This window comes from Furipterus horrens, unplaced genomic scaffold, assembly GCF_987537825.1.
Source record: "Furipterus horrens unplaced genomic scaffold, mFurHor1.1.pri manual_scaffold_13, whole genome shotgun sequence".
NCBI classification, from domain to species: domain Eukaryota; kingdom Metazoa; phylum Chordata; class Mammalia; order Chiroptera; family Furipteridae; genus Furipterus; species Furipterus horrens.
This window is the reverse complement of record NW_028327183.1, coordinates 12,648,153-12,936,510: the sequence shown is the minus strand read 5'-3', so window position 1 is coordinate 12,936,510 and position 288,358 is coordinate 12,648,153.

Here is a 288,358-nt window from a genome sequence, read left to right as displayed (position 1 = left end):
CATAATTATGGACCCTGAAGGCTGCTTTCCAAATGCTGGCAGTGAATGTCATGTGCTCCAGGGAGCTTCCAGGGGAGGGCTTCCTACAGGGAATTTAAAATGCAGCTCTCTCTGGACTTACGGGTTAAATTTGAACACCTTCCTTCTGGGAGTCTGCATGTAGATGGAAAGTCAGTCTGAATCCATCTCACGCTCTCAGAGAACCCTTGGAGCTGCCCTTCCGTGTTTAGGGCCAGAACAGGATCTGTCTGTCCTGGGATGCTGCTAGGCTGCGTTTCATCCGCTTGGCTACCAACAAACTCTGAGCTAACTTTTTCTTTTTTTTATTGTCCCAATTTTCCCCTGTTGCTCCCCACTGCCCCACCCCCAGCTCCCACAGTCAACCCCCACCCTGTTGTTCATGTCTGTGGGTCATTTGTACTAGTTCCCCGACTAGACCCTTCCCCTTTTCTCCCCCTTATACCCTCTCCTCCTCCCCTCTGGTCACTGTCAGTCTGTTCCTTGTTTCCATGCCTCTGGTTCTATTTTGCTGGTTTATTTGTTTTGTTCATTAGGTTCTTCTTATAGGTGAGATCATATGATATTTATCTTTCACCACCTGGCTTATTTCACTAAGCATAATAGTCTCCAGTCCCATCCATGCTGTCGCAAAAGGTAGGAGCTCCTTCTTTCTTTCTGCTACATAGTATTCCATTGTGTAAATGCACCACAGCTTTTTGATCCACTCATCCATTGATGGGCACTTAGGTTGTTTCCAGCACTTGGCTATTGTGAATAGTGCTGCTATGAACACAGGGGTGCATAGGTTCTTTTGAATTGGTGTTTCAGGATTCTTCGGATATAATGCTAGCTATGGAATTGCTGTTTCAAAAGGCAGTTCCATTTTTAGCTTTTTGAGGGAATTCCATACTGTTTCCCACAGTGGCTGCACCAGTCTGCATTCCCACCAACAGTGCACTAGGGTTCCCTTTTCTCCACATCCTCGCCAGCACTTGTTTGTTGATTTGTTAATAATGGCCGTTCTGACAGGTGTGAGGTGGTATCTCATTGTGGTTTTAATTTGCATCTCTCTGATGGCTAGTGATGTTGAGCATCCCTTCATATTTCTATGGGCCATCTGTACGTCTTCCTTGGAGAAGTGTCTGTTCAGGGCCTTTGCCCACTTTTTAATTGGATTGTCTGTCTTCCTGGTGTTGAGTTGTATAAGTTCTTTACATATTTTAAAGATCAAACCCGTGTCTGAGGTTTCATTGGCAAACATGTTTTCCCATATGGTTGGTTCCCTTTTCATTCTGATGATGTTTTCTTTAGCCACGCAGAAGCTTTTTAATTTGTAGTCCCATTTGTTTATTCTCTCCTTTATTTCGCTTGCCCTAGGAGATATATCGGCGTGCGCTGACTTTTTCTAGGGCACCAATTGATTCCTGCTGAGCTCTGATAGTATCTACTTCATTCCTTCGTAGACTGTTTCACTTTAATGCTGCGTTAGAGACGTTTTCTAAATATCAGTTAATTCAACTTATTTTTCAGTGTGTGAAATAGGAGTACTATAAACAAAGAATGGGGGATAAATAGATGATAAAAAATGAATACATAACAGAACCGTGTGCCGTAAAGAATGAACCGTAATGCATGCACATTAAAAAATTATTTAGGAAATCAGGGGAATCTCAGGAAGGAATGTAGACCGTGATGAGAGAACCTCATCGGAGGGGGTGGGAAGAAGGGTGCTGACCTAGGTAACTTGGGAAATGAGCAGAGTCTGTAAGATTAAAGGCAAAAAGAGCTACGCATAAGCACTGTTCTTAGGCTGATACGGTTGTTTTCCACAGGTTAACAATTCCGTTCCTGCTATGTGTGCATGCTGGAACTGAACAATTAAGTAAATGGATGGCAGGTGATGGGAGTCAGGTTTCTCTCTGTTGGAGTGGAAATTTATAGATAAGCAAAGTGAGGAGGATTGAATGATTCATGCCGTGATGGATTACAGTTGGAGATATCAGTATGAACTCATGTTTAGCTTAATGGAGATACAGGAGGTTACCCACAGAGATATTCATATGTGGGTATACATGAGTATATATATATATATATATATATATATATGCATTGAGTTAGGATAAGCCTACGTATATAATACAGACTTTTTTTCTCAATTAGCTGAGAAGACCTAAAAATACAACAACAGCCCAGAAGCAATGAGCGCAACGGGTACCCAGAGCTTGCTTTCTAACACTGCTCTCAAATGAAAGAAACCAGGGCTTCTTAGAAAAACGAGTGACTCAGGACGAAAGCAGGAGACATACAAGGTGAGCCAGAAGGAAAAAGTATGAGCATGCTCAAACATTTAAAAAAAAAAACCCTCGCCTGTACGGTGGTATTTCAAAGGAGCACAACTGAAAGGGCCCCCAGGGGCCAGAGCTGGAACAATTTTAGCAACAGAATTAAGTAGTGTTGGATTAAAACCCAAAGTAGAAAGTGAATATTCATGAGTCCATACGTATGTAAATAAATCACTGAATAAGTGAATAAATGGGGGAGGAGAGACAAACTTCCTGTGTGGAAGAATCCCAAGCATTATGCAGATAGTCTGCCTTTAAGGGGAGAGACCAATAACTCCAGACTCCTTCAGCTGGGTCTGCGCAGCGACTTCCCTCCGAAGAGGAAGTGAAAAGGGGGAAAATGAGTAATTTTACAGTGGACCTGACAAACACAACCTCAACCAAGTGATCAAGTCAACATCAGGTCATAAATCACATTGATATGTGCACCCCGGCCATGATATAATGGAAATGGCACTTTACCGCTGCTGTCTTCCTCTTAAGAACCAAAGGGGGAAAATGACTCATAGACACAGGCGACAGTATGGTGTTTACCAGAGAGAAAGGGTAGGGGGAGGTAGAAGAGGGTCGTCGGCAGCCATCCGTCTCGAGAGACGATGGTGTAGCTTCTTAAGAGTCTATCTGCACCGCCGAGAGTGTCTGTGCAGTCCAACTCGGGAGTGACACGGTATCTGTCTCCTCCCGTGTTGAATCGACATCTTGTGATGACGCTGGAGTGTCCTCTCCAGTGAAGCTGAAGCTACAGAGCCTGGGCAGGGTGATATGGAGGGTCTGCTGTTGCCCATGCAGCAGACCCCCCCTCTCTTCGCAGCTGAAGGATCCAAGGGAAAGACGGAGTCAATACAGCTTGGCTTCAGGTGCGCCGCAGGAGTTGCCGGTGTTGACTACAACGTCAAACCGCCTTAGGGACTCCGGCTCCGGATTTTCTGTCGGGGTTTACTCCCTTAGCCTTTCCCCTGAAGAGGTATGCTGCAAGGCAGCGGAGGTTTTTTGGAGTCAGAGTTTTCCTTCTCTGATGTGCCCTGACTGGAAGATCGAACCAGCGACACTTAGCTCGCAGGCCGACGCTCAATCCACTGAGCCAAACCAGCCAGGGCCAGATAGAAGAGGGTACAGGGGAGATAAATGATGACAAAAGGAGACTTGACTTTGGGTGGCGAGCACACAGTGCAATACACAGATGAAGTATCACAGAATTGTACATCTGATACCTACATAAGTTTATTAACCAATGTCACTCCAATAAAGTCCATAATAAAAGAACAACTAACTCTAGACTAGTCATGAGAAAAACACCACATTCCAACAGATGGTCATCCTGCAAAATATGTGACTGGCACTCCTCAGAATGGCCAAGGTCATCAAAAAGAAGTCTGATAAACTGTCACAGCCAAAAGGAGCCTAAGGAGACATGATGACTAAATGTCATGTGTTGTCCTAGATGGAATCCTGGAGCAGGAAAAAGACAATAGGGAAAAACTAAGGAAATCTGAATAAGCTATGCTCTTTAGTTAATAATAATATATAAGTATTGGTTCACTAACTGTAATAAGTATATAATACTAATGCACAATGTTAATAATAGGGAAAATAATGGGCATGGGATATATGGGAACTTTGTGTTATATTTTCAGAAATCTAAAACTGCTCTAAAAATAAAGCCTGTTTTTACAGTGAATGAATAAACAAGCATCAATGTAGCTTTAAAAATTATTGAGCAGTTGCTATGCTTACTATGTTCCAGGCACTGTTACATTTGGGGAGATTGAGGTTTTATTGTGTGTCAATTTATTTAATTTCACATCTCATGGAGCTGTTATGAATATTAAAAATGAAAATACATGTAAAAAATAAGAATACATGTCAAGGGATTAGGGCAGCGGCTGGAACCTAGTATGACCTCAATGATTGTTTGAGGGGGTGGTGGAGATGACAGTAATGATGATGATGATGATGATAATGTTGATAGTGGTGATAAAACTTGGATTTGCTTTTAAAAGCTCAGACATGGCATACTCTGATAGAAGTAGGCATAAGGTGATCTGTCTTCTCTAGCATGAGGCTGGTCTGGGAAGTGTTTTTGGATAAGTTCAGTCCTTAAGGATGAATAAAGTTTGCTAGTTGCAGGCTGAGGCAGCTTTCCTGCAGTGAAACCAGCATAATCAAAGACCTAGCAGCATCACACCTACAGGTCTAGAAGGACTGCAACTCTATGTGACTTGCCTTTTGCAGAAGCACTTTATAGAAGGCTGAAAGGAGGGAAGGAAAATAAGGCTGGAGTGGTTCGCAATGACATGTCACAAGAGGCTCTGTGTGCTGGGATAAGGAGCCCAAGCTTTCTTCCGCAGAGGACCGGGAGCTATCGAGAACTCCCAGCCCCACAGAGAGGCAACCATGTCTGCGCTGTGGATAGACTCACTCTGGCTCTGGCACAGTGTGGAGTGGAACTGCAGTGCGACCAGATGAGAGGCTAGAAGGCCCGTGAGCTTGAAGCCATTTGAAAAGCATGGCATCTTCTTGGGGGGCAGTTTCAACCCTCTGACTTCCTCAGCTAACCGCACTTCTGGGACGTGCCTGGCTAAATATTCTCTTTTCATGTGTATTAGCTATAAAGGTAGAAGCTAATTTCGGTGCAGAAGTGCATCTGGGAAGCTGAGTGAACCATTTCCTTTATGACCAATTCTTGTTCCCACCCTCCTTGCCAGGAGAAAAGAACGCACACTAGAAATGAGCACTCCAAGAAACTTCAGGAATTGCCCCTTTGAAGCTCCCCCTCTCTTACACATGAAGCCATAGTATTGTGTAGACCCTGAATTTTGAGCTCATTTTTTCCACAAGTATTTAGGATGGTCAACTCCAAACTAAACTTTAGCAACTAGTCAATATTCTTGTTACTTACTCAGGATGGTTGAATGAAAAGAAGCAAGCCAAGATTGGAATTGGGGCATCTGAGTCCTTGCCCCAGCTTTGTTGCTTGCTAGTTGTGCGACTGTCTACGGTCCTTCAACACTTTGGAGCAGTTTTAAAAATATTCTTAAATAGAAAATATATCCCAACACTACCACAGTCACCATCATCACCACCGCTACCATCACCACCACCATCAACAGCACCACGACCCTGACTCCTCCATCCCAGGTTTTGGTGAGGATTAAATGTAACTATGTATAGAAAAGCAGCTTGCCCTTGTCATAGCATATGAATAATCTCCAGAGGTGCAGTGATGAAACTGATCAAATTCAGTGTCTGGCACATAGTTGGCATTCAGGGAATATTTCCTGAATGAAAATTGGGTCATTTATTATGGCCTCTCCCCGCCTCTGTGATTTAGACACATACTCTGTGATGCGGCATCAAAGCATCATGATTTGTGCATGCTTTCCTGGCTTTCAGGCATAGAATAGCTCAATGCAATGTGAGCAGACTGATGCCATAAGCACTGGAACAACTTTGGTTCTGTTATTATTGGGGACTCCAAATACATCCTAAAACATGTTCATGATCTCGTAGGGTGGGCTGATTAATCTTGAATCCACCAAAAACCAAGGAGGTCCTTTCATGGACCATCGACCTTCCTCCCTATCTACCTATCTATCAATCATCCTATAGATCATTTTCTTATCCCCGGGTATAGTTTGAATCTTGTCCTTTGTGCTTAGGGCCAAATTGCTCTCTCCATCACAGATATCATGTTTTGCATGTGTTACTCTAAACTGCCAGATGTCAAAGTCACTTCTTTCCATGTCAAATGGCCTTAGCTCAGAACTTGAGCTAACTTTTCTCCTGTCAGGGAAGCCAACTGCCTTTTCTACAGGGATATTTTTGTAAAAACAAAAACAAACCCCCCCGCCCCCAAAATAGATCTTCCAACACCACTAAGAAGCAGTATACACAGGGTATTTTCTCTAACCTCCCTCCAGCTCTGTGGACCACATGAGACACCCTCCATGGGAGAAACATAATAGATTTCTGTGCCTTAGCTTTTAGCACAGGTCTTGTTCAGAGCGGAAAATAAATACTTATGGAGCAAATATTCTCTTTCTTAAAAATTTTGAGACTCTATGAGGATTCAGAGATAATTTAGTGCTTTGCTACTCAAATATAATTCATGGGCCAGCAGCATTAACAATACCTGGGAACTTGTTAGCACTACAGGCTCCCATGGCTCACCTTGAACCTAAATGAATAGTCTTCATCTTTACCAGATTCTCATTTGAGAATCACTGATCTTGTCCAATGATTATGTACCTTAGCTGAAAACTGGAATTATCTGAAGTACGTTTAAAATTTTGATACCAGAATCCAATAGATAAGAGATTCTGATTTATTTGGTCTGGAAACGGTGCCTGGATAGCAAGGTTTTTAAAAGCTCCCATGCCATTCAAATGATAAGCCAAGGCTGAGAACCACTGATTGGTCCAGTGTTCTCCTCTGGAAATAGACACCTCTCCGAAGCTGGATGTACACATCTGGGTGTTCAACAGCACATTATAGAGAGCGAGGACTGAGTAATAGTTAATCTACTACTTTCTCCTACACCTCTTTTCCTTTCTCTAAAATTATCCATCTGTCCCTATGTCATAAGCTCCTTCCATCTTATATCCATGACACAAAAGAGCCCCCCCAAATCATTAGTTATTCTATGACTACTCACCACCCAGAGCTGATGAGAGCAGATATAAACTCATGCTGGATGAATCAGATTCTATCTTCTAGGACCTCAAAACTGGGGCCAGGAGCAGGATTGGTGGTCTCAGCTTCTGGCTGGTTCTCCAACAGACAGAATCTACGAGGCTATATATTCCACCATGGAACTGGGAGCAGGGAAAGGCTGTAAGAATCGGAGAAGACACAATGACTCAAGCACAAGAAAGGAAGTAGGGACAATAAGTGGAGAGAGCCAATGATCAGATTTACTTATGACTTCTAGTCCCGGTTGCCAGGCCCTTCCCTAGCTAGGCTCAGTTGGATTCTCCATCCCATCATTTCATGAAACACCACTATTCCTAATACCTGCATTTTTCCTTAAGCCAGATCAAGGTGGGTTTAGACTTGGCAAGCACACAAAAAGTCCTAATTAATTCAGCTACATTATTTCCCCTAATTCTTATCAGCACATTAGTACACATGTGAGATCATCGATGAAGCTCATACTTAAGGGGTGAACTTATAGGCCACCCAACCTAAAAGGAGGATGAGGAAGATGCAAATGTGATGGAAGTTCTCTTTCTTAGTGGCATCAAGGGCCATTTGCCGGGGAATGGAATCTTTGTAGAGGGAAGTGACTGAGATCATTCTGCATTCAGCATCCTGAGACTTCTTCCCCAGGGTGTAGGTAGGTATTATAGGCAAAGTCAACATCCATCTGAAGGTTATTTCAATACTTGTATTCTAACCTGTTGATCAGAGAATAAGAAGGCAAATCTTGTCTTGGTTGTGTGAGTTCATCAGGAATTCATTAAGGTGTTTGTGAACCTAAAATCTCAAGTCTAGGATATAGCAGGCCAACCTGAAGGAATGTTTGGTCTTAAGTTATATCAGAGAGAGCCTGTGGCACTAAGGTTTTGTAGGTTGAACATGCTGTGAGGACTGAGGCTGTGTTCACCTAACACTCCTTGAGCACCTGTATCAGGTGCTGTTAGTTGCTACCAAGCCTCTGGGCTCTGGCACATACTTTGAATCTCTAAGAGCCTTTCCCTCCTGTCCTCTCTCACTCGCGTTGCAAAACACAGCCACCCGTCCTTCTGAAGCCTTTCCTGACCCTTATCCCACCTGGCTCACTTTTTGTGCAATCTTTGATCTGCATGCTCTCCTCCCATGCCAGACTGCAATGCATCTGTCATCTTGGGGGTTCGACCGCCTCGTGTGTGGCTTCCTGTGCACAGGGGGCATGCATGCTTTAGCCAATTCTGGGTCCCCAGCTCCTCACTCCATACTAAACAAGCAGTTCCAACTGATGCCCCTCGGAATGTCAACATTGTTGTTTTCCCATCCCCATTTAGAAGATGAAGACGTGAAAGTCCATGGAGAAAACACCATTTGCCCTGAGGTTATAACAGGGTTTTGGGCAGATCAGACTTAGAAACAAATGCAGCCTTCCAAGAATGCATACTTAGATTTTAAGGTTCCAAACACCAAAACTTAAAATGCACATATATTTTGGTCTAACAGCCTCCCTTCTAGGAATTTATGAATACATTCACAAAACGCACATCAGGACAGGTGCAGGGATGCTTCCTGAGGCACAACTCACGTTAGCTAGTGTCTAGAAACCACCACTGTGGTCACCTACAGAGGACAAGCATGCACACCCTTCAGGGTGCATACCTAGTCTATCATTTTATGTAAAGCAGAATTCAAAAGGACCAATTATACCTGTACGTAGGTGGATGAAATCACTACTGCAAACAAAGCAGAGTTCTGAAGTGTACATAGAACTATCTCTTTTGTTTACATTAAAATTACTGATGTAGTTGAATATGTCCTTACAGCCTGGTATATGCATAATAGTACCCAAACTGCATCCTCCTTAATATATAGAACCTTTTAAATATTTTAATTCATTTAACACTTACAAGAACTCCATTATTAGCCCCATTTTATAGAAGAGGAATATAGGGCAAAGAGAGGCTAAGTAATTTGTTCAAAAACACACAGCTAAACAGTGTTGGAGCAGGGATCAGCATCACCCGAGAAACTGTTAACTATGCACATATGCCCCCCCCCCCCAGACCTGCTGAGACAGAATCTCTGAGGATGGGACCCAGCAACCTGTGATTTAATAAGCTCTCCCGGTGATTCCAATGTGCACACAAGTCTGAGAGGCACTGCTCTAAACCACTATGCCCTGCCAGTTACACTATTTCTTTTATTTATTTTTTCTTTTTATTGATTCTAGAGAGAGGGGAAGGGAGGGAGGAAGAGGTGGTGAGAGAAACATTGACATGAAAGAGAAACATCGATAGGTTGCCTCTTGCATGTGCCCCAACTGAGGACTGAACCCACAACCCAGGCATGTGTCCTGACCAGGAATCGAACCAGCAACCTTTTGGTTTGCAGGACCACACCCAACCAACGGAACCACACTATCCAGGGCTGGTTACACTATTTCTAAATGAAGCACAACTCGATTAGCTGTTGAAAGACTGAGCTTGGACATGGGCATGGCGGGGGTGAGGTGGGGGGGTTGTCACTTTAACTTCGTTACTTATTGAACTCTGAATTGTCTAGACCTACCTACATTGCATTACGTTCATTTTGATTGGTTTTAAAGGTCAACAGAAATAACTTGGTAGGGAGATTATGGACCATTTTTGTTTGTTTCTATTTCTCTATACTTCTGTATATTAAGGTAAGAAGAAAACAAGATTAACCAATACATGCCATTTAAAAAAATATCCCCCAGAGAAATGTGCCATTTACACAAAAATTGCCAGGAGGTCTCCCCCTGCAGAAAGCTGTGCTCTGTGTCTGCCAGGGGAGGGCTTCTCCTCCAAAAACAAACGACTCTCTTAGCACCCGTGGAATGCTCCCCCCTCCTTAAATTGGTAGCATCCATCACCGTTGGCGCAGAAGAGGTAGCTTTTCAATCCTGAGCTCTGGTGTGGTAATTGGCATAATTTCCCAGAGATAATGCAGAGGTTAATGAGGTACAGGGAGCTGTAGGCCATCCGCTTTCATTTTCAGCGCAGGGAACATGGGCTCCGAGGAGAGTGGGGAAAATCAACTGTAAACGAGAATGGAGGCGTCGCAGGAGAATGTGAGGGAGGACGAGAGGCAGAGGGGAGAACCGCACCTCCAGCTAACAGGAGACGCCCCTCCAGTGCCAGAGGGATGCCCCTCCTCTGAACTTGCAGGGAGAATCTGTCCAGGAGAGGTCATGGTGCACATCCCAATTTGGATTGTAGTATATGGTTAGTATTCCTTGGACTTTTCAAAAAATAAAAACCAGTTTTACTGATAAAAAAAGAAAAAAAGATTCCTTAGTACCCGGAAGTCTACTATCTTCATAAAAATTGCAAAAGCACATGAGAATATTGAAGACTCTGGAAGTCCAGCAGTAGGAAGTGAATGGCTTTCCTAGAGGTATGCAGGCTAATCTGACTGTGGAAGACCCCCTCCCCCCCCCCCCCCACTTTTCTGTTTTAATTTGATTCGTCATTTGGTTGTTTCTGAGAAAGCCGGAGGGCTGTCTCGGTCACTGTAGAGTCACTGGGGAATCCCAGCACAGACACGGGGCGGGTCTCCAGGCCAGACTGTGGAGGTTATGAGCACATTCATTGATTCAGCCAACACTGACTGGCTGTGTGTGCCCTGCCCTGGGACGGGTATTAGGGTTGCGGACACAGAGATGAAATAAACATTGTGTCCACTCTGGAAGCCCTCACCGTCTAGAAGGGAGAGAGGAAGACTATAAACAAACCAGAAGGATGCCGGGAGAGGCAAGGGGTGGAGAAGCCCCGACCCCCACCCATTTAGCAGCTGCACAATCCTGGGCATTTTATCCCTCTGAACCCTGGTTTCCTTATTTGTGATTGGGCGCAATACGAATATGTAGCTTATAGGATTGGTGCAAGGAGTAAATGCACATCACCCACTTAATATGATGCTTGCAGTGTAGAGGAGATAGAGGAGATTTTTAATGCAAAGGCAGATTCCCCAGGTAGAGCACTGACAAGGTGCAGGTGACTGACAGTGTGGATGGTGGGGTGGGGACAAGGAACACTGAGGGGCCAACCAGACACCTGGCTGGGTAACTGGACAATGTGAGGAAAGAGGAAGAGCAGGTTTCTTGGATCCTCCCTTTTTCACTGGGGTGTGAAGTATGAATCTGATTAACTTACCATTAAACCAGAATGTGGTGGGTTGAATTGTCTCCTAAAAAGATACGTTCAAGCTCTAAGTCCAGTACCAGTGAATGTCACCTTATTTGGAAACAGAGTCTTTGCAGATGCAGTTAGTTAAGATGAGGTCCCTAGGGTCGGCCCTAAATCCAGGGACTGGTGTTCTTGTAAAAGGAGAAGACACACAGAGACACAGAGGGAAGAAGGTCTTGTGAAGGCAGAGGCCGCGATCGGGGCGATGCCGCTATGACAAGGACTGCCTGCGACCAGCAGAAGCCAGCAGAGGGGCCTGGCCTAGATTTTTCCTCAGAGCCTCCCGAAGGAACCCGCCCAACCCTCCCAACACCTTGATGTTGAACTTCTGGATTCTAGAGCCATGGAACAAAAATTCCTGTTGGTTTAGGCCACCCAGTTTGTGATGCTTGGTGACGTAGGCCTAGGAAATGAATTCACAGAGTTTCTCACCCTGAGCACTGCTGACATTTTTGAGGACAGTTCTTAGCTGGGAGGTAAGGAGGCTGTTCTGTGCATTTAGCAGCTCCACTGACTCAATCCGCTGGGTGCCAATCCTACCACCACGACCAGCCTCAGTCATGACTCATGAAAATGTCTCAAAGCACTGCTCAACTCCCCCAGGGGGGCAAAATCTGCCCCGGTGGAGAACCACTGAACTATGCCGCTGTTCGCTTGCTCACTCATTTACATATTCATGTATTCATGTAGTCATGCACCGGCACATTTGTTTATATTTGGTAACTGTTTCCTTAGAGCTCAGTGTGTACCAGGTATCTTTGTAGGCTCTGGAGATGCAGCGGAAGCACAGTCCTGTGGTTCATGAAGCTTACCGTAGAGTGGGGAACACAGAGCCTGGGCAAATAATCACACAAACCCTTACAAACTGAGATAGAGACCCCGAGTAAAATGCCTGCAGCTGTAGGAACACACAAGACAAAGGAACCTGACTTAGACGGCAGGCTCAGGGAGGTCCGCCTGGAGGTAAGAGCACCTGCAAAGGCCCTGTGGCAGACGGAGCTGAGAGAGCAGAGGGACCACAGGAAGATAGCAGCTGGGGGAGGATGAGTCAGGGTTTGGTCCGCATCCCAGGATAAGACCTGGTTACAGGGACAAGGAAAGAGATGTCACAGCAGGGAAGACAGGCAGGGTCCCCTGGTGACTTCTTCATTTATCTCCAAGGTTGCACCAAGACAAATGGCCATTGCTCCCCACCCCCTCAACGCAGGAGCCCTTTCTGCTATGTGGCTGCAAAAGTCCAGCTTTGCCGGGGACGCAGGTGGATGCACAGCTTCTGGAAGGGGCTGTCTGGCTTTCTACGGTTTAGTGAAACAGTGTCCAGAGGTCAGGATGCCGCCTCATAAAAAATGTTCAGAACTTCATATTAATGCCTTGGGGTTCTCTGGCAAAAACAGCACATTGTACTCCAAGGTGGCTGCAGCCAGCCACTCACATGGGGCCGATTTCCCCGGGAAGGCCCTGTGGAGATGGACGTGCTTCCCCGCGGCCCGCCAATTTTGGCTCTGGGAAGGAGCCCTGCTCTGGGCAACGGGCCTGGAGCAAATGGTGCCCCAGTTCCTGCTGCCCTGTCTGCTCAGTCCCGATCTTGCATTTCTGTATTTACATCACTCCGATTGCAGCATGAAACGCTAGTGCCCTTCACTGCAACTTGGAGTCCCAGCTTCCGCTTCTGAAAAATGGGTCAAAAATCCATGTGCCTGGTCAAAGGCGGGTCCTGTGTGTGGACCAGTCTAGAAAGCATGGCACTCTGCCATAAGGGAGGCTCTGGGGCCACAAAGAGTGCACAGGCCTGTCACCGGGAACCAGGAGATTCAGGGGTACGTCTCGATTTCCCCAATTACAGGCTCCGAGCCTCGATTTTCTCATCTGTGGAAGGGGAATAATCATGCCCACCACACAAATGTGTGGAGAGGGTTGAAAATTCACACATAGAAGGTGCATTAGCACAGGCTTGACCCAATGCACAGCCGCACTTCCTAATAATGTAACTGTGAGCTTCGGGAAGTCAGGAAGGAGGGGACGGACTGCGGACTGACCCAGAGGTTGAGGAGCTGGTGTCCAGGGACATGTGCACCTCGGCCTTGGACACTCACCCGGGTAGGCGCTGGGCTTGCAGCCTCTGAGTCCCCTTCCATCCCCGGCACACAGAGCGTCATCACCGGCCTGGTCCCACCAGGCCTTCTCTGTGGTGCCTGTCCCTTCCTCTCCATCCTCCCCCCCCCCCCCCACTGCCTCTCACTAAGGCCAGGGCGTGGAGCACGCTCTGTCTTCTATTCGGGGATCTGTCACACCTGTGAGGCTCAGCAGATGCCCCCCAGGGCAGAGCTGCCCCAGCTCCATTGGCCGAGGTCATCCCGGCATCTCTCGGCTTCCTTAAGACCCTATCCATCACTTTCCTACTTCTTACCTCTTCCTTCTTCACTCTCCTGTGCCAGCTTCTCCAGCACCTGCTTATCCACCTGACTGGACTGTGAGCTCCGTGGGGGCGGGGTCTGAGCGGGGTCTCTCCGTCTGCCTCTCAGAACACCCCTCCCTGCTCCTCTCTCCCCTCCTCAAAGACCATGTCAGCTCAGCATCCTGAGGTGCCCAGAACTTTTCCAGGGCTGGACTCCAAGCCAAGCCAGACGGCCGGCCTGGCTCTCAGGGCACTCACGTCCCCTGGGGAAGACACAACTCTGCAAAACCAAATGAAACCACTAGATAAGATAAAAGCAGGTCATGATAGGCTCCACACAGGAAAATAGACAGAATATTCCCGTGGAGAGTGTCTGGGGAAGCCGTGTCAGAGAAGGGAGCATCACGGCCCCGGCGAGTATGTGTGGAGACTTGGCATGGTGCCCTGGGTGGGAAGGTCTGGCCGTTCTTATCCCGAACCCCAGCGTCTGCCTCTCCTGCTGGGAAATCCATCCACGGCTTCCAACCCCTGTCTCTTCAGCAAGTGTATGAGCGTCCTAGTGCTGCTGTAATAAAGTGCCACATTCTTGGTGGCTTAGAGCAAGAGAAATTTATTCTCTCACAGGTCTAGCAGCCAGAAGCCTGAAACCAAGGTGTTGGCAGGGCCATGCCCCCTCTGAAGGTTCTGGAATAGAATCCTTAAAAGCTTCTTCTGCTTCTGATGGCTCTGGGTGTGGCTGAATCATTCCAATCTGCCTCTGTCTTCATAAGCCCTTTTCCTCTGTGTCTTCTCTACCGTCTCTTCCAAGTGTCTTACAGGAACACTTGCCCTTGGATTTAGGGCCCATCTGATAAACCAAGACAATCTCCTCTGGAAATCCTTAATTCCATGTGCAAAGACCTCTCCCCCAATAAGGCTGAGTTCCCAGGTTCTGGTGGTGAGGGTATGAACGTATTTCTGGGGAGGGACCTACCCCAAAGGCAGATTCTGCTCACCCGCAGGATTTCAGCTTCTCTGCATGGATTTTTATCAGCATTTTACTTTGCATGATATTTGTTTCTGGTTTTAGTTTAAAGCATTTAAACGTTGCTGCCCTACCCCACGGGTTTTGTTATTAGGCACCTTCAGTTTCTCCTCTTCCTCTGAAGACTTGTTCACTGACCACTCCCCGAACACGCCCACCCTGGGCTCAGACACAGAAACAACAAAACCTGTTCCCAGGGTGGGGGGCTGGGCTCACCCAGGGTTTAGGGCGAGAGGACCAAATGATTCCCAGCTGGAAAAACAGCCCCGTCTGCTGGGCCGGCCCAGAACACGGGGGAAGGAGCACAAGGCTCAGGGTCCATCCAGTTTTTGTTTTCTTTTGTGCTTTAACTAAAATTCCTTTTGTTTCTGTCACTGAAACACACAGACACACACATTGTAAACATGCACACAGTTCAGATGAGTACGAAATAAGGCGGAAAGTATAAAACAAAATGAAAAATCTTTTTTCCTCTTTCTTCTTGTTCAATCCCTCTCTTAAAGATACTCTCTTCAGAAATGTGTTTTCCCCTGAAAATCTACATATCCACCAAAGGATACTCACATTTTTATACACAGCTAGAGTCTGTTTTTTGTTTTTTCCACATTCTATACATGTTCATATTTAGATGTAAATGCTTTTCCTTGTGGGAAAGGGCTGTCCTTTCCCATGGCCCCGCACATGGCTTTTCTCCCTGTGATCTGCCCTGAACAGCTTATGTACATGTATGGATAGATCTCATTTTTAATGGCTATAAAGAACTCCATTCAACACATGTACTGTAATTTGGAAGCCGCTCCAACTGGCTTCTGAGGAGTGAGTTACGTACAAGGTTTCACCTTTTGGCTCAGCCCAGTGTTCTTTCCACTGCAGCTATGCATATAGCAAATATAAATAACATATTAAGTACATATGATACTAGTTATACATGCAATATGTTATATAACATACATGATACATTATAATATTATATATGTGTGTATAAAGTCATGTTTAATTATCATAATTATGGGCAATTGTAATCCTTCCTTTATAAATAAGAACCAGAGTCTTTAGTCTCTGATATGAAGATAGGGAAACGGAGGTTCACGGAGGTGGGGAGTTTTATGCAAAGTCAAGGGGAGTGACCTGCCCCCCTCACCCTAGTTTTACTTTCCTTTGACAATTGGTGCAAACTGCATCCTTTTGGCTGCAGCCCAATAGCATCCTTTCCGGTTTCTCTCCCAGTCAGTTCTCTGCTCCTAAAGACCAGTGGGAATGCAGATGCCCTCATGTCTGAGTCAGTGCAGAGTGTGTGCATGTGTGTGTGTGGTGATGTGTCAAGTCTGACTGGCTTCTCAATGGACTGTGAACCCCACACCCTCTGGGGCCCACGTGTGTCTGCATGACTTCCGGAGCCGTCTTCTCTTCTGGCTCTCACACTCGGAGGGAAAAGAAAAATAAACGAGGCCCAGGGTTCGTCCTCTTGATTCCTGCGTTGCCCTAATAGCTGTGGCGCGGCTCCATCGCTGGTTACTCAGACCCTGGTTACAACTTCCTGTGCTTTGTAACGGGCAGAGGAGAGGCGAACGGTAATGAGTTCGTGGCTGCAGCAGATGCCAGCTCCTCTGAGCCTCTTACTGGCCTACGATGGCTTCGTGGTCGTATCCGGTAGGATTTCGCCGTGTCTATGGAGACGATCGGATGCAAAACCACCTGTGTAACCTGTGTTCTAGACTCTCTGGCTATGGTCTTGGGAGCGCCCCTGACCCTGTGAGCCTCAGTTTCTTCCAGGGCCCAGCGGAGCGGACACTGACGTCTCATTGTGGGGTCCTTGGCAAGTAAATGAGGGGCAGGGTTTGTCACAAACCCTGACGCCCAGGCCATATCCCAGGTCACTTACATCAGAATCTTGGGGTGGGGCCCAGAAATCAGTTTTCACAAAACAAACAAACAACAACCCAGAGACCCCAAGTCTGAGAACCTGAGATCTAATGCGGGACCTGCCCCCACACCAGCCATCACTCAACCAAGGCTAATCATGGCCCACTCCTCCTGCAGACCTGGAGAAGGGGTAGATCTCCAGACTCCTTCTGAGAAGCCTCTGGCATGTGAAATGAGTAGTCAGTCAAGAGGGGCCAAGGCTGCAATCGCAGTGAAGCTTCCTAAGAGCTTCACTCCCTGTGAGGCCAGGGCCTGATTTGTTTAGAAGCCTCTGGAAAGCGAGGCCATGGCGTTCCTGAAATTCCTGTCCTCCCCCCTCATCTCAGTCCCTGACTCAGCTCAGCACAGAGCACCCTCTGAGTGCTGAGGGGGCACTGAGTGAGAGCCCCCCAACCGGCGGCCTGTCTGGGGGTGGGGAGGCAGGGGGCCTCTGTGTGCTGTCCTCACGCAGGACTCAGAACCCTGGCTAACTCCACACCCCTAATTAGTATCACTTCCAAAAGTCGATTTTAGTGGGCTGCTTAAAGTTAAACATTAGCCTGTGCATTAAGAAACTAAAAATAATCACACATATAGGGAAGCTTAGAAAGATTCATGACCAACTTTCGCCTTAGGGTAGCTTATCTAAATCACCAAATTCTGACCAGCACTGTCCTGGTCAGGCCCTCGTCAGTAGCCATCGTCCACTCAGCACATGCCATCGTGACCATAGCTGCATGCAATGCCAGCTTCCCTACAGCCCATACAAGGGCTCTGAACACGGTGACCCTTTGGGCGACACTCACTTCAGCTTGACCTAGGAATCTACACTCGAACCTGCTCCCAAGGCAACACCCACATCCATGAAACCCCCTTTGTAAGCCTTTCTGAGTTCGTTGCCTGTAGTTTATCTAAGCGTAGAAAGCAAAGACCGGGGCGGGAAGCTGAGCTGTGGCCTCTGCATTACTAGGATTTGGTCTCCGTCTTGTTCAGGATGCCCGGGATGTCTCTCTGTAGAGCCTGCAATGCCCACCTGAAGGCACAGCAGAGCCGCACCTGCACGGAGCGCTGGAGGACCTGAGCTTGGCCTGCAAGCAGAGCCGCTGTTCAAACAGAGCCCAGCCTCCAGTGGAGGCCTGGTCCCTTTTCTAGGAAAGTTCTTCTTTCCAGAGTGTGTTTCCTGGGGGTGTCTGTAAGAAAGGAGAACATTCTGTTGTCAGAAGAGCATGTTAATTATAAGATACCATATTTATCTTCTGTGCCGTCAGAATGCATATTTGCCTCTTAAAGACACTGAGAAATTTTGCAATAGAAAAATGTCTAACTCTGTTTATGCCAAGATCTCCCAAAATTGTTTGACTAAGGAATGCTCTCTTCTCCCCCATTTCTCTTCCCAATCTAACTTATTAGCCGACAGCAGAAACAATGCTCTTCAGGGGAATCATTGGGAAACACTTTCTTGGGAGAGACAGCTCTTCATTCAATTGACGAGTGAGCCAACAAGCTCATAGCAATGACCCTTTCACCACACACACCCTGCCGTGTGCCAGCGTCTCTGCGTCTGGACAGTCTCAACTCCCTCAGACAGCATGATCTGACCAGGAAAGGGTTTCCCCAGGGTTGCTGTCAAATGCTTTCACTTGACTGCCATTAGTCAGGGCAGGAGCCCTAACGTAGGCACATAGAGCTAGCCCCGCGTTTCTTCTGACACCGTAGAGTGAAGGTTAATGGGATTAACGTGGCGAATGTGAGCTATGGTGAGAAAGGCTGGTGCTTCAGCAGCCCTGGAAAACTGAGCATATTTGATGGAGGGCACCAGCGACTGACTAGATGCCAGTTTTCGTTGATGTCAGTAGTAATTTATTGGCTCATGTTCAAAGATGGAGCCCAGCTCCAGGACGCTCGGTGGTCTCTGTGGCACACGGCAAACCAGGCAGGATTGGAATGTGTCCGTGGCACCAGGTCCCGCAGCCCTGTGCTCTTTGAGATCTTCCCCAACTTGCTAATGAGGAACCCGGGGTCAAGAGAGGAGGATGAAGCGCCCCAGGTCACGCTGCTTGTAAGTGACGGACTGGGTGCACCCTGGCTTCTGGACTGGATCCTGTTGTGATTGGCAGCTGCCAAAACCACACGTGCCTCCCACTGCTCCGACCCATGGCCACTGAAGCCTGGGTGGGGAGTCATATATGTCGTATAAAAATAATACCACAATAACTCGGCATGGGTTGTCTGTGCATCTGTTTTTGCAGGCATTCAAAAATATTTTCAAATGTTGTTCCAGAGACTGGGGACACGAGAGGAAATCAGGTGGGCGTCCCTCTTGTCCTAAAGGAGAAGCATCTTGGTATAATGATAAAATAAAATAAAATAAAATAAAACAAACCATCAAACAAAAATCACTGCTTTTGAATCCAGAGAGGAATGTCTTTCATCATAAGCCCCATTACATAAATTGTCATTGAGTGTTAGCAAGCATTGGGAATTTTGAAGGGCCTCCCATAGAGCAAGCAGAGGGATTTCTTTTCAAAATGAGAAAGAACTAGATATGAGGACTTGCCATCCAGAATGGGGTGTGTATGTATGCATGTACGTATGAGTACACGTGCCTGTATTAAGTTTTACTTAAGAAGGAGAAGAGCTGCAAGTGGTGCCCACAAATAACTCTGGATCCAAATGCGCTAAATGGTGTGTGGAATTCAAGTGGAAAATCCTTCCCATTGCTGTTTGCCACATTTTTACAGGTTACAGTCCCCTGAACTGTCTCAAGTGAAAGATCCCATTGGGAGAGAAGGAGAAAAAGGAAAAAAAAAAAAAAACTTCTAATAAAAAAACGGAGAATAATTTGCAGCTTTTGCCAAACACCATAAGCAGAGTTGGAACAAAACTGGACAACCTCCAGCTGACAGTGATGGTGTGGTTCTCACGGCGCACACAACACACACTCCCTCCCTCAGCACGAACCCTGTCCCAGGCCGTTCCCAGAGCCCTCCGTGAGGCCCATCTCCTTCAACCCTCTCATCAGCTCGGCAGTGCACTGTTAACGTCCCCATTTCACAGATCAGGGAAACTGAGGTTGGGGGAGGGTCAGTTACCTGCTCAGTCAGGGTTCTAACCCACCAGCAGTACAGTTGTCAAGCTGGGGCTCACAATTCCTGGCCCCAGAGCCTTAGGGGACACTAGCAAACTTCATAACCCTCAAGAGAGGAGGAGGTGGCACTGGAAAGAAGGTGGCTCTAGGGTCCATTCTGGCCATGCTCCGCCGGCTGTGTGACTCCCAGGGCCGCAAGTGTCCCCTCGCTAGGGACCAAAAGTGGGGCTCTGTGTGAAAAACGCCTGCCCGGCGCACAGCCGGATCCAGACTGTGGAATGTTTTCTTGTTGTCCTTTCTTTCTCTCCAGCCAAAGCACTCCATCCTGGAGCATGGTTTTACTTTCTTTGGCTGGGAAGCGGCATTTGCGAGAAGTCAACAATCCGGAGACAAGGGAGACAGCCAGGCAGAGGAAGACAAACAAAACTGATACCAGGCAGAAATGCAAAGGTATTCAGAATGAGAGCTCTGATTTTCACTCCCCTGCCTGAAGCCTGCCAGACACAGGCTTTGCAAATGAAAAGAAAAAAAAATCTGATTTGTATTGAAAGGGGCCAAAAATAACCTTGCTTTCTCCTGCAAAAGCAAACAGAAAACTCTGCGGTTTCCTCCCATTTGGCCGTCCTTCTCCCTGGGCTGCTGCCGGCAGGGCAAACCTGAGAGCTCAGGACTGGAAGGAAACAATAGGCCAGAACACTCAGGCAGGGCAGGGGACAGCAGGAGACGTGGCTGCGAGGGGCCCAGTCTGGTTTAAAGCGCTGGGTTTCCCCAGGGACAGTGTGGCTTGAGCAGGACTCAGTCACTGGGAAAGAGGCGTTATTTGCATAGGCCAATTTCTAATCAGGAATCAGCCTGTTTTTTTTTTTTTTTTTTTGTCTTACAAAGATAACCTCACATGTCCCTACTTTCTACCCCCTGCCTCTGCACAAAGTTTCTTTTCCTGTTTCTTCTTCTTTTAAAACAAAACCTCCTCCCTGCACTCTGGGTTTCCAGGTTGTTCCTATTGTCCCAGCGTTTTCTAAAATATGATGCTGATAGCCCACCTCGTTTAAAAGGTTCTGGTAACACCCTCCAGCGCAGCAAACTCTATATCAGATCCCACGTTGCATTTTATCCGTCTCCCTCTGACTTCTGCCAGCGCTCTGAGTAGGTCCCTTTCCCCCAGCCCCTTGCTCCGTTGTCAGCAAACCTCACTCACCCCTCCCTTGGGCGTCCCTGCCTCTTGTCCCTCCTTCACAGCTGAGCTCCCAGCTCTCCTCCTCCAGGATGTCCTCCTTAGCCCCATGTGGTTCTTTGTCTCTGAAGCAAGGACTCTTTTCCCAAATGCTTTCAGTGAGTTGTCCATTGACCCTGAAAGCCAAGGGCAGTTTCCCCCAACTTGCTGATGAGGACCTGGGGGCCCCCGGAGAGGAGCAACAACATGCCCAAGGTCACGGTGCTCATAAGTGATGGGCTTTGTGCAGCCCCAGCTTCTGGACCGGATCCCGTTGTGATTGGCAGCTGCCACAATCACACCTGAAGCTCCCTCCCGTTGTTCCTGAGCCTCCAAATGGCTCACCATGGCTTCCGAAATCATCCAGCAGCAGTTCCAGGCATTGCTGCTGCTGCTGCTGCTGCTGCTGCTGGAGAGGGAGTTGATGTTTTTGCCCTGAACTTTTTTGGCCTCTAAGTTTCTCCACAATTTGGAGAATCTATTTTTAGATCAGAAATCAAGCAGAGTGTAATTATTTCTGTCATTTTTCCCCCCCTAAATGCATACCCCATTGCCATGTACAGAGGAACACCCTGATCAGGCCAAAGAAAACCCTAATCAACCCATGACAGAGAAAGAGGCCCCATCAGGGGCCACAGGAGGGGAGCCGAGCCTTTCTTGAAATGCTTTGACCGACAGGCTCTATGTTCAGTGACTGTGGGAACAGAGACCCAAGGTGAAAGTCCCATAGCCAGAAGTGAACGTGTCCAGGGCTGAGTCTCCTGTGGGTGCCCATCTGGCCTGAACCCACAGAGGGGGAGCCCTGCTATACAGACTGTTTCCCCAGCCTCGTCAGCCATCCCTGACAGCTGTCGGTCCCCAGACCTGATGTCCACCCAGAGACCTGGCCGAAGGTGTCAGCCTCCTTTCAGAGAGAGACGTGGTCCTTCCCAGCAACCCCGAGGAGGGTCTGTGAATTCCTGAGATGAAGAACTAACCCCTCCAGGAGATGTTTTGGAGCGGTGGTTCTCACAGGGCCTGGTCAGCAGCGTCAGGACCACCCAGGAACTGGTTAGAAATGCACATTCTCGGAGGGGTAGGGGATCATAACTCCCCTCTTAGCAAACCTTCCAGGTGATGCTGATGCGTGTCTGAGAACCAGGGTGGGCGGGGACGTGAGCACGCTGCTGCAGCCCCTCCCCAGTAGAAGTCTGCTTTACACAGCTTGCCAGAGAGGCAGTGCCAAGGAGGCAGAGCCCGCTGCACCCTAATCACTGAAGTCTGCGGGTTTCAGCTTCCTCGGCCCAGGCCGGCTGCCTCTCCCATCAAGGCTGTAACACAGAAGACCCAGCAGTCCGTTGTTAACTGGATACTAAGTGCCTTGCACGGGCCCAGGCATTGCGGTAACCTCAAGAGAAGTTGAGGAAAATGAGAAAGGCAATAGTGCTCGCCTTTGTGGAACCAGGAGCCTGGCCAGAATTAGAGATGTTATTTAAAAATAATAGATATCAAACATGTGGTATGTGAGTTGTCACCCAATGGAGAAGGTGCAATGTGAGTGCATAGCAGGAGGACTCAATCCAACTCCACTCACCTCGATCAAGTTCACTGTTATACAGAGAAGAGGGAGGATAAAGGAGAGACGGTGAGAGGGGAGGGAGGGAGGAGGGAGGGAAGGAAGAAGGGAGGGAGGGAGGAAGGAGGGAGGGAGGAGGAGGAGGGAGGGAGGGAAGAAAGAAGAAAACAAGAGAAAACACTGGTCAAATGTTGCTCTTGGAAGAACCTGCATATATAGCTTTTAACTTGCCTTGTATGAACGTCTCAGAGAGTTCAAAAGCAGGACCAGCTGCCGGTTCAGCCTTCTTCCTGCCCCTCTTTGATGGAAAAGCTGTCCTTCTCCTATGGCCCAGCCAATTTTCCTACAATACAACAGGATTTCCTGTGATTTGTTAAAGCATTTGTAATCACCCCTTTGCTAGCCCAGAGCCCAGAACCCTGGAGGGCCGTGATAGAAATGGCACCGTCCCAAAGAGCAGGGTGGCTGTCTGGAGTCCCGATTTCAGCCTGACTGGCATGAGGTCCCAGGCCCTCCCCAAGCTGAATGTGGGGACTGGGTCTTGCTAACTTATACCCACCCCCTCTTCCTTCCCAACATGACCCAGGCTGGTCAGGGTCCGGCACCTGTGTCTCAGGGAAGCCTGTATCTCTCTGAGATCGAGCAAGTGAATCCAAATTAATCTTTACCAGTGGGTGTCCATTCAGACTGCATATGGGAATCATCCAGGAATTTTTAAAATATATCCCCACTGGGATAATCTGCTTAAGATCCGCTTCTGGTAAGTGGACTAACTATGAGGCAGATGCCCGAAGCCTTTCTTATTCTTAATAGGAGACCCATAGAGGGTGGGGAAAGCCCTTTTTCTGCCTCAAGACATTGCTGTCTGCTTGGAATGCAGCCATTGAGGGACAAGCTGACCCTCTGGGGACGGGGGCACTGACAGGGACCAAAACTTGCATCACCGAGAAGGTCAGTAAGCCTCTGACGCTGAACTCCCCCTCCTGTGTTCAACAGTCCTGTGATTTTGGGCACACCAACCGAGCCTCATTTTCTTTGTTTATAAAATGAGGATAAAGTCACTCATCTCAAAGTGTTGCTGTAAAGATTCGTAAATTCTAAATTAATCCATCCGACTTGCTTAGCCAAGTGCTTGACACTACAAAAGTGGCAGATGATTATAACAATTACATTATCGCTAATATTAACAGCGTCGCTGACGACAGGTGTTTATCCTGGAAGAGTAGCGTACAGTTGCCGCCTGGCCTATCCATACTTTGGATAATCTTTTTAATGCTCTTTGAGATGATGTTAAAATGTTGCTTGTTTGTGGGTTTGTCCTTTCAAGTGTTAATAATGATCAATATAATTATATTTCTTTCTTTCTTTTTCTAATGGATTTAACTGATTTGCTTCTGGGGTCATTTGGTCTTAATCACATAAACTGTTGTGGGGCCTGCTTTTCTCTGCCTTCTTCTTTCTCATTGAACTTGTGAACAGCACCAGGACTGACGCCACCGGCCAGCGGTCCAGACTGAGCCGGGCAGCACTGGTGCCTTGGCTGATGGTGGCCCAGGACGCTGGCAGCCTCATCCCATTCTTGGGTCACTTTAGTCAGATACACCAGCGCTCACTTCTAATGAGCCTGACAATGAGGTGTGAACCCCAGAAGGTGGTCTCAGGACAAGGTCACATCAGAGGTGGGTTCAGCTCCCTCTGGCTCCCTCTCTGGGCAGGGCAGGTGGGGTGGTCAGCTAGTGAGGGTTCTGATGGTCCCTCTTTCCTATGGGCTCAGGAGCATCTCAGGATAAATGGAAGACTTCCCAACACAGCCTGGAAGTTGAGAGCTCACAGAATGCTGTGGTCTTGGCAGGAGACTGTGAAGCCAGATCTCTGAGCCTGAATTTGCCCGTTTATGTTTGGTGAACTTAAGCAAGGCATGTCCTCTCCTGGATAATCCATTTCTGTGCTTTGTAAGTGAAGCAGTTGGACTCTGTAGCTTCAAGATTTGAAACTGCCAGAGACATCTATTTCTCATGAAGGCATCTATTAATTTATTTATTTTCACACCAAGAGGTTTCTCTCAGGGTGAATGCTCTTTGTGTTTGGGGAAAAAAAAAAAGTTTTCCTCAAGTGTGTTGTGAGTCTTTATAATATTCAATTGTCTTTATGTCTGGATGAAAAGGCCCTAATTCTGCACAGGAAAGTTTGCATCAATCTTTTATCTCTACTGGAGAGCTCAAGGTTACCATGTTCTCTGGCCTTCGAAGGAAAGCAAGGCCAGATGAAGCGGCACATGTGAATCCAGCTCAGTTTGGCTCTCGAGGAGCCGGAGGGGCAGGGCAGCCCTTTCTCGCTGTTCATAATTCATTATATAAAAGGGCCTTTTCATAAGCGCTTCACAAAGCACCTCGGTATGAAGACATCTTATAACTTAGTTAAACCTATAGAAGTGTTGATTTAGGGAAAAGTTGGGTTGGACTTGAAGAAACAAATGTGATCAATAATATTATCCACAGATACTGTGAATGTCCCCTGGGGGAGGCCTTATTGGTTCCATTCTGAACCCCAGGGGCCGCGACTGCGGAGTAGCTGAGTTTCTCTGAACCCGAGAGCCTTTTCCATGGCTGCCTCTTTGAGGCTTTTTTACAAGTTGAAAGCCCTCCTCTTGCCTAGGTTCCCCTTTGCTCACTTTCTCAGCGGGCTCCCCGGCTCTCATTCTAGACCCTTTCGATGTCGTTCTCTCCCCGTTGCGCTGCTTCCAGAAACCCCTTGGATCAGCCCCTCCTCTGTGTCCCCACGGTAGGCCGAACTTGACCTGCTGAACGCTGTTGGAATCACCCACCGACTTGTCTGAGTCCCTCATTAGCTTGGGTGCTCTGAGCGGAGGAGGCCCCATTGCCTTTGCTCATCACTGCATGCCCAGCCCCTGGTGCGAGGCCCAGTGCACTCTGAAGGTGCTCAATCAATATCTAGCTAATGAACACATGCATTTCTACACTCACCCCTCCACTGTCACTGGAGTTCCTCTGTAAAATGTCTGGCCTTTCTCCTCTTCGTGTGGACTTCATTCAAGTACAAACTTTTTATGAGACACCCTCAGACACCTCCCCCGACCGCCCCCCTCCACCCACTTCTCTTACACGAATCCACCCCTCCTTTGAAATCATCACCATGCACACTATAGTGGCAAGTGTAAGGGGATAGATTTGGGAGTGAATGTTTCTGCATTCAGATTCAGGAATCCTCAAATACTGTCTGTGAGATCTTGATCTTGGGGAAAAGGCTAAACCTCTGAATTCTTGCTTCCTCATCTAGACAATGAAAATGTTAGTACAGCAGTCCCTCTCTATATCGCGGTTCTCTTATCGCGGCCTCACTGTATCACGGGAGTTTTAAAAATATTATATTTAATTATTTATCGCGGATTTTTCGCTGTATTGCGGGATTTTGCGGTACTGTGCAGTAAGTACTAAAATAAATGTAAGGTTCCTACTTGGCGGATTTTCACCTATCGTGGTGGGGTCTAGAACGTAATACCCGTGATAAGTGAGGGATCACTGTACCTTTTTTTTCAGTGTTGTTGTGAGAGCTAACTAAATTAATATTAAAGCCCTTTGCATACATAGTGCCTAACCCAATCTAAGTGCTTACTGAAATGACTTTAAATGTCATTTGGAGTTTCTAGAACATCCAAGCCCTCCTTCTGTGACAAATCTGGGTTCCCTAAACTCTTTCTCGAAGAACTGACGTCCAGACTACTCCTGGAGGCGGTCGTGTGGAGACTCTGCACACACAACCCTAAAGCCTGCGCTGGCCCATCACGTAACGGCGCATAAATGCCTTCTCTCAGCTAGGACAGACGTCCTTCCAAGCCAGGCATCATGGCCTCTTATCTCTGCGTCCCGGCCCTTCACCTGATGTTTGGATGGAAGCCAGTGCCCAGTAAATGCTTGTTGAATGAATAAGTGAGAACAACAGGCACACACCCGCCTAAGATTGATACCTTCCGCCCCTTACGTGAACTCTGAGCATCACATACCTTCCCCTACTTAGGATGCTGTCTTTTACTCTAGGCCTAGTCCGCCACTGGCTCCTTCCTTCCAGGTCTGCCCCAGTTCTCCAACCATGTATGAAGCCCAACTCCAAAAATCGGATACTCTCTCTGTGCCCCTACATGGCCTGCATCCCCTCTCCACCCATAATTTCACAATTATTTCTAGAAAACTAGTGTGCTGAGCTCTGGGCTGGTGTTCCAGATATAACCCCAAATAAAAAAGGTGTGGGCCTTGTCCTCACAGAGCTTATGGTTGATTATGAATCATTCCTGCCGTCTATTCTGGGGTGACTGCATGCTCTCCCTCCCGTCTCCTCCCTGGGGCATACTTCATGCCACTCTGGCACGAACCACATCTCAGGGGTAGCTGCTTTCTGAGGACCTCATGTGTGGCTTTGGATATTAGCATTGGGTTGAGACCAAATTTGAGTCCATTTCTGCCTTCTTAGACACTGACACTCTCCATAAGTTGGTTTCCCTGACCTTGACCCAGCCCAGGGTCATCTCCTCACCCTCTTCTCAGCAGCTGGCAGTCAACACCATGTTCTGGACCCTAAGTCTCTTGCCATCTCTCAGAAAATAAATCAATGTAGCACTCAAGTGAGCCCTCCCAAACCCTCAACTTACATGGAACTTGGTCGCAGATTAGGCTAAAGGAACTTTCTGGATTTAAACATCCATCACTCCTCGTACTACTCTAAAATAATTTCCTTCTAAATTCAAACACAGCAGTGTGATGATTATATCCCTCAACTAAAAAAAAATTAATATGGTCCAACTGGTTATAAATTTTGTAATCATTTCCTCCATATTTACAGACATTCTTAAAATATTGAGATATCTCATGAGCTATATGGACGGGTCACTGTATAATTGCCTGCAAAGAGAGAGAAAAAAGTATTAAGGATATAGAAGTGAAAGAATAATATATAATTCATAATATGGAGATGAAAGGTGGATGAATATAAAGTGGATCTTCCTTTAAAAAATGGTTAATCATTTTTTAATATCAACACACCTTATTATAAAGACAACATGGCTTATTCAAATACAATCAGTAAAGTACCATGGCCTTTAATCAAATGATTATGAAATTCTCAAATAGTCCCTAGGATAGAGGATTTTATGAATATTGTTTGAATATCCGTAAAATACAGATTTCTTAATAGTTGAGCCATTATGTAATTAAATAATATTTATATAATGACAATTGCATGCTGCCTAAGTGAAAGTTAGATTTAATGAGACATTTATTGGCACAGATGATTAATAATAAAACTCTCCCTGCTGAAGGTAATTTATACATATGCTATATGGCCAAAAAGAAAAGCTCCTTTCAATGCTTACTTCGTGTGCTGTGTTGCCTACTTTTACCCAATTCAAATCAATTCCTTGTTAAAAAATATCAGCCCAAGACTTGAGAGTGAGAATTGTTAGCAACGAGACAAAGGACAAAGGCGCCTTTTTAAACACGTTGTGGTTACAGCAGATTTGTGCCAAGGTTCAAAATTTTATTTTGCTAGTAAATTGCTACTTTTCCCTCAATAACTTATGTAAATGTCTCAGGGACCAAAATAAACACAGTCTTGATTTTTTGGGGGGGGAGGGGAGCACATTTGAAAACTAGGTAATTTGGGATCGTGTGATCATCATGTCAACTGTGACAAGTGTGAGAATATGTGGTATATGCTGGGCGCCTGTCCAGTGCAAGCGCTGTGTCGACACTTTAAAGTCCAATTTCCACCCCAGCGGTGCGGCTCAGTTGGTTGGGTGTTGTCCCACAGACTAAAAGGTTGCCGGTTCAATTCCCAGTCAGGGCACGTGCCTGGGTTGTGGGTTTGGCCCCCCGTCAGAGCACATACAGAAAGCAACCGATCAATGTTTCTCTCCCTCTCTTTCTCTCTCCCTACCTCTCTAAAAAATAAAATAAATAAAGCACAATTTCTGAAAACATGGGCTTTTGGGGTACTTATAACTAGAAGAACATCCTGACCGGTGACTGTGATCATGATCCTCCAGGCAAATGGTCAGAAAAGCACTACTGGGCAGGATGGGTCTTCCGGTATTTTAGGGGGCGTGTCTAAATGACGACTGTAACTCCTACTCCCCTCTAGCACTGCAACTCTCAATTTGAGTTTCAGACAAAACTCTATGCCCTTTTGGCTCCACCTAAGTCCCCAACTTTTGTGAACACTAGTGGAGGAGGGTGGCATCATTAAGGCTCCTCGTGGCTCGAAAACTCTACGAGCATATAAATCAGAAAGCGCAATGGACGCATGTTCTTCTTTTTCTTAAAATGATGTGCCTTATCCAAGTCACAAAAAAAATAAAAAATAAAAAAAAATCATGCAATTTTTGACTTTTTGTGGCAAACATTCCATTCTTGTGTCTGATCCTCTCATTGGTTGTGAAAATCTGCATCATCTTGGGTTTCCTATTTGGGTAAATTCTGTGACTATGTTATTTTCAATACCAATTCTATTTCATTGTATGGCTTCATATTAAACATTTTAATAATATTACATAAAGTCTACGTATGGAAAACACTAAAAACAACTGCATTGTCTATTTGAAATACACAATGGAAATGTTGGTGCTTTGTCCAGACTTTTAAACATTACTTCAAATTTAAAAATGACAAAAGATTAGCAAGAGGACATTAAAAATACGAATAAATGTTTCTCTAATAAAATAAAATGGAGATGATTATAGTAACAATCTAATATGTTTGCTGACATTAGAGACTCAACTCTGTTATTAATAAGGAGGAAATAATTTTAGCTCCCATGATTCTACTCTAGAGCTTTTCTAGGACACAAATATTGGGTATACATTCTAATTCTCACAAAGTCTTTTGAACGCACACACATGCAGTTTCTCTAAACTTCTCCTAACTAATGCCATTTCTTTGCCCAGGAAAAACTCAATTCCTTAACCATCACTAATTTTGGAACTTATACCTCCTAAAATAAAAAAAGGTGGTTTGTACACATATTCTCTAGTAAGTCCTACCGGCAACAGACCCAGCTTCTCATTGTCAGTTGAAAACAAGAAAAGATGAGCTCATCAAGAAAGATACGGGCAGACTGTACCCTGTTAACCAGATAGGGAACACCATCTTGGCTATCTTCTCACGGTTCTATCCTTTCAGAGTATGTCCTGAAAAATTATGGACGAGAACTCTAGGTTTTCACAACATCCTGTTACTTTTGCTGCCTGGGAACATAATGGGACCATGTTTCTCAGGCTCCTTACACTTTAGTGGAATTCGGAACTGAGTTATGGCCAAGGGCACATGAGCAGACAGGGCAAACCTCCCCAGTAGGATCTCCGGGCAACCTGAGAGGCTCTTGCCCAGCCTGCTGGAAGGGTGCAGAGCATGCAGGGAGGACTCTGAGACCCCAGGACGGTTGGCAGAACCACCAGCCTGACGAGGTCTGTGTCTCAGAATCACAGGACTGGAAGACCACCCCTCAAATGCCCTATTCCACTTTTTGTGAACAAAGAATGCCCTTTTAGTATATTAGACCACTGAGGGCCTGGAGTCGTTGGTTACTGCATCCGGCCTCACCATAATACGAAAGACAAACATGGATCCCACTCCAGGATGACACCTGACAGACACTTGCAAATGAAAGCAGTTTGCTGACAATTGCAGGTACAGATCATGGAAGACAGAAGCAGAGTTCAGAACCCAGAAGCTCTGCTGGGGAGGCACCTGCTCCCTGAACAAGACTCCCAACCCCTGGAAACTGATGGAACCTGGACAGACAGAAACCTGCCCTAATCACTGCTCCCAGAAATGGGGCGCCTCCCCAAGAGTAGTTTTAGATCGGCCTAATTTCTAAAACAAACCACATCCGAGCGCTCACATTTGATGTGCGCGCTGTTATAGAGGTCTTTGCTGTTCGATTTCCATTGTAATATTTACGATAACATAATCAGTCTGGTTCTGAGCCTCAGAGTTAGAGGGTATAAGAACTTCCCCAGCTATTGCATTGTATTCTGATTCTCTCAATGACCCCACAGACTCTTGGTATGTGTGCCCTTCTCCCCTTGGGTTTGGTACCCTGTGTGATCAGTCTTCCGGGTCACTTCTCTGGGAAGACTTCACTGATCACCCTTTAACCAAGTTCAGTCCCCTTTCCTAAGACCTCATGATGTTCAATGCTAATGAAGGACATATTTCAGTAAGAGTATATTATAAATATTTCAATTTGCTTTTCTCAGATTCTGAGCCCCTCAGGGCAGGGATTAAGTCATAATAGTTTTATTTCCAACACTGGGGACACAGTAGGGTGTATCCTTTTATTTAGTTAAAAAAAGATTCATTGAGCACCTACTCTGCCAGGATGGAGCACGTAAGGGCCCAGGTCCCAGTTCTCACAGAGGGAGACGGACAGGCAAGACCGGCTCTGGTAGATGCCTGATCATAGGTGGTTGGGGTGATCTGAAAGACGTGAGCTGGCTTCTGTGATGATGCCTTGCTTTGTTTTCCCCCAAAGAGACCCTGAGACAAGAGTTTGGGTGCAAGTTGGTTAACTGGGAAGTGATTTCATAGAGTGCAGTAGAGAGTGGGGAAGTAAGGGGTTGAGGAAAGTCAGTAAAGATTATACTAAAGAGCAGATTCAAATGCTGCGGGACCTGCAGCTCAGCCTTCCTGGGGGCTTCCAGAGACTGTGTGGGATATGCCTGAGAATCGCCCCACCGTGGGGCTAGGCAGCAGTCCTCAGCAAAGATCAGATGCTTAGAAATGCAAATGATTGGATGGGTGGATGGATGGATGGATGGGTGGGTCCTGCATGCTAGTGTCTCACTGAAAAACTGAGGGAGCTAATGAAACAGAAAATAAGGACAGAATGAGAAATGGATGAAATCCACTGGTCTCTGCAAGGCTGACTGTCACCCACACTGGATTTCTGCACTGGGAGCAGCATGAGACTACGGATGTACTAATTACACGTGGAGGGAGATGCAGACCCTGCCTGAGCTTTCTCATGCATGAAGGTGCACCTTGAAGAAATCTCAAATTTATTGAGAACCAATTACCTTCGGTGTAATGATGCTGCATCCTGTAGGCTCCTCGCGGTCTGTAAATGGAACTGTGGTTCTAACTCAACCTTCCCTAGAAGTCCCTTAGCCATCCTGGCAATGCTCAATGGCCCGGCCAGGCCTGTGGATGGAGGCATCCTCGCAGGTGAAGGAGGGAATGCAGAGAACCGCCCAGGGTTGTCTGAGCAGGGCCAAAGACAGACATGTTAACACAGATGCGAATGCTTCAATATTTATTTGTTTTACATCTTGGAATTGTTCATAGGCACACATTAAACATGCATTCATATTTATTCATTCACTCAGTAAATATTTATTGAGCATCTACTAATACCAGGTGCTGGCAATCTCATGGTGAGCAAGAGACACCCTTTCTCCTTCTGAGAGAGTCCCCTAGGGGAGGCTGAAGATTTCAGTACTTATATAAAATTATGATATTGCACAGCAGGAAATAGTACACAAACGAGCCCTTACTCTAACTGGAAAGAAGCAGAAAGCCTCCTTGAAAGAAGGGTGGAGGAACAGGAGGTAGCAAGTAAAAGCGGAATGAAAGAGAGAAGTGCCTCACCAGGGGAAGGAGCTCATGGCACACCCACCACAAGGCGACAATTATGACCCAGTCAAGGATGAGGCACAATGTGGGGAGACAGGAGCACAGACGGGCAGCTGGAGAGGTGGGTGGGGAGATACACACAGTGTTCCCCATCCGCGCTGTTCCCCATATTTCCCAACTTACCCATGGGCAGTGGTTTAGGTAGATTTTATAGATGAACAAACTGAGGTCCAGAAAAGAAAGAAAGAAAGCATCTCAATCAATTTCCTGCCCTCTGCGTTCCTTTATTTCGGTAGCACGTATCTACCGTGCGCTCATAATGCGGGAGGTCCTGGATGGGCACTGGGGACAGAAGAGGGCAGATGGCCAGATGAAGGCTGCAGTGCAGAGGCCACAGGGCACAGAGCCTCCCATGTCCCAGCCGGAGCTTTCAGGGGACCCTGGGGAGCAGAGATGCCACCTGTCTTCCTCCCATGCCCTTCAGTCTGCGTATGAGCCAGCATGGGATACCAGATTAGAATCGGTTTGAATCTCATTTCTGTTACACACCAGCAGGAGACTTAGTTGTCCCAATCCACTGAGGCTTGCTGCTCTCTACAGAATGCAAATACTGATAATCCCTACCTGACATAATCTGCGTGTGTGAGAGGAGCGGGAGAGTGGAAGAGACTGGCTGGCCCCATAGCTGGTGCTTACTAAATGCTAATTACTGAGAATGTTGACAATGGGTTTTTCCACGAGACCACAGAGCACATAGACAGGGCTACAAGCTGTAAGCTACAGCAGCGTCTCATCGTGTGGTACAAGAAATGTAGTTCTCAAGGTCATACCTGTTTGAGAATGGAAAAGGCGGCTCCAGAGGCCAGGAGACTTCTAGCCTCGCCCCACATGTATTCAAACAGAAGGTGTGAGAACACTTGATGGGGTAGGTATGGCCAGGGAGTTGGGCCCCGTCAGCATCTTCCAAGTGTTACTTTATCCTTAAGCCAGTACAACTACCGTCCTAAGAACTTTTCTTGCCACGGCCTAACATATAAAAAGGAAAATAGCTATTCTGGTCAGACTCTTTATTAGCCCCACCTTTCCTGCCACCGCAGTCTCCCCATCAGTTCATGGTAGCCCTTACGGAGATGCTAGAAAACCTTGGGCCCCCAGCCCCCACATCCTGGGGTCCTTACATGCTCCAGTTCTGTTCAAGCCTGCATCTGGTCCAGAAGTGGCCTGGCAGACACTACCAGCTGCTGCAGGTTGAGCACTGACTTCCCTACAGTGCTTGTCACTGCAGCCTGGACAGGGGTCCACTCCCAGTCAGGCCGACTTGCTTCCTGCTGTGCCAAGGACACAAGTCCCTCTTCCTTTCTCCTGAAACCACGAACCCCAGACCTGGTTGCCTCTAATTGTCTGAGGTGGCCCAGCCCCGGAGCACACCTGAGTGGAGGTCTGGGAACACCCACTGTTGTGCTGGGCATCTCAGGTCAGACTGGTTCCCTGGGTGCTTTCCTGCCTTAAAATCCACCAGATTCATCCCCTAGTGACCAAGATGATGAAAATGGTCACCTTGTCTCTCTGTCCTCCCTCATACGAGGAGCGCAATATCCCCTGGCAGTGCCGGAACCCCAATGACCCTAAGGAGCCTGCTTCTGCCCTCAGGTCACCTTGCTAAACTCCAGCTCAGGTTTCCCAGAGGGAGGTGCCTGAGCAGCGTTTAGCAGAAAGACCACTGAATAGATAACATCCCAGGGAAGACAGAACTATGGCAACAAAAGCCAGTGAACTGGGGACGTGTTCCTTGGAAGGAGTTAGCGGTGGGGAATCTGAGAAGATGAAGGCTGCTATCATTATATATTTTTTCCAGGTCAGTCTAGAAAGCACCTTGAAAAAATTTTTAAATGTTTGGGTATCTCTGTTCTTCCACTTGAGCTAAAATTTCAGTTCAGATTATTGACTTCCTGTGCTAGTTAACCACTTTGTTATCCTGTTTCTTCACCTGTCAGATAGAAATAATATTTAAGCCTCTCACATGAAGGATAAGTAGGAGAAATACATTAAAAAAATTCACCCAAAACATTTGATACATAGAAGATGTTCCATAAATGTAAGTTTCCTTCATACTATTGGACCTTTTGCTTGAATTTAGAATGTGTGAAGATCTGTTTTGACTTTCATTCATTCATCAGTTCATTTGTTCATTTATTTGTACAGTCATCAAACATTACCTCCCTTTCCAATGTGCTAAGGCCCAAGCAGTGAACAAAGAAGTAGAAAGACATAGTCCCCGCCCAGGGCCTCCAGCCTACCATTTGAGGGAGCCTCTGGTTATGTTGAAAAGTCTCAGGTGTCGGGCGAAGTTCAGAGATTTAATTTCCTCTTGTAGCTTTATGACTTTCAGGCTGTTTCCCCAAAATTGTGCTTAATTTTAACTTCATTAACTTCCTGTTCTGTCACAACAGTTGAACAAGAATTTCTCCATGAGCAGTATTCAAAACAGCTTTTAATGAGCTATTTAATTAAAGGCTAATTGAGGTGAATTCATTAAAGATTTCTAAATTATGCTTATCAGGATAGCTATCTTTTAAGATAAGTTTTAAATATTTGTTTTATATTACATTGTTTGATCATAAAAGTATGTATAAAATTACTTTTTAAAATTACTAATTAGAATCTGGGTGCATTTTTCTTCTTTAGTAGTTGAGTGGGACAGTTAGAAAATCAATTTAATGTATGTTCGGGGTTGGGCTGAGGCAGTAAGAGGTTATTAGTGATTATAGTTGAGGCTGTATTTGGTCCATGGCAAATTCCCAAATCTCTTGAGATGGATATTTTTGGGGTGCCTTTGATCTGTTCTCCAACTGCAGTTTAAATTATACCTACTTGGATGCAGAGTTTTTACCAAGTCCTGGAGATTCTTGGGTTTCAGGTTGACTCTGGGGAATGGGAATGCATCTTCCCCATGTCCAATGCCACTCAGGAAATAAATACGTGAAAAGTGATAAGGCCTCGCCAAATATAGCCGGGCAGCCCCAACCTTCAGGGCCCTATTTGCAGGGGATAACATTTTAGCTCAACAAACATGCACTGAGTATCTCTTGCATTCTAGGTATAGTTCTAGACTACAAGGATGCAGACGAACTGGGGTCCATGGTTTCACAGGAGAGAGAGATATGGTAGTCATCAGATGTGTACACGTCACTGTGATCCATTTGTCCTTCAAGGACAGGAAGAAGCCTCACAAGAGATGAGAGATGGGTGGTGTGCTAGCATGACTTGGGCAGTCGGGACTAGCCCCATGAGGGGTGGGGGGCTCTACGCCCTGACAGACATGTAGGTGCTGGCACAACGAACAAGTGGGGGAGGTCATTCTCGGCAGAGCAAGTCCAATGAAGTGGACGAATATGATGAGGCTGAGGATTAATGGGGGATTCAAAAAGCGCAGTGTAGAGATGGGGACGGGAGACAGGGCTAACTAGAGAATCAGGAGATGGATGACAGATTGTCAAGGGCAGGATAAGAATTTTAAGTTTCAAGTGTTGGACAGCCATTGAAAACCTGTCCCCTCACCACACACACACAGAGTCATTTTAGGAGAGGCAATGACCAACTTGGGCCATCAAGAAGATAAACGTCCAGGCTGGTGAAGACATTGTACTAGTCAACTAAAGGAACTGGAGTTATTGAACAAGGAGCCACAAACCCGTGAATGACTGCCACAGGAAAGGAGGGGTAGAGCCATGTGAAGATAGGGAGACCAATCTAATCTTTCTTCTTTGTATCCAAACGAATAGAAGGGGTTAGGCAGTGGGATGGAAGAGTGTTATAGAGTGATGAGCTCCTTGTTCCGAGGAAGGTACAGGAGGCTGGGGTACCTCTCACGACTTTTCTAAAGGACGTTCTTGTCGGGATGGTGTGGGGAGTGGTTGGTGAACTTTGATGCCATGAGGGCCCCATCCAAAGTTGCAATTGAAAGGTTCCATGAACTCCTGATGGCACTAATTAATCAATCATTTGGACCTCTTTTGCAAGGAATGACTCCTTTGTCCTGTGTGTGCACATGTGAGGTGAATGAAGAAAACCCATATTATAAATACTGTGGAAAATGGTGCTTGGCTAATGTCACAAACCCAACTGAGTAAAACCACTTCCTTAAAAAAAAACAAAAAAACTACTTCGTAATTACAGTGCAAAGACATGCTCAAAGGCAGGGGTTTGTCTAAAAAGTAGAAATGATAGTGGATTAGAAATACCAATAGTGTCCCCAGTAAGTGTCAGCGAGGTGAACACAGGCTCTTTTCTTGAATTCTTCTTACGAAAACAGGGCACGTGGGATGCCTACTGTGTGACAGGTAAGAAGGGAGAACAGAGTGTTTATCCCCCTGCCCCAGCCCCACAAAAACACCCATCCGTTATGTAGGAAAGTTTCTTTCCTACAGGGGACTGACGTAGAAAGATGAGAGGCCTCATTTTGTTGACTTTAGGGCAAAGCCAGGGTTTTCACAATGAGTGTGAAGCTGGATTCATTCATTCGGTGGATTTCATTAACTTAGGCATTCATTCATTCATTCATTCAGCCTTTCATTCATTCAGAAAAAGGCTTTCTATTTCCCAGCTCTGTCCTGATGCTCTAGCCTCCTCTCTAACCTCATTTCCAACAGCCTCTCTTGCCATCTGTTTCTGCCACATTGTAATCTCTTTGCAGTGGCTTTAAAAGAAGTTTATTACCCTTCAACGGCTCCTTGACAATTAGACAGAAACATCCATCTCATGGGATTGTTCATCAGGTTTTACGGTCTGAGTTGTGTTTCCCAAATTCATATGTCGAAGTCCTCACCCCCATAACTCAGAATGCGACTATTTGGAGATGGGCCTTTAAAGAGATGATTAAGCTAAAATGAGGTCATTTATTTCAGTGCATCCTAATCCAGTTTGACTGGTATCCTTATAACAAGAGGAAATTTGGACACAGCTGGATGCAGAGGAAAGACCATGCGAGGACACAGGGAGAAAACAGCCATGAAGAGAGGCTTCAGGAGAAATCAGCTCATGCCGACACCTTGATCTCAGGCTCCTGGCCTCCAGGACCACGAGCATCTTCTGCTGTTGAAGCCACCCAGTCTGCGGCGCTTAGCATCTAATTCGCCACGTTTACCAAACACGTCAAGTCCTGACACGGCAGGGCCTCCTTGGTGCTGCAGTGCCTTCCTCTCGCTGTTTCCACATGGATCCTTCTCACTCCTCCAGTATCTAAGGGAACGCCCCTTTTCAGAAGTGCTTTTCCTGACCCCAAACTGGATGCAGCTCCCTCCTCCTGAGAGTCTCTCCTATAGCGCCTTCTTGTTCCCTTTCTGGTGCTCTCTACATCTATCTGCTGATTCGAGTCTCCGCCTGGTCCAGAAGCTCTGTGAGTCCCAAAGCCATGCCTGTTGGTTTGCTGTCATACTCCAAGGATTTAGCCTGGACCCCTGGCTCATAACAGGCCCTCCAACAGACTTGCTGAATGGATGAATGAGTGAAAGAAACACCGACTGAGCAGCCCTCACATGCCAGTCCTGAACCTGGCGAGGGGAAAACGGAGATGAGTAAGCCAGGCTGACCTCAGACAGGTAAATATGATAGAATATAATAATGTCAACTTGGGAGAAGTGCCCTGGGCTTCACAGACTATAACATCCTTGTTTATCCTCATCTACCAAGACGTCCTGCTGCTCATCTGTGAAGAGAACACTTTTAATTGAATAATTTCCGATGAGCTGAAATTGAATGACATATCATGACTCTTACTGAGCTGCTTTTCACTAAGAAGCAATTCAACCTAAGACCGGCGGGCTTCCATTGGGGTGCCCCACACTCTTGTGGCCAATTTGCAGATTCTGATTCCCAGATGTGTCACAAAGAGAGGCAGCAAAAGGCAGAGGACGCGTCACACTCTCGCTGGAGCAGTGCTCGGTTCAGAGAAGGCCAGGGAGAATTTATTACCTCTATGGGCAGACTGATTAGAAAGAACTGCCAGGCAATGTCCATTTGCATTTTGCCAGGGTAGGATTGGGGGAAGGAGGATGGTTCTAAATGAGAACAGCCCAATCAGTGTCGCCGAAAGCTTGCTCCAATTTATCTCCCTGCTCCCAGAGGTTACTACCTTGCATAAGCGGGGGAGCAAGGTAATAAGCACGCTGAGTTACATCAGTTTTGCCTGTTCCCTTGATAGAATGGCAATATTCACCTGTGCAGTCTTGGGGTTCATTATGATGTCATTTTCTCTCCCCTTAAATCAAGGCCATTTTATCTTCTTCAGCTGAACCAGGCTCCAGAAACGGCATCGTTGCTTTCCGCTGCTTTCAATTATTCATATTCCTTTGCTGACAAACACCCAGGCAGTGCGATCCTTGGGTGTTTTAGTTCAGACTCTGCCAACTGCTCACGGGAGCTGGACTTGAATTACCATCACTTACCATGACACGGAAACCAGCCACCCACCCGAGGGAGAGCCAGGGCACCATGAAAACGCAATAGTGCTGGGGACACGTACGGACACAGACTCTTGCACATGCAGGCCTTAATTGAAAAATAAAACAATTAGCTTTTAATACTTTTGAGATAACAGAGGGAAACACATCTATAGGATGACTGGGAAGAAACAGTCTGCGGTTTCTTTTTTAATAACATCGAGTTGTGTTCGCTGTGAAGCTCATTAAACCACGAAGGCAGAACACAGCAGGACACTGGGATTGCCATTCCACTGATCATTTCTGAATGGTCATGGCTCCTTATGCTATTCTTAAGAACAAAACAAAAATCACTATTGGAGAAAACTTCCTGACCGTGGGGCTCGTGTGCCTTTTATCTGTCCCAAGCGTGTTGGATGTTGCATGTTGGTGGATCTGTACGTGCGTGGACGTGACAAGCACGCTGCGCTTCATGTCGGGAGGAGGTGCTCCCCAGGGGCTCCAAGCTGGACACCTGTGCCTCCAGCCCCCCAGCCTCCTTCCACAATGGCTCGTCCTTTTGTTTTCTTTCACATACATGAATAGCAACTTGAAGAATGGGACCCTTACAACTCTATGAACAGAAAGGTCTAGGCTTTGTCCTGGTGCTTATCTACTCAATACATCTAGGTACCCTCCAGCTCCTCAGTGCGGCTCATGAAGCCCTCTCAGAAATGACCCCAGTGCCTATCTATCCGCCTTCATTTCTAGCCACCCTTTCCTGCAGCACCCAACCACACCCAGCTGCTGGAATGGATTTTGCAACTCCGTGTCTGTGCACAAACAGTTCCCCCTACACGCAATTGTTTGCTTCCTTGTCTAGCATATTCTTTATCATCCTTACAGGTGCTGCTTAGACACACCCTCCTTTGTAAAGCCCTAACTTAGATAATAATGTATCCTCTCCTCCAGGGCCTGCAGTCCTCTATTAGTTTCTCTCTACGTCTGTGCATGGGGGTCTTTTCTCTTCACTAGACTATGGTAAGAGCAGAACACATCTCTACTCAGACATCTGGCATGTAGTAGGTGCCCAGCAATACCTGCTGAATGAAATATAAACCAACAAGACAGACAGGTACTCCCTGTTGCTGGGAGGAGAAACAGGGGATTTTGTGGGGAGCTTCATCATTATTTTCATCCAATGTGTAAAGTCCCGTTGAGGATATGACCAAAGGTCAGCATGAAAAAGTCCATTTTATGACCATTGATTTAAAAAATAATAATATTGATAAAATAGTAATCAACTGAAGGGCATTTGTCAAAATAAGTAAATTCTAAGCCTTACTATCCAAAAACAAATTATTTTATTTTTCCAACAGTTGTCCATATAGACATATGCTCTTGCATAACTGTGGTCACAAGTCACATACAATCAGACATTTTGCTGTCCTCAAATTTTAAATCACTTACTGATTTTTCACTTCACCTAGTTCTTCCAAATATTTAAGGCAGATATCTTTATCCTCTTTTCCATAGTCTGAATAATGTCCCATTGCTACATATCATATTCTTCAAACTTGCCTTCCTAAAGAATGAGGCCATGTGTACAAATGTACATTTTGATGTCCACCTCTCTGTGTTAAAATCCCAGCTCCATCACTATTCAGATCTATGATATTAGTAAGGTTACATAACTTTTTGAAACCTCGGGTTTCTTTTTGGTAAATAGGTCTAGTATTAGTATTTAATAAATATTGTTATTCAAATTTTTAAATATAATTGAGAAAGAATCTAAGCATAATCCCCAGAACATACTAGTAGATCAGTAAGTGCTAACTATCCTATTGTTACTATTATTATTAGCAGAAGAAAATGGTAATTTAAAATAAAACCTCACATCTATTATCTATAAACCCCTACAGAATGTGTTTTTATTGGTCATTTTTGTTTGCAGGAGGATAAAAAGAGATGGGATAGCTAAGGTGCCTATGTTTCTGCAAATAACTGAACAAATGTCTGATCTTTAAGTTAGAGGCCAGTGTGTGTGTGGAATCAGAGAGAAACTCACACTAATTTTTATCCACTGCATGATGCTACCTAAATATGTGTTTGATGATGAGGGCAATGGAGTAGGAAGTCAGACTATTGGTGGGTTAGTAGACTAGAAATGGCTCTAAACAGTTTTCTCTCCGATGGTGTGCAAGTCATGGCCTTTGGGTTTCTCATGTGTACATCAGGATGGCAGCCCAGATGATCTGCAAAGCCAGTTACAGTTCTGAGAGTTCCCTCTTTCCTGCTAAATCCGCCCCTGGCACATGGATGGATTTCCAATGAAGAATCTTTGTTCTTTAGATGCCCTCCTATTTTCTATACCCCAGTGCATATACTTATTACAGGGACCTCTATTATAAAAGTATCTGATGTTCTACAGAGTCACCGTATTGAAGAAATATGTAGTTACACATGGAAGAGTGAGCCACTTTGGAAAATAATGACTTGGCATCCCCCAAGATAACCCACTAGGCATTAGGGTGCCTTTGAGTTCTTGTAAAGATGCCTAAAGTACCCCATTAGGGACGGACTTGATAACCCCAGAGGGCCCTTCTGTAACCTCAGAGTTCACGAAAATGCTCCTTCCTCCAGAAAGATGTTCACATGAGGAATTGCAACAATTAACTTTTAATTGCCCTTAGTCATCTCCATTTGTAAGCAAAAGGGAGGTAGGTCCTCACTGCTTCTCTCATGAAGCTGAGCAGAGACCTGGGGACGCACACACTGCTGGCTTGTTTCTCTTGCCGAGATGCAGGGTATGCAAAGTTCATTGATCAGCCCCTACATTGGCCCCTCGGTCTGCCACTCTCCGGGATTTATGCGCCAGCCACCTGCCATGTAGACAATAGTGGGCCATTATGGAGGCTAAAGTTCAGCCCCTCTCAAAGCCAAAGTAAAGAAAGGCAACTGTGTTTATTTTAAATACACAATCAATCATAACCCCTTGAATAGCCATGTTTCTATTAATGCCTTCGTATATCATCTAAAGCCCTCTTCATTCTACATAATTCCCTTTTGTCTGGTCTCTTGTCTTACACTTTATCAGTTTATTCAGGGGTAAACACATCTTTACTCCAAACACATCTTTCCTCTATAGTCTCTCTTTAGGTCCAGGGTTAGCAAGAGAAACATTTTCTGTAAATAATGCAGAGGGGGAAGACTTGTAAATACTCCAGCTACAAGGGATTTGTGGAGCAGGGGAAAAATCAAATGACTTTTGGGAAACAAGCCCCCAGGGTTGAAGTGTTAACTTGGCCATTTAGCATCTGTGTGACCACAGGGCAATCATTACCTTTCTGAATCAGTTTCCTCAACTACAAGAACCTTGTAGTTGTGAGGGCCCAGGAGTTGAATATATAGTGGTTTGTGAGCCCGATGCCCATAGCAAATTCCATGGATGTTATTTCTCATTCTATCTGAGCTAAATCTATATCACTATTTAACTTTAAGAGGCTCAATGGCTGACTTTCAGAGGTAAGTGAACAACAGGGAGAAGAAGCAGCTAAAAGTTACATCAATAACTTCAAACAGTTAAGGTGGGGGATTAGCTTTGAGAGAAAACTTAGGAGTAGAAAGAATGGTCTTCAAATACATAAAATTGAGGTGGCTTGCTTTTTCTGCTTCTCAGGGAAACCAGAGAATGGGTGAACCATTATTTGAGGCATATTTTAAGATCTAATCGCTCAAACTATCTACTGATGGAAAGGTCTGCCTTGTAGGTTCTGAGTCGTTTTTTTTTTTTTTTTTTTTTCTGATGGAATATAAACATGAGCCATGCGGTGGGGTACCCCAACATGAATTAGGGAGACAGCTTGAGGATATTAAAGAGCATGTCTAACTTTCAAAATCTAAGTCTTTCCCATGAGAGAGGGCAATTTGTTGGCCAAAATTTGACCATAATGAAAATCTCTCATTATTATCCATAATATCCAGACTCTTGTAGAAAGAAGAGAAGGTTCTGCCACTTTTTGAATTCATACTATGCACCGGCCATTGGATATTTGTGTTATTTCAGCCTCATAACGCCTAGTATAAGATCAGGTAAATAGCAGTCAATCAGGAATTATCTTTTAAAAGAACGAATAAATGAGTAAATGACCCTCTAAAATGCATCATTGTTGTGCACATTTTCCAAATGAGACAAGATAGTTTATAAATAAGAAGTAGCCATTTCGAGTGGTCTTAAATGGCATGCCTGTAATTTTAGAACATCTTTGAAGAGGAGTTCTTATCAGTGAGATTCAAAAGTCAAATTTTGTTTCTATTTAATGGAAAGGCCTAAAGTGCGAAAGCAGCAGTTCAGAGGATCCTGATGATTACCAAACCTTAGAATGTCAGCCATCAGCAGACAGGACCACTGCACTGATGAAAATGTATGGCTTTTCATTATTAGGCCAATTTGCACAATGCAATTGGAATTGAGTAAGGCGTAACAGCTCCAAGACTTATATAAAACACTAGGATTATTTTAATGTTACTATCACTATAAATCTTCAAATTTTTCTGTTTACAAATAGACCTCAAAAAAACAAAAAAGGAAGCTTCTATCAGGTGTAATGTTAATATTCTTGTATATGTAATTTTTTAAGGCACCTAGACTAGATGATAACCCAAATAAAATCTGTAAGTTCATTTTCTTTTTTTTTTAATTTTATTTATTTGTTTGTTTATTTATTTATTTTTAGAGAGAGGGGAAAGGAGAGAGGGAGAGAAACATCACTGTGTGGTTGCCTCTCACTTGCGCCCCCAACTGGGGACCTGACGTGCAACCTAGTCATGTGCCCTGACTGGGAATCGAACCAGCGACACTTGGCTCGCAGGCCAACGCTCAATCCACTGAGCCACAGCAGCCAGGGCCTGTAACTTCATTTTCTATTTCCCATAACCAGGAGAATGTTTACGGACCTCCTGCTGGTTTTCACCATCTTACAGAAGGACAGGGTTGCCCAGATTGAGCCTTTAGGCTGTGGCCTTCAGAAAGGCCTCTATCCTTAGGAGTCAACTCCTCTGAGGATTTCTGGAATTATCATTGGACAAAGTTCAGGTGAGGACTCCCTAGACCTGTTTCCAGATAAGAAACAGATGCAGAGTCTGTGGAAAACATCATCCCTCCACCTGCCCCAAGTTTGGCAAGCCCGGGAGTGCACATGGGCCCGGGTGTCAGGGGCTGCTGACGCAGAAGCCTGCTGACTCGCCCGGAACCATTTCCTTTTCTTGGAGGCAAGTAATTTCGCATATGCCATGGGGTTAAAAAAATAAAGAAAGCAGAAGGCAGTTGATGATGAAAAATAGACTATCATTTTTTTCCAGGGAAAGTGTGTACAGCAAATCGGACACTAGATTAGAAAGCTGACAGTGAATTGGAGAAAAGGGGTATTTTTTGGTCATCTATCAATTTACTGAGTTGAGCAAATGTGCAGTTTCTAATTGGTACATTGAGTGCCTTTGAAAGGTCAGTGGTAAAGTCAAGAAGAAAACCCCAGTGACTCTGTCTTATTGAATTCCACTAGGCTGAATAATTCACCACAAAAAACATTTCAGTTTTTCTTGGACATCCCAAAAAGGCACTCTGGATGTTCAGCTGCTGTCTTTAGTCATTGACCCAGGAATTCTTAGCAGGGAATTAAAAAGGATTAGATTTTTCTTTGTGATTTAGGTGGTGGGGTAGGGAGTCCAGTGTTTGCTTATATTGGTTTTCTCATTTCTGTTTTCAACAAATATTCATGGGTGCCCTTAATATGTCTCATGCTCTTGAATTAAACACTAGGAATATTGGAATAAACAAGAAAAAACATTTTTTTTTTTTGAAAGAGTAGTCTGTTTGGGAATGGAGACCACACAAACAAGTCAACATGAATATACATAAAATTGTAATTATGACTAGTTCTATGCAGTGTATCAAACGACCACTCAACTAATTGTCTTTTCTTGATATCAAAAATGTACCTTGGACTGATCTCAGTCCTGTGTGAAGAAACTGAGAGTTTGTGATACAGTATTATAACAAATGATCCAGAGAAGAAGGATGATAGTATGTGGAAGAGCTGAAGAGGCAGGGGCTAGTTCTTGCTGAGGAAATAAAGGTGGAGCTCGCACTGAGTTGGATCTTAAAATATTGGGCTGGCACGCGCTATTGGAAAGTGGGCGCAAGCAGACAACCCTAGAAAGAGAGGGTTCTACAGGCAAAGGCATGGTGTTAGAGAAAGAGCAGTAAGTGTTAGGAAATGAGAAGATTTGGAATGATGGCCTCAAGAGGTATGGGGGAGTGAAGACGGACAGACAGGAGATGGAATGAGTGAGTTACAGCCATTTAAGGAAGAACTTAGGAATGTGAACGTTACAGTCCGGGCAATGAGGGACCCCAAGGTTCCATAAAGAGCTGAGCACCCTACTGTCTAGGAAGAGAGGAGACTGGGTGACTCCAGCTTCTAGCTTCAGGGCTGGAGTGGGCCAGGAAGGAGATTAAAGGCTGTTATCAATAATCTTCGTGACTTGGGCCTTGTCATCGCTACAGCTTCATTCCTCACGGTCTCCCTGGAGTCCAAGCATCCATGACACCAGCTTCCTTTCATTGCACTATTTTTGGCATCTGGGCTTTTGCACATCATGGAGCATGTGGTTGTAATACTCTCTTCCCCCTGTATCTGGCTCTTCATGTGCCCTTCCAATTGCAGCTTAGATACTCCTTTCTTTCTCCCAAAGGTATTATTTTATTCAACACATTTGAGTTAGGACTCCTGCGCAGGCCTCCTCCAGCTACTTGGCTCTTCTTCAATGAGGAAATGTGTCACACTGTCATTGCTCGATTATTTATCTGCCGTCTCTCTCTCCTTTTCCCTCATCACATCCACATATAAATGGGCTGTGAGCTCATGAGGACAGAGATTCTGTGAATAAATAAATGTAGCATTCAAGTTGGCTTATGTTCCAAGAGTCATGAAGTATGATTTAAAAAGACTTCAGCTAATTTTTAAATTTTATTTATGTATTTATTAAGGTACAGACATGTTAGGACACACAGTGAAAACACGTGTAAGGCAGACGTGTTTAGATCTATGGTCGTGTGGCTGCCTTTAAAAAAACCTCACCAGCTTTCTGGTCCCAAAATGGTAACAGCTGTAGGATGAGGTGCTGCCCAGTCCCCATCCACCCTCGCAGTTTCTCGCATTCCTGCCATTATGTTGGGAGTTAGAAGGGTCCTTTTCAAAGAAGGGGGATCAGGAAGAGATTTGACAGAGGTGCAAAAATAGCATTGGAACTGAGTGAATAGAAGCCTCAGAAATGAGCTGCTGTTGGAATAGAAGATGGAGACGAGAATGGAGCTGCCAAGGGCACAGGAGCTGGAGGAAGGCGGCTGGCACCTCTGTACCTGGGGCCACCTAGATAGTCATTAGCGAAGCACAGCCTCGGCTTGGTTCTAGCTGCTGAGGGTTTAAAATCCAAGAGAGATTAATTGGATACTTTAGGGACAGAAGTGAAGTTTTTAGTTGAAAAAAATCTGTCCAAAAAACTGTCCAGGAGGGGAGGGCACGGAGGTGTCTAAATGTGAAGGGAACAAGGCAGAAACTGAAGCTGATGTATGGAGCTAAGACTCTGGAGCCAGGTAGCAGGTGAGTGGTGTCATCTGGACACATTTCATGGAAAAACCCATAGAAAACCCATTGCTTCTGGCCCCGTCCTTCCTGGGTAGTGTGAGCTCGCTAAAACTAAACAGCTCCAGTTGTTTTGTTTTCTGCCCTGCCTCACATCACTACCATCACCACTGATACACACACACACACACACAGACACACACACGCATAGACACAGACACACACACACAGAGACACACACACAGACACACACACAGATACACACACGCATAGACACAGACACACACACACAGACACACACACACACACAGGTGCACACATGCACACACACACACACACACACACACACACACTTTTTCTTTTATCCCTGCACTGCCTGGGTCACTGTGAGGTCAAGGCTGATCACCATCAAGACTGATCACCATCAAGGCTGGTCATGATGAAACAGTAAGCTCTTCCAAGTCACATTCTCCTGCAAGCATTAGCCAGGTCCCCAGGAAAAGCAATCAATAGTCCCAGAGTAATCACAAAAAGGCTGCAGGGGGCCCAGAGCAGCTAGGAGCACACAAGTCCAGCCTGGGTTTGACTCAAGAGATCTGCTGCTCTTGTCTCATGCACTTTCCATACTAAATGGAAGTAGACAGAGTCGCTGGATAGTACACAGCTCCCACACAAGCAAAGCAAAGGTTCTTCATGGACAAGGCCCTGGGAATATCCTAAAAAGAACCCTGCTATTCTAAAAGAGACCCTTAGCACCCAATGAGCCTCGATATAATAATTGGAAACTCTCACCTGCTCTACTTATCTTTACTTAGAATTCAATTCTATCATACTTTGTGGAAAACATTGATTACATACGAAGAACTCCCAAGTCATAGCTCAGTATTAAATGAGGCATTAGTACTTCTCCATTCCTCAGATATGCTGCTGTGTGTTCCTGGGATGATTCTGTTATCTCTTTTTTCTGAGGCCACTAAAGAAGGGACCTAGAAAGGAGAATGTGAATCCTCCCACTAGGTTTCGGAGCTTTATGCCTTTATGAAAATAAAGTCATTTTGGTTCTGAAAATAGCTTATTAACACTAATGCCTAGTGTAAGTGCATACATCATATGATTTTGCCAAGCGGAGACTTATCCCGAATGCCTAGCATATATATTCTCTTGCCCGACTGGCATCAACTTCTTCTAGTCTTCATGACCTCCCATTTATTTCCTCTCGTGGGTTTGGACATGAAGCTCTTGATCAAGGATCTGTCAAGAGTCAGAGTTACTGATACACAAGTGGAGGTGGGGCTCTAAAATACAATTCCTAAATGCTCCCCCGAGAAATGGGAGACTGGAGGCAGAGAGCAAACAAAGCCAACATCATATGGTAGAGCCAAGACAAGTTCCAGGAGAAAAAAAAAAATGAAGAGTGTCTGATTTGGCATCAGGTGCACCTAGAGGCAAGGAGATGAGGGGGTGAAGAGCACCCCTCCTCAGCTGTGTATTGAGCCCATGTTTGAACCAGGTCCTGTGCTGGATGGAGGGAGAGTGTTCCAACCATGGCACCTGGAGAGGCAGGATGAAGTTGGGGTTTGGCTGGGTTCATGCCTTGCTTTTGCCACTCCCTGGGCACGTGCCATTAGGGAAGTCACTCACTCTCTCTGAATCTGTTTTCTCATCTGTGAAGTGGGAGGGAAATGTTGCGAGGTGTGGACTACACGAGCTGTGTGCACAGTGCCGACAGATGCTGTGCTTGGAGCACGGGGTGGCTCACAGACATGTCTTTCAGCCCCCGGGGTGTGATAGTCAGGGTAGCATTGCCTTGGTTCTGGGCCAAACACTAATGGTTGGGCTGATCGTCTGAACTTGACCATACTTTAGTGGTACATTGGCATCCAGTGCCATCAGTTAAGACTTTCCTATTTCCCCCTTGCCATAAAAAGAGGGAAGCTGAAGACTTCCAGCCAAGATGGAGGCATAGACAGGCACTCTGCGTCTCCCTCCACAACTAAGAAGGTATACAACTACCTCAAAACTAGAAACAACCAGAAGTTCCAGAAAATTAAACTGCATGGAAGTCCAGCAAACAAAGATATAAAGAAGAAATACTCATCCAGATAGGTAGGAGGGGGGTGGAGCCGGGTGTAGAGGATGTGGTGTATTGGTGGCAGCAGTGGCAGGCCGGCAGAAAGCTTAGTCACATTTTTTAAATTCAGGAGGGACACCTGGGGAGAGTTCCCAGATCCTCACCGGACATCACAGCCCACGGTCCCAGCACCGGGGAAAATCAAGCCTCATTGCTTCTGACTGTGCAGAACAGTGGGGGTTAGGGTGGAAGCAGAAACTGCCAGTCTCATCAGAGTCCACTTGTTTAAAGGGCCCCCATGGTCCTAGAACATCTGCAGACCCACCCACTCTGGGAACAATGGCCAGGGCAGCAGCTAGAGGAGCACCAGTCCAGTGCGGAAGTGGGAGAGGTGCCTGGAAAAGGGACTAGTGCTGGGCAGGTGGCGTTGTTCCTTCTCAGACCCCTCCCCCACATACAGCGCCACAATATGGTAAAACAGGTTGCCCTGTACTGACAATCCCTAAGGCTCTGCCCCTTACAATGTAACAGGAGCAACAGCTCTACCTGGAATGTGGAGGCAAACAAACATAGGAGCCTGTCAGAATGAGGAGACAGAGAAGTATGACCCCAAAGTGGAAATGGATCAAGGTTCCAGTGTAAGAACTAAGCGACGAGGAGATAGACAACCTAACAGATGCAGAATTCAAAACACTGGTGATAAAGATGCTCACAGGCTTGACAGATATGCTTGAGTACGGCAAACACATAAGAGAAGAAGTAAAGGCTATGCTAAGTAAAACGAAGGAAAATCCACATAAAATCAATGGTGAAGGGAAGGAAACGGGATTCAAATCAATGATTTCAAACATAAGGAAGAATAAAACAGTCTACCAGTGCAGAATGAGGAAGCAAGAATTGAAAAAATGAGGAAAACTTCCCAAATTTTGTGAAGGAGATGGACATACAGGTCCAGGAAGAAAGGAGAGTCCCGGGTGAGCTGGACCAGAGGGGACCACACCAGGATGCATCATGACTGAGATGCCAAAGGTAAAAGATAAAGACAGAGACCTGGGGGCAGCATGAGAGAGGAGGCGAGTTGCCTACAGGGGGTTGCCTATAGGACTATCAGCTGATTTCTCAGAGGACACTTTGCAGGCAGGAAGGGACTGGCAAGCAGTATTCAATGTGATGAAAAGCAACCCACAGCCAGGGTTACTCTATCCAGCACAGCTATCATTAAGAATGGAAGGGCAGATGAAGTGCTTCCAAGACAAGGTAAAGCTAAAGGAGTTCGTCATCAGCAAGCCATTATTATATGAAATGTCAAAGGGACTTACTTAAGAAAAAGATCAAAACTATGAACACTAAAATGACAACAAACTCACAAGTATCAACAACTGAATCTAAAAAATAAAAACAAAATCCAACTAAGCAAACCAGAATAGGAACAGAATCATAGGTATGAGGATCATTTGTAGGGTTATCAGCTGGGATGGGGGAGGTGGAGAAAAGGGGCAAAGGTGCAGGGACTAAGAAACATAATTGGTTGGTACAAAATAGACAGGGGGAAGTTAACAATAGTATAGGAAAGGGTGAAGCCAAAGAACTTATATGCACGACCCATGGACATGAACTAAGGGGGGTGGGATTGCTGGAGGGAAGTGGGGTACTGGGAAGAGGGGAGCAAAGGGGAAAAAATTGGAACTACTGTAGCAATATAATCAATAAAATACACTTTATAAAAAAAAAAAGAGGAAAGTCCACTCCAGGTCACCAAGGTATATTTGGGATCCCAAGGCATCTGGAAATCTCTGCTTCCATTTCAAAACTGGAAAAATTCATGGGACAAGCATATAACTGAGCCACTTTTTGTAGCTGCTATTAATCTACTAGTAACAGCCAAGTAGCTCTCCCTCCTTATGGTAAGTGGGTTCCCACCCTTTGGACCTCAAGGAGAGATGGCATCTACAGGGGATGTGGGCTGGAACCATATAAAGCAAACCTTCTGGGTCTATAAATAGCAGATCAGAAAAATGAACTCTCTTTGAGGAATTTCTTAAGAAAACATAAAGATACCCATCTTTACTTGGCTGCTTGTTTTTCCAGGGCCAATTATTTCATTCCCCTTGATGAAAACATTAAGGGAGTCATAAGCACGGAGATGCTTATGGGGTTATAGTTGTTTACTGACCAAAGATTATTTATTTTTGTCACTTTTGGCTGTTTTTACATGGAGAAGAATGTGTGACAAACTAATACTATTCAGCTTATTAGCATTAGGGTAGGATGCTGTGAGGCCCTGCTGTTGGCTGCCTACACTGTTCTTTCTCTGCAGCTTCCTATCCCTTCGGCATTTTGTTGCCTCAATGATCTGAAAACAGGAAGTGGGGAAGTGACACCTGCTTCTGACCCAGGCACACCTGTTTTGATCTGTCTGCCTTGGTGTTGAAGTTTCACCTGTATTATTTTGTGTACCTCATGGTCCTTCATCTGTAGGTGGTCTTTATCATAAATCGTTGTCTTGAAGCCCAACGTTGAAAGAATTAATGATTCAAGTCAAGGCCATAGCTATCCATTAAAAAATATTTCTGTCAATTAAACTAGCTGCTGCTGTTTGATACCTACTATGTGTTTAGAAGGCACTGAAACAGGTACTATTAAAACTTCACAGAAACCCTATAGAAGCAGATAATACTATGGCTACTTTTTTTTTTTTTTTTTGATGTTTATAGAAAATTAGACATTAGGCTTAGACATCTGTAAAGTGTTTTAATCCAGTGCAGGTGCTTCTTATCTTTATGCTTTTCAGTTTCTACATGCAAATTATACTCAAAGATTACAAAGGGGTTTCCTCAGTCTCTTCTTGGGGGTTGGCTTCCAACCACTCTAAGTCAACACTGTGATCCTGTTGATCCTATGAGAAGCCTGAGCAAGCTGGAGTCCCCATCTCAGTGAATGATGGGACCAACCTTCAAACTTGCCATTAATAAACTGAGCTGTTCACGTTTCTCTGTGGCATAGCTTGACATTTAGGCTGAGGGTTTGTAATTCCAATAAACAGCTCAGGATGTGATGTGTGTGTGTGTGTGTGTGTGTGTGTGTGTGTGTGTGTGTGTGTGTATGTGTGTGTGTGTGTTTGGCTGTCACACAATTAAAAGCTAAACCAAGGAGGAGAAGGTCTTCATTAAAAGTCATCCGTTTTTGTTTATTTAGTGTTTGGGGACCTGGAGAGAGTACAAACCAGAAAGAGACCTCCAGGGGATAGCATTTTGCACACTAGCTGATGATACCAGGCTAACCATTGGACTGCAGACAGCCTGATTGTTAGGTTAAAAAAAAAATGAACCGAAGAATGTGGTTGTTTGAAGAAATCAGACCCATGATTATTTTTTCCCTCGCTGCAAAGGTACCCAAGAGATCTACCAGTCCTTCTCTGATTAATATTTCTCATGGTGGTTGCACACTCCACAACGTGGCATTGCATTTGTCAAAATTTGCCAGAGCAGACAGGCATTGCTATGCAACAAGAAGAACTATAATAGGCCCCCGTGCTTTGCAGTGACTGTCTGGGCCCCAGGAAGGCAAGAACTGGGCAAGCCAGAATAGAGTCATGACCTAGGCTCTTGTTCTTTGTTTCCCAAACCATAATGGTTCAGTAAACAGTTCTTGAGATGAAGGCTTTACTCTTAGTCTTCTTCATGAGGTGACCTGCATGGTAGACTGTCTTTACGGACCCTAATCTCCTCTCCTTTGCCACCTGGCTTTTGCCAAAGGCCAGAAAGGCTTCAGAATAGCCATCTCTACCATCTGTTTCCTAATGCTGATGCAAATTGTCTGCTGTTGATTCATTCAGACAGGGGATTAAAAACAAAAATGCACATTCCCAAGTGCTATCCCAAGATTCAGTGTGTAAAAGTTTTTTAAACACATACATATATAAAATAAAAATCCACAAGTGCTTCTTCTAAATGTCATGCTGACCTTGCCTCTTGACACTCAACCTTTGTCCAGATAAGACCCTGAGCTAAATAGTAATCCCCTGGAAACCAGAAGGTAACAGAGGCCTTTGCAGTACTCTTACTACCAACCTGAAACATATCATTCTAGTCCTCACAGAATTGCCATTGCTGAGCTGGATCACAGCCAACCCCTCTGACTTTAATTGAAAGTTGTGCTAAAAGCTCAGAAAATGAATTCAGCTTCTGCATTTGCAGTAGAAATTTGGCAGAGAACATTGGCCTTCACATTACCCTGTGCCCCTTGCATAGTGGTCCAGGAAAGAAGCTTCACTCAGAAATCAAGTTTCTCTTTGACTCAGGTGCAGAATTGGAAGGATTTCTCAAGTCACATGAAATGAACCCAGTTTCCTTCTTTATCTTGGATGCCAGGAAGCTCAGAGCCCCACTTGATACTTCATCACAGATGTATTTTAACCCTTATCATTGTTATATCTATTTTTACCTTTTACTGTATGATTTTCCTTTGAATACTCCTAATGTAGCAATGTCATTTCCATAAACTCTTTGAAAACCTTTAGAGGGGGAAAACATTAGAATCTGAGGATTTAGGGAGGGAGTACAGTATGACGTGTGGGAAGAGAGGTGCAGGCTTTGGAAGCGCCCTAGCTGAGGCAAACAAGGAAAATTAGATGGTTCCATCCTCTTTTCCTCTGTTTGCTGCAACACGTCCCCTGCCTTAAACTCCTTGTGCCCTTCAAAAAAATAGTCTTGCTACTGGCCACGTCCTTTGCCAGCACCCAGGCCACGTCATAGATCTTCTTAGATTGGGAATATTATTCATCAGCATGAGCTATGTTTCTACTATTTCCAGGTTCACACACATAAAACTTTAAAATTATAGAGGTCTACAGATTTCACTCATTACTTTTTACATTCAAATTCATTAATATGAAAATTTTCCAAGCCATTTTAGATTAGAAGTAATTCAGCCAGATATGATTTGAATATGAAGTCTGATTTCAGTTGGTTTAGAAATGCTGAGGGGGTGCTGCAGGTGGCTGTGCCTATTTCAAGAGCCTGGCTAAGCACAAAACCATCTAGCTTGCCTCGCGGGAAATTAAAGTGCTCGCTGAGGCTGGAGCTGGACATCATGGCGGAGCTTTCCTGACCTTGTCCCGCATAACCTTGCAACACAAATGTAAATAAATGAATGAAATAAAACAAAAGAACAACAAATGAAAACTAAACTCTGGAAGTGAAATTTATAATTTTTACAAGGAAGCCCTTAGGAAACATTTGTCACAGGCCTTCAATAGGCCCAAATATGTGTACCCACTAATTCTACTTACAGGAATTAATTCCATTAACTTACCCAAGATATTTTTAAAAAGAGAAAAAAAAATATGCCTCAACATTTCATTGCTGGTGATATTTTTAACATCAACTTTTAGAAAACTCTCCATATTCAAGTGAAGTAGGAGTCATTACAAAATTTAACTTATGTTCACTGATTGATACTCAAAGACAACAGTTTTATTTATTGGCATAGTGGTGTCGTGAGTGAATAATTTGCATTCAGTTTGATAGCCATTAATCCTATACTAATATTGTTTGAGCAGGAAAGGACATTTTAAAGAATTTTAATCCAGAAGCAAAAGTAGAGAGATGTCTACATCTCAGAAATTTATATTTTATATTTTGTTATATTAAATTTGAGGCAATTATTTTATTGTCTCTCAATGACTTCAATTTGGCATGATGTAGAAAGGGGAATAAACATGCCTTGTGTACTTATTACATGACAGTTTCTTGCATCCACTTTGGGATGAAGTCTTCACAAAACACTTGAAAGAATGGTTCTTAGTTGTGACTAGCCTGAGGGTGAAAGCAGGGTCACAGCAACTTTCTAAAAATGATCTATTCTTTTTTGTATGTGCACTAACCCTTTGTGTTCCAAGCCCTCCCTGAATATTTCCCGGGAATCTTAGATGAGGTGCCTCCCTATGTGGACTTGGCCTAGCGACTCATCCCGCCCCTGCAGTGGCCCGCAGTGATCTGGCTTCTGTGACCTGGGATGTTGCACAGCCCCCCTGAAACACCCCTCATGAGTGGTGCTGACGGTGTTGGTACTGGGGCGCCATTGTCCACATCTGCTGAAGCCACATGTTCTGAATCTGCTCAAATGTTTCACGGAAACTTGGGGAAGCCAGTGCTTTAGACTTAAGTAAACCTTACTTTTTTTGAAGAATAATATATATACAGAAAAGAGCATGAATCATAGATTTAGAGCCAAAGGAAGTTTCACAAAATAAAAACACCTGTGTAACCACCTCTTGGATCAAGAAATCGGACATTCCAGCACCCTTTCAGACCTCCTCTCAGTTCTCCCCTCACAAAGTACCAACGATTCTCATATTTAGCCCTGTCAGCTAGCTTGGCTTATTTCTGAACGGTGTATAAATGAAATTACCTAGCTCATTTGTAGCACATTAATCATTCTATTCTTGATGGACATTTAGATATTTCCAATTCAGGTCCATTATGAATCAAGTTGCTATAAACATTCTTCCACTTGTCCCAGTCCTTAGATTTTGCTTGCAGTAAAAGCTTTCTTTAACAGACGCTCACCTTAGTGAAGTGGTTTGCAACCTTCTTCTAGCCCTGCCCCTACCGCCCACCGGGAACCTGCAAGTCACCACTCGAATGGCAGCAATCGGAGCTTTCTAGAGCAATGAGTCTCAAATGGAGGGGGACATCTCACTAAACATGTCCTTTGAAAGCATCTCCATGGAAAGCACACTCGTGCTCAGGTTGGGACATATGCAATGGATCAAAAACTCAAAGGAGACGTGCTGGAAGGCACTCTGAATGAAAGGCATGGAGCACATGATATCGTAATACTTGTCTTCTTCACAACTTGGGACCTGGGGTGTTTGAGGACTTGGGGTTAGCTCAGATACTAGTTAGGGTTCTGCTGATCCCTTGCTGAGAGGCCTCACAGAAGTCCCCACGCTTTGTCCCAGTTCCCCCATGTGGGAAATGAGTGGCAGCCCCAGCAGTTAGGACCCTTGAGCTCTGGTTCCCTCCCCTCTCCACTGGGGTTACCTTGCAGATGAAGATGCATTTACCTTGGAAGGTAGCACGTCCTTGGCACGGGACTCAAACAGGTGTTCCAGCCGGGCTGTGTCCACTGAGACAGGCTCCAGGGAGGCCCACAGGGTGGAGCAGGGCCCAAAGCGGCTCCCAGAGCCTCCATGGCCCCCAGCCAGCTTTAGCTCCCGCCAGAAGAGTTTCACTGTCTTTCTCTTGGTGGGGAGGGCTAGGCTTGTAGGCGCTGAGGGGGGCAGAGGGGCAGCTGGGGGTGGAGGTGGTGGAAGGGGGCCTTTGATGGATGAGGGTGATGGGATGGAGGGGATGGAGGGCCTCCAGAAAGCCCTGGCCCATGGGGCTCTGGAGGCGGGGCCTGTGGGGCTGGAGGCGGAGTCTGTCAGGAGACAGGTCTACTCCTGGCCCATCCATCCCTCTTCCCCAGCTGCTGAGGCACACAGGGTAGCCCCTGCCTTCTAGAGATCAGCGGCTTCTCTTGCCTTCCTCTGAAGACGGCTTTCTCTGCTCCCACCGCCCACCTATGGCAGCTTCCTTGATGTCTCCATCCTCCAACCAGCATTGAAAATGGGTTCTCGTGAGGAAAAGGTTGAACACAAAGTAAGTTATTTATAACTGTTGACATGTGCTCCCCTCATCTTGGGCAAGATCTTTACAGCAATGGGACTCCCTGTTTCTGCATAAAAGAATGATTCCAATCATAATATCAGTTAAAAGTGGTTAAACATTTGCTGTATACAGGCCCTGTGTTACTGGGCAAATCCTTCCCCAGCACCCAGGCCACTGCATACATCTTAACACACATATATCGTGTATGTACTCCCAGTAGCTTTACGAAGCCGATACTGTTGTGCCCGTTGTCCAGATAAGGAACCAGAGGCTTAAAAAGGCTCAGTAACCTTCCCAAGGTCACTCAACAAGGAAGTAGTGGACCCTATAGCTGAACTTGATTTGTGTGACTTCTGAGACCATAGTTTTATCTTCCTTGCTACTTTCTTTTCTCCTGAGGGATGCCTCTGAAGTGAGTTTTCAGTAATGAAAGGCCATGGTGCCCAGCCCCAGGATCGTATTCTATGAGAAGAGAGTGCAGCGAATGATGCTCGCATGAGTCTGTTGGGTTCATTTTCTCTGTTTCCGAGCTTTCCTCCTTGTCCCTGATCTTTGTGCGCCGTGGACGGCAGCATGCTTATTCGTGTCAGGGTCGAAGGAGGCAGAGTCCATATTAATGGGATCAGAGCACCTTCTCTGCAAAGTCACAGCAACAGGCCTGGCCCGAGCTGACCCCACAGCATATAAAGTCAGACTGCTCACAGGAAACGGTGATTTCCAACTTGCTCTCAAGTCGACTGTCATCCAGTGTCTGAAGGAGCCTCATTACCATCTCAGAAACAGAGCTACCAGTTGCAACTCTTTCTCCCTCCTGCTGATCCCCAAGGTAGGACGCAAGCCTTTCTTCTCTGGGATTGATGACTGCAATTTGTCTTTCTGGGGCTTCCACCACTGCTCAGGCAGGCCCTCCCGATGCTTCCGAGTCAGCAGATTGCTTCTGGGCTGGCCACGCTTCAGCGCCTTCCTGTTAAATACCGTATTGATTTCAAAGCCCTTTCCCTTCCATGCGGCCCGCACCCTAAGTTGGCTGGGGCAGGAAAATGGGGAGGAAGGGTGTAATGAGAGGCACTCAGCAGGTCTGCACACACAGCCTCAAGCTAGCTGGTGCTACTGACTTATTTTATTTGTTTAAGAAATGTAAGAAGACATGGATCCCTCTGGTATGACAGAGGCCTCGGTAGAGACCTATGGATGAATTTGTGGGTACAAGGAGTAAAGTGATGGGAAACAGAAAAGGAGGCTGCATTAAGGAGGATCAAGGCACCCACTCAGTGGAACTGCATCCCTCCTCACACAGTCCCGCTGCCCCCCTCCGACTCTGAGTTCTGTTCTCTCTCTCACGGACCAATGAAGTCGTCTCCATAACTTCTTCCTCACACCCCCCTCCCCCCGCCCCAATTAATTCTCCATGCAATAGTTAGGCGTCATTTTTTTTTCTCAATTGCAGTAAAATACATATAATATAAAATCTACCATTTAAAAGTTTACTCTATAATGGTATTCTGAATATTTGTAATTCTGGGCAACCATCGCCACTATCTAAATCTAGGATTCAGTGTGGACTGTGGGTTCTAGTGAAGCATCGGAAACGTGAACTCAGAAGAACACCCACGTGGGCACTGGCCCTGTGTGGCCCACTTGGGGCGGGAAAGGGGACCACGTGGGGGCAGAGAGGGGGCGAGGCTTTACCCACGCAGGGCCTGAGCGCAGACTTTCACATCGCATTTCCTGACAGTGAACATTTATTGTGTTGTTGTTCTAAACCTCTTACTATAATTTTGAGCTAAGTGAGTTTATCCTTCATTTCGGCTGTTCCAGAGGTCCCAGGAAAACGAACTCTTTCACCCTGCAGCACTCCATGCAATGACTATATCAGGGTGAGTATGAAATACTGTCATGAGAAGCCCCTAATATAAATGGGTGTTTATTTCTATGGCATATATGTGTGCATGTTTGTATGCATTTATTAGCAAGGATGAACTGATGGCCTGCTGCAGCTCAGATCGCCTGAGATAAAATCATCTGGAGAACTTAACAACTTAGGTGGCTGACACCATACTGACCACCGTATGAGAATGTCTGGTCTGTGAGGTTAGGGGGCCCATGCTCTGTTTTCTCATGCGTCCCTGGTGATTGTCACACATGGCGGAGTCTGAGCATCACAGGCCTCCATGCACACTATCTCAGGCAAGGGTCAGTGGCCTCTCATCTCCAGCATCACTTCTAGGGAACCTACTGTCCTCCCCTTGGGGCGGGGGATGCCAGGGGCCTTTAGGGCTTCTCTGTGTGCTCTCTCAACCCCATGCGTGGCTCAGCTGCAACCCCTTCCCTGCGGGCTGAGGCTGCACCTGCCCCCACACCCCCTTTGCTGTGCTGTGTGCTCCCTGGGGGAGTTTCCTGTGACACCACCCACACCCCTGCCCTCCATCCCTCTGTGAGCTCAGCACCCCAGACAGAGCTTGGCATTGCAAAATACACCCTAGAAATGTTTTAAGACTAATGAGTGACTCCATCAATCAGCATGTGATCAGTAATCAAATAAAGAATTTGGAATGTAGGGGAAGAAACCACTGTCACATAAAGTGGAGAGAGAACAGCTCAGCGGAGGTGGTTTGGAAAGGCAGTGCTGAGCGTGGGGCTGAGGAGGGAACCAGGGACGGCCGAGGTGGCAGATTTGGCTCCTGGAGTTGAACGCTTTGCTCTGTCCCTGGAGTGAACACGGTGTCCCCTGGTCAGGAATAAAAGGCTGCTCTTCGACTCTGCTCCAAGCAAACACTCTATCATCGTGGTGAGAGCAACGGCTCAGGACAAGCACAGCCCGACTCCGAATCGTGGTGGCATCGCTAACTAGCTCTAACGGTCTGGACACATGTTTAGCATCTGAGTCCATCATCTGTAAAACAGGGGTAGTGACGGAACCTATCTCATGGGGCTGTATGAGAACTGAATGAGACGAGGCCCTGTACCAGCCCCGATGACTCTACTGCTATCACGAGGCGTCTATTCTGAGCCCTGTAAGCAATCCCAAACCCTGGATGCCTCCCATATTTTATCTTTTTTCAACTTTTACTTTAGGAGCAAGAGTATCTGGCTCACTTTTTTTTTTTTTTACTTGCTGTCACAAGAGATTTGCTGATAGTCACCCATTTGTATTTATGCCTAAGGCTTACTGCTTTAATTTGGTCTTTAGCTTATTTTCAAGTTCGTGTAATTATGTTCTCAGCTCCAGGTTCCAACTCCAACCCCCACCCCCAACCCCCTTGTGAACACTGCACAGGGTGAGATGAGTCGCTTGCTCCTCTTCCTGAAGCGACAGTAAAATGACAGGGAGTATCTCCAGCTCATCTCCCAACAGCAGCTCCTGCTCCTCTGTCTTCCTGAGACTTGTGTCCGTGAGGGTTTGCGTTTGCTCTTAATCTGGAAGAACCCAATTGGGATGCTTACCAGACGGGGGCTGTGTGTTTTGTGCGGGTTTGTGTGCAGTGGGAATGAATACCAGGGCAGGAATCAAGAGACAGGCCAGCCGCACAGCCCGATGGTCACACGATGACTCTGAGTAGCCAGATCAGGGTCTCTGGGTTCACTACTCTTGCTGCTGTGAGGAGCCTGGGGATTTCTAGTCTAGTTCACATGCAGGACTGTGGAAGAGCAAAAAGAGGCTGAAAGAGGTGTACTCAAATTAAAGCTCTGCCACTTGACTGTTATGTAGGCAGGCCATTAAATTGTCTGACCCCTGGTATTTGTATCTGTAAAGAGAAAGCAATAGTTCCTACTTGGTAAAGTTGTGGTGATAATTAAATGACTTACCAGATTTAAATAAAATTACATGTGTCATGCATTTGTCATAGTGCTAATATTAATAATAAATATTACTATTAATATTACTATTATTAGCACCCATAGAGGCTCCCAAGTCTGTAATGTGTTATGAGTTTCACTGTGCCTGGATTTGAATCCCAGCTCTTCTCAGGCTGGTTGTATGGCCTTTTTTAAAGATTTCCCTTCTCTCAAATGAAAACAAGAACTCTCGCTTTGTCCATGGAATTACAACAAGGCTCAAAAAATGACAGTTATTGAAAGCAAGTTGTTGAAAGCTCTTTACGTCCTGCCTCTCATTCATTCTTTAAGAACGAACGCTAGTTAGGTAAACTTTGATATCCAGCCCGCAGCCATAACTGCCCAGACTTAGCCTTCTCTGATACTGATATCGGGCAACGCTGTTTTATTGTGGCAGCTAAAGAGGAAAAGTTGAGTCTATTGTGCATGTTCAGCCAACAAAGTACTATTAGCAGGTGCATTTCTATTATCAGAAGCAATGGAGAGGGAGAAAAACATTAACATTACCCTCCCCACACACATACACACACACACACACACACACACACAAGAGCTATCCCCCAACTCCTGAAGAGAGTTGACAAAGGCGACTAATGATTAATGTTGATGTTATGGCTTCTGCTGGCAGAAGGCTGGCCTAGCCCTCTGCGTCCCCTACAGGGTGCACTCTGGCTGGACTTCATCCCGGCTCATGGCTCTCCATTACTGCTAACAGCAAGAACGGACTGGAGCAGGTGAACTGCCCCCCGACTATTCCATTTTTTAGGAAGCATCTCCCACAATCACATAAGGTGCCATTTTCTCCCCCAGGGCCCCTTCCATTTAGTTTTTAATGAAATAACTGGGCACAGAAATTACTTCTGTGAGCACTCCTTTCTCTTTCTTCAGCATGGCACAATGAATGGTTTAGGGTCTGAAGGCATAATTTACTGACTTCATTTAAATTGTACTGGAGGTGATGCTATTTACACAGCTGGTTTTGTGCTATGCCCACTCGCCTGCTCCTTGCCACATCACAGAAGGTGAACTCCAAGTCACCGAGTCCCAGGTTCCTTATTAGGAACAGTATGTCTCTTCTAACCTTGTTGGCTGAAGCATGTGTGAATAGAGTGAAAGCAGAAGTGGTCAGTTAGACTGCATTGGAAAAAATCAGTGAACCTGGACTCAGAACATTGGAGTTCAAATATTGAATACAGCTACAGGGCTGAGGATTAATCACTTAGACCCTCTGAGGTCATTCCTTCTCCTTCATTCACTTAATCAAGCAATATTTATTAAACCAGATGCCCTTCTAGATACTGGGGCTATGGTTGTGAAGAATAGCATGGTTTCTGCTCTCTGGATCCTCCATTAAAGTGGGTTAAGACCAACAACACACAAGTCAACAAATATATATAATCACGGCTGCAACACATGCTTCCGAAGAGACAAACCAGATGGTGGGAATGACACCGAGCATGACTTTAGATGAAGTGGTCAAAATCGTGCTCTCAGAAGAGGACGCATTTCGGCTGAGATCTGAAGGATGCTAAGGAGAGGACCAAAGGAAGAGCTGCTAAAACCAGCATCCTGGCAGGGGGAACAGCAGCTGCAAAGGCCTGGGAGTGATGCAGCCACTGAAACAGACAGAAGCCAGGATGCTAAGCTCTGGGGAGAAGAAATAGGATGTATTTTTCACAGGTATGCAGGAGCTAGAGCATTTAGGTATTCGTGGGTAGACCACATTAAAGAGACGAAAGTTTCTAGATCAGTGATTCTCAAACTGGGCTGCACACTGGAAACATCTGGGGGAATTTTAAGAACACCACATTCTTCTCCCAGGGATTCTGATATAACTGGTCTGGGGTAGGGGTTTGGTGTCAGGATTTTAAATTCCCCAGGTGTTCTAATGTGCAACCACAGTTGAGAACCTCGCCTGTAGATTGATGGAAATTAAACTGAAGAGTTTGAAGCAAGAGAATGATCACAATTGTGATTACATTAGAAACTGAATTTTTTTCCCTTTAGTAAAAAGAGGAAAAGAGATAAATTCTGCACCTGTGTTATGAGGACTGAATGAAATGACATGTGGAAAGTAATGTTATATAGTAGGCGCTTATCTAAAGGGCAGTGATTCTTAAATTTTTTATAGCTCTAAAAACACTTGATATTTCATCTGTTTGCAGATTTTTTTAAAAAATTGGGAGCAACATATATAGCTAACAAATCAAAAATCTACTTGAACACTCAAATTATTTTCCTACATGACGTTAAGTGGATTGGTCTGAATATGTCTTCCCACATCCGTGAGGGTCACACGAGGCACCCACATCCAATATTTATCCATTGCTTTGTCATGAAGCATGTGAATGCTCAGACTGAAGGTGGAAAAGCTGTCTTTTTAATCTCTAGTGGATTGTTGGGGGGGGTGTTGTCTCACAGGGACACCATGAGTGCATGGTGGGGGACACACCCTTGTCAAAGAAGGTGGGCTGTTCCCCAAAGCCAACCAACCTGGATTTACATTCAGAAAATTGTATTTGTGGTCATCCTTAGGGTCCCCAAATGTACAGTGGGGATAAGAAAGATGTATTCAACATTTCTGAAAAGAACCACTGAGATAATCAACCCGAGCAGGCTTTGTGCGCTTGAAGACTTAGACATACGTATGATTACAGAGAGGGCTGGTTACAACAGACTCCTGGGCCCCGCCCCCAGAGTGTCTGGGTAGGTACTTGTCACGGAGCCTGAGATGTATTTTTAGCAAGTTCTTAGGTTATGCTGCTGGTCCTGAGACCACACTTTGAGAACCACAGCTTTAAAAATGTAAGTAATTATAAAGAACATTTGTTAAATCAAAGGAGGCCACGGGTCATGAGAGAGCTGATGGCTTTTTAATTTTCTATCTCTTTCTCTGTTCTCAGGCGTTTGATTATTATTTTTCTCAAATGAAGTTGTTCGGGCAAGTTCTGGCCCCGGTGATCACGGTTCCCAAACAACCTAGATTTTATGTGCTAATTGGGCAGAAGAGCATCTGATGGGGCGCCCCCGGCCGTCTGCTGCCTGCTGCTGGCCCTCTTCTGGCCTCAGGAGGCCACACAGAAACCTTTCGGAGAGACCTCCACTTGATCTCTCTTTCCCAGCAGCTGTAGAATACAGAGCAAGATCTGCATGTCCGAATACTGGGTTGACTCCTTGGCCGACATTGGACAGGCTCTGTGTCCTCAGAGAGCTACTGCCTTTCTGAACCTCAGTTTCCGATGAAATAGGAACAACGCAAGTTGTGGACGTAAGGCTGTGACTTGGAGGAGCAGGAGCACAGGGGTAGGTCTGGCACGTAGAGAATGTTCAAATATTCTTAATCTCCCCTTCTCCTTTTTCTCCCTTCCCCCCTTTCTATCTCTGACTCTTATCTCTCTCTCCCCCCAAACAAACATAAATATATATAAAATTCTGTTGTAATATAGAATTTAGGGTGTTTTCCTATTCTCTGGCATTCATCCATAAACTTCGCATTAGAAATGGCTGCCTGCCCCAGGGAACCTAGCCTTTTTACCTTCCGCCCTTTCCCTCTTTCTTCCTAACTTCCTCCAGCACGAATCTTCACTCAGTTCCTCTAATTAAATGAGGAGCAAAGCGATGCTCTGCTCCATCCACCCCTGCCCAGCCCACCATTAGGTCTTTGCTCATGCTGTTCCTCTGCCTAAACGCACTTGCCCTCTCTCTCTCCTTTTAATAAATTAACCCCAGATGTCCTTCATATTTCACTCTGGTATGGCATGTCACATCACAGACATGGGTAAAAGGTGTTGGGGGAGCTGAAGGAGGGCTGGAGAAATGGAATTCCCAGAGGAAGGGACATTTGATGAGGGCCTTGATAAGTAGGATTTAGCTAGGTGGACCCAGAATGGGAGAGAATCTTGACTGAGATCAAGAATCACTTGTAAAGGCATAAAGTTGAGCAAGTGCCCGCATGGATGGGGGATGACAAGACATTAAGTGGTGGCAGGAAATGAGCATAGGCCTGAGACAGGTTGGTGGGAGATGAAGCCAGACAAGCATAATGGGGTGAGCTTGTCAAGGGCCCTAAATCACCCTACCCTCGTCTAAAGCCTGCAGGTCAAGGGTTAAAAACTCAAATGTCTTCATGGGTAGGACAGAAAAGGTCAGTAAACATAACAGGACTAAATTAAAACAGAAGGAAGTGGTAAGAACCAAACCAGGCTAGTAAACGCAGTTTAAAAATTAAGTATGACACACAATGTTTTAAATCTACATGTAGCCCATGGGGAATGGAATACCTTAGGTCAGGCCCCAGGAAGTAGATTTTGAGATGAGGATTCATATGCAAGTGCCTTATTAAGAAGGTGTTTTCAGGAGAAGCCAGTATGGGAATGGAGGAAACAGGACAGGCAGGAGAGGAATCCAAGCAGGGTATGATTGCAGGGAAAGGCCCATGGAGGGATGGGGAGCTTCACGCTGCCCTGGCAGGGGAGCTCTGGACTGGACATGGTGCCTCCAAGTTGTTCTGATCCGAGGTGAGGGGCTTGCTTGAAAGCTTTCATATGCCCACACTCAGAGTCATTGGTTTAGGGCTGTACCACATGGCGGAAACCTGCAGGCCCTTTGAGCTCTCTGTGCTAGGAATAGGTGAAGAGGCTCCAGTCATCATCTCTAGGGGCAAAAGCACATGGCAGCTAAAAGAAGGTCAAGCAGAAATTGCAAAAAGATATGCAAAAATGTAAGGGCAGTCTCATCAGAATCCCCTATAGTAACTCTGGTTGGAAGCTGAAGACTTTTAATAGGCATGTCAAGCCAAGCTCAACTCTGTTGCAGAGCTTTGTTTCTAGAAATGTAGAGAATGGCCCGGAAACACAAGAACGGAGGCAAAGAGACCCGGAGGAAAGCTGTTCAGCATGTTCAGGATAGAAATGACCAGGGGTGTAACTAAGGCAGGCCAGAATCAGCAGTTCTTAGTCAGTAAAAGCTGAGGGGATTTGGAAGAAAGGCAGACCATAGGCCCTCCCCTCTGCTCAAAGATTTGTTTTTGAGAAGTAGAAAGAGAAGGCACAAAAAGTGAATCAATCAGTAGAAGACAAACAAGTCAAAGTGCCAAGGTAGAAGGCCTTACTACAGTTGGGGGGGTGGGGAGGAAGACACCTCTTGGGTGGATGAAACATTTCTTAACTGCTGGCCCCACCCAGGGTCCCTGCCTAACTTACGGGCCTGAGTTCTAGCTTTCAATCTTGACTGTGAAAAAAAAATACGACTCTAACTCTGCCAGGAAATGAAGAAATTTCCCTCTAGGTTTCTGGTCGCCCTTGGAAATAGGCAGGAAATCTATCAGTGAAGTGCCCATTGGCATAACAGAGCCTCTGTTTTCCTGAAATGAACAGTGCCTGAGTATCTTGAGACCCAGACGAGGAGGCCAGGGCTGTATCAAAGCTGCCATATTTTTGGTTGTGTGTAATTCTTTAACAACATAATTTCTTCTAAGAACTTAATCCTCTCAGGTCCAGGGCTCTTTTCTTACATTTAAACTTACTATTTATTAAGCATGGCCTCAATGCTAAGCACTCCCTGAGACCATTCCATGCATCTCTGTTATTCCTTTTCTTCTTGATAATGATTATTAGCTCAGGCAGCTCTGCTCTTTTAAGATGTAGAAAAATTGGGTCCTAACCCCAATCCATGGCTCTAGGACAGTCCAACAGCTTCTTCACAATGTTCATAAATTCTCTGAGAGCTTTGATCTCATCACCGACTTTGACTCAGACCACTGATATTATACCCATTATGAGCATAAGTTCCTTATTGCACACTTGCCTTGATTTTCACAAAACAAAACTTAAACAAAAAAAAACCATGTTTCTGTAGAAGATTTTGTTGGGAAGAGTATATAAAATCAATCAGAGCCAAGAGGCTGTCATTGAATAGCAGAGATTATTGTTACAAAAGTCCCTTGGACAGACACTAAAAGAGATTTTCACTGGGTACAGCATCCTGGTAGTGGCTTTTCCCTGTATTACCAACTTCTCTTCTCCAGCCCTGACTGCACATCTTGCTATGGTAGTCCTTCATGCAGTTGGACATATATTTCTAACTCTCGGCCATCTGAACACAAGGAAAGACTATGTTTCCCTCACCACAGCCAGTTATGTTGGGCGGGCCTTGAGCAAATTCTTAAAAGCCGATATCATGTGACACTTCCAGACTTGAACATTTAATTTCCAGTGTAAGTCCCTCCTAACTTTCCTTCTGGATAGTGGTGGTTCCTTCAGCCTGACTATAAACAAAGCCCTCTTGTTAATTCACAGTGGACGTACAGAATGAACAAGAAATAAACTCTTGTTTCAAGCCACTGAGAACTGGGGTGACATTAGTTAATAAAATTATATAGGTTGCAGGAGTACAATTCTATAACACAGCATCTGTATATTGTATTGTGTGTTCACCACCCCAAGTCAAGTCTCTGTCACCATTTATCCCCCCTTTACCCTCTTCTACCTCCCCCCACCCTTTTCCTCTGGTGATGGCCATACTGTTGTCTATGCCTATGAGTTGTTGTTTTTTTTCAACACAGGCAAAATGATTGTGAACACCTATTCTCTTTCATTTTCCTCCCTGCCTCCCTCCCTCCCTCCCTTCCTTCTTCCTTCTCTGGCTAAGGTCTGCACAACAGGGTTAAATAGAACATGTGATAATGGTAATTCACACCTTGATCCTGAGTGTAATGAAAACATTTCCGAATCTTCACCATTTACCTTCTGTCAGGTTAAGGGAGCTCCCTTCCACTGTTAGTTTCCTAAAAGGTATATTTAAAAAAAATTATGAATAGGAACTAAATTTTATTTACTTTTTTCTGTATCTCCTGGAAGAATTATATAATTTTCTCCTTCAGTAATTTAATATAGAGAATTACATTAGATTTTCTGATATTTAACCACTGTTTCATTCTTCAAGTTCAATTTGGTCATCACAATCTTGGATTCCTTTCGCTAACACATTATGTAAGATTTTTACATCTATGTAATTGAGGAAGATTGAGTTATAATTTCCCATTTAATTGAATTGTTGGAAACAAAAATGTTTTCATTTTCAATGTTATTAAAATACGAAATAAAAGGTATTTTATATGACTAGGTGCCCTGTGACTTAACTGCTCCTATATTCCTAAGATTTTGATAGCAACAAATGGAGAAGTTTGAATTTAAAAAACAGGACTGTTATTTTTGTTGTTTCCTCTCTTGCTCTTGAGAGGTCAGTCTGACAGGAGATTACTCGAAGGGCCTCTGGAAAAAGTGGATATGGATCCCCAAGCACTTTCGCCCACCGGGAGTGTAATGTGGCTCCTGCAACACGGTGCCTTGATTATATTGTCTGCTTTAAGCCCCGAGGTCACAGGCTCATTTTCAAACAGCCTGGTTTCATCTGTGCTTTAGAGGATAAAGAGAGTCTACTGTCCACCCTTGGGCTCAGTGGACTGGGGAGAGCAGTGAGCAACAGGTGATCTGTGAGGGCAGGAACAGCTGTCTGGTGAGTGGGAAGGCCAAGAGCAAGACCGGAGACTGAAATGTGACAGCTGACGGAGCAGAAAATGCTGGTGTGTCCCTTAGGCCTCTGATAGAAAATCTACTTCAAAGAATCTTAAGTAAAAAAGGGACTTTATTTTCTTACATAGTTGAAAATTCCATGGAAAACATGCAGGGCCAACGACATAATTTGCAAGATCCAGTGAAAAATAAAAGGTGGGGCCCCATTGAAGGAGGAGAAGGGAGTCTTCCTTTCCCAAGAGCACACTGCTCCAATCCACGGTGAAAGGGTGAGCCTCCCCATCCCCCCACTCAGGGTATTGCAGCGTCCACTTCAGGACACACTCAGGTCCCTGCCTCTAATGATCGTTTTGAGGATTAAACAGGATTTTATATACGAAATTCTTAGCACACTGCCTATTACATAAGAGCTGAATTCATATATGTTACTGTGTATAAACTCACTCCCACTCTCTATTTCTAAAATTGTGGCGACCATTACCTTTCTGTGTAAACATTGTCTTTTTCTCCCAGCTGTGACTGACTGTCTCACTTGATGGCTAAGGGAGGCGTCTACGTGAGGTCAGAGTGAGACCTTGTCAAGTGGGACGCAGTGGAGTTAATGAGGCCATCCTTATTGCTGAGAGGGAGTAAAGTCCAAAGGGTCCCAGGGGTAATTCTGTTTGGTGTGGGAGAAGGGAACTCGGGCAACTCTGGCTCATCTGTTTGTGATGCCATCTTCTTCTCCTTGCCACTCTTCAGAAGTTATTCAACTGGCTTTGTGACCATGAATATGGATGTGGGGCCCATCATGTGCTAGGAGACTACCACATGCTAGAAAATATGCAGGGCACTTCTTTTTTCTTTTATTACATTTTTATTCATAATACATTTACCTCCCCCCATTGCTATGAATGTGTATAATTCCGTGGGTTATGTATAATTAGCTTCCTCTTCTAGGTAAGAAATAGCTGCTTATGTATGATAGAACTGTATACCTGAAACTTATATAATTTCATTAACCAATGCCATCCTAATAAAGTCAATTAAAAAAAAAAAAGAAACTAAAAAAAAAAAGAAATAGCTGTTTACAGGGATTCTTACCCAAGATTATTAAGTCAGAAAGATCTCAGCAATCTGAGTCCTGGGCTAGCTGACAGCAGAGTCTCTGCTTTCTCTACTTCAATAGTACTTGGTATTGTTGTTATTACTATTATTATCATTATTATAATATTTTGTCATTGTGGTTGTTGGAGGTGGTAATGATTCACACAAGTACAATGTACCAGCAGCATTCTTTCACCATGATGTTGACAGGCATTTCTTCAAGAAATTAAATGTTGCCATACCAACTGGCTCAACTGACAGGAAAAATATGCAGTCATGTCAAAGTAAATAGTATTAAAAACCCACAAAGCAAACAGGGGTGGGAAATGTAGTTTTCAATTTATCAAGTTATTATATAAAACACTTACAATAACGTCTCTTCTTAAATATAAAAGTACTAAAAAACAAAGCATATTAGTGTTACATTAATTCTCATAGGTAGAGAAATGGCCCTAACAGCCTTTCAGTGATATTTCAGTCTTTCATTAATTATTTTCTGAGAAACATGCTTATGGTATTGCCCTGCTTGCTCTTACCTGTGCTGCCGCCATTGCGCTTTGAAACCAGACCACCCCCCCCCCATAGCCCATTTAGCAGCCAGTACAAAGGAAGCTTGGGCTCTCTAGGACACATGCATTTTCTACATTCCTCGACTTCATGTCTCCTAGCCATGACTCATTTCCATAGCCCAGTGGCCCCTGAGTCCTTGCTCCATTTCCTTGACGCATTACTCACTGGCTGCCCTTAGAACCAACGTCTACCTGTGGGTTCTCTGATCTGACACTTACTGGTGCTTTGGACAATAAAAACACCAATTATTAGACCTTTCTGGCCATTCCTGGCTTAAAAAAATTAACTCAGCTCTAGATCCTCGAACAACATCCTTATATAATCATGGGTAGCTCTGTGGCAGATGCCTAGGTCAAGCTTAGGGTTGACTCTCTGTTCTACCCTTAGTCCCCAAAGTCCTAAAGGAAAATCTGATACCTGTCTCAATTTAGAAACTGTTTATGAACAGCCCAAGGGTTAGTGCGGATATTTCTAACAGTGTTTTCATATCAGTTCAACCAAAATCACAGCAGGTGGTTTGGTCGTGGCGAAACACCACGAACATTAATGCATGTGTCTGTGCATTTAGCCCCAGACAATCCATGAAAACCCAAATAGTTCTCTGACTTCTCTAGAATGTAATTTTTGTTCCTTTACTCTTTTGTGAAATTGTTTATCATTTGTAGATATTTCTGTAGTTGTAAATCGCTACCCTTCTCTATTGTCTAATAGTTTGAAAGAATGCTGACTTTTTATGCGTTAAAGAGGACTCCCATTTTCTATTCTCCACTTACCGTCTGTCATATTTCTCAGTCTCCAAAGTCTGCATGTGTTCAAATGTAGTTTGTCACACTCAGCAGGTAGAAACCAGATAAATCACAGGTGCAAGAGTCTGATGATTAGAAATGAAGTTCTCCTGCATCTACCTTGAAGAACTTGGTGAATGTTCCTGTTCTATGTAGAGCTATTTCAACATAAGTTTTTGACATTGACTCTGTAGTTGATACTCTTAAAATAGGGGTTCTCAAATGGTCAACATCTATAGGATAATGGCAAAACTTGTTATTTTCCCATTAAATCACAGGGAGAGGGTTTGAATCATTATTTGAGATATCAATAAAAAAAGCTGACCCTGAAGACTAGATAATGTGGGGATCTTGCCAGCTATATATCGAAATTGTAAATAAATGATAAAATTAAAAAGGTGCCCTGTAACCAAAGACACAGGAGCTCAGGCATTAAAGAGCTTCATGGAGAGAGTGATAAGTAAGTGATAATACCACATGGTCAGCAAGGTCCAGGAAAATGATGGCTGAGAAGTGGCCATTAGTTTTGGTGATCAAAGGGTCATTTGTGATCTTTGAAAAAGGCATTTCAAGGCTATGGTAGGAACAGATAAACAATTACAAGTGCCTGTAGAATGATTGCATCTGTACTCACAGCTTTGCTGAACTCTTGGTAGGATATTCCAGGACAAGAAATAATCACGTTAGCAGGGCTACTTTAAATGCCAAGGCCAGTGATAGATATGGATACATTCATAAACCTAAACAGAAAACATCCTGTAGAGATAAAAGAGACATCATGGTCATCCATACCACCATAGCTCTGCAATTAAGAATATTGTTTTAAATCTAAAAGCTCAAACATTCAATTCTTATATATTACATATAATTTGTCACCAAGCAGGAGTTCAGCCCTTTTATCAGGGGTATGTTATCCAAGTGCTTAACAAGTCATGGCACTTTGAATATATATTATCAAAAGCAATGAGCCTTGGAGAAAAGTAGGGATGGAGAGGCCCAAGCATTTATACTGTGCAGGAAACGGCATCCCTGTCCTGCTTTCTCTGTCTGCCTTTTTTTCCTTCCCATTTATTGCCTCACATATCTCTGTGCTGTTAGGTCCCTGGAGAAAGCCTGCAGGGCTTGGAACGCCTTGCTAGGTGTCCTTGCACTAACTTCCCAACATCCCTGAGCCTCAGTTCTTCTGATCCTGTAAAATGAAATAATAAATGTCCTTACCTCACAGGGAATTCTAAGTTCTTAAATAAAACAATCTATGCAGTGTGCATATCAGGGTGCCTGACACATGTTCAGTACCCAGTGACACTCCCTTGAGTGGCACCTAAATCTATAGTAAATCTACACCTCAATGACAAATGTTGGTGCTCAAATAGGAATCACTTGAACCCACTGCTATTTTGTGATTCTCAGAATTTGGTCCAGTCATTTAGGAAGGTGAGACCACCTAGAATTTGAGTTACATTTATCCTTTTATTCCGAGATTCATCCAATCAGTTTTTAAGTAACTATTTGTGCCTTGGGGATAGGTATTAACTAAATGTGTAGCACAGAGTCTTCCTTCATACTTCTCAAGCTGTAATGGCCCATGAATGACTTCTCCATGGCTCAGTTTCTTTCCTGACATAAGGATAATAATAGTAGCTTCTTCCTAGTATTATTATGAGGACTAAATGTTTAATACATGTGAAGTTATTGGCTAAGTGCCTAGTCATAGTGACTACTTATTGTACCAAATACAATCTATTTATTATTGATATAATTGCTATTCTTATTTTAAGTGACTAAGAGAAAATGTGACAAGAGCTAGTGACTATATATGCATAAAGTAGCAATTGAATAAATGGGCACAAACAATTGATTCAGGCTCAGACCTTTGAGAAACATTTCTCAGGTGATGGTACCTTTGATGTGGAATTTTAACAAGAAGACTCGGTCCCAGTATGAAAGGATATTCCAAGGTTAGTAATAGTAAGGGAAAAAGTAGGAAGGCAGATAGAAGAGCATGACAGATTCAGACACAGGAGAGACATTAGATGATCTAATTCTTTCATTTTATTAATCGATGGTGCCTAGAACAGTGTCCAACACATAACTGTTGGATGGATGCATGGCATGCATGGATGGATGAATGAATGGGTAGGTAAATTTTACTGTGGCTTCAGCCTCCTTTCCAATGATGATTATTGAACATTAATGGCAATTTTGAGATGACTACTTTGTACATCAGACTGGGTTAAAAAATCCCTCTCAAGATTTCCTGAAATCTGCTCAAAAAGACAAAATCTACCGACAAACAAACTTGATCTTACAACCCTCGAATAGCAACTGTGTAAAGAGTGTCTTTGAATTTGTGGTAACACTATAAACCTCAAGATTCCCATCATGAATCTGGCTGTCAAATTTTAGAGGTTTCCAGAAGTAACAGCAGAAGAGAATTGTTACTTGCACAAAGTCTCACCTAAGTGTGTTTTCTGCCTTCCAGGAGTCAGCCAAGCAGAGACAATATACAACAACCAGCTCGCATCCCTGTCCTCTGGTGTTGCAATCGGTCTTAAACTTCCACCTCCATTTACAATGGCCACTCCAGAAAGAGCCCTCATTTTGACACATTTTGGAGCGTAAGCCCTTTTAAATGCCTTGCACAGTGGACAGTGCTAAATGCTGCAATGGGGCACATTTTTTCTCCCTCTTGTTTCTTTCCCCTTTTGATTTTTTTAAAATGGCCTTTTGGGTGTTTGGTGCCAAGTTTAAAAAAAGAAATCAATAAGCCAAAACATTACAGCAGCAAGTTTAATATAGCTCACCTTCCTGGAAGCGTCCTCAGAGAAAGCGAGAAGCATCACGTTCAAATGGTGCTGGGCTCAGATCTCGAAAGATGTTTGGGATGGAAGGGACTTGCTCAGCAAGATTTAGTACCTTCAGATGCAAATGAGACAGCCCCTGCAGGACCGGCTGGGCATGAGAGCTCACTGAGGTATTTGTGTGGAAATGATACTCTGATAAGCTCTGATGGCCATTCTGGGAGTACAGAGGCAGCACAGAGTGCCAGATGACACCTTCACACTCAGTAGAGGCCTGCTGGAATGTTAAAGGCAGACTCCCCGGATAGAGTCTTGTGAAGTTCTGTCTTTCCATAGAGACAGTTTTTACCATGCATCAATTCACCATGGGCAACACGCCATAATTTGAGGCGTAGTCTCTTTGTTTTTTCTTCTTTTGAAGAAATAGACTTGGAGGGCCAACTACATTGGGCATTTTGAATAACAATAATGACTCCATTCATCCATTCACTGGCTAAATAAATATTCGCTTCTTCTATGTGCTGAAGACACAGTGCTGAGCAAACCCATTTCCGGTCCTAAGGCTTCTGATCTGTTGGAGAAGAAGGACAATAATCAGATCATCGCTCAACCCAGTGTGAAATTACACTCGTGATAAATGCCACAAAGGGGAAGGTTCTGGCCAACATGTGTTGAGTTTTTACCCCATCAGGCCCTTCATATGCAATATCCTAGTTAAGTCTCACAACAGCGCTTCCATTTGATGTGTTCATCCAAAGGCTAAGTCCATGAACGTGGGTGTTCGTTGCTGCCCACATCAGAGGAGAGGGAATTTTGAACATACACCGAGATGGCTTAGACATTACATGGACCCTGTCACCTTCTCATCCCTGTGCTCCTCTCCGTGGCCCTGCCTCTACATTTGTGGTAATGATTTGCTCATTGCTATGTGCAAGGAGCACGGATGCAACTGCCCTCTTCCTCCCTGGTCCCGGCCCTCTTGCCTGTCAGTCTGCTGTAGGTGGTGCTTAGAGTCCAAAGAAAGAAGCAGACAAAAGTCAAGCAAAGAAACTACTGTTCTTTGTTATTCCATCTGAATGTTTGGGTCTCTATTGGATAAGAATGAAATACGTGTGAATACAATACTGCCCCCACAATGGTTTTATGAAAATTCAATCACTTGAGCCCATCACTGATTATTCATTTTTCCTAAAAGGGTATGTAGGTATCTTATTTACTTTGCAAAAAAGATATTCACACAGTTTGAAAGAGGAGATACTGTAAATAGGAGGCTCCATTACTACACTGATTAGTTGGTCCAGAACTCTACAATCGACGTTTAATAAGTCATAAATCATCTTCTGAAATACTAATTAAGTGGTAAAACATTTGCTGAAAGTTAAAAGTTTCCAAGAATTTAATTATAACCTTGCAGATGCCATTTGTATTTAATTATATACCCTTCTTAAATTCTTGATAAACCACAAAATGCACCCCGTTAATGATCAATTGGTATTAAATTAGCTGGAATTAGTTTTATTAAATCTAAATTAGATTTTTATTTGTGATACAATAAAATAGCGCACCCAGCCCTTGCCATTATGATTTGGGATATCTCTGTAGAGCGTGATTACCAGATGTCTAATTGGGCAATTAATAAATACAGTTTCTGAATTAACATAATTGGGGGACCCAAAGACAAAACAAAATGATTATTCAGCCAGCAGACCGTCTTTTTTGCATGCTGCCATTCAGTCGGGAATGTCAACCCACCCTTCTTTCTTTTGGAAAACGGCGCTTCGTGGGGCAGGCTTTCCACCAAAATGGTCATTGTGACCCTGAAGTGAACAGCTTTGAAGTTCTCCAATGTGAAGACAGCCACTGCTGAGGCCACCGAGAAAGGCATCTGCAACAGGAGGGTTGTCCAGGGCGCGCTGTGCCCGGGGCAGGTACAGGGAGCCTACACGGGGTTTACAGAACCGCGAGATAACTGGCTAGATAACGGGGTGTTTACACAGCTGACAGGAGTCCAAGCGCACAAGCCCATCTCTTTCCAAAAACAATTTGCCAGATGAGTTTAGTTTGATGTTCCAAAGCCTTTTCATTTTACCAGTTAATACACTACAGCAGGGATTGAGACTTAACCTCTCCATTGCTGCCACCTACTTAAATCCCTTTATAATTGCTTTCCCAGCACGTTCAGCACATAGTCTCAAAGTGTGCCTGCTGCCGCCTATGTTCTCTTAAGAGATAGTCTCCCCCACCCATAGAAATAGGTTCTGTTCAGATACAATCTGTAAAGGGGTGGGGGGTCTTGGCTGATCTATTCGCTCTGGGTACCCGGGCCTCAGTCTCTGATCTCTCTTTGTGCAATAACCATCTTAAAAATCCAGATACTATGCCAATAGACAAACAAACAAATATTGGTGAGAATTACCGAACACAAAAAGTGTAAGCTCTTTACAGATGTTACCAAAAGGAAGAGAATTCACAATAATGAATGACATAAAGTTTATAAAAGATGTGAGGGGCATGTCATCACTTGTTAAGACTTGCAGTCCTCATAGTGATGCCCCGACATTCACTTCTTCCAAGGCCACTGGTGAACTCTGGTCAGGATGCCCTATTGCTATCATTTTCTTGCTCGCTTCCAAACTATATGTTGGTCCACCCATCCCTCCCTCATTCAATGGACCTGTGTTCTCAATCACTTCTCTCTTCAGGAACTCATTTATGTGTTTAGCAAAGAGATATGAACTGCCTCTTCTGCACAGCCCTGCCCCAAGACATTGGGATTCAATGGTAGACAAGACTGATAATGGATTGTGGCGTGATAAATAAGGGGAAAGGTGATATGAGTCAAAAATTGGGATGAAATAGGAAATGCCAATTAACACAGGTGAGTGAGGAACATGGTAAAAGTTGGAAAAGTTAGAAAACTTTGAATTTAAGCAACAGAATGGCCTGATCTGATTGGGATTTAAGATCATCAATCTGGCTGATTGGTGGACGGTGCATAGGAAGAAGGTGAGAGATGGGAGAGCTAACAGGTGGCTGTTGAAGTTTTCCCGACAGGGGAGACGGTGGCCTGGCATGAGGGATGGGCAAGGAAGAGGAGAGAAGGGAGTGATTGAAGATGTATTTTAAGAAAGAACTAAAGGCTGGATTGGATATGGAGCTTAGGCTAGAGAAAACTCAAAAAGGCTTCTGGGTTTCTGGATTGAGTATATGTATTCATTCAATGTATATTTATTGAGCATTTATGCCAAACACAGGACATTACAAAGGTGGACCAGACAGCAAAGGTTTGTGTTCTCATGGAGTTAACAGCCCTTCAGAGGAAAGCTGATAGGCTAATTGCAGAAAATTCCTTTTCTGGCCAATCACTCAAAATCTGACTTTTGGAGTATAAAACTTTCATCGGCTACAATTCTGATGCAATTTGCTTTGGCAGTGATTGTGACTTGCTCTCATCCAATATGAATCTAGTTTCTTCCAAAATGACTTTGCTTGTCTTCTGCTGGTACAGTAAGGATTTCAGAGACCTCCTTGGTCCTACCAGGTCTGGGTCACCTCTGTGGGTATAACTGGGGTGTCTTTCACTTTCACCCTAAGCTGCTGAAAACACAAGTAAGACTCGGTATTTGGGGCCTCATCAGTAAATTATCATATAAGTCCACATTTTTGTTTTAAATTAAATTTCCGCCTCATTATTATGGTAATATGGATTGCCTATAAAAATCTGGAAAAAATTAAAAAAAAAAAAAACAATTATAATCACTCAAGACTCCAAGTTTTATACAGCAGTTTTATAGTTCTTGTACTCTCCTTACATGCATATTTCAATGAAGTTTTGCTTATAAAAAAGCTTACTTTAAACTTACCAATAAAAAAAGGTTGTGGTAAAATAGTCTTCATAGATACAACTTTAATTCTTTGGACATGTAAGTTATTTTCAGTGTATCACTATCATAAGTATGATTTCATTAAAGTGATTTGTGCATGAATTTCTTGTGTTATTCAGAATTATTTGATTTCTATTTGATTTTTAGTTGAAGCCTGGAAGTAGAATTAATGGGTCAAAAGGTAGGAATGTTTTAAAGACCCATGACACATATAGTTAAATATTCCTAAAAGGATTGTGTTAATTAACCCTCCTTAGAGAAATGCAGAAAAGTAAGTTAAGCCAAACTCTTTCAATCATCATTTTCTCTTCCCTTCTGTCTTTTAAATTTTTAATGTGTTAATTGGATGGATAAAAAATTGCCTCTCATTTCACAATTGCCTTTTATATTTTTATTAGAGAGGTTAACACCGCCCCCCCCCCCCCCCCGCCCCCGGCAGGTGAGCCATTTCTAACTCTTCTCACGTGCATTGTTTTGTTCCCACCCTTCACTTGTCTATTGGGGTCTTAGTTTTAGTTTTTCTTCCCTTATTTATTTATACGAAATTTTTATATATGTGCTGCCATGAGGCTTTCTTTCTTTTTATTGGCTTTTTCCTGCCTCACCTCACCCCTTGTGAAGAGGGATGTCTTTAAATGTCTTGACACACAGGCTATCATAAAAATAATCAATACAAGCAAGAGAAAGATTTTTAAAAATTAATAGTGTCACTCTTTTTAAAAATCCCTAACAGTCAGAAGTCTATACCACAGAGAACTGCAGGGAAACACAGGCAGCAAGCTCCACCATTTTTATTGGTGAAATCGAGATCCATATGCCTTCCCGGAATGGGACCCAGGAGGCCACCGTGCCGCTCTGGAGCGCAATCTCTCCAGCATGGACCACGAGAAGGCACTGTGGAGTTGAGGCCACAGCTGAGAATGGAACCGGAGAAACAGAAAGAGAAGGAGGGAGCGTGGTCTCTGGAAGTGCACCTCCCCAAAACCAATGAAAGCCAACAGAAAAGCGAGCAAGCAAACACCATGAACCAAATGCGTGGACGCATGGCTAAGAGCTATTTGCACTGTCTTCTAAACACTGAGTTATTTCATGATTGAGATAGTATTTCACATACTATTGAAATATTCTTGACAATCAGTATATTTTCCAGGAATGGAGGACGCTAGAGTATCTTTACAACCTGGTGCCCACAATAGTTCCTTTCTGTCCAAAATCAAGCAAAGAGCAGCAACTGTTGATCGCTATTTTCTTCTGGGTGACAGACTGCTGGCTTCTCCTTGCATTCTCACATGAGAAAGAGCAGGAAGGGGAAGCAAGCTCTCTCATGACACTTATAACCCCATTCATGAGGGCTTCACCCTCCTGAACTCATCTAATCCTCATTAACTCCCAGAAGCCCAGCTCCTAATACCATCACACTGGGGGCGAGGGGTGGAGGTTTCAACATAGGAATTTTCGAGGAACACAAACGTTCATCCCATCACACTACCACAGGAGGGAAACCCCATTACAAAAAAAAAGTGCATTCTGTGTTTAGGGTGGAACTTCATGTAAGTTCATCAACTTCTGGTCCTGAGCAAGACTTCTTTCTGATCTCCTAAGATCTAATGCACTAGAGTATTAAATCAGATGTATAAGAAAAAGTACAGATTTGATTTAAGTGCTCACAATGGCACTCCTCTTTGTGTGGCCTTGGAAGAATGCTCCCATTCCAGCCTTCCTTAGAACGGGGGAATAAACCTGCTTATGGAAGGTTTCTAGTGCAGCAGGAGTCTTGAAAATATGAAGCAGCACCCCCACCCCCACTCACCCACAGGCTCCTCTTCTCCTTTGGACTCCTCCGGACCACAGGCCAGTCAACTCCTACATTACCGCATACACTCTATGCTCTCCCCACTTTCCTAGAGAAGAGAGAGCATTGAGGACTTGCATTACTTTAACTCAATGGCTAAAATTTACACATACCTTGAAATCCAGATTTACTTAGGCTTCAACCTATCCAATATTTTAAATCCACCTCAAAATTGCCATGTCCGAAGCCAAATTCATTTTCTTCCCCATACCACCAGCAAAAACCTGATCCACTTTGGGAACCCATTGGGAGCCCCTATGACAGTTAACGGCACTAGGCATCACCTGTAACTCCCATGGGCCACCTGCCCCCTAAGTCACTGTGGAGTTCTTCTGTTTCTGCAGCAACCTCCTGGTTTGGGCAGCGACCGCCACCTGTTGCCTTTAGTGGCCACCTCACTGATGTCTCTTTTCAACCCACTTTCCAGAAAAAAAGCCAGGATGATCTGCTCTCATGAAACCATGCAATAGCTCTTCACCATGGTTGGCCATGCTTGACCTGGCCAGGCCTGATCTTCAGCAAGCACCCTCCCCCCAATGCCTTCAGCCGGCCAGGACTCTGTATAGCTCCCAGAATGGCCAGAAAAGCCACTAAGAGAAGGCTTTTGCACAGCCCTCCCTTCTGCCTAATGTCTTCCTCTACTGCTCACCCTCTGTCAACCTTCTTTATCTAAAGAGCACATTCATCCTTCTGGTGTTGAGCCAGATACCCAGTTCCTACTGAAGTCTTTCTTTAGCCCCTAAGCTGGGTCAGATTCCATTGCCCTTACTGCAGCTTGCAATTGTTCTCATGCAGACAAAAAAAAAAAAAAATCTGTCTGTCTGCTTAGAATTATATCTTCAACACATAGCATAGGCACAGCATAAGGTAGGCCTTTGATCATGAGTTATTGTGGATTATTTGCCCAATGAATGCATGAAACCTATAGTTCCAAGTAAGGCTGCCCTATTTCAGCTTCACATATATTACTGCACATATATTTATGCAACAGCTTGTGATTGGCTTCTCTTTCCCCAGGTTTCTTTTGCTCACCTTCGCCATACCATCATCCGAATGATCTTTCACATGGGTAAATCCTAGGATGCCAGCTCCCTGTTATGTACATATGTACGTATGTATGTATGTATGTATGAATTTCATGGGTATGTTGTCCTTTTACATATATATATATAATGAGCATGTTTTCCATTACATACTGAGAGTATTCTCACATCCCTTAGCTTTATGGATAGCTCTTCCAAACTTACTTCCGCCCTGATTCCTCTCCCTTCTCCTCCAGTCTGAGGTGGTCACCATTGCTGGGATTCAGTGCTGTAACTTCTGATCCTGCCTTTCTCTGTTGCCTTAATTGCTCATCTTCCCAGCTCTGCGTGCCCTCGCTCAGCCAGAGCCCAAGCGTCTCTCACAGTCTGTTTTCCTCCCCAGTTGGTCATCCTCTCTCCGTCCCCCAAAGGCCCGCACAGAACTGTAAGATGCACGTGTGCTCTTCGTGCATGTCTCCTTTCAACCAGTTTACATGTATTCATTGAGCTTCTGGAGCTCCTGTTATATATCAGGCACGGTGGGCACCCGGCTGAATAAACATGCTTCTGCCCTTAAGGAGCTGACACTCTAGTGAGCAATAGGCCAGTGAGTAATAACTGAATGTCGTCTTTGAAGTATTAATGTCACCCCCAAATAGACTATAAACTCCAGAAGAAAAGAAATCACATCCGTGACATCCATTTCATTCCCATGTATTTAATGAGGAATTGCTGTCCAAACAATAATCATGCCCTCAGGGCCTTGTGGTGGAAATAGGACTCTCTCTATGTCTAAATGCAGAAAGATGCAGAAAAGACCATTGCATTTCATAAAGTCCTGCATATTAAAAGTACTTCTCCATCAGGAATGGAGCCAGACCCAGTCCCTGTAGACCCATCCCATGTCTTTCATTAAGAGCCAAATGACTGCACTCTTTACTGAGAATAATGAGCAGCGAAGCTGATTGCCATTACAGCACATGACAGCCAAAATCAGTCTGAGAGGCACGCCGAGAATACAGTTTGAATGCAGTGTTGTCTTAATCAAATACTTCTTTATCGATTGCTTATGGTGAAAAACAAATGGTATGTTTGTATAACTGCCCCTCAGGAGAGTGTTAGCTGCAGCAGCTTTATTATGCCTTTGTCTAAGTCAACTCTGATGACCCAGATCCTGCTGGAATCATTTTGGGAGAAACAGTACCATCCCAAAAATATAATCAACAGATCTGATTACATATATGCATTTTTTAATATTAAATAATTTTAAAAGCAAAAAGGAGAAAAGCTGCTTGCAGCAAATGTGGGTGATAACACAGTGTCTCTGTTTCTTGTATTTTTCAAGAATAGGTGCCTCCTTGTCTTTTATTCTCCTGTTCCACCTACTCAGAATGCCCTCTCCACTCTGTTCCCAAGGCAGGCACTTAGGGTCCCCAGCCTGTGCTCCCCACCATGACAACACTGCTCTCCTTGAGCTCATTATAGCCTGTACCCACTAGCTTGTGAACTCAAGGAAGGCAAAAGTCAGGTCCCATCCTCCTCTGTGTCCTTGTGACATGCTATCGGTGTCTGTCCAATGAAGGAAGAGTTAATTCCAATTGGTTAGAAAACTAATAACTAAGTGGTAAAAAGAGAGAAGATATCAGAACTCCCAACAAGATATAACACAATTTTATAGTAAACCTTGGAAAGAACATATTTAAAGCTATTAATAAAATACAAATGATATATGAAAAGTCGTCGTCGTCGTCGTCGTCGTCGTCGTCGGCAGCCGTTCGTCTCGAGAGACGATGGCGTAGCTTCTTGAGAGTCTATCTGCACCGCCGAGAATGGCTGTGCAGTCCGATTCGGGAGTGACAATCCCTGCCGCACTTGGTACAGGTGAAGGCAGATGGCCGTTGTTGCTGCTGTTGACGCTGCTTCTGCTTCGATCTTTTCTGGACCGCCTCCTCGTTGCGCGCAGCCTCTGCACGTGACGTACCTTGCCTGACCACGAGCCTCCAGGCTAGGCGGTCGTCTGCTTGAACTTCCCATGTGTTGAGATTGATGGAGCATTGTGTCATGTCCTTTTTGCAGATGTCTTTGAACCGCAGTTTTGGGCGCCCTGTCATCCTCTTGCCTTCTGCTAGCTCGCCGTAGAGGAGGTCTTTGGGGATACGGCCTGCATCCATTCTTTTGACATGGCCGAGCCACCTGAGGCGTCTCTCGCTAAGAACTGCATGCAAACTGCTCATATTGGCTCGCTTCAGCACCTCGGTGTTGGGGACCTTATCCTGCCAGGCGACATGCAGGACGCGTCGCAGGCACCTCATGTGGAAGCTGTTGAGTTTCCTTTCGTGCCTTGCGTAGGTGGTGTACGTCTCGCTGCCATAGAGGAGAGTGCTGAGTACGCAGGCTTGGTAGATGCGCAGTCTGGTTTTCTCAGTGAGGCTGGAATTGTTCCACGCTCGCCGGTTCAGTCTGGCCATAACTGTGGCTGCCCTGGCGATTCTCCGGTTGACCTCCAAGTCGACTGACAGAGAGCTCGAGATGGTGGACCCGAGGTAAGTGAAGTCGTTGACAACCTCCAGGGTGTACCCGTCGATGGTGATGCATGGGGGTGTCCCCATGCCTTGAGCCATAACGTTCGTCTTCGTCAGGCTGATGGCTAGTCCGAACTCCTTGCATGCGTGGGAAAGGCAAGTGACTAGCTGCTGGAGTCCCTCTTCGGAGTGTGATGTCAAAGCTGCGTCGTCGGCGAAGAGCATCTCATGGATGAGCACCTCTTTGACTTTGTTCTTGGCTCGTAGACGGGCCAGGTTGTAGAGCTTGCCATCAGATCTGGTGTGAATGAAGACACCCTCGCTGCAGTCCTTAAAGGCGTATTGGAGGAGCATGGAGAAGAAGATTCCGAACAGCGTAGGCGCGAGGACGCAGCCCTGCTTTACTCCGCTGCTGACTGGGAAGGCCTCAGAGGTTGCGCCGTTGTAGGACACCGTGCTGTGCATGTTGTCATGAAAGGACATGACCACAGCAAGCAGATGTGGTGGACAGCCAATCTTCCGTAGCAAGCTGAAGAGTCCGCTTCGACTGACCAGATCAAACGCCTTCGTGAGGTCAATAAAGGCGAGGTAGAGTGGTTTATGCTGCTCGTGACACTTCTCCTGCAGCTGGCGTAGGGAGAAGATCATGTCCACTGTTGATCGGCCAGCTCTGAAGCCACACTGGGACTCTGGGTAGACGCGGGAAGCAAGGGTCTGCAGGCGGGCAAGAGCGACCCGGGCGAATACTTTGCCGACGACGCTGAGGAGAGAGATGCCCCGGTAGTTGTTGCAGTTGCTGCGGTCTCCTTTGTTCTTGTACATGGTGATAATGTTGGCGTCTCTCATATCCTGGGGGATGTAACCCTCCTTCCAGCAGCGACAGAGTAGATGGTGGAGCGGCTGTAGCAGGACTGGTTTCCCACTCTTTAGGATTTCTGGAGGGATTCCGTCGCTTCCTGGCGCTTTCCCGCAAGCAAGGCGGTCGATGGCTTTGCTGAGCTCTGCCGCAGTAGGTGGGGTGTATAGCTCCTCCATGACTGGTAGGTCTGGGATGGCGTTAAGAGCAGTGTCTGTTACGGTGTTCTTCGTTGCGTACAGCTCGAGGTAGTGCTCGGTCCACCGCCGCATTTGCTGTTCCTGGTCAGTGATGACCTCACCTGTCTTGGACTTAAGGGGGGCGATCTTGGAGGGGATTGGGCCTGTTGCCTTCTTGATACCCTCATACATTCCTCGTGCGTTGCCTATATCGGCGGCTTCCTGAATGCTTCTGCACAGGTTTAGCCAATAGGTGTTGGCACAGTGGCGGGCGGTCTTCTGGACTTTGTTCCTGGCAGCCCGTAGAGCTTGAAGTGTACTGGGAGTGGGCGTGGCCTTGTAAGCCAGTAGGGCCTTCCTCTTAGCCTCGATCACGGGTTCCATTTCTTCCCAGTGAGCCTCGTACCAGTCAGCGTTCTTCCGCTCTTTCTTCCCGTAAGCAATAATGGCGGAGTTGTATATGGCGTCGCGGAGACGTGGCCAATTGGATTCGATAATGTCATCTGCCGCCACTCTCTCGCCGAGTGCATCTTCCATCTTGTTGATGAATTGCTGGGTCTTAACTGGGTTGCTGGCACAACTGGTGTTGATGCGTGGGCGACCCTTCATCTTGGAGTGGTGCAACCTCTTCGGCATTATGCGCACCTTGCTTACCACGAGGGCATGGTCCGTGTCGCAGTCTGCACTGTGGTAGCTGCGGGTGAGGAGGGTGCTGCCAATATCCGTTCTTCTGGTGATGACGAGGTCAAGCTGGTGCCAGTGGCGGGAGTGGGGGTGCCTCCATGACACCTGGTGGATCTCAAGTGAAAAGTGATAACTACTAAACAAACATATCCCCGCTAAATAAACATGGTCTTACAATGATCGTACCAAATGCTGTAGGGGACATGGTAACTGGAGATAGACCTCCAACAGTAGTAATGCAATGCTGTGCATCAAGTTTGGTTTCTGCTAGAAACACAACTGCAAATGAATGAGGAAATCATGGCATATCAATACAATAGAACATTCTGCCACAATTAAAGATTATAGTTATGAAGATTATTCTGACATAAAACAAGAGCTGCAGAGAAAATGGGAACAGCCTGATGTTCCATGTCACACTACAGGTGAATCTTTAATGTCTTATTTTAATTTTTGTTGGTGTGCTCTGTTGCTTTGCCCCTGGCTGGTTTGGCTCAGTGGATTGAGCGTCGGCCTGAGAGCTAAGTGTCGCTGGTTCGATCTTCCAGTCAGGGCACATCAGAGAAGGAAAACTCTGACTCCAAAAAACCTCTGCTGCCTTGCGGCATACCTCTTCAGGGGAAAGGCTAAGGGAGCAAACCCCGACAGAAAATCCGGAGCCGGAGTCCCTAAGGCGGTTTGACGTTGTAGTCAACACCGGCAACTCCTGCGGCGCACCTGAAGCCAAGCTGTATTGACTCCGTCTTTCCCTTGGACCCTTCAGCTGCGAAGAAGGGGGGGGTCTGCTGCATGGGCAACAGCAGACCCTCCATATCACCCTGCCCAGGCTCTGTAGCTTCAGCTTCACTGGAGAGGACACCCCAGCGTCATCGCAAGATGTCGATTCAACACGGGAGGAGACAGATACCGTGTCACTCCCGAGTCGGACTGCACAGCCATTCTCGGCGGTGCAGATAGACTCTTGAGAAGCTACACCATCGTCTCTCGAGACGGACGGCTGCCGACGACGACGACGCTCTGTTGCTTCAGCAGCATAAAAACTGATCATTGTTTTTAGGGTGCTGTTCTAAAGTTTCATCTGAAAATACAACATGATCTCTAGCAATTTCAGTTTTTCGTGGTACTGTGACTCAACACATTTAAAAATTTTTTGATACACACACACAGACATACATACACATATATAGTGTGTAACTGTGACTAGATTACATTAACATTAAAAAGAAAAAGTTACAGCTAGATTCCAGGTAAACATGGCAGATTCAAGCTATATATATTTTTTCTCTCCCTCCTAAAACCCCACTGAAACAACAGTACAAGGTTTCTTTAAAAGGCATAAATAGCAAAAACAGGGAATGAAAGATGGCGAAACAGTTACAAAATTTGGAAGCTGGAAACAGATGGATAAACAGTATTTCACTTACTAGAACTGAGAAAAATGAAGGGATCAAACTGATAATAAGGAAAACTGAGAAGCAACCCAGTTAGGACCCTAGAAGCCCAACTGGTTCAGGACCAGATCACATCTCTGAAAGTTAAGGTGGAGATGATGCTTTTAAGGAGTGGGACCAATGTTAAATGTGTGCCTAAGAAACTGTGATTTCTAAATTGCTTCCGGACAGCTCTCCCTCCCCCATCCCAGCATAAGACTAGAGTTTTATTCTCCATTGAGATAAAGCACATGTTCTACTTTGCAAAATAAGAAAACTTATAAAGACAGATTTTTGTATTTGCCTTTTGGAACCATCACCCCAGTGCCTGGAATGAAGAAGTGGTTGAAAGGTGAGTTGGGGCCAGAAGGTAGTGAAAGCAGTTAGCCAAACCTGTGAAAACTAGGGGAGAGAGCTCTTGGAGAGGGAAGTAATGGAGAGAGATCTTTCAGGAAATAGAGTAGAAACGACAGGTCTCACGCAGTGAGTGATGGGATGTTGAGGAGGGTCAGACAGGAATAAGTCAAGGATGACTCCCTGAGTATTGGTTGGCTTCTATGTGATCTCTCTCACTCCCTCATTATTGTAATTGTGCCAGTATTTTGTGATAGATCCTGGAAGTGAAAATCTTTTTGGAAAGAAAGGGAAGAACTCCTGCCTCAGCAATCATTTCTCCATTCTTCCTCTTCTCCAAGCTCCATGGCTGAAGTTTCAAGGAGGCATGGGAGAGAGAGAGAAAACTACCATTTGGGTGAGGTGCTTATAAACCAGGTGATAGGGACTTGGGATGTCATGTATTGAATAAGTAAATGCTGAATAATGTCCTTCTTGGTGTAATTTAATCAGTCCTGCTATGTGTCCTCTGTAGAAATGATTCCATTTGCCTTTGATCTTCACGTCATTTGGGGATTAACAACTCACCCTAACATCGGTCCTGCCCCAGTGCACTTCTCCATCCAAATTGTTGGCGTGTGTTACTGGATAACCTAGCCGAAAACCAGGGAATGGGCAGAGGGGAAGATGGGGGGCATTCTTGCCTTGCCTTTTCTGGGCACCACTTCCGCTGAGCGGCATTTATTATTGGTTTTTGGCAGTAGGATGAAGCACAATTGAATGCCCTATAATTTTAAAAGAAACACCATTTTCTACTTCTTAAAAATATGTCTTTCTGTAATTTAAGAAGGAATCAAGAAAGAGAGACATTGACTTTGACAATGGCTGAGGACAGCCCCTAGATTCAGTTTCTCCATTTCAAAGTTAATATGTCTCATTCTTGTGGCCAATTCCTGCTGGAAGCCACATGGAACTAAGTCTTTAAAAAAAATGGGACAACTGTAATAGAACAACAATAGAAAGAAAAAAAAAAGATAAAATCCCTTCTCATTATGACAGGGAACAACTGCAGGATATCTGCATGGTGAATGCTGCCACATCGCTTTTAGAAGAGCAGCTGGTAGTTCAACGGCTTTCTTTCTTTAAAAAAAAAAAAAAGGGCCCCTTGCTCTGAAGTTTCAGCAGGAAGCTGCTGCTTCATCACCGAGTCATGTCACATATTTTACGGTGCTCAACTTTGCCGCAGGAGTTGGGAAACAAAAACGAACGCAAATTGATGCACTGGGTGAATCGGTGCCAGTGAAGAGAAAGCAATGGGTGGGCACAGATGGAGCATCTACTGAGAGTGAAGGGTGCACGGTCTGCACTGGCGTTGGGAACTTGACCATCAGAACTTTCTCCAGGTGCCTGGATGAACAGTCATGCTCAGCAGAAGCCTTGTCAACCATGGGATGGTCTGATCATGGGTTCTTAGTGCCATTTCAGGGGGATGGTTTGTGTAAGAGAACGAACTGAGATGAAAAGGCCAAGACTCTGGAAGAAGATCAGAAATGATGCGATGGATACTCTAGAGAAGAGAAATAAGAGTCAGCTCTGATACTTTCCCCGTGGCCACAGGCAGGAATGCAAGGAAATGCGCCTGCCCTTCTCATGTAAAAGTAGAACCTCTGTTTCGTGATTTAAAAGGGAGGTAGTACACCAGAGTAATCAATCAAAACATACAAATGCAATATATATAAATAGTGCTTATAAATAATTAAAAAAGAACATCCTAAGGACTCATGAAGAAATCGCATAAACACTGAACATCACACAAGAAGAAATCCACCCAGTGAATAAACATTGAAAAGGGGTGGCCTGAGTAGTAACCACAGAGTGCTGAGTAGAACAGCCATGAGAGATCATTTTGCACTCTTTATTTCAATACAAAATGATAAAACAAAAGGTGCATTAGAAAGGCCATAATTTTATATTGTTGATGGAAATAAAATCTAGTAAATCTTCCTTTTTTGGAAGCAATTTGTAAAGAGGTGTAAATACATTCCTATCTGTTAATCAACATCTGGGAGTCTTTCCTGGGTTTCAGATCAATAATCCAAAAATGCAAAAGGTGCATGAAAGGAGATGTTAATTTGCGTGTGTGTGTGTGTGTGTGTGTGTGTATCTAAGTTTAAAGTTGGAGACAACCTTAATATCCAACACAGATTAAATAAACAGTGATGCATCCATTACTTAGATGAATGAATAAACATTCTAATTATGACAACTTTGTAGCAATGTGAAAAACACTTATAATATTCAATTAGGTGGAAAATAAGTAAGAAGACTATTTAATAGGGAATATACTGTGATTATAGACATAAAAAATTATAACTAACATTTACATATATTCTTTATTGCCAGCCACTTTATTAAGCGGTTTACATTGATTAGCCTATTGAATTTTCATAACAGCAGCCCCATGAGGTTAGCATCTCATTTATAGATGATCAAACTTTGACTTGTAGAGATTAAGTCACTTCCTTCCTTAAGGGAACAGAGCTAGGAAGCCAATTTAGGTATTCTGGCCTCAGCTCCAGAGTTCTTAATCAATACTCCATATCACCCTTTTTGTAAGAACAGAAGAACTGGACAAGAACAAGAAAAAATTAAAATGAGCATATCACCCAAATTTCTTGGATATTAGATGTTGATTCTAATAACATGAATTATTCTCTAAAACCCCTACTTCTGATGAAAAGAAGATGGATATAAATAACCGCACGAAATGGATGTCATGAAGGGAAATGACAGCTTGGTCTCATTCAATCTTTCCAAATGTTGGGGGAAAAGAAAACCTATAGTTAGCCTCAGTCATATTGGAGAAGGGGTGGTTAGCTTATTACCCTACTGCAGAGACTTCGATCTCAGGACTATGCCATTCTGAATAGTGTGTGTTTGTGTATATATATATTTCCCTGGCTGGTTTGGCTCAGTGGATTGAGCGTCGGCCTGCGAGCTAAGTGTCGCTGGTTCGATCTTCCAGTCAGGGCACATCAGAGAAGGAAAACTCTGACTCCAAAAAACCTCCGCTGCCTTGCGGCATACCTCTTCAGGGGAAAGGCTAAGGGAGTAAACCCCGACAGAAAATCCGGAGCCGGAGTCCCTAAGGCGGTTTGACGTTGTAGTCAACACCGGCAACTCCTGCGGCGCACCTGAAGCCAAGCTGTATTGACTCCGTCTTTCCCTTGGATCCTTCAGCTGCGAAGAGAGGGGGGGGTCTGCTGCATGGGCAACAGCAGACCCTCCATATCACCCTGCCCAGGCTCTGTAGCTTCAGCTTCACTGGAGAGGACACTCCAGCGTCATCACAAGATGTCGATTCAACACGGGAGGAGACAGATACCGTGTCACTCCCGAGTCGGACTGCACAACCATTCTCGGCGGTGCAGATAGACTCTTAAGAAGCTACACCATCGTCTCTCGAGACGGACGGCTGCCGACGATATATATATATATAATTTTTGTGTGTGGAGACTTTCCTGGGAGTTGTAGGATGCTTAGCAGCACCCACAGACTCTAGCCATGAAATGACAGTAGCACATTCCCTCCAGTTGTGACAACCCAAGACGGCTCCAGGCACTGCTAAATGCCCCCTGGGGCAGGGGCAAAATTGTCCCTGCTTGAGAACCATTGCCCTAGGCATTCCTTTCCTCTCGTTTGGCTTTTATAGTTTCCACATGTCCTCCTGATATTATGGTTACGTAGAGTGATTTTCCTACTAGAAAGAAGAAATCTAACCAGCCAACACAAGGATAACCTTGGGGACAAGGATGCTTCTATTTCTCAGTGGAAGTTGACTACTTGACATTTTCATGGGTCAGTCAATCTATTGGGAACTTCTTGCCTTGAAGTCCCTTCTCCAGGGATGGCATGTGGCTACTACACAGTGACTAGAACCTGGCATCAAGTAGACCGTGTGTTCCCACTTACTAGTTGGGAGTGATTGTACCTCTCTGAACCTTGGTTTTATCGTCTCTAAATGGGGAAAATAATAAGTATTCTGAAAAACTGGAGTGAGGATGAGAAAAGAATGCAAAGTCATTAAAAAATGTTAAGATAAACTTAAGACATTTACAAGGTAGAGTGGGGGGGAGATATAGAGACACACAGACATAATGCAGTGTTGGGTGAAGGTTTTATGAGTGTATTTCCCTGCTCCAGGTTAGACTGGCTTTTCCCAGCTGCCCATACCTCTCCAAGCATTACTCATCATGGTTTAATGGCTTTTCCAGCAAGGCTGTAGGTTGTGAGAGTATGAACTGGGTCATTGCACTGACCTTAGTATCTGGCATAATGTCTGTCTTACATCAGGCACTCAAAAATTATTTTTAAAGAAATCAAGCAAAGAAATGTTGAATGTACAGAATGTGATGAAAAGAGAGAAGAGGAAGTCATTAATTATGCTTGAATCAGGGGCACACATGCAGTCAAGGAAGTGGCTACATTTGTGTTGCGTCTTGAAAGATGAACAGAAGTTCTCTGGGCAGATCTAAAAACAAAAGACGTTTCAGGCAGTGGAGAGTACGTGCCATGGCCTGATTGTGATATGCCTGGAATGTCACGTTAAAACGACTTAGAATTCAAGTTGAAAACCACAGAGAGGTTTAAAAGTGTAACTGCTCCTCTCAAGTTCATAAATGTTGCCATGTGGTCTCTGACTACATTTTTATAAAAATGGTTTTAAATATAGAAAAGATCAAGAATAGATAAAAGTAGAAGGAATCGTATAATGAACCCCCACGTACCCATCACTAGTTTCAAAATATATTAGCTCATAGTGATCTTTGCCTCATTTATATTCGTACCCACTTCCCCTGCCCTGGGAAGTCAAAGAAAGTTCCAGACACCACTTTATTTCATCTGTAAATATCTTTTTGTATCTCTAAAAGGAAAGGACTATGATTTCAGCATAACCATAATCTCATTACCAAGCTCTTCCCTCTCTCTTTGTCTCTCTCCCATTTTCTTTCTTCTCCCTCTACCTCTTTTCTTCATATCTTTCTCCAATTGATTTGTGGAAGAAGTCACATCCTTTGTCCTACAGAATTTTCCATATTCTAGATTTTGTTGATATCACCATGGTGTCACTGAACATGTCTCCACTATTTTCTCTAAATTGGAGATTAGATCTAGAGGCTTGATCAGACTCAGGTTTGATTTTTTTTTTTTTTTTTTTTTTGGCAGGACAACTTCATAATTAGTGTGTACATCCATTGGGAGGTTCTAAATGTCTCTGTCTCTCTTTGCAATATTAACACTCATTGATGATAATTTCTTGAATGTATTATTTTTACCAGGGGTACAAATTGCTAATATTGTCTCATCCCATAGTCATTTATTAATTGGAATATGCTACGAAGAGAAATTGTCCCTCATCAACTACTTCATGACCCTGAGGTACAGTTTATACAGGAAAGGCTTCGCTTCTTTCCCTTATTTACCAGTACTCAAATCAATTTGTTCCCTAACACCATTCAAAAGTAGCCCCAGTGTTCTTTCTTAAATATAGTTATGACTTCATAGATGGACTTAAGTATATTTGATTGTATTGCATTCTACTGCAGTTATTATTCTTATTACCTCACTGCCTATGACTCGTGCACTCGGATTGGCTCTTGGGTTTGTTTGTCTGTGACCCTAGTAACTTTTGAGAGTTCCCAAGCTTTTTGGTACAATGAAATGATTCAGACTTCATCTTGTAAGAAACTTTATGGTTTTTATTTTTTAAATGGAAAATAGTACTTAGAAACCACAAGTCCACATTGTTGAGTTGACCACTGTTTCTAGTTCTTTTTAAGTAATAGAACGAAGCTATATATTACTGTCTAGGTGAAATACACCATACATCTTAATGCAAGACAACAAAGTGTTTACTTGTTTCTTCAATAGTGTCTCCTGATCTCCTTAGTCTTATGTTGAAAATCCTGGCTCTCAGTGCCATTGCTAACATCACTATACATATAATTTTTCCTACTATATGTGACAAACAGTCTCATAATACCAACATTGCCACAAAATACGATTATCAAAAAGAATTGAAGTTTTTTTGGAGTTAACTTTGTATATCTTATCAAAAATGCAGTTAAATTACTGTGTTTCAAAGTTACTTGAAATACATCCTGTCTGTGCTTATGTCAACAACTTAATATACCATTAGGTCAATTTGCTTTATTTTCCACACCACTTTTAGGAAGTCCTTTTCAAAAATCACTTTTGTTTTATAATTGTTAAGATCATGATATGTTCCCAGAGTCAAGTCTATAAAACAAGGCATATTCAATCCAGAGAGAGTTTAGATTTTAGCCCTCTCTCTTCTCCCTGTTTCCTCCCTTCTGGAACTTTAAAAAATACATACAGGGTGGGGAAAAAGTAGGCTTACAGTTGTTTGCATGGAAAATAATACAATAATTAATAAGTAATAATAAAGGAGTAAATTCTGTATTTCGCATCCTCACAACTATGAACTACTCTTGCCCTACCCTGAATATCAAAGTATGTGTGTATCCCTTCCTTTCTTATAAACTAATGACCGTTTTTTGTCACCCTGCTTTTCTTCACTTTAAAGTACATTTTTTATATCACTTATTTGTCCACATGGTCTTGCCTTATACTGTATGTAGGATGTATGTACCTTGACCTGTATATACCTTGAATATATATATATATATATATATATATATATATATATATATATATATATATATACACACACACACACACGCACACAGGAATATACTTGTGCTATACCTGTTTTAAGTGGATATATTCAAAGTCCATTCTTCATGGCTATTCTCCCCAACCTTTGGTACTGTAAATAGTGGTACAAAATATATTTTTGAGACGGAGACTCAGAAGTGGGGTTGCTGGGTCAATCTTAAATACTAAGTAATTTTATGAGATATTGCCAAGTTCCCCTCCATACTAATCATACATTTCTGCATTTCCTCCAACAATTCATGAGACAATGCCTATTTCTCTACAAAGCTGCCAACAGAGAATGTTGTCATTTGGATTTTTGCCAACCAGATAGGTGAGAAATAATATTGCATTGTAGTTTTAATTTGCATTTCTATTGCTATGATCAAGGTTAAGCATCTTTTCCTATATTTTTGGGATTTTTGCATTTCTTTGTTGTAAACTGCCTGACTGTATTCCTCATAGGATTGTTATTTTTATTTCTTATTTTTAGAAGATTGTTTCTATATGAGGGGTATTAATCCTGTTTGCAAATATTTTTTCCATTTTTGTCACTTGATCTGTGACTACATTTTCAGACAGATATCTATGCATAGTTTTCAATTTCTAAGTCAGGTTTATATTATAGATTTCATATTGACGTGGAGTTGAAATGGCACAAAGCAGTCTTCTTAAATCCTTGGAAAATAAGTGCTCTGTAGAAGCTATTACACCACATGGCGCCAGGTAAGTTATTTACAACATCTTTGAGTTTTCTAGCACTTGTAAGGTATTTTTAAGACACGGAGCATAGAAAAGGCAGAATCTTATCACCCCACCAGTGACACTTTTGCATGGGTAGCATAAAAAACATAGCGATTTACAGTCTATATATTATTTTCATGTCTTTTTAAATCATTAACATTTAAACACCTGGAAACTGACTTTTGGTGATTAACCTTTTAAAAATGAATAGTCTATTTACCCCTGTGTTTCAAAGGTCTTGGCACATCACAGTAGCTCCAAAAATGTTTAAGACAGAGAATAAAAGGGGAAAAAATAAAGAGGAAAGGAAGAAGGAATAAATAAATGGAGAGTGACAGAAACAGAAAGGCAGACAAATTTTCTCATGTAACACGACATTTTTCACTAAGTTGTCTATAGTGAAGAAGAATTTTATTTCCTAACTCTTTGAATTCTTTCCCTAAAAAAAACCATCAAAAGAAAACCATATTCAAGACATCCCTAAGAGGACACTATATAAAAGTAAATATTTATTTTATGTCTGTGGTGTCCAGACATGAGGTACATGGGGAGAAATCACTGCTTTTAAAAAATGAGTTGATACAGATTTGAGACTGGACACAGCCATTTCTGTTTGAGAGGGTCTGTCTTCCTTGGTCTGTCAAGGACTCCAGCTGAGGATTAATTGTGGGAAGGGCCTTGCTGAGCCTGGGAAGGTGAAAGGCAGGACAACCAATGATGCATCGAAGCTTCACTCATGTGAGTTATGGGAGAACATTATGCAGGTTGAAATGTTATAAGTGGAGGGAAAGAGGTGAATTTTAAAGAGCCTTAAATTTGAAACAGACAAACTTAGAAATTCCGTGCAAAGCAGATATCTATAAATATACACACATTATGTATATCTATATAAATATATACATAGTTATGTAGTTACCTACTTAGATAAATGTGAATTCCTCTTTTAAAATCTAGCAGAAAGTCATACTATTAGCTCAGAAGCTAGAGAAAAAAATAAATAGTACTTATTAGTATAATACGCAAAATACTTTACACACTTGATCTTATTTCAGTTCTTCCAAATATCCTGTAAGGATTAGCCCACTTTACAGCTGAGGAAGCACAGCCTCCCATGCAATTAAATATTTTTCTGAAGTTAACTCACAAGAAGTTAGGAATCTAACACCCAAGGCTGAGTCTACAGCCTTTCTTTATTTTTTTTCTATTACGTCTGCTAACTTTAAAATACATTGATAATTTCCTGTACTACTGCAATGGATTTAGGTCCCAAATCTATTAGTTCTGGACAAAGAGCCACAAGACACTGAGAATCTGGACCAAGTTATATTTTTCATTAACTGGAGTTATGAGAATAAACAAGACATATTGCTATGTAAAATACATACACCCTTCTGCTCAGCAATGAGTTAGAAATCCAAGGAAAAAACAAGCCTAGCCACAACTAATAACTAGATAATTTTTTGGCAAAAGCAATGATACAAAGGTTATTTAGTATTGATGCTCTATTCATGGGGTTGGGGCAGAGCTTGGAGAACTCATGGATCTTTTATTGGAACAGTAATTATCCTGTACCAGAGACAGAAAGATCTTTTTTGTTTGTAAGACAAACTACTTGGGTTACTTTATCATGACTCTATAACGATCTGAGAAAGTATAATCTTAATATAATTGTGAAATGAAGATGTAATTTGAGCATACTCCATTATGCTGTGGTTTCTCTCTACATTAAAGTATTCTGTGAACAGCATCTAAGTTATTTAATAACTGTCAGAAATCCTGTCTCCATCTTTTCTCTGACAAATTAACCTACCCAATATATAGTTTTTCATCTTTAGACATAAATTAAACTGATAAAAATATTTTGAACAGAAAACTAAGCACTCCCCCAATGTTTCCAGAACTGAGAAACATTTCCCAAAGATGGGAACTGAGGTATAATTTTTGGAGGAGATAAAATACATCCTAAATCCAATTCTCGATCACAAAGTTGTTCTTGATCTCTTCAGATTTGGGTCGCCATGTTCTTTCTTTCATACTGAAAAGCATGCTTGCTGGCCTAACTAACATCATTATTCATTTATTTTTCCATAATACTTAACAGTTTGCACAAGGATCTGAACTCCAGCTGCATGTTATTTGATTTAGTAAAAGCCAGTGCCCAATTCTGATCCTCAAAAGTAAGAGAATCATTCCCAGATGTTTTGGGTTTGTCTTTGGGGTGTGGACTTGGGGGGACCCACATGGGACTCCTGGCTCTACCACTCACTTACTGGCTGAAGTCACAACCTCTCTGGATGCCAGGGTCTTCACCTTGGAGCCATACCAGCCACACCCTTTCATATGGATTAAATAAAATCTCTGAAGGGAAAGCAGATCTGTTAGTGTGGAAGCTAAGTAACTGTTAGTGAGAAGGTGCCTTTGCCCAGAAGTCTTCCTACAAACTATATATTTTTAAATGGATGATTTAACTCTGATTTTTACAGAAGTAACTTGGTTCAATGTTTCATGAGCATGGGCACTGTTAGTTTTTTATTCACCCAGGAAAAGCAGAACCTAGCACACTGTCTGGCACAGCATAGCAGCTTAAAGTCACAGCTTTTGGGTAAGGAACAATATTTATCCATCAGTCCAATCACTCACTGAATGCTTGCTATGCGTATGTGCGGGGGGCGATGGGAAATGGATGGCTGCTTCATTACTCTACTGTAAGTTCTAAGAGAATAGTTACCTTGTCCAAGTCTCAATCTCTATAGATCTATAATATCTAAAAGAGTTTCTGGTATAATACAGATGCTCGACAAATAGAAGTGGAGTGAACGATTCCATCTATCAAGTGTATAGATGGTGGTAGGGAGAAAGTAGATGTGTATTAGAACTGAGAAGCACTCAGTCCAAATCTGTAGGCCTTGGAGATGCAGAGATGGGCAGGGCTTTCCATGGAACAGAAGGGCTTCAGAGAAGATGTGAGAACCAACTACCATGATAACATGAGCAGAGTTCTAGGAAGCGGGAAGAAAGCAGGATGGCCTTGTCTGAGGGGAACAGCAGGTACAAACACAGAGAAGTAGGCGCAAGAAGGGTGTGAGTGAAGAGAGATGGATAGCAATGGGCCACTCCACTGTGTTCCTTACAGGGGGCTTTCTCAGTAGTGACGGTCTTACTCTATTCCAGCATAGATCAATAGATGGGATCAGATATTTAGATTCTCTCCATCTCAGGAGTTCTGTGAAGTATCAGTTGCAAAGCTTAGCACAGAGGGCCCTGGATATGACAATGTCTCTAAGATTTATGAAACATGAAAATTGCCATTCTAATCCCTTACATTGTGTTCCGTCTCTCGGACTTAAATTTGCATTTATCGTTGTAGCAGAGAGTCTCTTTTTCCATGGAGATCACTTTAAGGGTCTCTTAAATACCAGAAACTAAACAAAGTCTCACCTAAAGACCCTGGAGAAAATAGAAACCTTGGTCCACCTGGATGCAGGTGATATAGGCAGAGAGCAAGTTCTACAAAGCTCTGTCACTGATTCTGTATCTTTGGGGGAAGAAATTAGGTTTTCATTATTTACTTAGAGGTATAGGTGTTCATTAAACCCTGGCTGATTTGGCTCAGTGGATTGAGCGTCAGCCTGCGAGCTAAGGGTCGCTGGTTCGATCTTCCAGTCAGGGCACATCAGAGAAGGAAAACTCTGATTCCAAAAAACCTCCGCTGCCTTGCGGCATACCCCTTCAGGGGAAAGGCTAAGGGAGTAAACCCCGACAGAAAATCCGGAGCCGGAGTCCCTAAGGCGGTTTGACGTTGTAGTCAACACCGGCAACTCCTGCGGCGCACCTGAAGCCAAGCTGTATTGACTCCGTCTTTCCCTTGGATCCTTCAGCTGCGAAGAGAGGGGGGGTCTGCTGCATGGGCAACAGCAGACCCTCCATATCACCCTGCCCAGGCTCTGTAGCTTCAGCTTCACTGGAGAGGACACTCCAGCGTCACCGCAAGATGTTGATTCAACACGGGAGGAGACAGATACCGTGTCACTCCCGAGTCGGACTGCACAGCCATTCTCGGCGGTGCAGATAGACTCTTAAGAAGCTACACCATCGTCTCTTGAGACGGACGGCTGCCGACGATAGGTGTTCATTGCCTAGTCTATTGCTAGAGACAACACTGCAGCACGGATGTGTAGGCACATGCCAGGAACCCACCAGTGCGACAGGGGCAGGAAACCCAGATGCACTGGGCTTGACATGACTTAACGTAGATGTAATTTTTTGAGATGCACAATGTGATGCCATTTAATACCAAATAGAGTACTGAGGCTGCACAATTCTTTTCCAGTGTGTTTTAGTTGTAGGAGTGTTTAGGTTCCCCTGAAAGCAGAGGTGGATTTAACGGCAGTTCACCGGGCACGCGTCCTGGGCCCCGACTTCTGAAGGGCCCCGCAAAACCCCAACTTTACACTTTTTTCTTATGACACCAAGTTTGGTTTCCTATGTGCAATTTTAATTATGTACAAGTTTACAATCAATGGTAAAATCTGATAGTATGTTTATATTCGCTTATTTTCATTATTCCATTACTATGCTGCATACTATACACACACTGCGCTGCATAGGCCCCGCGCGGCTACGCTACCGCTCATCGGGGCAATAGAATAGTATTTGCTACTTTGTACGTACAAAGGTTCTCCTGCGGTGCAGGCTTAGGATATACGCAAATACGCAGGGATGTAAATTTGTTTGTGGGTATGTCCTTGTTTTCTTTTACGGTTTTATAAATAGTTTTCTGTGCATATAAATAAATATTTTTATTTTCCCTGTCTCTTCTTTTTAAGGGGCCCAATATTTTCTTCTGTGCCCAGGGCCTCAACCGACCTTAATCTGCCCCTGCCTGAAAGAAGTGGACACTGGCGTTGTCAGTCTCCCCGGAAGAAGCTGTGGGACCAGAGCCAGTTAGCATTCTGAAGGTGACTCAAGCTCCATGGGGAAAGGCATCACGCTGAGGTGAAGGAAAACAGTTTCATCTCGCTGGTCCTCGCTGCCTCTGGGGCCCGGATCCCTGAAGAGCAGACACACTGCTTATGGAAGTAGACTGTCCCAAGTTCCAGCCCCGCATGGCAGCCACAGAGAGGCAAGGTGCTGCCCCCGCCCCGGCCAGGGCCGCTGGTTATCGGCATGCACCGCGCTTAGGAGCTAGACTGCGAAGTCAGATGGCCTGAATTCGAATTCTGACCATGTCATTTGCTAGTTGGGCAAGTTACTTTACTTCTCTGTGCTTCAGTTTTCTTCATGTACAAAATAGGAATAATAATAGCGTCTACCTATACCCTGATGGACTTGTGAGGTAATGCATTTAAGTCCCCCTCACTATGCTCTACTTCTTGTTTTTCCTCTATAGCACATAACAGTTTATCTATAATTTGTTACACTAATTGTTTTTATTTCTCTCTTTTTCCCCACAGGAATGTGAACCCCCACAGGTGCAGGGGTTTTTGACTAATCACTGGTACAGAAATGTTCTGCATTATTCACACTACAGTGCCTGGTGCACAACAGATGATTAATAAATGTTTCTTGATGGACTGAAGCACTTGGAAGAATGCTCAATAAATGTAAGTGATTATTATCAGTGTTCTTCCTTCCCTCCTTTTACCCAGGGTGTCCAGTGAAGTCCTGCACATGTGAGCTTGGTCTCTGGGGTGTGGTGAGCCATAAAGAATAACCTATTTCACGGCCTGTACCCAGTGGCCAGTGCTTTCACTGTGGCACGCTCCTGCCTGCACCATGGGGAAAACCACCAGAAGTCACAGGCGCCCCGTTATGGTATTTAGTTCTGGTTTATAAGCCAGCAAAGTCTGGGCAGTCATTTCGTATAAGGTTAAGAGAAGAAAAACAAAGCCAATACTATCCTTTTTTTTTTTTTTTTACCAGAAATTCAGAGCTTATCCTAATAGTGTTACCAGGAGATCAGGTCTATATTATTGATTGTCTCTGTGGCAGACATGTTTCACCCTTCAGATAACAAGATAATAAAATGATAACATTCATAAGAATAAAGATGTAGCTGCTACTTATTGAGGGTTCTCCTAAGCCTTCACATGCATTATCACATTTCGTCCCAACAAGTTGGAGTCAGACAGTGATGTGGTTATTTGAGATGAGGAAACTGAGGCCCAGGGTGGTGCTTGACGCGCCCATGGTCCCTCAGTAGGAAGCCATGGGAAGAGGAAGCAACTGTGCATGTCTGTGGATCATAAACACAGTGTTCCACGGACTCTAAATCTATGCATGGTTCCAGGTTGGAAGGCAGGTGATGACGGGAGAAAGGATGTCAATCGATATCCACAGACCTCTGTGTTCGGAGGTGGGGAAAGGGGCCCAGAGTCGGGGAACGGTACATGCCTGAGAAACTGAGAGGTTTCCTAGAAGCAGTGATGTTTCCTAGACGTCAGGAGGGAAGCGACAATATCTCACAGGCCAAGAGTGCGCTCGTGGGAAGGGAGGGTCCATAGGCAACAGCCAGCACAAGGACACAGGCCTGGGGCTGCAGAAATGGACCGGTCCTTTATCTCAGTCTGCGGTGCCTAAGCCTCTGTGTGCATAGAAATCGCCCTTGGAGTTACTGAGAAGTGTGCCTCCCCGGGGCTCCTTTGCTCCAGGACAGAGCTCAGGAGTCTGCATGTTAGCAAGCGCCCTCAGGGCTTCTGATGATACCCTGTGGATCCCGTTTTGGGAAATGTGGCTATTGATGGTTTTTGAGAGTCAAATAAAGAACGTGATCACATCCCTGTCTTATAAAAGCCCCCTCACGGGTGGCTGAGAAGAGGAGAGCTGAGACTGGGGCGCTCTTAGCAGGCTGACCCAATAACCCAGGTGAGATGGGTCAGCGCCTGAACCAGGGCAGGGCTGAGGAGGCAGGAGGTGTCATGGAAGCAGGCTCAGAGCTACGGCCAGTTTTCCTCGACCCACTGGCTATGACAACCGTAGCAGGGAGGTCAGCAGCACCTGCTTGAGGAAAACTCGATGCCAACAATGGGAATGAAATGCACCCTGCAACAAAGTGAGGGTGGCATGGAGTGCAGAATAGTTCCATCAGAAATACTCTGCCAAGTTGGGTTGACCAACTTTCATGCCTGTAGAGCTTTCAAAGGACATTTTGGGGTATCTCACGGTTGCAGGTCCCCTGGATTAACTCAACAGTAGTAATGCCAAAGATGTGGCCTTGCATCATCATTTCAAAGGATGATGTAACTTATATTCATTTATTCAACATCTACAGAGAAGCCACTATGGGAGGGAGGAATAATGGCAGGGGCAAAAATGACTCACATTCAGCGTGGGGTGGGTACCATGAAATAGCACAAAAGGGTCGCAGGGCCTTGAATATTGAGGGAATGAGCTGGCATCCTCAAGCAGGGATCTCAAACTTCTCTGCACTGCCCTAGTGTTCTGGAGGTGCCTTGGGGATGCCGTGGGATATGAGGAAAGGAATCCAAGGGACAAAGAACCCCCCACCCCCACTTCTAAAGTATAAACTGAAGATGATCTGCTCTTATTTGTTTCATTTTCTAGGCTTCCAAGAAAGGTTTTGTTTGGAGAAAATATTACTTTCTTAAAATATTTTTAAGACTAAATTATTTGGAGATGGGAATGTCATTATAAAAGTTGAATTTGCAAACACAAGACTTATCTGGGAGGATGTGTAGAATGACATCAAGAGAGAAGTCTGCTTAGAAGTCATTTTTAGAGTCAGGGCAAGAAATAATGAACCCAGTGGTGGGGCGATGGTAGTGGCCACGGTGGGGTAGGGGGTGAGGGGTGGGGGATGGGTGGACCTAGAAGCTAAGGCAAAGGTGGGCTCCACATGACTTGGAAACTGAGTGGGGAGTACAAAGGAAGAGGCAAGAGAGTAGGATGGCTCTGATCTGAGCAGGGCCCCAGGGACGAGGGGAGGAACTCAGGTCTGGCTATAACTGGTGGTTCTGTCTCGTTACGCTCGCCATCCTCCTCTGCGCAGAGGAGTCAGCTTTCCCACTGGGAAAAACTCCTCAGTTACTCTACACCTAGCAAAGCATTCCGAATGAAGTAAGGCTTTAATAAATCTGTACTGATTTAATTTGACTATCCCATGACATCACCTCGAGTTCAAGATTTAGACAAGGTGGAGACAGAAGGTGCCTTTGCTTTTGACTTGAAATAGATGGAGAGAATGAAATAAGCTCCCAGAGAGCTCCTCAGTCATGAATTCATAAAGCAGAGTGAGGCAGCAGGGAAGGCAATGCTTTTGTGTAGCTAAAAAGACCTCGTTTCAAATCCTCCCATGTCCATTTTTAGATGTGCCATGTTGAGAAAGTTTTCATAACTGCGCAGCACTTGAGTTTGCATTTCAGAACGAGGGAGATAATGTAAGTCTTCCTAAAATGTTGTGATAATACATTGTGACAATTTATGTAATGCTCAGAATACTGCTTGGGGATTCAGTAAATGCTAAACCAATATTAGCATTCCCACACTGCTCCCCTCCTTCCCAGACCATGTTAAAGAAAGTGTCCCTTTTCATACCCCTCTCCATGTCCAAGGTCACAGAGTGAAACATCCTTAAAGAGTGTCTGTGTATGTGGAAGGCTATTTGGTAAGTTCATGTAACATCCATGACATTCTCTAAAGTGGGTGCAAAGGTGGAAAGTCCATTAGGCTAAGCTGTGAATGAGAGTTGTAGTTAGTTCAGCATGGGAAAAGGTAAAACCTTTCATTAGAGATGAGAAAACCCCACCATAGGCATGACATTTTATTATAGGTGCCACGGGGAAGTCAGAAAACTCAGAGAACTGAGGTAGTTTCATAAAGGGCTTTGTTTTTTCTTTTCTTTTCTTTTTTCATAAGCATTTAGCATTATTAGTTCTACTTCAAACAAAATTCTCTTCTGTTTTCTGAAGGAGGGTGTACATACACATATAACTTGATTCTATAAAAAAAAATAAAAGAACAGAAAGGTCCAGCTTCTTGATTTTAAAACAATAATTGTGAAGCCTTTAGAGGTGAAGTCAAATACTGAGAATTTAACACCAATGACATTTGTAATTTGCATAGACTACAAAGGTAAATCAATCTTGCATTGTTTTAAGTTCAATGAGTACACAGCAGTTGATGACTTTGCCTGGGATAATCCTTTTCATATGTTATTTTCGATTCAAAAGGACCTTCCAAATAATACTGGATTACCCTAGTATGGCAATGGCACGCTGCCCGCAGGGGGATGGGTGGGCTGCGGAGATGAAAGGGAAGATGCAGAAGCAGGTGGCCCTGGGGTACCCCCAGATGTTCCACATGGATGGGGAGGAGGCAAACACCTACCACCTACCAAGAGTTCTCCAGGCACAATTAAGACCTGGAACCAACCCAGAAGAAGGGCAGGTAAGATGTGAACATTTTCCTCTTGTGGTTTGTTGAACCTGGCTTGTATTAGCTTGTAAGATTCAATTGTTGCATATTCAGACATTTTGGTAGCTTGAAACAGGACATGGTGGGAGTATTTACACCAGGGAAATAGGCAAAGTCTACAATGAATGGCCAGGTGATAAATGAAACCCGGTTCTGCCTGAGCCCATTACCCTGAGGATCGGAGATAATCTTGAAGAGTGTTTGCTTTCAGTGAGCTGTCTGAATGCACAAAGGAGTCCAGGACCATTCTGTGCACATGCCTAGCCTTTCAATTTCTCTTGCCTCTTGAAAACAGAAGAAAGACACAATCCTTCCTCCTCCTGTGTCTTAAGTAGGGGGAATGAAACCTGCATCATCAGACTCCGCTTCCCTACGAAGTGCAGCTAGCTTCTGCAAAGGCCATTTTGATGAAGGATTTCTACATTTTGACAGGTTTTCTCAGATTTCTACATTTTGACAGATTTTCTCAAAATATGATCTACCTCTGAAGCACAATAACATCCCAGATGGTATTTTCAATGAGGTATCTGAATGGCCGTTAATTCCGAATCAATGTGATTACTCAGAGGGAGTTGTGTGTGTTTGCAGAGAGCATCTGTGGGCGTTCCCAACAGCAAGCTTTACAGAGGGGAGATTCAGAGGTTCTTTGCAAAAGCAGCTGCGTAGAGGAACACAGTTAGCAGGAGGGGAAAACAGAATGATGAACGTGAGTTATCTGGTGTGCAGGTCCCCATTTAACCGCAAGAGCAGAAACAGAGGAATTACTCAGTCATTCATTCATTCATTCACGCATTCCTTTTCTTTTGTCCAACCAATATTTTGAGCTTAATGATACTATGTCTTGTGCTGAGCAAAGAGTGGTGAGAAAGACATAGGTGGTCCCTGCCTTAGGGAGGTGCCCAATGGGGGAGACAGTTATCAAACTAGTTGTCACACACACAATTACTGAAGTGCAACTGCAACCGGTGCTGCAGCAGAGAACTACGGGATGCGGCAAGAAGAAATAATGGGATCCCATCTAGGCCTAGGTGATCAGGTAGGACTTCCTGTGGGAACTGATGCTTAGCAGTCCACACAATGCATGTATCCCTTCCACACAATGCTAGTCTGAGGGGATCTGAAGGTAAAAAGGCTGTTTCCTGTCCTGGGGAGCTCACTGTCTAAGGGACCATTTGATCATGTGAGATGCAATGACGTGAAGGCATGATAAAGGAAAACATGCGCTCTAGGGAAGTAGAGAGGAGGAAACCATTCACCAGGAAGATTAAAGTCTTTCTGAATCAACTGACGCCTAAGCAGAAGCTCAATTCATGAGTAGGTGGGATATTGAAGGAGGGGATCAGTCCAGCCACAAGCAAGGTATGGAGCCATGAGCCCCCTGTTGTCTAGATCACTGCTGATGTATGCGGTCAAATGCATTTAACTATGTCCTCCTATTTTCCTTTTCCCTGACATTGTCTGTTTCAGAAGAGTAAGACACCATTCCCTCCCTGGATGTACTTGGAGGCAGTGGGCTATGTTAGAAAGAGAGCAATTTGTGGGTCTCCTAGAACTTGATTTGGTTCCCACTTCCCTCATTAGCTATGTGACCTTGGACAAAGCACTTGAACCTTCAGCTTCAGTTTTCTCAGCTGTGAAGTTGGGTGGCAGGGTTGAGGAGTGTTCATGCACATGACATTTTTCTAGGCAGTAAGAAGACACTCAATGGATGTTGAAGTGAATGGAGGTCATTTGGTGATTCGTGATCCAGCTGATATTTTTGTTCATACATCTTTCTTTCATGTGTCTGGCTGTGTAAGCACTGTTTTAGATTGAAAACAAACTTGTAAGTGATGTAAGCATCAGAACCAACCTTGAGGCAGTTGCTTCATCTGCAAAATGGGGAGCTCTGTTTAGGTGCCCCACGTGGTCAGGGGACAAGAGAGATGCATTTACCAAGTTATAGTTAACTTTTCACTGGGATCTTCAATGTAACAGTGGTGGTTTCCACTTTTGCCAGGTGTCATTTGACTTTCTACAGTCAGTGAAATAAAACTTTAAACAATTTCTCTTTATAAATAATGGATATTGACAGTAATTGCTTGCAGAAAGGGGTTTAGGTCACTCCTCTAATTGGTTTTGCATAATTGGCTTGGGAATATGTTTTATCACCTTGAATTCTGACAGTTGTACTCAGAGCACAATTTGTTTCATTGTATTCAGAAGCTATCGATTTTAAGGTTTACCGTTATTATACGTACAATTCAAAAAGCAAAACTTTTGCCAATTAAACTAGGGATTTCTTATCACTCTGGTTTTCTAAACTCACTGAAAAAGCTCCTTTAGACTTATTTAGACATATATTTTGTCACATATAACTCTTGTGAATTTATTTTAGAAAGTAAAATAAATTGGTTGAGGTATTAATAAAACATCATCTTCAGAGTAGAAGTTATTATTGTAATGGGGATCTTCCTCTCTTAAGCTATTGATCCTTGTTCTGCACCTTTTAATAAATGGACACATAATAATAGCTAATTAACATCAAAAGCATTCTGATATCAGGGACATTAAAATGTAAAAGAAAAGAAAGTAAGTCAAGTACATCTGAGAATTGCTGGAAAACAGTAAAAATGCAACGCAGAATGTACTTGAGATTCATCAACTGGTCTAGAGCTTATTTTGATCACTAGGAATCTGGATAATTGTACAATGATGAACCAGGAGCCACATTTTCCACTCTAGGGTCAATATTTCACTTCATAAAGCAAGAAAAGGTCTATCACACTTTTATTGTTCCTATTAAAAGTCAATTCTGGACCCCAAACTCTATAGCATCACTTAGTGCCGATCAAATGGCACCTTGGTGACATGCCCAGTGCCGTACGATTGAATCTTCCAAGAAAACGGGAACATTCATTTGGCAATAACAGTAACTGCAAGGGTCCATCTGATACAAAGAAAACTTTTTTTCTCTCTGATTTTATATTTCATCTCATCAATTTCCCCCTTCTATTTCACTTGAAAATTGCTGCGCAAATCTCTGGTGGAACTACGTGTGTAGGAAAGGCTTTTTACTTATTTTCAGCCCCTGCCATTTGTACATGTCGTTATGCACCTGACATGCCAGGTAAGTGAAATGACCTCTGGGAACAGCCCGGGCCTCGTGTGGAAGGCCTCCAAACTCCGGCATTACCTGAAACTGAAACACGACCTGGTGGCTTCCTGGTAAGTTAGGCACAGATCTCTTATGAACAAACTAACCGTATGTATTATAGCTAACTCATCTATTCTCCCATATATTCAGAAAAAAACGTATGGGCCAGACTCTGTACAGTTAAATGGGATACAGAGACATAAAGGAAATAGTCCTGCCTTCTGTGAGTTCAGAGTCTAGCAATTGAACATATAAAATAATTGAAAAAGTTAAAGCGGTGCTTTAAGTGCTTCCAGGTAAGTACTGGGTATTACAGGAGGGGTGGAGGGGGCTGGGACCCTCCGCTAAGAATATGAGGGGGTACGGGGTCAGTCGTCAGAGGCAGAAAGTAACATGAAATGGAAGAGTACACATTAGGCTCAAAAGAGCACAGAAAGAGTCTGTGTAGGCATCACCCTGTTCCCCTCAGTGGTGGAATCTTTAAAACTATTCTGTGCTATCAAAACTGGGACTTGCTTCACTGAGCAGAATATTCTCCAGGCCCATCATGTGATTTCACTCTTAGGTGGGATAGAAAACTGAAACTCATACACAGACAACGGGATGGTGGATAAAAGAGGGACGGGGTGGGGGTTGGTGAAGGTGGAAAGGGGAGGCCAAATACATGGCGATAGAAGGTGTTTTAACGGTGTGTGGTGGGAGCACAGTGCAGCATACAGACCAGGAGTCACAGAAAGGTACACTTGAAACCTATACGATCCTATTAACCAATGCCACTCTGATAAATTTAAATTTTAAAACCCTCAGAAACCCATCATGGCATAGTAAAATAACTGGTTTACAGAGCTGACTCAAAAATTGATTAACCGTTGCACGTACCCATTTCGCCTTGGTCTATAATGGATACACATAAAAACATGAGTGTTTTAGTGCAGCGCTTTGCAGAGAAGGTGGGGGAGAAATAAGTTCAGAATCCAAGCACAGGGGTCCTTCCTTGCCCAGGATCCTGGTTAGTTTCCTTTTGGGGTCCCACCAGCAGAGGTGCCCTCGCTATGAAGGGAAGTACTGAGAACCACCACCCAGGACAGTAATTTCCCTGGAAGTATTCAGAGAAGGAAAACTCTGACTCCAAAAAACCTCTGCTGCCTTGCGGCATACCTCTTCAGGGGAAAGGCTAAGGGAGTAAACCCCGACAGAAAATCCGGAGCCGGAGTCCCTAAGGCGGTTTGATGTTGTAGTCAACACCGGCAACTCCTGCGGCGCACCTGAAGCCAAGCTGTATTGACTCCGTCTTTCCCTTGGGCCCTTCAGCTGCGAAGAGAGGGGGGGTCTGCTGCATGGGCAACAGCAGACCCTCCATATCACCCTGCCCAGGCTCTGTAGCTTCAGCTTCACTGGAGAGGACACTCCAGCGTCATCGCAAGATGTCGATTCAACACGGGAGGAGACAGATACCGTGTCACTCCCGAGTCGGACTGCACAACCATTCTCGGCGGTGCAGATAGACTCTTAAGAAGCTACACCATCGTCTCTCGAGACGGACGGCTGCCGCTGCCGCCGCCGACGACTGAGATGGGAGGCTGGTACACCTGGATCCGTCCATCCAAACCTGCATCTGTGTGGTGTGCCCGTGAGGACAAGCACCAGCGCCACTTAGCACCCTTTGTTCCATCCTTATACCCCCAGTGTCAGCTGACATCAGGTTTCTAGTTGAATGCTGATGAAATGCTCATGTGGTATAGCAGAAAGGTGCTTGGCACCCTGGGTCAGACCAACTGGGATCAGAACCCTAACTGTCATGGGCCACCTCTGTAGCTGGGGGCAAATCGCCTCATCAGGATGGCGGCCTCCTCATCGGGCCGTGGTTGGGCAGGTAACGCCTCCCTGGACAGCAGTAAGGCTTTGGGCCCAACACCTGGCAACGAGGAAGTGCTCAGTGAATGCGCAATGTGATTCTACATATCACTCCATCCTTCTGTGACATTCTCATCCTACCATGTCTGCTAATGATAGGACCCAGGGGCCACTTTTTTTTCCTTTGAAATTATAGCGTGCCTGAGAGTTTTCAAAACGCTTACATGCACATTTTCTTGTTTGTGCCTCCCTTGTAAGACTCCTAAGGTTGACTTGCCTGGGGTCACAGAGGCAGGAAGTGGCAGGGCCAGATCTAATCCCTGGCCTAATAATTTCAGATTCCGTATTCTTCCTGCTGTACCCAGCTATCTCCGAGGTGCCAAAGGGGTTGTCAGGATTCTTCTGAGGAAGAGAGATGAAATAGCTCTGGATAATTTAGGAGCAAAGGAAGGAACGCTTTCAAGTTTATAACAAAGTTGAACCTGGAGCATGAGTTCATCCCTTCAGGGGAGCACCCGGGAACATTTGACAGTGATACTGAGTTTTGTTTTGGCTTACGCATGTCCTGTGGCACGGAGGGAAGAGTTTTGTCCATTCTCCTATTCTCTGCCAAGTCATCTGTTTGGTCACTCATTAACTGAGAACATACCGTGTGTTTCTCTTTTCTGCTCTAATCCAGAGTGTCAGAGTGAAAGGGTACCTAGATAATTGATCACTTTTTAGTGTTGGGGGGGACCCTGTTGTTTCTGGGGTAATTGCAAACAGCTTGGCAAATGTTATGGGGCAGAGGAGCAACAGTAAACACACATAATTATCTCTGCTCTTGAGAGACCAGAAGCTATATGTGTCCCTTTGGGAAGGGAATACAGACCATCTCGAGTGAACATATCTTGTCAGGTAGCTGTTCTCCACCAGGAAGGTCTCCACAGCTCTTGGTGCAGAAACACTGAGAACGTAGCTGGTCCATCATCATCATCAGGCTCCACCCTGGTCCAGCTTCACTCATAAAAGTGTGGTCTCTACCTCATGGAGTTTGTTCCAGTTGGAGCTAGTATGGAATGTGCTCTGGTGTGAGGGGTCAATGTTGGGGGGGGTAGACTAGGGAGGCAGGTGGGCTGGAGGGGAATCCTGAATTCTCCATTGCCTGCGGGACCTGTGTAAGCCTTCCTAATCTCTGAGGCTCCTTTGTAATTCTCCCTCATATAATGTGGGTTCCAATAATCCTTCTAAGTGTTAACGTGATGATTCAATAAGGTGATGTATGTTAAATGCCTGAAATAACAGTCTGGCATATAGTAGGTGCTTGATAAATGCCAACCTCAACTCTTTCCTCCTGTGATACATGTGTTCCTTCCCTACAGGCAAGCAGTAAAACATATACCTGTTACGCCTTAAGGAGCCAAAGTAATCCTGCCTGATTACCCACTTAACCCACTGTCGAGCATCTCATGGCTCCAGCCCTCTTGGCAATGAGGTTCAAACGCTTTGCCTGCTGGGCTGCCATCTTGGGAAGACACTTGGAGCCTCTGTCTGGCTACCATGCCCTATGCATTTGCCCTCACCCACCAGGGGATGGGATGGGAGTCATTCCCCAGCTAATTTGCCAGTTACATGGAAGAGTGCTCCCCAAGTCACCAGGCTATTGAGTTTAAACTGGTAATTACCAAATGCAAGTTCCCCAGAGCGTTTGCTTGTCTGCATCCAGCACTGATTGAGTGGATAACATTTGGAGTGGCCTTTGAGCCCGATTTGAATTGTGGCAGCTGTAGATAAACATTGGGACTGGAGAGACATTATTAGTAATGACATGGTACACAGCCGTGGGGTGTGGGGAATGTTAGTCAGGGCTGCAGACCTCAGAATGCAGGCCCTTTCTTCCTCTGGCTGATACCCAGCCCCCTTCCATACTGAGCACAGATGTCTTCCTGGCCAAGCCTCCCTTGACTCCCATTCCTCAACCCCAGCTAGATCAATTACTCCAGATCTGATCACTGATGTCATTCACAGGGGTCTCTACACCCTGCGACAGTTCTTGATGAATCTATGAGCTGTTCATCTCCACCAGCTGCAGACCTATTTGAGATCATGATGTTCAGTGCCTATGCTAGTACCTGTCCCAGAGCAGAAATTCACTGATAAGTGGGAGTGGGGGTGGGAGGGAAGAGGAGAAGGAAGGAAGGGAGGAGGGGACTGCCGTTAAAGCCCCTGTGACTTCTTTCTTTTACAGCAGGCTGAATGACTCCTTCAGAGGGAGAGTGGACCAGCCGCCTGCGGCTCCACATCTTCTCCCTCCCATCCTTCCCATGCTCCTCGGTTAGAATTAGGTCTGGCTGCACACCAAAGGGAACAACAGCAGCAGGGGCCTAACCCAGGACAGAGCCTTGTTTCTCTCCCAGGTAGAGACTGGAGAGACCAAAACGTTATGGTGGCTCCTTCCTTCAGGTTCACAGAGACCCAGGGTTTTCTCTTTCTGCTCTATCACAACTTCAAAGTCACTTCATGGTCCAAGATTGGTACTGGCACTGCAGCTTGCAAGGACAAATTGCAGACTGAAGGAAGGAGGAATAGCAGGAGAGTGTCATCAGCTGAGCTGGCTCTCTTTAAGTGTGAATCAGTCTGTGTCATTTCTACACACTCCTCTTTGGCCTGAATGTAAGCAGACAGTGGCACGTGGCTAAAAGGGAGGTTGAGACACATAATGCTTTTCTTTTGACCAAGAAGGCACTATGCCTTGCCAAAAATCAGGGTTCTGCTATTAAGAGGTTCAGAGGGACTATTTCTTGAGATGGGCAACTAGCAACCACAGCATCCTGGGTAAAAATAAAAGAAAACCAATGAAAGTGAAGGGAGTCACATTTCCCTCCTCTAAAAAGACCCAACCCTCTAAATGGCATTTCCCCTGACAGGCACCATTCAGAGAGAGAGAGAGAGAGGAAAAGATGGAGAAAAAGGACGCCTTCTTTAAAGCTTCACGGGAGCAGGCCAAAGAAATCAACCAATGGGGAGAGAAGCAAATATGTATTAATTCCCTTCTTGCCCCAGGCACCAGAATGCATTTTTTCTTATTTAATTCTTGCAATATCCCCAGGACATAACTATGATGCCTCCCATTTTGGATATGGAGACTTGAGCTCAGAAAAGTTAAGTGACTTACTCAAGGTTGCAGAGCTAGTAAGGGATGAAGCTGAAATTCAAACTAAATCCCCTTATAAGGAGTTCCTGTTCTTGGGTAACAGTGGCTCTTGATACAAAAGCAGAAGAGGAAGAAGCATGACAACATCCTCGATACAAAGAACGAAATGCCCTTGGATTTTGGTTTTAGCATTTGGTGTGGAATATTAAATGTTCATTGTTCCTTTCATGTACAGGCATTTGTCTGAGGGACAACATTTTCTGCATACATGAATTTTGAAAATATTTTAAATCTCAACCAAGGTGCTCTCTACTGGTGGTGGAGGGGAGAGAGGACAGTTGAATGCACAACTTCAAAGTCTGAATATGAATGGCCTGCTGGTCACTGAACTCGGGAAGGTTTTCCCTATTTAAAGCAGTGCTGATGCTTACTGGTGTTGGGCCCACGGGGCTTCTAGGATACACAGGCAATAAGGAAGACAGCACTGGAGTTGTAGAAGGAAGCTGTTAATGCAACCCCTTTGGGATCAAAAGGAACACAGAGGTCACTGTGGCCAGCCTCCCACACAGAGCAGAATGCTTTCAAACACCCCTCCTGAGTAATCATCCAGCCTTTGGAAGAAGGGGGTTTGCTCGGTCCTAAGGCAAACATTCCAATGATGTACATCGTCTTTTGAAATGAAGTCAAAATCTAAATTCCTGAGTTTTACAACCAGTAAGTATTGAGGGTCTTCCATGCACTGTGCTTTTCTGTAAATGAACTTCAATAACCCTATGGCTGTGCCACAGGCGTGGGAGGGAGGCGGAGGCTATCCCTCTCCTTCTGTAATTGAGTTAGGAGTCTATGAGTGCAGGACTCTCCAGAAACCACACGGCTAAGACGATCGGGGCCCTCTGGCTTCCAAGTGGATGCTCTTTCCTTGCACAGCCTTTGCTTCTTTGTCCTGCATCTTGGTCCTTGTTCTTAACCTTTGGTCTCTACTTCATTGGTTCTGGCTGGCTGGATGTTGGTACCAACATTTCTTCCACACAGGACAAAATTGGCAGACCACTCAGCATTTAATAGATCTTCCCAGAAGGCAAGTCAACTTTCTCAATGGTTTTCCTATCCATGGCTCCCCAAACTTAGCATACTCTCTGGTTGTGAGATGGGGTTTGCGCTCCTTGCATTTGAAGATCCATGTGTCCTTTCTGCTGAGCTTGTTCTTCTGTTGACTTGAATCACAAATGCTCTGGAGCAGCTGGGTTATTCAAGTTAACCCGTCACAATTATGGGCGTAACTAAGAAATCCAAGTCCATTGTTCCAACCCTGTTTGCCTAGAGCTCAACCTCAAGCAACTGATACCGAACACTCTGGACTTTACTTGCACTACTATCACTTACTGTATGTATGTGTGTATGTATTTATGTCCATCCTTCAATACTGTTGCCACCCTCTCTTTAAGACAGGTCATTTTTAGGAGGCAATATGACATACAGAAAGGGTGCCAGTGTTGATATCCAGTTATCTCTGCTGCATAATAAACCACACCAATGTTTAGCAACTTCAAATAACAAGAATCATTTATTTTGCTCCTGCATCAGCATGTGGGCAGGGCAGAGGTGGGACAGTCCATCTGTATTCCATGCACCTTCATTGGGGCACATTCTACCAGGGACTGGATAATCCACTTTCAAGACAGTTCGCTCACATGGCTAGCAAGTCGGTGCTATGAGTTGAGAGTCCAGCTGGGACTGTGGGTCAGGGCCAGGAGCTCTGGTTTCTCTCAACATATGTCTCTCCATGGGTTTCTTTTTGGCTTTGTCACTCTGTGGTGGCTGAATTCCAAGAGCGAGTGTCCCAAAGGAACCCAACAACAGCTGCAAGGCCCTTCCTATCCAAGCCTGGGAAGTTGCCCAGAATCACTTCCATCATGTTCCATTGGTTGACTTGTCACCAAGCTCAGCCTGGGTTCAAGCAGTGGGGACACAGACCACACCTATCCGTAAGAGGTGTATCAAAGGGTCTGTGCCCCCATAGACCTGCCTCTGAAAGTGGTCAGCTCTAACATGCGCTTTTGTGTGATCTAGTACAAGTTACTTTACTGTCCTAAACTCAACTTGCCCCTTGCCGTGGTGAGAAAGAGTAGAAGACTGAATTATATAAATACTGCAACTCCCGCTACCATCCCATCTCAGAGGCACAAGTTGGCTTCCTCTTCTCCACTCAGTTGTTAATATTCCATTCATGTTATCTGAATTAATCGGTTCATCTGAAATAATCAGCTCAATCCTTTCCAGCTTCTCCCAAGTTTTTAATAAAACTTTCAGAGAGGTCAGAGCACTGGGGCACACCCTTTGAAGCCTCTCTTCAGACTGGCCAATAAACACTTGTCATTCACAGTTACTCAATTCACTATGAATTCTTGCTAGCCTCTTAGCATTTGTGTGGTCTTCTTAATTATTCTCTTTCAAGTATACCATACTCCAGGAAGTAGTGGTGAGTGAATGAACAGGCAAATGAACAAATGGAACCTATATACATAAGCAAATCCAAAGCTAGTTTTCAGACAATGCATTCAAATCATAATTTCAAGATGCAGGTTAAGAATTTATTTTCTGGTAGTCAAAGTGAATGCATTTAGACAGATTTTCTGGAGAAAAGCCTTGAGAAATCCTGACCAAACACAACTTTTTTAAAACAAAAAAGTGTATTGGAATTTGTCCTGGCAGTACCATCTGATCCCAAGTCAACTTCACACCTGTCCATCGCGTCTAACTCCAGCGGGAGTGTTTATCACCAAGAACGCTCTCAATAAAATATTTGCAAAGAATCTATTTTCATTTGTGTGTCAATATCTCAACATGTGTCATTTGATTCTTGGAGACCTTAAAGTGGTTAGAAATCTTCAAGGAATTATTTTATCTATTTGAATAAAACTGTTAATGATTGTATTCTGTTTTGAAGGCATGGACCAGGGAAAAGATAAAAGCATCTTTCAAATTTAATGTCCCAATTAATTAATTTTTACTTATAAAATTGGAGTCTTTGCCAAGGCTCCTGAGAGCATTATAAAAGATTGATGTCACGAAGATAAGAATTTAACTGGGTCAAACCCGACCATCAGATTATTCTTAATTAGGAATGAATCCCTCCATAAATTCTATAAAATTGACTGAATACCAGATGACACACTAAATTATTAATGTAATTCCAGGGGCACATGATTTGAAAACGGGATGCACCACTTTGACGAGCTCATCAATGGTGCTCTCCGCCCCGATTCCTTCTGCAGGTTGTTGTTTACTTTCCAAGTTCACAAAAAATGTCATGTTTAATTATAGATGGTGCCCAGGACATGCATCCCCTTTCATGCCTACTCTCAGTATTGAATGTAAAATATTGGCCTGGAAAGAAAAAAACATCATGTGCTTCTGTCAGACGAGGCACAGTTTCCAAAAGGTCACATTTGAAACTTGTTCAGGGAGTCAGCTCAGAACTTGTGGGCTCTGGCGATGGTTTTCAAGACTCAAAAAGGTTAGGCCCTCCAGGCAATTCCAGGTATTGCGGAGGAACGTAGCTTTCATTGGATAAAGGGGAGACAGCGTGTGTGACAGATTTCATGTATATCATGTCACAACATCATGGACCAGTCTCATACATGTAAAGTGAAGAATACATACCATTTTATTCTGTTTATGTAAAGCTCAATAGCAAGTAAAACTAACTTGTGATGGTAAATGTAAAATAGTGGTAACTTCTGGGGTGAATATTACTGAGAAGAGGCATAAAGAAACCTCCTGGACGGATGGATGGACACACCTTGTTCCTTGAATGGTGGTTGGACACACGCCTTTTCAGTAAATTTCCCATGCAATCCTCGTATCTCCTAAAAGAAGAAAGTTGCTAAGATGTATTTGAAAGGAGTCATCCATGAGTTTTAGCCACTCTGCTCCCCCCAAACCCTGAAGCTTGTAGTGCTCCAACCTTTTGACTGGGTGGTGGGTGGCAGGTACAGACAAGACAGGTCTCAGACTAAGCAAGACCCATTCTGAGTCTTGGAGGAAGTATGGGATTCAAATGCTTAAGGAAGGGCTAAAATAGACACCAGCATGAGAACAGGAAGTGGAACAGACACCCCTCAATCAATTCCCTACCACACAAGCTTCAAGCCTGACTGGATGACGACTGGACTTTCAAGGAAAGAATGAATAATACACATGGATGGGGAGGTGAGGCAGACTGAGGAAGGTGCTGAATGTCATCACCAGACTGGCCTTCCCCTTTACGTTATAGGGACATAATGAAGATTACCAAGCAGGAGCCTTAACAGATGACACCAGGTATTAAGGGAGGTCACGCTGAAGGAAACGCTAGGCATGAATTGAAGAACCTTCGTCTGTGAAAACTCCCTGCTGCCTTTTCTTTCCATGAAGATCGCTTCTCCCTATTTTTCTTTATCTCTCTCTTCTCTTTTCAGCTTCTGAGTCAGACCTTTATTCAACAATATGGTTAGTCTGATCTTTCAAGAGCAGAAGTTTGTATCGCTTGACTAAATCCTACTTTATAGGAAGCACATTCAGCCATTCAACTCTGGATTGAAGAATGCATGTCACGTGTAATTTGATTCCAACATTTCTCTTCATATCACTTCTTTTTTTTGTTATGTACTCTTAAGGTTATTATTATATTTAAATATATAGGCAGGTGTGGTTAGCCCATTTTAGGATATATAAATGAGTTTAGTCATTCATTTCATTATGAAATGGCAAATATATGAAAGCAGCAATGAAAAACTGACTTTGATTTCGAGTTAGACAGGGCACATTTAATTTTGCCAAAGCCTAGGTCAAATTTAGAATCTCTTACACTGCTGAATAGTAATGTTGCACCTAAAGAGTGTGACAGGTCACATCGAGCTAGGGTAGAAGAGAGAGCGTGTCTCAGAAAGAGCTACCTCCCAGGCTAACAGAATGACCTACGCAAAATCTGTAATTGTACAATCTGGCCTTACGCATCACATAGCATCATGGACACTGGAGACATAAACTCTTGGTATATGCCTGCCTCTGTCCGAGTATCTTTTCTTTCTTTCTTTCTTTTTTTTAACTCTTTCTCACTGAAATAAATTTTCTGCACCATTTTGCTGCTATTAAGTGCAAATGACATTTTTGCTCAGTTGTAAATGGAGTACAGGTGGATGTCAGCATGTACACATTTCTGCTTCGCTCACAAGGACTCTTCCTTTCTGGAAATTGCCTTTATAAATAACACAGCTAAACACGGCCCCAAGGTTTACATCTCACGACCACATTTCTCCAGGCCGAGGTAAGAATATCTACAGCTCTGGTGCCATCAGCACAGTTTACTGATCTCACTATTAGTCATCAGGCTTGTGGTAGGATAATAAATAGACATCTCTTGAATGCTGTGCTAGAGACTTTGTACGCACTTACTTACGTGGCCATGCAGCGCCTTTGGGTAACTTCTATTTTTAAATGGGAGACTATGAGGCTCAGACCCTGGAGTACCTCACCTAAGGACGTTAGGGTGGGCCACATGGGTAATGGGACGTGCAGAATAGGAAAAAGGGACCAAGTGCTGGTAGAAATCAACTGTAAGGCAAAAATGAGTGAGAACGGAAAAGACGGTGACTGGATTCTACAACGGCCAACGCAGGAGTCACGACGGCACAGTGAAGTGGGACTGAAAACAATGACCTGAGTTCCACGTTTGAAATCTGAGCGTGGAAAAGAAACAGTTTCAGAAACAGTGGGAACCGTTACTTCTAGGACACACACGCCAGGTGTCAACCAACCAATGAGGTAAGTTTGCGGCACCCGCAAGAGACAAAGCAGATTTATTGCCCTTGTGGAGTCTACAGCTTCAGGGGAAAGAGTGCAGAAAAAATATCAGTCAGTGACTTTCAAACACTTAATGGTGCCTTTCAGACAGCCCACAAGGACACGAGAGCCAGTGGCCACAAGCCTGCTTGCAAAAACTCTGCATGGGACCAGGGGACGCGCCCTCTCTTCTCCTGGTGTTTTCCCTCAACTTGTCATGACCTTGTCCAGAACTCATATTAGCTCCCACGCCTATGCAGAAATGTTTATCTCCGGGTGTCTATTAGGCATCTATTCCTAAATATGCACTGGCTGTGACCTTTGACCTCTGTTCCTTTGAAACTAACTTTGGCCAAGTCTCTAGTTTCAGTATGAGGAGACTCAGCGTCCCAGCTGGTGAGCGGCTGAGCGAGAATTCAAATTCCATCCTTCAGAACCCAGGCCTGTCCTGGGCCTTCCCGGCACCTGGGACAGGAAGCCAGTTTACGTTTACATTTACCTGTCGATCTCAGTTCCACGTATTTTACCAATGATAGCTTATCCCATCTGAGTGTCCACCTCACCTGTATTTGCACATAATTGTATTTCTTTATCAAAGAAATAAAACTGAGAAAATCATGACACTGAAAACATTTATGCATCTTAGAAAAACAGGCAACCTGGGTGATGTTGGCCACAAAGGGCTGAAAATACGCAGTTGTTTCAACCACAAGAAAGCCGCTCTGCCCAACCTTGGAAGAGAAGTCTGGCTTTTGGCTCCGGAGAGTCATTTAGCGTTGGGAGTTCCCAAAGTGCTGCATACCAACCCTAGTCATTTCCGTAAGATCTCCGTGTCATGCCTGAAGGTCTTGCTTGATACTTGACATGGAAGACCCCAGAAGCTCTATGTGGAAGGAAGTATTTCTATAATCTTACGTGGCCCTTGAACTTCACTTGCTTGCTGCATTTTATCCAGAGGGACTTCAGAAGCAGAACAGACCACATGCGCAGGGGAGCAAGCAGCTAGCGGATGGTAAGACAGATTCTGGCTAGAGTTCTAGGGAGCGAGAGTTAATCTAAGTATCATATGATTATAAAGTATGATGGACTCTGATTGCAGAATACCTGAGTCCAAATCTCTGCACTGAATCTTACTAGCTGAGTAATATTAGACATACAACGTGGTGTCTCCAAGTCTCACAAGACATAGAATGCAGCTAATAATACAGATACTGGGATGTTGCTTGAACTGAGTAATTAGAGTTAGAACAAAGGAACACATGTTGAGGAAGTAATTACATACCCTGACTTTTTCAAAATTAGTTCTGATATCAATATCAATTGCTCACATCCGCCAAGCTATGCATCCTCCAAGCTAGGATGTTGGTTGGTTTGGAACAAGCAGGGATCTATCAAACAGGTAATATTTTTTTCTAAAAAAGATTCTTTCAGGTCCTATTGACATTCTCCCAATAAGTATCTTTGGTGAGCCTGCGAGAAACACGTCAAAAAATGAGCACTTGGTGCGGAATTGCGATGCCATTCCAAATGCCAGCACTGTGCCTTGGTGCAGAGTTTCGTGTAAGTCACCTCGCCTCCCCAAGCATCATGGAAACAAAAATGGCGGCAGTGGGGGGAACAGGGTGTCACCCAAAGAAACCTCAAAGTTTTCACTTTCAGTAATTAAAAGAACACAACCCTCAGCCATTTCTTTCTTCAGGGCACCGATTCTCAGGATATGCATCCATCCGGTGAAATAATGAATAAATTAAATCAATCCATCAATAATAAATAAATATCTCAGACTGATGCACAATGTGCTAATTTTTTTTCACAAAGGATAAATTGGTATCTCAGCGTATTGGCATAAAGGGTTATTTTCTGTTCCCTTTATGAAAGAATGGTTTTAAGGAGCAAAAGTATATGGTCTTTGTCAAACATACAAGTCTGTATTTTCATTTAAATGTAAATGAAGCAGTGAGTCTTAGGAAACCAGCCTCTGCAGAGAAGCACCAGGAACAGTGAGCTTTTCAAATTGAAATTCCGTCTTAAATTATTTTTTTAAGTCTCTCAAGATCATCTTGATAATTAATTTCTTTTATATTTTAAACATCTTTTTCTTTTCCTGCAAAGAGGGTGAAAGCAGCAACATGGATGGAAGAACGCCAATTGCCAAGGCGACCCAGTGTGCTGCTAGCTGGGGAGACATTTGTGCAACTTAGAGAGAGATATGAATATATTAGTGTGGGGACTGCTACTTTCAGAGCAAATATTACCTTGTCACAAATATCAGAGCCTCAAGCCAAGGTATGTATGAATGACTTCATTATTAAAATTTGGTTACTGTTTTAGAACCGTAAATCCATCCGTTATGATAATTTTATAAAAATGAAACCACAAATGTTAATAAAAAGTTGTCAGTTCAATAGAGCACCAACAACCACCAGGTATTATAATTCTGGGAAAGTTAGGAAACAATATTTTTAAAGCCTAAGATAATAGTCCCTAATTCAAAACTTCTACCGGAGCATGGAAGCTCTAGTCTGAACCATAAATTTCCCCCCCCTCTCCGCTCTACCAAAGCACGCTATTTCTGTCTACAGAATAAAGACTGTGTTCTCCTCGCCTGACATTCAAGAACCTTACGTGCTCTCGATAAACTTTTCAAACTGCCTTCAGCTGACATGCCCTCCCTTCCCAGTAATTTTCTCAAATAGCCAAACTAAATTTTGGTTGGATTTTAAGCTCTTTATTCGCTATCTTCCTCATATTCGGTTCTCAACAGTCTATCTATGATGAATGAGTGAATAAAATAAATTTGTTCCTGGTTTCCATGCGAGAGCCATAGATTTTATATCTCTAAGGTAGCCAAAAAAATGTTTCAAAAATAAAGAATATTGAAGCACATTAGGGAAATTTCGCCAAAAAGAAAATCTGGAGAACAGGAAGGCCTGCTGTATGCCAGGAAATTGTTTTTCTTTTTAATCAAGTGTTCAGTCATTACGCAGTTATTAAGTGGCCAGCTTGTTTCGGAGAAGTTGGCTAGTCCCCTTCAGGTTAAAGACCCTGGATCATAACACATGCATCACAGACTGAACAAGACGAACTAGACTTGCAGAAGGAAACGACCTATTTTCTTTCCTTAATTGCAGAGGAGTCGGCCTTCCCACTTGTCATCTCCACTCTCGCCAGTCACTTCCCTGTGAGTGTCATTTACCAAGATTACACCCTGTACCCCAGCAATCCGGCACACCAAATGGGCCTTGGCTTCCTCGTAAGTATTTCAAAGTACACTATTAAGGCAAAAAGAAAACTGAACCTTATTAACAGGATTAACTTCTGAACAACACGTCTCAAGACCGATTAAAAATAGACGTGACAGTGTCAGCAATAAAGTGCCGAGAAATCGTTTAATTAACACTCCTTTATTTTTAAAAGCTGATTACTTATGTGTCTGGCTGGTTTGGCTCAGTGGATTGAGCGTCGGCCTGCGAGCTAAGTGTCGCTGGTTCGATCTTCCAGTCAGGGCACATCAGAGAAGGAAAACTCTGATTCCAAAAAACCTCCGCTGCCTTGCGGCATACCTCTTCAGGGGAAAGGCTAAGGGAGTAAACCCCGACAGAAAATCCGGAGCCGGAGTCCCTAAGGCGGTTTGACGTTGTAGTCAACACCGGCAACTCCTGCGGCGCACCTGAAGCCAAGCTGTATTGACTCCGTCTTTCCCTTGGACCCTTCAGCTGCGAAGAGAGGGGGGGTCTGCTGCATGGGCAACAGCAGACCCTCCATATCACCCTGCCCAGGCTCTGTAGCTTCAGCTTCACTGGAGAGGACACTCCAGCGTCATCGCAAGATGTCGATTCAACACGGGAGGAGACAGATACCGTGTCACTCCCGGGTCGGACTGCACAACCATTCTCGGCGGTGCAGATAGACTCTTAAGAAGCTACACCATCGTCTCTCGAGACGGACGGCTGCCGACACACTTATGTGTGCTGGCGGCTTTTCACATTAAAACCTGGCAGAGTGGCTATTCCACGGTGGACCACATTCCCTTAGAGTCTGTTTGCGCAAGACTGCTTCTTAAAGTCACATCTGGGAGACCCTCTGCGGAAAACACATATAAGGACCATGCACCCAGGAGGAGGAAATTAATGTCATAAACCTGTCATAAAACATTTCAAGTCAAAATAAGGTCTGGTGAAGCTGGAGGTCCTTTCAGTAAATGATGGAAACTGTGTAGCCCGCAGTTACAAAACCAAGTCATCCGGCTCTAACGTCCTCAAAGTAAAAGGCCTAAATCGTTCTAAGAAAGAGATGCTTTCTTGTTTGTTTGTTTCGTGGTTTGTACCCTTCCTCTTGAATTTAAGGTAATTCACCTGTTCATTCATTTATTTTTCACTTAAACATCTGGCACTTGGAAAGAGCTGAGGATATGCCAAGGAAGGGGGCAAGGTCCACATCCCCAGGAAACAGAGGTGTTCTTTGCAATTTCAAAAAGGCTTTCCACCTTTTTTGTCTCCGTTCTCTCTCTTTACAAATAGGTGGATCCAGTCAAACAACTGGAAGTGCAGCCTCTGATTGGAAGTGGGCTAGCTGGCTCGGGAGGGGAAGATTTGTAACTATTAAAGAACTTAAACCTCACTACTGTCAGTATGTTAATGAGGTGAATGAAGAGGGACCCCCAGGTGGGATCCCCAGAGTTTCCCTTATGAGATGCTGATTTTGTGAAAAATGTTGGTTACTTGGTTCACAGGCACAGTTTCTAGAGAGAAAGGAGGGAAGAGGTTCCAAACTGATATTACTGCTTGTGTTAAGAGTCAAATCAGGGGTGCTCTGTCTGTCTCGGATGTGCATGGGGACACACCGCTGCCTCCCCAGCCAAGCGTATGCTGTTCAGTGGTGAGGGGATCCCCAGGGCTACGACCAACCTGAAGCCGCTGGCATTTCCCATCCTCCTGAACAAGCAGACTCCTGGGGAGTGAAATCTTTGAACACGGTTTTTTTTTAAAACTTTGATTTCTAGACCTTATTCCAAGAAGAAAACTGTTTCAAGTAGCCCAAGAACACATGTAATTTTTAAGTAATTTATAGTGCAATTCTCAATAACCCATTTCTGAGTTTTAGGGGAAAATTAAAAAAAAAAAGTTGTTCTAAGTATCTATATTGCTCTTCTCTTAATATTCCGGCTGATAACTGTGGATAATAAGGCCTCTTATTCAGTGTGGAATTAAACAATCTTCGATAACATCTTTTAAGTATAATACAAAAAAATAAAGAAAAAATCTATTTCAGGATGAATTGTGTTTTGGATGTGTTTCAAGGTATTATTAATTTTTTAGTTGTAAAAATGTGTTTCCAGTTTGGGGTTAAAATAGTCTATGAGAGAAATTTCTATCCTTGTAATCGTTCTCTCTCTTTCTTTCTTTTCCTCCCCTCCCCTCTCCTCCCCTCTGCTCTCCTCTCCCCCCCTCTCCCCTCTCTTCTCTGCTCTCTTCTCTCTTGAACTCATGAGGTGAGAATGCCAAGTGGACCCAGGTCTTCTGCCTTTTCTCCCCATGTGGCTGAATGGAGGACAGTAATATTCGAAAGCTAGGTTTGAGCTTGGTGGGAAAGGCAACTGGTTAGTGCTAATACTGATTCTAACCTAAAACCCAGCTCACTAGAGTTTTCTGTATTGAGGTTGGGGGTTCAAGAACACGGACCATTAAGGCTCTTCTACTTTTGTTTGTTTCTGTCTTCTATTCGTTCATCTTTGTTGCAGAAGACAGGGAACAGGGAGTGGGGGTATCTAGAAAATCAGCCCAGTGGTCCCAGGTCCAAATACCACTTTAACATCATCAGAGAGACTGAATCTTAACATCGTTTCTGGTACGCGCTTCAGTCTCGGAACCGAAGCCCCCTGGGTGAGAAGCAGCCCTCCAGTTGGGCACCGCGCTCAGAACACAATGTATCTGGTGTCAGTTCTGGTTACAGTGGACCCTGTGTTCTCAGCAGGAGAACGAAGGAACTCAGCCTTTGACAGCGACAGATCAGAGAGCAGGGGGCGGAATGGCGGTGGGCCACAGGCAGGAATTAGCTTCATGTGGAAAAGCGATTCTCACAAAATGATTTGAGTGCCAACCGTTGCTCTCTTTTGAGCATTTCCTTCGAATTTGATCTTGTTTATTGGGTTTCGTGATGAAAGGCTTTTATTGATTGGTACTGAGTGCTGGAAAGTTAAGTGGTTCTGTGGAAAATAGGGAATTAGATGATCATTATTTTTTATCTGCTCTGAAAAGTGCAATTTCTAGTTAGAGAGCTGACTAAATAAGACCCAGGGTGTCTTTATACCAGAAAGTAAATGAAGAAGTAAAAAGTGGATTCTCAAATGTAGAATTTCAGTGCAAGTGGATTTAATTAACTACTTCATATGAACTGAGGGGGAGGAAGCTGGCTCTCCCCATGAGAGAGGCGGGCATTTCCTTCTGTGAACTGATCTAGAATAGGCAAGCCCTACTGACCACAAAGGTTCCCTTCCCACACACCCTATGGAATCCCAGAGGGGTCGCTTAGTGTCAGTCTGTTTCAGTCTCTAGGTACTTCCTATTGGTATTAAAAAGCTTTCCTAAAAAGTCCTGTCCCACTTACTTGCTAAGTCAAGAAACCAACTGTGGACCTCAAGCAGGTGAAGATGGAACATCCCGATATGAGTCCTCACCCTGCCATGCTTGGCTAACTTTCTTAAGAGTTTAACTCCCAGCCACCAGATGCCTTCGCTGCTAAGAATGGCCATGGCCACGACAATGTCATTTTTAGTGTTGAGAAGGTTGTGTACAGCAGTGACGCTTTTCCTGGACTTTCGGATGGTTGGATGGGCTGACACAGGGGGCGAAATGGTCTCTTCATGTTTGTATGCACAAGGCAGGCAAGGCCTCTGCTTACCTGGAGCTTACGAGTTAGGTAGATGATGCAAACCGTGAGCTAAGGAGATTAAATACTAGATAAATGCAGACAGTGGCAAATGCAGCAACAACAAAAAATACGAAAACTTTGGACAGAATTTCATGTGCGTTTGTAGGGGCTCCTCAAAGTCTTCCGTCCCCCTTGTAGTGAAAGAACACTCCCAGTTTGTGGGGTCTGGCGGCATGGCCCACGGTAGGCCACTGGGACGAACGAAGTGCTTTGAAGCCTCTTGTGTTTTTTGTTTTAATCTCATGCAAATTTTGTTCCTGCTCCTTTCTATATTCGTGTTTATTTTAACATAGAATCTATTTTCCAAGTGGACAGGAAAGTTCAGGACAGACAGACACGTGCCATACTTTCCCTGCTGCTCTGTGCTCTAACCTGAGAAGAAACTTGGGCTCCTGTCATGCCTCCCTCCCTGACGAGGGAATCCTGGGGTGTTTACGATGACATCATACCCTAGGGGGCCCGCACCTTTGGCTGCTGCGACCTGCGGAGCTGAGCCCCTCTCCCTCATCTGTTGCCCGGCTCCTCTCCTGGCTCCTTCACCTTGACCTGCAGAGTAGTCACACCGAGGTCCCGACTCAAACACGTTATTATCCTGAGACTCCAGGTTTGTTACCTTTGAACCCTACTTAAAAAAAAAAAGTTCACAACTGGAACTTGGAGAGGATTCTGAGTACACGATGCTGGAGCGGCTCAGTCCCTCCCCCAGGCTAACTGCAGCTTTACCTGAGTCATAACATCTGGCCGTAAGGGCAGCTGGGTGCACTTGACATTCAGCCTTGGTTGTTATTTCTCCAGGGTGAAGAGAGAACTTTTCCTGCTAGGGACTAACGCTGAGCTCAAAACACGGATCGGAAAGCAAAGCAACTGACGGGAGTTGGTGCTTCGGGATCTGAGGACCTCGGGGAGAGAATAGAGCTGGATGAATGTAACAGGGTACCTGCAAGGCTCCAAGTGCTCAGAACTAAATGGGGGGGGGGTTAAGTCTTCCATGCCCCGCAGGTTGGGTGTAACACAGAGTCAGGAACAGGGAGATTTCTAACCCGTGCCTGGATAAGGAAACCAAAACTAGACTAACAGACAGTCATCCTATAGGGATGAATATAACTAAATGTAGAGTAAATAGATAGATGAATGAACTGGTGGATAGGTGCTGTTAACATTCTGTGAACAGAGCACATTCCACATCATTAGAGTATTTACAAATATCCTTTCTTAAATTTAAAAAAGGTCACACTCTCTGATTCTAATCCTAAAGGAATCAATAAGTCAAGAGTCCACATTGTCAGAGAAGGAAGCACCAGTGCTGGGCAAGATGACCGGATCTCTGCCTGGTTCCCCCTCTGCTGACCAGCAGGGGGATGGAAGGGTGGCGCTGGGAGGAGACTGGGTGAGATTGTGCAAATGACCTTTCAAAGCCTCCCATCCTGATTTGGACTCGAAAGACAGCCGAGCTTGACTCCCCTGGCATGAGGAAAGCACATCCGTCAGCCAAAATAAATGAAAATAAAGTCAACGCATTTGGACCTGGCGGTCTAGATTCAAACCTAATCCTTTCAGTGAGCTAGGCAAATTGCTCAGCCTCTCTGATCTTTACTCCCCTTGTCTGCTAAGTGGACTTAAATGTGCACAGAAACTCTTGTCCCGCGAGGGTACTGTGAGCAGTAAATGAGAATGTGTAAAATACTTGGTGCTCAGCAGCCAACACCTACAGCATTCTTCTGCATGGAAACATGCTGGCTCCGAGCGCCAGGATCCAATGAGAAGGCTCAGAACACAATGAAGTCTTCCAGGAGTTGGTTTGAAAAGGTTCCAATGCAAAGAGGACACTAAGTGGCAAACAAAACGTCTTGTCAGCGTCAGCCCGGGAGAGGCTGGTAAGGAAGTTATTAATGAATCGCCAACCAGCCATAAGGTATTACGGAGCCTGCTAAGTTCAAGCATGCTTTATTATCTGACATCCAACATATGGCACGTGGTTATGAGGTGGATGACACTAGTTTTAAAGGTCATCGTTACCCAAATGAGCAGATCTGGAAAGGAGAAATTAGTTAATGCTTTCATCTGCTGATTTAGTGTGAACACATCCCAGAGAGCTGAGGCGCTCCAGATGGCAGGACACAAAAATAGCTAAGAAAGATGATGCGTGTTAACTGTTTGTTAATGACACCACGGTTCACCAGGGGGTAAAAGAGAGAAGGAATCCTCTTTCAGTGCTGACAGAGTTCATGCGCAAGAGAGACAGCCCTTTACCTGGTTCTCAGGAGATTAAAGTTCACCTGCAACAAATGAAGAAACGGCTCTTCCATCCATATTATTAGCATTGTTACTTATTATTATTATTAAGTTTCAGCTGATATTAATAAGCACTTCCATCGGTCAGGTCCTGTTTTGTGTTTTACTTATTTCTCTCAACAACTCATTGGGGCAGTTGCAGTTAAGAATGCTGGCTCAGGAGTCAGACTTGATGGATTCCAATTGTATTTGTGTGACTTGCAAGCAATGATTTCCCTGTGACAGTTCCTCTGTCAAGTGGAGATGATGTGACTACGTACCTCGGAGGTTACTACGGTTCACGGGAGATAACACATATCAGGTACTTAGAAGAATTTCTGGGATATGCTAAGTGCTCAATAAATGTTAGCATTTCCTCCCAAGATAATTTCCCCCCTTATGCATATAAGGATAATTCCACAAGTTAGGGAACCTGCCCAAGGTCACATGACTCAAATTTGTATAGATTCTAGTCTGATTTCTGAGATCATCTTCCAATGCCCCAGGCAGCCTACCCTTCTTCAGGAAAAGCACACAAGTTACACCCTTAAGGAGAGGGTAGGCAATTCAGAAGACAACCTTCAATTCTCAGAACACTGCTCTATCCCAAGTAGGAACAATCAGGAGCCTAGGCAAGTCAGACCCAAGTTATTTTTTCTTCTATTAAAAAAAAAAAAAAAAGCAAAACAATTCAGAGTTTGGATGGGATGATGATGAAATATGGTAAAAAAAATCTTCAATTTTTAAATGATAATATTGACAAACAGCACTTCCTAAGTCCTTACTATGTGCCAGGTGTTGGAGTTCAATGCCTCGTATCATGTATCAACACCATGTCTTATATCATGTATCAATAATTTCCATCCTCACAGTGACTTGAAGTTTGTCCTGTCATTTTCCTCACTTTACACCTAAGACAATTGGGGCACAGGAAAGATGAATCACATACCCAGAGGCCCATGAAGAGAAAGTGGAGGAGCTGGGCTTTGAACTCAGGCAGCCAGGAGCCAGAGCCCCTGCATCTCGCCACTGCACTCTCCTGGCCCTAGTCTCCCAGACACGGACCTGCGCTGCTGGTTGAGGGCAGGGGCTCTTAAACCTGAGCCTCTCAGAGTCAGCTGGCAGGTTTGCTGGAACCTGCCCCCTGAGTAGTTTCCGAGTCAGTAGATCTGAGATGGGGGTGGGGGTGGGGGAGGGCGCTGCGGGTAAGAATGTGCATTTGTAACAACTTTAAATGTGATGCGGATGCTGCTGGTTTGGGGGCCACACTGTAAGGCCCACAGGTTAATGAAACTTCAGAACCTGAGTTGGAGTCCCCGAAAACTGGTCTGGGTCCCAGGCCCACCACTCGGTAGTTGTGCGACACTGAACAAGCCACTCACACTCCCTGCGCTTCAGTTCCCTTATCTTCTCAGCAGGGGTCTAAGTCATTACAGCCTTATTGACTATATAAATAGTCATTAAAAGGCTGCCGTTAATAAAACATATCTTGTAGAGCTGTTATGGAGATTAAATAAAATATCATGTATAAAGTACCTGGTAAGTAGCCTGGAACACAATAATAGCTCTCACATGGTGGTAAATAAATAAACTTGTCACAAAATTATTAATCCTAGCTGTGCACACAGCCCAGGGAGAAAGAGATGAAGCCACATTTTCTGTCTGGGACAGGAAACTTCAAGGACCAAAATAATCCAAGAAACAGCACAGAAATACACAGCATGCTGCACACAGATGTGGGAATACTCACACTCATATGCATGTACACACATGCGCACTCACATGTGCACACACCATGCTGCAATATACACACTCATATGCATGCACACACATGTGCACTCACCATGCTGCACAGGACGTGGGAATTCATGCTTATATGCATGCACACACATGTGCACACACGCACACACATCATGCTGCACACAGACACAGGAATACACACAGTCATATGCATGAGCACACACGCGCATACCCCAGACAGCACAAAGTTAAGTTCTGACTACCTGGCCAGGGGCCTGCCGAGCACCGAGGGAGCTGCAAACCTTCAGCTGAAGGAATCAGGAGAGGTTCATGGAGAGAAGACCATTTCAGCTGGCTCAAAGTATCTAGACGTGCAATTATATTCAATATTTCTTATTTTTTTAAAGAAAAAAGAATGCCGACTTATGTGTCAGGCTCCTGTTTGGCAATTTGTCCTAATCCCTCTTTGACTAGATGCTGGGCATTGCTTTTCTCCTCCCACAGGTGAACAGCAGGTGTGTGATGACTAAGCAGTTTGCCTGAAGTCACACCCTGTGTGGGGGTGGGGGGTGCAGGTGTGTTGGGGTGAGAGTGGGGTGGGCAGGAAGGCTTCTTTGTTGTCCTTAAACTCCAGGGAGTGATCCTGTCATTCTGTGCCTCCGTGTCCTCTAGTGGAGTGTTGGCTAAGCTCCGAAACTTCAAATTCACAGTCTCCTTGCCTTTACTTCATGTCCCCCGAGAAAGGCACAGAAGATGTAAATGCACACACCAAAGTGAGCTTACAACACCTGAAGCAAAGCCAGAAGAGTCCCGGGGCATTTTGGGAACGAGCTGTTGGGAGCCCCGGGGACAGCTGCACCCTCTGATGACTCCCACCCAGCCCACTTGCCTCTCCCTCTGCAAGCACCCTGGCTTCTTCGCTTCCTTCTTCAGAAATGGAAGCGCTCTGGCAGCTCATCTGAGTGGTTATGTGTAGGGAAGACGGTGCTTCTCGCAGAATACACACAGAACAAACACACCAGCCCTCTGCGGGAGAAGATCCGGGTGTGTCGCTCTTTTGCAAATAAAAAGTTGTGTGAGCGTGGCAATGCTGTTCTTCACCATGGACACGGGCACAATTCATGTGCATTCCCTGTCTGTTCACAAAACCCACCCACTGGTCACGGTAAGAAATGCAGAGTATGTAAGTCATAGGGTATTTGCTGTCCCTATAAGAATGGTTATTTATGTTGCATTTATTTAGATGCCAGACTTCTAGGAGCTTAACCAAAATTTATTCCTGAAATTAGAAATAAATCAGAAGGCTTGAGATAGAGGAAGGGCTTCCCAAAAAGCCCTTTAAACACACACACACACACACACACACACACACACACACACACACACACTTTGGAACTCAGTACAGTACCCATGGGCTCTAGCTTTATAAGTGTTTCTAATAAACATTCTTATATGGTTTCCAACCTACAGGAGACAATTAGAAAGGTGCCACTTATACTTACTGCTTGGCACACTTGGTTATCTGCCAGTTTAAAGAAGGATCTGGATACAAGGAACATGGAAGCCCTAAACAATCACACAAAGGACCGGCAAAAAAAAAAAAAAAAGCAGCAATTGGCAATCTTGGGGAGGGGCGCTCTGCAATTGGCGTTAGTATTGGCAGAGGAGAGAACCCACAGGCTTAGGGGTTAGGTGGATGTAAAGCTGGCTGAGTGGTTGGAAGTCTGTCTGAGCCGGTACCCCCAGGGCCTTGGAGCAGCATCTCCGACTCAGGAGGCGAGATCCCCTTCCTGTGAGGCTGCGCTTTGGCATGGATTATCACAAGAGGAGGTAAGTGACCAAGGGACAAAAACGCAGATGGCCCTCTGTGCACAATAAAGACAGGCTTCACAAAAGACCACTTAATGTTTGTCCTGGCAGAAGAATGCAGACTAATCCACATCTCCACGGCCATGGACCTGGGAGATTATCCTCGCACGGGGATTGACAGGAGCTGTTTAGTTATGTCTAAAAATAGCAGCCTGAGTGGGGAAATCAGGGCTTCCTTGTGGTTACCAGAGGCTCCGTATTCCTGGGGCCTCTTTTGTACATCTGAACACTTCTGAGTGGCTCCTTCTGCGCAAATTTATGTGTCTAGGAGATGGACCTATTTTCCCTGCTACGGGTAAAAGATCCTTCGTTTATTTATTTTGGTTGCTGTTTGCCGCAGAGACAGCTCTGAATCCTGGCGAAGGCAGGCTGCCCAGAGCCCAGCGGGATCGGTAGAGGACTGAGAGGAGAAACAGATAATTTGTGTGTCAGCGCTCAGCACAGGGGAATGAAATTCTAACCCCGTCGTTTGGGACCAGAGCTCCTTAAAACTCTACATTCAGAATTCAGGTATTCTACCGTTCCCTAGCTCAGACACTAGAGAGAGGTACCTCCTGTACCAATGCAAGGAAAAGCTGTTTCCCTTGAAAAATTGGTTCTTCTTTTCTGCTCTCTCCCCACTGCCTCTTCCTTGTTGTGTTACAGAAATTGAGAGTCTTGTTTCCTGCTTCGCTTTGCCCACTGGGAAGCTTAAATGAAAATACAACCAACATTTAGCATTTCATAAGGTCATGTGGAATGCTCAACCAATATACAGTGGCTACTGCTTTTATATGAGCGTGATCCCTTTTCCTTGTTTGATAACAGTCACCCAGCTACAGAGACAGGCATTGAAACAAGACTCATTTGAACATAATAATAAGAAATCCCTCTAGCAAGAAAGATTTGTTCAAGGAGTTCATGGGATCCAAGCTGGGCCAAGCAGAGACCTACCCCAAGATTTTTCCCACCCAAACTGGTAGAGAAATGCATGCTTTCCTGCAAGCCAAACCACCTCACCCCCTTTATTTAGTGAACGAGGACGCACCCAGGACCTAGAACAACAGAGATGAGAAACCTATGGCGAGGGAGCTAATTCTAGTCACGCTCAAGGCCATTTCCCCCCTTCCTCACCACTGCAGTATTTTATCTGCAGAGATAGATTCCTCTTTCTGTCCTCAAAGAACTCCCAGCTGCATTCCCATCACCTGTAGCGGGATACCTGCCCCCGGGGTTGCCCTGCCTTTCCTATTTGCCAGCCTCTGTTCCCCCCTCCCCATCTGGAGTCCTCCCATTGTTTGCCCCTCCCTTTCTGTAGTACCTCTAATCCTGTAAACTGCCTCACAGCCTTTGTGAAGAGAAGCGAACTATAAACATGTTTGTGGTATTAAATAACTTCAAATGTTCTTTTTCCTCCGCCACCACGGTTGATAATGGTATCCTGTGACATTAAAGGAGGTTAATTAAGGTGGTTTCTGAATTTTCTGTTTCCAAAATCAAAGGTATGTGATACATTAAATAACATTTTCCCCTGTAAGATGATTAAAATAAGCAATTTCCAATGGGGTAAATGCTAAGTCTCAGTTAGCTGAAAAATTCACTGATGTGGAATAGTACACTCCCTTACCTAGCCAAACACAGAGATATCATCATTTTAAAAAATTAAAAAGACTGCTCACAGGGCAACTAAAAGTGACTTGGTAGCTGGGGTTTTAGTGTTCATATCCTTTTTTAAAAGAAACAATCTCTAGGCTATGCAGACTTCCCAAACTTAATATATTGCACCCCAGACTCTCCTTTCCAGTAGACCACTGTGCCCCACAGTTTTGTGTGTGTGCCTCTATGTACTTTGCCTAGTTAAAGAAATGTCTCTGGATAATGTCTTATTTGATAATAGCAAAGTTAAGGATAATAGGACCAGTTTCTTCAGTAATCAACAGCTTAAAAAACAACACCTTCTGGATTTTTATTTTTAAATTACCTCCTTTGATAAAGAAGTCATCTTGGAGGTGCACTTGCTCTGAGCCCACCCGCGAACGGGCTTGCAGTGATTCCACTGTCATACTCCAAGCATCACTGAGCCTCGTGACAGGGGCATTTAATGGGGCTGAAGAGGAAAAAGGGGTTTAGTGGCCATATTTGTTCCCTCAGAAGAGGATCTGAAATGCCCCTACATGAGCCACGGTGGCCAGGAGGAAAGAGGCCCCTCCCCACCAGCACACACCATCACTGTAGGGAAACTGGGGTGAAAACAGAGAGTTCCCTGTGGACCCTCACAGAAGCCCAGACAGCGGCATGTAGAGGATCTTGAGGGGAGCAGAAGCTGATGAAGATACATTTTCACTGATGGAAATTGAGGGACAGGGAATCTGAGATGGGTCAGCACTCATAACACAGAGCTATCCCCCCACCCCACCCCCTGTGTCTCTCTGTCTGTCTCTCAGCTTTTTCCAGGTGGGTCAGGCCCTCCCCATCGGACACAGTGGTCCTCTGCCAAGGGTTTCAACCTGCATTTCCGAGAAGAGGGCCGAGAGGCCGAGATCAGAGTCCCTTGTCTGTCTGGACCCAATGGCCCTTTATTTAATTACACCTATTTTGTTCCAGACAAGTCAAGACGCTTTGTCTCGACGTGCATATGTTTTACCAAGTTCTCAATACAGACTATGGGCTCCGTCATGCTTAACTGAACAAGCCAAAAAGCAAAGGCGTGGTGGAGAGCATGGCTTCTGCATCTGGACCACCCAGTTCCCCCCTCTGCCCCCTGAGTGACCTTGACAAGTGATTTAACATTTAAACAGTTTCAAATTCTTCATTTTTAAAATAAGAGATATTAACACTATGCATTGGCATTGTGAGGATTTATGAGATTACATGTATGTAAGGGGCTTGGTTGAATGCCTGCTGCATTTAAATGCTTAATAAATGATTATTTTATTATCCTCATAATAATTATTAGGAGTATTAGTGGGATTATCATGTTCATAAATTCCTATAGGACTCTGTCCTTCTTCCAGATATTGAGATAGGAAGAATGGAAAGAGTAAAGGTTGGAGAGAAGGAAGGAAGGAAGGAGGGAGAGAAGGAAGGAAGATTGGGAGGGAGGGAAGGAGGCGACAAGGAAGGGTCAGCTCTCAGAAGGCACAGGTCAGTAAAGATGGGAAGGCATGGAGACCACCCAGATGCTGGGGCTGACTCTCACAGCAGTTCAACCACGAGTGTAGAAAGAGACAATGCACTGAATTCAGGCTTCGCTCGGGGTGATTGTCTGAGCTTGTTGAACTGATGGAAGGGTAACGGTATCTAAATACCTAGATAGTGATGATCACCAGGGTCCTGGGGGAAGAAGGGCAGTCATGTGGGGACCCAGGTAGCAAGCAGAATCCCTGGGGTGAGGATGAAGTTCTCGATCTAGCAAGGAAGTAGAGAAGCCCCTCTCTGGGGGAGGCCTCTATGGAACTCAGATTAGAGGGAGGCTGCAATCTTGAGTGTGGAGTGAGAGTCTCCATGGATTAGACCATGTTTCACCTCTGCGTGCTACCCTTCAAAACCTTCCCATGGCACGTAATATAGAATCCCGGCTCTTTGCTACGGTTGGCAGGTGCCTAAGGATCTGAATCCTGCCTACTCTCCCAGCCTCAGCTTCTCCCACCTGATCCAGTTCCTTAAACATGCCAAGCCCTCTCTCTTGAGGCCTTTGCACTTCCTTTTCCTTCTCACTGGAGGATACTTCGGCCCATCCCCACATGACTAGCTTGGCCCTACCACTCAAATCTCAACTCCAATGTTGTATTCTTACAGATACCCTCCATTCTTGCTCTATCACTATATTTATTCTTTTTGGAGCATGTATCACAATCAAAAATCACCTGGCCCATTTATTTCTTTACTATTTATTATCTATCTTTTTCCAATGGTCTCCAGGGATTGCATCTGTCCAGTGCATTCCCCACTGATTCACCCCTATCACCTAGCAAAAGGTCGGGCGGCGGGGAGGTCCTCCAGCAGTGTCTGTTCATTATGTGAATGAAAATTCTAGGGGACACCCCAGACCTCCTCTACCATGAACCCTGCATAGTCAAGGCTGCGGCCTGGTCAGCCCTTCCCACTAGACAGGGCCTTCCCAGAACCAGCCAGGTAAGCTGTCACCTCTACTGGAGTCAGTCTACACGTTGCAATTTAAGAACAGAGAGCTGGTGGGAAAAAGCAGCAGTAGGCATATGCAAGGGTGTTGCTCAGGGACAGAGGCATGAGTGGTAGTCATATGCGAGTAAAGGGTGCAGCATGCAGGGTGCTGGAGAAGGAATTCAATTCCTTTTCTATCTCTGGTATAGAAGAGAAGAACATCTTTTCCCATTTCACCCTGCGTGGGCCCTTCTGTAGAGACCAAAAGAGTAGAATACGCTCCTGCCCCCTAACTTACAGATGACATCCAGAAAGGAATTTGGACATTTTTCATCCACAAAGACTCTTATCATTTGGAAAGATCTTTTAAAATATTTTTAGAAATACATTAATGCTGTTTGATACTGCCACACTGAATTCCTTTTGATACCATACATAATGCTCAACAAAAGAACCTTTTAAAGCTCAATTGTAATGCCAGTTTGTAAACCAGCTTCACTCAATTCTCCTCTGATTAAAGAAAACACTTAGATGAGAATTCAGTATGGCTCCTAGTCACACAGACAAGCCGTAGAGATGGAAAACATGTGGGGAGAATAATATAAGCCATGGACAAGGCGAAATATGTGAAGAACGTATATCTGTACTTTCTGCTCTGCAGTTTACACAAATCACTGCGGGAGCATTAATATTTATACTCTAGAGCATTTTTTCTACCACACCCATCAAACTGTCACATAATCAGGGTAGTCAGTATATCACATAGCACAGGAGAGAGAAACTCGCCGGCCTCAGTTCCTGTAAATATTTTTCCTTTGTGCAGGATTAAGAGTATCCTCATGGTAGGGGTCCTTGTGGAAGTGAAGTTTGCCAACATATTTTATGATTTAAAAAAATATAGACACCTCGAGTTTCCACAAAGTTGACGTTTATGTTCTGCATGGAAGAGACCTTTCTGACCTAGCCTCTGAAGTTTTTGAAGTTTATTCATTCTGAATTCATTTTTAAGCTAAAGAGAGGGCCATTTTCTGCACGGAGATGTTTTTCTTGGCAGAAAACATGAATACCAAATTCATTCTTGGGTTATCGCTTGTTTGAAAGTACCCCTGCCTCCTCTTCATCCTCCTAAAGATGACTTCTCTTGCACTGACCCTGCTCAAATAATTGTAGGATGCTTAACATCTACAAATATGCAGACAGCTTTTTTGGCCTCATGACCAAAAGCCTGCATAGCCTGGCCTCAGCCTTCCTTTACCAGCACAGGGCATTCACCCTTCCCCATGGGAAATGCGTTCCTCACCCCGCAGTGGGTACCTGAGACTGGGGGTAGTGTCAAACCCTATTTATGTACTATGTTTTTTCCTATGCATTCACACCTATGATACAGTCTAATTATAAAGCAGGCACAGTAAAAGATGAACAACAACAATAATAAAATAGAACAATCATAATAATACACTGTAGTGAAAGTTACGGGAATGGCTTTGGGCCATTATTAAGTAAAACAAAGGTCACCTGAACACAAGTCCTGTGATGCCACAGCAATTGATCTGATAACTGAGATGGTTACTAATGGGCGATTAGTGTACACAGTGTGCATATGCCCGGCAAAGAAATGATTCGTGTCCTGGGCAGAATGGAGCAGGATGGCGCTAGATATCACCATGCTACTCAGAATGGTATGCAATTTAAACATGTGAATTATTTATTTCTGGAATTTTCCATTTAATATTTCCAGATCGTGGTTGACCAAGGGTAGCTGAAACCGCGGAATGAGAAACAGCGGGTAAGGCGGGGAGGTGGCAGGGCGTGGACGGAGGGGAACTACCGCCTTTATTTCTCAGTGTATGGGAGGGGCTCGTGTCGCTGAGGAAGCATGAAGGTTAGGAGTCAGGCAGGCCTGACTTGCAGCTTGCTTTTGCTACTTAGTATGTGCCTGACTTGGCCTCTTTTAAGTTTAACCACAAAATTTGGATCATTATGGGCAGTCAGTATAACAAAATGGTTAAGGGATCTAGCTCTAGGAAAAAAATAAAAAAATGACAGACTGAATTAAAATACTGGCTCCTATGCTTTCTGTGATTTGATTTTTAGCACAAGTGATTTGACTAGCACAAGTGATTTGCTTTTTCTAAGATTCAGTTACCTCATCTGGGAGGGACTGAGTAAAAAAGGAAAAAGGACTCATGTGTGGTGATGACTGTGGTGGTGGGGGGGTTGGAATATAAGGGGACTAAAAGGTAATGGAAAAAAATACACTGAAGATTAAATTGAACCTTAAAAAAATAAAACAGAGTTGAATACTTGTACCTACTTCACAACTTGTTGTGAGGAGTGAATGTATATCAGCTAGCTACTGCGGCATAACAAGCTAATAAAATTCAGTGGCTTAAAACAAAAGCCATTTATTGTTGCTCATGAATGCATGGGTTGGCCAGGCAGTTCTCTCCTGGCTGCGCTCGCTTACACATGTGTGTGGTCAGCTGCAAAATGGGTGGGAAGCTTTGCTGATCTAGGCTGGGTTCTTTCGTAAGTCTGAGAGTTGGATAGTCCAAGATTAGTCTAGAATGGTCTTGGCTGGAACAGTTAGGCTCTCTTCTACATGGTGTCTTATTCTCCAGTGGACTATCTTGCTTGTTCTCATGGTGGTTGTGCAGAATTGAGAGAGAGAGACAGAGAGAGAGAGACTGAGAGACAGAGAGAGACAGAGAGAGAGAGAAGGAAAGAGAAAATTGTTTGAAAGCCTATTGAGGTCAAGGTTCAGATCTAGTATAACATTATTTCTGCCACAAAGCAAACCCAAAGTCAGAAATAAGGGTGTTTCAAAGTTACAAAGAGGGACAGGGTTATGGGTTCAGGGGCCCAATAGCTGGGGTCAACAGTACAATTAATCTAGCATAGAGTACAAAGCACTGGGCATAAAGGTGATCATATAGTAACTGCTTTAAAGAAGGTAGCTATCATGACAGACTGGCTATTGCCCAGCAGTGCCATTGTGAGGATTAAAATTCAAAGAGCCACCCATGAGTTCCTTGACACGGTCTACCATGAGATAGGTTCTCACTAAATAGTGGCAGTGACGTCTGTCCCCTGTGTTCTAGGCCAGCAACACCGTATCTTCTGTGTTTGTGGTGGCTGCTTACACATCCTGGGGGGCTCTTTCTATACCTTCACGGTCTTGTTCCTGATTGTTCCCACTGCCCAGTGAGACCACCCTTCCAATGACCCTACGGAGCCCTTTATATTCACATGCGTCATCCAGAGAGTTCCTCCTTAGATTTGTGTTATTGAGGTTGATGCGCTGTCTTCCCAATGATTCTGCTGGCTCCTTGAGAGCAGGGACTGTTTAGGAACCATATATTATTTCCCTCTATACTTAAGTACTCAACAAATGCAAGTCTTTAGGAGCTGGGATGGGGAAAAGGGCATGAGGGAAAAATGAAATTGTATTTTACGTCCTGGCTTAAGAAATAATGGCCAGTCTTCTAATAGATTAACTTTTTTGCACTAATAACTCCATGGTTTACTTGCAGAAATTGAAAAGCTTATAATTAAGTTCCCTCCTTTATCTCGGTTTGGTCTACTGTTTATGTTCGAAATTTTACATTAAAACTTTGTTCCTTATGTTTAAGGCATTATTACTCCTTAAAATGGCTTGTCTATAAATTACTTCTATGATCATTGATGCAGCGTTTCAGAGGAGGTGTTCACATACACTAGCCTATGCCTAAGAATTCTCTTATGAAGATGCCAGCCTTTCTCTTATTCCTGCTGCTTCCTCAGTCATAACGCTGTGTCCACAGGTATCTGGAGGACTTGGCAGCTGTTCACATGTCCCAGAAATCATGACTTCATGTCCAAAGCCTCAGGAGAGTAACGTCTATTTTACTTAGCACCCTCAGACGGGAGATATGCGTCATTGCTTCACCCACCTCACGGAGCAGCGTCCCCAAATTCCCTTTCAATGGGTCCCTTCTCCTCTGTCCAGGCAGCCAACCTGGTGCTGTCAGCTTGTCTCCCCCCAGGTGGTAACCTTGTCCAAACTTCACTGTGTTTTCTATGCCTCTCACTTCTCTACTTTTCTTCAGAGTCAAAACTCAACCAACATCCGCCCAAAAGGGTAGGCCTTAGAGCTACTCACAGGTGACATATTACTTCCTTGTCATCCCAGAGGCCAAATTCTCATTCTTTGCAAAACAATTCACTTCCAGGTTGCCGGAGAGCCTTCTATTTTATGCCTCTGTTTTTGGGGGGTATCATGCTGGAGTTAATTCAGGGGTTTACTTTTCAATATCAATATTAGATTTACTTTACTCTTCCAATGTCTCCAGAAGAAAGGCAGTGGATAAATACAAAGCACATTATTGACTATTATGCTGATGTGTGAAACGTAACTATTATTCCTGACAGTTTGGGCTGTTGGAATCAGATGAGGTTTAAATATTTCAGACCAGCTCTTAAAACCTATGATTTTTGCTCATGCTTTTGAATTTTTCCCCATTTAAAACCCTAGTGGAGCAGTTTCCACAGAGCATAGTGGGGTGGAGACTTCATGGGCTTGTGTAGATGAAGTTTGAAATTCTACTACCCCAGCTCCGGACGGAGAGGGCCTGTGTAAATAAATGGCAGCCTCTGCAGGCAAAGGGCGCTGTCAGTTGGCCTTGTTCTCATAATGCCCACCGGCATGACACAGCCACTGGGAAGAAAAATAAGACTGAGTTTGCACTGAGTCTGAGTGACAGAACCGATGGAGAAGAGAAGCGATAGGTGAATCACGTTGTATGAAATCACGGCAGCTGAGGCTGTGTTCTGGCTGCACCGGGGACTGCGAGCGAACGCCATCCTGAGGGAGCCAGCGTTTCCCCAGGAGAGATGAGGTCACAGGGTACTCCTGCCGCAGGAGGAGGGATCTGAGCAGGAAAACACCCCATAACCATAGCGACCAGGTGCCTTCGTTCAGTAGGAGGGTAGCCACATGAGGAAGACGATGACAGGTTTGTTCTTCTCTTCCAACAGGCAGAGCAGAACCAAAGTGAAGGTTGTTCCAGAGAAGGAAATTCGGGCTGCACACAAAGGAATTCCTAGAGACAAGAACAACTCAACAAGGATTGCAGTGTCCTGAAAATACAGGGAGCACTCTGTTTACTGAACGCGGAGCGGGGACAGTACCCTTCATCACCTGGGAGGTGGGCGACGGAATTACTGACCTGGGGTGAGCGTGGCCACAGGCCACTCTGAAAGCCCACAGTCCTGGCTGGGGAAGCTCTGGAGAGAGCTGAGTCCATAGCGGGGGTTCAAGTGATGACTAGGGATTCACAGGGAGAAACACGGGAGGTGAGGGGAGCAGCAACAGCAAAGATTATACGTAAGAATAACTTCTCCCATGAGCATGAGGGGAGAAGTGAGCCCAGCTTGTGTGGATGCAAAGCTCACGAAGGGGAACATGGTAGACAAGTCTTCATGTGTGATAGGGGGGTAGAGTATCCTTAGAATTCTAGGGGGCACCCTTAGAATCTATTCTTGATTCCACAGGTAATAGAGAGCCCCTGACAACTTTTAAATAAGCAGAGTGGGAGAAGTTGGAGGAAAAAAATTTTGATATATTATTTAAGGGATATGACCTAAGTTTTAGAATTAAATGAAATGCAAAGTGTGGCAGGAAATATGGGAAAACATTAAAGTAAGTGAAACGAAGCACGTCTAAGATTCACATCTCCCTCTCACTGGGAGGAGGGGTCCTGATTCTCGATAATATGTTGCATTAGGACCATGTTTCATGTCTGTGTTTCACATCATGGGCTTGAGGTTAGCTGAGTATCTATTAATTACTCCATCCATCCCTTAATAGGTGCTTAATTTGTAATTCCTGAATAAATGTTCTAGTTGCAGTGTGAAATGAGGAGGCCCATGCATCTGGAAAAGACTAGAACAAATGAAAACATGGAGAAATGAGTTTAGTATTATAGAATTACAGAAATATACCATTTGTGTTGGTGGTTCTGATCTGGTGATGGGACCTGCCCTCCATCTTTAACCCAAATGTATTCATTTCTAAACAATTTGAGCCCTCCCCTTTCTGGAAGGAGTATAAGGTGTTTTTATTTTACAACAAGAGATATGACTAAAATGAAACAAATAAAAAATAGTAATTGATGAGGATGTCAAAAATAGTACGCCACCTCTTCCGGTCCTTTAAAGGTGGACTCTCCCCACTTGTGAGGCAAAGGTAGGCTGTGGTTACAGTTGTTTGTTTAGATCAAGACATAAATTTCCCCTGGCAGGAAATCTTTGGCAGAAGAGTGGAACTGTAGTCAAATGGGCACTGGGAAATTTGTGTAGCAGGTATATGGACAACAAGCCAAATTTTCAAGGCAGGTGAGGTAGTTGGTGATGAAATAAATGGATTTACTCATGAGAATGAAAATAGGTTCTGGAGATCTCCTATTCTGCTCTCTTGGGGTACCTTCAAGTTCAAGAAATTTCTAGAAGACTGAGACCTCAGTTCATTTGCCTGGCCATATTCACCAATGGCCTTGGTCTTCCTATAGTCCAGGGAAGCACCTCTGAAATTTAGTTGTTCCTGTCAGACCTCCATTAGCAGGCTGGGTCATATACTGAACTTCCTTTAGATTCAACTTCATGTTCAAAGTTGCATCTATATAAAGCATAGTAAAATTTTTCATATGATTCTAGATGGGGAAACAGATATTGGAGAAGGATCATGGAAGAAACCAGACATGACTGAGTTTGACTTGTGCCTATACCTTTGCATGACCATGAAAATTCTTTAAACTCTGTGACTCTCACTCATCTCATCCTCTAAATAGGAATAATTTTAATACTGAAGTGTATAAGAGCTCTAACATAGAAGCTGACTTTTACTAGGGTTCCACTAATTATTGGGCATTTATAATTAAATACACTTACACAGGTTGGGGGGGGTGCACATGTGCACACACTCATGGGTTTTCAAATAGATGAACCATTTTTTAACTCATTATTTCATAAATGACATCTCATGACTTGGGTGATGATCCAAAAGTCCTTCAAGCAGTCAAAAACAGAATGAGAACAAAGAGCTCAGGTTTTACAATTTGTAGGCCTGCCTGTGCTTTTTCTGCCTCACTATTCTTCCCCAGAAGCTCAATGTCAGCCAAGGCCATGAGAGTCTAGATGTTGGCCATTCAAGCTGTTTTCACAGAGCCCCTTGAAGAGTCTAAAATGAATAACACTAAACCTCCCTAAATGGGGGCAATCTAACAGTCAGCCTTTTTCATAACTATATCTCTTATGGCATCTCTGAGAGAACTGATTGATTTCATCATGTGTAAGGCATATTATTTTAGAGCCACTAAGGCAGCAACAAGCAACCAGGCCTATTGATGGGCAGATGTTTAGGTTAATATGTGCGTCTTATAATGAGGGAATTACAGTGAAGTGGGAAGCATTAGGCTAATCTGAGTTTGAATCTATGCTTTGGTGCCTAAATGGGATGCATGAATTTGGCAAAATTACTTAACTCACCTGAGCCTCAGTTTCTTCACCAAAAATAATGGGTATGCAACACCTAATTGAAAACTCAGGTGTAACATGAAAGAGTAGGCATTATATGTCAGACAACCAATAACTAGCACCTAACAATAGAGTCATTTTATTATCTTCCTGCTTTTGAGTGATGGTGCTACAAACTCCATCACTGACAACCTTTTCTGCAGGAGGAACTCAGCTGCTGTTTTGAATGTTACATCCAGTTGCCTATTTTACATATACTTGGGAAGGAAAGTACCAATGACAAACCCAAGCTGTTCAATATCATTGATATTTCCAGTGTCAAGGCCCAGCTAGGGCTGTGACTGATAAGATGAGTACAAAGTCTCCTGCTGTATTTTTTACTTTTCAAATCAGGAAGACCAAAAGGGACAATAAAATCAATTAATTAGTAAACAAGAAGGGAAGGAAATAATGCTGAGGAAGCCCTAAGAGGCCAGGTGGCTGAGGCACTTCCAAGCCCCTGGGCCGGAACCATGGAAAGAGAACAACCCATTTGTGGACGGACACACAACATAAAAACAGCCCACATCTGGGCTGCCTCAGTGACCGGGACTGAAATCATGCCAGAGTCTGACAAATCCTTTTACATGCCCAACTGAAAGTGGTTTTATAAACATCAGCCTTTTTGAATGGAATTTTAAAAATAGCTTTTTTGTGTGTGATCCTACATCAAAGCAAGGATGGAATTTCCCTTGTTCTCATGTGAACTGTTATTAGCCTACAAACTAAATATGTCCAGGGTCTTAGTGGGTAAATTAACATTTCATTTTCAAGAGGCAAAAACCTGACAGCTTTGGCGGCCCACTGGTTCACTGCCTGGAAGGTAAATGCACCTTGGATCTCTTTTATTACCAAGCCTGCCAGAGCTGCATGAAACTGACTGGGAGTCAGTAACGGGGGTCTGGAAGACTTTGCCCTTTCATTAATGGGATCATGCGTCACATCACAGAGCTGCTCTTCTGCTTGAGAGTCTACCTTTCTCATAAGGGGAACATGAAACACATGAACATGATCATGGTTTCATATACTGAAGTTCTAACTCCCAGGACCTTTGAATGTGACCTTATTTGGAAATAGGGTCTTTACAAAGGTAATCAAGTTAAAATGAGCTCATTAGGGGGGGTGTTAGTCCAATGTGCCTGCTGTCCTTATAAAAAGGAGAAATCGGGACAGAGAGACCCACAAAGGGGAGAGGATGTGACGCTATAAGGAGGAAACCGTATGGACGTGATGGTGACCATCTACAAACCAAGGAGAGACGCCTAGAACAGATCCTCCCCTCAGAAGGAACCAACCCTGACAATGATGTACTTGGACACAGAGCCTCCAGAATGCACCTGTGAGACAATGCATTGATGTGGCTTAAGCCACCCCGTGTGCAGCACTTTGTAACAGCAAGTGTGCTAGCAAATTAAGATAGAAGGGCTGATGGGTTCTGGATCTTCTCCTAAGAGAAGTGGTTGTGAGGGATAGGACCAGGAGTTCAATAAGAATCTCTTTCTCCAATCAAACTGCCCTTCCAAACACTTAGGTTAGTATCTAATTATCTCAGTAACACAGTTGTCATGACAACTGGATATAAAGTTTAGTTTCAGAATTTGAATCTAAACATGCTAAAATCTCCACAGAATATTTTCTTTGAGAGTAAATTAAGCAAAGCATGTGCACACACACACACAACACAATCTCTCAAAAACCTTAAAAAATGGCCCACATCCCTTTACTCAGACCCCAGCGTTCGAGACTATGTGACATTCATTGCCAGTAAGCATCTCTGCATTCAACTGACATTTGTTCATCCAACTGCCATTTACTGAGTAACTACTATGTGCCAAGCACAGAAGGAGAATTCTTGGCAGCCTAACTGCTTATCTTGGAGAAAGCCTGGGGTTGAATGTTTGAATTGAAAAGTGATATATTTGCCTGTGATAGGTTAGGGAGCAAGGTAGACTTCATGAGAAGGGGGTCTGCTCCTTGCCCATCCATCACTTCCTCCCCAGAGCTGTGATACAGCTGTTAGCACCTTGTAGATGCTTTACAGGTACTTACAGAACAAATAAATGAATGATCAAGAGAAAACTCAACGGAACACTGAAACTGGACTAGGAATCATGAAACACAGAAGCATCTAGTCATGAATGTGACACTAATATTACCTAAATTTATTGAGCATTTACTATGCTCCCGACACCAAGCACTCCAGATATAATATTATTGCATCGTTGTATAATATTCAGAAGAGTCTTTGCTGTAGTGAACCATATCTCCATTTTATGGTTGAAGAAAGCAAGGCTTTTAGAGACTATGTAAATCACCTGCTATTTTATAGAAATAAACAAACCTGCATTTGAGTCCAAGTCCAAAGTCAAGCTCCCCAAAACAATTGCCCACCCTCCTATTTTCTGGGGAAGCCTACTCTGTTGCAGGCCAGAATTCTCCTAATGGGAAGTAGGGAAAGAGTGAGGTGTTTTCCAAATCTATGTTTAGTTGCTTATTTATATTCTCTTAAATGTTTTTCATTAATTTTCATAAATAACAGCCAAAAAGAAGAACTTGAAGAATGTGTTCTGCTTCTTCACTCTCTCCAGAAACCTACAGTGATTTTTATTCAACCTTACAAAACAAAAAACAAAAAAAGGCAAAGTAAGATGAACTTGCAACATCTCCAGACAAGAGCATAATCTCACTTCCAACAAAGCCCCACTTGGCAAGACTTTGATACTAATTTTAAAAACTGTCACGGAATGTCACTGGTTTGAGTTTATGTAATTGGTCAAGTAAGATCCCAACTTCTGTTGGTAAACCAGAAGCCTTGGACTTAACATGTGTGCTAATTGGGGTTAAATGGTGTCACTTCTTGATGGAGAGTGACGTTTCCGGCTGCCTCTGAGGCTCTGCAAGAGGCGGCCCCTTCCCCAGCCCCCCTTCAACTATGGAGAACCTATCTTCAGGAACTGCCGATTGCCCAGGTTCTTCAAGTTGTTCTCTGAGACTGTTACTTATGAAAATTAATGAATGTAGATCCAGACTGAAGAAAGAGGCGCAGGGTGACAGAGTCCCTAACTAAAAAAAAAAAAAAAGAGCAAAGCAGCCTGACATTCCTGCCTCCTGGTGAGTGTTCAGGAATAAAAGACACATTGAAAATGATGCTGCTTTGAAATTCAGATGTGTTTACATTGGGGTTGGGGGTGGTAGGAGTAGTGGAAAGTATGGAAAAGGGGCTCTTGTTTTTAAATCCTCACTTGAGGATATGTTCATTGATGGTAGAGGAGAAGAAAGGGAGAGAGAGAGAAAGATCGATGTGAGGGAGAAACATTGATCAATTGCCTCCTGCATGCGCCCTGACTGGGGATCAAACCTGCAACCTTTTGAGTGTACAGGATGATGCTCCAACCAACCAAGCCACTGAGCCAGGGCAAGGGCTGACTCTTTTTTAATGAACAAGGTAAACCATCCCATGAGCAACTCCCCATGCATCATAAACTTGGCCTGCAGCCATGGTGGATGCATGTTTCTATTCATTTATTCATACATTTGCTCAATATCACTTATCCGTTGAGCCTGACACTCTGCTGTGCAACTGGAACAGTGACTGACAATGCTGAACAAGACATATGTCAGTACTCCAAGGGCTCCAAATCTAATAAAAGACAGATATAAAGACAGCCATCACAGCAGGACAGCGTGCTACGGGAACAGAAGCAGGTACAACCAACCCAGCTTGGGGAGGTAGAGTTAGCAACTACTGTTCAGGGCAGGGGCTCAGTCGCTGAACCTTTAAGTGTGGATGGCAGGAGTTACCTTGAATTTGAGGAGCAGGACATTATATCAGACATATAGGGTCAGACATGGCTGTGTCTAAGCAGAGAACAAATCCCATCTCACTGTGCTCTGTCCTTTTCCTTCTTAGCCTTTGTCAAAACTGCAAGTCACTCATCATTTGTAATTGTTTTTTATAGTATCCTCACCAGGCTAAAGCTCCACGGGGGTAGGACTTTTAACTGGTTTGGTCACTGCTGGAACAGTGACTGGCATATTCTAGACACTTAATATCTTTGAGTGGAATGAATGAATGAATCACTATGTATGGAAGCATATCATGAAATGAGATCAGCATCTCATCTCAGCTATGTTAGGTCACAGGGTGGCTTGAATGCCATCTTGTAGGTGCTCGTGGATATTTATTCAATGAATGAACAAAGCTTAGAAGAGCACTGAAATTAAACTTGGAATCATGAAGTCCACAGTAAGAGGGAAACGTTGAAGGATCCTAAAGAGGGCACTGACATGCTTTATTCTACCCCAAACATCCTTTCTTAGATGTCGATTACATGGATTTGGTGGTCTGCTATACCTATCAATGATTTCAAGACAAAAAAATATAGTTCTCCATAGAAGATTATAATCTAGAAAGGAAAGAATAGATTCATTCTATACTTTTAAATATTTTGAAGACTTCTCTATAGGGGAATATCTAGATACTTTTTTTAATAGAACACAATGAAAGAGAAAACGTGTGTTAAAAAGAATTGTCCTGTGGTCAAATGTATATTTCCTAGTAGTACAAACCATATTGCAAAACAGTTATAAGCATTTTAGTCTATACTGAGGATCAGTAAACTGTGGCATGAGGGACAAATCCAGTCCACCATCTGTTTTTGTATTGCTGTGAACAAAGACTGTTTTTTACATTTTTTATTGTTATTTTTTTAAAGTAAAAAATAAGATTTCTGTGCCATGTGAAAAGTATAGAAAATTCAAATATCAGTGCCCATAAATAAAGTGTTACAGTGATCCCTCACTTATCACGGGTATTACGTTCTCGACCCCACCGTGATAGGTGAAAATCCACGAAGTAGAAACCTTACACTGTACAGTACCACAAAATCCCGCGATATAACAAAAAATCCATGATAAATAACTAAATACAATATTTAAAAAAATCCCGCGATACAGTGAGGCCGCGATAAGTGAACTGCGATATAGAGAGGGACTATGTACTGGCACACAGCCATGCCTACGCCTTTATGTATTGTCTATTGCTGCGTTCTTGCCACATGAGCAGAGTTGTATGGTTGCTACACGCGCCCACAAAGCCTAGGATATTACCTGGGACCTCATAGGAAAAAGTTTGTCAGCCACTGTCTTAGACTCACAGTGAGTTTGAATGGCATGGCTGATGCCAGCATGCATGTGGGTGACCTTCTCTTTAAGAGATTCTGCTTCCTGAATCAGTGATTCCTTGCAAATTAAAATGTAACTACATTGGGGAATTTCATTTCCTACTTTTTAAAATGAGTGCCTTGCAAATGATGATTGATTAAGCCTTTGATTAGGAAGGGGACATACAGCTTAGTATGAAATGCAAAGCTATTTTAGGTCAGGGCAGCGCAGCTGAAACAGCAGTGGTTTAAGATCGGGATGCCGATGCCTCAAGGTCATAAGCGTGGGCCACTCCCATCCCCCATCTGGGCCCAAGACCCTATATTTGTCAACCCACAGGGCTGGGAAGGCGGTCTTCAAGGTCTCTTCCATGACTGACTGTTCTGCAAGTACATGTCACCGTGTGCGCTCAGGGGTCTACCTCCTCCTAGCAGATACACCTTTTACAGAGCAGTGCTGACCACTAGATGCGTTTGATTATTTACACATGTGTGGGGTTAACAACAAATGCATGGGAATGAGAGAGTCTGGCATTTCAAGTCTACAGGAAGCATGGGAATAATTAGAGTTCTGCATTTCATCTTGTAGCTCCAGGATGCATTTTGTGCCTTCATCTGGAGGTGACTGGGCAACAGAGAAACTGGCAATATTTTAGAAAGGTCTAAAGAGGGGAAGCATGAATTTTAAAAGATTGGGTGAAGTTGCAACCTATAGTCAGAATATCCCTGCTCTCTCCCAACCCAATTCTAACTTCTCTTTGCTTTCAGACCTTCAATCTCTTTCCTGCTTAGCCCCATGGTTATTCTGTCTCAAAATTTCCTAACACAACGTTGGGAGCTGTTAGCTAGGGCAACATTCAAGCAGCAAAAGTGGCCCCTGGGCACATCTCCGCGGTTTATCTGGGCCTCTACATGATCTCTATTGCTCTCCTGTTGAGCCTGGATAGCTTGGTGGGAATTCTGGAAAGGTGCTTGCAAAATATCAATGCGTAAGTGACTGTTCCAGTTGTTAAATCATAATAGAGTGTGATTTAGCTGAAATGAAGTAATTACAGGGGAAGAAGAGAAAAGTCTAATGATATGAAAAACATGTCCTTTTGGATCGTCTAAGTACCGATGTGTTCTCTGATGCATATGCATTACTCCTTTCTGACATGCCTACTGCACAAAAGGTCCCACTATTGAAAGGGTGGAGGTAAGTGTTATTTTGGCTCAAGCTGTTATCCACAAATCTGAGCAAAGACGCTGCACTTGCAGACACTTAAAATGTCCTCAAAGAGGTTGTAATCATTCTAAATCAACGCATCTCATGTTTTAATATTTTGATCTGAAATTTATAATTTCAGCTCTGTGCCCTCTGGCTCTTACTTTAAGCAAACAGCAGCAGTGTTCAAATCTTGGTTCTCCTGTGTCTTAGCTGTGTGATCTTGAAAAAATTGCTTAAAGTTTCTGATCCTTAGTTTCTGCATGTTTAATAGGATGTGGTGGCAGAACATACCTCATATAGCTTATATTTTATATATAGATGAAAAGCACTTTTTCCAGAACCTGGCACACAGTAAGAACTTAATATACATTAGCTATTATTCTTAATATTTTAGGAAAATTCTACTTGTCCTTTGGGTTTAGATGTTACCCACCTAGGAATCTGTCCTTGTCATCCGAGGTTAGCCACTCATGACCTTCCTTTATCCTACCACGGTTAATAATGTTTTATAATTATTTGATTATTTGCTTCTCTTATAAACTGTGGGCTTTTGAAAAGTGGCATATCCATCTAATTTACTTTTCTATCTCTGGCTTCCTTCTCAGACCCAGATACAAAGAGTATTATGGTGAAGGGGTATGGAAATAAAAGTAATATGCATATTAAAGCAACAAAATCATGGAACATACTTGTGTATGAAAACTCACTGCTCTTAGCATAATTTAAAAAAAAGAAAGAAAGAAAAGAATCCAAAACCTTAGCAAGGCATCTGTATGACCTCTCCCTTGACTTTCAGCCCCTTCGCTGGGGCTATCCCCATCCCTTCCAGTTGTTTTCTGTATTCACAGTCACAACAGAAATCTTTCAGTACATCTGGCCACAGGACCTTTGCACAGGCTGCTCCAGCATACACCACACTCATCCTTTGGATCACAGCTCAAGTCTTACTTTCTTGGGAAAGCCTTATCTCACTCCTCAGTCTAGGTCATACCTGCTTCTTATATGTACTCACGGAAATATGCTCTGTTCCTTTTGAGATTTAATCTCAATTTAATTAATTATTTAGTTTTGTAGTTATTTGGTTAATATTTATCATTCCCCAGTAGGCAATAAGTTCCATGGAAACAGGGATCAGTTTTGCTCTTTCCTTTGCATTGCTAGTGTTACGGACAGTGCCTCACACACAGCAGGTGCTCAATAAATATTTGTTAAAAAATTAATAAATGAAGAGCCAGCAACTCACATTTCAGAAGTGGATGCAAAACAACTTTAGTTGCCTGATAAGAAATTAGAATTCTTTATTCATTACGTTCAACCAAAAGCAGACTTTTATATGTATTTATTAAGAGTTTCACCTGCCACATCACTCAAGTGTTGTTGAAGAAGCTGTATTGCACTTTTGCTACAAACAGCAAGCAAGACATAAACTCCCAAAGGTCAAAATGAGACTAACTTTTGTTCCATACCCTATAATCCAAGCTATTTCCTTTTCCCCCTTTCCCCCACACAAAACTTATAATGCCTCAATTTGAAATTGTCCTATTATCTTTGGCTTTAACATGTCCACTTAAAATGAACTGGGCTATGTTCCCAGCTTTCTGGAAATTACATAATTTCATAAAAAACTCTATGTAACCCCCACCCCAACACCCACACACACTCAATCATCCTCTACTTCTCCTCACCCTCACTGTCAAGTCCAATCTTTTTATGCATTACACTTCTTCTCAGAAAGAAGATAACCTTCAATAACCTGGCCCATCTTTCTTCATCCTACTCCATAGTCTTGGTTCAAACTCTCATCACGTTGTTCATTGTGAAGAAATGAGAAACTGGTGCTCCCTTCCCCCATTCTCCCCATTCCATCACCAAAGAAGCGAATAGGATCATCTAAAAATGAAAATACTATACTCACTAACCTGTAATTCAGGACTCTTAGCAACAGGAATCTTCTAGTTTCTCTGGCCTCCTTCGCTTTATTCCTTTTCTGTGAATTAGGTGCCCCAGCCTCATGAAACTTTCCATCAATGTCTGCCACAACCCCAAATCCCCGAAAGCAGTGCTAACTTCTGACGAGCTCCAGCTGTCTTCCTTCCACTGGAAAACATCCTTTCACTCCCCCTTCAAGAAGCAGATTAAAAATCATCTCCTCTCTGAAACCGTTTCTAACTTTCCAGGGAGAATCAGTCACCATACCTTTTGCAAAGCCGAAACTCTCTTTGTACATTGAGCAGGAAAAAAATTAAAAAAAAAAAAAATTGTCCTGTTGCATCTCTCTCTTTTGCCAGACCTTGAGGGCTGCGAGTGTGAGCTCTATGTCTCAGCATCCAAATGTTCCCTTCGTTATTAGCCTGATATCTGGCACCGAATAAGCATTAGAACATATTTGAGTGACTAAATTGTTTAGGTTCAAAATATAACTATTTTCCTTTGGTAACAAGCATTTACTCCACAAAAGAAATATGTTCTCCCCTGACACCGAAGTGGCATTTTGTTGATGCAGACGCCAGTGGAGAAATATGAGGAGTGGGTAACATCTGCATTCTGATGTGTGTACGTCTGTAGTAAATTTCCATTTATGATGATCAAAAAGAAAGGGAGTTTAAGGAGTTTGTTTTAAGACAGGCTATAAAAATAACCTAGACTGTGATTCTGTCATTTTAACTTTATCTCAGTTCTGACAAATATTTCTCTTTAAAATTCTTGCCCTCCAAAATAGTGCTGATAAGACCTCCAAACAGATCCCCCAACTTCTCGCATTTCTAAGCTTTTGATTTGCATTCTTCGTAAACGCTAAATGATAAAAATAATACTTTTGGTGTTCTTGAGGTTCTGGAAATACTCTTTGCAGCTACTTTTGGTTTTTATAGGCTTAGTGTATATTAGCATTCCAATGCTTCACTTTAAATATGTTCTTTACTTATTTCAAGAACTCAAGTCATTTCAATTGCATGAGCGTTAATTGAGTGCCTACCATATTTCAGGCTCTGTGCTGGGTGCTGGTGATTCTTAAACACATAAGACAGGGTATCTAACCTTAAACAGCACTAAGGCTGAGTCAGAGGTTTCAGGGACTGTGCTCATTACAGGGGAAAGGTTAGGCTGGGCCTGCTGAGAGGTGAGTGGCAGAGCTGACTTCAAAACACCGTGGCTTTTGAACTGGGGCTCTGCGGGCTGTTGAGGAGTTTGCCATTATCTGTATGAAAAGCAAAGCAAAGGATTTAAAAATGTGTTTGTAAAATAATATTGCAGTTGATTTCAATGAAGTCCAGAGTATGAATACTATAGAATAGGGAGAAAAGATAGTAAAGATGATGTAATTTAAAAAAAACAAACAAACAACTTTCTCATTCTGGCCTTTTGCTGTTATTTAATTGTCTTTGAGGCTGTAGGAAAAAATACTTTGTGAGGGTCACTTTGATGTTTATGAATTATTCATCATTAGGGGGTCAATCCAATTAAAAAATGAGCAAAGGACCTGAATAGACACTTCTCCAAAGAGGACATAGAGATGGCCCATAGACGTATGAAAAGATGCTCAGTGTCACTAATCATCAGAGAAATGCACATTGATATAACGAGATATCACCTCATACCTCAGAATGGCCATCATTAACAAACCAACAAACGACAGTGTCGTCGAGGATGTGGAGAAAAGGGAACCCTACTGCACTGCTGGTGGGATTGCACATTGGTGCCGCCACTGTGGGAAGCAGCATGGAGTTACATCAAAAATTAAGAAATGGAGCTGCCTTATGACCCAGCGATCCCACCTCTGGGAATATATCCAAGGAAACCCAAAACACTGATTCAAAAGGACATAAGCACCCCTATGTTCACTGCAGTGTTATTTACAATACCCAAGATCTGGAAGCAGCCCAAGTACCCATCAACAGGTCGTCGTCGTCGTCGTCGGCAGCCGTCCGTCTCGAGAGACGATGGTGTAGCTTCTTAAGAGCTGAAGCTACAGAGCCTGGGCAGGGTGATATGGAGGGTCTGCTGTTGCCCATGCAGCAGACCCCCCCTCTCTTCGCAGCTGAAGGGTCCAAGGGAAAGACGGAGTCAATACAGCTTGGCTTCAGGTGCGCCGCAGGAGTTGCCGGTGTTGACTACAACGTCAAACCGCCTTAGGGACTCCGACTCCGGATTTTCTGTCGGGGTTTACTCCCTTAGCCTTTCCCCTGAAGAGGTATGCCGCAAGGCAGCGGAGGTTTTTTGGAGTCAGAGTTTTCCTTCTCTGACCCATCAACAGGTAACTGGATAAAAAAGCCGTAGTATATTTACAAAATAGAATACTACATGGCCATTAAAAAAGAAGAAAATCTGGCCCTTTGTAACAGCATGGGTGGACCTGGAAAGCATTATGCTAAGCAAAATAAACCAGTCAAAGAAGACAGGTACCATATGATTTCACTTATAAGTGGAATCTAATGAACAAAATAAAGTAGCAAACAAAACAGAAACAGAGTAATCATACAGAGAACAGATTGACAGCCACCAGAGGAGAGGAGAGTTGGGGGTCTTGGTGAAAAAGGTGAAGGGATTAAACAAAAACAAACAAACAAAAAAAAAAAACAACTTCATAGACACAGACAACAGTGTGGTGATGACCAGAGGGAAGGGGGCGGGGGAGGTAGCAGAGGGTAAAATGGTGATGGAAGGACGCCTGACTTGGGGTGGTGAGCACACACAATACAATATATAGGTGATGTGTTATAGAATTATACACCCGAACTCTATATAATTTTATCAACCAATGTCACCTCAATCAATTCAATTTAAAAAAGAGAGTGAACTAATGTGATAAAAAAATAAAAAAGAAGTCGAGCAGCTGACACCAGCCATTATTAAAGCTACTGAGGGTATTATTTCCCCTCTGGGAATAGGTTTTTTATTCCTCTCTACCCTGTGCAAGGGTCCTCTTCCCATGTGGGAAATCTTGGTCAGCTTTTCTCTTATTCATGCAAATCAGAATGTATTTTGAGCCTTCATGTCCTGTTGTTTTTCTCCACTCTCTTGTTAGGATGAAATCTGTTGTCTTTAAAGACATGGGCACACAAACACACCAAAACTGCCTGGGTGTGCGGGCTGCTTGCTTCATTAGAAACCCAGAGCCCAGTCAGACAGAAAGGCATGACCACCCAGTCCATTAGCGTTCTTGCTCTGACAAGGCAGCTTGACCTGGGAGCAGCCAGAGTTAACAGGATGTCTCATTAAAACAGACTTTGTCGCACAGCATTTTCCCTGCCATTTAACGTTCTCTTGAGCACTGTGCAGAACGCGGGGCCAGGGGTCTCCAATCTCGTGGAGAACAATATATATAATGGAACGACTTGAGTGGGTGTGGAGGGCCCACTGTGTGCCAGCTGTCCCCATGTTCTCTCGATATTTCTGCGATACTATGTGTCATGTCACATCATATATGCTAATGGTATGAGTCATAAAGCTAACACTTCCTACGGACTGGCTGGGTCTCAGGCGCAGTATGAAGTGCTTCAGATACATTATCCCTTTAGCCCTAAAAACTCTGTGGTATATGCATTATTATGGTCACCATTTGCAAATGGAAAAAGCGAGACTAGGGCAGATTAATTAATGTGGTCAAAGGTGAAGAGATAGTATTTGATGCAACGAGACTCCAATCTGTACGCTCTTGCTGCTGTATTGTTCTCCTTCTAATCTGGTGCTTGTATCGCCACAAAAGGCTAAGACGTGTGGAATAAATTCGACAAGAAGAAGGCCTGTGGTGGTTTTTGTGGTTGTTGTCATCATTCGTGAAACTGGCATTTGCTGAGGGTTTGCTAGATGCCACATCCGGAACTAATCACACTACTTACATATCTCATTTAATTGTCTTGAGAACCCCAGGAAGTAGGCGCTCGGCTCCCATCTTACCAATGAATAAATAGAGTCTTAAACTAGGCAAGTAACAAACATCAGCCGGACTTGGGTCCCAGATCTGTCTGACTTTGAATCAGAAGGAAGAATGGCGGTGACTGGGCTGGCGTGAGGCACGGGCACAAGTGAGCAATTTAGAAAGATATCAATGGCTCCTAAGTAGTGAAACGTCATTATTTTTTGTTTAAATGCAATTCAGTTTAATAGCTTTTTGGGTACCTACTGCTGTGAGGCATCATGCGAAGATCTGAGGTAAATATCATACTACTTTATCCTTATAAAGAAGATGCTTGTAAACAAGAAAATCAACAGACATGTGGAAAAAAGATGCTATTACTGACAAATAATCATACATCTGTCCCACTTTATCTGCAGGAGATATGTACGAGATTGCCAGTGCAAGCCTAGAACTGTGGCTAGTACCCAAGCCTATAAATACTGTTTTATTTCTATACATACATACCAGTGATAAAGTTTAATTTATAAATAAATCAGGCAATTTCATGAACAGATTTGTTTTTACTGGAAATCATAGCAACTTCCGCATACAATTATATTTCTTCCCTTATTACATTGAGAACTTTGACTTTTTTACATAAAGGAAGCACCTTATGGCCTCTCTTTGGCGTATCCGAATTACCAGCATGACTGCTCTTATGGTTTGGGTCCCTTGCTAAGGAAAATAAGGGGGACCTGAACACAAGCACTGTGACCCGTGATAGCTGATCTGATAACCAGGACAGAATGGAGTGAGATTTCATCACACTACTCAGAACAGCACACAATTTAAAAGCTATAAATTGTTCTTTCTGGAAATTTCTATTTAATATTTTTTGGGCTGCAGCTGACCACAGGTAACTGAAACCATAAAAACAGAAACCATAGGTAAGAAGAGAATGGTAGATACTTAGATACACTTAGCTAGTCCTTGACATATGCTTGTGAATGTGAGACCTATGCATTTATTTTTTAAAACTTAGAAAATGGACATGACACGTGCTACTATCATTCCCATATTACAGAAGAGGGAATCAGAAGGTCAGGAAATATAAGTAATTTCTGTATTTAGATATTATGGGGATTTCTCCGGACCATTTCTATTTTTTAAGTAGCTGAGTCATTTTATAAATTCCCACGTTATGTTTAAGGCTATGTCACTAATAGAATCTGCTCATCATGCTTTTTTCTTCCTCGTTGTCATTCTTTCCATTTAATTACTTTGGAAATTAGGTCATCAAGAATATACAATTTTCTAATACAGGAAGCATTTGTTCATACTTCTAAAAAAAGGAACTTCTGCAAGTTCACAGAGCAAGCCGTATACTCAGAGGACAGAGATGATTATTTCCGCCTCACTGGGAAAGGATGGTGTCACGGTCTGGAATGAACCCTACAGAGCAATGGAATTTGAAAGGGGAAAGTAGAACCAATTCCCAAGGAAAAGTCAGAGAAGAAATGGGGGGAACTGTTGGTCAGTGTGAGCCCTCAGTTGGCTATAACCCTTGCACTTCTGCACATTAGCATTAGAGTTTGACTTGATTTGGATTCTAGTTGCACGGCTTACTGGTTGTGAGACCCGGAGCTTCTCAATTTTGTCATGTGATAGATGTGCATACTAATACCAATATGAGAGAGTGAAGTGAGAGTTAAGTGCGATAAAAGAAAATATTAACCCTGTCAGAGTCCATCTGAAATATAGTAAATGCTCAATAAAGTTTGGTGTGGAGGCCCAGTGCCCCCTTCAATGAAGGGCTAGTAGCCACAGCGGCTTGGAGTGCTGCCTGTGAATGACTGTCAGCAAGTAGCCCCTTCAGGGATTCTTCCAGGTACAGACTGTCAGCTTGGTCAAAGTCATGACCCTTTCTGGGACAGCCTACATCCTGTGATTGATTACTGCAGGGACATAAGGACTTGGCCACTGATCCTGTTTCAAACAACCCTGATGGAGCCAGTCCCACTCTAGGGCTCAACTTGGGGTCAGCCAAGTCTGTCATGATGCTTTCTGCTTTGTTGTCCCTGTTGAACCCTGCTTCCTTCCCCTCTCTTCCACAGGTGCTGGTTTAAGGGCACCCCTTGATAAACCCCTTGCATGCCAAACCTCAATCCAGAATCTATGATACTTCCCCACTATCTTTGATGTTCATCTTACGAGTGTCAGAGGCGGTGGGGTCCGGAACAGGCAAAGACGTGGAGGTCAGGGTTAGGGTGTGTGGTAGACATGCTCACTTGTTGGAAGACAGCTTTCATGTCATGTGCACTGCTGGACCAGGCAGCTTGCCTTCTGTCCTACGCTGTCCACAGGACCCTGCATTTACAAGGTTAACTGTTCATATAATCACTGCTCATCCATTTTACAGATGAGGAGAGTTGGGTTCACAGAGGTGAAAGGATTTAACGAAAGTCACATGACTCTAAGGAGTCCAGATGGCCAACTGTGGCTTCCAATGGTCCTTTCAGGATGAACATATCTCACCACAATGGCCCACCGTGTGTCTTTTTTTCCTTGTTTGAAATTCTCTGGGGTTGCCACCTATTTGCGACATCTCCATGCATAAATGGGGTTTTCTATTTTACAGACCTTGGGAGTCCAGAGGAAGGTCCTTTGCACCATCAGCATTCTGTCCTGCCTCCAAGGGCTATCAGCCAGAGATGGCTAGGTAAGTGACAGGGCTTTAAAAGGTTAATTACCGTTAATCATTATGAGAAGGTGGCTTATTACCAATTCATAAATTCAGAATAAATTTATTCTGCTGACAAGTAAGATGTCCTAGTTGCCCTGTAGACCCAGCTTCTTTCTGAAAAATAAATAATATTTTTTTCAAGATTATGGTCTTTGTATAAACTGCTGTCTCTTCCAACACACCATGTGGAGGAAAGCTTAATTAAATTCATAAAGTTGGTGAAAGTGTTCCAAACTTATCAAAGCTTTTAGGATTTCGTGTGTATGGGATCTGTACAGATCCAGATGGACAGTCATATGTCTATAAACAGAGATGTAGATAGGCTGTTAACCAACACATTTAAAAGTGTGTTTTACAGGTGACTGGTGAATGAATCTCATAGAATTTCTCCAAAACTCTTCTCGTATGATGTTTTAGAAAATAAAATGGTTATGCTTTCAAGGTTGCAACCTACAAAACTCAATCTGGCCAAACTGTAGTTTGCAATTAAGGTATCATTAAAACCATGTCTCTCCATAATCATCCAGAATTTGTTCATTACTTGCTTGTATTTTCATTAAAGAAAGTATGAAGCAAAACAAGACAGTTCAAAATATTTAAAGTAATAAGAATAATCAATATTCAGCATTTTAGAATGTTTATGATATGTCAGATACTATATTGTCATGGCTGATTTCATGTGTCAACTTAACTGGGCTATGAGGTACCCACATATTTGGTGAAACGTTATTTTGGGAATGTCTGTGAGGATCTTTTTCACTGAGATAAATGTTTAAGTCAGGACTAAGTAAAGCAGATTGCTCTCCCTAACGTGCGGGGGCCTCATCTAAACAGCTGATGGCCTGAATAGAATAAAGGGATGACCATCTCATGAGTAAAAGAAGAATTTTTACTGCCTGATTGCCTTTGAACTTGAGACATCAGCTTTTCCCCTACCTTGGGATTTAACTGAAACACCGGCTTTTCCAGGACCTCAAGTCTGTTATCCTTTGGACAGAAACTGCACTGTTGGCTCTCGTGGGTCTCAGGCCGTCAGACCGGAAATGGACCCAAACAATAATCTCTCCTTTGTCTCCAGCATACGGCTCATCCCATAGATCTCAGGACATACCCTCAATAATCATGTGACCCAATATTCTTTACAATACATTTTCTTAGAACACTGACAAATACATATACAATTCATAATCCTAAATATTATCCTAAATATTTTATTTAACTAAATTTAATACTTAAATGACCTTCAGAGAAGGCTACATAGTATGCCTTTCTACAGAGGAGGAAACCGATGTGTTTTGTTGCCTCCCTCCTTCCCCCATACTTGGCCACTCCTCCATCTCAACTCCTTTCTTTCAACCAAACCTCAGGCTACAACCACATGTGCTATCCCCTTGCAGGAACTTTCAGGAAGAATAAACTTACAAGCAAGTCTGAGAGGTAGAGAGAGGGGGTGTGTGTGTCCCAGCCACACTCATCTACCTGAAAGTATCAGCACACCCTCTGCCCCATGTCCGGCTCTCTGCTCTGGTCACTGAAGGGCAGGTCAGCAAGTCTCCTAAGACCTCAGTACGGAGACTTTTGCTGTGGTCTTCCCACTCTTCATGGGTGATTGACTGGGTCCCGCCCCTTCTTCTTTCCTCTGACTTCTTTCCTCTGACTTTTTCCACACGAAGGAACAGAATACCATCTCTCTAAGAAAACGGAGCTCCCCCCACATCTGCCTTCAGCCTTCCTCTTGTCTAATCAAAAAGAACGGGGCCCAGGATGGGGTTGGTGGTGGGGCGAGCTCTCGGAACTGCTCTCTCCCAGGAAGCGCTGCAAGGAATTGACTGGCTAAGCAGCGGGCATCCTGGTACATGTACTGTCCCGGTATTTGTCAGCATTTCCAGCATTTAAAGCTGTTGGGTCCTCTTTCTCTTGTTCATTTCCCCTCCATGTCCCTTTGGTTCCTTTCTCTTTCTTACCTGTACGTCTCTCCATTTCTCACTCTGCCCATTCTGTCTCTCTTGGTTGTTCATCAGTTAATTTGAAAACAAAAACAAAAACAAAAACACCGCAGCTCTTGTGTTGCTTCTGCCTGTCCCAGATGTTTCTGTAAGCTGGGTCTTCTGCAGGGGTACCCTCTCCTACCTCTCCCATAGCACCAGACGCCATAGCACCAGCAGGATGCAGCTCTCCCTCCACCGCTTACCTAAGCTTTGAGGGTCTGACAGACGCAGACTTACACACTTGACAAAGATGATAAGATTTTTAAGTAGGTTTTTTTGCTCGAATATCACCATGAGGACACTTAGAGAGGAAGCACGTGAGACTCAGGGAGTCTCAGCACACGGTGTCATTGGTACCCTTTCTGATGCTGGCACCTGACACTTTTTGAAGCCCATTACTCCAGCTGTCCTCAGAGCATCGTTCTGATTTGGTTTGGCAGGAGACCTGTTTAAGCCTGAAATTATAGCAGGTGTCCTGTAGTGGCTCTCCATGCAGTCCCATCTTGAGTTCCTGCGGGACCGCAGGTGCAGGTTTCATAGGTAATCCTTCTTAATGAGTAGATCAGGACATCTTCCTCCTCAGAGGAAAATGCCTCCCAGAGGAAGGATGAGGAACTGAGAAGAAGATCACTACAATTTCAGTCGCAGTCTTCCCTCAATCGCCTGCTCACAGTGTACAGTATGCCCTCACTTATCGCAGGTATTACGTTCCAGACCACCCCCCGCAAAGTAGGAAACTTACACTTATTCTACACTCTTTATTCTATGTAACTTTAACAACATACGTATACAGTACAGCAAAATCCCACGATACAGTGAAAAATCCGCGATAAATAATTAAATATAATATTTTTAAAAATCCCAGGATACAATGAGGTCACAATAAGTGAACGGCAATATAGCGAGGGACTACTGTAACCCTACAAAAGTCTCCTTTCTCTGGGTTGGAATTTTCAGACCTCTGAATAAGACAGAATAATTGGGCACTGGAGCTTCCAAATGTGTTTTAGCTTTAAAATTCTGTACCTTTATACACTGTTCTTTCAAATTAAATTCCAAGTCATTTTGCTTATATCTTTCTTTCATTAAGAAATGCATTCAGAACACCTAAATTCATGGGGTAGTAAAGTTATCTAGATCATAAAATATTAAACAGCTATTAAAAATGTTTATGAAAATTTTCATCAACAAGGGAAAACAGGTATCAGAGAGTCTTAAATTAAATATAACAAAATATATAGTTCTGTATGCACAGTGATACTTGATAAATGGAAAACAATGATAAATGATGTCAAGACAGAAAGACTTTACTAAATAGCTACTTCTGAGAGGTAAGATTATGTGTGTTTTTTGTTTTCTTTGCTTTTTTTGCATTAGTTCCAAAATTCCTCAAGTGACTGTGTATTCTCATCAGGGGAAATAAAGTACTTTTAAAGTACTTTTTTTTTTTCTTTCAAATAAGTTACTGTTCATTTGAATTGGGTGTACTTTGAATCAAATCAGAATATCATAAAAAGCCTTTTTTTTTAGCTCTTTTATATAATTCCATTGAGATCAAGTTCATGTAAGACATGTATTCTATATTTTAAGAAAACCAGTGGGTGCCTATCCTATGTGAGTATTTAGGTATTTAGGCATCTACTCTGAAATTGCGCAGGGGGCTGATTTCCAGATGTTCGGTAAGCCTATGTGTAAAATGTCAATGTCATGAAGCCAAGAGAATGATGTTAATAAGATCGCTTTTATGTCTTCTAATGGGAGAAAAATGCAAAAACATCAGTGACCTCAATTTTTTAAAATTCCTTCTTGAAAACATATTTCTCTATGTAATTGTATTAAAAATTATAATGTGCCCAAATTCCTCTACTCTTGGAAGACTATCAGCAATTAGTGGTCTGGCATTCCTGAAATTCCTCGCAGCCATCATCCACTCGCTTGTTATTTGCTGTGATAATGCCCATGACTCTGTTCCTGCTTTTGGCCATGATTCTAATCTCATCGTGTTTCCAGAGAAGGTGAATTGTGTTTGATAAGGGCAGAACGTACGTGTGCAGGAGGGAATCTGATGGAGATATTAGGGTCAAAGTAGAATCTTGCTTTGCAAGCCTATTTTTAAAAATTTAATATATTCCTTTAAATTCATTCCTTGTGCTGGGGGAAAAAAGATTTATTCGGAAAAAGCTGCTAAGGTAATAAGAAAATATAAATCTTCTGGCTGATTGCAGAGATTTTTAAAAGATGCAGAGAGAAAAGCTGAGCGTGGGTTGCCAGGTAAGCTAGGAACCAGGTCCCAGGGACTCACTACCAACTCCCAACCCCTACTTCCTCTGCAGAGGCATCGGGCTTCTCTAAGCCTCATTTTGCCCACCTGTAAAGGAAGCAAGATGTTTCCTCTAACATGGGCATAAGAAAGCTTAATGGAATCATGGTCATAAAAAGCTTTTGACAAAAGCCCCATCCTGATATAATGTGGTAGCAGGACTAAGAACAATGATCCTGCCTGGAGACTAGGAACAATTTTCTTCTCAGACGTGTGCAGACAGAATGGTGCAATGGGTCTTATCCATCTTTGCATACCTGAACTGACTGCTTTGGAAAGTGCTTTTTGTCTGTCATGAGCTCTCTTGGATGTGAACTATCTATCTCCAGGAGGAAAATGGCAGATGATGTGCTAATCTCTGTGGTTGTCTTGCTCTCCTTGCTGTCTCTGAGGGTACAAATCTCAAGCATCTCACTTTGTTTGAGAAAAGAAGTGCTTGAGAACAGGCACCCCTCTGAAATGAGTGTGTGGGATTATTTGCTCCTGCCCCTCAGTAGGCAAACACATTTGCCATGGAGCTAGTTGGGACCCGCTTGTTACAGTCCTGTTCCCGCACCTGGCAGATAAAGCAATAAAGCTCACCAGTCTTTGACATCATCCAAATGTCACTCTCTCCCATCTTTTATCTTGCTAAGGATGACTGAAAATGAAATCAGGAAACAGCGATTTTTTCCCCCAACTTGTACTGCCTCATCCTAAGGCAAATCTTCCTAAAGCTTATTCTCTTTCCCATTAGCTCCCACACTCATGAGACAACCCATAAATGGAGACTCTCTGACTAAGCAGCTATAAAGGAAGTTATCAGAGATGTGTTCATAAAGGGAACACACAACGGATAGGGCCTTAGATGGGCTGGGAAGATCTTACCTGTCAGAGAAGTGGGAATAACCCATGTGCCCCGGGGACAGGCAAGACTTCCACCTGCCTTTCTAGAGTAAGCCACCCATGCCTTCATTTTCATTCCTTTGTTCAGTAAACACTTACTCTCTCCCTGGAGTGGACTAAACACTCCTCTGAGCATGGGGGAGGTGATATTTCGGCCACAGTCTTTGCCTTCAAGATTCTCCCAGGTGTACAGACTCAGTCACAGGCAACTACAAGCCTGGGTGTCCAGCGGATGTACAGTTGGTTCAAGGCATGAAGAGGAAGAAACCTATCTCTGTTGCACAAAGTTTAGAAAATCTTCACATACGAAGTGATTATTGGTGTGGCTTTAACTCATGGGTGTATGTTGGGGGATCTGGTAGAACAGAACGCAGAGAGTTAGGAAATGACATTGAAGGTAGGATAAGGCACCATGAAAGCTGGGACAAACACTAAAGGTTTTTAAGCAAGGAAATAATATGCTGGTGATGGGGAGTGGTTAGAGGTTATTAGATATATAGACCTTTGCTAAAGTAAAAGATTCTCCAAAGGACACTGGATTTTCCAAGGTGACAATTTCAGGCGGGTCCCCAGTTTTGAGGGAAGCACTAACTGCTCCTCTCCCAAGATTAGTGTTGTTGCTCTGGGCAAGACATGAAGACCCAAGGCATACAAATATCCACCGAAGGCGTGCTGAATCTTCAAGCCTTGCTCAGACACAGGCTACTTGGTATAAAACTTTCACACAATGAAGCAGGAAGGTCACCTTATTATGTAACCCTCGGTTTTTAAAAAGATTATTTAGAAGCATCTCTAGGGATCTGAGTGTAATTTTGTTCAACCTTTATTTAAAAATCCACCTCTATGACGACCAATTTGTACTGTCCCCTTAGGTGATAACTTAAGACAGATTTCTCTTTAATAGTTTTATAACAATTTACGTCTCTAACTCATTCATCTCATTTTATTTCCCACATCCATAGAACGAATCTGGGGTTCTCATCAGGGAAGAGAGAAGAACCAGGTACCTGGAAGGCAGTGGCGGATTTGCAGGTCTCTTTGACTGTTTGTTACTCTACCTAGAATTCTCCCTCTTTGAGGAATCTGAGCATCAGCATTCTGGAGTCGGGGCTAGTCAATCCTATATGCAGATCCTAATTCCTCTATTCAAAGGTGGCGCGACCTTGAGAAGTCACTGAAAAACACTCAGTTTTTTCATCTGCAAAATGTAGATGAATGTTGCAGGAATGTGACTCAAATGAAAAAGCCTGTGCAAAGGCCCTAGAAAGTGAGTAACTCGAAAACACAGGCCATTTCTTGAACACCGAGAGATGATTATGTGACCAAGACCAACCAACACACAAACAACCCATCAACAGCATTTCCTACCCTACTACTCTCCTTTCTAGTCCACCGTTTCTCTTTCTCCTACTCTACAGTCACAGGAAAGAACTGGTTCCTATATATTCCAGTTCCTAAAGTTCACCAAGTGACCACAGTCCAGGAAGAGCAGCATTCGCAGAGCTGGGAGCATGCATTGCCCCCTGGTCAGGGCTGCTACACGTACATCTACTGCAGCCAGGGTTCATTTGTAGAGATGAGTCTGTATGTTCTGCAAGTACACATCAATAAACACCGACTTCACCACCAGCATGAGGTCTCTGAGGAAACAGACATGGGTGTGTGGAAAAGCCAAAGGGATAAAAGGAAGAAAACATTAAACTTCTATGTGGCTGCATGATTTCCCATTAGCAGAAAAAAATAGTGCTTCTTCTCATGACTCACCAAGAAACAGCCATTGTTTGGAGTCCTGGGCAAACCAGTGTCTGTAGCACCAACTGTGGGCCACATTCTCTGGTGAGCAAAAGGAGCCTGAAGCCAAGTTCTGAGAATTTTAGAACCTGGGAAGGCAGAAAGGTGAATACAAGACACTGATTTTTCTGCCAGTAATTGTAGCCCAAGGCTGAATTTTCAAATTCTTTCAACCTTTGCTAAATATAACTCAAAGGTTTGAATTACTATAAACTCATATCGCATTTATCCACAGGAGGAGGGTCATATACTAAGTACTTTTTCAACCATAAAAGAGGTCCCAGGCCATGAATTCATTCTCTTTTCAGCATATTTCACCAATATTCCTTTAGTTGTAAATAGCAGTGATATGCCTATTAAATTCATTTTCTCACTTGGTGGCATATCTACTCCAAATGTGATCTCATTATCTACAAGGAGGCAGATTCCCACTGGACCCCTCCAAACGAGGCCACCAGGCTCCCTTGTTTGTGCCTGTTAAATGCATTCATACAGGGGCAATGCTCTCTCATCCTTCAAAGAGCAGAAACTCACCGAGCCACTCTGCAGATCAAGAAAAATGAAGCTAATACTTCAGTTGGCTATGCCCATATTCACTGCCTCACCACAACACAGCTCTCTGCGACCCTCTCTGATGAGCACTAAGGCAGAGCCCATGCGTTCTGATCCAAACGCAGCTTAGTGTGCCCAGAGATACATCTTCTGCCCTGGTCTGTATCAGAGACATCTTGCAACATCTAGGTAAATTATATGCCATGGCTCCAGTTTTGTCTACTAATTTTTTAATGTACATAAAATATTCAGGGTGATCTGTGAGGCATGAAATACCTCTCACGAATCCATCCTGATACCGCCCTTGCTGAGAATATATTTTTAAGGTCTGCCCACATCCATCTGGAACTGAAGTTTTCTAACTAAATTAAACATTTACTGGCTGAACTGATAGAGAGATGGAGCATAAGGGCCCCCTCAGGACTCTTGTCCGTTGCTTCCTTCCTTTGCTGCCATTGGCTTTTGGAATCTTTTTAGCCTCTCCTGGCGACTTCTGCTCCCCGGCACATTGACTGGATGGAGAAACTGAAGCTGAGGTCATTTTTCAACTTCATGGACTCCTAATACACCTCCTTGGGTATCCAGGGTCTTTTCCCAACTCAGTGGACTAGAGGTGAAGACCAAAGCTCGAAAACAAAGCTCTTCAAGTACTAGAGAGAATACTGGACTCCAAACAGTAAGAGTAAGGTCATAGCTTTCAGGCATCTGAATTAAAAAATTAAAATGGCTCATGTATTTTCACTGGCTGGTGTGATGCAAAGAACAGGACTTCTGTGTTCAGAAATTGGGGTTTGATTTCCAGATTTGCCAGCCACTGGTAGCGAGACCCAAGACATTTCATTTAAGCTTTGGGCACCTCCCTTTGCTCTTCTGAAATTTTGGGAAATTAATGTCAATGTCACAGGTTATCATGAGGAGTAGGAAAATTAATGTGTCTATGTGCCCAGAACACTGCAAGGGCTGAGTCAAGCAGAATTTCTTCCTTTTCCTCCCTAGTTCATTTTTGTGATGGCTTTTATCACCCTATTTTGCAATCAGAATAGCTTTCATGTGGGGAGCTGTTTGGCAGGCCATTAACACACATTTTTCATATCTGATGCTCACGACAGTACACCACAGTGGGTATTAGTATTCCCACTCAACAGGGAAAACACTGAGGTTAGAACATTTGGCATAATTGTGATACCTTTTCCACATTATTCTGCCAAGATTCTAAACCCTATGGTACGATTCCCCAAATCCATCTATGCTCTTCCAATTATACCTTTCCATTCTTCTCACATCATTTGGCCTTTATTCTGCAGGAAGAAAAAAAAATTCCCAAAATATAATCTCTCCCTTATCCTTCTACTATATCATGGCACTACTTCTCATTGCCAAAGCAGGACTGAGGAACGTCAAGAAGACAAAAATCCTGCCTACAGAAGAAATACACAACTTCAACAGAAATAATGAAGGCAAAGAAATTGTCAAAGAGGTTGCTTATCTTGGTTCAGTCGTCAGTTTAAATGGAGATGGCAGCCAAGAAATCAAGAGAAGGCTGAGAAGAATTAGGCAAGATCATCAAGAGCAAAGAGATGTCATTGCTAAGATCATGCGCAGCCTCTTGTTCCCGATTACTACATATGGGTGCAGAAGTTTTGACAATGAAGAAGTCTGACAGAAAACAAACAAACAAACAGATTCACTATTAATACTGGGGGATAGAGCTACAAAGACTCTGGACCAACAGAAAGATGAACACATTGGTCATGGGGCAAATTAAGCCTAAAACATCACTGGAGGCAAAAATGACAAAACTGAAGCTGTCCTACTTTGAGCCCATCCTGAGAAGACAGGATTCTTCGGAAAAGAGAAGAATGCTGGGAAAAGTAGAAGGCAGCAGGAAAAGAGGAAGACCAAACATGAGATGGATTGACTCCATGGAAGAAGCCGTAGGCCTGTGTCCACCAAATCTGTGCAGGGATGTTGAGGACAGGACATTGTAGACATACCTCATTCATAGGTTAGCAGCAGTTGGAGCCGACTTAACAGCATGCAGCACACACATCTCCAGTTGCTCCAAATCTCTATTCGATGCCTTTGGGGCTGCCCTGGTGTCAACCTAATTTCATAAGGGTTTTACGAACTACATGCCTTTCACCAATTAATTAGAGATTTTTTACGTTGTTTTGAGACATTTCTTATCACTATTTTTGCCGTATGCATTCTGTTATCACCGTTTTCTGTTATGCCCGTTCTTATATTTTTATTCTCTTTAATGGCAGCTTAGCATTTTTATATCTTGCATTATTGACCACTTATTCTTTGCTTTACTTACTTATTTTCTTCTACTTCTATTTATCACTGCATAGCTCCTCTATTTTCCAGACACATTAAGTCATTAACCCCATCCATTTCTTTCCTGTCATCAGCTACCATAATATTACTTCACATATTCATGCCTCTTCAATTTTGTCTATTGGAAATCTAGTATCTGCAGTTCCTATTTTCCCTTAGCTGCCAAATGCTCTTATTTTTAGCCTATTCTGATTGTGACTTTCTAGGTTTCCCCTTCAATGACTCGAGTCACAACCTCCCTTGTTGCCAAATCTTATACTTTTATCCCTTAGAACCATGAATAAAATATCTAATTAGAAAGCCGTCCTGCCCTACATCATGAATATTTTGCTACTACTACTTCCCGTCTTCATTCTCTGCCATCTCAGCTGCATTTGGTCATTAGAAATGACCCAGTTTGAAGACCCTCGTTCTTTCGTTCAGCTGTGAGAAGGGACTGCCACTGTGGTTAGGTTCTAAGTGTGCTGGAGATGCTCAGTGTTCAGAACGGTAGAATCAGAGAGCAGGAGCCCTGGAAGGGCCTTTGAGTATCATTTTGAAAAAGTGGCACTGGATTGTGGAATTTTAAAAAATAGATCTGGAAAGGATCATTGTCCATCCCTGCTATTTTGAACAAGTCCCTAACTTTGCTAAGTCTCACTTTCACACCCTGCCAAACAGGATGACAAAAGTATATATCGAACTTCTGGAGCTGTGGTGTGAGGCCGAGTCAGCCTTTGTGGACAAGGCCAGTGCAATCCCAGCCTCATAGCATCTTCTCAAATCAATGTCAGCTGAATAGGAAGTTAGTACCACCACCCTCCCGATGCCCGACAAGCCTTGAATATCAGCACCATGTGGTCAGCCAGTCCATCCTGGACCAAGTCAAGTGGCAGAAACCTCACAACTTTCCAGGTTTGCCCAATCTACCTCCGGACAGTATTTACTCCTAGAATGTTCTTTCAGTTTGGAGCAGGGCCTATATCACAGCTCAGGATATTTAGTCAAAACTGTTCTCTGTGTAGACAGCCGTCATCTGGCTCCATATGGAACTCACTCATGGGCTCTTGTCTCTCTTTCTCTTTTAGTCCACACAGGACACTCTGATTATAAGCAGAAGAGTTCTTCAGATTTTTAAATAGAGTTCCCAAGTACTTCCCCAGCAACTTCAACCATACCTCATGGTTTCCATGGTTTCCGGCCCCCCTCAGCATCCTCTTCTCTCATCTCTGGACCGTCTAGATGCGTAAGGTCCCAGACCTAACCGAAATATTTCAGGAACAGCCTACACAATGCAGAGCGTAGCAGAAAGAAGTGCTGTATTTCTTGTTATGGATTGTTCACTTCTCTTTACGAAGCCCGTGAGCAAAGTCCCTGCTTTCTCAGTTACACCTAGAAGTAAGTCATTTTAATTACATTTATAATCAGCCAGAATCTTCAGTTTCTTTTTCTCCACTTATACTTGGAAAGCTGATTTTTGATAACCAAGCTCAGAAACTCCCATTTACTTTGGGTCTATCTGGTTTATTAGTATAATCCATTGTGATCCCAAGAGATCAAAGATCACCCAAGGACTTCATTGATCCATTTTACAAATGCTTTTTTAGGACTTAGTTTGAGATGCTGCTTCAGGCCCTGGTTAATAGCACATTAATGGAATGTAGAGTTGTAGCAGAGTAGGGAGTTAACTGATTTCAAAACAATCATGAAAGTGATACCAAGGAGCCAACAGACAGCTGAAAAGATGCTCAACACAATTAATAATCAGAAAATGAAAATCAAAATCACAATGAGGTATCATACCAGACCTGACAGAATGGCTACTATCCAAAAGACAACAAATAACAAGTGTTGGCAAGGATGCAGAGAAAAGGGAACCCTTGTGCACTGTTGGTGGGATTATAAATCAGTGCAGCCACTATATGGAAAACAGTATAGATTTTTCTCAAGAAGTTAAAAGTAGAACTGCCTTATGACCCAGCACTTCCACCGCTGGTTATTTATCTGAAGAAAATGAAAACACAAATTTCAAAAGATATATTTACCCCTATGTTAATCATACGATTATTTACAATAGCCAAGATATGAAAGCAATGTAGGTGTCCATCAACAGATGAATAGGTAAAGAAAATGTGGTAGATAATACAATGGAATACGACTCAGTCACAAAAAAGAATAATACCTTGCCATTTGCAACCACATGAATGGACCTAGAGGGTATTGTGCTAAGTAAAATAAGTCAGACAGAGAAAGACAAGTACCATATGCTTTCACGTATATGTAGAATCTAAAAGTGAAGCAACAAAACAAAACAGATAGGCTCATAGATGCAAAGAACAAACTGATGGGGTTTGTTGAGGGGGTGGGTGAAGGAAATTAAGAGGCACATTCTTCCAGTTATAAAATAAGTCATGGGACTGTAATGTACAATAGAGAATATTGTCAATAATATCATGATAACCCTGTGTGGTGACAGATGGCTATTAGACTTATGGTGACACGTTGTAAGGTACATAAATGTCAAATCACTATGTTGCAACTTGAAACTAATATAATGTTGTCCGGCAATGGTAATTGAAAAATAAATATTTTTCATAAGTGATATCAAAGAGGCTTATAGCAGGGGAACTTTGCATTTCAAGGAATACGAATAGGAGAGTTCGCTACAATGAGGCAGCTGGAGGAAGGCCTTGAAGACAGGACTATGGCAAATAGCAGGATCTACAGGTGGAACCAACACTAATGCAGGGAGGAAGATAAGCGAGGCACAGATAAATCTAGAAGTAAGTCAGGCTCTTATTATGAAAGGATATGTAAGTCCCTTAAGAATTTTGGTTGTTTTCTTAAGGGCAATGAGAAGCTACTAATAGTTTTTAAGCAATGGGATGAGATAGAGGCAGGGTGGTGGAGGACAAGATTAGGTTTATATTTTAAAAGGCTCATTGGACAGCCTTCTTAAATGAGAAAATGGATTCAAGTGGGAACAAGGAGGATATGTGGTAATTGATGGTTGTAGCAATGGTCCAGTTGAGCAATGATGGGACCTGGGAAATGGTGGTAGAAATTTGGAGCAGGAGAAATGGATAGATTTGGAAGGCTGTTCTGGAGCTGGACTATACAAGACATAGGGGACAGAAAAAATAAATAAATAGAATGAAAGATAAAAGACAAAAAAAAAATAGTGCAGATGACATGATAGTGTACACAGCAAACCCTATAATCTCCACCAAAAAACTACTCAACCTAATAAGTGAATTTGGTAAAATAGTGGAATACAAAGTTGATACTCAGAAGTCAATGGCATTTTTGTACACCAACAATGAAATATCAGAAAGAGAAACTAGGGGGGAAATCCCATTTATTATAGCAACAAGAAAAATAAAGTACCTAGGAATAAACTGATCCAAGGAGGTAAAAGACCTATACTCAGAACACTAAAGAAAGAAATTACGGATGATACAAATGAATGAAAGCACATACTGTATTCATGAAGTGGAAAAATTAACATCATTTAAATGTCCATACTACCCAAAGCAATCTATAGATTCAACACAATTCCTATTAAAATACTAATGTCATATTTCACAGATCTAGAATATTTTAAAAATTTATATGGAACCAAAAAAGACCCCACATAGCTTCAGCAATCTTGAGAAAGAAGAACAAAGTAGGAGGGATCATAATCCCTGATATCAACCTATACTACAAGGCCATTGTAATCAAAACCGTCTGGTACTGGCCCCAAAACAGACACATACATCAATGGAACAGAATAGAGAGCCCAGAAACAAACCCATGCCTCTATGGTCAATTAATATTTAACAAAGGAGGCAAGATCATACAATGGAGTAAAAATAGCCTCTTCAATAAATGGTGTTGGGAGAACTAGACTTGCACATGCAAAAAAATAAAAGTAGACCACCAACTTACGCCATCCACCAGAATAAACTCAAAATAGATAAGAGACTTAAATATAAGTCACAACACCATAAAAGTCCTAGAGGAAAACAGGCAGTAAAATTTCAGATATCCCACATAGCAATATTTTTGTCGCTATATCTCTTAGGGCAAGGGAGATAAAAAATAAATGGGACTATATCAAATTAAAAAGCTTCTGCATGGCTAAGGAAACCATCATCAAAATGAAAAGGGAATCGACCATATGGGAGAATATATTTGCCAATGATACATCAGACAAGGGTTTGCTCTCCAAAATATATAAAGAACTCATACGACTCAACACTAGGAAGACAAACAATCCATTCAAAAAATGGGCAAAGGCCCTGAATAGACACTTCTCTAAAGAGGACATACAGATGGCCCATAGACATATGAAAAGATGCTCAACATCACTAGCAATCAGAGAGATGCAAATTAAAACCACAATGAGATACCACCTCACACTGGTCATAAAGGCCATCATTAACAAATCAACAAACAACAAGTGTTGCCCAAGATGTGGAAAAAAGGGAACCCTAGTGTGCTGTTGGTGGGAATGCAGACTGGTGTAGCCACTGTGGAAAACAGTATGGAATTTCCTCAAAAGACTAAAAATGAAACTGCCTTTTGAACCAGGGATTCCACTGCTAGAATTATACCCGAAGAATCCTGAAACACCAACTCAAAAGAACTTATGCACCCCTATGTTCACAGCAGCACTGTTTACAATAGCCAAGTGCTGGAAACAGCCTAAGTGCCCATCAATGGATGAGTGGGTCAAAAAACTATGGTACATTTACACAATGGAATACAGTGCAGCAGAAAGAAAGAATTCCTACCTTTTATGACAGCATGGATGGAACTAGAGAGAACTATGCTAAGTGAAATAAGCCAGTTGGTGAAAGACAAATACCAGATGATCTCACCAATAAGAGGAATCTAATGAACAAAATAATGAGCAAAATAGAACCACAGGCATGGAAACATGAAACAGACTAACAGTGCCCAGAGGGGAGGGGGAGGAGATAATGGCGAAAAGAAGGGGAAGCGCATAGTCAAAGATCATGCATGAATGACCATGGACATGGACGACAGTGTGGGAATTAAATGTGGGAGCCAGGGGTGGGATGGGCAGAGGAGGACCAAGGAGGAAAATAGGGACAACTGTAATAAAATCACAATAATAAATGAAATAAAATAAAATACAACTTCTTCTTGATGAGTGGGTAGGGTAATATATATTTTCTGAATTCCAAGAACTTATACAGCAAAACAGTGTGATAACAGAGAAGAAAGAAAGAAAGAAAGAAAGACAGAAAGAAAGAAAGAAAGAAAGAAAAAGAAAGAAAGAAAAAGAAAGAAAGAAAGGAAGGAAGGAAGGAAGGAAGGAAGGAAGGAAGGAAGGAAGGAAGGAAGGAAGGAAGAAAGGAAGGAAGCACAAAATAAGGGAGAAGGAAAACTAATATAAAGGATGATACCCCAAGTCCCTGACCTGCACACATGAGTGGATATTAGTACTGTTTCTCAAGTGATAAGAGTTACAATGGGAGAACAAGAGTTAAGTTTGCGATGTGTTGAGCTTGAAGTGCTCACTAGCTATCTAAGTGGACATTTAGAGTTGGATACCCATTATTCTTTCTGGTTCCCTTCTATTTTCAAATATAGCACTATTTTATGTCTCATCGTGGATCTTGATGTTCAATGACTAGTTAAAAGCTAAAATAGTTCTGACGGTGTGCATTCATGTGTGTGTGTGTTTATGTGCGTGTGTGGAGAGGAACAGAGAATAAAAGCTGATATGCTTCAGTCTTGATTTTCTCTGAGGTTTTCTTTTGAGAAGAATCTTATTTTCCTGTATTAAGTATGCTTTTAAAAAAATCTTATTTCATGAGTTTATGCTCAAAACCAAGCTCCCAGAACCTCACCTGCCAAGTTGATTTAACCAGTCAGGTATCTTGACAAAGTAACCGACCAATTACCAGATTTTTATAATTGCTACATTGGGGCATTAAGCCTGAAAAATATGCATATTCACGACCTCCGTGTCTCCTATATTTTTCATCCCTCCATTTTGAGTTTGAAAAATTGGCATGAAAATTGTTTTCTGACACTTCTTTTGAACCCTTAAATTATGTATCTATGACTAATAGCAATGTCTCAGGATGTTCTTTCAGAGAGGAAATCTAGTTTGAAAATCTGTCCTTTGTTTTTCATTCTGCAATTTCCTAAAAAGATCAGTTCAGGCATGTTCTTCGCCCCCTCCCCCTGCAGCGGCGCACGTACGCCTACTCCACCCCACCCCCACTGCTACCATGTGCTTTCTTCATCTTGTCAGAAAGCTTATTTTCGTCCAACTTATTAAACATGTTCAAAATGAAAACAGCAGCAGGAAAATGAGAGGGTCCACCATATTGGAAAAAATTCACCATGGAGTTTAACGCCAAACCAAGCCTGCATGGGGCCATGGTGCTCCTAATAGGCTGGGTGAAGGCTGTCTGTCCTGCTCACGGCCATGGCGGCAGCACCTGGCCCCCTGCGGTGCACAAGCAGCCGCTCACCACAGGCCGCGCTGCGGATGACTACACCTGGTCCCAGTTATGCCTTCCTGTCTCTGGTTCATCCAGGCTCTGTCCAGGTCCACCTGCTTCTTTTAAACCCTACTCCTCCTTCACTCAATAGACCTCATTCATTCATTTTATGGTCATCTTCCTCAGCCTTTTTCCTTCACCGGTCTCATACTTACAAACTCAACCTGCTAGAAATCTGCAATCACAGTCCCCAGAACTTGGCCTGGCACCTCCGATGTTTCGAGTCTATCAGTCCCTTGGTCTGAACACTAAACCCTACTTCTTTGCTTTCCGGCATTTGCATCTGAATCCTGGTGATGTGGATGCTTATTTCTGCTTAGAATGGGACTCCCACTCTGTAGACACAACACCCCCCCCCCCAAAAAAAAAAATAACAAAAAAAACAGAGATCTCTACAAGTTTCCAAGTTCCAAGCACAGTGATCACTCAGCCATATTGTCACACCGGCCCTGCCCTTTCAACACCAGACTTGTGTATTTGAAGTCTGGACACCCACTTGCCCACCACACTGTCCCTGCTATGTCTCCATTGGTCTGATTCGTACATTCATATGGGCATACAGTGAGTTCCCTGTCACTATACATAATCAGAGATGGAACAGCAGTGACAGAAATTTTATAGAAGTGATTCAAGCATCAGCTGAAAGATCAGATTAAATTGTCTTTGATGCCTCTTTCAATCTTGAACTTCTGACTATACAAAATATATAGCCTGTGAAATATGCAGAAGTCAAAGTTTGTGTAAGCCACACTATTTTATGAAATGTGATTCAGAACTTTACTGAAAAATCTGAGATGTTGTGCAAAATTTATATAGCAGGATCATGTCCCTTACTGGATGGGAGGGCTAAATCATGCTTCCCCGAGGGCCAGTTTTCAGTGAGGATGGCTGCAGATTTATCTAAATGCCTGAGGGTCCCTTTCTGACTATTCTTATCTCGCAAGGTGGTTTATCCAACCACAGAGGCTTCTCCATGGAGTTGCCGAGGTGGTCTAGGTAATACGCATTCCTTCTTGTCTTGCTTAAGTCCTTCTATGGCTTTCTGTTCCCCCGGGGGACAATACACAAAGTCCTAGAAGTGGCCTTTCCAGCCCATAAGGACAGGTTCCCTCCTCACCGAGCAGCTCCAGCTCACGCAATGCCCCCACATCAAGCATGGCCTAGGACACACCAAACTATGCTTCAAGACCACATTGAACTACCTCACATCTTCTTAGCTTTGCCCTCAAGGTTTCCTGTTTGTTGGATTCTATTTACCCACTACCTCCAGTCAGAATCCTATCCTTCCTCAACATTTAACCTGAATCACCACTCTTTGGGAAACCTTTTATAAACCAAATTGCCTTCCTCTATAAAAATCAATCCTTTCTCCCTGACTGGTGTGGCTCAGTTGGTTGGGCATCAACCTGCAATGCAAAAAGGCTGCTGGTGCAATTCCTGGTCAGAGCACATGCCTTGGTTGTGGGTTCTGCCCCAGGTAAGGGTGCGTAGGAGAGGCCACTGATCTATGCTTCTCACATCATTGCTTCTCTCCCTCTCGTTCCCCCTCCATTCCCCTCTCTCTAAAAATAAGTAAATTTAAAAAATCAGTCCTTTCATTCTCTAGGCTCCCAACACAACTGGTATTTTCTTGAAGCTCATTCACTGAGGTGGAATTACTTTTGCATCTCTCCATGTGCCATACGCAGAAGTCTCTGTATCTCCTCTGTCCATCCCAATTCCAGGCATTAGTAAGTACAGGATAGATACAAGTTGAATGAACATATGTTACTTCATTAAGTAAATAAGATGCACATAGGCATATTTGTATACAACACCTTTCCAAATTACTTCCTAATCATTATAGTAATGAGCAAAGATATTCAAAAGTACAGATTTCTTATCTGTTTAACATGACACCACTCTAAATATTCAAAAATAACTATTTCACCAGTTTTTAAAATTATTTGAACTCAATGTCCTCAAAGACTTTTCTTTATTCACTCAAAATTACTCTTAATGTCAAACGTATGTGACCAAGATATTATTTCCTCATCATCACCTTCAATATCTTCAGAGTTAATTAAGCTCTGATGACCTTCTTAACCTTTACTGATAGTGTTTCACAGAGGACTAAATTATAGCCCACAAACTCCTAGAGAAACGATGGAATCTTTGAGGTCATTAGGACAGAAGTCTAGGTGAATTTCTACCATTTCTTATACAGTAGTCCCCTCTCATCCATGGGGGACACGTTTTAAGACCCCTAGTGAATGGTTGAAACTGCAGATAGTTCCGAACCCTGTCTCTCTCTTACTTTCTCTTCTCTCTCTCTCTCTCTCTCTCTCTCTATATATATATATATATAGTTTTTTTTGCTGTACGTATATACCTTGTCATTTAAAGGAAGCACGTTATGACTGTTCATTGGCATACCCAGAGAAATGATTCCCCTGTAAGTCTGGCACCCATCTGACACCATACATTATCATTACAAGATTATTGCCTATATTCCATTTGATGCACTTGACATCTCCTTGACTAATTTTATAATTGGCACTTTCTTACTTCTTAATCCCTCCCTCTTTTTAACCCATGCCCCCACGCCTCCTCCCCTCTAGCAATCATCAGTTAGTTCTCTGTGTCTATGAGTTTGGTTCTGTTTTGTTTCTTCATTTATTTTGTTTCAGATGCCATATATAAGTGAATTATATGGTACTTGTCCTTCTCTGACTTATGCCACTTAGCATAATACTTCCTAGGTCCATCCATCCATGTTGTCACACACGGCAAGATTTCATTCTTTTTAATGGCTAATATTCCATTGTGCACAGGTGCCATCTTTTCTTTATCCGTTTTGTGAATCGATGGAAACTAGTCTTACAACTGGAGACTTTAAACCATTTATGTTTAAAGAATTATTGATAGGTATGCAAGCTGGGTGGGGGTGGGGTTTATAAAAAGCAATGGCTTCCGCCTGCACTTCTCTCTGGGAGAAAGCTGCTCCTCCAGCCCCCACCCTGAAGCTGGACAACGCCGTTCCACCCTGTCCATCCCTGGCACTGTCCAGGCTCCTTCCCCAACGCTGGAGCTCAGACCAAGTGAGTGTGTCAGTGAGTAAATCCATGCTCCAGCCTCCTAAGGGGAGCCCGGGACTCCAGCAGGCAACCCTGCCTTTCACTCAGTCACAATCCCTGCTGGTTTCCACAGTCAGAGGTTATGGGGATTTCTCTTCCTGGCACTAGGACCCCGGGCTGAGGAGCGTGGAGTGGGGCTGGGACCCCCTGTTCCTGGAGAGGGTGCTACTACAGCCCAGATACCCCTCACCCCTATTTCTTAACTGCCACACTATGAGAGAGGGGCCTGGCCCTTCCCCATCTCCAGCCTTCCTACCAGTATCGATGTGGCTTCTTCTGCACATCCTTAATTTTACAGGGCTTCTGTTTAGCTGGTCTTCGGGCTGATCTCAAGGGGGATGATCTGTAGTTCAGTTGTAACTGTGATGTAGTACCGGGAGCAGGTGAGCACAGTGCTTATCTACTCTGCCATCTAGACCAAAAGTTCCTCCTTGCAATTTGTTTGTGAAAGCAATCACATCCTTTGTCCTTTAGTTTTGTTTTGGAATTTGCTGACTGCATCCCTTGGTATCATTTCACACGTCACTCTGTCCCTTCTATTTCCTATCAACTGGAAGCTTTAAAAGTGCACAGGTCCAGACCCCACCCTACAAATGTATTCAGTAGGACTGGTGTGGGTGCTGGGAAGCTCTAATTTTCCTAAGATCCCTGGGTGAGTCCTAGGCTGTTTGCCTCATGTCTGGGAATTGCCAGCCCATCTGACTGCCAGGAGCCAGAAGTCAGCCTCGGACACAGCAAGCATCGCAGATAGACTGAAGTGCTGCTCTCCAGTGGTGGGCAGCGGGAGGGGGGTGGTTGCTGCAGGAAGAGGCAGGAGCCACACAGAAGCTGTACCCAAGGGTCCTTTCCAGGGGAAGGAGGTCTTACGGGACCAAATACCTGACATGGGGGTGTACTTCAAGAGAAGAGGGAGGTTTGGAGCCTCACATCAGGCAGCTGGATTTCAAGTCAAACACTGGCTTTTCCCGAAAATTATTTTTTTGGTCAGTAAGGGACCCCATTAAGGATAGACAAGCTGGGAATGAAAAAGTAGGGGAGCCCTGTGGGAAAGGGGGGTTGCCATCAACACTTTCCAGGGAACAGGACTTCCAAAATCTCTTTGTTCTGCTTCTGAGACCCTGGAAAGATTCTTTCAGTTTCCTAGTTTGTGTTGGTGGCCGCTGGCGATGACACAGGGCAGCACCCATCTGGTAGATGGGGTGGGACCTTGCTAAGGCTACCCTGCCTCCTCTTTGCTCCTGGCCCTTACTTGGCGCACAGAGTACAGACTCTCCTTTCTTCTGCCTGAGAAGGGATTCTAGAGGATTGAGGAGAGGAACATCAGGCTTTCTGCCAGGCCAGCTTCAGCCCTGGGATGCTCAGAGCAGCCTCCCATTGAAACTCAGTTTCCGAGGCTCCTTGCCCATGGCTGTTTCATATGGGAGGAGGCTCCTGGCTGAAGACGGCTCAGACAGAACGGCTCAGGTTGTAATCGCCAGTGGTGGGCAGTGGAGGGTGACAGAAGAGGCATTGGCTGGCTTAGGCCATTAAACCTTTGTCCTCTCTGCAGCAAGCAAGCTTCTGCGGGGTCAACGTCTTCCCACCATGCTCCAATTGCTGGGTTTGGGGTCGGAGCAGCCAAGGTCTTTGTCTGACTCTTCCAGAGGTCAATGTCTCTTGAGTGCTCACCTGGAGACTGGCTTCTCTGCTTCTATTTTTGCTGGGGTGGCCAAAGGAGCATCTCCGTAGGCCAGGCACCTACCAACCAGTCAGTATGTCTCCGCATGCCCGCCCACCTGGGCTTCTCCACACCTTCAGCAGGGGACATGGTAGTGACCAGGGGTAGGGGTAAAGCAGTCAGTACGGCTGGAGAGAAAATAAGAACTGACTGATCACTTCTGCTGCGCACTGTCCTGCCAGGATGTGTCCTCTCTCAGATCTCTCCTAGGTTCTTGCGGAAACCTTCTAATCTGCCTGGCATCCAAACTCGCTTCTATGAGTCTCTTAGAGAAGTGGTGTTGGCTCCAAAAGCAATCCTGTGGGGCCTCGGGCAGCAGCAGGAGACCGGAAAACCCTCCCCATTCCCTGAGAAAACAGAACCCAAAAATAACTGCAGTCAAGAGGCCCTCCATCTCTCCCACAACAGAGAAAAAACTTCTTACAGTCTGCCACTTCTGATGCGGTAAGGAAATGTCTTCCCAGTTTTGGAAAACAATCAACTATAAATAATTTCAGAACCTCTCCCCTCAGGCCCCATTCATACTGCTTTTTATCAATGACATTGAGCTCTAGCCCCTTGGTATTTTTATCTAGATCAGAAGAAAGTCAAATACTGAGGCAGAGTGAGCAGGGGGTTCAGAGCCTGATTCTGGGTACCAAGTCTAGGCACACATCAACCCCACCTTCTGGGATACCATTTCCTCAGCCCTCCAGTCTCAGAACCACTGCATCGCTCCCCTTGGCTCTTCTGTCCTTTCCATGGATTGAGTCCCCTTCCCCCCAGGACTCAGCACCTCAGTCTGGGGTGTATCTGAGGGGACCCACGTGGATGTCTACACAACAGTGCAGTGAAGGGGGCAGGGTTTGGAAGGAAGGTCTGTGAGCAGCACTCAACAATTCTTCCTCAAACTTCTCCTTTATCATTTGCCAACAAAAATGTGCTTGACTTCTGCTAAGAGGCCAACCAGTAAAATAAAATAGTTACCCAGTTATTCTATGTGTGATCATGTTTAACAAAAGCTAGTGTAGTGGTGAAGAACACAGCCCTGGGTACAGACAGACCTGATTCTAACCTACTTGCTGTGTGATTCTGAGCAAGTTCTTCCATCCCTCTGAGCCTCAGTTTCCTCCCATGGAAAAGGAAGCCTCACTGTACATCAAGTAAAATATTCTCTTTTGGCAAAGGTTGTCCTGGGCTCATTTCTGTTCTCTACAACCTGTTCCTTTTCACTATGTTTAAGTTGTGTTGTGGAGTATTATATTCGACTCTCAAGTATTCATTACTTCAGGCAAAGCTTATATAATGTTGCAGAACCTGGAACCTAGGAGACAGCAAGAGGATGCTAGATGTTTAATTGGCCAGTTTGGTAAACACTGTAATCCTCTCTCTTCTGCCGCCATCACCAAGAAATGGGGAAGAGGCAGAGATTGGAAGTGTACACCAGGCAATACTTCTGCATCAGATTGCCTTTCATCTTTTGTTGGGACTTCCCAGACGGATTTCATGAAGAGTGGCAAGCTTTCCATGTACTGGTGAAGAAAACTTCCCTCTTTTGCTAGTCATATCCTCTTCCCCTTCTCATGGGGGCTTAAAGGATGTTTTGGGGGCAGGTAAAAATCTCTAAATGCTTACAAGCTAAACATCAATTGAAAGAGCCTTTGTTCTTTATGTGGTAGTTTGGAGTATGAGTTTTCTCAAAACAATGAATATTGCAAAACACAATCACAATGTTGTATCACTTCCCCTCTTAGAATGTTAGCTATCACGTTACACCTATTATAAAAAACAAACAACAACAACAACAAAAAAAAACAAACAAACAACAAAAAATAGTGAGTATTGCAAGGATGTGAAGAAAAGGGAACCCTTGTGCCTGCTGGTGAAATTAACACTAGACCTACCATATGATCCAGCATCTCTACTTTTGGGTATTTATCCAAAGAAAACAAAATGCTAACTCAAAAGGATATATATGCACCCCTCATTTCATTCAATGCAGCATTATTTACAATAGTCAAGATATGGAAACAACCTACCTGCCCATCGATGGCTGAATGGATAAGCAAAATGTGGTAAATAGACACAATGGAATATTATCTACCATAAAAGGAAGCAAATCTGGCCACTTGTGACAACATGGATGAATCTTGAGGGCATTATGCTAAGTGATATAAGTCAGAGAAAGAAAAACAAATATTTCATGGTATCATTTATATATGGACTCTAAAAATGAGCTCATAGATATAGAGAACTGATCGGTGGTTGCCAGAGGAATAGGGGTGGGTGAAATGGGGGAAGGGGATAAAAGTTACAAACTTCCAGGTATAAAATAAATAAATCACAGGGATGTAATGTACAGAACAGTGACCCTAATTAATAATACTATAATATATAGTGGAAAGTTGCTAAGACAGTACATCTTAAAAGTTCTCATTGTGAGGAAAAAATGTGGTAACTGTATGGTGGCAGACACTAACTAGGCTTATCGTGGTCATCATTTTGAAATATATACAAATATTGAATCATTATGCTGTATACCTAAAACTTACATGTCCATTATACCCAAATACCATAAAAATACAGAAAAATCACTTCACTACTGTACTATAATGGCACCTCAAAAAGTCAACAATACTTCCTCAATATTATAAATAACCTATCATGTTCAAATTTCATGGACTGTCTAATATTTAAATAATTGATTTGAATTATAATGCAAATAGGACCCTCCACACACGTGCACACACTTCACATCTGGTGGTTATCTCTCTGAATCCGTGGGTCGCTCTTCCATTTATCTTCCTTGCAATTCTTTAAAATAATTTTTATTCTTCAATTACAGTTGACGTATGATATTATATTAGTTTCAGGTGTACAACATGGTGATTAGACATTTATGTATCTAACAACGTGCTCTTGCCCATAAGCCTAGTACCCACCTGGCACCACACATGGTTATTACAATATCAGTAACTATATTCCCCGCTGCACATTAATCCCTGTGGCTCTTTTTAACTGGCAATTTGTACTTCTTAATCCAAGAACAAGTTATTTTTAATAAGATAATACCGGGTTTATTTCCTCTTCTTCAGCACTGGCTGTGTGATTTTAGACAGTCACATACCTTCTAGCAGCCTTAATGTTTTCATCGGAAATCATTCACTGCATGGGATTACTATGATGATTAAATGAGATTCAGCGACATATAGTAGGTGCTCATTTAAGGTGAAATCGCAAAACGTCTGTCCAGAGAGCCACCTGAAACAGGGACCATATCTGCATTTGGAAAAGTCTAAGATGCTGCCAAGCTGGAACCTGCTACTCATGGCTGCATTTCCCGCCTTTTAGAGGCTGCATTAAGTCAAGTAGAGGGAAGCAAGGAGCTAATGAGGATTTAAACCTACTAAGTGCCAGGTATTTCTCTAATCATTTTGTATACGTCTTCTCAGTTAAATTGCTCAGTAATCCTGCAAGGTAGCTGTTATTATCCTTGCCTTTCCAAAGGTAAAAGCAAGGCTCTGAGAGCGGAAATAGCTTATAACGTGAGACCACAATGTTTATTAAGTGCCTGGCAGAAGCCCAGATGTGTCTGTCTCCAAATTTTTGTCTTATTTTTCCAAAGAAAAACTGATACTGGGTACAGAATAAGGCTGTCTTTCCTGAGGTACGTTCTGTAGGAGGTTAAAAGGGGTTACAAGGTGAGATCACTTCTGTGATTAACTTTGGGAAACATTAGATCACACAGGCAAACAAAGTACAGGAGTGGGCAACAGTAGGTTTACAGTTGTTTGTACGGAAAAGACATGCAGGTTACAATTACTACAATAGTTTTAGTGCCTCCAAAGAATGTCACTCACAACTGTAAACCTACTTTTGCCCACCACTGTACACCCTCCCTTCGCAGGACTTCTCAGAGCCTTGAATGAGTTATGAGAGTCAATCCTCAATCTCTGACAGTGTGAAGGAGCTCCTACCATATTTGATCATCCTCTATGGAACTCTGGGATACCCTGACCCAGGGAAATAATCTGTAAGTGTTCACCTGTTACACTGAAGAGTCAAGTATTTCCATGTTCTGCATTATTTAGCAGAATTACCTAAGACCGATACTGTTCTTTGGGTGCCTATACAATGCCCATTACTAAATGTCCTGAGGCAGAGAGACATCCTCAGCAAATATTGTGGTGGTATTTAATGAGGGCAGATCTACACAAAAGACACATTTTCCAGTAGTATTTTCTCCCGATTTATTGTGCAGTGCATGGCTCCTAGGTACCAGAACCCCAGATACCCAGCTGCTATAAATCACCTGAGAAAGGCGATCATTAAATAGATTAAAATGCATGGAAATTACCTAAATGTGGTCCATTAGATTAAATGAAGCAGCTACAGTATAATGCCCTGATGGCTTCAGAAACTTTATTTAGGTTATAACTGTACCAGTGTTGTGAAAATCACATGATTAAGGAGAATATTACAAATCTTATTGCTCTCCCCCTTCCACTAAGGGTTTGCGACTGAAATTCCTCCAAGGCTTAATAAACAGTTACCTTCAAGAAGGCACACCGAAACTGACTTTCTAGACCAATCTGCATTTCGATGTGGTTTAGAGCAAAACCTTATCTCTGTGTGGCATGTTTGCAGGAATAACAATGTTTAAATGATGTCTGAAATGGAGCATAAAAATCCTTTGTAACTCAAATGGACATATTGAGAAATCTTGAGCTTCAGCTCACATTACATTTTTGATATTTCTTTCAAAGACTGACAGTAAGACATCATCACTTGCAGAAAGTAACTCTCCAAGAGCACATTTTTTGATGTAGGTCTTGCTTACAAACTCTCCAAATAACTCTAATAAATGCCAATTTGGGGAGCAGGAGTGGTTAGAGTTCTAAATTTTTCATGAAATTCTATGTGAAATTGAAGTAGTTTATTTCTTTCTGTCTAACCTGATCACTGGAGAAAAACGGAATAAAAAACAGCGTACATGTTTGTGCCTTCCAAAAATGCCTCTTAATTGGAGTCATTTAGGAAGCTACGGGTAAGATCTTTTTGACAAAACCATCAGCCAAGGTAGCTTTTTTTCTCCTTCATGTCAAGTACATTTTGTTTTCTTATTAGATCATTTCATTTTATTGAGGCTGAAAGCATGAAAAGGAAGGAAAGAGAAGGAAGCTCGTATATGCTGAGCGTCTTGGTGTTCTCCATAGTATCACAGTTCATGGCATTTAATCCTCCTAGCGACCCTTCCAGGAAGACACATTGACTCACTGATCAATTAACAAAACTGATTAACGAATAGGCTATCATGGCTTTTGAGCCTATTTCTATCTTGAACAAGTCCATACTCTTCCCACTATATTCTGCTGCTTCCACTGAATGTCACACGTGTGCCCACATAAAGCATCCACTAAAAAGTCATAAGACACCGACTACTCTTTATGGGGACGCGTCAGCAGATGTTAGAAAATGACCGCAGTGACTAAGCCTGATTCCTTTTTGCAAAATGAAAGAAGGGGAGGGGAGAAGCAATACTAACAAAGTACTCGGGGGGAATCAGACACTCCGCTAGGCATTTAACACATATTATCTCACGGAATCCTCGTTACAATCTGATGAGATGGACGCTGTCATTTCCACTTGACAGATGAGGACAGCCAAGGCTTACAGAGACAGGCTGCTGAAAGTCAGGGTCAGTGAGCGGCAGGGCCGAGCCAGGCTCTGGCTGTATGAACCCAGACCCTGCTCCAGGAGCACAGTGTACTGTTTACCTGCTATAGAGCAAAAAGAGCTTGGGGTGTCTGTTTGTTTCTTTGTTTACTTATATTCTGAAACAGTTTTATTAAGGTATTATTCAATTGTCATATACAAATCATTGAGAGTCTAAAACGTAATATTTTTAGAAAAGTCACAGGGTTGTACAATCCTGTAAATAACCACAATCTAATTTTAAAGCATTTTATCTCCTGTAAAGAAACCTTTCACCTGTTAGCGGTCACCTCCCCTGCCTCCCCACCCCCAAATCCCCAGTCCCAGGTATCCACTAATCTACTTTGTGTCTCTACTGATTTGCCTATTCTGGAAATGTCATATAAATGGGACCACAAAATATATGGTCTTTTGTTGTGACTGGTGCTTTTACTTATGATAATGTTTTCAAAATTCTTCTATGGTGTAGCATGTATCAGTGTTTCATTCCTTTTTATTACCAAATTATAATCCAGTATATGGATATACTCCCATTTTATTTATCCAATCACCAATCGATGGATATCTGGGTTGCTTTTAGTTCTTAACTATTATGAATAATACTGTTAAATAGATTTATATACAAGTATTTGTGTGGATGTATGTTCTCAGTTCTTTTGGGTATATATCTAAGACTAGAATTTCTGGCTCATATGAGAACTCTATGTTTAACATGGTAAGGAACTTTCAAACTATTTTCCAAAGTAACTGCACCATTTCACATCCACACCAGGATTGTGTGAGGGCTCCAATTTCTCCATATTCTCACCAAGACATGTCTGTCCTTTCAGTGTTAGCCATCCTAATGGGTATGAAATGGTAGCTTATAATTCCCCTAGTGACTCAGAAAGTTAAGCACATTTTCAAAGGTTTATTAGGCATTTATGTACCTTTTTGGAGAAATGTTTATTCAAATCCTTTGCTCGCTGTTTCAATAAGTTTTCTAATTTTAAAGTTGTCCTTTTTAGTTGTCTTTTCACTTAATGGTATCTTTTGCAGCAAAAAGTTTTTAACTTTGATGCCACCCAATTTATTGAACTTTTTTCCTCTTGTCACTTGTACTTTTAGTGTCATGTCTAAAAAGCCATTGCCAAACCCAAGGGCATGAAGAAGCACCCCTGTGTTTTCTTCTTCTAAGATTTGTATAGTTTCAGCTCTTACTTTTAAGTCCATGATTTATTTTGAGTTAACTTTTGCATATGGTGTGAAGCAGGAGTCCAACTTGATTCTTTTGCACGTGGGCAACCACTTGTTCCAGCGCCATTTGTTGAGGAGAACATGATTTTTGACATGAGACGGTCTGGTTATGCATTTTTCCTTTGCCATTTAGTAGCAGTGGGGGCTTGAACCCATTACCCAACCTCAGCTTCCTCATCTGTGAGGCTAGTAATAAACTTACATCTCAATGCCGCTGTCACAATGAGATGGGAATCTACATATCGAGTCCCTAGTACTATCCCCAGTACCTGGTATTATTCAACAGATAGCCAATATCCTACACCTCCAGGAATCTTGCTGAAGTCAAATGATGAATTCCTACCGCCTGCTGACCCCAGGGAAGCCATTAGCCTGTATAATCTTCAGCAGTTACGAGAGGGTATACATATGGAAAAGTTACTGGATGTCAGACCCTTGAGAGGGAAGATGTTTTCAGTAAATAGATGCCCATGTGACAAATAGCATTGTTAGGCCATTCTGCAGATAAATCATTCCAACTCTCCGTCCTACATGTGTACCCACCATACTCTGCTGCCTCCACTCATGAGGGAGATGCTAGAGAGGACCCAATTTCTTGAGTAGCATTTAGATCCTGTCCTCTATACTGGTTTTCATTTTCAGAATTCAATGATTATGAATATAAGTCTTTGTTTTATATTCCATTTTCTTTCTGAGAGACTCATTTTGCTTCCAAAAGTCATAGGTTGTACATTTTCAAATGTACATAGGTTGTACATTTTGCTTCCAAAATGGCTGATTCTCCTGACTATCAAACCGAATAGACCCATGCTATTCTTAGGTACAATTTACAAGATCTGAGAATTGCACGCCTGTTAATACTCCCTGGTCTTGGGATGGAATGTGGGACCCAGCCTCATGTCATCTCCTAGAGGCAGAAGACTCCTTGTTCAAAGTGAAAAAGGCATGCTTTGGCCTGACTTATACAAGAATACATCTTCTTGGTAACCCTTCCATCCCACAGCCCTGGGCCCTTTCTCAGACCCAGATGCATGTTTCACGCACACTACTTACTCTCTCTCTCTCTTGGACCAGGTTTCACCACCGTGGCCTGCCTGCATTTCTTCCTTTGCGGCTACCTTGACCCACCTCCCCCAGGAGCCTGTGTAGAATCTCCCCAGTTCCTCTATTTCTTACTTCTCTTGAAGAGAAAAGCTCAAAGACCCATATTCTTGGAAAGGTTGCACTGATGACTGTTTTGAGGAAATGGATTGAGATGCATGGGAAAGTGACAGGAGTTTTCAATGTGGACAACTTCTTGACCCATCCTGGTCCTTATCTTTGATAAGCTCAGCAATAAAGCAGGAAGCCCCACCCAGTCCCTGCCCTCGGTGTCAGCTGAGGGTGGAGTTCACCGAATCCCACTGTTCCTCCTTTCTTCAGAGAAGATCCTGCTGGCTGTGGCTTTCTGCAGGGCTGCCCGCCATTACTTGCTTATGCACAGCTCTATGCGTTCCCAATGCCAAACTACTTAGACTTTTTTTTAACCTACCAGATGCTATTTCCATGCCTTGCAAATATGATTGCTACATCCTGGAGTACCTTTGTTCAAAATGCAAATAAATTTATTTCCTTATTCAAAAATGGGCTCCAATTTTAGGCACCAAAAAGGCCTTCTCTGAGCAATCCCATCCATGGCCACACACAGCTGATTTGTCTCTTTTCTGTATTTGTACGTTCTTCCAGGATTACACTTATCACTCGGCATGACAATGTCTTTGTTTGTGTGTCTGTCTTCCATCTTAGACTACATTTCTTGAGAGCACACCCTGCCTTACTTGCTTCTCTTCAGCAGCAACCATTACCTGGCACAGAACAGTAGCTAATTAATATTCAGTAAAATTTTTTAACTTGAAAGGAGAGAAGTCAGAAGTTTGTGACTTCAGATATTAAAGAAAAAAAAAAAAAGAACTCCTCTGCTGAAATGAATTAAGATAAGCCTCTGAAAAATTCCTACTGATGGGGCCTTCCAGGCTCTAGATTAATTGTACTCTGTACACCCATTCAGCTCACCAACACAGTGAGAATAATGTTCCCTGGGATGACCTTAAATGAATTAATATTCCCATCTCTACAGATTCTGCTGTTGAAATAAGTTCACAAGTTAATGTTAATAAAGAATGGGGGTTGGGGGCGGAGTAAATGAAGAGCGGAAGAGAGGAGGCGTTTTATAATTTATCAGATGTGAGCCCTGGCACCTCATTTATTTTACAAAAAGGCCCCATGACACTCATATTTTTATGAGTTGAGACTTAAAATAGGATTCCCGATTCTCTTCCACCCATCACCAGTCTTGCAGCCTGTGGACATGATGCTGACTTGTCAGTGGGTTCCTTGGAATCACTCTTTCCCCTTTCTTAAGATGTCAGCTGGGTTGTGTCTTCATTCCCAATGGCTGCTGCAACAGCGTGGGACATATCCTCCCTCATAGGGCACTGAGCATGATCTTCCTTAATCAACACTGAGCACGCAACCAAGGAAATGGCATTGGATGTCTGCAAGTTTCCTTTGAAGCTGATCACCCCATTTAGAATGAATTAACATCTAATTGGCAAGCGATCATGCCTAGTAATTTTTAGATTTGTTTATTCTTCAGTCACATCTCTCAAAACACTGTCAACAGAACAGCTTCCATAGGCTCTTCTCACTGGAAGTCACCTAGAGGAGTGTCTTGTTATGTTCTTGTAGCTAGTACTCAAGGCACATCCTTCCTGTAAAGCTCTCTGCAATAATGATAATGATAATAATAATAATAATAACAATAATAAAATGAAATTGGAGAGCTGAATGGAATTGGAGAAAAAAGTCTTTTTTGCCAAGTCTATGTAAAAGAACTGTCTGATGATCTGTCAGGAATTTTTTCTTCTGCCAAATTCTAATCAGTTTTATATCACCTTCTCCCCCCACCTCTCAATGTGTGCCCTGAAGGGCTGGAGCAGCAGAGCTTTCAAAACAATCCATGGGCCTCTACCATCCTTTGCAAGTAACCCCCTGGGGTGTTTCCTTTCAATGTCAGCCATCCATTTCATTTTTTAAAATAATATTTTTTAAAATTGAGTCCGGAGACAAAAAAAAGACAGAACAAAGAAAAATGTCAGATGCAGAAAGATTAAGACCCGATCAACCTGGGCTTGGAAAACAGCAGAGGTTGCAGGGATTTTTCTAAAATGATGGCTTTTTTCAAAATGTTTTTACATTCCATAACGTATGCTATTTTAGTTATTCCTTATACGGAACAATGACACAGATACGGTCTTAATGCTAGACCACAGAAACATCAGGAATAGGGTGACAGTTTATGGCAGAGCTACAAATGGTAGTTTGCACCGTATCTGCTCAAAGACAAATCTCAGGGGACCCAAGGATGGCCAGCCCTGTCTGTCAGTCTGAAAGCAACCTGAGAGTTTTGGGGCATTCTACTTGACTAAGTTCAGAGATGTCTTCCAGATGCTACTCATTCTTATTCTCACCCACTCTGCTCAGAGAGGTGGTGGCCACATGACAACTTCACTGGAAGTTGCTGCTCCTGTGGTTTTTAATGCTGACCTGGCTGTGCCTAAAGAATCCATTTCTCACTACCATTGGAATTAACAATTAACAATGCTCTTTCAGATTTCTTGCTCACCCTTCCTAAGAAATTTAGATAAATTACTGTGGGTCTTAATTGAAGATCAGTTTAGTTTCTGTATCCTGACACATAGCCAGAGACATTGACAAAATTTCAGTTCTCTGTGTCTTGGAGTAGATCTCAGGATCTCAGAATACCTTTTCGAAATAGAATTCCTCCTCCTCCTCTCTCTCTCTCTCTCTCTAACCCTCATATTTAAGAAGCTTTCAGCCATTGTGCCTTTGCATACTTTTTCTCCTGAGGACTTGCTTATAGAGAGAGGAGAATAGAGAGACAGAGACAGGGAGAGAAACATTGATATGCGAGAGAATCATCTTGCATGTACCCTACTGGCGACTGGAGCTGCAACCTGGGTATGTGTCCTGACCGGGAATCGAACCTGTGATCTTTCAGTGTATGGGATGATGCTCCAACCAACTAAGTCACACCTGCCACAGCTCTTTTCTCTATTTTATTATCTAAAACCCTAGAGTTTTTGGTCCTGGACAGTTTCAAGAGCTTCCTCAACATGTCTTCGATAAGATCTAGCAAGTCCTCATGAAATCTGGATTCCTGTTGGACATCTCTCACATGTCAGAGTTTCCAGGGTGGGTATAAAGATTAAAACTCACCGTTTAGATCCTCATTAAGGTGTGCGCGCGTGTGTGTGTTTAAGAGAGAGCGACCCAGGGAAGACGAAGGACAATGGGGTGAAGGAGGAAGAGGAGGAGGAGAAAGAGGAAGATGTGGAGAAGAAGCCATACTGACATCCTGCCAAAGCATTAGTGAGTTCAGCCAAGAATCTATTGCCTCACTTTTCTTTTTCTGGCCACAGAATATCAACAAACAATTTGTCTGATTTTCTTGGCACAGACATGAGTTATCTTTCGTGATTGGATTTTTCCAATCGTTTTGTCCTTGTGAAAAAAAGGGCACTGCCCTCAACCCTTGCCCTTTTAAACACGACTTCAGTGAAAATTTCCAAGTAAGCAAAAATATCTCACTGGCTCCTTTCCACATTTGCTTTCAAGTATTTGCCGTGTCTTTGTGATCCCTACCACTGCCCAGTGGAAACGTGGATGTCCCAAGTCCCTGACTGAGATGCTTCCATGAGCACTACATTCTCCCAAAATACTGCACTTTACTAAAAATCACCACTTCCTTCTCCCCGCTAAGGAAAAACATATCATCATAATAGTCAGTGCTAAGATCCCTATTAATTCTATCCACTCAACACAGATTACTATTTTGTCTCCCTCCCTCCCTTCCTGCTTTGGGAGAGCACTTGCCTGAGAATTACTTTGGCCTGGTCAAAGCATCCAGTCTTCCTGGGCTTCGTTTTCCTCGGGTAAAAATATCATGGGCAAGAAAATGTTCAGGGTGTCAGAATATTTACATTCTCTTGAGGCTGTTTACTTCCGACTCCTTCCTCCGTGAGTCACCTCTTCATTATTTAGCATTGCTTTATGCAGATTTTATTGATGTTTTCTTAACTACTTGGTATACCTCTTCCTTTTATTTTTAGTTTTCACAAGTTTTATTATGATGTGCCTGGGCATAATTTTATTTGGGTTTATCCTGTTTGGAGTCTCCTGAGCTTCGGAGCCTATAAATGTATCGCTCTCACCATATTTAAGAAGCTGTCAGCCAGTATGCCTCTGCATACTTTAGCGGCATCCGCTTTCTTCTTTCCTCTGGGACATCGATGGCACACGTATTGGATTTTTTGTATTTTTACATAGGTTTCTGAGACTGTTTTGTTTGTTTGTTTATTTATTTATTTGTTTGTTTTGCTCCCTTCCCTAATCTTTTTCTCAGTGTTCTTTTGCTTGGATAGTTTTATTTGTATATCTTCAAGTTCCTTGATATTTTGCTCTGTGAACTCCATTCAGCTATTGAGCCCATTTAATGAATTAAAAAAAAAAAAATTCAGATGTTGTATTTTTTCCACTTGGTTTTATTTTTATTTCTCTTTGAGGAATTTCTATCTTTCCAAGAATAATAATTCTAACCTTATCGACCACAGTTTAATATCTGCATTAAAATCTTTACCTAATAATTCCAATATCTAGTTCATCTCAAAAATTGGTATTCGGATTATGTTTAACATGCCGGGAGTCAGGGCACTTTTTTCTCCTGTAAGGATGAGACAGTAATTGTTTTAGGCTGTGTGGCTTAGCCAGACAGTCTCTGGAACTGGAGCATTGAAACTGCTTTGGACAATCCAGAAATAAATGGATGTGGCTGTTTTCCAATAAAACTGTATATACGGACACTAAAACTTAAATTACATAAAATTTTCACATTTTTCAAATATTCTTCTGATTATTTTAACTGATTATAGATATAAAATCTCTTTTCACCAAATGAGCCATACCAAATAGGTGTGTGGGGGGCACATGGAATGCAATTTTCTGTTGTGTAATTCACTCAGGAGCATATCCTGGGCTGTTTATTATGTTGTGAGATTCTGATAGCTATTAAAATCCTCTAGCGAATGTTGATGCCACTTTGTTTTCATAGGCTTGGTTCAGTACAAATCACAAGTTCTGTTTTGCTCTCTCTGGGCAGAGGTTCCAATATCGGTTCAAATTCCAAAGCCTTTGCTAAGTTCTTGGCGTGTGCCTCATCCATACATGCACCGCTCAGTAGTGGGGCCATACAAGCCATCGTCACCAAATGTGGGTGATGGCTTACATCCTAGTTTAGTTCTCAAAGCTATTGCTATGCTCTTTGGGTCTGTTTTGCATGTGTGTGGCTCATGGGTGAACTTGGGACATCTGATGCTCATTCCCAGAATTAGGAGAGCCTCTTGTCCAGCCCTCTTCCCTCCAGGACTCCCCTATACTCTCCAGTTCTCAAGAGTCCCTTTTCCCTGTTCCTGCTCTTCTGACCAGCAAGAAGTATTGTGTATTTTCTCAGTTTATCTGTTGTTGGCCATTTTCACATACCTGGGGCTGACCTTGGAGCAAAGCAGTGAGAGAGAACTAGAGAGAAAAACAATATGAAGGATGGAGGTGTTCACTAACCTTATTGTGATAATCATTTTGCAACATATGAGGTCTGTTCAGAAAGTATACAGCCATGTAATATGAAAACCATAGACCTTTCTTGAAGAAGATACAAGATACAAGAAACATTGTACATAGGACAGTGACACCTCAGTCCCTTCAAAATAGGCATCTTGGGACCTCACACATTTCTCCCAGTCACCATCAGCTGCCCCATGGTATTTTCCTGAATCTAACTGACAGTCTGAAATCTCTATCCTTTCAAAGGTGATTTTAGTTTTGGAAGAAGCCAGAAGGTGCCAAATCTGGGCTGTAGGGGGGCCAACTCTCCTGGATGAGTTGATGTTTTACCAAAAATACTCTGCACGAGATGTGATGCATGTGCAGGTGGGTTATTGTGATGAAGCTGCCAATCACTAGTTGCTCATAGCTGTGGCCTTCTGAATCATCTGAATAGTTTCCATAGAGGAATGTTCAAGCTTAACGTGAAATCTGAGGCAGATTCATTGCTCTACTCGCTCAGTCATTTTGAATGCGACGGCCACACAGCACACATGCTCACTCAACAATGTCTACTCCCCCCACTGAGTAGTACAGTGAAGTTGTCATTGTTCATGCATGTGCATTCTAGTCCACTCTCCTTGGCTCCCAGGCTACATCGACGTCACAGAAACCATTTTTGGTTTTAACAATGGTTGGGCTTTTTCCAGACAGACCTCATGTGCATGGAATCTTCGCACTCTACACATCTAGCTTACCTATGTTGTACACAAATAACATCTCCATATGGGGGGGAAGACTGGGTTGAGGGGGGAAAAGGGGAAAAATGGGACATCTGTAATAACATAAACAATAAAACATCAAAAAGAGGCTAATTAGCATCATTTTCTTTAACTGCATAAAAAGTGAATATAACTCAAAGTGAAAAAATGTTTCCAAAAAATACTGGAGGAAAAAAAAAAAGGATAATTCAAAAGTGGCTTTCTGGCTCACGGGGACCCTATATTTAGGTCAATGTCCTTAGGTCAATGCTGGAGGATAAAGGAGAAATAAAATCTCACTGCCATAGTGGCCATTCTCCAAATTCTCACTTCCCTCCCCAATCAACCTGTAAGATTTTACTTTTTGGAGACTACAGGTCATTCATTACCTTTTGTATTCAGTTTATAGATTTTAGTTATAATCAGGAGGGGAGATAGGACACACTGAGCTCACTCCATTTTGGCTGGAATGGAAGTCCCCACCTTCTGCTTTTAAAAAATCAGAAGCTATTGCTTCAGGGAGGAAGGTAACTTACACAGGGCCACAAAGGAAGCCAGTGGAAGAGGGGGAACCAGAACCCAGAACTTCTGAGTCATTCTGACTGCCTCCTTCTGAGAGTAATTGTGAGGGAAGGGCATGTGGGACCCAGTGCATATTGAACTCCCATCCCCTAAGGTTCAGCATGATGCTCAGCACCCTTATTCCTAAATCTGGGTACCCCCTGGGAGCTGTGGCAAAGCTGCATCAGCTCAGCTTAACCCTGCTACAAATGATGTCAGGAGCTTTATGAAAACTTATTCAGTAACTCAGTAATAGTGGTGCTGGTGGAGAACATGTCTTTGCATGTGTGTGTGTGTTTATATGTGTACCTGGGTGTATATTTGTGTGGCTATTTTTATACCTCTGTTTTTATGTTTCTTTACGCATGTGTCAGGACCCTGAATGGAAATTAAGAAATGAAATTGCCTAACCCCAACTTGGCAGATAGAGATGCAATGAGACTAAAATCATTTATAGAATTACTTGGTTAATGGGTCAGAACTTCAACACCATTTTCCCAATATGCAATGATACATAACCAATCACATTCAATTAGTCATTCTGGATACAGTGACATCTAATAGGGTGATAGAGAGAAAAGATTTGGGGTAAATCAATGATGACAGTGTATCAGTCCAGCCTCAGTTTTAAATACTGTTACTTGACAAAAATGAAACCCAGAAAGTACCTATATAATGTGCCTTCCAGCAGAAGAACCAAGTCCTAAGTCTCTGTGTAAGACCCAGCCATATAAGCTCTCCCAGAGTGTCTGGTTTCCCTGTGCCATGCTCACAGATCCCTGGTTCCAAGGCACACATCTATATTCCAGGATCAAACACGCAAAGCACAACCTAGCATGCAGGATTCCTTCTAGGTGCTGGAGGTGCTGGAGAGGAAGGGAGGGTTGGCTTCATTGGATCTTTGGGAAATCAAATGCGTTCATAAAGTCTAAATATAAACGGAATTGGAAGACTATGTCAGGCTGGCCCACCTAGCACGCTGGCAGCACACACCAGGAGGGCAGCTTTTATGGATAAGACATTGGTTCGTCCTCCTCCTTTTTCTGCACTGAACAAACCCAACTTTCAGTGTTCTTTATTGCAAAAGGACTCTGACTTATCTAACATCATGTCTGAGAAAGGAAGGAACATGCCAGTGACTTCGCTTTAATAACATGGCTGAGGCGGAGGAAGCTCTGGCCAGAGTCAGTTCAGTATTCCAGCACCGGGTGGGACACTTGATCAGCATGATCTCATCTGGTGTAATGTTCAGTTTGATGAGCAAGAGTAAGTATTAGTATTCCCTTCCAGGGGATGAATAACTGAAGTTCAGGCAGTTAAGAAAAAAGCTGAAATTACAAAAACGAATATTCGCTCTTCACATGAGTTTGAAGCCCACTTCTACCCCAGATCTTGTGCCCATATTATCATTTCAACCTAATCACCTACCCCAAATATATTTGATTACAAAGAGCATTTCTTTGCTCATCATTTTGCATTTTGGGCTGAGCTTAGCAGAGCATTTCCTCTGGTGGTCTCTTCCCGGGTTGTGCGTGTGTGTGTGTGACTATCAGGTGGCCAGAGAGAGTCTGGCCATAGCAAGGTGGATGCATTTACAGGCTCACCTAGGCTGTCATCGGGGGTGTTGGTTCCTTCCTGTGTCCTTTCTAGCAGGAGAGCCCTCACTTCTTACACCGTGGTAAACAGAATTTCTGAAGTGCAGCACATGCTTTACACGTTATAGAACCTTTCTGTGTCACGTTCGTTTACACCCCATTAGCCAAAGACATTCACATTGTCAAGCCTAGAGTCAGTCTGTCTGGGCGAAGTGCTCTTCACAAAGCATGGAGTTTAGCAAACATGATTTATGGAGAGCCATTAATGTAATAATCTCTCAGAGTGATTTTGAAACCTAGGTTTGTCTGAGTCCAAAGAAATGCTCTTTCCCCACCAAATAAAGGTGATGTCTTATTGTCTCAAGCTTTCTTATATGATTTGTCTAGGCCACCAACAACATTAGTAAAATTTTCCCTAAACAACAGTCGCATTCGTAGGCATGTACAGAGACAGATAACCAAAGTTCAAAAGCAAGAAAACTCACAACAATGAGAATATGTCAAAGAGATGCAGGAACCAAAGCTGAAACAATCTCAGCAATAGCATAGGCAAAGTAGTATGACATTATAACCCAAAGTATATAAATAAATGTCTATGAGTTCATACTGATATAAATAAATGACTGAATAAATAAATATATAGGAAAGAATAGATAAATATCCCGTGCATAAAAATTCCATTAATATATATAGATATTCTACCCTCAAGGAGGTGGATAAAGAATAACTCCCCGCCTCTTAAGTGTGAACTGAGCAGTGACATCCTTCCAAAGAGTACAGTATGGAGTGGGATAAACCTGATACACATGACCTCAGCAAAGTGATCAAGGTCAATATAACAGTGGTAAGTTGGGTCATGTTAATTACATGTATCTTTCATATAATGTGATGAAAATGGTACTTTACATCTGTTTTTCCTCCTCTAAATCCATATATCCAGTTGGATCATGAGAAAAAAAAATCAGACAAATCATAATTGAGCAACATTTTAGAAAATGCCTCAATGTACTTCTCAATACTGTCAAACTCAAGGGAAGTCAGAGAAATTGTCATGGCCAAGAGAAGCCTATGACGATATGACGCCTAAATGCTCCCATCACTCGATGGGGACAGGATGCTAGAAGAGAAAAGGACCTTAGGTAAAAACCAAAGAACTGTGAATAAAGTATAGCCTTTAGTTAATAATAATATATTGATATTAATTTATGAATTATGACAAATGTACCATACTACTGTAAGATAATAAGAGATGATATATTCATGAAGATGAAAGAACGTGATATAGTGATTTATAAGAAATACATATTTGGTCTTTAACCACAGTTTCTGGATCACAATTCCCAAAACCATTGGAATTTCCTGAGCCAAAAGAGCTATGGGAGCACCTTTTGTCATAATATTTGGTCTCCTGTCCTCAATTCCAGAAATCACTTCAGAGCCATGAAGGCAAAATAGATGTCTTGTTATTCATAACCAGCCCTTTTCCACAACTGGGTTTATGTTAATGAGGTGATTTTTGGAAAGCACCCAAGGATGGGGACTAGTTACCAGGGAAACCAACCATGCCCAGAAGGCTGCAACTTTCAGTCCCACCCCCTGATTTCAGGCAAGGGGAGTAGGGTTAGAGGTCAAATCCATCACCAAAGGCCAACTATTTAATCAGCCATGCCTATGTGATAAAACCTCTATAAAAATTCATACAGGAGAGGGTTTAGAAAGCTTCTGGGTTGTTGAACACACACAGAATTGGGGAGAATGGCACTCTCAGAGGAGGCATGGGGACTCCATGCCCCTTCCCCAGACCTTGCCCTAGGCCTTGCTTCCATTTGGCTGTTCTTGAATTATATCCTTTCCTAATAAACCAGTGGTCTAGTAAGTGAAATATTTCTCCGAGTTCTGTGGGCGGCTCTAGCAAATCAATTCAACTAAGGGAGAAGGTCATTGAAACCTCCCATTTACAGCCTTAGGTTGGAAGCACAGGTGACGACCTGGACTTGTGATTGGCATCTGAAGTGGGGAGGGCAGCCTTGTAGGACTGAGCCACTAACCTGTGGCATCGGTGCTATCTCTGGGCAGACAGTGTCAGAATGTGGCGGAATTGCACTGCAGTGTAGGACACCCAGCTGGTGTCAGAGAACTACTTGGAAACCCTCCCTCCCACATCCCATACCCTGGAACAAAGCTCAGAACTCATGAAAGGGTACATGGGAAATCTACAATCTTTGAAATTTTTCTTCAAATCTAAAGCTACTGTGAAAAATAAAGTTTATAGAAAATAAAAGCAAGACTCAGGTTAGAAAAAACTTTTCAGTATGTGTATAGTAGGCAAAGAGCTGATACTTTTAGCATATAAAGAACTTCCGTGAGTTGATACAGAAAACAATAAAACCCTGATACACAAGTGGGAAAAGGACAGTACAGATAACGTACATTAAAAAAAAAAAAAAAAAACGAGTAAACCAGCAAATGGAAATAAAGTTCAACAACTAAATATCAAAAATAGTCAATGAAATATCAATCATTTAAACCTTAGAAATAAAAACTATTAAAAAATGATAATATCCTGTGGTTACTACGAAGTCTTACAGGGTCACTCTTTAACAAGGTTATAAAATCTACTTAAAAATTAAAATTAATTAGAAAAATCTCTTTTTATAATTGAAATAAGTTCATTCTTTTCTTCAAAGTAATCTCATTTCTGTTAATCTTCTCTTGGGAAGTAATATATGTGTAACATTTTCTGTAGAAAGATAATCATCATGGAATTATTTATAAATATGTAAACTTAAAACTAAATTCTCAGCGACAGTGGAGTGATTAAATAGTACTTAGTTCATCTACTAGATGAAAGGACATAAAGTAATCAAAATGATATTTTTTAAAATGTAATAACATGGAACAGCACCTCTGTTAAAAAATATGTTGAGAAGTGACCCAATGTTTCAAGTTTCTTATATTGTATTTTAATGCTTATATTAAATAATGCCTAGAGGTAGAAGACAAATATATCAATACTTATAAAAGCTTTATTTGCATTTTGGACCTAGTTGCCGCTTTTATTCTTAAATTCCTCTGAATTTCAATTGATGAACAAGCATGGTATTTGAGCAGAAAAGTAAAAGCTTAAAGAGAAAATGATGAAGAAAAAAATTCAATTTCCCATAATAGTAAAATCTGTTGTATTTGGCACATGGGGCTTTGACGTGTTTGCTTCTGCTTATCTATAGTTTCCCTGTTTTCTTTTGTGAGTAGATATTGCATCATAATTGAATACGTAGAAATATTATCTATAACAGCAAACACTCAAAGAACTGATATTTAATATGTCCTTCCAGACCTGATTTGTACAAAATGGGGAAAAATTCAGAGAAGCGAAGAGAAATTATCATCGGTCAGCTTGAGATCTAGTGAGCGTATCTGCAAATCAGAGTGAGCACACAAAAGGAATGCAAAGAGATCTGTGGGAGCCACAAAAAGGTTATTTCTTTAAAAAGTGTCCTTTTGCAAGTTTTTTATTATTTTTTAAAGATTTTCTCTGTTTATTTTTAGAGAAAGGGATAGGGAGGGAGAAAGAGAGGGAGAGAAACATCGGTGTGTTTGCCTCTCCTACACACCCTGACCAGGAACCACACCCGCAACCTAGGCATGTGCTTTGGGAGTCAAAAGGGCGACCTTTTGCTTTGTGGGATGATGCCCAACCCACGGAGCCCCACTGGCCAGGGTTTGAAAGTTCTGTTGCTTTTTAACTCACTGTTTGCAGTCCGTATTTTCTCTAATTATATAGTTTAAAATGATAAATTGTTGGGGGTTGGGGGTGTACTTGTAGATGTGTTTTGGGTCTGGAAAGAACGTGTGCTTTGCTCTATAAAAACGCTCTAGGACCTCCCGATTGCTTCTTGACCCCCTATGCTACCTCACAACTAGACCCCGAGTGTCTCACCACGCACCCGGCCGTTGATGGGTGGAATGATTGATTCGCGTGGCCCCGGTCGGAAGGCAAATGCTCCCTGAAGGGTTCTGCAGTCCAAAGGCTGCGATCTCAGCTCAGCCAATCTTGCGGCTGTCAGTGAGGGGCCCCGACAGACATTATCCCTCTTTGAGACGTCAGCTGTCCCAGGAGCGCGGGCAGTGCAGACGGAAGCAGCTGATAAAAGCTGTTCCCTAGCCTCACCCTGATAAAGATTTTCCAGACATCCAGAAATTTCTCCTCACCGAAGTGCTTTTTTCTAAATACAAGACAAAACCTCTCTTTAAAAGTTCACAATTTGACCTTGAATTCAAATTACATGGGTCCAGAGATAAGCCATTTTAGGGCAGGGGGGGGCATTTTGGGGGCCCGCAGACCCCTTGAGGCAGTAGCCTAAGGCAAAGTCAGCACCTGTGCAGATTCTGGACAAAGAGACCCAGTTCCAGTTTATTAGGGGAATTGAGTGAGTCTGTTATAACCCTAATTTGTCAAATGGGAATAATCACAATATTTCCTGCACAAGGTTGCTACAAGAATTTAATTTTTTGAAAAAGTACAGAAAGGAAATATCTATAGAAATACCTTAATGAAATATATGACAAATAGTAAGTAGTTAAAAGCTATGAGCCATTATTAGACAGAAGCACAGCTTTGGCCTTTCTGAGAATGGATTTATCTTTTCAGAACTTCTGGAACTTTCCAAGGGGTACGGACTACTCTAACTTCAGAGAGACAACATCCACATTCTGTGTTTTCTTTTTTTTTTAATGGGTGTTTTGCTTTCTTACCTTGCTTATAAAATTCTTATGAAAAAGTTTTTAAAAATAGGATAAACAGTCTCCACAGAGCAGTCAGAATAATTTGTAAAACAAATAAATAGGACAGTATCACTATTGTGCATAAAATTCTTCAGACATGTAAAATCCCTAACAGATTATGCAGGACTCCCCCCTCTGGCTCCCACACCCCCCTGCCTCCCCTGCCACCCCCAAACTGCAGAAGCTCCAGCCACAGTGCACAGGTGTTTTGATCTTCCAGACTACTCTCCTATTTCCATGCTCCTTCCAGCCTTCAGGCCTTTGTTTGAGCTGTTCTCTCACCCCTTCGCCCCCCACCCTCATCCCCAGAGGCCTGTCCTTGTCTCTTTGCCTGGTTACTTACTCCTTCTTCAGATTTCCTTTTAATATCATAGTGTCAATGGCCCACCCTGGCCCTGTGGACTAATGAAAAGTCCTGCTCTGTTCTTTTCTCTTACGGAACAGTTAGTTTCTTCCTTTGCACATATAACATAAAACAAGATTTAATTATATAATTATCTGTGTGTTAAAAGTCAGATTCCACCACTGGGTCGTCGACTTCGTGGGCCTAAGGGCAAGTTTGTTGTGCTCAGCATCACAAGCCAGTATGCAGGGACATGGCAGCCAGCCTTTCAACAAATACTGGCAAATGAATGACGAGAGAGAGAGAGAGAGAGAGAGAGAGAGACAGAGAGAGAGAGAGAGAGAGACAGAGAGAGAGAGAGACAGAGACAGAGAGAGAGAGAGACAGAGACAGAGAGAGAGAGAGAGAGAGAGAGACAGAGAGAGAGAGAGAGAGAGAGACAGAGACAGAGAGAGAGAGAGACAGAGACAGAGAGAGAGAGAGACAGAGAGAGAGAGATAGAGAGAGAGAGACAGAGACAGAGACAGAGAGAGAGAGACAGAGACAGAGAGAGAGAGAGAGATTCAAGGGAAGGAAGGAAGGAAGGAAGGAAGGAAGGAAGGAAGGAAGGAAGGAAGGAAGGGTGGGGGATACAGAACACTGTTCCCACTGCATTTTCAGCACTGAGCATGAGGACACTCCTAGCGGGGCCCTGTCTGTTTCTCTCTCCTCTCCACCGTAGTGTGCGCCAGCCCTCCAAGTCTCTTGCCTGTAGCTATTCACCCTGCCCAGTCTCTTGAGGAGCCATATCTGGGGCTCTTTCCTTCCTCTCCTTCCTCACCTTCCCCCGAGTGACCCCCACCCCCCACCCCTAACCCTGTTCCCCATTCCTTTCTCCTTCCTGCCAGAAAGCTCCTCTCTGGCCGCCTGGTGAGTAGGAGCCAATCAGCTCACTCCGGCTACGATTTTAAGATTTCAATTACTGATAAGGGCCTCCTGTCTTGCCTCTTCTGCGGGCACCCACATGCTGATCCATGCATCAGCAGGCAGGCCCTGGCTGTCTAATGGAATTCCCGGTATCAGTAGGAGATTGGGAAGGGGCATTCTGGGGATGGGGGTGGGAAGAAAGACTTCTCTGTTCTCCTGAAATTACTTCTGGAATCTCAAAGAGTTTTATCAGCAAGGTTAGACATATGGTTAAGTGTGTTAAAACCACCACCACCAAAACAACAACAACAACAAAACCCTGAATAACACAGACTAACTGACAATATGAACATTGTGATCTTATTATAACAAAGAATACATATGTATGCACAGATAACGTCTGGAAGGACATATCCTTGGGAGTTTTAATCAGGTTTATTCGTTAGTGGTGAAATTAAGGTTTTAGTATGTATTATATATTTATATATATATAAATCAGAGAAGGAAAACTCTGACTCCAAAAAACCTCCGCTGCCTTGCGGCATACCTCTTCAGGGGAAAGGCTAAGGGAGTAAACCCCGACAGAAAATCCGGAGCCGGAGTCCCTAAGGCGGTTTGACATTGTAGTCAACACCGGCAACTCCTGCGGCGCACCTGAAGCCAAGCTGTATTGACTCCGTCTTTCCCTTGGACCCTTCAGCTGCGAAGAGAGGGGGGGTCTGCTGCATGGGCAACAGCAGACCCTCCATATCACCCTGCCCAGGCTCTGTAGCTTCAGTTTCACTTGAGAGGACACTCCAGCGTCATCGCAAGATGTCGACTCAACACGGGAGGAGACAGATACCGGTTATAAGCTCATCCGATTGGCGAAGGAAACGAGCGCCAGGGGTCTCCTCTGACGGTGGGAGAGGTCATCGCACCTCACTGGACAGCTACCGTCTCGCCATGGCTCGCCTGCCCCACTGGGTGCGTGGGGATCAGAGAGGCGCCTCTCGAAAAGTGGGCCACAAAACACCCGCACCAGTTAATTCCAAGCAAACAACAAGAAAGAAGCCTCCGGCTCTTCGCCTCGCTAGCTGGAACATCAGGACCATGTGCCCCGGACTTACTGCAGACCTTCCGTGGATCAAGGGTGCCAGGAAAACCGCTGTCATCGATAGGGAACTGGCACGACTAAACATCGACATTGCGGCTCTACAGGAGACCCGGTTGGCCGACAATGGAACTATCAGAGAAACCAACTACACCTTCTACTGGCAAGGGAAGTCTCCGGACCAACCAAGACAGCACGGTATTGGGTTCGCTGTGAAGAACACGCTTGTTAACTCCATAGAGCCACCCACAGGAGGCACAGAGAGATTACTTACCCTCCGATTGTCAACAACTTTCGGCCCAGTCAGCATTCTTAGCGCGTATGCCCCAACCCTCTGCGCCACCACCGAAGAGAAAGAACAGTTCTACCATGCACTGGACGAAGCGTTATCCAAGATTCCCAGAAGTAACGCTCTCTATCTCCTTGGAGACTTCAACGCAAGAGTAGGAGCTGACCACATGGCCTGGCCCACCTGCCTCGGAAACTTTGGGAGAGGAAAGATCAATGAGAATGGTCAGCGACTGCTTGAGCTTTCGTGTCACCACGGCCTGTGCGTGACAAACACATTCTTCAAGTGCAAAGAGATCCACCAGGTGTCATGGAGGCACCCCCACTCCCGCCATTGGCACCAGCTTGACCTCGTCATCACCAGAAGAACGGATATTGGCAGCACCCTCCTCACCCGCAGCTACCACAGTGCAGACTGCGACACGGACCATGCCCTCGTGGTAAGCAAGGTGCGCATAATGCCGAAGAGGTTGCACCACTCCAAGATGAAGGGTCGCCCACGCATCAACACCAGTTGTGCCAGCAACCCAGTTAAGACCCAGCAATTCATCAACAAGATGGAAGATGCACTCGGCGAGGGAGTGGCGGCAGATGACATTATCGAATCCAATTGGCCACGTCTCCGCGACGCCATATACAACTCCGCCATTATTGCTTACGGGAAGAAAGAGCGGAAGAACGCTGACTGGTACGAGGCTCACTGGGAAGAAATGGAACCCGTGATCGAGGCTAAGAGGAAGGCCCTACTGGCTTACAAGGTCACGCCCACTCCCAGTACACTTCAAGCTCTACGGGCTGCCAGGAACAAAGTCCAGAAGACCGCCCGCCACTGTGCCAACACCTATTGGCTAAACCTGTGCAGAAGCATTCAGGAAGCCACCGATATAGGCAACGCACGAGGAATGTATGAGGGTATCAAGAAGGCAACAGGCCCAATCCCCTCCAAGATCGCCCCCCTTAAGTCCAAGACAGGTGAGGTCATCACTGACCAGGAACAGCAAATGCGGTGGTGGACCGAGCACTACCTCGAGCTGTACGCAACGAAGAACACCGTAACAGACACTGCTCTTAACGCCATCCCAGACCTACCAGTCATGGAGGAGCTAGACACCCCACCTAGTGCGGCAGAGCTCGGCAAAGCCATCGACCGCCTCGCTTGCGGGAAAGCACCAGGAAGCGACGGAATCCCTCCAGAAATCCTAAAGAGCGGGAAACCAGTCCTGCTACAGCCGCTCCACCATCTACTCTGTCGCTGCTGGAAGGAGGGTTACATCCCCCAGGATATGAGAGACGCCAACATTATCACCATGTACAAGAACAAAGGAGACCGCAGCGACTGCAACAACTACCGGGGCATCTCTCTCCTCAGCGTCGTCGGCAAAGTATTCGCCCGGGTCGCTCTTGCCCGCCTGCAGACCCTTGCTTCCCGCGTCTACCCAGAGTCCCAGTGTGGCTTCAGAGCTGGCCGATCAACAGTGGACATGATCTTCTCCCTACGCCAGCTGCAGGAGAAGTGTCACGAGCAGCATAAACCACTCTACCTCGCCTTTATCGACCTCACGAAGGCGTTTGATCTGGTCAGTCGAAGCGGACTCTTCAGCTTGCTACGGAAGATTGGCTGTCCACCACATCTGCTTGCTGTGGTCATGTCCTTTCACGACAACATGCACAGCACGGTGTCCTACAACGGCGCAACCTCTGAGGCCTTCCCAGTCAGCAGCGGAGTAAAGCAGGGCTGCGTCCTCGCGCCTACGCTGTTCGGAATCTTCTTCTCCATGCTCCTCCAATACGCCTTTAAGGACTGCAGCGAGGGTGTCTTCATTCACACCAGATCCGATGGCAAGCTCTACAACCTGGCCCGTCTACGAGCCAAGACCAAAGTCAAAGAGGTGCTCATCCGTGAGATGCTCTTCGCCGACAACGCAGCTTTGACATCACACTCCGAAGAGGGACTCCAGCAGCTAGTCACTTGCCTTTCCCACGCATGCAAGGAGTTCGGACTAGCCATCAGCCTGACGAAGACGAACGTTATGGCTCAAGGCACGGGGACTCCCCCATGCATCACCATCGACGGATACACCCTGGAGGTTGTCAACGACTTCACTTACCTCGGGTCCACCATCTCGAGCTCTCTGTCAGTCGACTTGGAGGTCAACCGGAGAATCGCCAGGGCAGCCACAGTTATGGCCAGACTGAACCGGCGAGCGTGGAACAATTCCAGCCTCACTGAGAAAACCAGACTGCACATCTACCAAGCCTGCGTACTCAGCACTCTCCTCTATGGCAGCGAGACGTGGACCACCTACGCAAGGCACGAAAGGAAACTCAACAGCTTCCACATGAGGTGCCTGCGACGCGTCCTGCATGTCGCCTGGCAGGATAAGGTCCCCAACACCGAGGTGCTGAAGCGAGCCAATATGAGCAGTTTGCATGCAGTTCTTAGCGAGAGACGCCTCAGGTGGCTCGGCCATGTCAAAAGAATGGATGCAGGCCGTATTCCCAAAGACCTCCTCTACGGCGAGCTAGCAGAAGGCAAGAGGATGACAGGGCGCCCAAAACTGCGGTTCAAAGACATCTGCAAAAAGGACATGACACAATGCTCCATCAATCTCAACACATGGGAAGTTCAAGCAGACGACCGCCTAGCCTGGAGGCTCGCGGTCAGGCAAGGTACGTCACGTGCGGAGGCTGCGCGCAACGATGAGGCGGCCCAGAAAAGATCGAGGCGGAAGCAGCGTCAGCAGCAGCAACAACAGCCATCTGCCTTCACCTGTACCAAGTGCGGCAGGGATTGTCACTCCCGAGTCGGACTGCACAGCCATTCTCGGCGGTGCAGATAGACTCTCAGGAAGCTACGCCATCGTCTCTCGAGACGGACGGCTGCCGACGATATATTTATATAATTATGTATTCATACATATTATACTATCAAAAAATCCTACTGTGATTTTGAAAATGGAAAAGAATAAGAATTTCCAAGTAACTTGCAAGAATAAAGGAAAACAGGCCAAAGAGTCCTGTGGGCTGCCCTTTGGGAGGAGGTTTGGTTCTTCCCTGCAAACACCTTCGAAGCACCAGCAGCCCCATCTGCAAGATTCCTGCCCTCTATTGTTCTGACTTCTCTCTACTTCCTTTATTATGCAACCGTGTCCCTTTAAAGACCACACTCAAATAGAGACAGTAAGAAAACGGAGGGGAGACTGGACCAGAGTCCCCAAAACATGTCTCTTGTCTTGGACTTGCTGTTTATTCGGGTTGAGTTGAACCCTCTTTGAGTCAGCTCCCCTTTCTGGGCCTCTCTTCTCCTTTGCACACAAGGCTGACTTAGATCTTCTTTTCAGAGCCCTCTGAAAGCTCTAACCTTCCATGACTCTGAGTAATGAATAACTCTTATCTCCTCTCCCAACTTTATGGGTCAGCAAATTGTTCATTCCAGGAACTTTTTCAAGCTCTTCTGGACTGAAAGTTTTGGCTGGTGTCCTGCCCTTAGTTTCACCTGGGTGTCCTAAAATTGTACAGCTGTGAATCTCAGAAGGAGTCCTGGGTGTCATTTGTAGGGTAAGTGTATAATTTATCATGCAAAGTTGTACACTGGCCTTTAATAATTATTCTTGAAGGCCAGCTGTCAACTGGGACAGTCCCGGGTGCAGCAGAATGCTAGGAAGAGCGCAGGCTTCAGTTCCTGGGGCCTGACTCACATTTTAGCTGACATTTTGGTCACCAGACTATAAGCTCCATGAAGGAAGGAAGAGACTGTACTCACAAGAGCATCTTGCCTCAGTTAGTGCCCCTAAAATATTTCTCAAGAGAATGAGTTACTGGAAGAGCTTTGATTTGGTTAAGTAAAAATTGGGCTAATGATATAGCATCTTAAGTTTCATGCAAAGTCTAGTATATGATCACATAAATATCAAAGTAGGTTATAGCTTCTTTTTAACCCAATTTTATAGATGAAAATGCCAAGACTTAAAGAAATTAAGTGGCATGTCTAAGCTTTGTGTAGGCTGTTATTTTTGTCTATATTTTTCTTTTCCTTCAAAAAATTTTTTTTCCATTCAATATTTAAACTTAAGTTTGCTTGCTGCATATTTAATTTATAATATTATGTTACCTGTTTTTAGTTAGATTTGAGCTAGAGTCCACGCGGCTATCAATAGGTTTTCACAACTATCACTCTTGCTATACTTCTCTCTTATCCCAAAGAGATATTTTCTGCAATCGTAAGCTCTGTAGGAGAAAGAGAACCTCATAAATTTTTCCCTAAGAAACATTGCTCCAGTTATCACCTCTTCCCCACTGCCAAGACCCACTGCCCCCTGCACCCTGCCACCCCTTCAATATGCAGTACAAACTGTCTCTAGCAAATACTGCTTTGGCCTAAAAGAAGGTCCCTCCCCTTCCTGTGAAAAGGAGAAAATGGAATGTTTCCTGAAAAATAAATGCGAATATTTTCCTGAATGACATTTCTATTGTCTGAGACTTAATGTGGCTTTAATGAAAGTATTTATATCAGAAAAATGAGTGTGAAAAGCGTAAGGTAACCCAAATCCTTTCTGGCTGGAAAAGCTCTCAAGTCACTGAAGACGGTTTTGCCAAAAAGGCTTGACAAGAAGCAGTGATACTTGCAAATCGTTCAGTGAAACTGCTTTTCTTTAGTCAATTTCATTCTGGTGTCCAATGGGTGCTCTGTGCAGGGATCTGTTTCTTAGACAATGACAAGCATTACACCAAATTATGAGCTATCGCTGAAAATAAAGAAATGGAATGTCACTCTTAGTTTGTTTTCTGAGCTGGAGCTACATGGCAAGAAATATCAAAGGGGTGATCCACAGAGGTATAAAGGCTCATTTTGGGGAGAAGAAAGACTTGAAATGGCTGTAGATCCGGGCACCAAAGCAGACTAGCATGGCCAGACTTAACATTGTTTGCTCCAGAAAAGGGGAAAAGGGAAGAGAGATGGTCCCCTGAGCCCGCTGATGTCTGACCAATGAACTTCCCTGCCACTCCCCAGCAGTGTTATGGCCTCCAGTGCACATGGATCAGCTTTGCAACCGAACTCTGCATCTGAAATCCAAGAGAGGATTCCTCCCAGAGGGCGACATGAGCTCTTCAGAGTTTATTCTTAGCTTGCAAGGGAGAGCCATTCTGTACTGGCTTGAGACACCCAAGAAGATCCTGAATGCTTAAAAGAAACAGTGAGGCATGAATAGTGTTGGGAAGATAAGCCTCGCTTTGGAGTCAGGCAGGGCAGGCTCGGAATCTCAGATTCAGCCTGCAACTCCTCTGAGTCCTCACGTTGCTCATCTGTACAATGGGGAGGCTGCTTCATTTGCCTTATTTACGTCATTCAGAGATGTGATTCATGTGTATAAGGAGTAAGCAGTTGTCAGCACTCCACTCCCTCTGGATTGGAGAGTAGGAGTATTTTCTTAATGATGCCCGTCACTGGAATGTAAGGCTGCCCACTCAGAGTGACCCATCGGCTAGCTGCTGGGACCCTGAAAACAGGCTGAATCAAAAGAAGTTGCTCTTTAATCAGAACCTGCAGAGGGTAATGTGGGTCAGCTAGGAGTTTAGTAAAGTGACAGGAAACAGAAAGAATCAAAGCTCAGGTCCTGGACTCAGGTGGACTTATCAACTCATCCTCTAGAAAGGTCAGTGACCTCTAGGTCATCACTAGCCAACATGACTCGTCAAGCAGAACACCTTCATCTAATAAATCTCTCAATTCTGTTCCTGCTGCCACTTGGTGTGACTCTTAGACACGGGCAGTTCTGCTCAGGGCATGAGTGAGGGAGGGAGGAATTGCATCAGCCCGATGTGGGCTCCTGGGAGCAAGTGGGGCAGCCTCCCTAAACTGCAGTTTGCTCATCTAGAAAGTAGAAGCATTATTCTATCACATGTTTATGAGATGTAATGCATACAAAATGCTCAACATACTTCCATATGTTAGGCCCTCGGGACATAATCCAAGTTTTGAGAACCCTCTAACATTCCTCTTTCATATCTCAATTTAATTACACACACACAATTTTACAATTGGTTTTATATTTAAAACTTGTGGGGTGGGGAAATCTTACTTTAGACTAAAGATACAAAACAATCTAAAAAAAACTGATGTGTACCAAGGACCTTAAATAACATACCCAGTTTTACAGAAGAACAAAGGGAGCACAAAGAAGAAAAGTATCCTGCCTACGTAATAGAACAATGATGTATTTTCAGAAATACTATTCCAGAAATACTCAGACAGTTGCTTTTTGTTAACTGAGGCCATTTTCTGAGCATTATACTATTGCTATGTGTCTAACGTGACTACGCTCCTGTTGGTCTTTGAAACGGCCCCAAAATGTGTCTTCCAGTCAGTACCCAGTGTTGACTGAGTGATATGTGTGCTCATTGCTATCTCAACATTTTATTTTAAGATGATGGAAAATAGTCCTAACTGGCTAAGGTTGCACTATCCCCATTAGGGATCTAATTTTTTTTTTTTTAATTCTCATCCAGGGACAGTATTTTTCATTGCTTTTAGACAGAGAGGATGAGAGAGAGAGAGAGAGAAACATTGATGCGAGAGAGAAGCATCCATTGGTTGCCTCCTGTACATGCCTGGACTGGGGATCAGCAACCAAATCAGGGATTGTATGTGCCCGGACAGGGTGGGGGTCACATGCATCTGCACCCAGACCAAGGATCAACCTCGCAATCTAGGTATGTGCCCTGACTGGGAATTGAACCCATAACCTTTTGGTTATGGGACAACGTTCCAACCAACTGAGTCACACTGGCCAGGGCCCCACTAGGGCTTTAGAAGCAAAATATCTCCTTAAGACCTGATGCATGATGAGGTCTGGTCGGAATTAGAATTGGGAGGTCATTAAAGGTGCTCTGTCCTCTCAGTCCTGTGGCATCTGCCTGTTCCATCAGGAGGATCTAGCCACTAAGTGGAAGATTGGCTCCACTGTTCCATCAGTGTGGTCTTTAAAGGCAAGGACACTTCAGTTCTTATTCTAGGTCTGCTTACTATTAGCTTTGTAACCTTAGGGACATTACTTAACTTTCCTGAGCCTTGTTATCTCATTGGGAAAGACTGAGACAGCAAAACCTACCTCCTAGAGCTGTCCTGATGGTTAAATAAGGTAAAGTGTATAAAGACCTTACCCGAGCACTTGGTGTATAAAGGGGTTTGATAAATGACAACCATAGAGACAGGCTAGTAAGCCAGAACAAGTGGAACAGGGAAACTGAGACAGAATTAAATAGCCAGGCAGTTTACAGCCACCTACTAAATCGCAAAATCCTATGTTCCCTAACAAAGGACACTTAGGAATGAATGGCTTATACTTCTCCCCAACCAGAGGGTAAATAGCTTAAATCACCCTACTCGGGGAGATATATAACAGAAATCCAATTAGTGCCATGTGTGCCAACCACACCCAAGGACAGATGAAGTCAGGGGAATAAATCTCACTTTGGCACATGAGCATCAAGCTGATGAATATTCTGTTGAGATCCTCCCCATGAACTCCCAGCCTTTAAATGCCCTCAAGACAAAAGAACCAGTGACAGTTCCCTCTGGAGCAGGCCCACTCCTTTCTTCCCCTTTTCTTTCTCAGCATGCTTTTCCTCCCTAAACCTTAAGGGGTCCCCATGAAACCTACAACCAGGGGAGCAGTGGGCAGCAGCAGCTCATCCCAGGCTAAGCCCCTGAACCTGTCTGCAAAGCCCCCTTTTCTCTGGCTTCAGCCCCGCGGAGGCTCATTTCTTCCCTATAACTTCTCTAGAGAGGCAAAGCAGCCTCACCTAGGCTCTCTCCTGCTGCTTCTTCTACCCGAAGCATTTCCTTGTTTCACTGTCCCCAGCTTTAATAAATGTACTCTCAAAACCATCCGGACTCATTTTGTGAAATCTTTCCTGTATGAAGTTAAGAACTCACACACTACAGACCAGCCCTGAGGCAGACCCGTGCCAGGCCCGGTTACTGTCTGGTAACACCATGATTATTAGCATTATGAGTTCCTCAAGAAATGTTCAGTCCCTTCACGATCTCAAGTGCTGTCAGGAATAAATGATGGAACAAAGTGAAATCGCTTGGTAAATTCTGCATCTAGGAAACCACTTAATGCCAGACAAATTGGCCTGCTGTTGACGACTGTTTGAAATATGATTCATTTTCAAAACTTTAAACTATTTTGAGAAGTCAAACTATAGCATGCATTTTTAAGCAATTAGAGCAGTACAGCTTTTGCCAAAGAGTGACATAATTTGACCTTCCTTGCATAAAAGATGGGGATATAAAGATAATGAAGAAGAAGAGAATGGAAGAACTTTATACCAAAAGGGACCAACCAAAAACAGGTTTAATGAGAATCTTTTAGGAAATTCTGTAACTTCATAAGTCCCAGCTTCTGCTGTTCTTCTAATTCACCTCCACTTCCTCATGCATGATCGCAATAAAGTATAAAAGCTTGTCTTCCTGCTAGTTTTGTGTAATATTAGACCAGTCACTTCATCTTTGGTACCTCAGTTACTTCATCTATAAATTAGGAATAAAATAATGTTACTTATAAAGTTCTTAGAAATAGTTTAAAAATCATAAAAAAGGAGTTGGTAATGAGTGTTTTAAGGTCATATTTGGAAAAAAAAAGAGATCAACTAGTAATAGTTAAGTTCCTTCTTCCTCCAGAATTCTTAATTCAAGAATACAGAAACAGCCCTGGCCCTGATTGGTGTGGCTCAGTTGGTTGGGTGCTGTCCCCCAAATGAAAGGTTGCCTGTTTGGTTCTCAGTCAGGGTACATGCCTAGGTTGTGTAGCTCCTGGTCCGGACATGCCCAATCTGGGCGCGAGTGATCCAGGTCTGATTTCATACAGCTGGTAACCAACTGATGCTTCTCTTTCACATCAATGTTTCTCTTTCTACCTCTCTCCCTTCCTCTCTCTCTAAAAAGCAAAATTAAAAAAAAAAAAAGGTGTCCTCAGGTGAGGATTAAAAAAAAAATTAAAAATATAAACAAACAAAAAAAGTCAGTGAGCTTAACCAGAAGAACAAAGAAAATAAGGAGGTGGCCATGGATTTGGCCAAGGAAACCTGGGCAAGGGGGTCGGTGGCAGCTTCACAGTGGAGGAGACCGAGAGGATGAGGGAGGACAAGAGAGCCTTAAGCTGGTCTGTGGCGAGGTGACCTTAAGTTGCCCCCTTGCAGTGATGCAAGTTCTTCAAACAGAAATGTTAAACCATTTTTGCTTCAGAATGAGCATCAGCAAAACCACCAAAGGATCTTTTAACCAAAATCTTTATGAATTTCACTGTTTCCAATATTCAACACATATTGTTCCCAGAGGCATTCACCCTGCAGTGCTGATCACAACATTCTGATTGACAGATTAGGGTGGTGGCACCTGGACACCTGCTCACGTATGTAGGAAGTGCTTTTTTGGTTTTTATCCTTACCCGAAGGAGACGTTTTCACTGCTGTTATGGGGAGAGGAAGGAAGAGAGAAAGAGAGGGAAAGAGAGAGAGAGAGAGAAGTATTGATTGGTTGCCACGCGCCCTGACTAGAGATCGAACCCACAACTTAGGTATGTGCCCTGGACAAGATTAAACCCGGAACCTTTCGGTGTATGGGACGGTGCTCCAACCAACTGAGTCACACCAGCTAGGATGTAAGTGCTTCTTATCTAAAACTGAACTATATAGAAGAGAACTTATATAAAAGCATAGGGTGAGTACATTTTACTCATGAAGCTAAATGCCTCCATAGATAAGAAGCGCTTCAACCATCACAATCTAACTACAACCAAGTCAGTTATAAGCTACTGTCTTGGATTGTTGTCTTAAAAAGGGTCATAGCCTTCCCATCGTGTTGCTGAAGATGCCAACGTTATAGATAGGATCAATGGTTTACATACACCTCCTCCCCCAAGCCTCCCTAGGAGAGATCCTTTCTTTCCCCATGTGGATCATAAGCTTCATGCACAGAGAGGCCAATTCATCTTGGTGGCTCTTGCAAGGCCTAGATCAAGGCATCTCACAGAACGGGTATCAGTAAATGTTTGAGACTAGGAAGTAGGGTGAGGAAGAATAGAAGGAGGGAGAAAAATTAGTAGACCGCACGGCTTAATCCGAATAGTTGCAAAAATATGAACAGGCAGCCCTCCCCAAGAAACTCATTTCTATCAACACCTGCTACAAAGCCAAGCAAAGGCCTGAAGGTGACATTTAACTTTGCAAGGTGCACTGGGCATATCACCTTTTACTAGCCACCTCAAAAGGTGTAAAGCCCTTCTTTACCATGGTGACAGAATCTCAGCTCATTGGAAAGCACATAACCACGGTCTTAGAACGGATCAGAGAAGACTCAGCATTAAAATTCAAAGCCAGTTTAGACTGGAGAGATGGCGTTTTGTCCTGCTTTTATATATGTAACAGCACACAGATATTATCAGGCATCTAGTGGGTATCCTATAAATAGTGGCCGAATGAGTCACAGAAATGAAATTAACTCTTGGGATGGGGAAAACTACTGCTATATTAAATGGTCTATCTGGGACAAAACCAAAGCTCGAAGAGGTGAGGTACAAGTTGAAGAGGTGAGGTACGAGTCGTATAACCCCCAGGTGACAGTAAGAATGTGGCTAGCAGGGCTCCAAGTGCAATGCTATTGCTACCACACCGGTCTGCCCAAGGTGAACAAACGAAATGTACCATACTGTCGTACCTGCGACTGGTGCTACAAGCATCAGAGAAATGGTGAAGACGAGTTAATATGGAGTGGAAAAGGAATGAGTCCGTGCTTACCCCCTCGAGATCACACATACTTGGCATGTTTATAAAGTCCCAATCATGGCCATGTGCTAATAAACACAAGGACTTGGTGTCCGGCCCCAGTGCTCTTCTCCCTTCTCCAAACTCTAATTTTGTGTGCGCCCTTCACCACAACATGTCATCCTTTTTCCAGCTGTAAAACAGGGACAGGGAGAATCGATGATTTCTTCAATTTCTTAGTTCACTTTATAAGTCCATGTTTTTATCTCCTGGGATCACCATTGCCTGAACTGCTACAGAGATAACCAATCTTTTCTCAGGACAGATATTTTATCACACTGCACAGAAAAAAAAAAAAAAAAAAAAAAACAGTGGACACTGATGTACTGTGAGTCTCTAAACTTTGTCATAAAACAACCAAGAAGGGGGGTGTTTTGCAAATCATGTCATCGTAGTGTCTATACCAGGAAGAACTCCACGGAAGTGTTGCGAATTCAAGGCAAAAGATTCATGGTGTTGGTGAAGTGGGAGGTTGGGGGAACCCTTCCAGTAATTCACAGTAGAACAAAACGGACTATAATTTGTGTCTGGAGTTTTCTGTACTTTTTTTTCCCCCTCAGAGCTGTCTGCTCTGGCTTGATGCTGTTGTTTTCCCCAAGAGAGAATGCAGCTGTCTCTGTATGTCTGGGAGGAAGATATCCATCACCCGGAACATATCACAAACTATTAATAATGTATCACTGCAAATCAACCTTGTCTCCATAAACACCCTGTTTCCAAGTACAGATAAAAGGTCCAGCAGACAGATGCTAGAATTTATTATCCCCACATTTCCCATTTTTCTAAGAACAGTGTCCAGTATCTGAGTTGTCCTGTGAGTCGTGGAGAAAGAGGAAACTAACATTTACTGAGTAACTTCTGTGTGCCAGATGCTTATATGAAATTAGAACAACAGCCCTGAGAAGTAGGTTTTATCTCCCCGATTTCAGACAAGGACACTGAGGCTTAGAAAAAGGAAGTGACTTGCCTCAGAATATTCAGCTTGTGAGCACCAGAGATGAGATGCACTCTCTCCAGAGCTGTCTCCACCCCCTGCAATGCATGGCCACCAGGTGGCTGGAGAGCTTCGTTAGCATATTTATCTTTCCTATTCTCCCTACACAACTCTGTATACAGTGGGTGTTCAGCCAAGCTCTGCCAAATTACCTTTTTGAAAGGTAAACATGGAGAAAGACCTGCGGGGCTGCTGTCTGGAAATAGATGCCCGCCTGGGAGCAGGGGAATGAAGCTGTCGGGTACAGAGCAGTCTCCCGGAGAGGTGGCTGATTCCTAAGGGCTGCCTCACTATTTCCGTTCCTCATTCTGTCTCATCGATAGTGCCTGTGATTGCGCTGATAAAAATGCAGCCCTTTCCTAACCCTTGATTATGGAGCACATCTAGCTGCACTCATACTTACCTGCTTCCATCTGTATATGTTTCCCTGCGTGGCTGAGGAGGGGGTGCATGTTCCACATATGCCCTTCACCTCATATTTGAGGACAGCATATAAGTGACGGAGAAAATGAACAGACCAGCATCTTTAACCCTCTGATCCACCACATTATTAGCTCCTTTTCAAGAGACAACAATGGAATTGCTTGACATTCAAGGGGTCATGATTTGCTAGTGAATAGGGAGGGTCACATTGTGCTGAAAAGCCATAAGCACTTATCTAGTAGCGCACTGTCCAGAATGCTGGGCCAGACCAGCCCGTCGCATCCATGTGTTGATCTAGTAAAAGGAGTTAGCCTCCACCCAGTGAGCCCCACTATTATGGATTCAAAGAGGAGACATGTAGAAGGCAGCTGTAACTGCACCCTTTCCTAAGACATTCTACACTGAGCGTATAGAGTCATGTCTGAGCTAAGAATAGAACTGATACTGTGTGTTCTCTATAATTATTTCTTTCATGTGTGTACCTTTCTAGGTCTACAAATCCAGCAGGAAGAGAGGATTTAGGCAAGACAATCCCATCCAAATCTCTAGTTCCTCTCATTAGACTGTGTTCCCCCCAAAGGCAGGGAAGGTCCCGGCCTGTGTCCCAGAGCTGTGCTAGTGGGCCGGCAGCTCCCTCTCTCAGATCGGCCCATTGAGGCCACATTGTAATGTCCATCAGACCGATGAGGAAACTGAGGCCTGGGAAGCATTCAGGTAACTTACTAACTTATAAAACCGATGGAGGGCAAAATTGGGATTGGACAATGACTTAGAGAAAAGTGCTTTTCTTGGAATCGTGCTTCAGCTGTGGCTGTTTAGGAAGGAGCAGCATGTGTCCTCAGTCCTCGAGAAAATAAAAAATGAAACTCTAACCCTTGGGGCATTAACGTCCCCTTGAAGGACGTCACTCATCCATTTCTCTCTGAAGCAGCTCCCAGAGAGGGCCAGGATGCTGTGCACAGGAGTTCTCGCAAAAATAGGCATTGCCCATGGGGCTACATCCCTGCAGCCACAGGAGGATGAAAAACCCGAATGGCCCTAAGAAAGCTGAACCATTTTACTGACAAATTAAAGGTTTGGAGGCAGCAGGAGAAACTGGCCAGCTGCAGCTTCAGAGAAAGCCACACTGAACGTTTCAAAGCCTCCACTTCAATTATGGGGGAAGAAGCTGAGGTCTGGGACGTGGTCCCAATGGGTGTGCAACCAGCATTAAATATGCCCTCTTGTCCTCAGCAGGGAGGGAGGACTTCTAAGGAGGCCCTGGACAGCAGGAGAGGGAAGGGAGGAAAAGAGCAAGAGAACAAAAGAGGGAGGGAGGGAGGGTGGAGGAGGGACTGAGGGAGAGAAGGATAGAGGAGCAGAGGGACCGAGAAAGAGAGAGGGATGTGCCAGAGAGAAGTCTTGCCTTGGTCATCAAATTGTGGGGCATAAGAATGCGATGTTAGAGACTGCTGTTTGCAAAGTGAAGACCAGAGTTGGGGAGTAACTGGCCTAAACTCCCCACTTGGCAATAAAGTCTGGCATTGACTGAATAAATAAGTGAATAAGAAATGCAGATGAAGCACCTTTCATAATATACATATTGTATGTATAATATAATAATATATATAATCATATGACTTTTTACATATTTTATTTTAAGAAAAAGAGAGACCAAAGTTCAGAAAGTTTAAGCAAGATAACTTATAAATGGCAGAAAAATTGCCATATTTTCTGAGGTCCTATGAACTGTTTACGAGCTGCCAAAATGTATTTTCCTCCAGGAAGTCCTCCTTGTTGCCTCAGGCCTGGGTTGAGTTTGTACCCCACCTTAGCACCACTGCTTGTATTCTAAGGGTATATTTACATTTCTCTCTCCCCTCACCCCTCCAAGCTCCCTAAGCCAGGCACCCTGCCAGACTTTTGGTGTCTCACCACCAGCCCCCAGCACAGTTCTTGTTCAGGACTCAAGTGAGGTTTTGAACAAACCGTCTGGACCTTCTTTCTTACCCATCTGGGGGACCATGGATGCTGCTCAGCCTCCCCTTTGCACCCAGGATCCACACTCCAGGTTTTCATCTCCGCCCTCTTCCTCTTCACCTCCTTCCTTTCTATTTCCCCATAAAACTCTACTGTCTGCTCCAAGTCAAGAAGAAAATTACTCAATATATGACTTCATTACAAGGCAAAAGTAATAGAAAAGAGCACCATTCCTTTTCCATCCCAGCAACGTCTGCAGTTTCAATAACAGAAATAATTGATGTCCATTGAGATGCAAATGATAGCAACAGCAGTGATGATGATAATAGCTGATTTGCACTGAGAATTTATTATGCCTGTCCTCTTTTGCGGGTACTTCCTCATTTAACTCTCACAACAGTCATGACACAAAGTATCACCCTCCCTTCATGTTTTATATAGGAAGGAACTAAGGCTCCTGGATGTGAAGTCCTTAGCCAAGAACACACCACAATAATTTGAATGTAGTTCTTTCTAATTCTAAAGTCTATCAAGTTTCTCTTCTAGCAGCTGCCATTCAAAAACAATGGCCAGTGTAAGGAACAATGGAAATGGTTATATACTATGTGAGCATCTATTACGTGTCAGCCACTATTACACGCTCCATGCATGTTGGTCATTCAGTGGGCTGATGCGCCCAGCAGTAAAGTTGGTAGCCTTTTATAAATTGATATAAAAGGAATTTAGGGAGCTAAGTTGATTTAGAGGGGTTAAGGTAAGCACTCGGACCTAATGATTCCTTGAGTTCTATTCCAGGATTAACAGACAACTTTCTAAAGATAAATGAGGACACATAGCCAACCAGCAAGAAAAATATACAGGTCTTTAAGGGCCATTTTATCACCCAAGGAAGGCAGGGAAGACTCCATCTCTGCCTAAAGGTTGTCCCCATGGGGCTCCATGGTGTGGCAATGTGGGCACATGGCCCCTCCCAATTGAAAGCCCTGCTCCCTGTGGCTGATGGGCCATGTATCAACACAATCTCTCTGGATTCACGGTGGAATGGCAGTTATTTAAAATTCACTCAGGTCTGCATACTCCACTGGATTCTTTTGTATGCTACACGTTAAGTCGTTCCCTTGGGACAGCTTAAACAGCTCTATGTTTTTAATGACAAACTATCCGTCCATAGCTCTGGAAATGAAGTCAAGCTTTTGTTTAGCAACTGGTATGTTTGTTTATTCTTCCAAGTTCATGAGTTTATATGTATGTTGCTGTTAATGGGCAGTGCATAAAAATGCCTCTTTTTATTTTCTTTTCATCTGCATTGTTGCCAATAATGACTATCATCAAGCTATTAGGGCAGGACAAGTACCGATTTGATTTTTCCTTCCAAGATGGGCTGCATTTGTGCGTGTGTGTTCATGCATATTGGCCAATGTGTTAAACTTTCTTTTTCATTTATTCCTCTAATACAGAGAGCTTTGTGTCAGCCGTATAACTTTTCTCATTGATGCATGGAATTATATATACACACATCTATTTGTATATTTATATATACACATATATTTGTATCATGTACATTCATATACATATAGTCACACACATATGTGTCAATATGTATATGTATAAACACAGATCCAAAACATTCACACATACATACACACAGGAAATCTGCTTTTTCAAACAAAACAGAAGTCTGTGGCAGGAATGTGAAATGAATTCTATTCCACATCAAAATCTGAGACGTTGTTATGTAAACCTATGGCACTACAATCTTATTTTAAACAAAAGGCTTGGTGGACTGAGTCGATACTTAGCCTATTTACGCTTTCACAGTCAAGTAAAATCAGTGTTAGGTTGTATCTGAGAGGCACAGCCACGTGGATAAAAACTAAGGAAAGTCATTCTTTATCCAGATGTTTCCAAATGGCTGCTTAATGTGTATACACAAGACAATCAAATCTGGGACCTGACTTCTTTCAAGATTTCATTGATTCCTGAGGCTGCCATGCGTAGAGGGAGGGTTATTAGATTCTTTCATGGAAAGGGGAGAAGTGGAAGTTCCATCTTGTTTTCTTTAGTGTTTTAGGTGAGAGAGGCAAAGTAAAGAATCGTATTTTATATCTTTTAATAAATATTATCTGACATTGTCATCTATGAGGAAGGTCGTGTTCTAAAATTTACATCACTTCTGTGAAGAGTTATCTTTACGTTATTGTTTATCAAGCTGGGTGGAGAGTGATTGTTGGCAACTCGGAAAAGGGCAGACTGACAAGAACACAGGCTGTGAAGGAAGGCCCAGGTAAAACAGTATGAAGCTCGGTCCTCTGATTGATCTCAAGGCCCGCAGTGACAGAATATCTTAGAGCAGTGGTTCTCAAATGGGCAATTTTGCCCCCCAGGGGGACATGTGGCACTGTCTCGAGACATTTTTGGTTGTCACACGGGAGGTAAGGGTGCTACTGGCATATAGTGGGTAGAGGCCTAAAATGTTGCAGAACATTTTATAATGCAGGAAAGCCTCTACAATAAAGAAGTGTCTGGCCCCAAAAGTTAATCGGGCTGAGGTGGAGAAATCTTGTGTCTTCCAGTCAGGACTCCTGGTGCTTGTCTGTGTTTTATAGTCCCTGCCACTTTCATATTTCAGCATTGTACCCAAACTCTGGGAAAATGGTTGGTGTGACATTCACAAGTGTTTTTGGGAGAAGCATAAGGCAGAGGAAGGACCAGATGGGAACCCTGACTGCATCCTGAGGGAGTGACTTATCCTCTTGATAACTCAGTTTCCTCCTGGGCAAATCTGGAGAAATACTAGCGCAAACCCCAGGAACTTCTGGTGAGGATTAACTGAGATAATGTTCCTAGAAGAGTTCAGTGAGAGATCCGCGCACAGTAAACGTTCGGCCACTTCATTGTTATTTTTATTTTCATGGCTGTTATTATTACTTCATCTCCCATTTCCATTTTCTGGAAAGCTCTCTGTTTTTAATACGATCTTTTCTTTTTTAAGAAAGCTTATACCTCAACGATGGGCAGACCAGCTTTCACTTATATCTGATTACAGGCTGCAGCAGAATCAGGAGGGAGCGGTAGCTATTTTTTTTTTTTTTTTAAAGAAATGCTCCTCTATGTAAAACTCCACAAACTCTTTCAGTATGGTATCCTTGGTGTCTTACTGACACATCCAGCTTTCCTTGAAAGTTCAGGTTTTCTCTATACAGAGAGCAGCATCTCTACAGCTAGGACTCAACCAGTATGTGGGACAGAAGCTTTGCCTTCATCCCAGAGATGTTCTCAGCTCTCTAAAGAGAACACCAGGCAGCCCAAGGGAGCTCGACGCAAACATCTGGGTGACGTAACATCATTGTGAGAAAGACCGGGTGAGAGAGAAGGAAAGGGTGAGGATGGATAAGTGAAGACAAGAAACATGAGATCAGTATTATGGAACTCAGAGTGGTCCAAAAATGTGCCCAAGGCCACACTGCAAATACAGAAGGAAGCCAAAATTCAAACTCCAGAAACCCCTTCCTTCAAGCCCTCTGCTATGCTTCCTCAGACTAAAAGGAATCCCCTGATTAGAGAAGCTATAAACAGGATCCTATATCCAGGTACTTACAAGGAAGGCAGACAGAGGCAATCTTGTTATTGATAAAACACCGTAAAGAATGAAATGGAATGTGTTGTTTACTGCCTAGTGCAGAAAGCAGAGAAATAAGAAATATCCATCAAACTCTCCCACATAGAAAATAAACTTTCTGTTGAAAGACAAGAGAGAATTCTTGCGTTGGATGTCAAATCATCTGTTAGCTCTCTGCTTTCTGCCTGCGGGTGGCTTCGGCAGTGACACCCCTAGGCAGGGGTGGCTCATACTCTTGTAAACCAATTTTGGGAGATGCCATTCCATCATGTGGAACCTCATAAATGACTGGGCAATTCCTTGGGCAAATGGTCATTCTAACCAGTGTACATTAGCTCCTAAAAGGAAGAACTGAGTAACTGTAGAACTTCAAAGCATGCTTCAGAGTTATCAATGACATATATGAAAATGGTACAGTTCATCATCGCCATCATCATCAGTACAATCAATCACCACCAAAATCATTATCCATACGGCAGCCATCACCACCACCACTACCATCCACCACCATCTTCATCACCATCCACCTCCATATTCATCGTCATTATTGTCAACATTATCACCATCATCATAATTCATCACCACCATGGTTTCATTATCATCACCACCACCACCACCACCACCACCACCACCACCATCATTATCTCTCTGCATCAGGGACTAAATTAGCATTAAAAATTTCTTTTAGCACTCACAGCATGAGGTAGAGAGATCTTGTTCATTAACATTCCTCTCTTTGTAGTTGAGAAAACTCAGGCTCAAATGGGTAAAATAGCTTCTTCAGGATTATATTTGGCAGGACATTCCCCAGGACATAGTCACTTGTTGATATTGTGCCCATCGTTCTAGGACCAATGCAAAGGTTCTGTTCTTCCTTAAGCCATCCCAAATCTTCAGCGATGGCACATAGCTTGAAACAGCACATTCTAGTTGCATTATGCCTATTGGTGCATAGTTAATCAGATATCCATCTAAGCAAAAAGTGAGAAGGTAGAGTCTCTATTTCCAAGCACAAAGTTAGCACGTGATACATTAATAGTTGCAATGTTGGTGGCCTTGGGATAAGTTTTACAAGATTATAAATCTTTTCCTAGGTCCAAATTAAAGCACTAAAATACATATTTATCTGTCTACTAAGGTAATAGTTGAAATACTCCCAGCTTGAAAAACACAAGGAGGAAAAAAAAAATGTGTTTAACTTCAAGGCTGACCAAGTTAGATGTCTTCTGGAAAAAGTACTTTCCAGTAGAGATGGAACTTTTGATTTAGCCTCTGTAGGAGCCTTGGGCCCAGGGCCAGGCTACTCTGGCCTACCTCACGGTGAGCCATCAGTCCCTCGCAAGGTGAGAGCGCTTGCCAGGCTGCGGTTAATTCCCTTGTTTACCAGGCAGTGAACAACTCCACAGCCAAGACTTTTACTCATTCTTCTTGATCCCCTATCCTAGCTCAAAGCCTACAATAAAATGGGTGCTTTGACAACATTTTTGAATGAATGAATAGGTTTGTTGTTCTTTATTTATCAATTTTCCCAACTGTGAAATGCAAGGAGGCACTCTAGGTAAGCCCCAGGGAATGCTCTGGTTCTCACGAGGTGATAAGGTCCGGGAATCTGCTAGTAGGTCTGGTTCAGAGCGGTGATGGCGAATGTGGTTTTTGCTCCCATGCAGTTTTAGAGAAGATAAAAAAGGCTTAATCAGGTGGGCAGAGTCAATCACTTGGCATTATCTTTACAAGTGTGATGCCAAACTACTGGTTAAGGAAGAACCCAGAGAATGCCCCACTCTCTTTTTGGCTTTTCTTCAATTCTGATGCTACAGATCAAGGTCAACTGCTGCACTAGTCATTAACTCACTCTCTATGCCCACCCTCACTTGCATTACCCGGGTGAAAGAGGAGGAGGAAGAAGAGGGGAAGGAGGAGATGAGGAAGAGGAGGAGAAGAGGGAAGTCCCCACAGGCAGCAGCCCTGAGTGTGAGAGCAGACAAGACAAACCAGGCACACCCTGGAGCAGAAGCCACCATTGCCCTCTACGTGACGCACAAACATGGTGACATCTCCATCTGGCTCCAGACGGTCGCTGAGTCAGCTGGCTACTCAGCTTCTCCCCGGCGCGGGCCTCTCCAAAGCAGGCCCCTCACCAGCCTCGTGGGGGAAAGGCTCAGCCACAGACAAAGGAAATGTGAGGCTAGTGGAGAAAGAAACTCTGCAGCATCTCGAAGGTCTCCAACCAACACAGACCTACAAAAGGCCAGCCCCCGATTTCTCCACACTGGGCGCCTTTAAAGGACACGTGCAAGGATGGCAGGATGGCGTGAGCCAATCAGAGCAATGTCCTTCGGAGAGAATGTCTTCAATGGTTTATAACCAAAACCAGAGGCCTGAAATTTCTTTCTACGTAATGGGACGAAAATAGATGGTTCTGGTAATTTACAGAATATTCAGACACGCTGCGATCATCTGTTTCCTGACTGCTGCAGGGCTTCCTAACATCCATTCTGAACTCCTCCCGGCTTCCTCTCCTCACACCAGGGAGAGAAACGCAAGACTGCCTGTATTATTCTCCAGAAGCAACATGCCTGTGCCTTTAGAATGCTTTTAGTGTAAATAACAGAATATCAAGAATCTTACCAGGGTCCTGCATGACCTGCCACTGCCCATGTTTGCAGTGCTCCATGCAGCTTTCCTCTGGACCTCTGAGTTCTCTGAGTTTTCTCAGCCTTCCTCTAGTTTCTCAAACATCCATGAGCCCTGATCCCTTCATCTACCTACTCTCTGCATAAATCCCACTTAGATCTCAGATCTGCCTTCACTCCTCCAGGGACGCCTGCTCTGAAGAACAGCCTAGACCGAGGCTCTTTATCATATGTTCTCAAAGCACCCTGTACTTTTTCTTTATACTACTGAAATTCAAATTAGGCAATAAATGTATGTTTGTGTGTTCCCCACATCTATCATATTGCCTGCAACATAGTAAGCACTCAATAAATATTTGTTGAATAAATGTTGCGGAATGGTGGAATGTTATCTCAAAAAAATAATGGGAATTAGGGTCACAAGGGAGGCTAGTTGGAGAGTTACCATGTTAATGGCCAAAATTAGTCCATTAAGAAAAAATGATCTATATTTCTATATGGGTGCATGCACCTTTTGGGTTTCTGCCTTGGTCATCTAATATAATATATCCAGATGCATCATGAAAATGTTGTTAATTTTAACTTGAATATACAGGAAAGAGCCCTAATTTGAAGTCAGGGCATGGATTTTAGATTGACTCCAAAGTGACTGTGTGACCTCTGTTTATTATACCATCTCCCTGAGGTCTCTGTTTCTCATTTATAAATAATACATTCATCACTCAATGGCTTTAAGAAGTCCTACTGTGTGAAAAGTTGGCCTAGATATTTAGTGAAAATAGGAGGCAGGAGTTCCTTCTCAGCTCCTATGAACCTACCAGTTTAACAGGAAATAGGCACACAAATAAATCTTTACAGTAACAAGGTAAGTGCCATTTCCAAGATTTGGACAAAGTGTTTCAGGAACAATAGAAGGAAACGAAGAGTCAGGGTGTTGTCTGGAAGAGTCAGGGGCAGCTCTCCTGTGAAGACTGCTTTGAAAATTAAGTGAAAGGATGAGCTCACCTACCACATAAAAAAACAGTAATGGGCACCGGCCCTGGGGCCAGAAAGTACTTAGTGGAAATTCTATGCTCCCTCTCACTTACTGAGAGCAGGATTCCCACTTAACCCTCTAGGGTCATTTTTCTTAGCCACAAAATGGAAGTACTAAACTCTCCCTTGCCATTCTGGGGTGAAATTTAGAGATACTCTATTGAAAGTACTTTTTATCCAAAGACCCAGCTCATAGCAGGTGCTCAATAAATGGAGGCTGGATGTATCACCCTTGCGATGCTCCATCTCAGTGACTGGCAGGTCGGGGCACAAGCTTTTAATGGAGTCATAATATTCCTATGGCGAGCGGTTTGCGTAACTGGGCTGAGGAGCAAGGCAAGACAGCCGTGGGTTGTCTTTGGATCTGTTTTTCCCAAGGTGATCTTCACAGGCTTCCTCAATATTAGTTTCCCTGCAATATCAGGGAATTACAGAATGCCAAGGGGGTTCCCAGGGGAAAGCAACCCCTGACAGCAGTGGTGAACCCAAGAGAGATTAGATGTGTGCACATTCCTGCCAGGGCTCACACCAGGGTCCCGGAGAGGCAGGGTGGTCTGCCTTGTTTATTCTCCTCAGTAGCTTGAATGGTCTGCCTTGACCCTTTGGGGAAAACAAAGGATGGCTGAATGATGCAGAGAACATGAAGGGTTTTCACAAAGAGAGAAGAGAAAATCAAGGAGAGATGACAAGAGTGATTATCAAGAGTCCAAGTAAATTTTTAAATTTCTGGACTCAGATTTCTGAGTGATCTCACGAGGTGTCTGTTTGGGCTCCAGACATTTCTACACTGAGAACAATGAGGCCTCAATCACCACCAACTTTCATCCATCACTCAAGACTCACCTCAGACATTTCCCCCATAAAACACTCTGGCTGATCTCCAGACCAGGTTAGGCCCTGTCCCTCCTCCCATCAATCCACGGTGCCATTTGTAGCCATCACATTGAAGGAGGAGGACTCATAAGGGCACCTCCATCTTTGTCTGTTAGGGTCTCTCCAAATCAGTGCAGCCTCTTTTCCTGACACTATAGAAACATGGCAAGCACCCCAATTTTTCTTGCAGGCCTTAGCCCAAGCGAACAGTGCCCAAATTCCATGCAACAAACAAACAAACACAATCCCACTTTAGCAAGCAGAATATCCAGTTCTATGGAATAATAAAAACTTAATGGTCTTTTACTGGTATTTCTCCCCTCTACTGCTGGGCCTCAGTGCAGACATGTAAACTTCAGTTCTAGGGCAAGTGCAGGTGGCCAGTCTCTTCTCCCTCTTCTTCCCTAGTGCTTGGACTCCCCCCCCCCCTTAGTATGCCCACTGAGGTCTCTGAGCCTCACCAGGATGGGGTGACGGGAAGGGGCACAGCATTGCTATCATGGGATGGACCGGATGGCATGCGTGATTTTCCTATTTAAAATTGACTTTCTCCAGAAGCACTTTTTGGATTCTTCAAAGACCCCCAGTCTCCTTGGGTGAGGCTCTGTCACCCACTTTCTGTGGCCAGGGAGGGAGGCACCTCTGCTTTGGTTGGACATTGACTCTCCTGGGAGCTGTGTAATTAACCTGCGAGGCAGCCCTGTTTGGAAGCAACCTGAAAAGATCCCATGTCAGATCCCTGTCCCTCTTGTGTGTGTGAGGAAGGGAAGCGGGACAGCTTTTCTAAATCACGATAAACACTCGTACAGCATTTGCAGGGTCTGCTCTAGAAACGCAGACCACACAGTTCTCCCCTTTGCCCTGCTATTGAGGCCACTAGCAAGCATTTCTTTATTATTATTGCTGTTATTGTTGCTTTCAAGGCACCTGGTGTCACACCAGGTATGTGCAATGCCATCATAATTTCAACAGTGTCTTAAATTTTCAGGGTAGTCGTGGAGACGTGAAGGGAGGCGAGGCCCTCCTCCCCTTTGCATTGAGGAGAGCAGGGGAGGCTCAGCATGTGAATAGCTCCCTCCGAAAGCTGCTTCCTTTAATTTCCCATCATTTCAGTTGTAATTGAATTCATTTAATAATAATATTATTCTGATTTTCCAACTCCAGCATAGTTTCTCGTCCGGAGATCCCGGCCAAAGTTTCCCTTTGGACATTTCATCTTAACCATGATCACTGATTAATAAGAATCGCTCCACACCAGTGGGGACTTAATTATAAGGAATCGCAGCATATAAATCTGCACTGTGTAAACTGCTTCCTTATTTCCCAAACTGGAGAATACAAGATTTAATTCCTTTCGGGGATAATCATATTGAAAGAAAAATAAAAGAGGAAAGTAGGGTGGAAAATGAATAAAACTACGCAAAGGGGTTTAAGAAATAGTCCTAGAAATGTGTTAAATATACATTACAAAGCATTCTAATTATTCTGTAATTGGCCAAGGCCATGGTAGTCAAGTGTGTTCCATACAATCAAAGTGAAATAGATATTTGGCTGCTGGACCAGACACACTCTGTAATCCTCCTTAATGAGTATGTGTCAGCAACAAAGCAACATAAATTTGAAAGCATGTCAGTAACATTGTACGGAAATAATTATAAATGGAAAATAAATGCCAGTTTAGTACCTGAAATGGGAAAATTTCACTGATACCACTTCTATTTAGTTTTCTATCTTAAATATGAGCTTTCATACATACAATACTACTAATTAATCCATTAGCATATTCTCCAAGCATGAACCATGGTAGGTTTCAGGGGCATGGCATTCATTCTTGGGAACAGAATTTTGGTCTTCTCCGTTTTTCTGACTCAGCTGGGCACTGCTATCTCTGTACCCCCAGTGTCTGGGGAAAAATATGCATAATAAAAAGTTGCTGAAGAAATGGATAAAATAAAGAATGAAGGCATGGATGGATCTCTACGCTGGGCACAGAGTGATGCATAAATAGGGACCCTGAACTTAAGACACTCAAGTCTAGAGGAAAAGAGAAGTAAATGTTTTTAAATGGCGTGAAGACAAGGTGGATCAGGGTGAGGCCTCCATCCAAGGAGCTCAAAGGCTTGCAAAGCCTTTTCATTTCTCATGGAGCCAGTTCTCAGGCCTCAGTTCTGGCACTCGACCCGGGGCTTCAGTGCAGGTGCATGAAGGAGGGTTCCTGCCCTCTGCTGCCCAGGAATCGGGCGGATGCCTTCCTGAGGTCCAGCCTGAGAATGTGGAAGGAGTGGTGGGGGAGCGGTGTGCTCTCCGGGTGTCAGCACATCGAGGGGGACAAATACAGACAGTGGAACAAACTGCAAACACCAGGACAATCGAAAATTCCTCATCTGCTCCTTCACGCAACAAATGATTGAGCGTTTACTCAAGGCCAACTCAGTTCTAGGCCCGAGGGATACGAGTGAACAAAAGCAGACGCAGATTTCGTGTGCAGGGAGTTTTGGCCCAGCCACGGGGACAGGCAGTAAATGAATAAGTATAAAAATTATCAATATAAGTGTGAAATTGCACATAAATACCCTAAAATAAGTTTTTAGAGTGTTAAAAGTATGTCTCGTGGGGTGGCTTTGAAGTAGAGGACAGGCGGTAGAGGGGGGTAAATTTTCCGATCCCAAAGTCCGAACTATTTCTAAGGCACAATTTAGTAAAATGTATACAGTTTGCCGCATAGTCTCCATTTTCTTTCCTTCTGCCCCCTCGCCCCCCTTTATATTCTCCCATTCCCATTCCTATATCTCTCTTTTTGTTCTCAGTAAACATTTTTCTTTTTGGTTGGTTTTTTTATAATTTGTGCCAAAGGTTCTGATGGTTGATCTCATTTTACGAAAACAGATGAAGCAGGGACTAGAAAGGATCGTGAAATCAGGGCTCAGTTTCAATTCTAGTGCCTCTGTGCCTTTGAGGAAATCGCTAAAACTCTTTCAGTCCATTTCCTTGTTTAGAATCACTTTTTTTATAAATTATTTTTTTGTTTGAGCCATATAAAAGCAATTTCCAAAAGCATTTTGAAAAACAGAAAGAGAATCCGTGATCTCTTTAATGTCTCCGTGTTTGTTCTTACCCCTGCTTTGCCTGTTTGTAGGTGTCGGGTACAACTGGTATCGTCTCAATGTACTTGGCACTTTGGATGGGTTCTATATCCAAGTTTCTGTATAAGTTGCCCAATTAATGTGGACCTTAGTCCATGTGACTTTTGAAACTTTCTGAAATTCACATTTTGGTACAGGAGAAACAATTCCAGAATCTCAAAGTGTGTCCCTGGAATGCCGAGACAGTGACCTGGGTTCTCCCTGGATCTTGAGGGGGATGGCGGGAGACTCGTTGGAGGAGGTTCTGGAAAGGTTTCAGTTCTACAGGAAGGACGTGGACAGAGAGGTAACAAGGACACAGATTGGGTCAGCTACTTTGGCTCCAAATTGACTTGGGGCTCTTCCTGATTATTCCCCTTCTCCCTCAACAGGGAGACTTACATTTTATACGGAAGAGGGAAGAGAGAGCAATCAGCAGAGACAGAGACAGAGACGGAGACCTAGGCAGACAGAAGACTGACAATACAACCCTGGTGAAGTGTGGGAAGGAATCACAGCCTCAGGGCAGGGGCCCAGAGGCAGGAGAACAGCAGCATCCACACCGTGGGCCTCACTCCTTGGGATCACAGGGGCCTCATTTGGTTATTTTAGCTCTTTGCCCAGTGGAGAGTTTTTTATTCATTGAAAATGAATCTCCTATTTATACTTTGGGGTTTAATAATAATAAAACTAGCATGTTTGTTTACTCGTATGTAATATGAAAGTTAGAAATTACAGTTTAATTTAAATGTTACCCTTGACAAATGACAATAATTCCCTATTTCAAAAGTAAAACACTATTGTTAGCAACCACATGAAGTGAAAAAACATAAATAGAAAAGTGAATTACATATATACTTATGTATACATATATGTGAAGTTTGCAAATATGCAATATTTATCATTGTGTTATGGGGTACAGACAATGTTACTTTCCTATTTATACACTTCTGATATGGTTATTGTATATAGATATGCTTTTCTTTGCAAACTTGGGAAATTTCATATATATACAGTTTATTTCTTCTTTTTTCCATCTGACATTATATCGACAGCATTTGCCTCTGAAATTAAATATTCTTAAGAGTATAATAACTTTAATTGATGAATTTGGATATGATATTCTTTATTGAAACATTTATTGAATTTTCCCCTGTTGTCAGGGATTTAGGTTATTACCAACAGATCTCTACTATAAGCAACACCATGTTGAATAGTCTTGTATATGTAACTGTACCTGCAATTCATTCTTGAATAAATTATAAGCCGTTAGTCAATCAAAAAATTTCAGTATTTAAGGCTCTTGTACTTGATGCTAAATTATTTTTTGCAAAAATTTGTATTTCCATCAGAAACGCATGAATATCATCTCATGAGATCCTTACTCACCCTGAATGTGTGTGTGTGTGTGTTTGTAATTATCACCAATTTGATTCCTAAAGGAACATCTCTTATCAGTGGGTTAATTCTTATTGTTCCATGCATTTTTACCACTCATGCTTTCCTTTTGTAAATTTTCTGTTAATACCCCATGCTCATCAATGACAACTTTTTTTCTACCTATCTCATGTATATTCTACCTGCTCTCAAAAGGATTGTCAACAACTTCCAGTAAAAGACAAAGATACTATCAAAACAGGAAACTCAGGCCAAACAAAGCATGCCGCACCCATGGGGCAGGAACACTACAGTTCGATCAACAGTTTCCCTGGCATCCTCCTACTTGGCCTTCACAAGTGGCCTGGGAGGCCTTCATTTTCACAACTCCCCTGATAGGCATGTGGAAACTGAGGGTCCTAGAGGGGAGGAATTGGTGCAGGAGCAGATCGCTGTGGGCTAGGAGCTCCGGGATTGCTGCTGCAATCTGCGGAATCCCACGTCCACACTGTCCTCTGGCCCAGCCCATCTACTCGGTCAGTAACTATTGAGGGTCTGCTCTGTGCCAGGCACTGCTCCCGGCATTGGGGATATAGCAGCATGCAATGGAGACAGCACGCTGTCTTCAGTGTCAGCATGGAGGGGAGACAAGCGACAAACAATGACGTGCACTGTGTTGCGTGGATGAGAGCTAGGGAGAAAAGTAAAGGCGGATGGGGGGCACAGAGTGAGGGCTCATAATGGGGAGTGCAGGCATTATTGATAGTTGTGTGATCTTGTGTGTCCCTCCAGTATGAGTAAGACTGCCAAGCATTATGATTCTCCTGTGCAACCAGATGAGGGCTTTTTAAATGAAGACAGGGAGCGAACTAGGAGGCTGAAGACCACTGCCCCACCTCACCCCTCCTGCGGTGTCATGCAGCCAAAATGTGTTCAGAAGGCAGAAGGGAAACTGTGCAAATCCAGCGTCAGACTGCCTTCAAAGTTACCTCCAAGGGAGCTGAATGCACCCCCGCAGGGGCTGGAGAACAGGCAAATTAGATGTATGATGACGTGGATAGAAATTATGGGGGAACTGGAAGTGGCAGCACCTGCTGTTACAGAAAAGCTAAAGGGAACACACCAGAAGAAGAGAAGGAGGCGGTAACGAAGCCATGACCTTCAGAGGGTTCACTGTTGTTTCTTGGACACAACCAAATAACCTGGTGCTCTCGCATATGGAATGACAGCCTCTCTACTTGCTTCTGCCTTGAGAGTGTAACCTGGATTGCAAACATGACCGAAGGATCCCAGGGCACTCACTGCAAAGCTAAGGAATCCCTGAAGGACCTAAGCATTGGCTGCATGACAATCCTGATTTCTAGCACAAAAGTGCGGAATGAGAGCTAAGGGGTGAGAGGAGGTGTGTGCATTCATGTCATGGAGCCCTGACGGGAGTCCAGAGCTATGTCCAGAGGCTGAGAGGTCAAGTTTGGAGATGCTGACTGGTGTCATTGTGACAGCTCAGTCATGGAGGACGCAGGGGCTAATCTCCACGGCCAAAGACGTGGGGACCCCCAGGAGTTCTGAGTGGCTGTCTGGCGTTCTCTTAAGAGACCATGTAGCCATCTGGTCCTCACTGTGCAGATCATATGAGCAGCCAGGGTCTTCACTATACCTTTCGGGATCTGATCCACACAAAACAAAAGATTTTCTTTTAATTAAAAAAAAAACTAATTTCTTTTTTAATAGTGATTAAAAAACCCCACAAAATGAGATCCACCCTCTTTAAACTTTTATGCGCACAGTACAGTATTATTAACTATAATTACAATGCTGTAGAGCAGATCTCTTGAACTTTTTCATCTTGCATGACTGAAACTTTATACCCATTGAACAGACTCTCTCCCCCAGCCCTTGGTATGATTCCATTTATATCTAAATATAAATATATCTGAAGTAGTCAAAATCATCAAAGCAAAAAGGAAAGTCAAACTAGGCTCTGAAGCATCCGGCTTTTAATTTCCACGTCTTCTTTGCATGCTCTAGTATTTTAAGGAGCGACAGACATTCACTGAGCATATACTGCATGTCAGACATTAAAAACAGCACTGCAGAAATGTATGTTACTTGCTGGGGAGGAGGGAACAGCTTCATTAAGAGAAGCAAAAACAGCTACCCCACCATCATCATTATTAAGCTCAAAGGTCTCAGCACACGCACACCTACACACTCACGAGGATCACAGAGTCAGGGGCCCTGAGTTGGCACACTTCTTGGCAAGCTGGGCAGGCCACTGGGAGCCCCCGGCCAGGCCTGTCCCACCCATAGCACTGCCTTCTTGGCTGCCCTACCACCTGGAACTCTCAGGTCAGCTAGGGCTTCCACATTCCATATTTACTAACGTTATGCAGTTGGGAATCTCACTATTACATTACATGTCATGCTGGGGATACCATGGCAAATAAGTGAGAAGAAAAACCTTGCTCTGTTGAGATTTTCATCAGGGTGGGAAAGCCAGTCAGTTTTAAAGATCCATCTTGCTCTAGAGAAATGCATGGTGCTGCATGAATGGAGTTTCTGGGGTTATCAGGGACCAAAGAAAGGATCTGTGAGTGAGTGATGGTTGACCTGTTACCTGAATGGTGTGAGTGTTTGGCTCTGTGTGTGTGTGTGTGTGTGTGTGTGTGAGAGAGAGAGAGAGAGAGAGAGAGAGAGATGGAGTTTGAGTGAAGCCAGGCTCTGATCTCCTCCTTAGCCGTGCTGGGAGTTTTCTCTAATACAGACAAGCAGCCTGTTGTCTAAACCTCACACATAAAAACATTTGGCTGCCCTCTCCAGCCAGATTGTTATCTACATCAAAGAGAAGGAAAAGCTGAAAATGGGACCTGGCGGGGGAAAAAGGACCAACGTGGGTGTTGAAGGAACACAGATGGTCAGTGTGAAGTTTCACTCCAGGAAGCTCTCTGTTTGTTTGTGAAGGGAGATAGAGGCAGTCAGTGACTGCCAGGCCCCAGTCAGCACCAGAGGGGTCTGGATCCAACCTCACCCTCTGTCAAATGCAGCCAGAACCTCCTTTGCATCTTTTGGGCTTTTGCTTTCCTTGTTGCACTTTTTTAAAAATAGCAAGACATAATAAACTATATTATGTTCTGTAGTGAACAATTGCATGCATTCTGTTTTAACCGTCACAGCTTTCTTATGTTGGAGATATTATCATTATACTTATTTTACACAAGAAGAAAATCAGAGTCAGGGAAGTGAGTTCCTTACCCAAGACCCCAACCAAGCCTTGCTATGAGTATCAGAGCCTGGATTCAACCCCAAGTCTAAGCCCATGATCTGTACTCCCCTGGAATGCCAAAGTGTGGAAGACATTAACAAATAATCCAGAGGCTTAATAGTAACATAGTGACACATTACTTTCTAATCTTATATTTTTCTTTTTGCATAATTTTTTACATAGTAGATATTTATTTGTGCATGGATATACTTTTACATCTTGCTACTTTTTTCCAACAAACCCTGTAATATCATGAACATATTTGCACCAGGAACTCTTGGTATCTGTAACTATAGACAGTTTCATAGTCTTCACAGTATTGATAAGTAGTATAGGTATTATGTATTCCATAATTTATTCATGCCAATAACCTGTGGGCACGTGTTGGATTGTTTACCTTTTGTTTTCATTACTTTGGAACTATAAATAATGCAGCAACGAGCATCTTTCTATATGCATATTTCACTTATCAGAGTCTACAAATATTAATGTGTTAACTGTCTTGATGTGTTAATGTGGCTTTCAAGAAAGACCCGATTCTCTTCTTAATATGAACCACATCTTAGCAATTATTCCCTCAAGGAAAGAAAATAATAGTACTTAGCTTGTATGGGTTATGATTGCTGGGCCATCCATGTGCATGTGTGTGTGTGTGTGTGTGTGTGTGTGTGTGTGTGTGTGTCTGTGTCTGACACAGCAGAACTGCACAGCATTGGCCTGCTGTGATGACAATGTTGATTATGGTCATTCAGGTCACACCCCGGGCTCCTGGCTCTCCCTGCCTCCCAGCCCTCCAATCCTCTTCTCCTGGTACTTGACGGGAAAGACAGACGTTTACAACAAGTAAACACCTTTTATACAGCCTCTGCATTAGACACTGCACACACCAACTTCCTGACTTCTCACCCCTGCCTTGTAAGAAGGAGCTTTCAAAGGAAACAGAGCTCAAAATGAAGTGACTGCTCCAAGATGATACAACCAGGGAGCATTCGTCTGGTTTCAAACACTGGTCTGGTATCGGAAGCCCGCTGATTTGGACCACGCCAGAGCACCCTTCTGAGAGACCTTCATAACAAACCTTTAAAGAGTCGCATGTATGAACTTACAGCGTACATACTGTAAACACATTTCCACTCCTTTTATGACAAGTCTGACACGCCTCCTTCTGCATGGCTTTTCCAAAACGCCTTCATCACACATCAGGGATGTTTCCCCTCAGCATCCTGCACTTTTGCCTTTCCTAGACTTCGGATGTCCCCTGCCCCCACTTCCCACTTCCCATTTTGCTCCCAGAAGAGCAGGGAAGGTCTGCAGCCTGCTGTGCTTGGCTGTGGTTTCTGGGGAGGGAGGTTAAGCCGGGAGGCGCCAGGCACCGCTTCAATTACACTTTGCCTGTTCCAAGGGCTTTAATCATGACCTCTTTCTCAATGGGTCTTTTCAGAAAAGCCAGGGGGGAGCAGAGGCAATTGGAAACCCTGGTAATAATCAGGGTCCCAGACCTCCACCTCCACTGAGAAACATAGCTGGGACACAGGATTCATTAGGAAAAAGAAAACCAAGAGCGACTCGCCCGTCCTGAAGGATCCATGCGTACCGGGGCCAGGTGGACAGTGCATGGAGATCATAAACAACAAACGGAAAGAGTAGGCGACATACTTAGTCTGTGGTTTTAATTAGGCAGTCTCTTGGGCCAGATGTTCGCTGACAAAAAATGAAGACCCCTCCTGAGAGATGTAATGAAACTTAGACCCCCATCGTGGAAAAGGGGTGAGATGCTGGGTCTGGATGCATTATAGGCTGATGGGCCTTTACCCTGAGGCCTCCTCTGATGGGGGAAAGAAAGGGGAGGGGCTGCGTGATTTTGGTGGGGTGCTGCAGTCTAAGCCACAGGCCCAGGCGTTTCTGCTCACTCCTGAGCAGCCTGTGGGGCAGAGCGCGCCTGCTTCTGATTGACACGAGGGGCACAGCCAGGCCACCTGACTCCCTGCCTGCCTGGGCTGTCTCAGGAATCTGGGCCTCTGTGCGCTGTGGGAGTTGCATCTTCCTTGGCGTGTCTAGCCCCTACCCCAAGTAGGGTGTGACACATGACTAACGGTCACCGTGGAAAGAGGGGTCGGCTTTAAATATAATTTTACCAGCCCTCTCACTTCTCAGACATCCTCCTGTCCTGTAATTTAGTTGCTGTTCACCAGATCAATTATAATACCATGAGCTACCAGCTATTAAGTGACAAACTCCTAAATGAAGAAACATGGAGATAGACATTTACTTGCCCAGAGGGATGGGTGACAAAAAAATAAAAATAAAAATAACAGTCATTGTAACAGCAGCTCACATTCACTGGGCACTTTCTAAGCATTTTCTAAGGCATATCCCATTCAAGTCCCGGGAGAACACTGCGGCATAGTTCTACCCCATCTCACTTTCCGGAGGAGAAAACTGAAACTGGGATAATTTATGAAACGTGCCCAAATTCACACTATTAGTGAGTGGCAGAACCAGGATCTGATCCCAAGCAGAATACGCTCAGAACTGGTCTTGAAGTTCTCATAGAAGGAATTGAAGAAGAACAATATCAAAGGAACGTGAGAACCGGGAAAAAGGGCATGGGTGGTGGAGGCAGAAAACAAATTACTTTCCTCTGGGCCATAGGTTGGCAAACTTGTTCTGTAAAGGATCAGATAGTAAGTTTTTATGCTTTGCAGGTTATACAGTCTCTGCTGCAACTACTCAACTCTGCTCTTGTAGATCACAAACGGTCATGAACAACATGTAGATGAACACGTATGCCCGTGTTCCCCTAAATCTTTATTTACAAAAAATGGATTTGATCCCTGGACTGTAGTTTGCCAATGCCTGCTCTTGACCATTATCAGTATTTCACACATGGAAGGGCTTTGAGAGAGGATATAATTCAGCCCCCTCATTTATAGATTGATATGTTGAGTTTTCTAGAATCCAGGGACTGAGATTCTAGAAAACTCAACCAGTATTTTATTCATCCACGAATACATTTTCCCAAGATCCCACAGCTGGCAAGAGGCAAATTCTGAACGTGAATGCACATCCGTCTAAATATGAAACCCTTATCATTGTCCACTAGATACTACTGAATTTATTAATGCTGACTGAAATGAAGGCCTGGATGGACCAGTCTCCAGCATTTTCCAATAATGGGGAGCATTATGTATGGTGAATGACACTCTTGTTCTCTTCCTGCTAACTCTGTGACCTTGGACAAGGGATTAGCTTCTCTGGGAGTCAGTGTTATCCTATTGTTACCAGAGGTGTTAGAAAGATCTGCGACAGACAGACCTTGTTCTGTTGGCTCTGGGATCTGTAGTTGCGAGCTCTCAGGGAACGTCACCCTCTCCTAGGGATGCCAACCACTGCCCCGCACTCATGTATTTCTTAGATAACTCCAGAACTGTTCCTCACCCCCCACAACCTGCAGATCTGTGAAACACTGAAGACCTCACTTTGCACAGCCTTCATCATAGCCCTTTGGACTTGACCCAAGGGAAACCATTCAACTGGAAGAACTAATGAATCAGCTTCTCTCTCAAAACTTGCAGTAAGGAGGCATCCTAAGAGTTGGTAGCTGGATCTTATTAATGGGGGATGGAAGCATAAAGTCCTAGAAACTCCTGATTCTGAGGTCCCTGAAGGCACACTGGCTCCCAACCATGCCAAGGACTTTGCATATTTTGTGTTTTTTTGTTTTTTTTTTAGTTTTTATTCTTTTATATTTTGGCACAGTTTGGTTGTATTTCTACTTTTTTAGGAGCAAATGTGTCCTAAGACTTCCCATCTGCAATACAAAGATAACTGACACATCCTTAACGAAGTTTGTCCTGATGAGAGCCAAAAGGGACCGAGAGCATAGATCTGAGATGTAGCAGGTGTGGAACAATGTTACTTCTATTCTTGCCATTTACTTTCTGAAATGGTGATTTGAAACCTGTTTCCAACAAAGGAAGTACAACAGCTATATTGGAGTCACAGACCCAAGCACACATGAACAGGAAGAGAGCGTGACCAACTGCTGACTCCATCCATTCTATTGAAAGGCCCCGGCAGCCTTGCCTACAGACTCCCTACCAGTTCACGCTTGGATAATCCCAGGGGAAAAGAGCTCTTTCCCAGCATGGTGTCTGACTCCATGGCTGGATGGCTTTGATGGCGAGGTCCCCCTTAATTATAACGTGGTACACATGTGGAACCTCTTATTAGTAATGAGCTACACATGGCTTCCCTGCCATTTTCACCACTGGTCCTCTGATTGAGTTTTGGGGCCATAAAGAGGAAGTACATGTGGGTTGCAACTATGCAGCTATGCAACCCACATGTACTGGAGTACTAAAAGGGAATATGTAAAATACATAAATATGCCTCATATTGAAACCACGAAGATCTATTTTCAAGTTCTCAAACTTGGTCAAAATATCTCATAATTTTTAACGACAGAGACACTTTAAGATCGAAGGGGATTTTGCACCCCATCTTTCTTAAGCCATTTACTGCCCAGTCCAAACATCTCTGAGTCTTGCCACTGTCTTTCATGAGATATAATTTCCGTCTCTGGATTTCATCTGGTTTATCAACATCTTTTTAAAACATAGAATTCAGAATGAACACAACAGTCAACCTGTGAGTTGACCAGGGTTATCACTTTTATTTATTTTTCTAACTACTTTGCACTAAGTCCACAGGATATGGGAAAGAGCAACCCCTCCTCTTGTGATTGCAATGGGTTGTATCAGTAGAATGCAACCCGAGTTGAATCACAACTTGTGAAAACAGTAAAAAGCCTTTATTTTAACATCCACCCTGGGAAGCCTGTGCCTATGACATGAGAGTAACTTCATTTCCTGTGATTGTACCCAAAGGGGCTCATCGTCCTTATGGCATCTCTTTCTCAAACCATCTTCCTGCCTCTCAGCCCGTATGATGATCTGTAACTTGCATTTTCTCTCAGGACTTGGTACTGGCTATTGCTTGGAGACCAGCTAGTTTCCTGGGACTGCTTGAGCTGTTTTTTACCCATATTTCCAGTTTCCTAAACTGAAGCCTCCCTCCCTTTTTTGCAACACTTGGGAATAGACTTTAACCTTTTTAACATCCAGTCTGCCATGTTTGCTTATGAAAATTGCCAGCGTCCATGTTCTAGAGTTGGTATGTCAATGAAGTTCTAAAACAACTCTAAGTAATTAAGTTACCAACCTGTACAGAACTCCTGGCCTGAAGCTGGGCCCACCATAGTGACAGGGATAGTCCAGAGCATTGGTCCATGAGTACCTGTTCTTGGACGATGGCTCAGGATGGATGATGACAGATTATTGGAGGGGTGATTTCTTTGAGATCCAAGCACTAGGGCCATCCGTGGGGTCTGCTGAGAAGCCAGTGGGTAAGTAACTCAAGATGTCAAGCCAGATTTTGGCTGCCTCAAAGCAACCACATTCCACTCCCTTGCCTCTTTGCAACTTGCCACCTGCAGTCACTGAACCAGAGGGAGTCAGGCCAAGCCACGCAAAAATTATGTCACTGGGACTTGTTTTCACTGAGGACAGACAAATCGCACACTGTCTAGGCCAGAAGACTCCTGAAGGGCTGTTTCTGTGTTCCTGAAAACTAGAGCATTAATGGAAAGGGACTGGAAGGGACTACAAAATCTCTAGAGACTAGTATCATATTGGAGGCTGCTTCAAAAGACAGCAGCGTGGTGGAGGGCCATGGTTCTCAAACTTGAGTGTGTATCCACATCACCTAGAGGACTTGCTACAGCTCAGATCTCTGGGTAGTTAATAAGTCTGGGATGAGTCCTGGGGATCTGCGTGTCTAACAAATCCTTAGGTGATGCTCATATAGCCGGTCCAAGGGCCACACTGAGAAACACTGATGTAAAGGTAGGAAAAAGTTCAGTCAAGATTACAAAAGTTGAAGTCCCATTGTTGTCACTTATAACCAAGTGTCCTTGGCCAAATTATTTCATCTCTTTGAATGAAAGGGTATTATTGTTGTAGCTGCTGTTGCTGCTTTTAAAATATTGAAAAGTGATTTGGTCAAAATATTTTCCCTAGGAATCAATAAGATAATGCATGTCAAAGAACAATGTACACACATTAGAGCTTCAGCCAGGGCTGGATTCCCTAGTTTCTTTGTACCCTTCCATACCTGCACAGGTGAGGCACAAGGAAATGATACTCTCTCTTCATTTCACTACTTCCCTGACTTTTTACATAACAGAACTTCCTCACATGATCTTCATAAGTCCGCACTGCCCACCACAGCAAAGAGCACTCAAAGCCGCTAGCCCGGCCAGTGGAGACAGGATGTCCCTGTTGTCTCGACATCTGGCCTCTCCAGCACAAGCCTCTAATTTTCTGTGGCTCTCTGCTGGCCTTCCTTCAATGTGGGAGAGTGGTGTGGATAATGAGCCCCATCTGTGAGGCAGCTGGGTTCTGGAGGCCCCCCTTCTACAGGCCTTTGAAGAGTCCATCCATGTTCTGCCTGGAGTCCTCCCATTGTGGCCAGCACCTCTGTTCTCTATTAGCAGTGGGGAGAGCATCGACACACTAAAAGCAGGATGAAAATTAATGTCTCCTTCTGAGATGTGCTGCAAAACACCAGCAAGGGGAAGGAAGCTGCTGAAGAGGAGAATGTCTCGGACACAGATATTGCTTAAATGCATTGGAAATGTACTCATTTCTCTCCCATCATTGACGAGCAGGCTGATGGAAGAAGAACCATCTGATTTAGAGTCACAGATAACGGGGTTTGAATTCAAACTCTACCAAGTCACGGTGACCCTGAGCTTCAGGGTAGGTGGAGAACTTACAGAAAAGTCAACAGAGGACTTTGAATAAGAGCCCCCCACTCAAAATTAACATTATTTAAAAAAGTCTAGACAAGTAATTTCAAAAACTTTAGTTTAAGATATTAAAATTAACTGACCATTCTAGACATATAGACTTGAGCACTTCAAAGGTGAGGCACACAAGTTAATGTCCTTTCCTGATCTCTACGTTCATCTGTAAGGCGATTGTCTCTACAATCCCCAAGGGGCTTGGCTGAAGTCCTCTCTGACTCTGTACCAACAATGTCTCAAGTTGTTTCTATCGCAAGGGTTCTGGGATGATTCTGTGATAACTCGAGCACCTTGGTTTCATTTTACACTTTCAACGTCTGCTGAATGGGTCAAAGACATATAAATATTGGACCTTTCAGGTTGCTACAAAAGCAGTGAGCTTCTACGATGGACCATTTCTATAAGTCTGGGCAAGATACTTAATCTCACTGAACCTCAGTTTCCTAATGGGAAATAAAATCTACCTTTAAAACTGTAATGAGGAATAAGAAAACATATTCTTGGTATGTGGAAGTAGTGGAAAACCCGCTATGGGCCAAACCCAACCATGCCACCCCCACACACAACTTCCTTAAATATGAATTTATTTCTAAGTATTGAAAATGGGGGAGCTCTTTCAAAGATGAACGATCTGATCTTTCTTTTCCTTAATTTTTTTTCTCATGATTATTTTAACTGAGAGAAGGTTATTTATGCCAATGCCTATTCAGAAAGTGGTCACAGCATGGGGTGTGTGCTGGTAAATGATTGACATGTGGCCCTCCTTGGGGAGGGGGTGATTTATCATCTCAGCTGAATTCCAGTGTAAATAGTCCCACCATGGCTGATTTCAAGCCAACAAGGATGGACATTACTGATCACAGTCAGGAAGAAATGAGTATAATTGGCTCTTCCAAGTTTGTAAGAGCTAGATTCAGTACACCATGGGGTCCTAGCATAAAAAAAAAATTGACCATTTCAAGATAGTTATTGGGGAAGGCAGGAGGGAAGGGCAGGGACAGCACATAAATAAACAAAAAGAAATAAGAGAAAGAAAGAACGTAAAGGAAAAGAAGAAGAAGAAACACAGACTTTAGATAGCATTCTTTCCAATTCTTCCACTTTGCTAAAAGAAAAAAGGAGGACCAGAGAGAGGAAATAAGCTTCCTATGCTTGCCCTTAAAATCAATGGTGGGCTTGGGACACTAAGCCCAGAGCTTAAAATGTGTAATTAGAGACCAAGCATTCCAGAGGGGAACTCGAATTAATGAGTGTAACTGAGCAAATAACATGATAGTTTGAACCAAATAAAACATTGCCCCACAGTTAAATCTACAGTGTTATAATGACTTCCCTGGAGAAAGCCCATCACTCAGTCACTTCAAACTCAACTCAGCAAAAGATACACAGACGGGTCTTCAGGAGTAGCCTATGTGGGTGGAGAATAGGCACAATGACCCGGCAGGCATCTCCAACCCCGAATGTCTGTAATTCTGTGACCGGAGGGCTTGCCATGTGGTACTTAGGGACCGCCTAGGAACTAGCAGTATTAACCTGCAGCTACAAGCAATTAACATGCACGCTCTTGTGAGAATTGCTGAGAACTTTGGCAGAATTACTCCGTGATTTCTCCCTCTAGCATTCCTTTTGCAAAGGGAATAATTTCTGTTGTGTTTCAGGTTTTATTCCTTGTGATGTCAACATGTATTTAGACCAGATGTTCCAACCATCTTAGAAAATTCAGAGCTGCAGATCCTTCTTTCCCAAATTGAAAAGCTAAGCATTCAGTTAATGACACCAGACTCCTGTCTGTCATGATGGTGTGCAATTATTTTTAGTGAGAAAAAGAACTTAGTTTTAGGGATCCCCAAGAGTCAGTCCCCTTAGTTATTCTCAGCCTCCCCAGAATTCATGTCTCTGTCACTTACTAGCTAGCTAATCTCTTCCAAGTCTCCTAAATTCTCTAAACATTCCCCTTTCTGCTCATTTGTAAAATAATGATACTGAACTAATCACAAAATAGTTTAAAGTAAGAATTCCAGAGCAAGAACATGAAAGTTTGAATCCTGTCTCTGCCACGTAAATAACACAGCAGCCTTAGGTAAATAAAATGAACATCTCTAAGTCTCCATTTCTCACCTGCAAAAACAAAACAAGATATAAAAAAGACCAAATAAACAAACAACAAAAGACAAAAAACAAAACAAACAAACAAAAAAACAAAAAACAAAGGAAGGATAAAGATACCAGGATAGGGTGTTTTTGTGAAGATTAAAGGATAAAATATGCATAGCGTTCTTAGCATGGTGCCTGGCACAGAGTGAACAATAAATGTTGGCTTTAAAATCTTAACATATTTGTAAGAAACCTAAAAATGTGTGACCCCACTATGTGGTTGAGAACACACACTTGAAAAAGAGAACTGACTTCCCCAAAGACAAAGAACTAGGATAGAAGCTCAGGTCTGACTCCAAATGCTGTATTCTTTGTGTGACCACGTTTCGAAAATGTTATCTCACAGAAAACAGGGGAGTACGTATTCTTAATAATTATTACAATTGCTCTTCTTTCGATATCTTTATGACTGGAAATCCCTAAACCAGGTGGTAAGTCAAGTAGCAGCATAAAAAGAAAGTTTCAAGTTCTGGGGTCAATTACTTTAAACATTGTCCAGGCAGTAGATACTGCAGGAAGCTGGGAGCCAGTTTTATCATTGTTATTTCTGTCTTTCTCGAAGGGAAAGGGCGAGAGGCAGATTAGGGAGAACTCTCCAACTTAAACCAGTGTTTAGGCCTCAAATGACTGGTCTCATATTACAGACAAGTATAAAAAATGGCAACAAGCACTTTTGAAATCACACGAAGCAGTGCCTTCCACAGCCTGTGAAGTTCCTGAACGGGACCAGCTGTTTATTTAGAGGGGAGAAAAAAGATATTCTGATGAGAATCATTTCGTAGTTGGACAATTTCAGTTTAGTGTTACTTGATCTACTTCGAAGCCTCCTGGGAAATCAATGCTGCATTTGACTTCTCTTCATGTCATCGTGTTAGCTATTAGGTAGCTAATTCGCTTCACAAGATATTCCAATATGAGAGGCACTCGGCTCATATTAGGAGTAGAATTTCACCACTCAATGGTCAGATCTTTTATGATTAAGGCAGAAGAGCAATCCAAACACAGCAGCCAATGAAAATGCTCTCCAAGCACCTGTAATCGCTACCCTTGGGTTTCTGATGGAAGTGGTCTCATTTAGCACTGATCATGCAGCCGTAATTTATCCTAGAAATAATAATGTGCTTTGGTTTGGACTAAGACTATGGAAGCTCTGTTCTCTCTGTCCCTGTTGCTCTCTTTCTTCTTTCCCTCCCTATTTTTCTACATTTTCCCCATGTAGTATAATGAGGACGTCAAATTAATACAGAGCATGAAAAATGGCATAGTGTGAAAACTAAAACACTGTTTTCCAAGGAAGTTCAGGAAAACATGCCCACTTTGGGGTCATACAATAATCCTAGTTGCTAAGTCCCTAATTTGTTACTTATTAGCCATGCATGTCTGAACTAGTCAATAGATTTAATCGAAAGCCTTATTGTCTTTATGCATCAAGTGAAGACACTTCTGAGAGTTTTCGCAAGGAAGGATTGGAATAATGAAGGCATAGCCTCACAGCATGATGGGAACTGTTAGAGAATTCCTAAGGAAATGTACTGCCTTCACTATTCTCCACTAGAATGACATGATACCAGGAAGGAGAAGCTCACTGAAAATCAAGTTCATTTTCAGGCTGTAAGTTCTCTGGAGACCGAACATCATGCATTGTAGAACTTTTCAGCCCCTTGTTTAAGAATCAGGATTAGCAAGGGTGAGACAAACCTCAACTCTGTGGTCTTAAGACACTCTCCCAGAGACTGAAATAGAGGAGAAGTTCTGTGTGTGTGTGTGTGTGTGTGTGTGTGTGTGTGTGTGTGTGGTGTGTGTGCGTGCATTTGAGTCTACCACTAGACTCCACTCTTGACCCAAGGCAGGAATTGCCTATGAGGTAAAAAGGAAAAGAAATCACACAAAAAGGGAAAAATCCTGGTGTTCTGAAATTACACAATTCTTACGGGACAATAGATAAATTGTCTAACTCTAGTTGACCTTGGTATCCAGTTCCTAAAATCTTAAGAATCACCCTGAGTCCTTCCCAACTGTCTAAATATCTACTTTATCCATCCCAGACTAAGGCGAGAATAACAGTTCAGAAAGCATCATGAACCTTGAATACTTTTCAAAGTAAATTTCATAACGTTCATGGTCGAGAATCCAAGGAAGTAAAATAGGATAATATATAGCCCTCACCCACGCCTCTATCCTCCCTCTTCCAAGCTTTGTGTGGTGACTGTCTTTGGTGAGCAAGAATAAAGTGACAGAGACTTTGTTAGGATAAAAACAATGAAGCCATTCTCCAAGAAAAAGGGAAAGGTAAGTTTGTCTTGCAGCTACTCTAGTCTGAAGTTTCTGAAAGAGTGAAGCCCTTAAGCATGACTAGCCTCACAAGCAAGATGGGACCTGTTAGAAAATTCCTCGGGAAATAGACCACCTTTCCCATTCGGCAATGAAATAGAATGACAGGACACCAGGACTAGGTGAAGCTCAATGAAAACCAAGTTCGTTTTCAGTTTGTAAGACATCCGGGCACTGAACAACTTGCATTTTAGAACTTCTCACTCCCTTGTTTAAGAATCAGGATTAGCTGGGATGGAAATCTCAACTCTGTGATCAGCATCTGAGGATGCAGGGGCGCAGGGTAGGACCCAGAGAAACAATGGCAGAGCAGAAGAGGGAGGGAGATCAGAGGAAGAAAAGGAGTTTGGGGTATATGTCCAGGTGGATCTGTATGCACTGAAGGGTTAATTTACGGGAAATGTAAAAGGGCATCTATTCTTCGATCCTTTGTGAATGAAGAATGTACTTCAGCTATTAATGAATCTTCCACTCTGCTAATCAAGCATACCAGCAACGTTCACCCCAATGGTTGGGTATCATGAAGGGATTCATCAGAATTATTATAATAGCTGTTGGTTCAGCCACCAGCTAGCTGGGCAGCTGGGGAAAGGAGAGTGGGGACACCAGGAAGAGTTATGCTTATATTTATAAGCTACAGTAGCGTACAGCCATCACTGGATAGGGTGGCATTTGTTCGTGCATTTGTCCATTTGATTTATTCAGTTTTTGAATGAATAAAACAGAGTGCCCTACAATCAGCCAGGATATAAAATGAGTGAAGGATGGTCCCCTACTTACCAGGCCTTGGAACTGCTTAGGAAGTGGAGTGTATGCCAACGAGACTTTATTCAGGGAGAGACGAGACTGGGATTAGAAGCTGTTACCAAGACCAACGGGGAAAACAAAAAGCAGTTGTTTGTGAAAGACTATGCATGGATGAGTGCGGAGATGCCCTCATACCTGTACAAATATAATACACGCTCTAGGGTAGCCATGTTACAGAGCAGGGACCCCAAAGTTCCCCAGAGCCAGCAGTTTGGGGCTGGGGGAAGGGGACAGCTTTCAAGATGCCTTTGCATATCTATGGCTCGTAGCTAGTGTCTTAGTTACGCAAATGGCTTTGGTTCTTCCAAGGCCCCAAGGAGATGGGAGGGGTTTGACCATGGAATGATGAGGAAAGAGCACACAGGGCCTGCGCAGGGTTCTGTGAATGGTCAGAACCAGTTACCACATCCACTGCATCACAGGCCATGGTCAGGGATTTAAAAATAAGGTGGCAGCCATTTGCAGGGAGAGAATCATGTGGTTTTGAAAGGGTGCGGAGCCATGCAGTCTGGGAGAAGGAAAGAGAGGCCCTGCGGCCTGGGCTAGTAAGAAAGCCGTCCTGCTGCTGCTGCTTTAACCAATGCCAACTTCAGTGGACTCCAAAGCCTGGGCTTTTGGACTCTCGGGACTCAGGACGGGCAGGAAGGACTCTTAAAACTTGGACTTCACCGTGATCCAGTGCAACGAGGCACATGCTTTCCTGGACTGCTATACGGAGGCCGATGACATCATACCCCAGACCCTGAAGGAGAGAGCTGACTGATAAGGGATGGGGAACTTCCGGGCATGTTTTTGGCTTCTAGCCTTTTGGGGAGCAAGGAAAGTGCTGGGTCCCATGGGAGAACAGGGCTCTGAGCTGAAGTGCTCACTGCCATCCCCAGGTTGGAATATTATAAATAAAGACCTGTTTTCCTCAACACTAGTTGTTGGGTTTTACACCAAGATGCCACGTGAAAGAACCCCCTTATCACTCAAAACAGCAAGACTAATTCCTAACTCCCTTGAAGGTGGCTACCAGTTTCATAGGATCTTCTCAGCCTCCATCTGCATTGGTCTAAAGAGTGGGTGGGACAGAACCCCAGGGTCTCCAGCCCCTGAAACTAGGCCAGTCTAGACTGGTTCATGGAGCCATTACCAAAATTGAAAATGCTGATCTATATGAATATGTCCTCATGCTCCCAAACAACTACCAGAGAAGAGGAAAACAAAACAAAACAAAAACCAGAGTGATGTTTTTACAAAGAGAAGCTGTGCAGGCGACCATGCCTGCTTCTCATCGGTATGGCCTCTGCTTGTGGGGGGAATGGGCCATAAGAAGTTCCCCCGTGCACAACTGGGGGGAACCTCCAAAGATGCTCTGAGTGACAGCGTCCACCCATTCAGAGTGGCAAGGTTGTGAGGAGGAAAAATAATCAGACTAGTGTCATTTTAGAGGTCTTATCTACCTCTATTCTGCCACATAATACAATTATTTAGTAGTTCAGGATTCTTTTAATTCTGGTTGAAGAACTTAAGAGGTTAAGGGCTTGAAATGATAAATGCATTATTAATGTTACCTCATAGAAACAACCAAGTCTATAATTTCTGAGGCAGGGAAAACAAAGACTAATAGGTTTTTACTCACTCCCCACCCCCCCACCCCCAGTAAATTAACTTGCAGAACCTGTGAGAAATGTATAAATGAGACATTGTTAGAGAAAGTAATAATGGATCAAGAGTTATCATTTGAAAGTTTGATTCATTAGCAAGAGTGATGTGTACAACTTCAGTTTGTGAGCCTCTTTTACTAAACCCTGCAGAGCGGGGAAGAAAGGGGTTGACAGCACAGGAAGGGGATGTGTTCACAACAGGAAGGGCATGTTCTTCTCTCTGGTCTGATGTGATCCCCATGAGGCTATGTAATAATATCGGAAGAAAAGTGTATGGAAATAAAGAGCATGGGCTTTGAGATCTAACAGACCTGCATTCAAATATCCAACTACAAACGGTGTGACCTAGGCAAACCTATCCTTCTTTTTCCCCACTTATAAAAAGAGATACAATTCCTCACAAGATGTTTATGAGAATTAACAGAGAGTGTGTGTGTAAAGTTAAGCATGCGCCCAGATCACTGTAAGCGATCAGTATATGAAAGCTACTAGTGTTACCGTTAGCATTAGGATTAAAATTGGTATTAGGATTAGTATTAGCATAGTATCAGCATTATTATTTTAGAATACTTCCTACAATAACCACTTGCAGATGAAATTTAGATGAGAGAAGTGATTTACCCAAGATCAGAGGGTGAGCTTGCGGCATAACCAGAAACTCCTTGTGTATCTTTTACAATATATTTACATTCCGTGGACTTGGGCCATGTACATTTGCAAGCTCAAGTTCCTTCTTAAGTCCTTTCTTTCCGTCTCTTCTGGACAATAGTAACATAATGTTCACTATGACTTTTCACTAATGATATTTCAGAAAAATTGGCAAAGCTTTTACAGTCATTATTTTTTAATGGATAGTCTTTTTCTTCCCAGGATAGTGTAACAGATACTGGGCTCATCTTCCCAGTGTAAACAACTATAAAATTGGACAGAATAACGGGGGGGGGGGGGGGGAGTTTTCAGGCATAAGAACAGAGTAGAATTGTAGTCCTTTAGAGAAGATCAGCACATGTCCACCTCAGATGGTAACCAGACATTTCCATCAGGGTTTGTCTATGGAGTAACTAATTTAAAATAAACCCCATCCAGAGAGAGAAGCAATTCTTCACCTGAAATTTACATGAAAAAACTTGAGACTTTGGGTCAAACAAATTTAAATCACAGCCCAATTTCTAAAGTCAGATATCTTTCTACGGCAGGGGATGGCCATACAACTCAAACTATTTTCAAATTAAAAAAAAAAAAAAAAACAGTTTATTTATTCACATACCCATAAAGTCAAGGTGTTTCATATAAGTGTTAGGCATGGTTCCATGTAGTCACTCATATAATGTTTCTTACTCATCTCTTGGTCCTCAGCTCCATTTCTAGCTGGACTCTGCGAATAAAGTAGTCAAGATGGCACACAAAGGAGCTATTCCTTAAGTGCCTACAATCTGTAGGTGACAGTTTCTCTTTTCTAATTTCTTCAGCAAAGTTTTGAGTTATATGGAGAAACTCTGAATAAAATATTGCATCCAGGTAGATGTTCTCATGTTAGGCCATGCCTGGATCATATCTGTAATCCCAGATCGTGCAGTGAGGTCACCCTCACAGAAATCACACAGACCAAGAATGAGGGAGAACAGTGGTCCAAATGGGCGGCGGGGGGGTGGGGTGGGGTGGGGTGGGGGTGGGGAGCTCTGTTACCAGAAGCAGAGAGAACAGATGGTGGGCAGAGCAAGTTCTACTGGTGACAACATCGTTTGGCCTTATTGCTGAACACACAGAAGGCAGAAATGCCTGAAGAAAGGACACACGGCACGCAGTTCACTTTCTCACTGGTAATTCCCTTTAAGCTTGACTTCAATGCCGCAGCACCTTGACCATGTGGTATTGTGTCCCACAACCTTCTCAAGTAAGAGAAGCACAAATTTTGTGACATGATGAAAGGTTTAGGAGACAGGTGAAAATGAATCCAAATTCTTATTCCATCAACTTAGTAAACTGTGAAATCATGAAACAATGGCTGTTTGGGGCTGAATTGAGGCCCACCAAAATTCATATGTGAAGCTCTAACCCCCTGTACCTCCCAATGTGATTATATTTATTGCATTTGGAGAGAAGACATTTAAAGAGATGATTAAGTTAAAATGAGCCCCTCAGGATGGGCCTTAAGCCATTTTGACTGATGTCCTTATAAGAAGAGGAGATTTGGGCACAAAAAGGGACACCAGAGGCCTGTGCACCCAGAAAAGCCCCACGAAGACACAAGAAGATGAGCATCTGCCAGCCAAAGGGAGAGGCCTCAGGAGAAACTAACCCTGGCGGACCACCGCTGTGGCTCCGGCTGGTAAACCCGTGCAGGGTCCTGGTCACTCTATGTACTAAGCGCTCTTACAGAGAGAGCACTGAAGTCCTGTGTCGGTCTTTAGAGGTGTGGTTAATACACATATTCATCATATTTTACAGATGGAGAAACTGAGTTTCAGAAACATGATCAGCAGTCTATTCAAGGTCAGGCTGAGAGTACCTGGTTTTATTCAGACTCTATCACTACTTACTTAAAATCTTCCCTTGATCATCTAAACATGACTAAAAACAAATTCAAGGTCCATTCACCAGACTTGGTTTCCTCATCCAATGTTCAATAAGCCAAAGAATCTTTACTTATTCATGTATATATTTTACCAAATTCTGTCTTATCCTTCAATTCTAATCCACCATGAAGTTTTATTTATTTGACTTCATCTTCTCACACAGGGCCTGACACAATATTAATTTTTGTGGAAGTAGTACTGACATGCACAGCAATAGAGTAGCTGGGCATTGGGGTCGTCGGCAGCCGTCCGTCTCAAGAGACGATGGTGTAGCTTCTTAAGAGTCTATCTGCACCGCCCAGAATGGCTGTGCAGTCCGACTCGGGAGTGACACGGTATCTGTCTCCTCCCGTGTTGAATTGACATCTTGCGATGATGCTGGAGTGTCCTCTCCAGTGAAGCTGAAGCTACAGAGCCTGGGCAGGGTGATATGGAGGGTCTGCTGTTGCCCATGCAGCAGACCCCCCCTCTCTTCGCAGCTGAAGGGTCCAAGGGAAAGACGGAGTCAATACAGCTTGGCTTCAGGTGCGCCGCAGGAGTTGCCGGTGTTGACTACAACGTCAAACCGCCTTAGGGACTCCGGCTCCGGATTTTCTGTCGGGGTTTACTCCCTTAGCCTTTCCCCTGAAGAGGTATGCCGCAAGGCAGCGGAGGTTTTTTGGAATCAGAGTTTTCCTTCTCTGATGTGCCCTGACTGGAAGATCGAACCAGCGACACTTAGCTCGCAGGCCGACGCTCAATCCGCTGAGCCAAACCAGCCAGGGTAAACTGGGCATTGGGGTACATTGGAAGGAAGGTCAAAGATTATGCCAAGATTTTAATTCAAGGGAAGTTCAGTGAGCTGCGCCCTGAAGGAGCCGAGCAGCCCACACCACCCTTCCCCCTCTGCTCCCACGGAGGCCTCTCTCCTACTATCCACGCCCAGGGCAACTGCCTTTGTCCTGATCAGCCTCTCTGACCGGGATCACTGCAGTGCCTCTCTTCGCGCCTTCTCTCCTTGTCTGCTCTAATGCATTGTCCACTGTAGCCAAAAGCATCAGTTAGAACAATCCCCTTTAACGCCCCTCATGGGCTCCTCCATGGGATGAATGTTAGGCATGTGACCCACCTGACCTTCCTGACTCTTACCTAACCCAAAATAATGCCCAGATGGAGACAACAGGCAAAGAACTTAATTTGGCCGAGGCTGCAACCCCAGGGGTGTCTCTTCACCTGGGCATGGAGGACATCGGCAGGGCTCTCAGAGAGCAAGCCTTGCCTCAGCGATGAACTGAACTGTGAGTTTTAAGACAAGCCAGGCCACTATAACTTAGCTGTCTCATCTGTAAAATGTAAGGTTTTAGGTACTGATCTCTGGGAGCCTTTCATGACACACAAGTAAGTTATTAAATCACTTGCCATATTGTTGAGAAGAAATAAAATCTATCTCAGGATAACCAGAAGCACAAAAATACAACATCGTCATGCAGGGGAGAATTTGCGAGGAACACTGGTACCGAAACAGGAATGTTTGGATGCATCGCCTCAGAGACCAGTGATTAAACAAACTTGGGTTTTCCCTGGCCTCCGAGCTTTCTGTACGCTTGTCCAAGAAATGCCAAAAATAAGAGCTGAATTTTCTCCAGGAGCAAATGGGATAGAAACCAGGACTCAGACACACCTCTTCCGGTCCAGAATGAGCCAGAATCCACCCAGGAGTTTGTGGCTGTGAGAGTAGGAACTCGGGGCAAGATCCCTCCCTTTCCATTAACATGGCTGTCTTGGATGTCACATGAGGCATGGCTAGTTTTTTCTTTAAAAAAATAAACCAGAATTGGATTCTATGAGCAAAAAGCTATCTTGGAAAGCAGCTGGAACTACACAAACATTTCTCAAATGAGAAAATAAAGGCAAAGGAAGGTCAGAAAACATATCCAAGTCCACACAGCCAGGAAGAGGTAGTCAAACCCTGGTTTTTCTGAGTCCAAATTCTGTTTCTTACTGTGATGCATCTGCCTAAACATGGATGCTATGAAAGTATCTGGCTGACATCTTGGCCTTTGAAGCGTAGAGACAGACCACATTCATGGCTGCCTTAGAGTTTCAACCAAGGCAGAGACACTCTTACGTCTTTGGTATTGAGGGGCCATAGGGGAATTCCAGTATATCTTGTCCCAGCTTATGTGTAAATTATTTTTGGTGTTGAAACCCAGTTTCCTACACTGTTCTGATTCTCTTATTAGGATATTGGGGTTCAAGATTAATCATCTCCCACTTGAGGATAGTTATCTCATTTATCAGGTGCTTTACATATATTACTTTATTGAGTCCCTTTCAAGCTTATGAAGTAGGTTGTTCTCTGATTCCTGTTTAATATATGGGGAAACTGAGTCTGAGAGAGCCCAGAGTAACACAGCTTGGAAGTGCTAGAGCCAAGATTCAAACTTAAATTGATCTGACTTCAAAGATTACTTTCTAAAACACTCTGCCCTTTTAAGCCACCTGAAAATTAGCAAGCCTTTAGAATTAAAAGAACTTCTCCTCTTTAGTATACCTATTCTTATTTGAATTATGTTATTGAGTCCTCCAACTCACTTTGGCCAAGTGGGGCAAGCCATCACAGTTCCTAATCTATGATTTTGCATATCTGTCTCTTCCACCAGTAGAAATGCCTGCCAAGTTACTCTCTTAGAGACCAGGGTCAGGTCCCACAAGATGACAACTCCAGCAGCTGCTGAGACAGAAGCTCAGATCTTCAAGAGGCTGATTTACAACCGAGAAGCCAGGAGGATCCCAAAGTTAGGAGGAATGAGCGTGGACCTCCTCAAGTCACAATATGGATCCAAATTCTACAGGCTTGATTTTTTAATGTGTATGGTACCACATCAAGCCACAGAGTTCAGGGGAGAGGAAAAAGGAATGCTGAAGGATTTCTATTTATAACTTATTGGCCAGAACACTATCTTCACTGGAGGCTGGGAAATATCTATAGAATACATGAAATCAAGAGGGAGAAGGGGCCCAGAATGAATATTGAGGTAACCAACCTATAGTTCCTGCCGCTCTCTTTGATAGCTACCCAAATAAAATCCTCAAATAAATGATATCATGCATTTGTAAGCACGCCCAACCCAAGGAAGAGTCAGAAAATGGGAGGCAAAGGGAATGTAGGGAGGTATGTGTTTATGAAGATGACTAGGGTGGGTTTGAAAATGACATAACCAGGTTGGCATATCTAAAACTTTAACACAAGTTACAGGGTGATTCATGACCAGAAGGAAATGCCTAACTCAATCACTGACAGTAAGAAAGGGCAGAGCACACTGACCTGGCTTATTCCATGTGGCACTGAATGTATGAAACTCCCATATCCTGCCACAGACAGAATCTGTTCTGCATGGAGAACAGAAAATCAAAGGTAAAGGCAGCTCATGGGTGGGTTTCTCTAATGAAAGTGAAATTCACCTGGAGGACCCACCTTATTCTATCATCTGAGAAGCATACTCTGATGTGGCGGAAAGTTATTTCAGCCACTTCTCTCAAAAGCCTGAGAAACAGGTTGCAAAATCTCCCCACTACACTACTTGCTGAATTTTAGGTTGACTTCTCCCATGCCTGAAATAGCCTATAGATGTGTCTTGCCCATGTATAAAGAGGATTCCACAGTTAAAATGGTCACATTTACATACTGGTATCCTACAAACTTGTTTGGCATGAATTACTGTCATAGGTGTAGTCAACTCTGAATGGTATCACAAGGCCAAACACAGTTCTTTGGGCCTTGCTGATCCTGTCACATGTCATCTCCCCCTATACACTGCCACACACACACACGCATGTACACACACACACACACTCGGTGGTTTTTTTCTGCATGGCCAATTATATCTTTGTTGCCTTTTCTAATTGCAGCAGAAGACAGACTCAGGCTCAATAACTGAAGGAAGGACTCTCTCACAGTCACGATTGCCCCAAAGTGAAATGCAGTGCCTCAGGAGACACTGGGTTCTCCATCCCTTGACACTGACATGCATGGTTAGAATACTATAGAAATATTCTCAGCATCATAACAAGAATAGACTTTAAATCCCTTTTGTCTCTGAGGTCCTATGGTGCCTCCCCCAAATTGCTACATCTATATTTTTGAGTCCATGTAAACCTTAGAAACAATTAGAGGTGTGTTCACACATTCATTGACTTATTAACTCATTTTTTATTTACTCAACTAATATCTGTGTGCACATAACTCACCACGTGTCATGCCATGTTCTAGGGGCTGAGAAAAGAGAGAAGAGTATTAAGCATGCTGCCTCCCAGAAGGAGGTTATTGGGATACCTGGTGGTGCTATGCAATGAATACTCTAATACACACATATGCACACTTAGCTGGATTTAGAGAAAAGTTGCTAGCAACAAAGCTATCAAAAATTTTAAGAAGAAGCATTTGTAATCTAATCTGAAACCCTCAAGGTATTTAATAAAGTCCATTGTTAGTGTGCTTTTTCACAGAGCAGTCATTGGTGGCTATGCAGGCAAAGAGCAGTGTCTGTGTGGACATCAGTCTTATTCAAGAAGCTATATGCTATCAGAACTAAAAATGCTCATAGGTAGATCACTGAATCTACTCCCTTCATCTGTCATGGTAGGAAAGTAAGGCCAGGTGAGGTCCAGTAATCTGTACAAAGTTTACTGCAGTTTTTTCAGGGGAGCCAAAGCTGGAATTAGGTGCTTGTGTCTGTCAGACTTGTGAAATGTCAACTTGATTTAATGTTTTATTTTAGTAGGTGATGATGATGATGGTGATGGTGAAGATGACTAACATGTGTCATACAACTCTCAAGGTGTTTTAAGTGCTTGCTCTGTTGAATCTTCAGAATAAGTTTTGTAGTTAGGTGTATGGTCCTCATTTCACAAGGGAGGAAACTAAAGACCAAATAAATTAATTACTTTGGAAAGACACAGAGTCAGGAAGTGGCAGAGTCAGGATATGAACCCAGGTCTGCTTGACTCTCAAAGGTCATAACTGGGCATTATACATTGTGACCATCTGGTCTGCTCTGATGGACTGCCTGTTGATTTGTCTGGGACACCTATGGCCATGAGGAATCAAATACAAAACTTAGACCCCAGCTTAAAGCTGGCTAACATTTGTTCATGAAACCTTAGTGAGGGAGGAAGGGTAGCTGATATGCAGTAGCATTCCCATCCTCTTCTTCCAGCGATAAGAGCACTGTCCAGCCAAATGAAATAACATTGAGCAATGGAGCAGAGATAACTAATCTAGGGGCACAACCCTCCCCACTAGAGATTTCACAGCTGCTGCCATAACAAGAGCAGAAGCTGTGATAAGGAGCTGGGAAAATGTGTTACAAAGAAGGCTGCAACCAAATCAGCCTACAGACACACACCAGAGTCAGCCATGGGGACTCACACAGTGCGGGAGGGCAGGTGCAGATGTCAGGGTGCAAACTGTGTTTCCCTATTTTTTTTCCTTTTAGAGAGTGGGGGAAGGGAAGGAGAAAGAGGGGGAGAGAAACATTGATGTGAGAGAGAAACATCGACTGGTTGCCTCTTGCATGCACCCTGACCAGGGACCTGACCTGCAACTCAGGCATGTGCCCTGACTAGTAATCGAACTGGTGACATTTCGCTTTGAAGGACGATGCCCAACCAACTGCCACACCAGTCAGGGCTGTGTCTCCCTTTTCCAAAGGGCTCCTGATTCCTGGCTGAGGCTTGGTCTTTGTAAAACCAGCCACACCATGTTGAGAACGGGGAGCGTCCCTTTTGCATTTGGCCCCTGGCTGACTCTCACTTTAGCTTTTGCTCCTGCAACACCTTTACTGTATTTGGCAGCCGCAAAGAGCTGTATCTGTAGATGCCAGAAGACTCAGTGCTACTTCTCAGCTCTGTGCTATTAGATATGCTTCTTTCTGCCACTTTCTTTCTCCTTCCTTTTTTTTTTTAAATTTGAGACTGTCTATTCATTCTCCAAGATTGATTCAATATAGCACCTTCTCTAAGAAGTCCTCCATAAACTATAACCCATAATGCTCTACTCATCCAGATGAGAATAATTTAGCTTCTCTCTCTCAAGAGAAGTCATTATACCGTGGGAACATCTATATCAGAACACTCCCTATATTATATTAAAATTATGGGGTCATGTTTTTCTCTTTCTCTGTAGATTGCTACCATTTGGAGAGCAGGGACTATGTTGTATTCCTCTTTGTGTTTCCAAGATGTAGTAAAATAAACATTACATTGCAGGTTCTCAATAAATATTGCATGAATGAATATACAAACATATACATGAATAAACTGATGGGCTCAAGTTAATTTCATAAAAGAAACCCTGGTCTAGTAAAGGGAGCCAAAAATAATCCATCTTATCCACCTCTTCTGTGGGTCTGGGGGCACCATATCAAGTATAGGAAGAATAATTCTTGAATGACCATGATTCAGACGCTATATGGAGGGTCCACAGAGATGATTCAACTCAACTCCACACTGAACACATAGGAAACTAGGGTCTGGGAAGGTCAGGTGGCTTTCCAATAGCCATCCACCTCAGGGAGGGAAGACTCTCAAGTAAGCATCATACCTACCCTTCCCATCAACCAGAGACATGCTTTTGCCACCGTTTTACAGACGAAGCAAGTATATTACTGAGTATTTCTGATGGACCCTGCTCTGTATGGGAGCTGGGGGTCTGATGGGAAATAAGACAGACAAGGTCTCTGTGCTTCAAGGTTTCCAGTATGGGTAGGAGAGGAGACAGATGAATAAACAGAAGTACAGAGTGTATGGAGGAGGGTCACTGAGCCTGGAGCTGGAGAGTCTAAGTTTTCCTGGAGAAAGATTCTGGCTAGGGTTTGGGGGACTCACTACTTAGGCCAATGGGACACCTCCTGAATTTAGTAATGGCCGTCTATTTTTATTACCAGTATTTCTGACCCATTCACTATGAGCCTTCTAAACTGTCAGACCCGTACAGAGTAGTTTACATAGTTTGCCTTTTTAACTCTCCCAATTTCTTCTGAAGTTAAGTTTGATGATCCACATTTAGCAGATGAGAAGACAGAGGCTCCAAGCAGGTAAGCAGTAATAACATTCCCAGCGCATAAGTGGTAGAGTCAGACTATGGACGCAGATCTGCCTTTGTCTCACTCTGCACCTCCCAGCCCACCACGGCTTGAAATCACTGCTTTTCCCACCATTATGGAACATCAGCTAAATCCAGAAATTGATGCTGAGCTCTAGAAAGAGACATGAGGGAGACCAAGAAGGGCTGTAATTGTTAAAGGGGCAACAGGGGTTGGGGAGAGAGAGAGAGAGAGAGAGACACACACACACACACACACAGAGACAGAGAGAGAGAGAGAGAGAGCAACTAAAAGGCATAAATGCCAAGAGAGGCCAAAGCCCTGTGAGAAACATCAAAGGAAGTGACTCACTCTTCCTAGGAAGGTCAGAGAGGTGGATCCTATCATGATTGCTTATTTGTTGATTTCCAACTTCCAGAGATATGACTTCAGAATAATAACCAAATCCTCCTGGTTAGTACAAAGTCAGGAAGTACAGAACAGGATCCAACGGGTGACTTTTAACAAGACTGACTTGTTGGCAGCCTCTGCATTTTCAAGCACTCCCCCCAATCCTGAGCGGCTAAAGTATTCAAGAAGTGAATGAACTGACCACCTAGCAGCTGGGTGGGTCTGAAACGCAGCTGCACAGTGGAAGCCCCTGGGGAGCCAACATGCAGGCTATACCTCAGACCAATTAAATCAGAATCATAGGGAGAGGAGTCACAGTTGTTACCTTTGAAAAGCATACGCGCGCGCACACACACACACACACACACACACACACACACCCCATATTGTGATTCTAATCTGCAGCCAGTTAGGAAACCTACAGCTGTTTGGGAAAAAACACCCAGTTTTGGCAGCAGTAAAGCCACAGCCAGGCCACGAAAATTCCTTAAGATAAGTGAGGTAGGTAACGGCCATCACTGTACCACCTCCCTCCACGGAGCCGGTAAACATCCTTTCCCTTCTGCGTGAGTCATCATTTCCCACTTCTACCCATCCTTCCCCCATTTCACTAACTCCTTACCCTGCTAACTCTCATCTCAGGGTCTCTTCCCTGATGCAGGCCACCAAGTCAAGCTCCTTTGTCACATGCCTCAGCCTGTAATTGTGCAACCAGGAGGTAAAACATCAAATGAAGTCCATCTTGCCGACTAGACTGGAACCTTCCAGAAGTACGAGCCATAAAAATTGAGATTTCCTGTGTCTGAAATCTGGACCTAATTCGGTGACTAGCACAGAGAGGGTACTCAATAGGTATCTGTTAAATGAATGAATAGATAAATGAATAAATAAGTAAAGGAAAGGGCTTGTCTATACTCTAGGCCATAAAAAAAAACCTAATTGAATTTAGTAGCTTTTCTTTTTCTTTTTTCTTTTTCAGTCATTATTGTCTTTTTTTCCTTTTGCCTCCAGGCTTCTGTTTTTGCTGTTATCTCGGCAATTCAACATTAAATAGCCTCTTCCATTCTGCATTTCAAAATCCCACTCATCTTTCAAAACCTCATTCCACAACCTCCTCCTGCATCATGCCTTTTCAAATCATCTGGCAGGAAGTGAATTCCCTCTTCTCTACACCACTTGGAATCCTAATTGGAATGTGTTAGTCTGTTTTGTCTTGGACACATATTACCACTTTCCAGGGATTACAAGCAACCCGAAGGTGGTAACTGCCTAATTCATTTCTGCCCTTTCCCACTGGCGCCGGTAAAGTGCCTGTCACACAGTAGGTACTCAGTAATTATTTGCTTTAATGCCTGTCTGAATGAATGAGTATATGTCATGGGTAAGTGGGCAATAGATTTCTGCATTCATTTTTCAAACACAACTAAAAGAACAATCACATAGATTTTTAGCTCATATGTATTCCAAGGATTTAGTCTTGGAAAAAATTACTAATCAGCCGTCTTTTTCTTTTTTCTTTGTAGACCACACTCTTTTTTTTTTTTTCTTTTCCCCCACTGGAAGAGAGAATGAAGATAAGACAGTGATTCTGGAGGAGTTTGAATAATTGTATTTTTCACACTGCTTAGCATTTAGGATTGACAACTACTATTTATCTGAGGCACTGTGTGTTTTTTAAAAAATAATTCACAGCAAAAAAGTAATAATTGGATATAATTGCAAAAACCAATTGGTATAGTCTCAGCACACTCTTCAGTTGATGGACCTCATCCATAAAAATAAAAGGGGTAGATTACATCAGTGTTCTTCAGTGTTTATTCCCTCAAGACATACATCATACCTCATTCAGGATTCATTCATTCATAAGATAAATTTTTAATGAGCATCTACTATGGTAAGCCAAAAACATCTTCTAATGGAGGAGGCAGGTATTTTTCAATAGTCATATAAATCTCTGGATTATTGGTATCTCTGGGAGGTAGAAGTATTTTAACAGAGTATAGTATGGAGGTTTGAGCTAGTCCAAGAGTTCAGGAATAACTAAAATGGGAAAATCTCTTTCTGGAATATGAGCATGTATTAGTCAAAGAAAAAGATATAGAACCAATAAGACATATGAGAAACAGGCACATTTTAAGTAATTGGCTCATGAGAATGTAGGGGCTGGCAAGTCCAAAATCTGTAAAACAGGCTGGCAAACTGGAGGCCCAGAGTAGAGTTGATGAATTTCGAGGTAGTCTGAAGACATAATTCTTTCTTCTTTGGGGAACTGTAGTCTTTTCTCTGAAAGCTTTCAACTGACTGAGTGAGGCCAGTCCTCACAATGGAAGGCAATCTGCTTTTCGCAAAGGTCTACTGAGTTAAATGTTTATCTCACCTAAAAAATCCCTTCACGGTAACATGAGAACTGGTACTGACCAAATATCTGAGAACCACAGCCTTGCCAGGTTGACACATAAAATTAACCACCAGAGAATTACAAAAAAAAAAAAAAAAAAAAGACAGAAGAGGCCAGGGGAGAGGATGGTGGGGGAGGAGACCTAGAGCAGACAAGGGCAAGACCATGCCCCTCATGAGCCAGGTAATGGATGAGTGTCTTTTCCCTACACGTACTGGGAAGTCTTTCAGGAGGTTAAAGCAGAGGTTTGATGGGGTCAGATATGATCTGCAAAAACAGCACTGTGATGAAGTTCTGAGCACAGATTATAGGGTTGGGGAGACTGGTCTGTTAAGTACAGCAGAGAAGAAATGATGCTTCTAGGGTGATCGACCCACAGTCCCAGTTTTAGCACTGAAAGTTCCACATCCTGGGAAATCCCTCAGTCCCAGGAACCTGTGATGACTGGTCACCCTAGAAGGAAATGTCAGTGATGACATTTAGGCTTCTGAGTACATTAGGATCATCCTGAATACTTTCTAATTTGCTAAGTATTTATATAGAAAAGCATGTTTGATGAACCCTCAGTGGATGGATGCAACTTTTCGGACACAATGTCCTCCAAGTCCCTTTAGCTCTCATATTGTGGTTCCTTTACACCTAGAGAATGTCTGCATAGGAAACATCTCCAAAAAAGCCATAGCGAGACCTGGACCTTCAACAGACAAAGCTCTTTCATCTGAGATACAAATTATAAATCCTCCTGACTTCATTAAACTCTACCATGGCTTTCTCAACCCAGTCTTTAGCTAGTATCAGAAGGGAGTAATTAATTCACTAATTTTATGCAAAGTTAGTGTTGTTAAAGTATCAAGAGTTATATATCTTTGCACTCAACAAAGAACAACTCAACAAAAAGTTTTCCTTTATTTTATATTGTCCCATTTGTATCTTCTTTCCCTCCCCTTCCCCCATCTCACTATCTCTAGCCTTTAATATATATATATTTCTTAAATGTTTTGAGTTAGTTGAAGACAATTTGTTTCTCTACCCTTATATATTTACTGTTTTTATTAAGACTAATGACATTCAACTTTGATACCATACTATTATCTAATTTATAGTCCACAATCAAATTCCTTCAATGGGCCCAATAATCTCATTTATATGCCTTCTCCCCATACCTGCTGCCTCCTGGATCCATAAGGCTTTACTTACATATTAATTTGTACACTCATCCATCAATTATTTGTTAATTTTAAGAAAGCATTTTTTCATTATAATGTAAATCATGCTCACAAGAGAATAAGAAAATAGAGGTAGCAAAGAAACACAAACTCAGTATCCGATCTCAAGAACAGCTTAATTCCATTCTTTTTATAAATATCTTAAATAGCTTTACAAATCACTATATTGAACAACACTGCATCTATGCAATATTACACATATTGTTTATTCAACTTCCCATCTTAATTTTATCTTTCAACATTGGAGTATTACAACCTGTATTGTGTCAAACTATTTAAAGAGTGTGCTTAATAAGTGCAGAATAGCTCAGCAAATGTGAGTTGCCCAGTTGACCTAATCATTGGCTATTGAGGAGAATTCACATTTTCATTTTTGTTATACAAGTCAGACAATTAACTGACTGGTGCATCAAGCTGTTATGTGTTTCTGGTGATTTCTTAGGCAAGATTCTCAGAAGTAGAATTTTGGGATCAAAGGACATTGGTAGTTTAGTTCCCAATATATAGGGCAAAATTGCCTTCCAGAAAGGTTATGGCTCTTTCTACATCTGCTGGGATGTAAGGAAGTGCCTATGGAGCATAAGAAACCCTAGAAAGGAGGGCATCACAGCACCAGAATTTTCATTTTTCCAGCCAGGTGAGGTCTCGCCAACATCAGCATCATTTTAGAACAATTCCTGAAGGACGTATTTTATAATAATAGCTTGAATCTGAGAACAACTTTCATGGAGCCTTTGACACCTTTGATTCCTTGGATAACTTTTGTTTTTGGTCTTGGTTTTCTGTTTGCATATAAGCTTATTTCCTAAAAAAATGCTCAGCTTCATCAGATTCTTGGGAATATCTGTGGTTAAAACATTGTTGCTTTTGCTGCCTATGATTCAACATTTTTCTAGTAAAAAAGTACTCATAATTTTCTTCAGGAAATAACCATTCCCCACAGTCAGCCCCTTGGATTGAATACAGTTGACCTTTCTTCCGTGAAGACACTGCTTGGTATAAGGATATTGATGCCTTCAGTTTTCCTAGACCAAGTGATTGCATCAGAGTGGCCAAGTGACCCAATTCAGGGTAAGAGATTTCGGCACAGAATGCTTGATTCAACTGTTTGCTGAGAAAAATATTTTTTTCCTAGATGGAAGCTTTGGACTTCATGTACTCATCTGACCCTACTATGGCATTTAGAACAGAAATCTATGCACCTTAAGAAAGGACTTACAGATGGGTGAGAGATACTGAGCTCTGATGACATCATTTTTGTCCCCTGGACCAGCTATGCAGAAATGTAAATGTATCCTTGGGACGTTCAGTTCATTGAGCCAATGATTTTATGTTTCACTTGGGTTGGGGCCTGTCCCAATGCACCATCAAAAGAGCCCTAACTAATATAAGATACTGAAATAAATAAAATTAAGATACAATGAGTTTCAACTTCCTTATTTTACATGTAGAGATAAAAAGGTCCAAAGAGGGCCACTGGCTTGGCCAAAGTCAACCTAGAGACAACCAGGATGCAGAGTCTCCTTTTTTTCAGTATAATGCTTTTATCAAATGCCTGATTACCCTTTCATTTTAAGAAAAGATCAATACAGGCATACTTCAGGTGTTACAGATTCAATTTCAGACCACCGCAATAAAAAGAATATTGCAATGAGTCACACAAATTTTTTGGATTCCCAATGCATATAAAGATTATGTTTATAGTATACTGTAGTATACATTGGGTAATGCAATTAGGTCTAAAAAACCAATTTATATACCTTAATTGGAAAATAGATTATTGAAAAAAAAAAGAAAAAACCAAACCACACACACACACACAACACTGATAATCACCAGAGCATTCAGTGAGTTGTAATCTCTTTTGCTGGTGGTGGGTCTTGCCTCCATGTTGACGAAAATGTAATGTCTATAAAGCACAAGTAAGTGCAGTGCAATAAACAAGCTTTGCCTGCAGTTGCACGGGAACTATTTTATTTATCTCTGTGTTATCTGCACTGCAGAGTGGTCACTACTGAAGGCTGTGCATCTAGAAAATGCGCTATACAATTACAATGATTGGAAATACAGTATTCTGAATTTTTGTGTCCTTTTTATAATCAGAAGTTTTCTTAAAAAAGAGAGAGAGAGAGAGAGAAATTTTTCCAACTGCTCAGAACCCAGTTCAGAGTATCTATCTTTATGGGCTCATCTTGAGTTGGAGAAAGATTTTTAAAGGGAAACTCAATTGTTTCTTTATGTCTTTGGCAAAAGCTGGGCATTTTTAGGCAGTTGGCTTGGTTATAAATTCAGTCAGTCCCTGGGGAACACGGGTCTGTCTTGAGGACACCATTCAATGGGGCTCTTCTGGAGCAGCTTGGAGCACATGATTCCCGTCTCAGGAGACTTTCGGTTTCTGGTGCCATGACTTAGTGCTGACTGAGGGAACTGTAATTTTCAGTCTAATCTGGACAACTTCACTAGTTACATAACTCACAATGACTTTTTAGAAGGTGTTCCAAGGGCAGAGAAGTCGACTGCACTTGTGAACAAGGGCTATAGCCTACGTTCTCACACACTGATACACTTTTAGAGTTGGAACAGCTGAGAGAACACTATTAGTAAAGACTCCTCATTATTCAGAGGTGGAAACTGGGGTTCCAAAATAAGAAAGTGGGTTCCCCAAGGGCACACAGTGAACCGGTGGTAGATCTGGGGTGATTCTCCCTTTTGGCCTAACATTCTTCCCAGGGAACTATCTACTATTTCTTCCTGCCTCCTTTGTTAATTGGGCAAAGAAAGAATCTCTGTTGGCTTCTGAAGATTAGTTAGATAGCTTACTGTCACTGTCCCTTGGATTATTGGTTTATGAGTATTATCACCTCATATTGTAATTCTTTGAAATAAAATTTAGCCATTAAAGATTATAACCATTGTTCCATTCTTTATTCCTAAAACTCTGTGAGTGGCATTTGAAATAGGACAGCCCCAGCAGCTTACCAAGATTCTCATTATCCAACCCTTTGGGGCAGACTTTTGCCGCCTACACAACTAGTCTATTGTGATTCATCAGACAGGAATATAGGAGGGCCTCCCAGCCAGTGCTCTTCACACTACAGAGGCCCTTGGGGATATTCTCTGCTGTTGTTCCTGGCTAAAATTTTCCATTCTCTTTTGCTGCTGTCTTAAATTTCAGGATTGTAAGTCTTAGTGGTATATCCCAAATGTTGTAGCTATGCATCCTTCATTTGCCTAGTCATGGGTGAGATTGGTTAAAAACACATACACAGAATGAGAGAAGCAGCAGGTGATAATTTGAAATGCAAATTTTACTTATTTAACATTAAAGTAGCTTTGCTTAGTGATGCCCTTCCAGGGAACTAATTCCTTACTCATTGGGAGTCTAGTGGCCTTAAATTCCAGGACAACTGATAAATGGGTGCCTAAGCCTCTTTGTTCCTCTGAGCCCTTCCACCTCCACCTGACCAGGGCGGTGGCCACAAAGATGGCTTTCACAATTTTAAAGAGCTTCCTCTAGACACTCTTTTCAAAAGTGTTGATAAGAGACCAAAAGGCAGGATGTGGGAAACACAATGCAGAATGATCTTTAAAGCCTTTGCTGTGGACTACGGGAGGCTCGAGTCCATTTCCAGGCTTGTGCTGAGTGGCTGTTTCAATGAGGAAAAACATCAGCCCTTCAGAGTTTTCACTTTTCCATCTACAATAAAGGTTCTTGGTAGGCTTTTGTTAAGGCTAAAGTAATTGATTTCGAGAGCTAGAAAGAACATTGAACTCCACTGCCCCACACTAAAACACAATGCCAAAAGTGTCAATTTCTTCCATCTCATTCCAGAGTAGCTGGGCAACGTGCATCCTGAGAGGCTGGGGGAGCGAACGTCAGCAATATGGAAGATCAGTTCACTCCCTAGGGGCTCAGGCTCTGAGGACCAGGATCAAACCTAGCATAGGATGGGGGAGAGAGGGTGAAGGTCCCAATCAAGGAAGGCAGGCTTCCTAATTTAGTCACTGCCCTCTCAACCTTGGGGATAAGGCCTCCAGCCTTCAGTAAAAATTAGCTTTCTCCCCAACCCCAACAACGGGGTTTACTTCTCATATCTCTTCAGAGAGAGTCATATTGGGGGAATTCACGAGGCTTCTGCTGGGAGAGGAATTATTTCTTTTGCAATTGTGGAAGAGAGAGAAGACCCAGCTCTGAGGTTCAGTTGGGAAGCCAGGATGAAACAGGTCAAAGACCCAGCTTTTACACAGACTATCACACCCAAAGAGGCTAAAATAAAGTGTAGCTCTCAAAGGTCCAGAGCTAGGATGTCCGAGGTGTCGAGAGTGAGCCCCCTAATTCTATACCAGGAGGGAGCAACCTTCAGAACATTCATGGAGGCTGCTGAAGTAGTCACAGTGCGGCAGGTGTGGATGGGCCATTGCGTTCTCAGCGCCTAAGATGAAGCTGATGGTGGTAGAATTGCCTGGGCCAATCACTGAAACTTGGATAACCCACAAGAGATGTGATCAAGCAGAACCAGACAACAAAATCTGCAACTGACCTGAGGGGAACAGTTAAAGTGGGCAGACAGAGACGGTGTTGGTGAGCTATGGCTTATTGGAAGGTGAGCTTATTAGCTATTTTCCAGAATTTCCCATCTGCTCAATTCCAAGCTGCATTCACGATCCCTTGACCAGTGCACAATTCTCTCCCATTTCAGAGAAAACCCCTTTGTCTTCTTCCCTTCTTCTCTGTGTGCCTGCTACCCCTCCTTCTCAGTCAGGACTTCCTGCTCTTAAGGGTTTGATTGCCCTGTGATTAAGGAGGTTTGTTGGGGTCTAACATACTGAGAAAGGAATGGGGAGAAGGCAATAAATATTTAATGAGAATTTTGCTTCCTGAGCCTTCCTCTTGAAGGGGAAAATGGAAATCAAAAGTCTTCACTGGAACCCCTATGGCTGGAGGACAAAGAAATGTTCTCCCACTGCTGTGAAAATAAGCCGCTGGCACCTCAGCAAGAGGCAGGCCTAAGAGGGGGAGTCTTAATGAATCACAGAGCAAAGAGCCCTTTCCTGGAAGGAATTATCCCCAGTGCTTTCTCTAATAACACTCCCAGGCTTCAGCCTGATGGATGTGGAGTTATGGCTTTGCAGTAAGGCTCCCAGGTCATAAGGTTGAGATTTATGCAGCATTCTTGGCCAATGCTCCCCAACCCATTCTAAAAGCAAAGCCTTGCAGTTTGCTGAGCCACACAGAGGGGCTGCTTGGGGCCGCAAACTGTGACACACTGCAGGACAAAATTTTCTCAGAGGAAGCCTCAGAAATTGTGGGGAGCTGAATTTGTGACTTTGGACAAGTCAATGAACCTCTCTGTTCCTTAGATTTACAAACCTATAAGAAAGAGATAATGCTAGTACCTGCATCATTGCACTGTTTTTGAGAATTTAATGATATATTTTTTAATTTTAACTTATTGATTTTAGAAAGAGAGAGGACAAAAGGGAGAGGGAGAGGGGGAGAGAGAGAGAGAGAAACACCAATTTGTTGTTCCACTCATTTATGCACTCATCAGTTGATTCTTGTATGTGTCCTGACTGGGGATTGTACCCACAGCCTTGGCATATGGGGATGATGCTCTAACCAACTGGGCTACCTGGCCAGGGGATGAGTTATTTTTTAAAAGCACTTAGAATAATTGATATATATCTATATATCTATATCTATATCTATATCTATATCTATATCTATCTATCTATCTATCTATCTATCTATCTATCTATCTATCTATATAACTTAGTACCCTGGCTGGTTTGGCTCAGTGGATTGAGCGTCGGCCTGCGAGCTAAGTGTCGCTGGTTCGATCTTCCAGTCAGGGCACATCAGAGAAGGAAAACTCTGATTCCAAAAAACCTCCGCTGCCTTGCGGCATACCTCTTCAGGGGAAAGGCTAAGGGAGTAAACCCCGACAGAAAATCCGGAGCCGGAGTCCCTAAGGCGGTTTGACGTTGTAGTCAACACCGGCAACTCCTGCGGCGCACCTGAAGCCAAGCTGTATTGACTCCGTCTTTCCCTTGGACCCTTCAGCTGCGAAGAGAGGGGGGGTCTGCTGCATGGGCAACAGCAGACCCTCCATATCATCCTGCCCAGGCTCTGTAGCTTCAGCTTCACTGGAGAGGACACTCCAGCATCATCGCAAGATGTCGATTCAACACGGGAGGAGACAGATACCGTGTCACTCCCGAGTCGGACTGCACAGCCATTCTCGGCGGTGCAGATAGACTCTTAAGAAGCTACACCATCGTCTCTCGAGACGGACGGCTGCCGACGACGATATAACTTAGCTATCGTTTGCACTGTGGTGGTGACTTTAGAGACAGTGGGGCTTGGAAGTGAAGGGGAAAACAGCTGCGTGGAACAAGGCAGGAATCTAGTTAACTCAGGGAAAATGTCTTAGTAGTAAGAGTTGACATGTATTGATGGTTTATTATGCTCAAAGGATTTCCTATTCATTATTTCACTTAACCCACACAGTAACCAATGACAAATACATCATCACCAACAGCATTCTTACCACCACCATTAGGATGGGAGGTAGATAGAGATCAAACCCAGGTCTGACTGTCTTCGAAGACTGTGGTGGTGTTCTTCCCCCTAGAGTAATCTGTGCTCCCCACTTCTAGCCTTCCTTTTATTCCAATGTTGGGACACCAGGGAGTTTTTACTGCAGCTTCTCATGATGGTCTTCTTCCTACCAGGCCCTTTTTGGGCCCCCACGGTTCCCCCGCTGATGATACTGACCTGTGCCCTAAACGCTAACCAGTACCATTGCCACTACCACACTAGGAGGTGTTTTATTGCCATAGGGCCCAGCTCTCCAAGACCTTGGGAAACTCTAGACATCAAGTCTTCTCCTGTCCTTGCCCTTAGTCCTCAGAGGTGGCATCAGTTCTGTCCTTCTGCCTCAGTTCCCCTCCTTAGCAGTTCTGTTCCTATTTAGATCTGTCCTACCTCTTAGCCTCCTGGCTGTGACTCCAGGTACCTTTGCCTTGTATATCAATGTCAAACTTCTGTATATCAATGTGGAATCCTACTCCCCATTGTCTAAAATTATGATGCTACTACATGTCTGGCTACGTGCCCCCACATGCATGCCCCAGACACTGCCCTGGAGACCCCTGGATGATGAAATGGCCTGCCAAAGCCTGAGATCACTGTGTGTCCCAGGCCACCAAGAATACAGCTTGTCTTTGCCCCTCACACAACTGCTTCAGAGTTCGAAGCCAACCAGCCCCAAATAAAACAATAGGCCAGCTCACTGAGTCCCTCTCTGTTTTACTCGGATTTGGATGAGGAAAAGGTAATGCTTACTGAGTGACAAGCAACTCGCGCCTGAGGCCCGATTCCCCTCTATCTAGTCCTTGTCTGGTTTCCTTTGTCCTTCACAAAGTCTCCCTGTATTCCATGGCCACATCCTCCTCATCCAGCCTGGCCCTCCAAGATGCCGTCACCCATAGTGGCCCCCACTCCTGCTTTGTCATTTTTGTGCTGCCCTTAATAGTTGCACCCATACTTGCCTCCCTGGCCAATCCCTCCATGCTGTTTCTTAGCTGGCTCACACCCCTTCTTTCCTCAAATTTTAGGCTGTCATTTGCACCTCTGTCCTGTTTAGAAGTTGATTTGATATGGGGGGGGGTGAAGTGTATGATGTGTGTTGGCTATCTCCAAGGATCTTATCTCTTCCTTCTCCCAGTGGACATCTCTGTGCACCCACTGTTTGTGGACTAGCATGGGCTGGGCTTTGAACTACCTGAGGACAGAAATATTGATGCTTTCATCATTGCACTGTCAGCACCCACAATGCTCATGTCACATTGGGGTCCTAATTCCCCATTTCTCCTTGGGCTCCTCCATTGTTTTGGGAAGGGGCTGCTTCCATCCGCTCACCTGATGACCTGTTCCACACTCTGGCCATTTGGTTATTGTCTGACTGTTCACAGGTGATCTTCAATGTTAACAGATCTAACGAGAGGCTCTCCTCCGGAGCCTCGCCCTTCCCCACAAGAACAACGCTATCACTGCCCATAAACGCATCAATAGACAAGTGAATGCACGCATACAGGCTCTCTGCTAAAATGGTCTTCTCGGCTTTAGGAGGCCCACTAGGTGTTACTCTTCGGGGAGGAATAACAGATTGAGGGTCTCATAAGAGAACAGATGGGAGATTTGGGGGAACAGATGCAAGGCCAGAAAGGTCAGAATTAAGAGGTTCAGGTCTCTTGGCTGCTGGTGGCATTCAGGGTGGCTGCAATCATACTCCCTTGCCAGGAATTCTCTGAGGCCACAGGGTGCCTATGTGAGTCCCCCTCCCTTTTCCCCCAACACTCATTTGCAGTTCTCTGAGGGGACAGCTGGACCTAGTCCAGGTGAGCCAGGAGCCCACACTGTGCTCACCTTTCTTTCCACTACAACAGCTGGCTGATTGCTCTGGGTTGAAGAGGCTTATGGTGACCCTGTTAATCGATGCACAAAACAACCCATCCAAAGGTAAACTGATAGCACCGCTCCCCGAGGCAGCAGGAAACCTTAGTCTGCAGTCTGCCTTCTGTTACCTGCTCTGTACAGGAACTAATAATGCTTCCTCAGTAAACACCAGCAGGGAAACAGTTAAGCCCTGTGCCAGTGTATTTCACTCCAGGAGGGCAGTTCAGTGTGTGATTGAACATTCCATCATCATTTGCCATCTTCAAATTGCCCATAAGAAACCCCAACATCTAGATGCGGTGTTAGAACAAAGAGGGCTGGTTACTTTGCATTGTAGGCAGTGGGCAGGAAAAATTGAGCAAAAGCATTAGGATAAATGGGATGATCAGAGGGATGATAGAGAGAGATACTTTTCATGGACTGCTTTTGGTGGTGATTTTTCTTTTTAATGTGGAAAGGCCATATTTTGTGGGGGGAAGAGCAAAGAGTCAAGAAATGCGGTTTTGAATCCCAATTTCCTCTGATGAATACAACATTTGCCCCGCACCTTCCTGCATATATATGACAATGCATAATACACATAGATAGTCAAGAATTGATCTTTCCACTATCTGATAAGCTGGAGTCAAATCGTCCTTTTAGGGGAAAGATAAAGTATTTCCAATAATTTTCAATTTAAACTTTTTTCTTTCGTTTAGCCATGCTCTGTGCATGACCTGGTCCTATGGGTTTTATAGCCATTATTAGCTCATTTAATCCTCAAAAATAAATATTATAATGTCTATTTTTAAAATGAGGAAACCAAGACCCAGAAACTGATATTGCTTACATTGGTCACAGGGTCAGTATATTTTTGAGCTGGGCTCCCAGACCATGCTGATTTAACTCAAGGGCCAGGTGAGGCAAAACATGAGAGTCATCAAGGGCACTGGATACCTGGCCAGGTGGGATTTGCTGCTACCAAATACCAACTTGTTGATGTCAGGCAATTTATTCAGCCTCTCTAAGGTTTAGCTCTTTTATGTGTAAAATAGAGATAATGAAAGCACCTTCCCCACAGTTTTGTGGTTATTAAATAAAATATCTACAGTGCACTAAATAAAGACCCTGGCACAGAGTAAATGCTAATGTCTGGTTCCTATTGTTCCCATCACACTATAGGATGCCTAGAGCCTTCATTACGAGAAGTACCCTCTTATTCATGGACCTGGGATTGGAGAAGCGAAGTATAGGTGACCAGTTAGAAGATGAGGTCAATCTTCCCTGAGGGATACAATAAAGCCAAGGTGGCAGGAAATGAGAGAAAGGAATGGTGTCGAGGCAGACTTAGGTGGAAAATGGGAAGACTCATGACCTTGCTCACTGGGCAATGTATAAGAGAGAAAAGAGTCAAGGACAACTCCCAGGTTGCTGGCTGGGTCAAGCTGTTGGCTGGCTTGTCATTAACCAATGTGGCTAAACAGCTAGAGGAGCAAGTAATAGTGACATGTCTATAGAGACCTCTTAGCTAGAAGGGCATACATCCAAGAGCCAATGTTTTGTGGAACTATTAATCAATAATTCTGTTCCTAACTGAGATTATGTTTTATTATAAATAAAGAACAATTAAAATCTGGCATCCAGCTATGGTAGAAGTAGCTCTTAGAATTAGAGACTCAGGAGAAAGCACCATCACACTCTCCATTCCTAGAGCCTGTAGTCTCAGTGTTCTAACTTAACATGAACCAAAGTCTTGCATAAAGTTCTTAGGTACCAGTTTGCGAGAGCCCCCATATAATTACATTAAATTTGCTTTTGCCTTGTAAATTAAAGTCAGAACAAGGTCGAGGTGTGAATCGGACTTGAGCAGAGCAACCTCCTAATGAAAGCAAGAATTGTGTCCCTGCCTCCTTCGCTTAGCGGGGAACATGTCAAAATCCTGTCTTCAATTTGAGACTTAAAAATGAAGCTGAACTCTGAGCAGGCCAAAAAAATGGATGAGGAAGCACAGAACCATTTATTCAAATCAAGAGTTTCTCAAGTGAGGGTTTTCATAAAAGCCCTGTGTTGGCCATTGTTCCAGAAAGGCACTTTATTTGCATCTTTAGGGCAAAAGCACATGATTTGTATCTTTAGGGCAAATGTGCTGCACATGGAAATTCTTCATTTTCCTTGAGCGGAAAAAATATTGCAGAAGTCAGCACACTGAGGACTCCTGAGCTTCAAGGCAGAAGGATGATGGACTAACAGGCAAGGGGCTTCAATCCTGTGCTGGTTCCTAACATGCATTCATTCAGCACCTATTTATTGATCCTCTATAAAAGTTTAGGCACTGATACCAGAACTGGGGAAAAAGGTCCTTGCTCTGATGGAACTTACATTTTGGGGGAGGGTGGTGCACATATTAGTGACTAAAATGCAGCTCTGGCCTTCCCTGAGCTCAAAACGGAAGCGATGTTGAGGTTTCTGGCAAGAGCAAGGAGAGACAGCAACCCTCTTGATTGAGGGCACAGGCTTTCACATTTGATAGACATGGTTTGAGTTCTGGATCAGGACATTTATCTGCTCATTGGTCCTGGGCAGGTTACCTTAATTCTCTGAGTCTCAGAGCCCTCCCGGAGGACTGTTACAAACGGCATGCGACATGACCTAGGACAGCAAGTTTCAGCCTCTCTCGGCTCACGGCACACATAAACTAATTACTAACATTCTTTGGCACACCAAAAACAAACAAACAAACAAAAAAACCGATTATGATTGATTTACAAAAAATAGTAATAATAGCAATTAGCTACCATTTTTGCTCCAAAGTGACTTTAAAAATCAGGTGCCTATACTTGTATATAAGGATTTATGCTACCAAGAATGAACCAATCAGACGCAATCTTATTATGTAACACGACCAATAAGGTGCAACTCTATTATAAGACCTATATAGGTAGAGTTCAAGATGAGCCATTCATACTGGACAGCGATTGTTGTGTTGGCTGTTACCATTTTTTAAATTTGACAATCTAAAAGTAAAGAAGTTAGTGCCCCTGACTAAACAGCCAGCTACTGAACGTTGTAAAAATTCTTGTGGCACACCAGTTGAAAATCTCTCATCTAGGGAACTAGCACCTATGTGCTCCATATAATATTCTGTGTTGCATAAATTAGAGATGTCATTATCAGCCTTAAGCAAGTTATTTAACCTTTCTGAACCTCAATCTCCTTATCTGTGAAATAGGGATAATCGTACCTCCTGCAGGTGCGTGGAAGATTAAATTTGGGACTTCCTGTAAGACACCTAGCTAGCTCCGGAGCTTAATAAGTAGTAAATATTATTGTAAGTATTAAATAAAGCACAAAATGCTGTAAGCTAAATACTCCAGAATCAGTGTTATTTGCCCCCTCGTGGATAGTGGAAAAGTTTAGGAGGGGACTTTAAAAAGTCTGCCAACTGGAAAATTCTTTTGAAAATCATCTCCCAGCGTGTCGTTAAAGATATGTTTTGACGAGGACATAAACAATTCACAAACCAAGAAATTGTATTTCCCATGTGATGTTATCCAAAAATCTATTGGGAAAGGATTGCTGCCGATGTTCTGAACACATCCACTCAGAGAGTAGCAAGTTGTAATAAAAAGGAACACAATCTGACATAGGAAATGTGTGGCATTTTCCTTAACAGGATAGAGAGGGCCATTTTTTGATATATATACCTGCTTCTCAGAAAAGCGATATTAAGTAACTCACACTTCCATTTCCAAGAAAGCAAAAAAGGCCCTTCTAGCAGGTACCACTTCTGAGTTGGAGATCTTTTTTATCAAATAAATTCTGTTGCAAATGCCATTCCTAGCTGGAGCACCAGAACCCATGGGGGGGGTGGGGGGCGGGTCTCAGCAGATGCCCTGCTGGCATCCCTGGTTTGCCCAGTTGCGTGTGCGCGCGTGTGTGCGCACCTGTGTGTGTCTGAATGTGTCTCTCTCCCTGTCTCTGCCCGTTTCTCTGTCTATGACCACCCTGTGCCTCTCTCTGGCTGTCCACTTCTTTCTCTCTGTCCCTCCCATCCTCTGGGTGCCTCTGGTTCTTTCTTTGCATCCCAGGCTCTTGGTTGCTGACTCAGTCTCTGTATGTCAGACTGTAACTGTTTCTCTTTTATCTCCTATTTTCTTTCCCGTTCTTTCTCTGCCTCTGTTTTTTTCTCAGTGCTTTTCTTTCCACCTCTCCACTTTCCTTTTCTCCTTAGCTCTGCTTTTTGATGATTCTTCTCCCTCTTCGTCTCTTCTTCCGTCTGTATCTCTCTCAATGTCTCGCTTACTCTCTCTACCTTCTTTGTTCTGCTTCTGTCTTTGTTTTAGACTTCCTCTCTCTCACCCTCTCTCACTGTATATTTTTCTTTTTATCTCTTCCTGGGCGCCCCCACCTCTCTAGCTGGTTCTTTATGTTTCTCATGGTTTCGCCGAGTTTTATTTTCTCTCCCCTCTCAGAACACACACACACACACACACACACACACACACACACACACACCATTTTTCCTTCCTGCACCTTGACATCATGGATCCATCCACAGAGAGCAGGTTGAAATTTAAAAGAACTCTATAACACCGACACGCCAGTGGGTGTTGTTTGGCTTTCAGTGTCTTTGTGAAATCACAGACACATATCATTGCACAAACTTCCTTCTGGTTGAGTAGCAATGGACTCAGCACCCAGACATCTGCAAGTAGCAGCCCCTCCTCCACTCTGCTTCTGAGACCCCCAGGCCCAGCATCCGGGAGGCCCTCCTCAGAGGTGTGCAGTGGAGGGCTCTCCTCTCCCTCACAGCCCTGCACAGCCCCCAAACCAAACCCAGCTCCGAGGGCTTCAAGGCACTGGACTTGGGCAAGCCAATGGGAGTTTAGGCTGAAAGAGTCAAAGAGCAGAAATAAAAAGAAGCCTTTATTATTTTTTTAAAGGGGTAGGTGGGCAGTGTCTGCTCCAAGAAGGTGAACTTCCTAGTGGGATGGCTGCTCCCTCGGAGACAACAGTGAAAAACAGGTTCATACCAAGGAACAGACAACATGTTATATACGCCAAAGGATTTGCAAACTGAATCTTTGGGAAAATATTTTTCTGTCTAAATCAGGAAGGTTAAGCCAGGCCATTTTTTAACATCTACAATTCCTTGAAACAAGTAGATGTTTCTTTTAACCTTAAAGAAAAATGTACAAAGAGGGCTGATTCTAAATGATGCTTCCCAATCCCTACCTGTGAGCATTAAGAAACAATCTCTCTAATGCATGTGTGATTCTTCTCTAAGGATTCTGACCATTCACAAGATTCCCCGTCCTTAGCCTTGCTGAAGCAGGGTCCTCTCTCTCCTCTGCTAATAAGCTCAAGGAGCTTTGCTCATTGCCCTGAGAACTGTCCCATCCAGGAGTCTGGGACCAGGATTTCCGCCTCCCAGGTAAAAACCACTGACTTTCAGATTTGTATGGGGTCTGAATGAATTGGGAAAAATCACTAAGAATCTTCTCTATGACTTAACTCCAGTCTCTGCTTAAGTAGGCTCATTGACAGGAAATGTAATGTCTCCCCAAAGGGTGCACTTTATCTGGAGACAACAATGTATATTAACATTAAAGCACAGTTGTAAATTCTCCAGTGTTCCTGGTGTGTGCAAGCCATGCAGCCAATACTGTATCTCCTTTGCTCCTCCCCTAAGCCCAGCATTTAACTGTGCACAAACCCATTTTATAGGTAAGGAACCTGGTATTTAGATAACCAAAGTGAGGTGGCCAAGGCCCCGGGGTTATTAAGTGACAGTGCTTGGAATTAAACCTGGGTCCGGAGAGTGTGGTCTCCATTCTGAAATGCTTTCTAAATGAACTCTGACCTCACACTAGGCATTGTTCTTGGGGAAGGGCTCTGCCTCTTTGTGTTTCCTCAGCCCCTTTTGCGGACCTCAGCATGAATCCCTCGGTCTTAGGTCTTCCTCCCCACTAGGACAGAGCCTGCTGTGGACCTGTCTCCAGCAGGCACAGGCTCTCACTCAAGTAGGTAAAAATACGTGTTTATTGATAAGACTAGCACTAGCGTCTGCTTGGTCTACTCAACAGAATGTATAAGTAACATACAAATTCGCTCTGAGAAATCCCCATGGGGCTTTGAATCTCTGAGGAGGACCTGGCTTCAAGTCTGGGTTTGGCCACTATTGGAATGTGAGGTTGCAATGAAGGTAGGCTTCCCTGGGTTCAGATTCCACGGACATATAATTTAATAGTTATTATATATAAGAAAAATCCCCATTCAATTTTTAGAGCAGCCCTGTGAAATAGGGATTATTATTCCTGCTTTATAAATCTAATAAAATAAAAATAACTGGGTGTCAGTTATCTGAGTAAAGACACCTCCCTCTCAGCATTGCTGTTTCTACTGATGAGATGATAGAGATGTGTTTTACGCGTGGATGAACAGGCAGTGCAGACATGGCTGGTATCCAGAACCCATAATTGGAAGAGTAGATGTTTGTGACCTTGACTTGGTCTTTCAGCATCTTAATTAGAATTTAACCACTGCGGTGTTTAGAGAGCCACTGTGGTACTGAGACAAGGAGGACCCAGGTGACATGAGTGTGTGTAGGCATGGGTCCTAGGGAAACCATTCCAGGGGACAGGGGACAGGCTCCAGGCACCTGAGGCTGTGAGCCTCTTGTCCTCTTTATCAATGAGGCAGAGACAGCGGGGTCTGAGCTGGGACCCTGTCTCCATCTACCTAGCTCTGGCTAGGGCAGGGATCAGAGCCGCTGCTCCTGAAGCAATCCAGAACTTAACTCATGCACGAGAAACCAATGAGCCTCCCCCAGGTATTTTTCTCGCAGATTTCCAAGCCTAGCTATTGGTTTTCTGTCACTTCTTTCAGGCCTGATTAACACAGTATAAAATTGAGGGGTTTTCAGCCATTCTTCAAAGAGGAGGAGCCGGTTTCTTCGCTCTCCCTCTGACATGAGCAATTCACATTACCTCCATGTGAATGGAGGCTGGGGATGCAAGGAGCTGGGATCGATCCACAGAAGACAGGCAGAAGCTGAACTAGCAATGGCTGCAGCGCAGTGCTCAGGCTGAGTGGCTGAGTCTAGAATCCAGAGGAAATCAGAGGGGATGGTCAGGGATGTGGTGCTCCTCTTTCTGCCAGTAGACACCAACGTGGCAACTCAGGCGCTGGAGGTGGGGATGGTAATAATGGTAATTTTTATTGGGTACTTCACTGGATGCTGTGCTAAGTGTTGAACGTGATTATCTCTTCCAATCCCCGCATAAAACCTGGTGTGATAGGCACTATCATTGCCCCTACTTTACAAATGATGAAAACTGAGGCTCAGAGGGCTTAGTGAGTTGCCTGAGGTAGTATAACTGGTGAGGGATGAAGCTGTAATAACTCCCAGGCACTCTGAAGTCAGAGCTCCTCTCTTGATGAACACCCTCTAATGCATCCAGGGCTGAAGCCAGAGGAACTTCCTAATTGGACCGATTAGCTCAGCCTATCATTCTGGGAGATGGGTGGGGGGAAATCTCGAAGACTCAATAAGAGTGGCTTCCTTTGGGGCCAGGAAGCAGGCTCTCTCGCTGATGAAAGTCTAAATTGAGATGTTCCCTCAGGAATTAGCATGGTGTAGGGGAAACAGCGCAGAGAGATGGAGGTCTCAGTTTGAATCCCAGCTCCATTCACTGCTCTGGGACTGTGAGCCAATATCTTGATCTCTCATGGCCCAAATTTCCATAAAATGAGTATGGTGATACCTGTCTTTCAGCAAAGTGCCTGGTCCTTTATACATGATTAGTATCTGTTGCCTCCCTTCTCTCTTCTGGGGGGTGGCTAGATCCCCTGCAGTTTCTGAATGTATCCATGAGTCCACCCTCCACTTTCCATTTTTCTGGGAAGCATGGCAGAATGCACACACTCATGCAAACACCCGTGGGAGAGCCAACTCAACACGGAGGCTCTTTGCTTTGGGTTGGAATTATATCAGTGCTTATATTCTGCTGAAGAGAAGCGCCACTTCGTAGACAAGAAGGTTTGTGATGACATTTTTTGGCAGGAAAAGGCATACATTTTGTAAGGAAAGTTTTCCAACATCAAATTTATGGAGCACACAGTGGGAAAAAAATTTCTGGGGGACAGTTTTGTGAACTTCTTCACTGGAGAATCCTTGCCTTCTCACATTCATCCTTCTGCCCCTTCTTATACCCCCCAGCTCCCATTTCCTCTGGCCACACTGCCCTCCTGCAAAGCACCCAGGCTAGACCCATGGTAGCTACCTTACCTCCTCCTTATATTGAGTTAGCCATCTTGCCTCCTTAGACCAAAAGAGAAATAAAATCTACCTACAAAGGAATGACCTTAAAAACCCTACCATTTTAGTTTAAATGTAGGTAAATCGACAATTTTGTTTAAAAGGGTCAAAAGCGTAGCATGAGAACAGATTAAGATCTGCCCATTGACTGACTGAATTAATCTTTTGAGAAGGCTGGCAAGGCAGGAGTGAAATATTTGACCTTTGACCCATCACTACTACACTTTCCTTTACAGAGGGGGATTCACAGCCCTGGCAGCACATTAGAACCACCTGGGGAGCTCTGACAAATCCCCATGCTCAAGCCTGTCACCAAATCACATAAATCATACTCTCTAGGGCTGGGACTTGGGCATCAACATTTTTGTTTAACTCCCCAAGTGACACCAATTTATTGCTAAGGTTGAGAACTACCATTTTATGGGGGAAAAAAGAACTAGGATAGTTCAGAGGAATAATGTTTGCCCTCCCACCTCTCACCCATATCCCATGGGTCTATAGTTAAATTCCCTGCCAGCACCAACTCCCTGAGACCTTGGATTGAGTTTTCAGGTGCCTTCATTTCTGAGGCTGGGCATTTCACGCTGAGAACTGGTTGGCCAATGATGTGTGTGCTCCCTGACAACAATTCAACAGCTTTTCTTGACCTGTTCGAGCTTAAAGAGCTGGAAGATAAAGGCCTCACATTAAACTAAGGGGACTCAGTGTCTCTCCTCCAATCTCTGCAGGATGATAAATAATGGATAATGAAGAGCAACAGTGCTATTACATGCATAAAGCACTTGGCATCTGCCTCCAAGGCAGCACTTCCCATCTAAGCCGAGGTCCAGTTCAGCATGAAATCTGTTTGGTGGAAGAGCCAGGTCCTTTTGGAGGGTTCCCTGGTGCTGCCTAGTTATTCAGGGGAAAAAGGAAATACTTCAACTCCAGAATCAATCACAGTTTCAGTTTCTGAAAGGCCAAAGGGTGGTTAGCACAGAGAGTTTCTCTTCTTTGAGAGCATGACACCCAGTGTCTATGTACTTTTTAGAGGCAGAACAGCAAACTTCCCAGAGAGGCCATCTAAAACTCAGCTTCTTAGCCATCTTTAATTGTTTTCCTTTTATAGCAATATCATGACCATCAAAGCCTGTTTGCTTAATTGTTCTTGGTGTCCTCTGCTAAGGTTTTAACTTCACACAGGTGACATGATTTCTGTTTTGTATTTTCTGTGCCTAACACAGCACGTGGCATGTAGCAGGCATTGAAATAGTGGCTGGCTGGATGCTGGATGTACAGCATGTAACATCTGCTTTACACAGCTTCAGGCATGTGTTGCTTCATTAGTTCTAGATTCTTTATACCTTTTGCAGAAATCGGGGCCTTTCAAATGGCAGAGAGGTAGCAATGCAAACTGGGGAATAGCCTAACTCCTATTTGGGTATATGTCTGCATAGCCTTGGAGAAATCACATCTTCAGCTTAGTGGACAAAAGAAGGTTTCCATTCCAACCCTCTGGTCATGTTGATGTCTTGGTGAGAAAATGTGCCAGAGGAGGCAGACCCATCAGTGAGCCCAGCATATAACAGCGGGCATCCTCTCCCACTGGATGCAGGAGAAGTGAGGTCTCTGATGCATAGAACTTCACATTGCAGCATGGGCTTTGGAGTCAATTACCTAATATCTCTGGGTCTCAGTTTTCCTCATTTTAAAAATACCCATATTTAAATTGATGTTTTATTAGGACCCTTATGGGAACAGTGTTTCACAGAGAACTAATTTTTCAAATGTCTTACGGATAAATCTTCAGTTTTGAAATAAGTTTGAGAAATACCACACAGTCTATGTCTCGATCTAGTCAAGACTGAACAACAAATATTGAGCACCTACTAGATATCACATATTAGACACATCGGTGAACAGAATAAACATAAATTCCTGCCCTCATGGAGCTTACTTGTTACTAAGGGGAAATGGATAATAAATAAAATAAACAAGAAAATACATAACACACTAGATGACAGTAAATGATATCAAGAAAAGTATAGCAAGGAATGTGATTAGAAAGGAGGAAGAGGAAAGAAACATTTATTTCTTTCATCCTTTTTATATAATCCCAGGGAAGGCTCTGATTGGCTGGCATGGCTCATATGCCCACCCCTTTGGAATAACTGCTGTTGAAGAAATTTCATGGACTCTGTGATTGGCTAGGCTTAGTCATGTGTTCACTCCTATGGATTAGGTGACAGAGCTGGCTTTCTGAAGGAGTTAAAAAGACAAAACTTACAGGGAAGATGATCAACAGGCACCATGGCCCAAAAGACCTCTCCTGAAAGACCAACCTTTTTTTTGTTTGTTTTGTTTTGATGAATTAAGAATTCTGAGAAATTCTATAATAAATGAATGCATATATCTTTACCTAACCCATTAGTTCCCCAATGCAGTTAGTAATATGCTTTTGTTTGTGCAATACCTATTACTGACAGGGCACCCTTTGATAAACAACTAGCTATAAGCTTCTATGACTTAATCAATGATACATCTGTAATTCATACAAGCTCATTATTAGTAAATCTAGAGTTTGAGCATATTTTTAAAGGACTTTCTAGACTCAAAAAGTTGATCCTCTTCTCTTTATTTCCTTAAAAAAAGTATGTCTTGGTACAAGTAAGTGTTTTCCCTCAAATGTAATGGGAAGTTTGAAGAAATTAGCTTCTAAGGCAGAGTTACCTCCATGGTTCAGCAAAGGAAATGCAAAAATAAATGAATGTATCAAAAGTTGGAGCACTGAGTTTGTTTGTTTGTTTGTTAATGGTAGAAAGTTTATTTAGAAAGTCACAGAAGTAGAACAAATGGGCTCAGCAAATTACAGAGGCAAAAGGGGCCCTTGGAGCTTAGGAGGGAGCGGGATAAAGATGACGTGCCTGGGATTGAGGGGACAAGGTGGAGAGGGACAGGAAGGGTGCTGGCGTGCTCCCGACAGGGAGAGCTGGAGCACTGAGTCTGATTGGGGGAAAATCCTTATGAACCACCCGTTGTCCAGGTCAAATTAGTCTAGTTTAATGAGAAACTTCCATGATGCTTTATAGAAATATATGTAAAATCACAACCCTGTAAAATGTCATGTCATGTTCCTTGTGACTTCGGGAAATGTCATGAGGTAAGCTATATCAGTAGGGCCCTTAATGCTCCCAATAAAAGTCTCTCCTGGAGAGGAAAGCAGATATTTACCATTGCTATTGAGCTATGGGTCACAAAACAGAAAACAGCTGGTTGAAGGGCAGAAGCAAAAGTCACCGAAGTATTCCCAGCAGCTGTCAGTGTCTGTGAGTAGGGCCCAGAACTGACCCCATTACTAAGTCACTGCTTCACTTTAGGAATTCATGTCACCCTCTAGGAAACCTGGGTTTTCTCCCAGTGGATGCTGGGATAACATTAATGAACTCCTGAAGTATAGCAAGAAAGGTCAGTGAGTAAGGGACCACCTAGGAGTCTTCTTCAGACAAGTGTTCTTGTTTCTTGTTTTTAAAAGGCCCTGGTTTTCTTTCATTTTAAAATTCTATGAATAACCATTTAAAATATTAAAAAGTAGGTACTCATAATTCCTCAGCTAAAAAAATTACAACTGTTAAACTTTTGGTGAGGTATTTTAACTTTCATGTGGCCTTTTTTTATGTTTTTGTTCCTGCAGATACACAGATAAGGGTACAGTGTGTTTTGCGTATTGGTAAGTATGCAGTTCTGTATATGATTTATCCTAGTTTTATATCATAACTATTGCCCCACATCAACAGAAAATTTTAATATGCATTGTGTGAATTGATACATAATACTCCATCTATTATAATTTATTCACTGCCCTACTACATTTGGAGATGCATGCTATACCCACTCCCCATGTTTTTGCTGCTCTCAATAAAATTGATGTAAAAAACTGCACAGAGGACTTCAGAAAACATAATATGTTGCCCTCTCAGGAACATTAAGCTTTAGAAGAAAACATACGGGTTAATGGGTGATCGCTCCCAGCCAGGGTAGAAGAATGACAAGAGCAAAAGGACAGTGTTTCCATAGTCGTGTCTGTCGCTGCTGCTGCAATACAGGGATTTGCTTCGATGTTGGGGAGGAGATTTTTCTTTAAATTGTTGGAAGGAGAAAATTTCAAGAGGGTCAACATTAGAAATTACTCTTTCTCCACCAAAATACATGGGGAAAATCAACAATCAAACAAAATCATTAAGCGGAAGGAAGACGTTAGCTTCATTGTAAGGAAAAGAAAATGACAGCATTTAGGGGGTTGATGAAGGCGACTGGTAGTATTCAACTCTTAACAGTTTTGAAAGTCCTCTAAGAACAGAAAATAGATAACTAAAGAGGGGGCAGGAGCAGCCAACCCCAACCAATCCAGTCCCACCTTTGAGTTATATTTTCAATGATACTAAGAATGTAGTGTACACCACCCTTAGTCAAGCAAGTCTCCTTCCATGGGGTGGTGAGCACACAATACAACATACAGATGATGTATCATAGAATTATACACCTGAAACCTACGTAATTTTATTAACCAATATCACCCCAATAAATTCAATAAAAAGGGGGGAAAATAATGTAGTGTATGACCAATAATAATGAAGATTTGTGATATGGCATCAGAATCACAATCATTCATATGTGTGCACACATATACATATCTTCTCCTAAGTTATATCTTTCCTCTGTAAAATGCTAATAAGGCCTTTAGTAAAAACAGGAGTGCAGTTCCCTTTTCTACTAGACAAGTGTGGCAACTGGGCTAATCCTGACAGTAACTTATGCTTGCTTCAAAGACTAAGCCAAGCCAAGCGGACACTCCTATAAAAGTGCACCAACAAACCACTGCACTAAACTTCTCCATAGTAGGTCATTAAGTTGGTTTTTCAAGTGGGTGGAATCTGTCCAATTAGCTCTTTGGTTCTCTAGCATGCCCCATATTTTATAATGAAAGCAGTGGTCTTCCCAGCCTCTGCATCTTCCGTCAATATCACACAGATCCTTTGGCCATTCTATATCATTCACCTGGTATTTCAAAAGACTGCCATTGTGGAAAATGTGGCACTAAACTTTGAAGTTAGGATCACTTGTCCACTGTTCCCAATTTAGCCAGAGTGGAATTAGTTAATTAACTTGGGAGAAATGAAACGATTGCCCGATTTTTCTTTTCTCAGGAAGGATACTTTTCTGCCCTAATGGGGGTTATTTTGATGGGTGTGCACTAACTAAAGATTTAGTGTTCACTAAAATCTAATTTTATTCCCTGCTGTTGGGGTAACGTAAGCTCTATTTCCCTGCGCTGAGGATGGAAGGCGTCAGAGTGGCGACCTGGCCGATTTCCCATTGATCCCGTCCACGTCAATGGCACGGAATGGGGAGGGAGAATTGACCTCTGGAAACCTTTGGCTCGTTGCCCTCAGAAGTCAGGGTGTTAGTTTTCAGGCTCTGCCAGACACCATGGCCAAGGCCAAGGGTGCTCTGTCAAATCTATCCATTTCAATTAAAGGCTAGAGAGTAGGGAAGTAAAATAATCAATTTTGCAAAGTGAACTCAATCATCCTGTCAACACTCTATCTTTGCTCCGGATATACTTGTGCTGGATATGTTTAAAGTGACTCTCATGGCATTATTCACCAATGACACCTCTGGTTAGAAATTGATCAAAGCTACTTTGTAAAAGTTATCAAGCTAAGGGAAAATGGCAAAAGTTTCATGTGTGTGTGTGTGTGGTGTACAAAACTTCTTTATGCCAAAGAGTTTCTTATTTGTCATTGAAAGATCTCATGACCAAATGCCAAGCTCTATTGACAAATCAGCTAAACTGTTTCTTAATGCATATTCAATCAAATTTCTTGATTATCATCTCTTTCACATGCCCTATAAATATGTGGACTTTTATTAATGCCCTTTCCTTCAACAATGATGCACTCATCAATTTACTACCTCTCAATGCAATGTTTTGGTTATTTATTGACTAACTATGACATGCCAGGCTTGGAGGTATCCATACATTATCTGGTTTGATCCTTAAATCTTTAGAATAGACATAAATTCTAAGCGATAATTGTGCTCAACTTATTATCTCTCTATCTCTCTATCTATCCTCCTCTATTGTCATTACATTTTATATTATGCTCACTGAGAGGTGATCAATTCATTGAAGGCAAGAAGTACGTCTTTCTTTACTGCTCTCTCTTTAGCATCTAGCAGTGTGTATGAAACTGAGTAAACAATGTTTTGAGTAAATTCATGAACTATAATATCATTATTATCCCATTATATGAGTCAATTACCTGATGCTTAATCAGCTCAAGTAATTTGACCAAATGTCACACAACCTGTAAGCGTGAGAACGAGGGTTTGAATCTCATTTGGTCTGACACCTTCTGTCCTCTGTCTTAAGACTGCCACTGACTGAGACCTTGAGAACTAATCTATACCAAAAAGGATTCATACCTTAGTCTAGAGCTGTTTTCTACCCCTCTGAGCATATGTCTTCAGATGGTTCACTGTCAAGAAAAAGTGAGGTTCTACCAGTCAGGAAGAATGGAAATAAAGAAAAATGGCTATGTGTAGACAGCCAAAAGTGCTTTCCACCACAAAGGAACAGTGAAGTAGTTTGTGAGAGCTATAGGGTGAGGGGTGCTATTCAGTGTATGGCCTCACCTAACACTTTAATACTAAGAACCCTGAAACTTTACTTCTAATTAATGCATATCTCTTTTTAAATAAGTATCCAATGGATATTCCATGCTAGAGTTTTCCACAGGCTCTTCAACTCAATAAGCCCCAAATTGAATTAATCGTCTTCTCCACAGCATGTGTGTCCTGTTCTGTGGTTGCTCTTGTCTTGGCCATCTGGCATCACATATCCCAGTTCATGTAGGGTTTAAATGGCTTCTTATTTATTTATTTGTTTGTTTGTTTGTTTTTAGAGAGAGGGTAAGGAGAGAGAAGGAGAGAGAGAAACATCAGTCGGTTGCCTATCACATGCCTCCAGCTGGGGGACTGGCCCATAACCCAGGCCTGTGCCCTGACCAGAAATCAAACCGGTGACCTTTCGGTTTACAGGGCGACACCCAACCCACAGAGCCACACCAGCCAGGGTCTATCTAAACGGCTTCTTAAAAACATTTCTTCACCCTAACTACTACTCCCTGCCACTCAAACACATGGATTATGGCACTGATTGTCATTCGGAGATCCAAATCTCTCTTACATTTGTCTGCTCAACTCTATGGTTACCATTATCATCTAGGTTTATGTTCAGACAGTATTTTATCTGGACTATTTCCACAACAAATGAGTAAAAGCCACACCATTGTCCAGAGTTTACTGCCTGTAGGGTTTCCAGGCCACAGTGGGGGCAGTGGGGAATCAAACAGAGCCTCGGCCTCTCTTAGTGGAGAGGAGAGAATTTAGAGTTTGGGGAGTCCAAGACAGCTAGAACCCACAGGGTAGTCGTATTCAAGAGCACAGAAGAGGTGATGAATGCAGAGAGGAGAAAGCTGCACAAAACGAGCCCTGCAGATGTGCAGTGGGACCTCCTAAAGTCTCCATCTGAGTACTGATCAGTGCTTGCATGTAAGGAAACTGCCAGAGGCTGGTGAAAAAATAACACATGAAAGAAATGGTTGGAACAATCACTGGAGTTCACACAAGGCCAGAAATAGTTTGTGCCTCCACCAGCCAGAGTAAAAAAAGGAAATAAATAAAACCATGAGAAAATATGTGGTATCCAGTAGAGAACCCAGGAAAGGTATTGTTTCAATAGTGGAGTAAAGTTAGCCCCATGGTCTTAATACTGCTTAGAATCTACTTAACAAAATTGGAAAGTAAACCTTGAAAGTATAAAACTGTTTCTAAGTAAAATATCTGTATCCCAGAGTGAAGCTTAAATCTATTTAAAGAACTACAAAGATACCCAGAAGCCACAAAGGTAAAATTCACAGTGTCGTCATAAAAGTACTAGGCATGCAAAGAAGCAAACAAATATCATCCATAATAAAGAGCAAAATCAATTAATAAGAACAGACTCAGGAATTAAACAGAGGGCAGGAATAACAGCTAAGGTCATTAAAACAGGCGTAATGAATGGATTTCATTTGCTTCAGAAGGTAGAATATGAATATGTTAAAGAAAGATGTAGAAGATACAAAAAGAGGATTCAAATTGAATTCTTAGTGGTAAAAATATTATTAGTAGTTGAGATTAAAGACACACTGAATGGCATTAGCAGGTTAGACACTGAATAAGAGATGAGTGAACTTGAACACAGAACAATAGCTACTATTCACAATGAAATGGGAAGAGAAAGAAACAAAATGGACATAACACAGCAACAACAGAGCTATAGGAAAACTTTAAGTGCTATCGTACACTTAAAATTGGAGTCCCTAAAGAGGGGGGGAGGGTATATTTAAGGAAATAATATCTACATGTTTTCCAAATTTAAAAAATGCTTTTAAACTACAGATTTAAGAATCTCAATAAAACTACAAGTATAAGGGTCATGAAAAATATTACATCATGGCACATTATAATCAAGTTGCTTAAAGATAAAGAAAAAAATTTTAAAGCAGTCAGAGAGGGGACAAAAAAGTACCATAAATAGGGAGAAACAAAGATTAAGAGTTACGTTAGAAAGAGTGCAGGTTGGAAGACAGTGTTTCAACTTTGTTCATTGTTAAGGGGAAGTGGCTATCAACCAAGAATGCTCTACCAAGTGAATATATCTTTAAAAAAATGAAGGCACAATGAAATCCTTGTTTGATAAATAAAATCTGAAATAATCCATCCTCAATGGATCTGCATTATGTGAAATGTTAAAGATATTCCTTAAATTCAAGAAATATGATACCAGATGAAAATGAATGAAAAAGCCCCTGAAGTGATGACTTTATGACTAATTATTAATGATTGCTTTCCTATTTCTAAAAACCTCATACAATTATTAAAAAAATGTTTGTCCTCACCCTTCATTGCTATTCGAGAAAGACAGGACAAAAGAGAGAGAGAAAAACATCAATGTGAGGGAAACACTGATTGGTTGCCATCTTGTACACACGTTGACTGCACCCCAACTGGGGCTCAAACCCGCAACCTGAGTATGCACCCTGACCAGGAATTGAACCCCTGGCCTCTTGGTCTACAAGATGATGCTCCAATCAACTGAGCCACACCACCCAGGGCTAAAACAAGTTTTTTAAAAAAAAGCATTATGTGGTTTATAAATATATAGAAGTAAAATATATGACAACAATAGCACAAAGGCCACCAAAGGAACATGAAAGAATTCTTTTATAAGGGAAAAGATAACTATTACACACACTAAACCACTAAAAATAAAATAAAAAGTGCTATTACAAATAAGCAAATAAGGAGATCATTTAAATTAAAAAAAAAACAACACCTCAATCTAAGAACACACAGTGTTTTCCCTGTTCTTGTTTTTGTGCCTATTAATATGCATTGTCTCTATTTCTACTCCAGAATACCTGGAAAACATCTGCTCATTTCTCAAGAATCAGCTCAACTAACGCCCACTCTGGAGACCTCCTATGATGCTCACAGTCATGCATACATTAGAAAAATAATTATGGCATGACCTTATTATTGTTTTGTTCTCACAGCTGACTCCTCACTAGATTTTAAGATCAGAAGTGATACATTTCCATCTCTATAAATTCAGCTAAATAGTGTAACCCTGCCCCATAGTAGGTCCTAACTAAATATTTATTGATTGAATAAAGAGTCTGTAATCAATGTTTTTATTAACTCTAATTACCCTGTGGGTCTCACTACCCAAAGCAAATTGACCTAGCTAGCACCTGCCGGCTTCCTTGATTCTAAAACAATCTGTTGGAAGACTAACAGCCCAGGTTACACAGCACTCATCCTTATTACTCCTGAGATCGTCACGCCCAATATTCCCATAAAAATAATGAAACCAGCTCTAAGTAGAGTTCATGGTACTTGTGTCAAGAAGAATCCAGTGTATCTTTGAGAATTTTTACTTATTAATATGATCAATGAAATCCTTTCCTGTCAATACACTTGCAAGGTTCCACTCAAATGGTTCCCTTTCATAAAGTCATCCCAGTGTCCCCAAACAGAAGTAATCCTTTACCTCTTCTGAACTCCCCTGGCCCTTTGAATATCCATTTGGCTATTAGGTACGGTGTGTGTGGATATAAACCAATTCTGTGTGCTGCTTCTCTCTCTTCCTAGAATATGAACTCCCTTAAAACGTTACTCACATGTTCATCCCTCCCTGGAGCATATTGACAAATTTAGCATAAATTCGATTACTGTCTTAAAAAATAAGAATTCTGAATAGAACATATGCAATTTTGATGAAGTACAGAACTGTGGGGAATCAATGGACTAAGATTTACAGAGTGAGAAACTGAGCCTTAAAGAGACAACAGCAACAGAACGTCTTTGCAAACTGTTTCTTTTTTTTTTTTTTTTACCAATCATCATCTACAATTCCATATCTATAGTATAAAATTATACAAGAATATATTTTACTTGAGATTTTTTAATAAGAGTTCAATATACTATTTATACTTTTTATTTTCTTCTTGGAAAAAACAAACAAACCTCTGTTGGACATCTTATTAGATATCCATAACCTTTGTCAACCCACAAGTCATTCCGGTAGTCATTCATTCTTTTATTCTTTCAAGGATTCACTGCAGGCTCTCCGTGTGCAAGGCCTGGTAATACCAAAGGGTGACGATACAAATATTGATATAATCACCATCGCTACCCTAATTCGGCTTCCAGTGGTGACAAAGACTGACCCAAACATCCATGGCACAGGATAACCGAAAAATAAGAAATGCACCAAAAGGGGCACTTACACAGAAAAAGCGAGGAGGCAGGATGAGCATCCTGGATGACACACTACCTACAACGAAACCGGTGAAACAGAAGAGGGAGTTCAAAGAGGGGGTGAGCACGGAGGGCAGCAGAGGACAGAACAAATACAACTGGAAAGCCTCAAGAGATGTATCTGCAAAAGGAAGTAAAGGAAATATAATGGACAGTCTTTTGTGCAGAGCAACAAAATGCAACTTTATTCTGAAGACAGAACATCGCTAAAGTGTTTTAAGTGAGTGGCATGCTCATCCTCGCATTAAAGAAGATCAGTGTGTCTGTGAAGAATGCTTTGGAGAGAGTGAGATTTCAGCGAGGAAGTCAAGGAGCTTGCATTGGGATCCATTTTCCCCATTAGAGAGTGAGAGGAAAGCAATAGGCGATTCCCACTGCTAATATTCTATTATTTTCTACACGAGGCCTCTCCTCTTTGACATTGTTGAAGGCGTCTCAGGCATGGCACTTTCCTTCTCAGAGCTTCTAAATCTCATTGTCTCTAACGTGAGCGATTTGGGCAAGGCGATCTCTGAGGTTTCCTTTCACACAAACAAGCGATGGTCCTACGATCATTTTCTTTTTCTTAGGAAATAACAAAAGTGCCACAGTGTGTAAAACAATGTCCAATAATTTTACAATTAAAAATGTACAGGAATATTGCACTCAGATGTCTACTCATCTCCAGCAAAGAGAAACTAATTATACAGCAAGTTTTTAAAAAGTTTCCCCCAAATGGATGGCTCAGCAAAAATTATTAATTGAAACTAAAAATAAACATGTAACCCTCTTTGCATTCCCTTCCTCCTGTACCCTAGCGTGCTATCCCCAGTGAGCCCCTCCCCGCTGCAGCAAGTAAGAAAATATGCAACGGCCCTTACATTATTGATTCTTTATTAGAATCATGCATCTTATTTGAACAGAAGACTCTGCGGGAGACTGAGGGCTCCCGGTGCCCACTGGGTAATTAAGCTTTGGATGATGAAAGTTGGAATTATGTATTCCTGCCCTTGAGCTCCTGGAAGACCTCTGCAGCTGACCATTATATGCAAGTGGTATATACATCATGTGCCAACGGGAAAGAATATATAAATTGGAAATCTCAGAAGTCTAAGCTGCCTGGGTTTGAATCTCGATCCATGAGTAGGATCATGGGAAAACTCCCAGACCTGTATAAAACTCAAGTCACTACTCTAAAAAATAGGAATAATCATAATGCCTATATCATTTGGTCTTCAGAAAATAAAGTACTTACCTCCCTATTAAATACTAGATCCTATCTCCTTCTGTGGTTGAGCACTTCATTCAGCTCAACTTTTTCTTTTTACTATGATACTCATTATTTTTAATACATTATAGAGTTCACTAATTTGTTCTTTTTATGCTTATTTACTTTTCCTCCACCACAAAGCATATGAAATCCATCAAAGCAAGGCTTCGTTTCATCCAATGATGATTCCAAATGCCTAAAACGTTTCCTGGCAAACAGTAGGCACTCTATAAACAGTTATTGGATAAACAGTGAATTTAAAATTGGCTATTAGGCTCTGGCCAGGCAGTTCAGTTAGTAGCTCAGTTGGCCAGGGCCTAATAGTCAACATGCCAAGGTTATGGGTTCAATCTCCGGTCAAGGTACATACAAGAATCAACCAAGGAAGGCACAGGTAAGTGGAGCAACAAATAAATGTTTCCCTCTCCATTTTCCTCTCTTTCTAAAATCAGTGGGTTAAAAAATAAACTTAAAAAAATAAAATTGTCTATTAGCATTCAATAAATATTAAATTGTCATTGATATCATCATTGAATTCGATGTAATTTGGTGTTTTTTATAGTTATCAAGAATTGCCTTATTGACTCTCATTTTTATTTTTCTACCACTGACAGCATCCAAGGTTACATTTGCAAGAGATAAGGAAGTCAGATTTGGTTTAGTTTTCACTGGACACAGCCTGGTTGATCGCCTGCTGTGACAGGCACTCTGCCACAGGGCAGGGGAACAAAGAAGAGCTCTAAGTCCCAGCCTTAGAAGCTCACAAACGGGTACTGATTATTATCTTGCAATTAATGACTTGAATCTGAGGCCTGTAATGAATTTACTCCTTATCTAATTATATCACCTGTGATCCTCTCACACACACAGATAAGTGGTCTTTTTCTCTCTCACTTCCGTATCCCTACTCAGAAACTTCAATGCCCATGGCTTGCAAAACAGGAATAAACAAGGGCCACACAAATGATCTGGGGAACTTCTTAAGTAGGGAAGGCCCTGCCTGGCCCAAGAAATTCTGGCTTATGAGGTCTGAGGCAGTGCCCAGGAATCTTCATTTTAACAAGTATCCCATACCGATTTAGAGGATGTGCTTCATGTGAGAAATGGGTACAGGGGCACGTGATGGCTTTGGAGTTCTGTATATAGAGCTAGAAAATGTGAGCAGTGTTTGCCAAGGGACAATGCTGAAATAAGTCAGCAGGTTACCACATTTGTTGTCAATGGGCGCCATGGCT